This window comes from Phyllobates terribilis, unplaced genomic scaffold (genome assembly GCF_046119375.1).
Source record: "Phyllobates terribilis strain yellow unplaced genomic scaffold, ASM4611937v1 Scaffold_2__4_contigs__length_985480577, whole genome shotgun sequence".
NCBI classification, from domain to species: Eukaryota; Metazoa; Chordata; class Amphibia; order Anura; family Dendrobatidae; genus Phyllobates; species Phyllobates terribilis.
In genome coordinates this window covers 535,397,188-535,685,545 of record NW_027362762.1, presented here as the reverse complement: position 1 = coordinate 535,685,545, position 288,358 = coordinate 535,397,188, and the positions used below count along the sequence as shown (strand labels likewise).

The 288,358-nt window shown below is 47.8% G+C and overlaps 1 protein-coding gene across 1 annotated transcript; it reads right to left on the bottom strand.

The window, feature by feature from the left end:
- Window positions 1–61,717: 61,717 nt before the first annotated feature.
- CD164L2 (CD164 molecule like 2) lies at window positions 61,718–274,471 on the bottom strand. Its single transcript, XM_073670617.1, has 5 exons — window positions 274,342–274,471; window positions 238,468–238,593; window positions 230,882–230,932; window positions 136,500–136,644; window positions 61,718–64,897 (listed from the first exon to the last, which is right to left on the bottom strand). The coding sequence occupies exons 1-5, from the start codon at window positions 274,430–274,432 to the stop codon at window positions 64,879–64,881; spliced, it is 432 nt and encodes a 143-aa protein (XP_073526718.1). The 5' UTR covers window positions 274,433–274,471; the 3' UTR covers window positions 61,718–64,878.
- Window positions 274,472–288,358: the final 13,887 nt, after the last annotated feature.

Genomic DNA, 288,358 nt, shown 5'->3' with positions numbered 1-288,358 from the left:
ATGCACTGCAGCCAGCTCGCTGCCTTTTCACTGCTCTCTGAGCGTCAGCACGCTCTCTGCTCAACTCTGAGCTGTGTTCCTCTCTGTCTCAGAACACTAAACTGAAACTGAACTCTAAACAAACTGAGCTGCCTGGCTCCAGCCTCCCTTTATATATCCCTAATGGGCTCCCTCTGCTGGTCTGAGGTGGTAGGGTGGAGGTGTGTGAATGTGTGAGGGCCTCTTGTGGAGAAGTACATCCATGCACCCTTCTGGGTCCCTTGGCACCAATGCGCAGCAGGGCGCCACAACAGCAAACTGCGGTGAATTGCTTCAATGACACACTAAAAGAAATTTTTAATGGAGGCCAGAAATGGCAGTATTTTCTGACAACGTATATGTGATCCGTGTGACGGAGAAAACAGAATTTTAAATACCTGGCCTGTAGGTAAGTAGTTTGAACAGCAAACTGCGGTGAATTGCTTCAATGACACACTAAAGGAAATTTTTAATGGAGGCCAGAAATGGCAGTATTTTCTGACAACGCATATGTGATCCATTTGATGGAGAAAACAAAGTTATAAATACCTGGCCTGTAGGTAAGTAGTTTGAACAGCAAACTGCGGTGAATTGCTTCAATGACACACTAAAGGAAATTTTTAATGGAGGCCAGAAATGGCAGTATTTTCTGACAACGTATATGTGATCCGTTTGACGGAGAAAACACAGTTCTAAATAGCTGGATTTCTAGCACTGTAATAGCTGGATTTCTAGCACTGGAAAGGACCTGGCTGTATTCTGCAGTGCCAACAAGCAAATGGCACAGAAAAATGGTGTTCTCTGGATTGCTTTTTAAGCAAATAATGAGGATTAAGATCCAAAGAAAATTATTCCTGGCCCCTGAGACCTGGGCATTTGTATAGAAATAACTAACAGCAGCAGAAGGCTGAATTGGAATGGAGCCTCTTGTGCTATATGCACTGCAGTCTGCTATATACACTGCCTGCCTGATATCTCTGCAGATGTAATTAGTCCTCAGAAGGACTGTTTGTTAAGATGGATATGTGTAATGTACGGTTCTCCCTACACTACCTAATACACAATCAAATCTGTCCCTGACGCAGCAGCAGCTCTCCCTACACTGTCTGATCCGGATTGACTGTGACGAGCATGGTGGCGCCAGGTCTGATATAGACCTGATGACGCTGTGTGGCCAGCCAATCACTGTAATGCCCACAATCAACATGGCTACAGCATTACAGTGCATGGCAGGCAATCCCTGCATGTTCATTGGCTCTCTAAAGAGCGCCAAACATGCAGGGAGGGGACACGAGTTCCCGCCCGAGCAACCCGGAAATACTCGGCTAGCACCGAGCATGCTCGCTCATCACTGTTAGGGAGCTATAAGGGTTAAAAGTGAGCATGCTCGCTCATCACTGTTAGGGAGCTATAAGGGTTAAAAGTTGACCAGCAATTTCTCATTTTTACAACAAAATTTACAAAACCATTTTTTTTAGGGACCACATCACATTTGAAGTCACATTGAGGGGCCTTTATGACAGAAAATACCCAAAAGTGACACCATTCTAAAAACTGCACCCCTCAAGGTGCTCAAAACCACATTCAAGAAGTTTATTAACCCTTCACATGCTTCACATCAATTAATTGAACGTGAAAGGAAAAAATGAACATATAACTTTTTTTCACTAAAATTTTATTTTAGACCCCAATTGTTTTATTTTCACAAGGTACCAGGAGAAATTGGACCCCAAAAGTTGTTGAGCAATTTCTGCTGAGTACGCCGATACCTCATATGTGGGGGAAAGCCATTGTTTGGGCGCACGGCAGGGCTCGGAAGGGAAGGAGCGCCAATTGACGTTTTCAATGCAAAACTCGCTGATTTTGACAGCGGACACCATGCCGCGTTTGGAGAGCCCCTGATGTGCCTAAACAGTGGAAACCCCACACAAGGGACCCCATTTTGGAAACTAGACCCCTTAAGGAACTTATTTAGATGTGTGGTGAGCACTTTGAACCCCCAACTGTTTTTCAAAAGTTTATGACGTAGAGCCGTAAAAAAAAATATTTTTTTTTCCACAAAAACAATTTTTTTGCCGCAATAGTTTCGTTTTCACGAGGGTACCTGGAGAAATTGGACCCCAAAAATTGTTGTGAAATTTCTCCTCAGGATGCCAATACCTCATATGTGGGGGGAAAGCCATTGTTTTGGCGCACGGCAGGGCTCGGAAGGGAAGGAGTGCCAATTGACGTTTTCAATGCAAAACTCGCTGATATTGACAGCGGACCCCATGTCGCGTTTGGAGAGCCCCTGATATGCCTAAACAGTGAAAAAAAAACACAAGTGACCCCATTTTGAAAACTAAACCCCTTAAGGAACTTATTTAGATGTGTGGTGAACACTTTGAACCCCCAGGTGCCTCACAGAAAATTATAATGTTGACTTGTGAAAATAAAAAAAAAACATTTTTTCCACAAAAATGTTAAAAAAATATATTTTCACAAAGGTAACAGAGGAAAGTGGACCTCAAAATCTGTTGTCCAGTTTCTCCTGAGTACGCTGATACCCCATGTGTTGGAGAAAACTACTGTTTGGACGCATTTCAGGGCTCAGAAGTGAAGGAGTGATGCTTTGGAATGCAGACTTTGATGAAACGGTCTGCGGGCGTCACGTCAAGTTCTCAGAGCCCCTGATGGGCCTAAACAGTGGAAATGCCCAACAAGTGCCCCCTTTTTGGAACTGATACCTGATTTGTGAAGTTTATAATGTAGCGTCATATGTCAGTTGTGTAGGACAACCTGACGAATACTACACAACTGATGTATGACAACCTGACGAACACTACGTCAGTTGTAGTGTCCATCAGGTTGTCATACGTCAGAAATTAATTTAGTAGTGCATGGAAGTATGGTACTTTTTGAAGCATTCTTTCATGCATCGGTCAGGTTTGTCGGGGCAGGAGTCACATTGATAAGTGGTGCCCTTGCGTATTCCCCTTTTATAACACACTCGGCACCTCTTTTGTGACTTACCTTTCTTTGCGACTTGAGGGATCTCCCCTGGGAAATGCTGGCCTGGTACAATTCTCGGTCCTTCAGTTCCAGAAGTACTGGGGTCCGCTCCTTCACCGCTGCCATATATCAGGGCCTTGATAACTGTCTCCTGGAAGTGAAGGTACGACACAGAAGTCTGGCCTGCACATTGTGACAGAAGGAAAGTGTTGTGCATTGCCATCTGTACAAGGTGCACCGCCAACTTCTTATACCATACCTTGGCCTTTCTCAAAGCACTGTACGGCTGGAGGACTTGATCAGAGAGATCAACTCCCCCCATGTATTTGTTGTACCCCACTACACAGTCTGGTTTGCCGACCTGTGTAGTGGAACCTCATACAGTGCTGAGGGTCCTGCCATCACCATGTATGGTGGTCAAGAGAAGGACATCCCTCTTGTCCTTGTACTTGATCACCAGAAGGTGGTCGCTACATTGGGCTCTGCTCTCACCCCTTCTGAGCATCTGCCCAATTAGCATCTTTAGGAGGCCTCTCTAATTTTTGCGGACAGGACAGCAGGCTGTGGTACGTCGCGCAGCCTGCAATGAAAGTTATCCACGTACAGATGTTAACCGTTATCCAGCAGTGGGTGCACCAAGTCCCACACAATTTTCCCACTCACTCCCAGAACAGGGGGGCATTGAGGGGGTTCAACCCGGGAGTCCTTCCCTTTGTAACTCTAAACTTGTGAGTGTACCCTGAGGTACTCTCACAAAGTTTATACAGCTTTATTCCGTACCTGGCCCTCTTACTGGGCAGGTACTGCCGGAATCTAAGCCGCCCCTTAAAAGCAATTAAGGACTCATACACACAGATGTCCCTTTGGGGCACATACACTTCGGCAAACTTGTTGTTGAAGTGTTCAATGACCGGCCGAACTTTGAAAAGACGATCAAAGTTCGGGTCATCGCGTGCAGGACACCTTGCATTATCTTGGTAATGCAAGAACTTGTGGATGGCGTCAATACGTGTCTGGGTCATGACCATTCGGAACACTGGAGTGTTATACAAAACGTCAACACTCCAGTATTGCCGAACTTCTGGCTCCTTTAGGATCCCCATTTGAAGGACCAGGCCCCAAAACTTCATCATTTCTACTGCATCTACAGGAGACCAGTTAGAAAATGATGAAGAGGGGTTTTGTTCCAAAAACTGATGAGCGTACAAATTAGTTTGGACCACCATGAGGTTTATAAAATCCTCAGAGAAAAATACTTTGAAAAGTATATTTCTGTGAAGCCGGTGGTGTCAAACTTGATTCCTGATTCTGCCACAAAATCAGGAATCAGTGGCTAATAGTTTTCGGGGGCCGAGGTCCATATGGGGTCAGTAGTGGGGGGCTCTGGTTCGTCTTCTCTCCTGGGACGACTGCGGGGCGTTCCAGCAGCACCTGAGGAGGAAGAAGAGGAGGAAGAGGAGGGCGATGCGGAGTCGGAAAAATAAAGAAATGTGGGATTCTCACCCTCGCTGTCAGTGTCGGAGGTAAGAAGAGCGTATGCCTCCTCCTCTGAATAGCGAGTTTTCGATGAGCGGGACATTTTTTTTCGTTATGTATGTAGTGCGTGTGTGTCAGTAGTTTATTTAGAGTGTGTGTATGTCAGTACTTTATTTAGAGTGTTTATGTGTCAGAGTGCTTGGTGTGAACTTTTTTTCTGAAAAAAAGGGAAAAAGGGACTACTGTATGTGGTGCAAACAGCGAGCACGAGTGTGGATCAGTGAACTATGTCACCGATCAACGCTTGGCAGCTGCTGGATGTGGGCACGGATGTGTGGGAAGAGGGGAATTGGGGTGGATGAGGGGAGATCAGAGAGGACTTACCAAAGTCTTCTCTGTTCTTCTTTCAGCAGCAGGCTCTGGAGCAGGATCAGCAGCAGGACCGGCGCATAAGACCCAGGAGCAGGAGACCGGTCCTGGAGCAGGAGTCGGCGCCTGGAGCAGGAGACCGTGCCCAGAGCAGGAGACGGTGCCCGGAGCTGTAGACTGTGCCCGGAGCAGGAGACAGCGCCCGGAGCAGGAGTCAGCACCCGGAGCAGGAGACCATGCCTGGAGCAGGAGACGGCGCCCAGAGCAGGAGACGGTCCCCGAAGCAAGAACTGGAGCCAGGAGCAGGATCCCAGGACCGAAGCTGGAGCTGGAGACCAGAAGCAAGAGAATTAACAAAAAGAATCCTGAAAAGCAGTGAGCACGGACATTGATCAGTGACGTAGTCACTGGTCAGCACTCAGCTGCTGCAAGACGCACGAAAAAAAAAACTGGTGGGAAGGGGGGGGGGTAAAAAGAGGGGGGGAGGGGGGAAGAGAGGGGATTGGGGTGGATGAGGGGAGAACAGAGATGGACTTACCAAAGTCTTCTCTGTTCTTTTTTCAGCGGGCTCTGGAGCAGGCTCTGGGGCAGGATCTGGAGCAGGAACCGCAGCAGGTCAGGAGCAGGAGACCCAGGACGCTGAAGCAGAAGATCCAGGAGACCAGAGCAGCAGCAGCGACTCGAGCAGGTGAGAAGATGGTCTTGTAGTGTCACAGAAGATTCTGTGGCACTACAAGGCCCAGTGACAGACAGATCAGATGTGACCGCTCTGTAGAAATCCTCACCAAGTGTGAGGGTCTGCAGGGTGGTCACAAGGGGGTGATAGGGTGGTAACAGGCCACCCAGTCACCTCCCAGTCAGGTAATCTGATTGGAGCGATCGATGATGACATTGATCGCTCCAATCAGAGTACCTGAATACAGGTGACAGGGTGACCTCCCTGTGACCCCCTGTGGTGCATGCTGTGCCCCAGCCATCTGATTGGTGACATTGATTGCACCAATCAGACATGGCTGGAGCCAAGCACGCATCACAGAGGGTCACAGGGAGGTGACACCTCCCTGTGACCGCCCGGTCACCTGTATTCAGGTACTTTGATTGGAGCGATCGATGTCATCATCAATCGCTCCAATCAGAACAGTCTGGAGGCTTTCATCACATTGCATTCGGTCATGGGGCGGTGACAGGCAGGTCACAAGCCGGTCACCGCCCAAGACCGCCCTGTCACCGCTCGGTCACGCTACGATCGGTGTGATCGATGTGATCGGCGATCGCACTGATCATAGCGCTTTGAGGTCAGCGCTGGGGTCTCCTAGCAACAGACTAGGATCGGTGCTCTTAGGAGCACTGATCCTAGGCTGCACATCACTGTTTCCGGCAATCTGATTGCCGGAAACAGTGAGAATGCTGTGATTGGCTGTTCAAAATTGAACAGCCAATTACAGCGATCGTGGGTGTGGGGGGGCTGTGACACCCCCCCGGGATGCTGGCGCCATCTACCCTGAGGTAAGATGGCGCCGAAAATTTAATGCGATCATCGCGACTTTAGTAAAATTAAAGACCATTAAAGACCATGACCTAATAGTACGTCATTGGTCCAATCGGCCCAGGTCACAATGACGTACTATTAGGTCACACGTCAGAAAGGGGTTAAAGTCATAGTAATCTTAGTGTATGTAAAATTAGATAGGTAGATAAATAATAGATAAATAGATATATGGATAGATTGATAGATAAATAATATATAGATAGATAATTGATAGATAGATTTATAGATATATGGATAGATATACAGATAGTTAGATAAATAAAAAATAGACAAATGGATAGATAGATACAGTTGAAACCAGAAGTTTACATACACTATACTATATAAAAAGACACATATTAATGTTTTTCTCAATATCTGACATGAAATCCAAATAAACCTTTCCCGTTTTAGGTCAATTAGAATTATCATAATTTTTAATATTTGCCAAATGCCAGAATAAGGCATTTTTGTTACTTACTGCAAAGTCATAAGTTTACATACATTTCATTAATATTTGGTACCATTGCCCTTAAACTGAATGACTTGGGTCAAACGTTTCAGATATCCTTCCACAAGCTTCTCACAATAGTTGGTCAGAATTTGGGCCCATTCCTCCGGACAAAACTGGTGTAACTGGTCCAGGTTTGCAAGTTGCCTTGCTCGCACCTGCCTTTTCAGCTTTGCCCATAAATTTTCAATAGGATTGAGATCAGGGTTTTGTGATGGCGACTCCAAAACACTGACTTTGTTATCCTTCAGCCACTTTGTTACCATTTTGGCACCTTCAGGTGTCTTGAAATTGTACCCAAGGATGAGCCAGACTTGTGCAATTCCACAATTCTCTTCCAGATATCTTGGCTGATTTCTTTAGACTTTCCCATGACGCTACACAAATAAGCAGTGTGTTTCAGGTATGCATTAAAATACATCCACGGGTGTGTCTCTAATTAACTCAGATGTTGCCAAGAAAACTATCAGAAGCTTCAAAACACATGACATCATCATATGGGCAGTCCAGAATTGTTTAAAGGCATAGTAATCTTAGTGTATGTAAACTTTTGACTTTGCAGTAACTAATAAAAATTACTTAAAACATTCTCTCTCTCTCATTAATATGGATTTGGCTAATATTAAAAATCATTGTAATCCTAATTGACCTAAAACAGTAAAGGTTTATTTTGATTTCATTTCAGATATTGAGAAAAGCATACAGTACATATGTGTCTTTTTATATAGTGTAAGTAAACTTCTGGTTTCAACTGTATATTTACAGACTAGGTTTGTTTTACAACGTATGGATATTCGGTTCTCTTTGTCTTTTGACCAATAACTGGTTATGCTGTATCATAACTTCTGTCTCTAGGTCACGATGTTACATGACATAGTACCACGATAATGGTATACTTCCAATGATAAGCGTATACGTAACCAGGAAGTGAGACAACGTCGATTTCTTTTGTTGTCAGCGGGTTATCAGGATGTGACGTCAGTTGAGGTCCGGCATCATGACAACGGTGTCTCCATAGATAACATATATGCGATCCCATACAACTAACTCTGACGTATCCAGGAAGTGACACATTGGTCCGCATGACATTTGGTCACATAAAAGGAACTATGACAACTGCGTAATCATTCTTTAGACACCAGCAGTGTTTGTATTGGGTATTTAATTAGCAATTTGGGACACCTGTTTAACTTACAATCTTATTGGTTACTAATACTTGTAAGGTAGCTAATAGACACATAGTTGATGGGAGGTACCGTTGTGCTCAAAAGTTTACATACCCCGGCAGAATTTTTCCTTTCTTGGCCTTGTTTCAGAGAATATGAATGATGACAAAAAAAACTTTTCCTCCACTCATGGTTAATGGTTGGATAAAGCCATTTATTGTCAAACTACTGTGTTTTCTCTTTTTAAATCTTAATAACAACCAAAAACATCCAAATGACCCTGATCAAAAGTTCACATACCGCAGTTCTTAATACTGTGTATTGCCCCCTCTAACATCAATGACAGCTTGAAGTCTTTTGTGGTAGTTGTGGATGAGGTTCTTTATTTTCTCAGATGATAAAGCTTCCAATTCTTCTTGGCCAAAAAGCCCCAGTTCCTGTAAATTCCTGGGCTGTCTAGCATGAACTGCATCCTTGGAGGAGACTGAGATGGAGACTCCAGAACCTTCACATTGTTCTGCTGCAGCCAATGACAGGTCGACTTGGCCTTATGTTTTGCATCGTTGTCATGTTGGACCAAGTACGTCCCATGCGCAGCTTGCGGCCTGATGAGTGCAAATTTGCCTCCAGTATTTGCTGATAATGTGCTGCATTCATCTTTCCTTCAACTTTTACCAAGTTTCCTGCATCTTTGTAGCTCACACATCCCCAAAACATCAGCGATCCACCTTCATGCTTTACTGTAGGAATGGTGTTCCTTTCATCATAGGCCTTGTTGACCTCTCTCCAAATGTAACGTTTATGATTGTGGCCAAAAATTTAAATTTTGGTCTTATCACTCCAAATTACCTTGTTCCAGAAGTTTTGAGGCTTGTCTCTGTGCTGTTTGGCGTATTGTAGGCAAGATACTTTGTGGCATTTGCGCATTAATGGCTTTCTTCTGCCGACTCGACTATGCAGCCAATTTTTGTTCAAGTACCTCCTTATTGTGCATCTTGAAACAGCCACATCACTAGTTTTCAGAGAGTCCTGAATTTCAGCTGATGTTATTTGTGGGTTTTTCTTTGCATCCCAAACAATTTTCCTGGCAGTTGTGGCCGAAATTTTTGTTGGTCTAACTGACCGTGGTTTGGCTTTTACAGAGCCCCTGATTTTCCATTTGTTAATCAGTTTGAACGCTGCTGACTGGCATTATCAATTCCTTGGATATTTTTTTGCATCCCTTTCCTATGTTATACAGTTCAACTACCTTTTCCCGTAGATCCGTTGACAGTTCTTTTGCTTTCCCCATGACTCACAATCCAGAAACGTCAGTGGCTGGATGAAAGAGGCAAGAATCTGTCTGGATCCCAGAAACTCAGTCAGCTTTTATGCACACACACTGATTACAAGCAAACAGGTCACAGGTGAGGATGTTATCTTTAGTAGCCATTCAAACCAATTTGTATCAAATTCTGTGCATGTTATCAGGCCAAAATCACCATGGTATGTGAACTTTTGATCAGGGTCATTTGGATGTTTTTGGTTTTCATTAAGATTTAAAAACAGAAAACACAGTAGTTTGACAATAAATGACTTCACCCAACCAATAACCATGAGCGGAGAAAAAGTTTTTTTGTTATCATTCATATTCTCTGAAGCAAGGCCAAGAAAGGAAAAATTCTCCTGGAGTATTGTAAACTATTGAGCACAACTGTATGTGTCACAGAGATGGTTGTCCTCTGTGATGTAATCCGGGAATGTTGCTCTAGTGCACGTAAGCACTAAGAGGACTGTTTGGTGCATCTGGGACCGGGTTACAGGTAGTTGGAGAGATGGGCGGGTCTGGCTACCCACATACCTCATCTCTGGGTGTGGTTAACAAGTTATAATTAGAGATGAGCGTTGTTCGACTCGAACTGTTCGCCAATCTCAAATTCGAGCTGTTTTGGGCGGTGTTCGAGCCGTTCGGCGAACACGAACGATTTGAGAAAAATTCGGCTGTTCGAGGTTATGTTCGATAACTGTTCGTGCACCAAAATCATAACTGGATTTTTTCTCAGTAATGATGAAAATTAATGTTAATACTCAGTTTGAGTGTACAGCGGGGTGGGGGGAGGGGCAGGGGATGGATCTCTGCAGGAATAATGAAGATCTCCATTTTTTTTTCTCTTTCCCGCATTTACAGTGGGGAGGTGCAATCTGTCAGCCTATCAGCAGCGCACACACGGAGCGAAGTGCTTTTTTTCACACAAGCAAGGGCATGTGTCATTGGCAGTGTATGTCACATGTCCTTGCCCTATAAGACCAAGCCATTTTCCCCGTCGCCACCATTTTCTCACTGCTGCAGCTGCGTGTTAGACGGCACCGCTGTTGCTGTGTGCGCTATACCTTGTTAATTTCAAGCCAATTTTCGCACAAATCTACAGATAGCTTGGGAGTAGGGAATAGTTGTGATTGCAGTCCTTTTAAGGACTAGGTTACATCATTTCCTACGACTTTTATCAGGCAGGTCTGTGCTCTTAAATAGATAGATTGTGGGAGTAAAGACTAATTGTAATTGCAGTCCTTTTCAGGACTAGGTTACATCAGTTCCTATCAGTTTTTGCCAGGCAGGTCTGTGCCAGTGCTGTGCAAGTTTTTTTCACAGCATTTGGCTGAATCTAGCAAAGCTAATCCTTTTTGGCCTATTGCAGAGTGTGTTAGTCAGTGGAGTAGCCTATCTGTGTTGCAAGATATACCACCTGTGTATAGAATACCAATTTTTTTACTGCACCTAGTGAAGTAAAATCTTTTGGGCATAGCATCATTCTATTAGTCCATCTATACTGACCTCCATCAGGTTGCAAACTGAATATAATTTTTTTCTGCATCTAGCTCTGAAAAAATATTTGGGCTTCTAGCAGTGTGTGGGACTGGTTCTATTAGTCCATCTATACTGACCTCCATCAGGTTGCAAACTGAATATAATTTTTTTCTGCATCTAGCTCTGAAAAAATATTTGGCCTTCTAGCAGTGTGTGGGACTTGTTCTATTAGTCCATCTATACTGACCTCCATCACGCTGCAAATTCAAAATAATTTTTTGTCTGCATCTAGCTCTGAAAAAATATTTGGCCTTCTAGCAGTGTGTGGGCCTTTCTCTATTAGTCCATCTATACTGACCTCCATCAGGTTGCAAATTAAAAATAATTTTTATCTGCATCTACCTCTGAAAAAATATTTGGGCTTCTAGCTGTGTGTGGGACTTGTTCTATTAGTCCATCTATACTGACCTCCATCAGGTTGCAAACTGAATATAATTTTTTTCTGCATCTAGCTCTGAAAAAATATTTGGCCTTCTAGCAGTGTGTGGGACTTTCTCTATTAGTCCATCTATACTGACCTCCATCAGGTTGCAAATTAAAAATAATTTTTTGTCTGCATCTAGCTCTGAAAAAATATTTGGCCTTCTAGCAGTGTGTGGGACTTTCTCTATTAGTCCATCTATACTGACCTCCATCAGGTTGCAAATTCAAAATAATTTTTTGTCTGCATCTAGCTCTGAAAAAATATTTGGCCTTCTAGCTGTGTGTGGGACTTGTTCTATTAGTCCATCTATACTGACCTCCATCAGGTTGCAAATTAAAAATAATGTTTTGTCTGCATCTAGCTCTGAAAAAATATTTGGCCTTCTAGCAGTGTGTGGGACTTTCTCTATTAGTCCATCTATACTGACCTCCATCAGGTTGCAAACTGAATATATTTTTTTTCTGCATCTACCTCTGAAAAAATATTGGGCTTCTAGCTGTGTGTGGGACTTGTTCTATTAATCCATCTATACAGACCTCCATCAGGTTGCAAACTGAATATAATTTTTTTCTGCATCTACCTCTGAAAAAATATTTGGGCTTCTAGCTGTGTGTGGGACTTGTTCTATTAGTCCATCTATACTGACCTCCATCAGGTTGCAAACTGAATATAATTTTTTTCTGCATCTAGCTCTGAAAAAATATTTGGACTTCTAGCAGTGTGTGGGACTTTCTCTATTAGTCCATCTATACTGACCTCCATCAGGTTGCAAATTAAAAATAATTTATATCTGCATCTAGCTCTGAAAAAATATTTGGCCTTCTAGCAGTGTGTGGGACTTTCTCTATTAGTCCATCTATACTGACCTCCATCAGGTTGCAAATTAAAAATAATTTTTTGTCTGCATCTAGCTCTGAAAAAATATTTGGCCTTCTAGCAGTGTGTGGGACTTTCTCTATTAGTCCATCTATACTGACCTCCATCAGGTTGCAAACTGAATATATTTTTTTTCTGCATCTACCTCTGAAAAAATATTGGGCTTCTAGCTGTGTGTGTGACTTGTTCTATTAATCCATCTATACAGACCTCCATCAGGTTGCAAACTGAATATAATTTTTTTCTGCATCTACCTCTGAAAAAATATTTGGGCTTCTAGCTGTGTGTGGGACTTGTTCTATTAATCCATCTATACAGACCTCCATCAGGTTGCAAACTAAATATAATTTTTTTCTGCATCTACCTCTGAAAAAATATTTGGGCTTCTAGCTGTGTGTGGGACTTGTTCTATTAGTCCATCTATACTGACCTCCATCAGGTTGCAAACTGAATATAATTTTTTTCTGCATCTAGCTCTGAAAAAATATTTGGCCTTCTAGCAGTGTGTGGGACTTTCTCTATTAGTCCATCTATACTGACCTCCATCAGGTTGCAAATTAAAAATAATTTTTTGTCTGCATATAGCTCTGAAAAAATATTTGGCCTTCTAGCAGTGTGTGGGACTTTCTCTATTAGTCCATCTATACTGACCTCCATCAGGTTGCAAATTAAAAATAATTTTTTGTCTGCATCTAGCTCTGAAAAAATATTTGGCCTTCTAGCTGTGTGTGGGACTTGTTCTATTAGTCCATCTATACTGACCTCCATCAGGTTGCAAATTAAAAATAATGTTTTGTCTGCATCTAGCTCTGAAAAAATATTTGGCCTTCTAGCAGTGTGTGGGACTTTCTCTATTAGTCCATCTATACTGACCTCCATCAGGTTGCAAACTGAATATATTTTTTTTCTGCATCTACCTCTGAAAAAATATTGGGCTTCTAGCTGTGTGTGGGACTTGTTCTATTAATCCATCTATACAGACCTCCATCAGGTTGCAAACTTGCAAACTGAATATAATTTTTTTCTGCATCTACCTCTGAAAAATATTTGGCTTTCTAGCTGTGTGTGGGACTTGTTCTATTAGTCCATCTATACTGACCTCCATCAGGTTGCAAACTGAATATAATTTTTTTCTGCATCTAGCTCTGAAAAAATATTTGGACTTCTAGCAGTGTGTGGGACTTTCTCTATTAGTCCATCTATACTGACCTCCATCAGGTTGCAAATTAAAAATAATTTATATCTGCATCTAGCTCTGAAAAAATATTTGGCCTTCTAGCAGTGTGTGGGACTTTCTCTATTAGTCCATCTATACTGACCTCCATCAGGTTGCAAATTAAAAATAATTTTTTGTCTGCATCTAGCTCTGAAAAAATATTTGGCCTTCTAGCAGTGTGTGGGACTTTCTCTATTAGTCCATCTATACTGACCTCCAAAAGGTTGCAAACTGAATATATTTTTTTTCTGCATCTACCTCTGAAAAAATATTGGGCTTCTAGCTGTGTGTGTGACTTGTTCTATTAATCCATCTATACAGACCTCCATCAGGTTGCAAACTGAATATAATTTTTTTCTGCATCTACCTCTGAAAAAATATTTGGGCTTCTAGCTGTGTGTGGGACTTGTTCTATTAATCCATCTATACAGACCTCCATCAGGTTGCAAACTAAATATAATTTTTTTCTGCATCTACCTCTGAAAAAATATTTGGGCTTCTAGCTGTGTGTGGGACTTGTTCTATTAGTCCATCTATACTGACCTCCATCAGGTTGCAAACTGAATATAATTTTTTTCTGCATCTAGCTCTGAAAAAATATTTGGCCTTCTAGCAGTGTGTGGGACTTTCTCTATTAGTCCATCTATACTGACCTCCATCAGGTTGCAAACTGAATATATTTTTTTTCTGCATCTACCTCTGAAAAAATATTGGGCTTCTAGCTGTGTGTGGGACTTGTTCTATTAATCCATCTATACAGACCTCCATCAGGTTGCAAACTGAATATAATTTTTTTCTGCATCTACCTCTGAAAAAATATTTGGGCTTCTAGCTGTGTGTGGGACTTGTTCTATTAATCCATCTATACAGACCTCCATCAGGTTGCAAACTAAATATAATTTTTTTCTGCATCTACCTCTGAAAAAATATTTGGGCTTCTAGCTGTGTGTGGGACTTGTTCTATTAGTCCATCTATACTGACCTCCATCAGGTTGCAAACTGAATATAATTTTTTTCTGCATCTAGCTCTGAAAAAATATTTGGCCTTCTAGCAGTGTGTGGGACTTTCTCTATTAGTCCATCTATACTGACCTCCATCAGGTTGCAAATTAAAAATAATTTTTATCTGCATCTAGCTCTGAAAAAATATTTGGCCTTCTAGCAGTGTGTGGGACTTTCTCTATTAGTCTATCAATACTGACCTCCATCAGGTTGCAAATTAAAAATAATTTTTTGTCTGCATCTAGCTCTGAAAAAATATTTGGCCTTCTAGCTGTGTGTGGGACTTTCTCTATTAGTCCATCTATACTGACCTCCATCAGGCTGCAAATTAAAAATAATTTTTATCTGCATCTACCTCTGAAAAAATATTTGGCCTTCTAGCTGTGTGCGGGACTTGTTCTATTAGTCCATGTATACTGACCTCCATCAGGTTGCAAACTGAATATAATTTTTTTCTGCATCTAGCTCTGAAAAAATATTTGGCCTTCTAGCTGTGTGTGGGACTTTCTCTATTAGTCCATCTATACTGACCTCCATCAGGTTGCAAATTAAAAATAATTTATATCTGCATCTAGCTCTGAAAAAATATTTGGCCTTCTAGCAGTGTGTGGGACTTTCTCTATTAGTCCATCTATACTGACCTCCATCAGGTTGCAAATTAAAAATATTTTTTTGTCTGCATCTAGCTCTGAAAAAATATTTGGGCTTCTAGCAGTGTGTGGGACTTTCTCTATTAGTCCATCTATACTGACCTCCATCAGGTTGCAAACTGAATATATTTTTTTTCTGCATCTACCTCTGAAAAAATATTTGGGCTTCTAGCTGTGTGTAGGACTTGTTCTATTAGTCCATCTATACTGACCTCCATCAGGTTGCAAACTGAATACAATTTTTTTCTGCATCTACCTCTGAAAAAATATTTGGGCTTCTAGCTGTGTGTGGGACTTGTTCTATTAGTCCATCTATACTGACCTCCATCAGGTTGCAAATTGAATATAATTTTTTTCTGCATCTAACCCAGCCAATAGTTTTGGCCTAATACCACAGTTTGGCCACTCAGCTCTGCTCGGTTCCCATCCATTGTTTTTGTGTGCAAACAACTCCAGAGTTGTGAATTAGTTAACCACCAAAATGAGTGGAAAAAGGCCTGCTGCTGGTGGAAAGGGGAATAGGCGTGTTGGGAAGGGGAAAAAAGGTTGTGTCCGTGGGGTAGGTGTTAAAGGAACAGTAACATCTGCAGAAGAAAGACCATCTTCCAGCCAAACTAAAATGTCTACTTCTTTTAGCGGACAATGTGATAAGATCCCTTTCTTACGGCCACGCCAATCGCTACAAATTCCAGATGAGGCACAAAAACAGCAGGTGCTTCAACGGATATCAAGTGCTCCTTTAAGTGGGCTCTCCTCCACATCAACTTCAACATCACAAATACTCCAGTCGTCAAAGGTGTCACCCCAATCGCACTTGCTTCCTCACAGCTCCCAAATCTCCAGCTGCCCGTCTAAGTATGAGGTAGAACAGATGGTTGAGTCTGCAGAGCTGTTTACTCATACTATAGCCTGGGAATCAGCGGTCGACTCCAGCGCTTCTGTGAATCCAGACGAGGAAATGATCTGCACTGATGCCCAGAATCTTTATGAGTCGGATCCAGGACCAGACGCAGAAGGTTCTGACCATAATGTAGACCCTCATTCCCAAACTGTAACTCCTGTTGGTGGAGACAATGAGGAAGACGATGATGAGACTCAAATACCTGATTGGAGCGACAACTTTAGTTTTTTGTCAGGGCAGGAAGAGGTTGGCTCTGAGGACGACGGGTGTGATAACGCACAGGGTGATGATGATGAGGTTGGAGATCCCACTTACTGTCAACCCACAGTCAGCCAAGAGATGAGGTCAGCAGAGGAGGTGGAGGAAGATGCTAGTGACGACGAGGTCAGGTTGCGCCTTCCTGGACAGAGACGTAGTACTGGAAGCACGTCAACAACTGCATCCTCAAACACAACTCTGCCTCTCACCACAAGTCGTGGTGGCTCTTCAGGTCGCATCGGTGCTAAGCCTTGCATAGTCTGGGCATTTTTTCAGATCGATAAAGATGACCCAACTCGTGTTATCTGTAACATTTGTCAGCAAAAGCTAAGTAGAGGCCAAAAAATACATAGTTTGAGTACTTCATGCATGAACCGGCACATGGACATGAAGCATAAGTTGCAGTGGGAAGCTCAGTGTGCTACAATGCGGCCTAGCCGGCCGGGCCAACCACCGTCTGCCATATCTTGTGCATCCGCGGCCTCTTCATCCTCTGTGACTGGGGGGACAGCAGTCACACCTGTTTTGGGGCGCAGACCTGCCACCTCTTTACCCGCAACAGCCAGCGTGATTGGCAGGTCATCATTTTCTTTGGAGGTGGTAACACCACCTGGTGTTGAGCGCTGTCCGACATCGATAGCACCACCTTTGGATCAAGGCAACCTAACATGTCCGCCTGCATCTTCCTCACAGACCGGCAGTTTGCCGGGGACACCCTTATCAACCCCGTCTAAGCACAATAGCCAGCCCTCGGTCCCTCAGATGTGGACAAGTAAAAGACCATTTCCTCCTAGCCATGAGAAAGCTAAGAGGTTGAATTTCACCATCTGCAAGCTCTTGGCTACAGAAATGCTGCCTTTCCGCCTGGTGGACACAGAGGATTTTCGAGACCTTATGTCCGTCGCAGTGCCCCAGTACCAGATGCCCAGTCGGCACTACTTCTCAAAGGTGTGCCTGCGCTCCACCAGCATGTCGCACACAACATCACCGCTTCTTTGAGAAACTCTGTGTGTGACAGGGTGCATTTGGACGAGTAGGCATGGACAGGGGCGCTACATGTCGCTGACTGGGCACTGGGTAACTATGGTGACAGCAGGACAAGGGGCTGCTGTCCAAGTCTTGCCGTCCCCACGAGTTGTGCGTCAATCCTCTTTATGTCAAAGTTCCTCCACTGCTTCTGCCTCCTCAACCTCCTCTCGGTCTTCTGACGCGCCCCCTGGGCCTGTGTTGTGCAGGGGAACCCGGAACCGGATCGCTGAGATGCTGGGGGTTGTAGTCTCCGTGTGGCGGTGACCCGGTCCGTGCCCAGGGTGGTCAAACCAGTGGCAGTCTAAATGTTGTAATAAGTGTCCGACTACGCCACCCGTGGATTGCGGTCAGTGGGGACCGCTGCTGCGCTGCAGACCGCTGAGGCTGATGTTGTTCGCGCAGCCGAGTATGGGATGACTCCCCACGGGAGAAGTATTGCCTCAGGGCAGCTAATGTGGAAGATGATGGGAGTGATGGTGTGAGGGTCCCAGTGCTAATGGTGCTGGAGCGGCAAGAAATCACAGAGACGTGAGGTGCAGTTCAGGGTCTTTACTGATGGTACAAGGCGGACCCTCCCGGGAGTACTGGCTAGTATAAGGGGCCTGGTCAGTCTGCGAGCAAGCAGGAGTTCCCCTGGCCAGGTGGAGTTGTAGGCCTCCCCGTTAATCTGCACTCTTCCTGGCTACCTTGCTGTCAGCGGTTACAAGTAGCCCACGTCCCTGAGTATACCGTGTGGTGCTCACCCGTATGGCTGGTGACTTGGGGCCTTCTGTTAGCCTCCGCTCCTGGATGGCGGCGCTGGTCCCTTCTCTGTGACTGAGCCTCCGGGCTTCTATGGCCAGAGGACCTGGAATCCCCTGCCGGCTGGTTTCTGCTGCTGGGTGTAGATCAATCCCCACAGCCTCGGACTCCTGTGTCCGGTTTTAGTGTACTCAGCCAGGGCGAGCTATATCTCTGCTCAAAGCCCCTGGCCTTCTGCCTCTGCTCCTCCAGAGCTCCTGTTCTTGCTTTCCCTCTCCAGGCTCTGACTCACTCTAATCCCGCCCCAGACCAAGTTTAAAAGGGCAGATTCCTCCCCTCCCAGGTCTGGGCGGACCGTGTTGCATGCTTAGGGATCCTGACCAGAGAAACCTCCCACTTGCTCTCAGACATAATATCTCTATTACTGTGGCAACCAGACCCCTGGGGTGTCACACTTCCACCTGCACCCAAAGCCTGTCTGGTCATGCCACAAGCTTTCTAACTGCGCAGAAGGGATCCTGCACACCTCCTTACTATGCTGGCAGTAGGGCTCAACGTCATCAGGCGGTTTTTACTTTGAAATGTCTGGGAAATGTGAGTCACACAGCTGAGGAGTTGTGGTCAGCTCTGGAGAACCAATTTCATGAATGGTTGTCTCCACTGGACCTGAAACCAGGGAAGGCCGTGTGCGACAATGCTGCAAACCTGGGTGCGGCCCTTCGCCGGGGCAATGTCATACACGTGCCTTGTATGGCTCACGTGTTGAACCTGGTTGTCCAGCAATTTTTAGCCCACTATCCCAGACTAGATGGCCTTCTGCAGAGGGCACGGTCGCTGTGTGCTCACTTCCGCCGTTCGCATCCCGCAGCTCAGCGACTTACATCTCTACAGAAGTCGTTGGGCCTGCCACTTCACCGGCTAAAATGCGATGTGCCTACCCGGTGGAATTCAACTCTGCACATGTTGCAGTGACTGTGGCAGCACCGACAAGCCCTGGTGCAATACATTCTGACGTATAGCCTGGGCCAACGAGATCCAGAGGTGGAGCAAATCACGCTGGAGGAGTGGTCTCAGATCAGGGACCTATGCACCCTTCTGCACAGTTTTGAAATGGCGACGAAGATGTTTAGTGCTGACGATGCCATTATCAGCATGACTATTCCGGTGATTTACATGCTGGAGCACATGTTAAACAGAATTCGGAGTCAGGTGGTGGCACAAGAGGAGGTGGAGGAAGTAGAGGAGGAGGAGTTGTATGCGGAAGGGTTAACATCTGCAAGGTCCAGACGGTCGGCAGCACCAAGGCGGCAGGCATGTGAGGGTGGGGGAGATGGTTTTACCAGGGCGAATGGTAGCAGCCAAACTAGTGAGGAAGGTGCAGGAGCCCAGGAAGAAGTGGAGGACGAACTGATGGAAGACTCATCAGATGAGGGAGACCTTGATCACATTTCTGTTGTGCGAGGTTGGGGGGAGAGGACAGAGGAAGGAAGCATGATTGTTACCTCGCCACCAACACAACAGGGACTTGGTGCTCCTGGATGCGCAACACACATGAGTGCCTTCTTGCTGCACTACCTGCAACATGACCCTCGAATTGTGAGAATTAGAAATAATCCTGACTACTGGGTTGCCACACTGTTAGATCCCCGGTACAAAAGTAAATTTGCAGAAATTATTCCTGCCATAGAAAGGGATGCACGCATGCAGGAGTATCAGCAGAGACTGTTGCAGAATCTTACATGTGCTTTTCCACAAAACACCAGTGGTGCACGTAGTGAATCTCACAGTTCCAACTTGCCAACCGTGGGACCGTCAAGTGTTCAGCACTCAAACCGTAACAGAACCACAGTATCTGCTGGTAACATCAATTTTGCGGAATCATTTCACCACTTTTTTAGCCCATCCTTTGCAAGGCCACAGGAGACAAGAAGTCTGACACATAGTCAACGCCTAGAGACGATGGTACAGGAGTATCTCCAAGTAAACATTGAAGCCATGACTGTGTCACTGGACCCTTGCTCTTTTTGGGCTTCCAATCTGGATAAATGGCCGGAGCTAGCCACTTACGCCTTGGAGATCTTGTCATGCCCCGCAGCCAGCGTTCTGTCTGAACGTGTGTTCAGCGCTGCTGGTGGTGTGCTGACAGATAAGCGCACGCGGCTCTCCACTGATAATGTAGACAGACTCACGTTCATAAAGATGAACAAATCATGGATCCGAAACGACTTTTCTACCCCTGTGTCATCCTGGGGAGAGTAAAAGCTTGATGATTGGTTAAAATCACCCTACCAACCGTTTTAAGCTTTCAAATTACTAATCATGTTTATCTGTATCTTGGCTGGAAAATAATTTGGGCTTTGTAGCAGTGTGCAGCACTGATTCTATTAGGCCATCTATAATAAGCTCCACCAGATTTAAAATTACTAATCATGTTTATCTGTATCTTGACTGGAAAATAATTTGGGCTTTGTAGCAGTGTGCAGCACTGATCCTATTAGGCCATCTATACTAAGCTCCACCAGATTTAAAATGAATAATAATTTTTAGCTGCATCTAGCCCGGAAAATAATTTTGGGGCTCCGAGATGCGCAAGACACATAAGTGCCTTCTTGCTGCACTACCTGCAACATGACCCTCATATTGTCAGAATTCGAAGTAATCATGACTACTGGGTTGCCACACTCTTAGATCCCCCAAACTTTTCGATCAACCTTTTCATTTTAATAAAGACCAAAAAAATGGTCATTTTTGAAATTATAAGCATTAGCAGGTTATTAGAAACTGAAATCAAACAGTTTTCAACTCAAAACTTTATTCTAGGTGATGTTACATTTTCACATAGGACCCCTTGTTCGAAAGGAGCTTCTGAACTCTCTCGTCCATTGAATTTGTCAGGTTTTGGATGGTTTCTGCTTCAATTGTTTTGCATGAGGACAGAATACCCTCCCAGAGCTGTTGCTTAGATGTGAACTGCCTCCCGCCATCATAGACACTCCTTTTGATGATGCTCCAGAGGTTCTGAATGGGGTAGAGGTCAGGGGAGCATGGGGGTCACACCATAAGTTTGTCCCCTTTTATGCCCATATCAGCCAGAGATGCAGATGTTTTATGTGCAGCATGAGATGGTGCATTATCATGCAAAAAAATGATCTTGCTGTGAAATACACGGTTCTTCTTCTTGAACCATGGCAGGAAGTGCTGTTTGAGAAAATCCACATACATTATGGAGTTCATCTTTAGCGCCTTCAGGGATCCTAAAGGGGCCGACAATCTCTCTCCCCATGATTCCAGCCCAAAACATTACTCCACCTCCTCCTTGTTGGCGCTGTAGCCGTGTTTGCGTGGGGTGTCCATCAACCAGCCATCCTCCACTCCATCCATCTGGACCATCGAGCGCTGCACGGCACTCATCCGTGAACAAAACAGTTTTGAAATCAGTCTTCATGTAATGTTTGGCCCACTGGAGCCGTGTCTGCTTGTGTGAAGTGGATAGAGGAGGTCGACAGGATGGCGTATGCACAGCTGCAAACCTCTGCATCTTGTTGTTCGGGGGACGTTGGAGGCACCAGCAGCTTCAAAAACTTGTCTGCTACTATGACAAGGCTTTTTTGCCGCTGCTCTTTTAACCTGACGTAATTGCCTGTAGGAAAGAGTCCTCAATTTGCCTTTATCAGCACGCACACGTGTGTACTGTGAATCAGCTACATACTTCTTGATTGCCAAGACACTTCATCCTGATCATCGCACAATGTTGATTGTAGTCATGCCTTGACCTAAACACTCCACAATTTGTTGCTTCTCAGCAGCCGACACATCCTTTTTCTTTCCCATTTTGGCAGAAAATGTAGGCTGCTTAATAATGTGAGACAGCCTTCTTAAGTAGTCTTGCCTTTCATTGGACACACCTGCCAAACTAATTAGCACAGGTGTCTGCAATTGCTTACAGTGATATAAAGAGCCCTGACACACATCACCATCAATGAGTTTAACTGACAAACAAACAAATTCTTCCCTTATCACTCCTAAACACTTTTTGCATAATAATTTGGAACACAGTGTACATGTGCTTTTCCACAAAACACCAGTGGTTCACGTAGTGAATCTTACAGTTCTAACTTGCCAACCGTGGTCTGTATGGAGTTGTTCAATAAAGGGCCCAAAATTAAGATAACATAGATGGGAGAGGTCTCTATGAATAGGAATTCCTAAGTATTTGATACCCTGTGAGGGCCAGGCAAAGGGAAAGTTGGACTGGATAGAATCCTATATGGATTTGGGGAGGGAGACATCGAGGGCCTCAGACTTCGCTGCATTGATTTTAAAATTTGACCATGTAACAAAGTGACCTATTTCAGCCATAACAGCATGGATGGATATATGTGATTGAGTGATATATACTAGGACATCATCAGCAAATAGAGAGCACTTGTACTCGGTGCCTCCCACCTCAATCCACCTAATATTGGGGTTATGGCGAATTGATGAGAGCAGGTGCTCCGTCACTAGGATGTATAAGAGAGGGGACAGAGGACATCCCTGCCTTGTCCATTTGGTGATTGTGAAAGGTGATGAAAATGTTCTGATGTACCCCCTGGGCCTTGGGACACCCGGAGCCGGACCCTTTTTGGTGGATGCTGGTGGTTGTAGTCTTCGTGGCGGCGACCCGGTTCCGTGGCTCAGGGTGGTCAAACCAGTGGCGGAACTATTTATGTGGTTTTGATGTTTAAATGTCCGACTACGCCACCCGTGGATTGCGGTCAGAGTGAACCGCCGCTGCAGGGCAGACCGCTGAGGCTGGTGTTGTGGGTGCAGCAGAGCGTAGCATAACTCTCCACGGGAGGAGTATAGCCTCAGGGCAGTGTATGAGGAGGATGGGGGTGATGGTGCAGGGCAGCAGCAGTAACGACACGTAGTCAGTGATGCAGTCCAGGGCCTTTACTCACAGTTCTTATTATCCAGACCACGTCTGCAGGTAACGGCTGCCCACATCGTACTGTGCTCACCAGGTGAGGGGCTCAGACAACTCCCAGATAACTTTGGAGCGCTTCACAGGACCCCCTTTGTGTGTCCTTTGTCTGGCCTTTCTTACCAAACCTTCTGTCCGGCTGCCTCGGGCCTCCTCTTGGTAAACTTGGCGCCAGTTTCCCTGACCCTATGTGGTGCCTTCCTAGCGGGTGTAGCGAGGGGCTGCGCCACATAAAATGTCACAGCCTCCGGTTTCTAGCTGAGGGTCGTTTCCTGCCTCCACTAGTTTCGGGGACCGGTCTCCCCCTTTGGCCTGACCCCTCCACGCAGGTGGATTCGGGCGTGCGGTGGCGACTCGCCCGTCCGCACTCCTGGGATCCCTTCATTCCTCGTTCCTGGAGCCTTCTCCGCTCCTCTTCCTTCCTTCTCCCTCTTCCAGGCCTGGGCCTCTGTTACTAGGCCCGCCTCCGGAGCAGAGCTCATGCAGAGCCCCTGCTCCCTGCCACTTCTGCTCAGACTTCTCTGCACTGAACTAAGATGGTGCCCACCTTTTATACTCCCTTCTCAATGCACCCAGGAACTGCTTCCTCCCTGCTCCTGCACTACAGGGTTCCCCTTTCTCAGTGTTCCCTCCCCCCACTCCAGCCAGGGACAGGGACTGTCGTGCCCATCTCAGAGGCATATTGGTCGCCCTGCCCCACGGCAATGTGGTGTAATGCATGCAGGTGTCGGGTCCTGATCCACACTCCATCCTTACCTGAGAGTGAGATATCACACCTCTGGGTGAGGTGCAATACCTCTGTAGCAACCGAGCCCTCAGGGTGCCACAGTTCCATTTATCTTCAGCCTAGGTGACGTATTGTGATACAGGGCCGTGATTTTGGCTATAAAAGGGTCCCCTAGACCCCTACCCCAAGCTTTTTAAGAGAATCATATATGGCGTACCAGGAGACTCTATGGAATGCTTTCTCAGCATCCAACGAGAGTATCTAATTACAAATTTTTAACTGCATCTAGCCCAGGAAATACTTTGTGCCTAGTAGCAGTGTCTGCTAGTCAGCGGATTATCCCGGCTGTTAAGCAAGCTACACCACCTGTAGTTTGGACACTTAATTTTTTCAAAGGAAATGCTTCGGGACCACGGGATACTCAGTGAAGAGCATCAGGAGGCACCCCAAGGCATAGGGGCTCGGACTGGCAGTAGGATGCCTTGCGGTGGACAGCCGAGCTCGATCCTTATAAAAGCTTTTTAACTGCAGCAGCTTTAGTGGACGCTACTGGAGCTGGAATTATGCGGCTGCTGGCATGAGACTTGCCCTCCAATAGATCCTTGTAAATGGATTTAAAGTGTATTCATTCAAATTAGAGAGACAATTTAAATTAAAAAGCTTAGAGCTGCCTCCACCACAGGGGGGCTCGCTCGACCCACCAGCAGACAGGCACCAGTATTGGGAGAGGGGGGCTGGCCGTCAGGGTTCACCGCGGCTCTGGCACAAACCCGGCGACACGGAGGTGGCACGGGCAGGAGCGGACTGAACGTGTCGGCTTCTCACTTTTTGGATTTTAGAAGGGCATGACATGCCTATATCTGTGTCTCCCCCTCCTTTTACTCCTCCACCTCTTTTCTTTTCGCATGACTATATGTACTTGTCACTTTTCCATGTGTTAGTTGTGTCTTCTGAGCAGTTTGTCAGCTTTTGGACACCTTTGAAGGTGTTTTCTATGTGTTTCTATGTGTTTTTGTTTGCCTGCCATTGGTTTTAACGGTGTTCGAAGGTGTTCGACGAACAGTTCGGCGAACACACGGGTGTTCGACGAACCGAACCGAACTCGAACACTACGGGGGTGGCTCAACACTAGTTATAATGGAGGCTGTTGTTTGGCACATGGTCTGTGTTTGGAAGGAGAAGGCCTTCTGTGTGTTGTCTCCAGACTGAGCCCGTTACTGGATGCTATCGAGCCTGTGTGTTTACTTTGTTTTTGCCTGCTCTAAAGGCTGTTTGTTTTCCTTTTGCTTTTGACCGGTTTATAAAGCAATAAACCGACATGGACATTTAAGTGAAAATGCTTCCTGTTTGCCTCCTGACGCACCCAAGTGAGTAGAAACACCACAATTGGTGGAGAATGCGGGCAGCATTCTCAGCAGATACGTGTGACTGCTATAAGACGTACTGCATGTCCTGGGTGAAGTCTGCCACAAGCCAGCAAGTGACGCCAGACAAAATTGAGGACCTGCTTAAACACCTGGTTCAGTCGCAGCAGCACCAGCAGGCGACCAACAGGCTGTTGCTACAGAAAATCCAACGGCACCACCAGAAGCAGCAAGATGCAGCTCTCTGGCAACCGCCATCCAGGGCAGGACAAGCGCCCCAACCCCAAGTCCGGCTGATGACTCCCCCGTCCGGAAGGTGGTAAGACGGGCCTTGCAGAAGATGACCCCTGTTGATGATGTGGAAGCCTTTTTGACTGTGTTTGAAAGGGTTGCCGAGATGGAGAAACTTCCGCCAGAGCAGTGGGCAGAGGTGCTGGCGCCATACTTGATGGTGGATCCCCAGAAGGCTTACTCAAATGTTTGACCTTTTGCACCTGGTCCAAAAATGGCTGCAGCCAGAGTCCTCTATGCCAGCGCAGATGGTAGAGCGAGTCGTGATGGACCGGTTTTTGCATTCCCTGCCAAGGCCGATACAGACCTTTGTTGCCCAGGGTGATCCCCGGAATGCCGATTAATGGTTCGGACTGGTCGAGAGATATCAGGGGGTTGAGGGTTCCTTGGGGAGGCAGCCTACTTCATACTGGGCATACCAACAGGAGGCAGAGGCCCAAAAGGGGGTGGGGCATCCAAGGGGGCAGGGGTGGTAATGCCAAAGGTACCTACGGGTGATGTCATATGCTGGAAATGCCACATCCCAGGCCATATAGCTGCCCGTTGTCCCCTGACCCATGAGCAAATGGACTGCAGCCTGGGACACCGCTGTTCATATTATGTATATCTGGCCTGCAGTGTGAACTGTCCACTCAGCGAGGGGCCACAAGCGTGTCCCGTGAAGGTAAATGGTTGGCAGGTAACTGGACTGCTAGACTCCGGGAGTCTGGTGACCCTTGTGAGGGTCATACTTCCTCTCCAACTGATCCCAGGGAAGAAGGTTGGCATATGCTGCATTCATGGTGATGCTAAAGACTAGTCTGTGGCCAGAGTGGACATTGAAATGGCCCATGATACTGAGTCCCACAAGGTCAGCGTCGTCGAGGACTTGTTGCACCCCATTATTATAGACCAGGACTTTTGTTTGTTTTGGGATCTGTGGGGAAGGGCTCAGTGTTCGGTCGCTCAGAGATGAAACCGGTTAACCCTGAAGAGATATCACCACACCCAGAGTCGGACAGATTTCCCTTCTGTGTCCTTGTGGGTGGTATAGGGTTGACCAGCAAGAATTTTGGGACCACCCAACATAGGGACCTAACTCCGAGGGAAGCCATTAACAATGTCACAGTCATAAATGGTGTTGCACAGGAGCCGAGGGCTGACGCAAGATTTTCCTATTTTATGTTGAGTGGGGAGTTGTTGTACCGGGTTACAAAAGTGAGGGAGAAGTTTGTGGAACAGTTGTTGGTGCTGAGGCCCTATAGACAGAGGATGTTGGACTTGGCCCATTCACATGTCTTGGGTGGCCATCTGGGAGTGGAGAAAACACAGGAACAGATCGTGCAGAGGTTCTATTGGCCTGGGTGTCACCGGGAAATCTTTAAGTATTGCAGGTCCTGCCCTACGTGCCAGTTAACCGCCCCCACATCTCACTTTCGAAGTCCCCTCATGTCATTGCCCATCATTGAAGTGCCGTTTGAGAGAATTGCTATGGACTTGGTAGGTCCCTAGGTTAAATCTGCTCATGGGCATCAATGTGTATTGGTCATCTTGGACTATGCCACCCGCAATCCTGAAGCGATCCCTCTGAGAAACTCCTCCGCTAAGAGTATAGCACGCAAATTGGTCCATGATTTTTCCCGGACAGGGTTACCAAGGGAGATCCTGACCGACCAGGGAACACCCTTTATGAATAAGGTGATGAGGGAATTGTGTAAGGCCCTGCAAATCTCCCAACGGAGAACATCAGTGTACCATCCTCAGACAGATGGCCTCATGGAAAGGTTCAACAAAACTCTGAAGAGCATGCTGAGGAAGGCCATAGAAAAGGACAGTAGAGACTGGGACTGTCTCCTGCCGTATCTGTTCTCTATCCAAGAAGTTCCACATGCCTCTACTGGTTCTCGCCATTTGAACTCCTGTATGGTTGACATCCACGGGGTCTCCTAGATATAGCAAAGGAAACCTGGGAAGCCGAAGTCACACCTCACAGGAGCGTTATTGAGCATGTTACACTGATGCAGGAGAGGATTGCAAAGGTGATGCCCATCATAAAAGAACATCACCTCCAAGCACAAGAAGCTCAGTCCAGGGTCTACAATCGGTCAGCCAGAATGAGGCAATTCAATTCGGAAGACAGAGTCCTTGTGCTGATTCCTACCATGGAAAGTAAATTCTTGGTCAAGTGGCAAGGGCAGTATGAGATGGTGGAAAAGGTTGGTGAAGTAAATTATAAGATTCATCAACCAGGAAGACGTAAGCCATACCAGATCTACCACGTCAATCTGATTAAGCTGTGGCAAGACAGGGAGCCTGTTGTAGCTCCGTGCTTGCTGGTCAAACCAGAAGGCGAGGTTGGAGAAGTCGCAATAGTGGAGACGCTGACGAAGGCCCAAAAAACAGCAGTGTCGGGAAATGCTGCAGAAGAACAGGGATCTGTTCTCGGAATTGCCGGGGTGCACAAAGGTCATAGAACACAAGGTTCTGACGGAGCCACATGTGCGGGTGAACTTGAAGCCCTATGGAATTCCTGAGGCCCGACGAGAGTTGAACTCCAAATGTCACGGGTGTGTTGCCACGAAGATCGTCACGAGTACACAGCCTGACTTCTCGCAGCTGACTTGTTGGTGCTTTGTGTCTCTCGGCAGTGAGGGAGTTAATTCTCTCTCTCTCTGGGCTAGATGAGGTCCAGCCTCGCCCAGCTGCAATCAATACTGCTGTAGTGAGACTCCTTCATATACCTGCTGGTCTGTTTGGGAAAAGTGTGTGTTCGCCGTACAGGAACTCCAGTTTTTAGGCTTCCTGGTTCCTGCGTCGGATATTAACGCAGACCGATTAGTTCGGGCCTTCCACACGACTCACCCGGATAAACCTGGCCCTGAGGGTCCGGAGGCCCCTCGTAGAAGGGGGGGTACTGTCACGGGTGTGTTGCCACGAAGATCGTCACGAGTACACAGCCTGACTTCTCGCAGCTGACTTGTTGGTGCTTTGTGTCTCTCGGCAGTGAGGGAGTTAATTCTCTCTCTCTCTGGGCTAGATGAGGTCCAGCCTCGCCCAGCTGCAATCAATACTGCTGTAGTGAGACTCCTTCATATACCTGCTGGTCTGTTTGGGAAAAGTGTGTGTTCGCCGTACAGGAACTCCAGTTTTTAGGCTTCCTGGTTTCAGCGTCCGGTTTTCGTATGGACCCTGGGAAAGTGCGGGCAGTTCTTGAGTGGGATCGGCCAGAGAACCTTAAGGCACTACAACGTTTCCTGGGGTTTGCTAATTATTACCGGAAGTTCATTCGTAATTTCTCGTCCATGGTTAAGCCTCTCACAGACATGACTAAAAAGGGGACGGATTTTTCTAGGTGGTCTGACAAGGCTTGTCAAGCATTTCATTCAGACTGACAGAGCGGATCGTGGTGTTTGGAGTTGCTGAGATAAGTGTATTTGGAAGTGTTTTTCCCTTTCCTCGCTTTATCATTTATCTCCTTTCCCGTTGGTTTTCCCTCTGTTGTAGTTGAGTAGTTGTTTGTATGCAAGGTGGTTTTGGTTTGTCCCTTGTACTGTCTCGTTCGTCTAAGTATTGTGTTTGGGCATATTATGTCTTGTTCCCTTTGGTTGTGATCGGGGTCCTTCTCAGGACTAGATTACTGTGGTGCAGGGATCTTCAGGAGGTAGGGGTTACGCTGGCGGCCTGGACCTCTGTACCTTTAACAGTACCTCCAGGTTGAGGGATTAGTCAGGGCCCCAGCTTAGGGTCAGCTTAGGCCCCCTACCTCCAGTATACGGAGACAGCGTGACACCAAATAAGTGAGTCGTATGTTGAAACTCGGGGTCATTGATGAATCCAAGAGCGATTGGTCGAGCCTGATTGCCCAGGTTCCAAAGCCCGATGGCGAATGGAGATTCTGCAATGACTATCGGAAGTTGAATGAGGTTTCCAAATTCGATGCATATCCGATGCCGCGTGTCAATGAGCTGATCGAGAGGCTTTAGTCAGCAAGGTACATAACCACCTTGAATTTAACGAAGGAATATTGGCAGATCCCCATGTCACAGGAAGCCAAGGAGAAGATTGCGTTTTCTACGCCAGACGGACGCTTCCAATATGTCCGGATGCCGTTTAGACTGCCGGGGCCCCAACCATCTTACCAAGGGCTATGGACCGAATCCTTGCACCCCATAAGAAATACGTTGCAGCATACCTGGAGGATATTGTAATCTTCAGTCTAGACTGGGGAAGTCATCGGAAAAAGGTCCAGATGGTGTTTGATGCTCTAAGGAAGGTAGGTGTGATGACACAGCTTTTCTTCTTAATTATGCCAGACAAATTTAGTAAGCCAGGAGCTATATGCTTTTATCTTCATGTTGACTTTTGAATTGGTGTTCTTCTTTGGTTGATTAACACAGAATATTGTTTGAATAAACCTGAATGTTGACACTTGAGTTGAGATGTACTGTAACATTGTCTGCAAATCTTGCAAAATAGAGACATGTACCAATACTGTGATAATATGCTGATTATGTATTATACCAAACCATGCAAGTTGATTAAATGCTCAAACAATGAGTAATGAGCCACTTCCACCTTAATCCCTGACCCTTGACCTGTGAATGATGGCTAAAAGTACAACTGTGATCTATAAAAAAGGGGTCTCGGCCTCTATTCTGTGTCATTCTACAGCATGTCAGCTTAGGGGACTTCGGCCCCAGCTGGAGGAATACAGATCGGCTCCATTGACCATTGCTGAACCCTCAGAGATGTCTTGAAGAATCCAGGTTGGGACAATCAGGTCACCTGGGCACAGACTTCACTGCTTTCGGCCAGTTTCCTAAGCTTGTCATTACCTTCTCTCTTTGGGGGCCTGCCAAAAGCGGGGTGCCACTGGTGGGGGTAGTCGGCCCTGGAAACCCCAAAATCGCAGCTACTCTATTCTTGGCGGGCCAGTGGAAGGGTAAGGACTGAGTAATGTTGCAACATCTTGGGTACTTACTGGGACTGTTCTATGTGTTTATTGTCCGCTTTGTTGTTCAATAAAGTATTGCCACACTATTTTACCTGCACCCTGTTTTGTCTGAGTAGTGTTACGCCCACGGAAGACCCCGTGTCTTCACAGTAGGGTTTTCAATAAATCAAAAAAAATGTGCCATGGTGAAAGAAGAAGCCAAATACCTTGGATATGTAGTGGGTAGAGGCAAGATCAAACCCCAAATCAGTAAAGTGGAGGCCATCCAAACCTGGTCGAGACCGCTGTCGAACAAGCAAGTTAGAGCCTTTCTGGGAATTGTGGGATACTACAGGAGGTTCATCCCAAACTTTGCGAGTCCCCTGACTGACCTCCTTAAGGGGACGAAATCAGTAATGGCCAAATGGACTGCAGAGGTGGAGACGGCCTTTCAAGAAATGAAAGGAGCTCTGTGTAAGCAACCAGTCCCTGACATCAAGAAAGAATTTATATTCCAAACAGATGCCTCAGATGTCGATTTAAGAGCAGTCCTTTCCCAGGAGATACACGGGGAGGAGCACCCTGTTCTCTATTTGAGTAGGAAGCTAACCTCTTCTGAGAAAAGTTATGATGTCATAGAAAAGGAATGCTTGGCCATAAAGTGGGCACGTTATGGTACTATCTGTTAGGACGAAAGTTTAGATAGGTATCCTACCACGCCTCACTCAAATGGATTAGGGAAAAAAGGGAAAAAATGCAAGGGTCATCCCCTGGTTTTTGGCCCTACAGGATTTCAACTTCCATGAGGAACATAGAGCAGGGAAGCTACATGGTAATGCTGATGCCCTCTCGAGAATCCTGTCTGGTAGTAGAAGGTGCCAAGCCCCACGGCTTTAGGCAGAGGGATGAGGTATGTAAGATTTCTAACGGACACATAGTTGATGGGAGGTATGTATCACAGAGATGGCTTTCCTCTGTGATGTAACCTGGAGTGTTGCTCTAGTGCACGTAAGAGGACTGCTTTGTACACCTGGGACTGGGTTACTTGTAGTTTGAAAGATGGGCGGGTCTTGCTACCCACATACCTCACCACAGGGTGTGGTTACGGTATAAAATGCAGGCCGTTGTTTGGCACATGGTCTGTGTGTTTGTAGGGAAAAGGCTTCCTGTGTGTTGTTGTCTCCAGACTAAGCCAGAGTACTGGATGCTATCTAGCCTGTGTGCCCACAGGACTGGCTAACCAGAGAAGTTGCTTAAAGGACTCTTTACTTTGTTTCTGCTTGAACAAAAGGCTGTTTATTTTCTTTTTGCTTTTTTCGGGTTTATCAAGTAATAAACCGACATGGACATTTAAATGAAAATGTTTCCTGTTTGCCTCTCGATGCACCCAAGTGAGTAGAATCCCCACAGGTGTGACAGGCGAGCTCAGGCCACTCTTCAATTTTTCTAGTCCAAAATGCAAAAGGGTCCAACCCCCCCAATGGCATTGATATTGAGCTTGAGATACTCCTGCACCATCTTCTCCAGTCGTTCATTACGTGTCAGACTTGTACTCTGTTTTGCAGGTGCATAGTCCGGTCTAAAATAGGAGTGAAACAACTCCCAGAATTTTTTTTTATTAATTTTACTGATATAGTGCCATTAATTCCACAACACTTTACAGACATTTACAGACATTAGTCGCACTCTCCTCATTGGGGCTCACAATCTAAATATCCTATCCGTGTGTCTTAGGAGTTTGGGAAGAAAAATGAGTATCCGGAAGAAATCCTCACAAACACGGGGAGAACATACAAACTCCTTGCAGATGTTGTCCTTGGTGGGGTTGGAACGCAGGACGCCAGCGCTCTAGGGCCGCAAATGTTTTTGCATTGACGACTCAACGTTCCCAGGGTTGGAAGTCTATAACTGTGATGCACACTGCTGTCTTGGGGAAAACCACTCTCAAGATTGTCTTCAAGCATAATTTGATACTCCAGCTTGGGCTTGTCCCTTTCCAGGGGTCAAGCATCTGGAAAAATTTACTCTTGTACCGTGGATCTAGCAGAGTGGCAACCCTGTAGTCAGCACTATTTCTAATCCTAACAATATGGGCAACAATCATATTGCAGATAGTGCTGCAAGAAGGCGCTCATGGGTCAGTCTCCTTCATGAGGTCAAAGACCATAGTGTGTTGGTGGCGGAATAACACTCAAGCTTGCTTCCTCCATCCCCTCCTGGCAATCACGGACAACAGAGAGGGGATCATTATCCTCTTCATCTCCTAACTGTTGCATGTCCATCACCTCTTCCTCCTCGTCCTCCTCCATTTGTTCCTCAGCTCCTGCACCTTCATTACCAGTTTGCCTGGTACCATGAGTTCCCTGATCACTGTAATCCACCCTTCCATGGCAACCGCCTGTGCAACGACAGTCTGGAACTTAGAGATATTGCTTGCCCTTCTGCATCTTCCTCCTCTTCCCCTGGGACTATCACCTCCTCCCGCAGACTATTCAAAGTGTTCTACAGCATGTTGATGACCAGAATAGTGATGCTGATTATGGCATCGTCAGAGCTAACCATCTTAATAGCCATTTCAAAAATGTGCAGAAGGGTGCAGAGGTCCTTCATCTGTGTCCACTCTGCAAGTGTGATTTGCACCCGATCTCTACTGCGTTGGGCCAGGCTATGCAAAATTACATACTGTGTCAGGGCTCATCGCTGCTGCCACAGTCGCTGCAACATGTGCAGAGTTCAATTACACCATGTTGCAACATCGCATATCAACCGGTTAACCGTTAGGTCGAAAGATCTCTATAGCAATGCAAGTTGATGACCCGCGGGTTGCGAATGGCAGAAGTGAGCACACAGCAACCGTGGTTTCAGCAGCAGCGCATCCAGTCTGGGATAGTGGCAGAGAAATTGCTGTAAAACTAGGTTGAGGATGGGAGCCACGCCAGTTGCCCTGGCGTAGGGCCGCCACCAGGTTTGCACTGTTACCGCACACGGCCTTCCCTGGCTCCAGGTTTAGTGGAGACAGCCATTGCTCAAACTCAGCCTGGATAGCTGTCCAAAACTCTTGATCTGTATGACTGCGAGCTGCAAGGCATATTAATTTAAACACTGCCTGATTGCGGTGAGCCCTAGCTGTACCGTACAGAGGTGGGGGGGATCCTCTCTGCACTGTTGGAACACATGTCTCATTAAGGCAGAGGCTGAGGATGTAGGTGGAGGCCCTAGAGGAGGTGGAGGAGGCAGAAGTAGTGGAGGAAGTGTTAGATACAGAAGTTTGTTCTGCAAGGTTTGGGGACTTGGTGTCTATTGACACCGTGGTATCTAGTGGTTAAGTTCTCCAACCCCTGGTGTGTAGTGGTTTAGATCTCCAACCCTAGCTGTTTAGTAGTTTAGTTCTCCAACCTCTGTTGTCTACTAGTTTAGTTCTCCATGTTCTGGTGTGTATTTGTTTCGTTCTCCAACCATATGTGTTTAGTAGTTTAGTTCTCCAATCACTGCTGTCTAGTAGTTTAGTTCTCCATCTTCTGGTGGGTAGTGGTTTAGTTCTCCATCCCCAAGCACCGTGAAAGATTTGGGGATTTCAAGATGTCTGGAGCAGCCCATTCCCCGCCTACCCCCACATCCACCAGAGTCACTTAGTGGCCAGTCAGCGAGATGTAACGACCCTGGTCATGCTTGCTTGTCCAGGTGTCAGTGGTGAAATGCACCCTGGCAGACACTGAATTTTTCAAGGAACAGGTGATGTTGTCTGCGACATGCTGGTGAAGCACAGGTACATCTTTCTTAGAGAAGAAATGGCGACTGGGCAACTGGTACTGGGGGACTGGGCAACTGGTACTGGGGGACTGCGACGGCCATCAGCTTTCAGAAAATGTCTGTATCCAGCAGGCAGAAAGGCAGCATTTTTGTAGCCAACAGATTGGACATGGTGAAGTTCAAGCTCTTTGCTTTGGCATGTGTAGGTGGAAACAATCTTGTACGTGACAACTGTGAGACCGAGGGCTGGCTGCTGTGTTGAGAGAGGGTGCAGTAGAGTGAACACAACAAACTGCTGGACTGTGAGAGAGAGGTGCAAGCGGAGATGTTATGGTGGATTGAGAAACATGTGGTGTGCTCGGTGTCTGAGATCGATCAAAAACAGCAGGCATGTCCACTTCTGGAACAGCTGATGGTCTCTCACTCACTCCGACTGTAGCGGATAAACAATGGGAGGTTCTGAGACCTATGTGAGAACACTTGCCACGGTGACGGAGGAGAAAGAAGCAGCAGTTGCGGTTGATAGGGCAGCCGGTGGTTGAAAGCATAGGAGGATTACAATGAGGGCAATCTGGGCCACCGCCCAGCGCCCCGGGGCTCCAGGGGGCCTGGGGCTCCGGGGGGTCCATGGCCAGGTTGTCCTCATTATATTATGTGCGGCGACAGGGTACATACCGGCAGTCAGAAGCGGGGGGCCCCCGGACCGCTCCCCCAGCAGCGGCGCAGTGATGCGGCCGGGCCAGCACACAGGGAAGTTAACAGGTGCAGTGCTGGCCCGGCCGCATCACTGTTAGGAGACACGGCCCTGTGCACGGCTGTGTCTGCTAGTGTGACGTCACGCAGTGCGCGCCCGGCCTGCACTGCTGCACCGGAGAGAAGCTGGACGACTGGAGCCGAGCAGGGGGATGGTGAGTGTGTGTTTGTGAGTGAGTGTGAGAGTGTGTGTGAGTGGTTGAGTGAGTGAGTGTGTGTGTGAGTGATTGAGTGAGTGAGTGTGTGTGTGAGTGTGAGTGATTGAGTGAGTGTGTGTGCAAGCAGATATCATTGTGTGATGTCTGTTTATATGTATTTTTGTGTTTCAAATGTGTTTATGCGTGTATGTATATGTCTGTATATGTTTGTGTGTGTGTGTGCGTGAATGCATGCGGCCTCCCACTGTGTATAGATGGCGCCGTGCGGCCTCCCACTATGTATAGATGGCTACGTGCGGCCTCACGCTGTGTATAGATGGCTACGTGCGGCCTCCCGCTGTGTATAGATGGCTACGTGCGGCCTCCCGCTGTGTACAGATGGCTACGTGCGGCCTCCCGCTGTGTATAGATGGCTGCGTGCGGCCTCCCGCTGTGTATAGATAGCGCTGTGTGGCCTCCTGCTGTGTATAGATGGCTACGTGCGGCCTCCTGCTGTGTATAGATGGCTACGTGTACTCAATATTAAGCCATACAATTAATGTAAGGCTATGTGCCCACGATGCAGAAATGCTCCTGATTTTTTTGAGCGTTTCTGCTCTCCCTGTGGATTGTACATGCGTTTATCCTGCCAGGGACAAGCGGAGGTGAAGCGTTCTTCACATGCATTTCCGCATGCGGGTTGTCAAGCGCTTTCCGAGCGATTTTATCATCACTTGGAAAAGTACTTGACAACTTGGTCACACTATATAAATCCATGCAACCGGCATGGATTTATATAGTGTGACCGTAAAAGAATTGTAAAAAATAAAAAATAAATATATACTTACCTTCTGATGGCCTGCCGACGTCAGCGGTCGCGTGACCCGTCACATGACTAAGTGACGTCACCACAGGTCCTTTAGTCCACCGCAAGCTGCCGGCAAGCCAGGATGCATCGGATAAAGACACCCGGGGCCATCAGAAGGTAAGTATAATATTTATTTTATTCTTTTTTTTACAGGTTCTATGGCACCCGGGTCCGGAGGAGAGTCTCCTCTCCTCCAGACCCGGGTACCATCCGCACATTGAAACGCATGGATTCCACATGTACAGATGCAGTGATGCGGATTCCATGCGTTCCAATGCAAGTGAATGGCGGCGAAAACGCCGCGCTTCCGCAAAATAATTGGTAGTGCTGCGGATTTTTCTGCAATGATAATCCGCAGCGGAAATTACCGCAACATGTGCACAGCACATGTGGATTATCATTGGGGAGCATGCCAGACCTTCTACCAAGAGTTTTTTAAGCGTTTCTGCAGCGGAATTGCCGCTACGGAAATGCTTAAAAACGCATAGTGGGCACACAGCCTAAAAAAAATTATTATAATTAATATATTAATATTGTGGCAAATTAATTTCACGTGAAGTATCACATGATCTATCACAGGGGATCATGTGACATGTGATATATCAGGCGTGTGTAACGGGTCTGGGAGGCGGAACCTCTGAGCAACTATACAAGGGGGCGGTCCTTGAAAGGAAGCGGGTGGCTCCCAGGGAAGACGAGCAGGTAGTCACGGCAAGTGACAGGGACAGTCTCTGGGTAGAAGGGCAGGTAGTCGCGGCAAGTGACAGGGACAGTCTCTGGGTAGAAGGGCAGGTAGTCACGGCAAGTGACAGGGACAGTCTCTGGGTAGAAGGACGGGTACTCACGGCAAGTGACAGGGACAGTCTCTGGGTAGAAGGACAGCAGGCAGGTGGCTGGTGAGCGCTCCCAGGTGAGCGGGCGAGAGTCTTTGGACAGGCAGGTGGTCACGGCAAGTGACGGCAGAGCCTCCAGGTAGGCTAGCAGGCAGGTAGCAGGTGAGTGCTCCCAGGTGAGCAGGCAAGAGTCTCTGGACAGGCAGGTGGTTACGGCAAGTGACGGCGGTGCCTCCAGGTAGGCTAGCAGGCAGGTAGCAGGTGAGTTCTCCCAGGTGAGCAGGCAAGAGTCTCTGGACAGGCAGGTGGTCACGGCAAGTGACGGCGGAGCCTCCAGGTAGGCTAGCAGGCAGGTAGCAGGTGAGCGCTCCCAGGTGAGCAGGCAAGAGTCTCTGGACAGGCAGGTGGTCACGGCAAGTGACGGCGGAGCCTCCAGGTAGGCTAGCAGGCAGGTAGCAGGTGAGCACTCCCAGGTGAGCGGGCAGGCTGGTCCATAGACAGACTGACAGGTGTCGGAAGGCAGACCGTCGGACCGCAGGCTTGCAAGCAGGAAAACGGATATCAGGCAGGAATCAAGCAGGAATCTGACAGGTGACTGGCAGGTAACTGGTAACGGGACCTGAGGGCTGAAGCAGAGTGAAGGCTTTGCAACAACATTGCTCGGGCACCTCCATTTTGGAGGAGGTGCCTTATATATGGTGAAGTCCTCCGGCCATTGGCCGGGGACTCCTTAGGACGGCGCGCGCGGCCCCTTTAAGAGAGGGGGAGCGCGCGCGCGCGCCCTAAGCACCGTGGCCGGGAAGCAGCGCGCGCTGCCAGCAGAGCGGGAGGAAGACGCCGGGCTCAGAGCGGAGAGGTGAGGGGAACAGCGTCCCTGCCTAGCAGGAGGCAGGGACGCCGACGCTACAGCGTGTGGTGGGGGGGGCGCGCCTTCTAAACTGCCCGGGGCCCTTGCTACTCTTAATCCACCCCTGGTTGAGAGGCCTGCTAGTCTGCATTTTAGTGCAGTGAGATTGCCAGTCTAACGAATGTTGATTTCGCATGTGCCAGTTCATGCATGTAGTAGTTAAACTATTGCAATTTTTGCCTCTACTCAGTCGTTTTTAACAAAGTTGGCAGATAACGTGAGCTGTGTAATCCTTTGCGGTCTCCAAAAAGACACAAGTTAGGCAAACCTTGCTGCCCCTGCGAACTGCAGACCCGCGACCGCTGCTGGCCGCAGGCACATTTGTGGCTGTTGACGAAGTGCTTGTCGTGGTTGCATCACTCAGTGGCTCCGAAGCCGCAACATAACCTCCTTGTCTTCCTCCTCCACCTCCTCTGCTGAGCTACTCAGCTGCGTGCCTCTGGGTTCATGCCAAGTGGGATCTACAACCTCATTTTCATCCGATCTGTTCTCCCACTACTCGCTCTGAGAGTCTCCCTCCTCTTCTTCCTGCCCTGACAGCATAGTACAGTCCTCGTGCGCCTCAAGTATCTGAGTCTCATCAGTATCACCTCTATGCTGATGACACACAGATCTATCTCTTTGGACCTGAATCACCTCCTTACAAACCGGAATCCCACAATGTCTGTCTGCTATTTCATCTTTCTTCTCTGCTATATTTCTAAAACTTAACATGGATAAAACTGAATTCATCATCTTGCCACCATCTCATTCAACCCCCCCAAGTGACCTATCCAAGTCAATGGTTGCCCACTCTCCCCAGTCCCACAAGTTAAGACTTAGCAGTGAAGAAAATTCCATCTCAGAGTGTCCTCCTGTTACAGCAATCAGCTCATTCTCTTGTTTCTCCATTTTCTGTACCTGCTCCTCAGACAGTGAAGTGTGAACTCACTATGGTTTTAACTCAAAGAAGTGTTTTTAGTGAATTCTATTAAAATGAAATAAACAAAATGAACATGGATATAAATATTTATATTTTTATAAAACAATTAAAGCATATATAAGGAGCAACCCATTCAATAATGTGAAATTATTTTATTTATTTACAGACATAATTCTACTTACTAGGTCATTTGAACTTGTGTAAACCCACTAGCACAATTGTTAATTGCACCAAACTATAGCTCTACAGGTAGCAATCCACTCTTTGGCTCTTCTTTTTCCCTTTTTACTACCGGTTTGCATCCCAAGAAGTATGTCACGTCGATACTAACATATTTTATTTATTTAATTATTTGGGTTTTGGCAGATTTTGACATATGTTCATTTTCCCAATCTAGTAGAAAATACTTGCAATTTGCATATCTTCAGATGGTCTGTTCTAAATATGTGACCGTAATGGGCATGTGATTGCATACACCCCCTCCCTCTGTCCCTTGGTGTGTTTTTTGTTATTTCTTTTGTATTTATACCATGTATGTGTAGCACCCTGGGGGCTCGGTTGCTACAGAGGTATTGCATCTCTTCCAGATGTGCGATATCTCACTCTCAGGTAAGGATGGAGTGTGGACCAGGACCCCGACACCTGCATGCATTACACCACATTTCCGGGGGGCAGGGCGACCGATATGCTCCAAGTAGAGCACGACAGTCCCTGTTCCTGGCTGGAGTGGGGGGAGGGAACACCTTGGAAAGGGGGAACCCTGTAGTGCAGGAGCAAGGAGGAAGCAGTTCCTGGGTACACCTAGAGAGAGGTACAAAAGGTGGGCACCATCTTAGTTAAGGAGAAGTCGGTTGAGTTCAGTCAGAGAGAAGATGTGACAGAGCAGGACTCTGTGGAGCTCTGCTCCGGACGCGGGTCTAGCCTGTGAGGCCCAGTCAGCACTGAAAGGAGAGAGAGAGAGTTGGGGAAAAGGAATGAAGAAGAGTGGAGGAGGCTCCAGGAGCACAGAGGAAAGAAGGGACCCCAGGGGTGTGGACCGGCTGGTAGCCACCATATGCCCGCATCTACCTGAGTAGAGGGGTCAGGCCAAGGGGAGACCGGTCCCCGAAACTAGTGGAGGGGGGGAACTACCCTCAACTAGAAACCGGAGGCTGTGACATTTCATATGGTGCAGCCCCTCACTACACCCGCTAGGAAGGCACCACATAGGGTCAGGGAAACTGGGGCAGCCGGACAGAAGCGTGGTCACTGGTGGGGTATGACAGGCCAGAGGAAGGACACGCAAGGGGGGTCCTGCGAAGCGCTCCAAAATCATCTGAGAGTTGGCCGAGCCCCCTCACCTGGTGAACATGGTGCGACGCAGGAAGTTACAGCCGGCCAGAGTAACGTGGACTAACGAACTGTGAGTAAAGATCCTGGACTGCATTACAGAGACTCTGAGTCATTATTCCCGCGCACCATCACCCCCATCATCCACCTACACTGCCCTGGGGCTACACTTCTCCCGTGGGGAGTTACACCATTCCTGTGCTGCTCACCAACACCAGCCCCAGCGGTCTGCCCTGCAGTGGCGGTTCATCCTGACCGCAATCCACGGGTGGCGTAGTTGGACATTTGAAAATAATGAAAACCATATCAATTGACTGCCACTGGTTTGACCACCCTGAGCCACGGGACCGGGTCATCGCCACGGTGACTACAACCCCCAGCAACCCACAAAAGGCCCGGTTCTGGGTTCCTCACGCGGCCCAGGGGGCGAGTCATATGTTGATTACCTCGTTGTTATGTATGGTTGTCCAGAGGAAGTAGTTGGAGGACTCTGAAATGCGTAGACAATAAACCTACATTTTTATCCATACTAATGGTTTGTCGTGACTCCAGAGAGCGCAGAAACAACTTCCTTTTCCAGCATCTATCTCAGTCAGAGTTTGACTCTGATCATTCCTTTAATCCTGAGATCCAAGCCCTTTCCACTTCCTGCTGACTCCAACATATCTCTCAGATCTGCACATTCCTCAACCATGAATCTGCAAAAACACTAGTGCATGCCCTCATCATCTCTCGCCATGACTCCTGCAACCTCCTGCTCTGTGGCCTTTCTTCTAAAACTCTCACGCCCCTACTCACTATCCTAAACTCTGCTGGCCGACTAATTAATAATAATAATAATAATAATAATTTTTATTTATATAGCTCCAACATATTCCGCAGGACTTTACAATTAAATCACCTGTCCCCCCGCTCTTACCCAACTTCTCCCCTCTGACAATCCCTGCACTGGCTCCCCGTAGCACAGAGACACCTGTTGAAAACACTAACTTTGGCATACAAAGCCATCCAAAACCTGTCTTCTCCATACCTCTGTGACCTAGTCTCCCAGTACTTATCTCCACGCAACCTCCAACCCTCACAAGATCTCCTTCTCTACTCCCCTCTTATCTCCTTTTGCCACAATCACATGCAAGATTTGTCCCATGCATCTCCTCTACTCTGGAACTCTCTACTCCAACATATCAGACTCTAGCCTACTCTGGAAACCTTCAAAAGGAACCTGAAGACGTACCTCTTCGGACAAGCATACAACCTGCAGTAGCTTTCGATCCACCATACAGCTGCGAATACCATAACACGAGCACCATACAATACGAATAGCTCTACCCTTACCTACTGTATCCTCACACATCCCTTGTAAATTGTGAGCTCTCGCGGGCAGGGTCCTCTCTTCTCCTGCACCAGTCAGTGACTCGTTTTTGTTCAAGATTATTGTACTTGTTATTTGCTATGTATATCCCTTTTCACATGTAAAGTGTCATGGAATAAATGTCGCTATAATAATAATAATTATACTATTTGTACTCTGGGTCAATTTATGCCACTTTTCCTGGTGTCTGCCCCTAATTTGAGCTGTTTTGGCAGCTTTTGGGCCCTTTGAAGGTGTTGTCTATGTGTTTGGTTTTGCCTCCCATTGAATCCAATGGGATTGGATATGTTCGACGAACTGTTCAGCGAACATCGGGAAGTTCGCCGATATTAAACGAAGCGAACGTTGAAAGGTTCGCTCATCTCTACCCAGAATTGAACTGCATTTTCCAGATGAGGTCACATTAATGCTCTGTAGAGTTGTATTACTACAATCCTTGTCCTTCGAGTTCATGCCTCTTTTAATATCTGACAATATTCTGCTGGCTTTAGAAGCAGCTTATTGACACTGTCTACTGGTATTTATTTAGTGATCTATAAGTACACCCACATCCTTCTCTACAAATGCCTCTCCTAGTTTTTCCCCACCTGGCTCACATATTATTAGTATCTAGATGAAAACCTATTCTGTCAAGTGGATGCCTAATTATTCACTTTCACAAAGTCAGGTGGTAACATTTTCCATAGACTGCATTATACTACAGGGTTCCCCAACTCCAGTCCTCAAGGCCCACCAACAGGCCATGTTTTCAGGACTTCCTTAGTATTGCTCAGGTGGTAATTGTATCACCTGCACAGGCAATAATTCCATCACCTGTGCAATATTAAGGAAATCCTGAAAATATGACCTGTTGGTGGGCCTTGAGGACTGGAGTTGGGGAACCCTGCTGTACTACATAGCTTGGTATCAATCCATAAAAATACAAACAACACTATAAAAGCTGTCTTCTATATCATTAATAAAAATGCATGTTTTTTATAGGATCTTGAGCACTATAAGGGCCCATACATCTGACCAATGGGCAGGTGGGGGCCCAGGTCCAAATTCTGCATTGGTGCCCACTAGACTTTAGTTATGCCACTGCCAACAATAGTGGCATTTTGTCATCATGAGCTATGCCTTGGATGCAGCCCATCTGGGCCGGGGGAATTGCTTACAATGATTTTATTTAGCTTTCCCTGGACCATCGCTACAATGGGGAAAATAAGTATTTGATACACTGCCGGTTTTGCAAGTTTTCCCACTTGCAAGAATGGAGAGGTCTGTAGTTTTTATTGTTGGTACACTTCACCTGTAAGAGACAGAATCTAAAAAGAAAAACCAGAAAATCACATTGTACGATTTTTAAATAATGAAATAATTAAAATGCATTTTATTACATGAAATAAGTATTTGTTCACATTCCAACCAACAAGAATTCTGGCTCTCACAGACCTGTTAGTTTTTCTTTAAGAAGCCTTTCTACTCTGCACTCATTACCTGTATTAATTGAACCTGTTTGAACTCATTACCTGTATAAAAGACACCTGTGCCCACACACTCAATCAATCACACTCCAACATCTCCACCATGACCAAGACCAATGAGCTGTCTAACGACACCAGTTACAAAATTGTAGACCTGCACAAGTCTGGGATGGGCTATAGGACAATAGGCAAGCAGCTTGTTGAGAAGGCAACAACTGTTGGCGCAATTATTAGGAAATGGAAGAAATACAAGATGACTGTCAATCTTCCTCGGTCTGGGACCCCATGCAAGAGATCGCCTTGTGGAGTAAGGATGATTCTGAGAAAGGTCAGGAATCAGCCCAGAACTACATGGGAGGACCTAGTCAATGACATGAAGAGAGCTGGAACCACAGTCTCAAACATTATCGTTAGTTAACACCCTATGCCGTTATGGATTAAAATCCTGCAGGGCACGCAAGGTCCCCCTGCTCACGCCAGCACATGTCCAGGCCAGTTTGAAGCTCGCTATTGACCATCTGGATGATCCAGAGGAGTCGTGGGAGAAGGCCATGTGGTCAGATGAGACCAAAATAGAACTTTTTGATATCAACTCCACTCGTCATGTTCGGAGAAAGAAGAAGGATGAGTAAAACCCCATGAACATCATCCCAACCATAAAGCATGGCGGGTAAACATCATACTTTCGGACTGCTTTTCTGCAAAGGGGACAAGATGACTGCACCATATCGAAGTGAGGATAGATGGGGCATGTATCGCGAGTTGTTGGCCAACATTCTCCTGCCCTCAGTAAGAGTATTGAAGATGGGTCATGGCTGAATCTTCCAACTTGACAATGACCTGAAACACACAGCCAGGGCAATTAAGGAGTTGCTCCGTAAGAAGAATTTCAAGGTCCTGGAGTGGCCTAGCTAGTCTACAGACCTGGACCCAATAGAAAATCTTGGGAGGGAGCTGAAACTCAATGTTGCCCAGCGACATCCCCGAAACCTGAAATATCTGGAGAAGATCTATATGGAGGAGTGGGCCAAAATCCCTGCTGCAGTGTGAGCAAACTTGGTCAAGAACTACAGGAAACATCTGACCTCTGTAATTGCAAACAAAGGTTTCTGAACCAAATATTAAGTTCTGTTTTTCTATTGTATCAAATACTTATTTCATGGAATAAAATGCAAATTATGTAAAAATCATATATTGTGATTTTCTGGATTTTTTTTAGATTCTGTCTCTCACAGTTGAAGTGTACCTACAATAAAAATTACATACCTCTCCATTCTTTGCTGGTGGGAAACCTTGCAAAATTGGCAGTGTATCAATACTTACACTGTGTGCAGAATTATTAGGCAAGTTGTATTTTAGAGGATTATATTTATTATTGATCAACAACTATGTTCTCAATCAACCGAAAAGAATAATAAACATCCAAGCTTAATATTTTTGGAAGTTGGAGTGGTTTTTTTTTAGATTTTTCTATCTTAGGAGGATATCTGTTTGTGCAGGTAACTATTACTGTGCAGAATTATTAGGCAACTTAATAAAAACCAAATATAATCCCATCTCACTTGTAAACCCATATCAGTGCCCAAAATTTAGAAATAAACATTTCTGACATGCAAAAACAAAGACCAAAAAAATTAGTGATGAATATAGCCACCTTTCTTTATGATGACAACTCAGCAGCCTTCCATCCATAGATTCTGTCAGTTGCTTGATCTGTTTTCGATCAACATTGCGTGCAGCAGTCACCACAGCCTCCCAGACACTGTTCCGAGAGGTGTACTGTTTTCCCTCCCTGTAGATCTCACATTTTATGATGGACCACAGGGTCTCTATGGGGTTCAGATCAGGTGAACCAGGGGGCCATGTCATTATTTTTTCTTCTTTTAGACCTTTACTGGCCAGTCACGCTGTGGAGTAGTTGGATGCATGTGATGGAGCATTGTCCTGCATGAAAATCATGTTTTTCTTGAACGATACCGACTTCTTCCTGTACCACTGCTTGAAGAAGTTGTCTTCCAGAAACTGGCAGTAGGTCTGGGAGTTGAGCTTCACTCCATCCTCAACCCGAAAAGGTCCCACAAGTTCATCTTTGATGATACCTGTAGCGTCGGCGTCCCTGCCTCCTGCTAGGCAGGGACGCCGTTCCCCTCACCTCTCCGCTCCGTGCCCGGCGTCTTCCTCCCGCTCTGCTGGCAGCGTGCGCTGCTTCCCGGCCTCTGTGCTTAGGGCGCGCGCGCTCTCCCCCTCTCTTAAAGGGGCCGCGCGCGCCATCCTAAGGAGTCCCCGGCCAATGGCCGGAGGACCTCACCATATATAAGGCACCTCCTCCAAAATGGAGGTGCCCGAGCAATGTTGTTGCAAAGCCTTTCAACTCTGCTTCAGCCCTCAGGTCCCGTTACCAGTTACATGCCAGTCACCTGCCAGATTCCTGCTTGATACCTGCCTGATATCTGCCTGATACCTGCCTGATATCTACTTACCTGCTTGCTATCCTGTGGTCCGACAGTCTGCCTACCAGCACCTGCCAGTCTGTCTATGGATCAGTCAGCCTGCGGACCAGGAAGTACCTGCCAGATACCTGCCTGCTAGCCTACCTGGAGGCTTATCCGTCACTTGCTGTGACCACCTGCCTGTCCAGAGACTCTTACTCGCTCACCTGGGAGCGCTTACCTGCTACCTGCCTGCTAGCCTACCTGGAGGCTTAGCCGTCACTTGCTGTGACCACCTGCCTGTCCAGAGACTCTTGCCCGCTCACCTGGGAGCGCTCACCTGCTACCTGCCTGCTAGCCTACCTGGATGCTCTGCCGTCACTTGCCGTGACCACCTGCCTGTCCAGAGACTCTTGCCCGCTCACCTGGGAGCGCTCACCTGCTATCTGCCTGCTAGCCTACCTGGAGGCTCTGCCGTCACTTGCCGTGACCACCTGCCTGTCCAGAGACTCTTGCCCGCTCACCTGGGAGCGCTCACCTGCTACCTGCCTGCTAGCCTATCTAGAGACTCTTTCCCTGCTGTCACTTGCCGTGACCACCTGCCCGTCTAGAGACTCTTTTCCTGCTGTCACTTGCTGTGACCATCCACCTGTCAAGAGACTGTCCCCGTCACTTGCCGTGACTACCTGCCCGCCTTCCCTGGGAGCCACCCGCTTCCTTACAAGGACTGCCCCTTTGTATAGTTGCTCAGAGGTTCCACCTCCCAGACCCGTTACAGTTTGCTCGGGCCATGGAACCCGGTGGCACCCAAGCTCCCTCGCTCTCGGACCTATGCCATGAACTGTCCCGTCAGTGGTCCCAACAGGAGTCCATCCTGAGTCACCTGCGTAGTGTTAACTTCCGCCTGGACACACTGACTACATCTTTGGGACCGGCTTCCAGTCGCACGACTCCTACCCCAGCAGCGTCGCTGCCCATCAATTCCATGGCATCTCTTCCCGGTCCCCGCCTCACCGCCCCGCCTCGTTTTGGCGGAGATCCCGGTCAGGCACGGGGCTTCATTAACCTGTGCACTCTGCACTTCGAACTGTTGGCACATCAGTTTTCCACCGACCGAGCCAAAGTAGCCTTCATCATGTCCCATCTCACGGGGGAGGCGCTGGCTTGGCTAAATCCTCTATGGGAGAGAGGAGACCCCCTGGTGTCCAATCTGCCAGCCTTTCTCTCGGCTTTCCGGAAGGTTTTCGACGAACCAGGACGGAGGACCTCATCCGTCTCATCTCTGCTACGCCTCCGCCAAGGAGGTCTCACCGTGGGCCAATATGCCATACGGTTCCGTACCCTTGCTTCGGAGCTTGCCTGGGATAACGACGCCCTGGTGTCCGTCTTCTGGGAGGGTCTGTCCGGCCGTATTAAAGATGAACTCGCCGGTCGGGACATTCCTACCACTCTCGACGACTTAATTACACTTGCCACCCGAATTGACATCCGGTTCCAGGAGCGCACCAAAGAGGTCACCCGTGAGAGGAGGTTTCCACGCCTTGCCCCTACCTTCCAGAGACCCGTCACTTCCTCCGTTACTCCTCCGGCGCACTCACCCGAGCCTATGCAGGTCGACCAGACCAAGATGGTCAAGACCCGTCAAGAATTACGCCGTGCCGAGGGGAGCTGCTTCTACTGTGGCAGTAAACAGCACCGGATCCGTTCCTGCCCGGAGAGGTCGGGAAACGCCTGAGTCTAGGATCGCTCAGAGAGGTCACCCTAGACAGAAATAAACCCTCTCCATCTCTAATGCTGTCGGTCTCTATCATCTGCGGGGAGAACCGTTATTTTGAACTGGCTCAACTTGACTCTGGAGCTTCCGGAAATCTCATATCTCAGTCCCTGGTAGAGAAATACCGCATTCCCACCAAACCTCTGGCTGTACCCTTATCTGTCGCCGCCGTGGATGGGGGCCTCTTACCACATCCCATCCAACTCATCACCGAATCTATAACCCTGCAGGTGGGAATGCTGCACTCTGAGAGCATCTTCTTCCATGTTCTGCCTGGACTCTCTCACGCCCTCTTGCTAGGCCTACCTTGGCTCCGGAGACACGCACCCATGCTTGATTGGCAGACCGGAGAAGTTCTTCACTGTGGACAGGACTGCCATAAGACTTGTTTAGTTCCCGTTCATCCTTCCCGTCCTTCTCCTACCCCAGCCAATATACCCGGCCTACCGGTTCCCTATTGGTCTTTGGCGGACGTCTTTAAAAAAAGAGAAGCAGAGACATTACCCCCTCAAAGACCATTCGACTGCCCAATTGACCTGATGCCCGGCGCTACTCCTCCCCGTGGGCGTATTTACCCTTTGTCCGCTGCTGAGACCCGGTCCATGTCTGAATATATTGAGGAGAATCTGGCCCGGGGATTTATCCGGAAATCTACCTCCCCGGCGGGAGCAGGCTTCTTCTTCGTCAAAAAGAAGGACGGCTCACTCCGTCCCTGTATAGACTATAGAGGCCTTAACCAGATCACAGTGAAGAATAAATACCCCCTTCCGCTCATTCCTGAATTATTTGACCGTCTGAGGGGGGCTAGAATCTTCACCAAGCTGGACCTCCGTGGGGCGTATAATCTCGTCCGTATCCGTCAGGGGGATGAATGGAAGACGGCATTCAACACCCGGGACGACCACTATGAATATCTTGTAATGCCTTTCGGTCTCTGTAACGCTCCCGCCGTCTTTCAAGAGTTGGTCAATGACATCTTCCGGGACCTTCTCTACTCCTGCGTGGTGGTATATCTGGACGACATCTTGGTCTTCTCTCCGGATCTTCTCACTCACCGGAGGGACGTTCGTCAGGTCCTGCTCAGGCTCAGGCAGAACCACCTCTACGCTAAATATGAGAAGTGCCTCTTTGAGCAGACCTCGCTTCCGTTTCTGGGCTACATAATCTCTCAGACCGGCCTACAAATGGACCCTGAGAAACCATCTGCCATCCAGAAGTGGCCCCGACCAGAGGGGTTGAAGGCTATTCAGCGGTTCCTGGGCTTCGCCAACTACTACCACCTCTTCATTCCGCACTTCTCTTCCCGGACTGCCCCTATCTCGGCGCTCACCCGTAAGGGCGCTAATCCCAGAGAATGGCCACCCGAAGCAGAGGAGGCCTTCCTTTCCTTAAAACAAGCTTTTTCCTCCGCCCCTGTGCTGCATCGTCCGGACGGCAACAAACAATTCTTTCTAGAAGTCGACGCTTCCTCCTCCGGAGCCGGAGCAGTATTTACCCAAAAGTCGTCTTCTGGAAGAATGGTAACTTGCGGCTTCTTCTCCAAACTTTTCTCCTCTTCCGAGCGCAATTATTCTATAGGAGACCGATAATTGTTGGCCATTAAGCTGGCACTGGAGGAGTGGCGTTACCTGCTCGAGGGGGCTCTTCACCCGGTAATAATTTACACGGACAAGAACTTGGCTTACCTCCAGAGTGCCCAGATACTTAACCCGCGCCAAGCCCGGTGGTCCTTGTTCTTCGCCCGCTTTAATTTCATTCCTCATTTTCGCCCGGCTGACAAAAACATCAAAGCTGATGCCTTATCCCGATCCTTTTTGGTCTCTGATCTTGAGGAGGAGCCTAAACACATCATCGACCCCGCCAAAGTAATGCAGGTGGCCCCCGTGAATCTAAATCGTCTTCCACCCGGTAAGACGTTCGTAACTGTTCCTGATCGTGAGAAGGTTCTACACTGGGGACACTCGTCCAAGCTAGCCGGCCATGCTGGTCAGAAAAAGACCCTCCAGCTTATTACCCGGCATTACTGGTGGCCTACCCTGCACAAGGACGTAATAGACTTTGTTTCAGCCTGTGTGTCCTGCGCCCGCAACAAGGTTCCTAGACATCTGCCAGCCGGCCGTCTCCTTCCTCTTCCTGTACCTGCTGCCCCGTGGCAGCATATAGCTATGGACTTTATAACGGACCTCCCTGTCTCTGCCGGTTGTACGGTCATATGGGTGGTCGCTGACCGTTTTCCAAAATGGCTCACTTTATTCCCCTGCCGGGCCTCCCGTCTGCATCAGAGTTAGCTAAAGACTTTATTCATCATGTCTTCCGTCTTCATGGTCTTCCTCTCCACATCGTATCCGACCGAGGGGTTCAGTTCACCTCTCGTTTTTGGCGAGCCATGTGTAAACTGCTGGGGGTGACCTTGGACTTTTCTTCGGCTTATCACCCACCGTCCAATGGCCAAGTAGAACGGATCAACCAAATTTTAACCAGTTACCTCCGGCACTTTGTTAATGCTCACCATTCCGACTGGGTGGATCTTTTACCGTGGGCCGAATTTTCTTACAATAATCACGAGAGCGAATCTTCCTCCAAATCCCCGTTTTTTGTAGTCTTCGGTCAGCATCCTCGGATCCCGTTTCCCGTCTCCGCCTCGGTGGACAATCCGGCTGCGGAATCTCTCATTAACGAATTTTCCTCCATTTGGGAAAGTACCAGATCCACACTTCTTCAGTCATCCGAGCGGATGAAAAAACAGGCTGACAAGAGACGTCTGGATCCACCACAATTCCGTCCTGGAGATAAGGTCTGACTCTCGTCCAAATATGTCCGGCTCAAGATTCCTTCCTACAAGTTAGGGCCTCGGTTCATCGGCCCACTGGCAGTTATCAAACAAATCAACCCGGTGGCCTATAAATTGAAACTCCCGGCCAATTTGCGGATTCCTAACTCCTTCTGTAGCACCCCGAGGACTCGGCTGCTACAGGGGTATTGCACCTCGAACCAGAGGTGTGGTATTCCACTCCCGGGTAAGGATGGAGTGTGGAACAGGGCTCAGTTAGCTGCATACACTACACGCACCCCATTTCCGGGGGACAGATCAACGGTACTCCCACCAGATAGATGTGCAGGTACGACAGCGTCTGTCCCTGGCTGGAGTGGGGGGGGGGGTGACATCCCAGTGGTGTAGGAGCAGACAGGGGAGGGACTCTGGGCATAGGTAGGAGCCCATTGGTTGCTGGTCACCTGGGCTCGGGTGTCAGAAGGGAGTATATAAGGTGGGCACCATAATAGGAGGGGAGGAGAGGTGCAGAGGAGTGCAGTCTGAGAGAGTTCAGCCAGAGAGGGCTGACAGGGAGCTGTGGCTCAGTCTGGGCCCAGCTCCAGAGCCAGGCCTGTAGTGGAGGCCTGAAGCAGAGAGAGAGAGAAGGAAGAGGAAGAAGGAACCGAAACACCAGGGAAGGCCCAGAGACGCAAGAAAAGAGGGAACCCTAAGATCCCATGGAATAACGGGTGAAGGGTTGGCAAAACAGGGTACCGGATCCCAAACTGGTGGAGGCCAATTATCCTTAGCCAGGAACCGGAGGTCGTGGTCAAGTCTTGGCACGACCCCTCACCATATCCACCAGGAAGGCATACCGTATAGGGTCAGGGAAGCCGGGAAAGGTTTCGCCGCCAGAAGGCCCGAGGGAGCCGGACAAAGGTGGGTCCCTGGTGGGGACGGCCAGTAGGAAGGAAGAGAGGGGAGCTCTGGACCACGCTCTGGAATTGCCTGGGAGTTGGCCGAGTCCCGGACCAGGTGGACGCAGCATGACTCGGGCGGTCTTGACTGCGCACAAGTGACCTGATAAAGAACTGTGAGTAAAGCATTGAAAACTGCAGCTGCACGTCTCACTGAGTCCTTGTCGCACTAGCACCATCAGTACCGGGACACTCGCACCATCACTACTACCATCATCCACACTAGTTGCCCTGAGGCAATGCTCCTCCCGTGGGGAGTCATCCCATACCAAGCTGCACAAACAACATCAGCCTCAGCGGTTTGCAGTGCAGCAGCGGTCCCCACTGACCGCAATCCACGGGTGGCGTAGTCGAACAATATAAACATCTGTCACTAAAGACATCGCCACTTAGCCTGACACCCTGGGCACGGACCGGGTCACCGCCACGAGGACTACTACCCCTATCTGATCCGGCTCCGGGTATTCCCCGCGTGCGCAACGCTACACAACATGGCCCAGGGGGCGCGTCAACTTTGGTGTAGTCGGCAGGATCTCGTGCCCGCAAACACCGGGTACTGCGTGCCTGAAGAAAAGTTCATATATACCTCAAAAAGAAGTCTCCCGCCAATTCCAGAGGGTTCCCGCCATCGGACGCCATCTGGGGTCGTTTCCCGCCGTTTGCCCGCCATCTGCAGCCTTTGCCCGCCATCTTGGACAGTTTCCCGCCCTGGCAGAGCGGACGCCATTGTGGACGTGCCAGAGGGTGGCAAGGGGCGACCTCCCATCGTGGGCATGGCCCCAGAGTGGCGCCAAGGGAGGGGACCGCCCCCACCAGCCGAGACTACAATCATGGAGATGTCCATCAAAGTGGGGGGTCTGCCCCTGAAACTGACTGTCACTAAGTTGCCCCGGGACCACTCCCAATGGGGGCGGATAGGGAACAAAACGGAGAGGATGGGTGCGGCCTGGAGGAGTCTGGACAGATCGCACCCGGGAATGGAGGAAGCGTCCAGTAGTGCCAACACCATGGTCCGGAGCCTGCTGCAGGCCGCACCGCCAGCCAGCCTAGTGGAAGTCCTGGCACAGCTCCCCAGAGATCCGGAGCGTGCACGGGCTGCGCTGGAGGACTTGGACCGGAGGATGGCCCGGGCACAGGAGGATGCGCTGGCCGAGTGGAGAAGGGAGATGGCCCGGCAGGCTGGGATCCGCCAGCAGGAGGCGCCACCCGCAACGTGGAGCATGTCTGCCCCTGAGGATGGTGCAGGAGCGACGAAGGCCGGAGACGACGCCGCGGAGGGAGTCACAAGGATGGAAGCAGGTAATGGGGACGTCATTACCCCGAGCCCAGTAGCCGCAAGCCTGCCCCAGCTCCCCGTCGCAGAGCCCGAAGACCTACTCACCGCGCCCGTTGCCGCGCCGCCACTGCTCCCAACTAGGCCTCAAGCGGCAGGAGCCGCGGTCACGCCCTCTTCCGCGCCACGCCCCTTGACCCTGAGCGCGGCGAAACAGGAAGTGCCACCGGCCTGGTCGCAAGGCCTAGTGAACCCGGGCGCCGTTGCCCCTACAGCGCCCTCCTCCTCAACGGTGCCATCCCTGGACCCAGATAGGATTTCCCCGGCCTGGTCGCAGGGCCGAGTACCCCCGGGCGCCGCGGCCCTCACAGCGCCCTCTACCTCAACAGTGCCACCACTGGGCGCGGATCTCTTCGCGCAACACACCAGCCCGGACGGGCTGCCTTTCGTGTGGCCACCGGAGTACGTCAACCCCCGACTCCGGAAGGAATGGCCCCTGTGTGAGCCTCTGATCCCGGCTCCGGAGCCCGCCAAAATCGCTCCGCTCCCGCTGGAGGACACTCAATTCGCATGGGATCCCACCGGTGAGAATCTCATGGGGTTCACCCAGGAGACCCGGGCGGATGCAGCCCGGCGTGAGGAGTGCTGCCGTCAACAGCTGGAGGTCTTTGGAAGAGAACGGCGAGAGAGGCGGATCCGAGAGGAACAGCTGCAGGCCCGGAGTGCGGAGCAGAAGCGCAGGACCCGACAAGATCCCCGAGCCGCCCGCGGTCCCCGAGTCCACGGGACCGTAATAAAGTTCCAGCTGGAGCATGGCTGGGGCTTTATCCGAGACCATCAAACCCCCGGCGACGTCTTTGTCACCCGCAGGGATGTCGAGAGCCACCTGCCGGAGGGACACCGTGGACGTGATCTCTACCCGGGTGACGTGGTCACCTTCACCCGGCACAAGGGTGCCAAGGGACCGTATGCCCTCCACGTACACCGGCTAACTGAGGAGGAGCTACAGTACGGGGAAAGCCAAGAGGACCCGGACGGGTCTGAAGACTACCCGGAAGGACAAGGAGGACACCATTATTAGAGAATGGTAAAGTGGAACTGTATATAGTTACCCGTCGGGGTACTAGAACTGTTGTGAAATTCTTGATCGTGTGAACTGTTACCTGTGTGCCCCTGATCCCTAACCAGGCTGAGGACTGTGAGCAGCCATTCCCCTATTCCCACTGGCCGAGGACTGAGAGCGGCCATACCCTTGTAAATAGTTGCGCTTCTTAAAGCGCCCCCTATTGGTTTTATAAGAACTGCCTTTCTACCTTGGAAGTAGTGACTGTTGCACTTTAACTGGTCGCAAGTTGCACCGTGGCCAGAAGATTAAGAATATGTTTTGACAATGTTTGTGTGAAAATGTTTTATAATGGAAGTTTAATATGCTGCTAAAATAATAATGCCAAAAGTTTTTATATAGTGTTTTACAAAAGAGTTCCGGTGGCATTAGTAGAGTGTTTTATAAAAATGTTTTATACCAGTAACGTTAAGAAGGAAAGAGTACCTCCCATAAAGGGATGAGTGAAAGGTTGATGTCTTATATGTGAGTGCACTTTGAAAATTTGTATGTTTAAATTGTTTTATTCTTTTCCAGCCCGAGGACGTGCTGTGATTTACCAGGGGGGAATGTAGCACCCCGAGGACTCGGCTGCTACAGGGGTATTGCACCTCGAACCAGAGGTGTGGTATTCCACTCCCGGGTAAGGATGGAGTGTGGAACAGGGCTCAGTTAGCTGCATACACTACACTCACCCCATTTCCGGGGGACAGATCAACGGTACTCCCACCAGATAGATGTGCAGGTACGACAGCGTCTGTCCCTGGCTGGAGTGGGGGGGGGGGGGAGGAACATCCCAGTGGTGTAGGAGCAGACAGGGGAGGGACTCTGGGCATAGGTAGGAGCCCATTGGTTGCTGGTCACCTGGGCTCGGGTGTCAGAAGGGAGTATATAAGGTGGGCACCATAATAGGAGGGGAGGAGAGGTGCAGAGGAGTGCAGTCTGAGAGAGTTCAGCCAGAGAGGGCTGACAGGGAGCTGTGGCTCAGTCTGGGCCCAGCTCCAGAGCCAGGCCTGTAGTGGAGGCCTGAAGCAGAGAGAGAGAGAAGGAAGAGGAAGAAGAAACCGAAACACCAGGAAAGGCCCAGAGACGCAAGAAAAGAGGGAACCCTAAGATCCCACGGAATAACGGGTGAAGGGTTGGCAGAACAGGGTACCGGATCCCAAACTGGTGGAGGCCAATTATCCTTAGCCAGGAACCGGAGGTCGTGGTCAAGTCTTGGCACGACCCCTCACCATATCCACCAGGAAGGCATACCGTATAGGGTCAGGGAAGCCGGGAAAGGTTTCGCCGCCAGAAGGCCCGAGGGAGCCGGACAAAGGTGGGTCCCTGGTGGGGACGGCCAGTAGGAAGGAAGAGAGGGGAGCTCTGGACCACGCTCTGGAATTGCCTGGGAGTTGGCCGAGTCCCGGACCAGGTGGACGCAGCATGACTCGGGCGGTCTTGACTGCGCACAAGTGACCTGATAAAGAACTGTGAGTAAAGCATTGAAAACTGCAGCTGCACGTCTCACTGAGTCCTTGTCGCACTAGCACCATCAGTACCGGGACACTCGCACCATCACTACTACCATCATCCACACTAGTTGCCCTGAGGCAATGCTCCTCCCGTGGGGAGTCATCCCATACCAAGCTGCACAAACAACATCAGCCTCAGCGGTTTGCAGTGCAGCGGCGGTCCCCACTGACCGCAATCCACGGGTGGCGTAGTCGAACAATATAAACATCTGTCACTAAAGACATCGCCACTTAGCTTGACACCCTGGGCACGGACCGGGTCACCGCCACGAGGACTACTACCCCTATCTGATCCGGCTCCGGGTATTCCCCGCATGCGCAACGCTACACAACATGGCCCAGGGGGCGCGTCACTTCCATGTATCTCTACTCAAACCTGTGATACTTAACTCTTTTTCCAAGTCTACAGGTACACCTCCTGCTCCGGTTTCCGCTGAAAACGAGTTTGAGGTAGAGAACATTCTGGCCACCAAAAGGGTAAGAGGAGGGACCTTTTTTCTAGTGGATTGGAAGGGGTTTGGTCCTGAGGAGAGAACATGGGAGCCCCGGGAGAACATCCATGCCCCGCTCATCCTTGATAACTTTCTGTCTGGCCTAAAAAAGGGGGGGCCTAAAGGGGGGGGTACTGTAGCGTCGGCGTCCCTGCCTCCTGCTAGGCAGGGACGCCGTTCCCCTCACCTCTCCGCTCCATGCCCGGCGTCTTCCTCCCGCTCTGCTGGCAGCGCGCGCTGCTTCCCGGCCTCTGTGCTCAGGGTGCACGGGCGCGCGCTCCCCCTCTCTTAAAGGGGCCGCGCGCGCCGTCCTAAGGAGTCCCTGGCCAATGGCCGGAGGACCTCACCATATATAAGGCACCTCCTCCAAAATCGAGGTGCCCGAGCAATGTTGTTACAAAGCCTTTCAACTCTGCTTCAGCCCTCAGGTCCCGTTACCAGTTACCTGCCAGATTCCTGCTTGATACCTGCCTGATACCTGCCTGATATCTGCTTACCTGCTTGCTATCCTGTGGTCCGACAGTCTGCCTACCAGCACCTGCCAGTCTGTCTATGGATCAGTCCGCCTGCGGACCAGGAAGTACCTGCCAGATACCTGCCTGCTAGCCTACCTGGAGGCTTAGCCGTCACTTGCTGTGACCACCTGCCTGTCCAGAGACTCTTACTCGCTCACCTGGGAGCGCTCACCTGCTACCTGCCTGCTAGCCTACCTGGAGGCTCTGCCGTCACTTGCCGTGACCACCTGCCTGTCCAGAGACTCTTGCCCGCTCACCTGGGAGCGCTCACCTGCTACCTGCCTGCTAGCCTATCTAGAGACTCTTTCCCTGCTGTCACTTGCCGTGACCACCTGCCCGTCTAGAGACTCTTTTCCTGCTGTCACTTGCCGTGACCATCTGCCTGTCAAGAGACTGTCCCCGTCACTTGCCGTGACTTCCTGCCCTTCTACCCAGAGACTGTCCCTGTCACTTGCCGTGACTACCTGCCCGCCTTCCCTGGGAGCCACCCGCTTCCTTACAAGGACTGCCCCTTTGTATAGTTGCTCAGAGGTTCCACCTCCCAGACCCGTTACAATACCAGCCCATACCAGTACCCCACCTCCACCTTGCTGGCGTCTGAGTCAGAGTGGAGCTCTCTGCCCTTTATTGATCCAGCCTCTAGCCCATCCATCTGGTCTATGAAGAGTCACTCTCATTTCATCAGTCCATAAAACCTTTGAAAAATCAGTCTTAAGATATTTCTTGGCCCATTCTTGACGTTTTATCTTATGTTTCTTGTTCAAAGGTGGTCGTTTTTCAGCCTTCCTTACCTTGGCCATGTCGCTGAGTATCACAAACCTTGTGCTTTTTGATATTCCAGTAATGTTGCAGCTCTGAAATATGGCAAAACTGGTGGCAAATGGCATCTTGGCAGCTTCATGCTTGATTTTCCTCAATTCATGGGAAGTTATTTTGCGCCTTTTTTGGCCAACACGCTTCTTGCGACCCTGTTGGCTATTTGCCATGAAACGCTTGATTGTTCCATGATCACGCTTCAAAAGTTTGGAAATGTCAAGACTGCTGCATCCCTCTGCAAGACATCTCACAATTTTGGACTTTTCAGAGCCCGTCAAATCTCTCTTCTGACCCATTTTGCCAAAGAAAAGGAAGTTGCCTTATAATTAAGCTCGCCTTATATAGGGTGTTGATGTTATTAGTCAACACCCCTCCTCATTACAGAGATGCACATCACCAGATTTACTTAATTAGTAGTTGGCTCTCAAGCCTATGCAGCTTGGAGTAGGACAACATGTATAAAAAGTATCAAAGTGATCAAAATACGCATTTGTCTTATAATTCTGCATGCGGTGTATTTTCCCCACTGTACATTTAGCTGAGTACATTAGTTGATGTATTAAAACCACTGAGATTGACCATATTTCCTTCTTTCAATTCCTTTGTATATGCAGAGCTGAAGAAACAACCCATTTAGTAATTCGGCCTTCTTTTAACCCTCAGTGACCAACTTCTTATTAGCATTTTTTAGGAGACTCACCTGTATGGATCTGAATTTTTTGGTATTTATATATTTAAATAATTTATTGGGATTTGTTTTGCTTTCTTTGGCTATCTGCTATTCAATTTCTTTGACTGATTTCATTTCTAATTTATCTGATTTCATTACTTTTTTACAGATTCTACTCAGCTCTTTGTAGTTTTTAAATGCTATAGATTTTTCAGTTTGATTAACCTATGTAGATTTAGAGCACTTCCATTTATCATTTGTATCACCATCACTATCCTAGTCAATGTCAACTATCAGCTGCTCCTTGTCAATGTTCTGAAGTGCAGCTGTCAAACTGGGAAAATATGTCTTTTCAAAAAAGTTAAGTCTCCAGGTCATTAAGACTGGATATGTTCATGCTGGTCTTCACTTGATAGGGAGTTATGTTGGAGTCACATGCTCCCAATTCATTAAGAGCCACAAAACTCTTAATGAATCAGGAGCATCTGACAAGTGGCATGCATCTCTTTTTACCTCGCCACAAATCTTACTCTGACTGTAGTATAATTTCTGGGGTAAGGAATGCCACAGCTTGTCATAAATTAGACAAGCTGTGGCATCATTCCCCCCATTCTGCTGCAGAGGTGGGCGAGTGGCGTGGAAACAGCAAAACTCGTAAGATTGCGCATGTTGCGCAAAATGTTTGTTACTTTTCAAAGTGATTTACATCAGCATTCTGTCGTAATTGCTTTGATGAATCAGGGCCTAAGTTTTGTTACCCTCCCAGCCCAAGTATGTTTTTTATAGTTTAAGCAAAATTAAATTATATTGTGGTCACAAGTGGCCCCATGTACCTAGGTTTTCATGATCGGCAACATTTCTAACAAGCTCTGAATTGTTAGAAATGACAAGATCCAAGAGAGTACCACCTCTTCTCAGGTCTTTCATGAAGCAGCCCATAAAATGATCCTGCAACAAGCTGAATTAGCCTGCAACTGAAGCATAATCATGACCTTAGTCAATATCTAGGTAGTTAAAATCTCCCATAATCAGTACTGTACCAAACTGTGCAGTCTGTGCCATCTGATTATGCAGCCAACCTTCCAACTCGTCAGTGATCTTAGTGGGTCTATAAATTACGTCAAAAAAAGTTTAAAAATGTAACACCAGAAACATTACAAAATTGAAACAAACTCAAGAATTTTATTTGTAAAAATTTTAAAACATACAGCAGTACATAAATAAAACATGGTGAAAAAGGAGATAAAGTCAGCTCACCGAAAGGAAGTCCACATATAACAGGTGCATGGAACACTGTTCTGATTAGACGTAAGCAGCAATAAAAAAAAAGTTTTTTTTCTAGCTTTTTGTAATAAAATCCAAGATTTATGTAGTCCATATTAAAATAGAAGAGAACTCCTATGAAAAGACCACCATGAAGGAAAGAAAGGCAACACGTTTCCATCACAATTCTATGATGCTAATCTGAGCCTGAAATTCCTCAGTCCCACAATGCTTATATGACACACAGAACCAATGAAATACCCTGAAAAAAATCACATGATACATACATAAAGTCCTAAATAATCACATAGAATAAGAAATAAAATAGTACACAGAATGAGAATACATAAAGACAAAATGTGAGAATAAGAACACTAATGAATGCAAATACAGTCCTGCTCATCGTTATTTGAACCCATGATATTTAAGTACATAATGTGAAATATTTCCTGAAAAAATGAATCAAGTGATACAGTTTTTTTATATGGAGCCAGAGGTTTGTTTTTGTTTAATCTTTTTTTGTGATACTGACTAATTCTCATATTTTTATTTATGTTAGGAGCATTAAAGGGGTTGTTCAAGTTTGTGATGAGTCTGCAGTCATTCTATGTGACTGCAGACTTCTGTATTCTCACAGTGCACACTGCATGCTGTCAGGATTCTCTCGTGCCGAGGATTTGCATACATGCAGTCACGTGCCGACTAGACATGCGTGGCCTCACTCAATGAAAATGAATTGAGCAATGCTGGACACGTCTAGTCGGAGTGTGGCCAGAAGTCTACAAAATCGCATACTTGTGCAAGGGAGAATCCTAAAAGTGTGCAGTGCATGCGCTGTGAGAATTCAGAAGCCTGAAGACACATAGAGTGACTGCAGACTTTCATCTCAAACCTGGACAAGCCCTTTAATTATAAAATGAAGCCCTTTAGTCAATCCTAATATCCTCGCTGTTAGGACTCGGCTCTGCTTGCAGGTTGCACAAGTCATCACATGGTCACTTCACTCATGCGATTTTCATACTTACGGTCACCTGACAACGAGCTTCTCTTTCTGCTTCTCTCAGTTTTTCACTGAATATTGAGAGAATTAGGGAGAACAGCTCGTCAGCACGTGACTAAGTGTGCAAGTTGCATAGGTGCTGAAGGAGGGGGGCGCCAAACTGAAATCTTGCCCCGGGTGCCAGAATACATAGATACACCACTCTATGGAACACTCGTGTTAAATACAAAAGCGCAAATGATAAACACTAATTTAAAACCAAAAACAATGGGAGGGAAAAATAGAAGACCCTAAAGCTTGCTGTGACACTGGTATTGGCAAGCTTTACATTAATTTAGCATGAAAACACATTTTGACTCACCTGTGGTAAATCACAAAAGAGATTCACCTGTGATTAACTGTCAGTGCCCATGTGACATGAATTAGCCAATGAATGATGACATCAGTGTTTTAAAAAGCTATGGTGGTGAACACACAGGAGCTGTCTGAAGACATAAGAACTGCTATAATTAGCACACAAGACTTCCAAAGGGTACAAGGCCATCTCCAAAGACCTTAGTATCCCAGTTTCAACAGTGCACAATGTTACCAAGACGTTTGCCAAACAAGGAACTGTCAAGAACCACCCTGGACATGGAGAAAAGAGGAAAATTGACAAGAGATGTCTTCGAAGGTGTGTGCGAATGGTGGAGAAAACACCACGTCAAACATCCAAAGACCTGAAGGCCAACCTGGGACAGTCTGGGGTCATGGTTTCAACAAGTACCATACGCCGCTCACTAAACCAAGCAGAGCTTTATGGCTAAGGTCAAGGAAGAAACCATTGCTGAAGAAAAGACATAAAAAGAAAAGACAGATCTTTGCCAAAGAGAACCTTGACAAACCACAATCCTTCGGGAAAAATTTTCTGTGGACAGATGAAACAAAAATAGAGCCTTTTGGCAATGCAAAGAAACAGTTTGTTTACAGATGGCGCAATGAAGCTTATAAAGAAATGAACAACTTTTGTCCCCAAATTTAAAAAATATACATTACATTCATACCATGTTCTCTTAGGTTTGCTGGATATGAACATACTAGGAGAACGTACAGTACGGAAAGTATTCAGACCCCTTAAAATTTTCCACTCTTTGTTTCATTGCAGCCATTTGGTAAATTCTTAAAAGTTCATTTTTTTTTTCTTATTAAAGTACACTCTGCACCCCATCTTGACTGAAAAAAACAGAAACGTAGAAATTTTTGCAAATTTATTAAAAAAGAAAAACTGAAATATCACATTAAGGATAAAAAAAAATTAACTTTTTAGAATTTACCAAATGGCTGCAATGAAGCAAAAAGTAAAAAATTTAAGGGGGTCTGAATACTTTCCGTACCCACTGTATGTTGCCCAAAGAGGGGGCCAGTATGTTGCAACTTTATTGCAATACTGATGCCAAGGTCGGATCCTCAAAGTTTAGGTAGAAATGTATTAATAATTTGCTTGATTTTATTAAATTGAGGACTATATTGGAAGCATACAAAAGGTTTTTTTTTCTGGTGTTGATTATCATTCTGTTTGTTATGTGTAATAGATATAAGATCTTTGCGGTTCTTGCGTTAAACAATTTTAGACACTCTCAAGAATCCAGGGGTATAACCTCTCCCCTTGAGTTTGTTATAAGAATGGGGTTCAGTTTATAAATTGCTGTCTTACTGCAATTCCTCTTTATTTTTGTAAACTTCCCTACTGGAATCGATTTATGGTATGCTTTGGATGGCTGCTGGTAGCATAAAGAATATTTTTTCCGGTTCATGATTTAATGTGAGTAGCAGTAGAGATGATTTGATTATGCATACCTTCAAATTTCAGATTGAAAAAATATGCAGATTGCCTCTTCAGAGAAAAAGAGGACTTGAACTCTATAGTGTCACCTATTGGAAGCAGCAGATCGAAAAAAGAAATGTGGGAAGGGTGATATGAATGGGTAAATTTTAAGCTGTAATTGTTAGAGTTGAGAGAATTCAAGAATTTTGGAATGGCAAACACATCGACTGCACAAATGACGATGAGGTTATCAATATATCTGCCATACCAGATAATGTGGTGGGCAAAAGGATTGGTGAAAGAAAAAATGAATTGAAATTTTCAAAATTCCATAAATAGATTGGCCAATGATGGAGAATATTTAGCTCCATCGTCACTCCTGTGCGCTGAAGATAATAATGTCATAAAAAAAATGTGTAACTTGCGAAATGTATTTATACAAGAAAAGTAGTCAGCTCACCTGTTCGGGGTGTGGAGCAATCTATGCCACGCACGGATCCCACCAGAGCAACTAGGAGAGGATCCAAAACAATATCAAATGATCCAGCGAAGACGGCATGTAGATAAAAATAAAACTTAGCTTTTAATTAGCCATATAAAATATTGCTCCACACAGTGTTACAGGCAAAGTGCAGCTTTGTAAAGATCTTTGCACAGCTGCACTTTGCCTGTAACACCATGTGGAGCAATATTTTATATGGCTAATTAAAGCTAAGTTTTATTTTTATCTACATGCCATCTTCGCTGGATCATTTGATATTGTTTTGCAAAATGTATTTGTTGCAAATCCTGAGTATAATGGGTATACTTTACGAAATGCAATTTTAGTGCATCTATAGCTATCAAGTGAGGTACAGATGTATATACTGATACCACATCACAACTTAGCCAAGTGTACTCAGAAGATCATATTTTATGTGAGAAATTATGCAAAATATCCCATGAGTCTTTCTGTAACCCAGGATTCTCTGATCCAATTGTTGCAACAGCGAATCCAAACATTCACAGAGATGCTCTTGAGCAGATCCGATCCCAGAGACAAAAGGTCTTATGAGGGAATTTCTGTTGTTTGTGAATTATTGGTAATGGGATGTTTAACATTTAGAAATTCTGCTTGGTTTTTGGTGTTATGATGTTTTTAACACTGCAAACTCAAATCACAGTGTATTGTCAGCGCAAGACATTTCATCACATATCACTAACGTAGTATTGCTTCTCTTCAAGTATGTGGGATAGAACAGGTTAATAAACCTACACATGGAGGAGACATGATGAGATGCTTCCTCCCACCTGAGGCTTTCGGGATATATAATTTGGGTACTAGATTCCTGGATGGTTTGAACAGATGTAACAAAATTATGTTTCACTATTAATTTTTATGGTTTTCTTTTTTTTGGATCTCTTTTTTCTTTTATTTGCATTTATTAGTGTTCTTTTTCTCACATTTTGTTTCTATGTATTCTCATTCTGTGTACTATTTTATCTCTTATTCTATGTGATTATTTAGGACGTTATGTATGTATCATGTGATTTTTTTCAGGGTATTTCATTGGTTCTGTGTCTCATATAAGCATTGACCTGAGGAACTTTAGGCTCAGATTAAGATCATAAGAGTGTGATCGAAACGCGTCGCCTTTCTTTCCTCGATGGTGATCTATTCATAGGAGTTCTATTACTATTTTAATATGGAATAAATAAACTTTGGATTTTATTACAATAAGCTGGAACAGGCCACCTATCTTTTTCATAATTAAAACAGAATTAAAACATACTGGGTGCGATTCATCAAGACTGGAGCCAGGGGAAACTGGCGTGAAAATGTCAAAAGTCGCAAGATTTAGATACAACTCTGAGTTGTCTAAATTTTGTGACTTTTCAAAGCTTTTAGAATTCTGGCATGAAAGTTTTGATGAATCGTGCCCTCTGTTTCAGATCTATCAATACATTTAAATTGCCCCCATAAGCTTTTAGTCCTTTATACAGGCAATACAGTAGTGTATGTGATGCTAAGTACAAATGCACATATTTGTGGAATATAAACTTACATAATGCTAATGCAAGGTAACCAGGACTAGTCTGGTGATGTGTTTACTCATTAAGACTCGTCCAAGCTCAGTAGCTATAGCCATGCTCCTCTTGGTGTGATGGACAGTCCCTGTACTGCTGCATCTTTTCAGGCTACTGCAGATCCTCACTATTGGCCCAGGAAGTTCACACTATCCCTGGCATCTTGATTTCCTTGTCACAGCTCTGCTCATAGCTTCCTAATTCAAAAGCAAATGCTCTGGCAAGACCAATGAAAAGCAGAGCTGTGAGAGGGAAACAGAGATGCTGGGAGGAGCGCAAACTGCCTGGGTCACTAATGAGGATTGGAGGTGGGCAGAAAAGATGTGTAACTGCATGGCCTGTCAAACATGTCCAGATGGAGGCGTGACATCTGCTACTGACTCTGGGCTAATTTTGGTGAGTAAAAGTCTCGCCAAACAAGTTTGGGGTTATTTGAATATGGCAAGTGGCAACACCTAAATGAAATGCATTGGGGGAACTTTTAAAACATTTAACCCCTTCACGATGCGGCCAATTTCCATTTGTGCATTTTCATTTTTTCTCCCCATCTTCTCAGAGCCATAACTCTTTTTTTTCTTTCCATATAGCCTTATGGGGGCTAGTTTTTGTGGGACGAATTGTAATTTTACCATTCATTTTACCACATAATGTACTGGAAAATGGGAACAAAATTCCAAGTACATTGAAATTGTGAAAAAAAACAACACAATTCTGACATTGTTTTTGAGGAATTGTTTTTACGGCAATGGTAAAAATGACCTTGCAATATGATTCTGCTCATTAGTATGATTATGACGATACCAAACATGTTCAGTTTTATTTATTATTTTAGTGGTGAAAAAAAACAAAAGTTTGGAAAAGAAAATTTGGGGTTGTATCGCCATTTTTTGAGACCCGTAACATTTTCATCTTTCGGTCGATGGAGCTGTGTAATAGCTTATTTTGCCCGGGGTGAGACAACGTTTTTATTTATACCATATTAATAGATAATGACATTTTGATCGCTTTTTACAGCATTTTTTGTGGTGTTGCAGAGACAAAAAAACCTTAATTTTGGCGTTCTTTAATTTTTTCCATTTACCGATCGGGTTAATTATTTTTATATTTTGATATACCTGACTTTTCTGAATGCGGTTGTACCACATATATGTATTTATTTTATGCTTTTGTTAGCTTTATTTTTAATGGGGAAATAGGGTGGTGAGTTGAACTTTTATGTTTTTATTATTTTTTTAAATATTTTTTTCACTTTTCACTGCACTTGTTAGTCTATTTAGGGGATTTGAAGCTGTGATCGTCCGATCGCTTGTACTATATACAGCAATGCCACAGTATTGCTGCATATAGTAAAAATCACGGTCTCCTTTGAAGCCTGGCACAGAGGTCTTCAACAGACCCATGGATGTCATAGCAACCCATCGGCGACCCGCGATCATGTCACGGGCATGCCGATGGGCAGATGGAATAATGCACCCTTATGCCGGCACATTGTTAAAGCCGATGACAGAGTTTGACAGTTCACAGTTATATATATCATATATATACATACATGACTAGTAGTGGGATCAGGCAATGAAATTTGTTTCTTAGTGTGGAGACGGTAGATCAGAAGCAGTAGACAATCTATCTACTTAGTAGGGGGATTCGGTATTAAAACATATTTTTCACAGTTCTGTTTGATTCTAAAACTAATGTTTAACTGCAGTCACACTATAATCTACGGTTAAATACAAAGGAATCAGTTCTATGGTAAACACTTAGTAATGTTGCGTCTTCTGCAGTGCTTCATATGATCGAAAGTGACTGGATCAGATGACGAGTAAGAATGTCTTACTGAGGAGTTTCCTCCCTGTGAAAAACAAGACAACATAATGGAGATAAAACATAAGTAATAGAATGATATTATAGTAACAAAAATTACTGTAGGTTACTAATGTACTCATTCGTTAGTCTAAATAACAACTTAGATAACACTGAATTTTATACACAAAGGATTTTACTAAAGTGGTCACTTTATAACTAATATTATTATAAAGTCATGTGGACATCATAAAAGTCTTTATATTCTATGCTAGTATAGGTGTTGTCTATTTTTGTAAAACAATATGACTAATATGCACATTCACTTATGTGAAATGAACAGGCCTCATAACACTTCCACATCTCATTCAATTCATATTATTAAAACTGCATGAGCTCCAATTTTTATGATTTTTCAGTAATGACTGATTGAGTTTGCCACTCGGCCACTATATCCTAACAGCTAAATGATTAAATGGGTTGGTCACTTTTTCTTTGCTTTCTCAAATGTGCTGGTAACTAGGGATGAGTGAAGCCAAACTGAAAAGTTCAGGGTTCATACCGGACACCTAGTGTCCGGTATTGAGCTCCAAACACTGACTTTTTACCGGTAGTCCAGTTTACTGTTCGGGTTGAGTGCTGAATAAAGTTTATTGAAAGGCTGCAGTGCAGCTAATCAACAAGATTTTAGGCTGTGGGCACTTCCGAAGTCATCAAAGCCATGTCAAGTATTGGCATGGCTGTGATTGGCCGGAGCTTCATGTGACCTGGTCTGTATAAATACTGGATCACGAGTGCTGCCGCTATTCTCCTATGCTTAGCTTAGGGAGAGGATGCAGCTGAAGTGAGGGACAGTGTTAGGTTCTGTGTGTCTGCACTCTGCAAAAAAGCTTCTGTGTCTATGTACTCTGTACCTGTGTCCGTGGGAGTACTGTGCCAAAAAGCCTCTGTGTGTACTCTGCACAGGGCTGCCACCAGGAATTTCAGGGCCCCATACTGGCAAAATTTTCGGGCCCCCTGGAGACTCCACCAAGGCTCCACCCCAGCTCCACCTCCACACCTCAAAACTTCCACATTCCAACCCCTAACTCTTGGAAAAACTCCACTTCTGCTCCACGTCCTCATCAATCACACACTAACAGTTCCCATTGAACACCAGATCACATACATAGCCAGCAGCTTTTGTTTTGGCCAAAAGATTTTTTAAGCAGCAACCACGACAAGAAGACTCTTCTGGCCGGGCCTCTAACCTATTAAACATTTGTTAAAATATCCAATACTCTTTTTAGGTATATTTTTCTTTTTCTTTAAGGGAATGTGTCACGTACATTTTTTGAAATGACCAATAATATCACATACAAGAGAGAAATAAAGTCACACCATGGCTGGACCACATATTGCCACCACATAATGAAAGAATAATACCACATACAAGGAATACCGCCACACCATGAACAGAACACATATTACCATCACTAAGTGACCCAATAATACCACATGCAAGGAACAAATACCGCCACACCATGACCAGACCACATATTACCACCATATAGTAACCAAATAATACCACATACAAGGAACAAATACCACCACACAATGACTAGACCACATATTACCACCACACAGTGACTGAATAAAACCACATACAAGGGACAAATACCGCCACACCATGACCAGACCACATATTACCACCATATAGTACTCCAATAATACCACCTACAAGGGAGAAGTACTGCCACACCATGACCAGATCACATATTACCACCACATAGTAACCGAATAATACCGCATACAAGGAACAAATACCACAACAACATGACCAGATCACATATTACCACCACATAGTAACTGAATAATACCACATACAAGGAACAAATACCGACACAACATCATCAGACCACAGATTACCATCACATAGTGGCCGAATATTACAATACTGATCATTAATAAGAAAAACACAATACTAATATTACCATAAGTGTCATTATACACGGGAGCTCTGCATATAGTGTCAGTGTACAGGTAATACAGGGATCACCAGTGACATTATACACCAGAGTTCTGTATATAGTGTATACTGTACAGGTAATATAGTGAACATCAGTGATATTATACACAGGAACAGGAGCTCTGTATATAGTGTATAGTGTACAGGCAATACAGTGATCACCAGTGATATTATACACAGGAGCTATGTATATAGTGTTTAGTGTACCGGTAATACAGTGAACATCAGTGATATTATACACAGGAGCTCTGTATATAGTGTATAGTGTACAGACAATACAGTGAACACCAGTGATATTATACACAGGAGCTCTGTATATACTATATAGTGTATAGTGTCCTTGTACATGTAATACAGGAATCACCCGTGACATTATACACGAGAGCTCAATATATAGTACAAGTAACACACTGACTCACCAGTGACGTCTCTAGGAGAAGTCCTTCATCTTCGCTTTTCTTTTTCACCCAGTGCAGACTGCCATCACTTCTTCCAGCCAGGACTCGTCTCTACATAAAATAAGTTATCTAGAGCACATTCCCCACTTTTTCCCCTTCTATTCAGCTGAATACAGACGTGCATCCACCATTAATATATCATTAGTTATTATGCAATCCACCATTACAAATATAAATTATAATCCATCACTGTGCCCCCACTAACTATAAATAGCCACTTTCCCCACCTAATATATAAATTAGTTAGCACCCATACTCTTTCCGCCATTTCAATCAGTCACACTCCTGCAACCTCAACGCCCTCACTCTGTACTTCATCATTTGCAGTCCCCCCATCACTTCATCATTTGCAATACCCCCCTCACATCATCATTTTCAGTCCCCCTCGCCCTCTCACTTCATCATTAGCTGTCCCCCCTCACTCATCATTTGCAGTCCCCCTCCCCCTCTCACTTCATCATTTACAGTCCTCCTCCCCCTCACTTCATCATTTGCAGTCATCCTCACCCTCACTCCATCATTTGCAGTCCCCCTCCCCCTCTCTCCATCATTTGCAGTCCCACGTCCCCCCCCCTCACTCCATCATTTGCAGTCCCTCATTCCCCCCTCACTCCATAATTTGCAGTCCCTCGTTCCCCCCTCACTCCATCATTTTCAGCCCCCCATCATTTGCAGCTCCCCCTTCACTCCATCATTTGCAGCTCCCCCTCCCCCATAATTTGCAGCTCCCCCCTCACTCCATCATTTGCAGTCCCTCGTTCCCCCCTCGCTCCATCATTTGCAGTTTCTTGTCCGCCCTCACTCCATCAATTGCAGTCCCTCGTCCCCCCCTCACTCCATCATTTGCATCCCCCTTCCTCCATCATTTCCAGCCACACCTCGCTCCATCATTTGCAGCCCCCCCTCGCTCCATCATTTGCAGCTCCCCCTTGCTCCATCATTTGGAGTCCCTTCCACTCCATCATTTGCAGTCCCTCGTTCCCCTCTGCACAAACCATTTGCAGTCCCTTGTCCCCCCCCTCACTCAATCAATTGCAGTCCCTCGTCCCCCTCACTCCATCATTTGCATCCCCATGCCCCCATCAGTTTTTTGCCCCTCCTCGCTCCATCATTTTCAGCCCCCCCTTGGTCCATTATTTGGAGTCCCCACACTCCATCATTTGCAGTCCCTCATTCCCCCCCGCTCCACCATTTGTAGTTCCTTGTCCCCTCTTCACTCCTTCAATTGCAGTCCCTCGTCCCCCCTCACTCCATCATTTGCATCCCCCTGCCCCCATCATTTGCAGCCCCCCATTGCTCTATCATTTGCAGGCCCCCCCTCACTCCATAATTTACAGCCAACCTCACTCCATCCCTTATAGCCCTCCTCACTCCATAATTTACAGCCCCCTCACTGCATCACTTGCAGCCTCCCTCACTCCATAATTTACAGCCCCCCCTCACTCCATCACTTACAGTCCCCCCTCACTCCATCACTTACAGTCCCCCCTCACTCCATCACTTACATCCCACCCACTTCATCATACCGACCCCTTCACTCCATCACTTACTGACCCCTTCACTCCATAATTTGCAGCTCCCCCTCACTTCATTATTTGGAGTCCCCCCACTCCATCATTTGCAGTCCCTCGTTCCCCCCGGCTCCACCATTTGCAGTTCCTTGTCCCCTGTCACTCCATCAATTGAAGTCCCTCGTTCCCCCTCACTCCATAATTTGCATCCCCCTGCCCCCATCAGTTGCAGCCCCCACTCGCTCCACTATTTTCAGCCCCCTCACTCCATCACTTACTGCCCCCCTCACTCCATAATTTGCAGCCCCCTCTAACTCCATCACTTACAGCCCCCCTCACTCCATCACTTACAGCCCCCCACTCCATCACTTACAGCCCCCTCAATCCATAATTTACAGCCCCACCTCACTCCATCACTTACAGCCCCCCTCACTCCATAACTTGCAGTCCCCATCCCTCACCTATTTAATACATTTTAGAAAGAAAAAGGAAAAAAAAAAAAGTTTAATCATACTTATAATCACCTGCAGGAGTAGTTCGGCTTGTGATGCCCTGGCAATGGAGCTGTGTGCTTTCCCGGAGCTCCGCAGCCACACACTCCTGCTCCCTCATACTTCTCCTGACTTCTGGTCAGGTGATGGTGCATGTAGCGCTGGCGTCCCTGCCCTCTGCTAGGCAGGGACGCTGCTCCCCTCACCGCTCTGCTGTCAGCGCGCGCTCCGTCCCGGCGTCCTCCTCCTGCTCTGCTGTCAGCGCGCGCTCCGTCCCGGCGTCCTCCTCCTGCTCTGCTCTCAGCGCGCGCTCCTTCCCGGCCCCTGTGCTTAGGGCGCGCGCTTCCCTCCTCTTAAAGGGGCCGCGCGCGCCGCCCTAAAGAGTCCCCGGCCAATGGCCGGAGGACTTCATCATATATAAGGCACCTCCTCCAAAATGGAGGTGCCCGAGCAATGTTGTTTGCACCTGTGTCTCACCTGTGCTTCAGCCCTCAGGTCCCGTTGCCAGTTACCTGCCAGTTACCTGCCAGTTACCTGCCAGTTACCTGCCAGTTTCCTGCCAGTTTCCTGCTAGTTACCTGCCTGATTCCTGCCTGAATACTTGTTACCTGCCTGCCTGCCTGAGGTCCGACGGTCTGCCTTACAACTCCGGTCAGTCTGTCTATGGACCAGCTTGCCCGCTCACCTGGGAGCGCTTCTCCGCTACCTGCCTGCTTGCCAGCTCGGAGGCTCCGTTGTCACGTGCTGTGACCACCAGCTATCTCAGAGACTCTTGCCCGCTCACCTGGGAGCGCATCTCCGTTACCTGCCTGCTTGCCAGCCCGGAGGTCCCGTTGTCACGTGCGGTGACCACCAGCTTTTCCAGAGACTCTTGCCCGCTCACCTGGGAGCGCTTCTCCGTTACCTACCTGCCTGCCAGCCCGGAGGTTCCGCCGTCACATGCCGTGACCACCTGCTATTCCAGAGACTCTCGCTTGCTCACCTGGGAGCACACATCTACCATCTGCCTGCTAGCCTACCCGGAGGCTCTGCCATCACAGGTCGTACCTACCCCTTACCCAGAGACTGCCCTGATCACTTGCCGTAACTCCCTGTCCGTTCACCCAGAGACTGCCACCCGCTCCCTTACAAGGGCCGCCCCCTTGTATAGTAGCTCAGAGGTTCCGCCTCCCGGACCCGTTACAGTTTGCTCGGGCCATGGAACCCGGTGGCACCCAAGCTCCCTCGCTCTCGGATCTCTGTCTTGAACTGTCCCGTCAGAAGTCCCAACAGGAGGCCATCCTGGGTCATCTGCGGAATGTTAATACTCGCCTGAACACCCTGTCTGATCCTGCAACTACGGCCAGTACCATGGTATCCTTTTCCGGACCCCGGCTCTCTGCACCTCCTCGCTTCGGAGGCGACTCCGTCCTGGCTCGGGGCTTCATAAATCAGTGCACCCTGCATTTTGAACTATTGTCCCACCAGTTTAACTCCGACCGAGCCAAAATTGCATTCATCATGTCCCATCTCACCGGGGAGGCTCTGGCCTGGCTAAATCCTCTATGGGAGAGAGGAGACCCCCTGGTGTCCGACTTGCCTGCCTTTCTCACGGCTTTCCGGAAAGCCTTCGACGAACCCGGACGGAGGACCTCATCCGCATCATCTCTGCTACGCCTCCGTCAGGGAAGCCTCACCGTGGGTCAATATGCCATACGGTTCCGTACCCTTGCCTCGGAGCTGGCCTGGGATAACGAAGCTCTGGTATCCGTCTTCTGGGAGGGTCTGTCCGGCCGTATTAAAGATGAACTTGCTGGTCGGGACATTCCTACCACTCTCGATGACCTAATAACTCTTGCCACCCGGATTGACCTACGGTTCCAGGAACGTGCCAAAGAGGTCACCCGTGAAAAGGGGCTTCCACGTCTGGTTCCTACTTTTCTGAAACCCGTCACTCCTTCCGTTTCTCCCCAGGTACACTCTCCTGAGCCTATGCAGGTCGACCAGACCAAGATGGTCAAATCCCGTCAGGACTTTCGCCGTGCCGAGGGGAGCTGCTTCTACTGTGGCAGTAAGGAGCATCGGATCCGTGCCTGCCCGGAGAGGTCGGGAGAACGCCTGTGTCTAGGTTCGCTCAGAGGACTTGATCTAGACAAAAATAAATCCTCTCCATCCCTGCTGCTGTCTGTCTCAATCATCTGCGGGGAGAATCGTTATTCCGAACTAGCCCAACTTGACTCTGGAGCAGCCGGAAATCTTATTTCACTGTCCCTGGTGGAGAAATACCGCATCCCCACCAAACCTCTGGCTGTACCCTTGTCTGTTGTTGCCGTGGATGGGGGCCTCTTATCTCGCCCCATCCAATTCATCACCGAATCCATTACTCTGCAAGTGGGTATGCTGCATTCAGAGAGTATCTCCCTTCACGTTCTGCCTGGACTCTCTCACGCCCTCTTGCTAGGTCTGCCTTGGCTCCAGAGACATGCACCCGTGCTTGACTGGCAAACCGGAGAAGTCCTTCGCTGGGGACAAGACTGTCATAAAACCTGTCTGGTTCCCGTCCATTCCGTCCGTCCCTCTCCTATCCCAGCTAATCTACCTGGACTTCCGATTCCTTATTGGTCTTGTGCTGATGTCTTTGATATGGAGGAGGCAGAGACATTACCACCTCGTAGACCATGTGACTGCCCCATCGATCCCGCCAGAGTAATGCAGGTGGCCCCCGTGAGTCTAAATTGTCTCCCTCCTGGTAAGACGTTCGTATCGGTACCTGATCGGGAGAGGATCCTACACTGGGGTCATTCGTCTAAACTAGCTGGCCACGCCGGTCAGAAAAAGACCCTCCAGCTTATTACCCGGCACTACTGGTGGCCTAACCTGCACAAGGATGTTATGGACTTTGTTTCTGCCTGTGTGTCCTGCGCCCGCAACAAGGTTCCGAGACACCTGTCGGCCGGCCGCCTTCTTCCTCTGCCAGCAACTGCTGCCCCCTGGCAGCATATAGCGATGGACTTCGTAACTGATCTGCCCGTCTCTGCTGGTTGTACGGTCATTTGGGTGGTCGCTGACCGCTTTTCCAAGATGGCTCACTTCATTCCCCTGCCAGGTCTTCCGTCTGCACCCGAGCTGGCCAGAGTCTTTATCCGCCACATCTTCCGTCTTCATGGCCTGCCCCGTCACATCGTGTCGGATCGAGGAGTACAGTTCACTTCTCGTTTCTGGAGAGCCACTTGTAAATTGCTAGACGTCACTCTGGACTTCTCCTCCGCTTACCACCCACAGTCTAATGGTCAAGTGGAGCGGATCAATCAGAACCTGACCAGTTACCTCCGGCACTTCGTTAATGCTCACCATTCTGACTGGGTGGATCTCCTGCCATGGGCCGAATTCTCGTACAACAATCACAAGAGCGAGTCTTCCTCCATATGGGAGAGTACCCGGTCCGCACTCCTTCTGTCATCCGAGCGTATGAAAAGGCACGCTGACAAAGGACGTCTGGATCCTCCTCAATTCCGTCCTGGGGATAAAGTCTGGCTCTCGTCCAAATATGTCCGGCTCAAGATCCCTTCCTATAAGTTGGGGCCTCGGTTCATCGGCCCACTGGAGGTTATCAGTCAGATCAACCCGGTGGCCTATAAATTGAAACTCCCGGCCAACTTACGGATCCCTAACTCCTTCCATGTATCTCTCCTCAAACCTGTGGTACTTAACTCTTTTTCTAAGTCTACAGGTACGCCTCTTGCTCCGGTTTCTGCTGAGGACGAGTTTGAGGTAGAGAACATTCTTGCCACCAAAAGGGTAAGAGGAAAGACCTTTTTCTTGGTAGATTGGAGGGGGTTTGGTCCTGAGGAGAGAACGTGGGAGCCCCGGGAGAATATCCATGCCCCTCTCATCCTAGCTAAATTTCTGTCTGGCCTAAAAAAGGGGGGGCCTAAAGGGGGGGGTACTGTAGCGCTGGCGTCCCTGCCCTCTGCTAGGCAGGGACGCTGCTCCCCTCACCGCTCTGCTGTCAGCGCGCGCTCCGTCCCGGCGTCCTCCTCCTGCTCTGCTGTCAGCGCGCGCTCCGTCCCGGCGTCCTCCTCCTGCTCTGCTCTCAGCGCGCGCTCCTTCCCGGCCCCTGTGCTTAGGGCGCGCGCGCGCGCGCTTCCCTCCTCTTAAAGGGGCCGCGCGCGCCGCCCTAAAGAGTCCCCGGCCAATGGCCGGAGGACTTCATCATATATAAGGCACCTCCTCCAAAATGGAGGTGCCCGAGTAATGTTGTTTGCACCTGTGTCTCACCTGTGCTTCAGCCCTCAGGTCCCGTTGCCAGTTACCTGCCAGTTACCTGCCAGTTTCCTGCCAGTTTCCTGCTAGTTACCTGCCTGATTCCTGCCTGAATACTTGTTACCTGCCTGCCTGCCTGAGGTCCGACGGTCTGCCTTACAACTCCGGTCAGTCTGTCTATGGACCAGCTTGCCCGCTCACCTGGGAGCGCTTCTCCGCTACCTGCCTGCTTGCCAGCCCGGAGGCTCCGTTGTCACGTGCTGTGACCACCAGCTATCTCAGAGACTCTTGCCCGCTCACCTGGGAGCGCATCTCCGTTACCTGCCTGCTTGCCAGCCCGGAGGTCCCGTTGTCACGTGCGGTGACCACCAGCTTTTCCTGAGACTCTTGCCCGCTCACCTGGGAGCGCTTCTCCGTTACCTACCTGCCTGCCAGCCCGGAGGTTCCGCCGTCACGTGCCGTGACCACCTGCTATTCCAGAGACTCTCGCTTGCTCACCTGGGAGCACACATCTACCATCTGCCTGCTAGCCTACCCGGAGGCTCTGCCATCACAGGTCGTACCTACCCCTTACCCAGAGACTGCCCTGATCACTTGCCGTAACTCCCTGTCCGTTCACCCAGAGACTGCCACCCGCTCCCTTACAAGGGCCGCCCCCTTGTATAGTAGCTCAGAGGTTCCGCCTCCCGGACCCGTTACAGTGCATACACGCTGTCACCTGACCAGAAGTCCAGAGAAGTATGAGGGAGCTGCGCGGCTGCGGAGCTCCGGTAAGGCACTTAGCACCGAGGTGTGCGCCGCCGAAGGCAGTAATGCCCTGATGGTGGCCCTGACTCTGCACCCGTGTCTATGGTAGTTCTGTGTCTTTAAGCCTCTGCATACTCTGCGCCCGTGTTTGTGTGAGTACTGTGGAAAAAGCCTCTCTGTACTCTGCATCCTTGTTTGTGGGAGTACTGTGCCAAAAAGCCTCTGTGTTTACTCTGCACTAGTGATGATCGACGTGCTCGCCACTGCTCGGTACTCGTCCGAGCATCTCACTGCTCGAGATGCTTGGCGCTCGACGAGTATTTACAGGTTGCTCGGGCGGGAGCTCGGGTCTCCTCCCTGCATGTTTGGCGCTCTTTAGAGAGTCAATGAACATGCAGGGATTGCCTGCCACGCACTGTAATGCCGTAGCCATGTTGGTTGTGGGCATTACAGTGATTGGCTGGTCGCACAGCATCATCAGGTGTGTACAAGACTCGGTGCCGCCATGCTCGTCACAGTCTTCCTCGGAATCAGGCACAGTAGGGAAAGTTGCTGCTGCGTCAGGGACAGATTTGCTTGTTTAGAGTTAGTATAGGTATTCCACAACATATATCTATAATATCCATCTGAACTAACAGTCCTTCTGAGGACTAATCCAGCTGCATATAATCTGTACTAGGCAGGCAGGCAGTGTATGTTGCAGACTGCAGTGCATGATACAGCACAAGAGGCTCCATTAAACTTACTGTTAGTATAAGTATTCCACAACATATATCTATAATATCCATCTGAACTAACAGTCCTTCTGAGGACTAATGTGTGGCACCCCAGGGGTCTGGTTGCCACAGTAATAGAAATATTATGTCTGAGAGCAAGTGGGAGGTTTCTCTGGTCAGGAGCCCTAAGCATGCAACACGGCCCACCCAGACCTGGGAGGGGAGGAATCTGCCCTTATAAACTGGGTCTGGGGCGGGATTAGGGAGTGAAGTCCCAGACAGAGACGCAGTCTGGTCTGGAGGACAGCAGACACAGGGAAAGCAAGAACTAGGAGCTCTGTAGGAGCAGGAGCAGAAGACCAGGGGCTGGAAGCAGAGATATAGCTCACCCTGGCAGAGTAACTTAGTAACCGGACACCGGAGTCCGAGGCTGTGGGGACTGATATACACCCAGCAGCAGAAACCAGCTGGCAGGGGATTCCAGGTCCTCTGGCCATAGAAGCCTGGAGGCTCAGTCACAAAGAAGGGACCAGCGCCGCCATCCTGGAGCGGAGGCTAACAGAAGGCCCCAAGTCACCAGCCATGCGGGTGAGCACCACACGGTATACTCAGGGACGTGGGCTACTTGTAACCGCTTACAGCAAGGTAGCCAGGAAGAGTGCAGATAGACGGGGAGGCCTACAATTCCGCCTGGCCAGGGGAGATCCTGCTTGCTCACAGACTGACCAGGCCCCTTATACTAGCCAGTACTCCCGGGAGGGTCTGCCTTATAACATCAGTAAAGACCCTGAACTGCAACCACAAGTCTCTGTGTTTCATCGCCGCACCAGCACCATTAGTACTGGGACGCCCACACCATCACTACCATCATTCACTCTAGCTGCCCTGAGGCAATACATCTCCCGTGGGGAGTTATCCCATTCTTGGCTGCGCATATAACATCAGCCTCAGCGGTCTGCAGCGCAGCGGCGGTCCCCACTGACCGCAATCCACGGGTGGCGTAGTCGGACAATTACAATACCAATAGACTGCAACTGGTTTGACCACCCTGAGCCACGGACCGGGTCACCGCCACACGGAGACTACAACCCCTAGCATCCTACAACAGGCCTGGTTCCGGGTTCCCAGCACAGGCCCAGGGGGCGAGTCAACTTTCGTGCCCGCAACCACCGGGTACTGCATGCCTGAAAAAGACTTTTGTAACTTACCTGTGGCGAAGTTTCCCGCCGTCCGGAGCCGATTCCCGCCATCAGACGCCATCTTGGACAGTTTCCCGCCGTCTTCTGCCGTCTTCCCGCCATCCGCAGCTGCTTCCCGCCATCGGACGCCATCTTCAGGACGCCGAGCAGGAAGAAGAGGGGCGTGGACGCCGAAAGCGCGCGAGACCCGAAGCTCCGCCCCACGCACCGACGCTGCGCAAGGTCCTGGAAGGGAGGAAGAGCGACGCTGACGTCATTGGAGCGCGACGCCAGGTCCTCGACCCCGACGATCGACTGCGGAGCCGCGGCCTACGGAAGAAGAGCATCGCAAGGTAGGCCACGGTCCACTAGGGGGGAAGGAGGATGTCGGACACCGAGGGGAGCTCCACCGCCACACCGGCCGCCAGCGCAACCGCTGCTGCGTTCATGCCTTTCACCATGCCCTATATCCAGGGGGCAACCTGGCTACCCCAGTACTCAGGGGAGTCACATACCCTAAGTGACTTTAGGGAAAGAATGGATAGCCTCTTCCAGGTATACCCCCTCACGGAGGAGCAAAAAGTAAGCATCCTGGTGGCCCAGTTAATCGGGGCAGCCCAAAGGGAGGTAAAGTCCTGGGCACCTAGGAGGAAGAGAACTGTCAGAGAAATACTAGCCCGGCTGAAAGACACATTTGACACCCGCACCTCAGCCGAAATAAAGCTCCAATTTTACTGGTGCAAACAGCGGGCACATGAGAGTATAAGAGACTATGCTCTAAACCTACAAGAGGCCCTGAGAGCCATTAAGCAGGCAGACCCTGACAGCGTGGGAAATGAAGACAAGTTGTTGACCGAACAATTTATTGAGGGTCTACTGTGCAATGCCCACCGAACCCAGTTGCGGGCATTGGCCTTACAGGACCCTGACCTGGACTTTGCACAGTTCAAGGACAGAGCCATCCGGGTGCTACGAGAACCGGCACCAGGTGGCGCTGTGATCCACAGGCGCCCTGCTATCACTTACCACCAGGAGATGGCTCCCTTGTCTGCAGGGCCTGTGGGAGCTGATGCGCAGGCTTTAAACGGTGACCCGGCTACAGACCTGCACCATCAGGTCCAAGAGCTGACTAAGAGCGTTGCCGCGCTAACCAGAACTGTGCAGTCTTTACAGGTCTCTTCTCCAGGAAAGATCCAGCTGGCATCCGGACCGGAGGACGTCCCGTGGCGCCGACTGAGGAGGACCCCACTGGCCAGAGGAAGACCCAGCGACAGATACAACGAGGACGGACGACCCATCTGCCGCCGCTGCAATCAACCCGGACATATGGCAAGGTACTGTCATTTAAACGGGCACAACCTGGGGTAGAGGGCCAACCCCCAGGCATAAGATCATCAGGCCCATCAAACTGGCGTGATAAATACGTAGGGGGACGTCCAATCTTGCCTGTGGTACTGGATGGCATTCCTATGAGTGCCCTACTAGACACTGGGTCACAGGTGACCACCATCCCGTACGTGCTCTTTAAGCAGTACTGGAATGACTCGGACATAACCCGCTACCCAGATGATGACCTGAGTATCATCGCCAGCAATGGTCAGCCCGTGCCGCAGGTGGGATTCAAGGAGGTGACCATTAAGATCGGTAAAGTTGAACTGGCGGCACAAGGACTGATTATAGTGGACATAGACCGTCATGAGAGTCACCCTAGAATAACCTTGGGAACTAATGTGATTGAAAATTGTCTTGCAGAGGTGATTCTCATTGTACAGCAGGTTGCCAAGAACGCCAGTTCCGGCCAGCAGCGTGTGCTCCAAAAAGAGATCCGGGCACTGATGAAGCGGCAACAGGTGGAACTATCTGGTGGTGAGATAGGTAGAGTGAGAATGTGTGACCCGTTCCCTATTGCCATGCCCCCGAAAAGTGAAATGATGATTTGGTGCCGGGCAGCTATTGGTCTAAGAGGTAGACTACCAAGCAATGGTAGAACCAGTCTACTCGGACAGTAGGCCCACCATTTTGACAGCACGGGGGGTGGTCGATGTACGCCATGGGAGGGTGCCCGTCCGCATCATAAATATCGGGGAGAGAGAAGTATACCTCCCCCGGTATGCCCCGTTAGCCAAATTGTACACCATCAACCAGAACTCCGTACAGGCCGTAGAACCCTTGCCTCCATCTCAACCAGAGGAAGGTAACGGCTCTAAGAAACCAATGGAGGACTGGTGTCAGCAACTGCATTTGGGTACTGACTCCACTCCTTCACACCAAAAACAGGGAGTCTATCGGGTGGTTCAAGAGTACGAGAGAGTGTTTAGTAAACACCCGCTGGACTTCGGGCGAGTAAAGGGGGTAGAACGTCACATCCCAACGGGAGACCATCCTCCCATAAAGGGGAGATACCGACCCGTACCCCCTGCACACTATCAACACGCCAAGGAGATGCTAAAAGACATGAAGGAGGCTGGGGTAATTAGGGACAGCTGTAGCCCCTGGGCAGCTCCACTAGTCTTAGTGAAAAAGAAAGACAACACCATGAGAATGTGTGTAGACTACAGGAAGGTCAACCGTATCACACACAAAGATGCGTACCCGTTACCAAGGATAGAAGAGTCCTTAGCTGCATTAAAATCTGCTAACTTCTTCTCTACTTTGGATCTCACTAGCGGGTACTGGCAGGTTCCTGTAGCAGAGGCGGACAGGGAGAAGACCGCATTCACCACCCCGATGGGACTCAGCGAATTTAACTGTATGCCGTTCGGGCTCAGCAACGCACCAGGAACCTTCCAACAGTTGATGGAATGCTGTCTGGGACACCGGAACTTCGAGACGGTCCTGTTATACCTGGACGATGTCATCGTCTATTCCAAGACCTACGAGGACCACCTGAAACACCAGGCAGAAGTGTTTGAAGCTCTGGCAAACTACGGCTTAAAGGTGAAACCATCAAAGTGTCATCTACTGAAACCAAAGGTGCAGTATCTGGGACACGTGGTGAGTGCTGACGGAGTGGCTCCCGACCCTGATAAGATCACCGTGATTAAGGACTGGCCAAGACCCTCCAGCATAAAGGAAGTGCGGCAGTTCCTCTGGTTGGTAGGCTACTACCGAAGATTCATTCCCGGTTTCACCAAAAGGGCAGCCCCTATGCAGGACCTCCTGATAGGTCAATCTCGGAAAGCCAAAAACCAGAAGCCGCCCTTCAGGTGGGAAAGGTTAGAAGAGGAGTCCTTCTGCCAGCTGAAGATGGCCCTCACGGGGGATGAAATCCTGGCATATCCAGACTACAGCCAGCCCTTTATCCTCCACACCGACGCAAGCAACATCGGGCTAGGAGCCGTACTGTCCCAGATCCAGCAGGGGAAAGAACGGGTAATCGCTTATGCCAGCCGAAAGCTACGGCCCACGGAGAGGAACCCTGAGAATTATAGTTCATTCAATCTGGAGTTCCTGGCAGTAGTGTGGGCAGTGACCGAACGTTTCAAGCATTACCTTGCCTCCTCCAAATTCACCGTGTACACGGATAACAACCCGTTGACACACCTGGACACTGCAAGGCTCGGTGCCCTGGAACAGAGATGGATGGCCCGCCTGTCCAACTTTGAATTCACCATCAAATACCGGGCGGGACGCTCAAATGCCAACGCGGATGCCCTGTCCAGAATGCCGAACTTACCGGACGTAGGGGAAGATCCAGAAGATCTGAAAGAAGTCGAGCTCCCTGCGTTCCACCGTCATGGGATTACCCTGTATTCCCACTGTGTGAAGGACAGGCGCTCCGTGACGTTCAATCCCCAGCCCCACTACTACTGGGCGGAGACGCAAGACAGTGATCCCGCAGTCCGTTTGGTGAAGGAAATGCTGACCCAGGCCGATGCCAGTCTTGACCCAGACGCTCCGGAGGAGACCAAGCAACTGTGGAAGGAGAAAATTAAGCTGTTCCTCTACAGGGAGAAGCTGTGCCGGAGAATGGTTAACTCTCGAACACATGAGTTGACCTGGCAGGTAGTGGTCCCAAGACGAGACGCGGCTATGGTTCTGGAGGCATACCACAATGGAGCAGGACATTTTGGGTGGAAGAAGCTGGAGTTCTTGTTGCATGAACGGTTCTACTGGGTGCGCATGAGAGGAGCCATCGAGAGGTGGTGCAGAGACTGTGGCCCGTGCAACCTAAGAAGAAAGGATCGTGCCAGCCAGAAGACTCCCCTGCAGCCCATCATCACCAGACAGCCACTGGAACTGGTAGCCCTGGACCATGTGAAACTGGCTCCAAGCAGATCTGGATATGTCTACGCCCTCACAATCGTAGATCATTACTCCCGGTTCCTGGTGGTGGTCCCGGTCAAGGACTTAACGGCTCAAACAGCAGCTAGAGCCTTCCAGCAGCACTTCTGCCGTCCACACCCGGACCAAGTGTTGACAGACTAAGGACCAGCCTTCGAAGCGGAGGTCTTCCAGGAGTTCTGCAACCTGTATGGCTGCAAGAAGATAAGAACAACGCCCTATCACCCTCAAACCAATGGACTCTGCGAGAAGATGAACCAGGTGGTGATAGATCTGCTAAAAACATTGCCCCTGGAAGAACACAGTCTGTGGCCTGAGAAACTGTCCGATCTGGTGGACCTGTATAACCACATCCCTGTAGCTTCCACCAACTGTACCCCGGCTTACCTAATGAGAGCAAGACCTGGTAAGCTGCCTATTGACCCGGATATGGGAGTCCTGACACCTGAGGACACCTCGCCAGAGGCAGACTGGGATACAGAACGGCAGCAGCAGTATCGGAAAGTACAGGAGAGCGTCAAGCGAAGTCTGTCTCAAGCTAGAGAAAGGCAAGAGAAGGCTTATAACCAGTATGCTCCCGCTGTTCCCCTGGTACCTGGAGAGCAGGTCTTGAAGAGGAAGAGGTGGCTCCACAAGTTGGACGACCAGTGGGAGAAGGACCCGTACACCGTACTGCCCTCAAGCCATGAGAACCCAAAAATCTGCGTAATCAGTAAGGATGGAGGAGAAACCACAGCCATTGTCTCCAGAGACCACCTGAAGAAGTGTCCCAAGCAGCTGCAAAGCCCTGAAGAAGCCAAAAATTTGTAGTGCATGTGGAAAATATTGGCCTTCATTTAAATTTTGTTGCAGTGTGTCAGTGAAGTTATTGACACAAGGTCGCTGTGAAAAATAGTAACCTACAGGCCAGCTATTTAAAACTGTGGTTTTCCATCACACATATCACATATAACTTCGCTCCAAATTCAGCCATTTCTGGCCTCCATTTAAATTTTGTTGGAGTGTGTCAGTGAATTTATTGACACCAGGCCTCTGTAAAAAAAAAGTAACCTACAGGCCAGCTATTTAAAACTGTGGTATTCCGTCACACGCATCACATATAAGTGTGCTCCAAATTCAGCAATTTCTGGCCATTTAAATTTTGTTGCAGTGTGTCAGTGAAGTTATTGACATGAGGTCGCTGTGAAAAATAGTAATCTACAGGCAGCTATTTAAAACTGTGGTTTTCCGTCACACGTATCACATATCACTGCGGTTCAAATCCAGCCATTTGTAGTGAACGTGGAAAATATTGTCCTACATTTAAAATGGGCAAGGCGCGTGGCAAGGGACAGGGAAGTGGACATGATGGTGATGGTGCATGCAGAGGATGAGGCTGAGGCCGTGGGCGAGCTGAAATTGTGCCACAACAAACACCCACATCTTGTCGCTTGACCTTCTTGTCCCAATTAATAGGGGATTGCAGAACACCACTATTGAACACAGAGCAGTGTGAAAAGGTTATTGGTTGGATAGCAGATAATGCTTCCAGTCACTTAGCCGCCACCAACACCCCCCTGTCTTCCACACGGTCAAGTCTCAGTAGCCGTGAGTCTGGACTGCATATTTCTCACCCTGATCCTCCTTCCACGCACCATGCTGAGTGGCCTTGTCCCAGCGCCGTGTTCAGTTGTCCCTACCCCAGTCCTTGGAACGCAAGCGCAAATACGCAGCTAACGCCCCACAGGCCACATTACTAAATTCACACATTTCGCGAATGCTTGTGCTCGAAATGTTGCCTTTTAGGCTCATGGAGACGGAAGCTTTCCGCAACCTGATGGTGGCGGCCGTCCTTCTGTACTCTGTCCCCATCCGCCACTATTTCTCCCGGTCTGCCGTCCCCGCATTACACAAGCATGTGTCCCACAACATTAGCCATGCCCTCAACAATGCAGCTACTGGGAAAGTCCACCTAACCACGGACACGTGGACAAGTGCTTGTGGGCAGGGACGGTACATTTCACTGACGGCACACTGGGTTAACATAGTGGAAGCAGGGACCCAGTTAGACTTTGGGACGGAACACGTACTCCCGACGCTGAGGATTGCAGGCCCTAGGTCAATCAGAGTTGCCCCCACATTCTACAGCTCCTGCATCTCCTCCTCCTCCTCTTCAGCCTCCATCTCCGAAATGACCACATCAGTCACAAGCTGGAAGCACTGCAGCACTGCCTCAGCTAAGTGGCAACATGCTGTGCTAAAGCTAATATGCTTAGGTGACAAACTGCACAATGCTAAAGAGTTGTGGACAGCTCTGAAAGATCTGTGGCTGACACCGCTGAACCTACAGCCAGGCATGATTGTGTGTGACAATGGCCGGAACCTGATGGCGGCTCTGAGGAGAGGTGAGCTCACACAGCGTACCATGTCTGGCCCATGTGCTTAACTCTGTGGTTCAGCGGTTTCTCAAAACCTATCTGGATCTGTCGGATCTGCTTGTCAAAGTACGCCGCCTGTGTGCCCATTTTAGAAAGTTAGCTACAGCTTCCGCTGCCCTTGCCGTGCTTCAGCAGCATTTGCAGCTTCCGGCTCACCGACTGGTGTGTGAAGTCCCCACACGTTGGAACTCTACATTACAGATGTTGGGAAATATTTGTGAGCAGAAGAGGGCAGTTGTTGAGTACCAACATCAACAAGGCCATCGGTATTCAGGTCAGACTAAACACATAAGACCTCAGGAGTGGACATGGATGTCAAACATCTGTACCATCCTCCAAAACTTTGTGGACTCCACCAAGATAGTGAGCGGAGATGACGCCATAATTAGTGTCACCATCCTGCTTCTCTGTCTTCTGAAACCCTCTCTACTCACAATTAAAGAGAATGCATTGCAGGCAGAGCACGATGAGATGGAGCAAGGAACCATACAGGGTGATTACACACCGCCCAGCCTCATCTCATCCCAACATGGATTGGGTGACAATGAGGAAGAAGAGGAGGATGAGGAAGAACAGGAGCTAGTTTCCTGCGCTATAGACGGTACTACCTGCACAACTGTCATACCATCTGTTCAGCGTGGATGGCCTGAGTAGGATGAGGAGGAGAGCATGGTCAGTCACCCTCTTGGTGAGGACACGGAAGTCTTGCCTCTTTGCAGTCTGGCAAACATGGCTGAGTTTATGTTACGCTGCCTTTCCTGTGACCCTCGTGTTGTCCAAATTTTGGGTGATAGTCATTACTGGTTGGTGACGCTTCTAGACCCACACTACAGGGAGAACTTTATATCTCTTATTCCCTTGCAGGACAGGCCTAATAAAATGGTGCAGTAGGAGAAGGCCCTTGTTGCGGAATTATTAAAAAAATTCCCATCTGAAAACGCTGGCGGCAGAGTTCACAGTTCGCTGGACAACCAAGGAGTACAGACGAGAGAGCCACAAATGCAATACAGCAGTGGCAGGGGAATACTGTCAAAGTTCTGGGATAGTTTTCTCAGACCCTCCCATCGCACAGGCCCTGAGGCGCAGGGTACTCTCACAAGGAGTGCAAAGTTTCGGAAGAGGGTGAGGGAGTACCTTGCCGACTGTACCAACGTCCTCTGTGATTCCTCTGTGCCTTATAATTATTGGGTATCCAAGCTGGACACGTGGAATGAACTGGGTCTCTATTCCTTGGAGGTCCTGGCCTGCCCTGCCGCTAGAGTTTTGTCAGAGCGGGTTTTTAGTGCCGCCGGTGGAATTATAACCGATAGGTGCATCCGCCTGTCAAGTGAAAATGCTGACAGGCTGACTCTTATAAAAATGAACAAGGGCTGGATTGGGCCAGACTTCTCAACACCACCGAATGATAGCAGCGTAACATAACCTCAAATCCAGTGTCTTTTTTTGGGGAGGTCTAACTCTATTCCCATGCACACCCAGACATGGGTATACGCTTCCTGATTTTGTCTATTTGCTCTTGTCCTCCTCCTTCTCCGCACCCTCATCCTCCACCACCATATCACCACCATATGTACCATATCAACATATATACGTCTCTAGCAAGGGGCATTAGAGTTCCTCCAAATTTTTGGCAACCATTGTTTCAGTGCATAGGCAAACAGTATGGGAGACCCACTTCCTAATAATGGGAGCCTTTTTTGCAGGAGGCCCTCCAACCTCTACGTCTCTGGCAAGGGGCATTGAAGTTCCTCCAAATTTTTGGCAGCCGTTGCTTCAATGCATAGGCAAACAGAATGGGAGACCTACTTCCTAATAATGGGAACATTGTTATCAGGAGGCCCTCCGACCTCCACCTCTCTTGCAAGGGGCATTGGAGTTCCTCTAAATTTTTGGCAGCCAATGCAAACAGTATGAAACAAGAGGTGTTTATAGGGAGAGAAAATAGGAAGCGCAGGCTTCTAAGTGTAGAAGTTGGATTCCAAGGGTATATACTCAGTATAAATCCACTCAAATATTTGGTGTCTTGAGGTACTGCATGTGAATCTAATCAGTGGATTACTCCATTCCTCTTTCCATTCAGTTTGCTGCAGAAATCTGGGCACTAATGAGAGCACTGGACAGTGCTTTCATGGGCGATACTACTTTGTGAATATTTTTCCCAGCAATATGCGCTCCTGAAGAATGATGATGGAACTCAATTCGAAGATAATTTTTATTTCAAATTAAAATACAACCGGTTTCGACTTCTTTGAGCCTTCCTCAGGTATAATATTATGCATATAAACAGATCTATCTAAACACATTTTATAGCAGATATCCCTGCTTGTCATTTTGGGTGGGGACAGAAAGATCTGTTTTTCAGACACACATACTCAGATATGCAGGATTTTGCACTCTGAGGAATCTAACAAAACCTGTATATTAAATGACTTTTAGGCTGTGTGCCCACGATGCATTTTTTAAGCGTTTCCGCAGAGGCAAAAACGCTGCAGAAATGCTTAAAAAACGCATGGTAGAAGGCCTGCCATGTTCCCCAATGATAATCTGCATGTGCTGTGCATATGCTGCGGAAATTTCCGCTGCGGATTATCATTGCGGAAAAGAACGCAGCACTACCAATTATTTTGCGGAAGTGCTGTGTTTTCGCCGCCATTGCCTTGCATTAGATCGCATGGATTACGCATCACTGCATATGTAGATGCGCATTCCATGCGTTCTAATGTGCGGATGGTACCCAGGTCTAGAGAAGAGGAGACTCTCCTCCAGACCTGGGTACCATAGAAAACTGTAAAAAAAAGAATAAAATAAAAAATAAATATATGATTACCTTCTGGCGGCCTGCGGTGCACTCCTCCTTGCTTGCCGGCAGTTCGCGATGTACTGAAGGACCTGCGCTGACGACAGAGTCATGTGACGGGTCACACGACGCTGACGTCGGAAGGTCCTTCAGTCTACCGCTGCCGGCAGCTAGGACGGTGAAGCAAGACAGCGCGGGCCATCAGAGGGTAAGTATACATTTATTTTTTTATTTTTTTACATTCTCTCGGGTCACACTATATAAATCCATGCTGTTTGCATGGATTTATATAGTGTGACCAAGTTGACGAGCACTTTCCAAGTGATGCTAAAATCGCTTGGAAAGGGCTTGACAACCCGCATGCGGAAATGCACGTGAAGAACGCTTCACATCCGCATGTCCCTGGCAGGAAAACGCATGTACAATCCGCATGCGTTTTTTTCTGCCAGGGAGATGCAGAAACGCTCAGGAAAAAATCTTGAGCATTTCTGCTTCGTGGGCACATAGCCTTATGCACTGTTTTTTTTTTCTCTCAAAAATTTTTTCACACAAAATTTTTTTTACACAAAGTTTTTTTCTTTTCTAAAAACGCTATAAACATAATTATGCTAAAAGTGTGATTTCATACAAAAATATAAAATCCTACAAACATGACAAAATATCAAATAGAATTTTTCAATATTCCATTCATAGATATAAAAAAAAAAAAAAAAACATAAATAAATGTAATAAGCAATTTTATACCTGTCAATGTTTATTTTATATGTCATATGCCCTCTATAATATGAATCCATCTGGGTATAATGTACCCAGACGGAAGATCCAATATGATTCTTTCTGCTTTTATGGAGGGAGGAGAAAAATCTGAGCAGATAATTAATAAAAATAAAAACAATAAAAAAAACAAAAATAAGAATAAAAAAAGAAAAAAAAAGATGGGTGGCAGTATACTTTTATTACTGCTTTTAATCGTAGTAATACGGAGATAAGAAACATTTTAAATAAATATTGGTACTTGTTGAAAAAGGATACATTTTTGAAAAAACTTTTACCAGATAGACCCAATATTATCTTTCGTAGGGGCCAAACAGTGAAGGGTGTAATTGCCCCTAGTAATCTCAGGATGACCAAAGATGGGGAACGGGAATGTATAAAGAAAAAAGAAAAAATTAGGATAAACAAAACAGATGCTTTCAAACTGGGTAGCCATCAATGTGGTTCCCGAAAATGTTGTACCTGCTAAATCATCAATCATATGACATTACGTCGTACAGTACGGATGAAACCATAGCTATCACACAAAAATTAACGTGTAATAGTGATTTTGTGATATATGTTATCAGGGCCGGCGTCAGCACCCGGCGCACCCGGGCAAATGCCGGGGCCCTGAGCAGGCAGAGGGGCCCACTGGCGGTCGCGCACCCCGCTGGGCTATGGGCGGAGGAGAGCGGTGTCAGCGCCCGCCCTTCTCCGCCGTTTGCTCAGGGCCCCGGCAGGCGGATACTTACCTCTCCCCGTGCCTCCGCAGATCAGCTGTCTTCCTGCTCTGCGCTCCCTGTGACGTCTCAGGTCAGAGGGCGCGGTGACGTCTTTACACCGCGCCCTCCCCTGAGCCGTCACAGGGAGCGCTGAGCGGGAAGACGCCGACAACGCTGGAGTTCGGACCCGAGCAGCGGGCAGCAGGCAGCGGGCAGCGGGCAGCAGGCAGCAGGTAGCAGGTAGCAGGTGAGGAGAAAGGAGGTGAGTATTTGATTTTTTTTTTTTAATGTATGGAGGCATGGGGCAGTATAAAGAGAAGGGCGGGGGGCATCCTGCATGGGGCATTATAAAGAGAGGGGGGGACATCCTGCATGGGGCATTATAAAGAGAGGGGGGGACATCTTGCATGGGGCATTATAAAGAGGAGGGGTGACAGCCTGCATGGGGCATTATAAGGTGGGGAACAGCCTGCATGGGGCATTATAAAGAGGGGGGGGGACATCCTGCATGGGGCATTATAAAGAGGAGGGGTGACATCCTGCATGGGGCATTATAAAGAGGAGGGGTGACAGCATGCATGGGGCATTATAAGGTGGGGAACAGCCTGCATGGGGCATTATAAAGGGGGGGGGCAGCCTGTATGGGGCATTATGTGGGGGGTAACAGCCTATATGGGGCATTATGTGGGGGGTAACAGCCTGCATGGAGCATTATAAGGGGGGGACAGCCTGTATGGGGCATTATATGGGGACCGGTATCCTGTATGGAGCGTTATATGGGGGCCAGTATTCCGTATGGGGGCCAGTATTCCGTATGGAGCCTTATATGGGGGCCAGTATTCCGTATGGAGCCTTATATGGGGGCCAGTATTCCGTATGGAGCCTTATATGGGGGCCAGTATTCCGTATGGGGGCCAGTATTCCGTATGGAGCCTTATATGGGGGCCAGTATTCCGTATGGAGCCTTATATGGGGGCCAGTATTCCGCATGGAGCCTTATATGGGGGTCAGTATTCCGCATGGAACCTTATATGGGGGTCAGTATTCCGCATGGAGCCTTATATGGGGGCCAGTATTCCATATGGAGCCTTATATGGGGGCCAGTATTCCATATGGAGCCTTATATGGGGGCCAGTATTCCGTATGGAGCCTTATATGGGGGCCAGTATTCCGTATGGAGCCTTATATGGGGGCCAGTATTCCGTATGGAGCCTTATATGGGGGCCAGTATTCCGTATGGAGCCTTATATCGGGGCCAGTATTCCGCATGGAGCCTTATATGGGGGTCAGTATTCCGCATGGAACCTTATATGGGGGTCAGTATTCCGCATGGAGCCTTATATGGGGGCCAGTATTCCGTATGGGGCCTTATATGGGGGCCAGTATTCCTTATGGGGCCTTATATGGGGGCCAGTATTCCGTATGGAGCCTTATATGGGGGCCACTATCCTGTGTGGAGCGATTCACCGGTTTCTGAGCTATTGTGGAATATACAGTAGATATCACTCATGTAATGTAAGAAGTGAAATCTTTGCATTGTACTATATATATATATATTTCTCTGCGGTATCTCTGCATCATGAATCGTGGTATGTGTTAAAGGGGCCCACTGAGACTCTTTCGCCCGGGGCCCAGAAAAACCTGGAGCCGGCCCTGTATGTTATTACCTGTGCCTGTGGCCTGCAATACGTGGGTCGGACCATCCAGTCCCTACGATCCCGTATAAATGGCCACAGGCACAATACCAAAAATGTTTTTTTAAAACAGAGCTTATCCCGGCACTTATGTTTGAAGCATAATAAAACATTCAATATTTCCGTGACCCCATTGGAGCAAATACCTGAGAATTGTACTAATAGGGTACAAAAGTTAAACTGGAAAGAATCATATTGGATCTTCTGTCTGGGTACATTATACCCAGATGGATTCAATGATATTATAAAGGGTGTATGACATATAAAATGAACATTGACCGTATAAAATTGCTTATAACATTTATTTATGGTTTGTTTTTGTTTTTTTTATTCTTTTATATCTATGAATGGAATATTGAAAAATTCTATTTGGTATTTGGAAATGGCTATAATATGAAGAAAGAAAGGGTTTTAAATTTTGTCATATGTTTGTAGGATTTTATATTTTTATATGAAATCACACTTTTAGCATGTTTAATAACATTTTAAAATACATTTTATATTTAGCATAATTATGTTTATAGTGTTTTTAGAAAAGAAAAATCTTTCTGTGTGAAACAATTTATGTGCAAAAATTTTTTTGAGAGAAAAAAAAGGATAAGGGATACTGTTGAGCGAACATGCTCAACACTGCTCGGTACTCGCCCGAGCATCACGCTACTCGGGATGTTCGGCAAGCACCGAGCATTTCCGGGTTACTCAGGCGGGAGCTCGGGTCTCCGCCCTGCATGTTTGGCGCTCTTTACAGAGCCAATGAACATGCAGGGATTGCCAGCCAGTCACTGTAATGCTGCAGCCATGTTGGTTGTGGGCATTACAGTGATTGGCTGGCCGCACAGCGTCACCTCGAGTATTTAAAACGGGGCGCCGCCATCTTGGACACAGTCGCTCCGGATTAGACAGTGTAGGGACAGCGCTGCTGATTTAGGGAGAGATATAAACTGCGAAATAGTTAGTGTAGGGTCTGTAAAGGCAGCCAGATCAAACAAACAGTCCTTCTCAGGACTAATATCCATCCCAGATACCAGGCAGGCAGGCAGGCTGTATAGGAGACACAGTGGTTATACCAGCAAACGCTGCATTACAGTCCTGTGTGCTCCTGTTTCTGAAATTGCTGGACTTAGCACCAGGTGTCGGGGGCCAGGAAAAATCCTTTTTCTTTTCATCTAAATCCTCCTTTTTTTTTCCTCCTTCACACTGTACAAATACCCGTCTTATTAACCTTTTGGTGTGTCCCCCACCCAAAAAAAAAGCGTGTCTTTGATTTTTCAGACACAAATATAATTGTTGAAAATAGTCTGGTGTAGGCTAGAGAAACAGAAGTGTTGTTTTGCACTTCCACGGTTCCAACCTCTGTATTATCCATTTTGGGCCATTTGTATCTAAAAAAAAAACAGTTTGAGTGTGTCGCTCACTGTTCAGCCACAAATATCTCTATTTAAAAAAGTGTGGTATACCCCAGTAAACAATAACTGTGGTTTTGCATCCCACGGTAAAAAATCTCTATTATTCAGCTTTTGGTAGCTTTTTCCATAAAGAAAAACAATAGTGTCTCCTGACTGTTGTGACACAAAAATATATCTGTTGAAAATAGTCTTGTGTAGGCCCGACATCCCAGTGTGGTTTCGTAGTTCCACGGGTCAAATCGCTGTACTATCCAGTTTTGGGCCTTTGGTATCTAAAAAAAAAGCAGTTTGAGTGTGTCGCTCACTGTTCAGCCGCAAATATCTCTATTTAAAAAAGTGTGGTATACCCCAGTAAACAATAACTGTGGTTTTCCTCTTCCACGGTTCTAATCTACTCTTTATTACCCTTTTTCCATTGATAGTGCAAGTGTAAGCTATTTTACTTCATTTACAATGGGCAAGGCACGTGGAAAGGGACGTGGAAGTGGACGTTCTGGTGATGGTTCGTGCAGAGGACGGGGCCGTGGCCAAGGTGAAAATGTGCCACAACCAACAGCCACATCTTCTCGCTCCCACTTCTTGACCGAATTACTAGGGAAGCACAGAACAACACCAGTATTGAGAACTGATCAGTGTGAACAGGTTATTAATTGGATAGCAGATAATACTACCAGTTACCTGGGCACCACCACCTCAGGTCTGTCTTCCACACGGTCAACTCTTAGTAGCTGTGAGTCTCGACCGCATACTCCTCCTCACCCTGATGCTCCTTCCTCCCACCATGCCGAGTGTCATCAGACAGCAAGTGACCCCATACTTGGACACTCTGAAGAGCTGTTCACTGGTCCATTTCCATATTTGGGCCCCTCGCCTGATACGCTTGAAGTGGTGGAAGAGGAGATCCCATGCTGCGATGCCCAAATATTTGAACAGCCACGGCCACAGGAAGTCGACGTTGGCAATCTGTCACAAAAGGTGGACGATGACGAGACACAATTGCCAGGAAGTGAGGAGGAGGATCGTGGTGCGCAAGTGGAAGAGGAGGAGATGGTGGATGACCTAGTAACTGACCCAACGTGGAGGACATGCAGAGTGAGGCCAGCAGCACACAGGGGGAGGGAGGCAGAGTACCCCAACAGGCAGGAAGAAGCAGTGTGGTGGCCGCAGACAGAAGGCAGGCAACCGTTCCCCGTAACACCAACACAAGGGACGTTGCCAGTACAAGCGGTAGGTCTTCCAGAGTCTGGAATTTTTTTAAAGACTCTGCTGATAACCCCAAAAAGGCCATATGTTCCACCTGCCATGCCAGCATCAGCAGGGGTGACAAAACTACCAGCCTGACCACCACCAGCATGGCAGCAAAGCACCCGACTTTGTGGGGCGAAACCCAGGGTCCACGACCAGTGTCAGTGAGAGTCACCACTGCTTCTTCCACTGTTGTGCGTGCAATAGAACCCCCTGTTGTGTGTGCAAGGCAATCCCCTGTCCATACTGCATGTAAAGATGCCCCCTCCTCTCAGTCTTCACTTGTTATGGCAGTTTCTCAAGAAACAGTATCAACGTCCACGTCCACGTCCCACCGCAGCGTTCAATTGTCCATATCCCAGACCTTTGAACGAAAGCGGAAATTCGCAGCAAACGCCCCACAGGCCACAGTCTTAAATTCGCACATTTCACGACTGCTTGCATTGGAAATGCTGCCTTTTAGGCTGGTGGAGACGGAATCCTTCCGCAATCTTATGGGGGTGGCCGTCCCTCGGTACTCGGTCCCCAGCCGACACTATTTTGCCCGGTGTGCCATCCCCGCACTACACAAGCACGTGTCCCAAAGCATCTGCCGTGCCCTCAACAACACAGTTACTGGGAGAGTCCACCTGACAACGGACACGTGGACAAGTGCTTGTGGCCAGGGACGGTACATCTCTCTGACGGCACACTGGGTAAACATAGTGGAAGCCAGGACCCAGTCGGACCTTGGGACGGAACACATCCTCCCCACACCGAGGATTGCGGACCCTATGTCAGTCAGAGTTGCCCCCACAGTGTACAGCTCCTGCGCATCCTCCTCCTCCTCCTCCTCCTCATGTTCAGCCTCCATCTCAGATATCACCACATCAGTTACAAGCTGGAAGCATTGCAGTACTGCCTCCGCCAAGCGGCAACAGGCTGTGCTGAAACTCATAAGCTTAGGTGATAAACCTCACACTGCTTGTGAGTTGTGGACAGCTGTGAAAGAGCAGGCAGATCTGTGGCTGAGACCGCTGAACCTACATCCCGGCATGGTCGTGTGTGACAATGGCCGTAACCTGGTGGCGGCTCTGAGGCGAGGTAAGATCACACACGTACCATGCCTGGCTCATGTGCTTAACCTCGTGGTTCAGCGGTTTCTTAATTTGTACCCCGAGTTGCCAGATCTGCTCGTGAAAGTACGCCGCCTGTCAGCTCATTCTCGCAAGTCGGCTACAGCTTGTGTGTTGCAGCAGCGTTTGCAGCTTCCGGCACACCGACTGGTGTGTGATGTCCCCACACGTTGGAACTCTACCCTCCACGTGTTGCAAAGGATTTGTGAGCAGAAGAGAGCAGTTGTGGAGTACCAGCTGCAACAAGGCCGTTGATATTCAGGTCAGACTCCACACATAAGACCTCAGGAGTGGACCTGGATGTCTGACATATGTACCATCCTGACAAACTTTGAGGAGGCCACCAAGATGGTGAGGGCGATGACGCCATCACTAGTGTCAGCATCCCACTTGTCTGTCTTTTGCAACGCTCTCTGCAGAGAATTAAAGAGGAGGCATTGCAGCCAGAGTATGATGAGATGGATCAAGTAGCCGTAGCGGGCGATTACACACAGCCCAGCCTCATCTCATCCCAACGTGCATTGGGGGACAATGAGGGAGAGGAGGAGGAGGAGGAGGAGGAGGAAGAACAGGAGCTGCTATCATGCGTTGTAGACGGTAGTACCTGTACAAGTGTCATACCGTCGGTTCAGCGTGGGTGGCCTGAGGACAGGGGAGAGGAGGAAGAGGAGGAGGAGGAGGAGAGCATGGTCAGTCGTCATCTTGGTGAGGACACGGAAATCTTGCCCGTTACCAGTCTGGCACGCATGGCTGACTTTATGTTACGCTGCCTTAACCGTGACCCTCGCGTTGTCAAAATGTTGGGTGACAGTCATTACTGGTTGGTGACACTTGTAGACCCCCGCTACAAGGAGAACTTTCACTCTCTTATTCCTGAGGTGGAGAGGTCTACAAAAATGGGGCAGTACCAGAAGGCCCTTGCTGCAGAACTCTTAAAAAAATTCCCATCTGAACACGCTAGCGGCAGAGGTCACAGTTCGTTGCCCAACCAAGGCGTACAGGCGAGAGAGATTGTAGCGTCGGCGTCCCTGCCTCCTGCTAGGCAGGGACGCTGTTCCCCTCACCTCTCTGCTCCGTGCCCGGCGGCTTCCTCCCGCTCTGCTTGCAGCGCCCGCTCTCCCCCGGTCACTGTGCTTAGGGCGCGCGCGAGATCCCCCTCTCTTAAAGGGGCCGCGCGCATCGCCCTAAGGAGTCCCAGGCCAATGGCCGGAGGATCCCTCCATATATAAGGCACCTCCTCCAAAATGGAGGTGCCCGAGCAATGTTGTTGCACTGTTCACTACTCTGCTTCAGCCCTCAGGTCCCGTTGCCAGTTCCCTGCCAGTTACCTGCCAGTCTCCTGCCAGTTTGCTGCCTGATTCCTGCCTGTCATCCGCTTTCCTGCTTGCTAGCCTGAGGTCCGACGGTCTGCCTTCCGACACCTGTCAGTCTGTCTATGGACCAGCTTGCCCGCTCACCTGGGAGCGCTCGCCTGCTACCTGCCTGCTAGCCTACCTGGAGGCTCCGCCGTCACGTGCTGTGACCACCTGCCAGTCCAGAGACTCTTGCCCGCTCACCTGGGAGCGCTCATCTGCTACCTGCCTGTTAGCCTACCTGGAGGCTCCGCCGTCACGTGCCGTGACCACCTGCCAGTCCAGAGACTCTTACCCGCTCACCTGGGAGCGCTCATCTGCTACCTGCCTGTTAGCCTACCTGGAGGCTCTGCTGTCACATGCTGTGACCACCTGCTTATCCAGAGACTCTCGCCTGCTCACCTGGGAGCACTCATCTGCCATCTGCCTGCTAGCCTACCTGGAGGCTCAGCCGTCACAGGTCGTACCTGCCCGTTTACCCAGAGACTGTCCCGGTCACTTGCCGTGACCTCCTGCCCGTTTACCCAGAGACTGTCCCGGTCACTTGCTGTGACCTCCTGCCCGTTTACCCAGAGACTGTCCCGGTCACTTGCCGTGACCTCCTGCCCGTTTACCCAGAGACTGTCCCGGTCACTTGCCGTGACCTCCTGCCCGTTTACCCAGAGACTGTCCCGGTCACTTGCCGTGACCTCCTGCCCGTTTACCCAGAGACTGTCCCGGTCACCTGCTGTGACTGCCTGCCTGTCTTCCCTGGTCGCCACCCGCTTCCTTACAAGGACCGCCCCCTTGTATAAGTTGTTCAGAGGTTCCTCCTCCCAGACCCGTTACAGTTTGCTCGGGCCATGGAACCCGGTGGCACCCAAGCTCCCTCGCTCTCGGACCTTTGTCATGAACTGTCCCGACAGAGGTCCCAACAGGAGTCCATCCTGGGTCACCTGCGGAATGTCAATACTCGCCTGGACACTTTGACTGCCCCACCAGCAACCACCGCTAGTGTCATGACTCGCAGCCCGGTTGCTCCGCTGCCCACCAATACCATAGTATCCTGCTCTGGAATCCGGCTTTCTGCACCTCCTCGCTTCGGAGGCGACTCCGCTCAAGCTCGGGGCTTCATTAACCAGTGCACCCTGCACTTTGAACACCAGTCCCACCAGTTTAATTCCGACCGGGCCAAAGTAGCCTTCATCATGTCCCATCTCACGGGAGAGGCACTGGCTTGGCTAAATCCTCTATGGGAGAGAGGAAACCCTCTGGTGTCCAACTGCCAGCCTTTCTCACGGCTTTCCGGAAGGTCTTCGACGAACCCGGACGGAAGACCTCATCCGCCTCATCTCTGCTACGCCTCCGTCAAGGGAGTCTCACCGTGGGCCAATATGCCATACGGTTCCGTACCCTTGCTTCAGAGCTGGCCTGGGATCACGACGCCCTGGTGTCCGTCTTCTGGGAGGGTCTGTCCGGCCGTATTAAAGATGAACTCGCCAGTCGGGACATTCCTACCACTCTCGACGACTTGATTCCACTAGCCACCCGGATTGACATCCGGTTCAAGGAGCGCACTAGGGAGGTCACCCGTGAGAGGAGTATTCCACGTCTAGTCCCTACCTTCCAGAGACCCGTCACTCCCTCTGTTACTCCCCAGGCACACTCACCTGAGCCTATGCAGGTCGACCAGACCAAGATGGTCAAGACCCGTCAAGACTTACGTCGTGCCGAGGGGAGCTGTTTCTACTGTGGCAGTAAGGAGCAACGGATCCGTTCCTGCCCTGAGAGCTCGGGAAACGCCTGTGTCTAGGATCGCTCAGAGAGGTCGCCCTAGACAAAAGTAAACCCTCTCCATCCCTGATGCTGTCTGTTTCTATCTCCTGCGGAGAGAACCACTATTTTGAACTGGCTCAACTTGACTCTAGAGCTGCTGGAAATCTCATCTCTCAATCCCTGGTAGAGAAATACCACATTCCCACCAAACCTCTGGCCGTACCTTTATCTGTCGCCGCCGTGGATGGGGGTCTCTTACCACATCCCATCCAACTCATCACCGAATCTCTGACTCTACAGGTGGGAATGCTGCATTCTGAGAGCATCTCCTTTCATGTTCTGCCTGGACTCTCTCACGCCCTCTTGCTTGGCCTGCCTTGGCTCCAGAAACATGCACCCATGCTTGACTGGCAGACCGGAGAGGTCCTTCGCTGGGGACAGGACTGCCATAAGACTTGTCTAGTTCCCGTTCGTCCTGCCCGTCCTTCTCCTACCCCAGCCAATCTGCCCGGTCTTCCGGTTCCCTATTGGTCTTATGCGGATGTCTTCAATAAAAAAGAGGCAGAAACTTTACCTCCTCATAGACCATACGACTGCCCAATCGACCTGATGCCCGGCTCTACTCCTCCCCGTGGGCGAATCTACCCTTTGTCCGCTGCTGAAACCCGGTCCATGTCTGAATATATTGAGGAGAACCTGGCCCGGGGATTTATCCGGAAATCTACCTCCCCGGCGGGAGCAGGCTTCTTCTTTGTCAAAAAGAAGGACGGCTCACTCCGTCCATGTATAGACTATAGAGGCCTAAACCAGATTACTGTGAAGAATAAATACCCCCTTCCGCTTATTCCTGAATTATTTGACTGTCTGAGGGGGGCTAGAATCTTCACCAAACTGGATCTCCGTGGGGCGTATAACCTGGTCCGTATCCGTCAGGGGGATGAGTGGAAGATGGCATTCAATACCCGGGACGGCCACTATGAGTACCTTGTGATGCCCTTCGGTCTCTGTAACGCTCCCGCCGTCTTTCAAGAGTTGGTCAATGACATCTTCCGTGATCTTCTCTACTCCTGCGTGGTGGTGTACCTGGACGATATCTTGGTCTTCTCTCCGGATCTTCCTACTCACCGGAGGGACGTTCGTCAGGTCCTGCTCAGGCTCAGGCAGAATCACCTCTACGCTAAATATGAGAAGTGCATCTTTGAGCAGACCTCTCTTCCATTTCTGGGCTACATAATCTCTCAGACAGGTCTACAAATGGATCCTGAGAAACTGTCTGCCATCCAGAAGTGGCCCTGACCAGAGGGGTTGAAGGCTATTCAGCGGTTCCTGGGCTTCGCCAACTATTACCGCCTGTTCATTCCACACTTCTCTTCCCGGACCGCCCCTATCTCTGCTCTCACCCGTAAAGGTACGAACCCCAGAGAATGGCCGCCCGAAGCTGAGGAGGCATTTCTTTCCTTAAAACAGGCCTTCCTCTCCGCCTCGGTGCTGCATCGTCCGGACGGCAACAAACAATTCTTACTAGAAGTTGACGCCTCCTCCTCCGGAGCTGGGGAGGTACTTACCCAAAAATCTTCTTCCGGAAGGAAGGTAACCTGTGGCTTTTTCTCCAAACTTTTCTCCTCTTCTGAGTGCAATTATTCTATAGGAGACCGAGAATTGTTGGCCATTAAGATGGCACTGGAGGAGTGGCGTTACCTGCTCGAGGGGGCTCTCCACCCGGTAATAATTTACACTGACCACAAGAACTTGGCATATCTCCAGAGCGCCCAGAGACTTAACCCGCACCAAGCCCGGTGGTCTTTGTTTTTTGCCCGCTTTGATTTCATTCTTCATTTTTGTCCGGCTGACAAAAACATCAAAGCTGACGCCCTGTCCCGATCCTTTCTGGTGTCTGATCTTGAGGAGGAGCCTAAACACATCATCGATCCCGCCAGAGTAATGCAGGTAGCCCCCGTGGGCCTAAATCGTCTCCCTCCCGGTAAGACGTTCGTAACGGAGTCCGATCGGGAGAAGATTCTACACTGGGGTCACTCGTCTAAGCTAGCTGGGCACGCCGGTCAGAAAAAGACCCTCCAGCTTATTACCCGGCACTACTGGTGGCCTACCCTGCACAAGGATGTAATTGACTTTGTTTCTGCCTGTGTGTCCTGCGCCCGCAACAAAGTTCCGAGACACCTGCCTGCCGGCCGCCTTCTTCCTCTGCCTGTGCCTGCTGCCCCGTGGCAACATATAGCTATGGACTTCATAACAGATCTCCCCGTCTCTGCCGGTTGTACGGTCATTTGGGTGGTCGCTGACCGCTTTTCCAAAATGGCTCATTTTATTCCCCTGCCAGGCCTCCCGTCTGCTCCCGAGCTAGCTAAAGACTTTATCCCCCACATCTTCCATCTCCATGGTCTGCCTCTCCACATCGTGTCGGATCGTGGGGTTCAGTTCACCTCACGCTTCTGGAGAGCCACATGTAAACTGCTCGACGTCACCCTGGACTTCTCCTTCGCTTACCACCCACAGTCCAATGGTCAAGTGGAGCGGATCAATCAGAATTTGACCAGTTACCTCCGGCACTTCGTTAATGCCCACCATTCAGACTGGGTGGATCTCCTACCATGGGCCGAGTTCTCTTACAACAATCACGAGAGCGAATCTTCTTCTAAATCCCCGTTTTTTGTAGTCTTCGGTCAGCATCCTCGGATCCCTTTTCCTGTCTCCACCTCTGTGGACAACCCGGCCGCGGAATCTCTCGTTAGCAAATTTTCCTCCATTTGGGAGAGTACCCGATCCGCACTCCTTCAGTCGTCCGAGCGGATGAAGAGACACGCCGACAAAAAACGCCTGGATTCCCCACAATTTCGTCCCGGAGATAAAGTCTGGCTCTCATCCAAATATGTCCGGCTCAAGATTCCTTCCTATAAGTTAGGGCCTCGGTTCATCAGCCCACTGGAGGTTATCAAACAGATCAACCCGGTGGCCTATAAATTGAAACTCCCGGCCAACTTACGGATCCCTAACTCCTTCCATGTATCTCTTCTCAAACCCGTGGTACTTAACTCCTTTTCCAAGTCTACAGGTACGCCTCCTGTTCCGGTTTCTGCTGAAGACGAGTTTGAGGTAGAGAACATTCTGGCCACCAAAAGGGTAAGAGGAAAGACCTTTTTTCTAGTGGATTGGAAGGGGTTTGGTCCTGAGGAGAGAACATGGGAGCCCCGGGAGAACATCCATGCCCCTCTCATCCTTGCTAAATTTCTGTCTGGCCTAAAAAAGGGGGGGCCTAAAGGGGGGGGGTACTGTAGCGTCGGCGTCCCTGCCTCCTGCTAGGCAGGGACGCTGTTCCCCTCACCTCTCTGCTCCGTGCCCGGCGGCTTCCTCCCGCTCTGCTTGCAGCGCCCGCTCTACCCCGGTCACTGTGCTTAGGGCGCGCGCGCTCCCCCTCTCTTAAAGAGGCCGAGCGCGTCGCCCTAAGGAGTCCCCGGCCAATGGCCGGAGGATCCCTCCATATATAAGGCACCTCCTCCAAAATGGAGGTGCCCGAGCAATGTTGTTGCACTGTTCACTACTCTGCTTCAGCCCTCAGGTCCCGTTGCCAGTTCCCTGCCAGTTCCCTGCCAGTCTCCTGCCAGTTTGCTGCCTGATTCTTGCCTGTCATCCGCTTTCCTGCTTGCTAGCCTGAGGTCCGACGGTCTGCCTTCCGACACCTGTCAGTCTGTCTATGGACCAGCTTGCCCGCTCACCTGGGAGCGCCCGCCTGCTACCTGCCTGATAGCCTACCTGGAGGCTCCGCCGTCACGTGCTGTGACCACCTGCCAGTCCAGAGACTCTTGCCCGCTCACCTGGGAGCGCTCATCTGCTACCTGCCTGTTAGCCTACCTGGAGGCTCCGCCGTCACGTGCTGCGACCACCTGCCAGTCCAGAGACTCTTGCCCGCTCACCTGGCAGCGCTCATCTGCTACCTGCCTGTTAGCCTACCTGGAGGCTCCGCCGTCACGTGCCGTGACCACCTGCCAGTCCAGAGACTCTTACCCGCTCACCTGGGAGCGCTCACCTGCTACCTGCCTGTTAGCCTACCTGGAGGCTCCGCCGTCACATGCTGTGACCACCTGCTTATCCAGAGACTCTCGCCTGCTCACCTGGGAGCACTCATCTGCCATCTGCCTGCTAGCCTACCTGGAGGCTCAGCCGTCACAGGTCGTACCTGCCCGTTTACCCAGAGACTGTCCCGGTTACTTGCCGTGACCTCCTGCCCGTTTACCCAGAGACTGTCCCGGTCACTTGCTGTGACCTCCTGCCCGTTTACCCTGAGACTGTCCCGGTCACTTGCCGTGACCTCCTGCCCGTTTACCCAGAGACTGTCCCGGTCACTTGCCGTGACCTCCTGCCCGTTTACCCAGAGACTGTCCCGGTCACTTGCCGTGACCTCCTGCCCGTTTACCCAGAGACTGTCCCGGTCACTCGCCGTGACCTCCTGCCCGTTTACCCAGAGACTGTCCCGGTCACCTGCTGTGACTGCCTGCCTGTCTTCCCTGGTCGCCACCCGCTTCCTTACAAGGACCGCCCCCTTGTATAAGTTGCTCAGAGGTTCCTCCTCCCAGACCCGTTACAGAGATGCAACTCCAATCCAGCAGAGGCAGGGGAACACTGTCAACGTTCTGGGACAGTTTTCTGACACCCGCCCAGCTTACAGGCCCTGAGGCGCGGGGTACTCTCACAAGGAGTGGAAAGTTTCAAAAGATGGTGAGGGAGTACCTTGCCGATCGTACCAGCGTCCTCCGTGATTCCTCTGTGCCTTTTAATTATTGGGTATCCAAGCTGGACACTTGGAATGAACTCGCTCTGTACGCCTTGGAGGTCCTGGCCTGCCCTGCCGCTAGCGTGTTATCGGAGCGTATTTTTAGTGCCGCTGGGGGAATTATAACTGATAAGCGCACTCGCCTGTCAAATGACAATGCTGACAAGCTGACCCTTATCAATATGAACAAGGGCTGGATTGGGCCAGACTTCTCATCACCACCAAATGACAGCAGAGTAACATAAAGTCAAATCCACTGTGTTATTTCGGGAGGTGTATTCACATGCACCGCTTCACACCCACACATGGGTATACGCTTCCTTGTTTCGGCTGTTTTATCTTCTTCTCCTTATCCTCAGCCTCCACCACCACTATACCACCAGGGTGCCAGCATTGCAAGTTCCTCCGTCCTAATTTTTGGCAGCTTTTGCTTGCAAGGCATAAGCAAATACTATGGGACACCCACTCCCCAATAATGGGACTTATGTTTGTAATATGCTGTACTGCATGGCTCTTGTAAGGGGCATTGCAAGTTGCTCCGTCCTAATTTTTGGCAGCTTTTGCTGGGAAAGCATAAGCAAATACTATGGGACACTCACTCCCCAATAATGGGACTTATGTTTGTAATATGCTGTACTGCATGGCTCTTGTAAGGGGCATTGCAAGTTGCTCCGTCCTAATTTTTGGCAGCTTTTGCTTGCAAGGCATAAGCAAATACTATGGGACACCCACTCCCCAATAATGGGACTTATGTTTGTAATATGCTGTACTGCATGGCTCTTGTAAGGGGCATTGCAAGTTGCTCCGTCCTAAGTTTTGGCAGCTTTTGCTTGGAAAGCATAAGCAAATACTATGGGACACCCACTCCCCAATAATGGGACTTATGTTTGTAATATGCTGTACTGCATGGCTCTTGTAAGGGGCATTGCAAGTTGCTCCGTCCTAATTTTTGGCAGCTTTTGCTTGGAAAGCATAAGCAAATACCATGGGACACCCACTCCCCAATAATGGGACTTATGTTTGTAATATGCTGTACTGCATGGCTCTTGTAAGGGGCATTGCAAGTTACTCCGTCCTAATGTTTGGCAGCTTTTGCTTGCAAGGCATAAGCAAATACTATGGGAGACCCACTCCCCAATAATGGGACTTATGTTTGTAATATGCTGTACTGCATGTGACGCGCCCCCTGGGCCGTGTGTACACGTGTGTGGGATACCCGGTGCCGGGTCTCTGGGGTCTGTAGTCTCCATGGCGGTGACCTGGTCCCGTGGCTCAGGCTGGTCAAACCAGTGGCAGTCTTTCTTAGGTTTTGAGGTTAATTGTCCGACTGCGCCACCCGTGGATTGCGGTCAGGGAGTACCACCGCTGCGAGGCAGACCGCTGAGGCTGGTGTTGTGTGCGCAGCATAGAATGGGATAACTCCCCTTGGGAGGAGTATAGCCTCAGGGCAGTGAGTGTGGATGATGGGGGTGATGGTGCACGAGCGCAGCAGGAACGACTCAGAGTCTTTGCAGTGCAGTTCAGGGTCTTTACTGATGATTATAAGGTAAACCCTCCTGGGAGTACTGGCTAGCATAAGAGGCCTGGTCAGTCTGTGAGCAAGCAGGAGTTCCCCTGGCCAGGTGGAGTTGTAGGCCTCCCCGTCTGTCTGCACTCTTCCTGGCTACCTTGCTGTAAGCGGGTAGAAGTAGCCCACGTCCCTGAGTGTACCGTGTAGTGCTCACCTGTATGACTGGTGACTTGGGGCCTTCTGTTAGCCTCCGCTCCACGACGGCGGTGCTGGTCCCTTGCTTGTGACTGAGCCTCCGGGCTTCTATGGCCAGAGGACCTGAAATCGCCTGCCGGCTGGTTTCTGCTGCTGGATATATAAGTCCTCACAGCTTCGGACTCCTGTGTCCGGTTCCTATTGTCTTCTGCCAGGGCGAGCTCTGCTCAGCTTCCAGCCCCTGGTCTTTAGCTCCTAGCTCCTACAGAGCTCCTTGCTGTTACTTTCCCTTGCTCTCACTCTGACTCTGACTGTTCTCTGTTCTCTGACTCACTCAACCCCGCCCCAGATCCAGTTTATAAGGGCAGAATTCTCCCCTCCCAGGACTGGGGCAGGAGGATGTTGCATGTTTAAGGGATCCTCACCAGGAAACCTCCCACTTGCTCTCCGACGGACGTAATATCTCTATTACTGTGGTGACCAGACCCCTGGGGTGCCACACATGGCTCTTGTAAGGGGCATTGCAGTTCCTCATAATTTTTGGAAAGCCTTCCATTCACTGCTTAGGCCAACAGTGCACAGGAGACCCAGTTGCTATAAATGGAAAAAAAGGTTTAGTTAACGCCCTCTGACCTCCATGTCATTTCCAAGGGGCATTGGAGTGCCTCGAAATTTTTGGTAGGCATTGCACTCACTGTATGCCCTATAACTGTGTAGCCGAACCGCTCCTTTTGTTACAGAAACATATCCTACAAGACATATCTGGTTGACTGGCCTGATATTGATGTGAATGGTCCCTGTTCCTCCTGCTCTTTCTCCTTTGCCACTACCTCATCCATCATTTATCACCTGAAGGTTTGTTTTAACGGGAGTCATAGAACTTGGATAGTAGCAGGAAAACATCCAGCAATCCTCGGAGGAGGTAGGATATGCGCCAAAACGCTGACCACCTCAGGCCTAGCCACTACTACATACATGCGCTTGTATTACAACAAAACAAAGCAGATGCTAACTTCTATCATCCTCATCATGCTCCTCACCTTGGCACTCTCAACTCCCCTGATGGAGAAGCCAGGGCCCACCGGAGGAGTCTGATAGTCCGGTGGGCTCGGCCAATGCTGCCCTAAAGCAGGCCGGGCTAAGAAAAGTGTGTGGGGGGATGTTCCAAGGAGAAATAGGGGCAGCTGGGGACCGTTTATGGACCCCTGGCTGCCCCCAGGCGGCTGGGGACCGTTTATGGACACCCGGCTGCCCCCAGGGGGCTAGGGACCGTGTGTGGACACCCGGCCGCGGGGCGGCTGGGGACCGAGTATGGACACCCGGCCGCCGGGCGGCTGGGGACTGAGTATGGATTCCAGGCCGCCAACACAGCCATGACGTGGTGGCCAGATTCTGCCTCCACATGCCTAAAAGGCCCAATTTCAAGTTCAAGCAAGCAAGCAGTATGGTATTGCAGCCTGGGGGTGGGTGGGTGGCAGGCTGCATACTTGAGCTTGTATTGCAAGGAATGGGGGAGGTACAATTGAACACTGCCCTGGGACTAGAACTTGCATGGGGATAGTTGCAAGTCTGCATCTTCTGATGCGGTAAGGATCACTTATGATGGGCACACTTTTAGACAGTGACCTGAGAGTCAGAGATGCTTCCAGGAGTCTTCCCCATGCTGTTCCCTTGTCTTTTCAGCACTTTATGCATGTGTCACACAGCACATGGCCAGATAAGGTTGTAAAATGTTAAAATGACATTTCACGGTGAATGCATTTGTCATAGTTGAAAGCAATACAAAAGTGCAAAAACGCATAAAAAATGCTACTTGTGAACATAGCCGAAGGTGTGGAGGAGTATTTTTGTTTTTGGCCATTTATTTTAACTTATACACAAGTCTTTTCCCTGGAAAGGATGTTCCTTAACATGTTTCACAGGAAAAAAGTTTCACTTTCGTTTTTGAACGTTTTATTGTGAGCCCGTAAAAGTGGATTAATACCTCTGACCACGTTGTTGACAGCAGTGACCTGGGGGTCAGAAATGCTTCCTGGGGCGATCCCCATGCTGTCCCCATGTCATTTGAGCACTGTCACTATCGTTTTGGGCACTTGTTAAGCACTTGTTAGGCTTTTAAAAGACTGCCCGGGGTGCCACCGCAAAAATGCTCGAGTCTCCCATAGACTAACATTGGGCTCATTGCTCGGGTCAAGCACCCGAGTATCATGGTGAGCTCGGCCCGAGTTTCGAGCACCCGAGCATTTTAGTGCTCGCTCAACACTAATAAGGGAAGAAAAAAAAGGAAAAAAAAGAGAAAGGGGGAAAAAAACAGTGCATAAAAGTCATTTTGTATATGCGTTTTGTTAGATTCCTCAGAGTGCAAAATCCTGCATATCTGAGTATCTGGGTGTGTCTGAAAAACAGATCTTTCAATCCCCACCCAAAATGACAAACAGGGATATCTGCTGTAAAATGTGTTTAGATAGATTTTGTTTATATGCATGATCTTATACCTGAGGAAGGTTCAAAGAAGTCAAATTCAGTTGTATTTTAGTTTGAAATCCGAATATCGAGTTCCATCATCATCCTTCAGGAGCGCATATTGCTGGGAAAAATATTTACAAAGTAGGCAAACAGTATGGGAGACACACTTCCTAATAATGGGGGCATTTTTTGCAGGAGGCCCTCCGACCTCTACGTCTCTTGCAAGGGGTATTGGAGTTCCTCCAAAATTTTGGCAGTCATTGCTTCACTGCATAGGCAAACAGTATAGGAGACCCACTTCTTAATAATGGGAACATTGTTTTCAGGAGGCCCTCCGATCTCTACGTCTCTCGCAAGGGGCATTGGAGTTCCTCCAAATTTTGGCAGCCAATGTTTCACTGCATAGGCAAATAGTATGGGAGACAAACTTTCTAATAATGGGAGCATTTTTTGCAGGAGGCCCTCCGACCTCTACGTCTCTTGCAAGGGGCATTGGAGTTCCTCCAAATTTTTGGCAGCCATTGCAGTCACTGCATACGCAATAATAGTATAGGAGAACCACTTGTTAATAATGGGAACAACAAAGCATAGCCGGCTGATGGCCCTCTAACAATAGCAAGGGCCGACTGCTGGCCCTTTAAGAATAGTAAGGGCTGCCTGATGGCCCTATAAAAATAGTCACCACATGACCAGATAAGGTGGTAAAATGTTAAAATGACATTTCCTGGTGAATGCATTTGTCTTGGTTGAAAGCAATGCAAAAGTGCAAAAATGCATCAAAAACACTACGTGTGAACATAGCCCAAGGTGTGGAGGACTATTTTTGTTTTTGGTTATATATTTTGCCTTATATACAAGTCATTACCCTGGAAAGGATGTTCCTTAACATATTGCCCAGGAAAATCCATATTGATTTTGCTTTTGTATGTTTTATTGTGAGTCAGTAAAAGTGGCATAATACCTCTGACAACGTTGTTGACAGCAGTGACCTGGGAGTCAGAAATTTTTCCAGGGGTCTTCCCCATGCTGTTCCCATGTCATTTGAGCACTGTTTCCATTGATTTAGGCAATTTTTAGGCCCTCTGCAGACTGCCAGGGGGAGCCGACGGAAAAATGGTTGAATTTCCCATAGGCTTACATTGGGCTCGTTACTCAGACCGAGCACTCGAGCAATTCCAATTTGCTCGACTCAAACAACGAGTACCAGAGCATTTTAGTGCTCGCTTATCACTACTCTGCACCCGTGTGTGCGGGAGTATTGTGCGTAAAAACAAATTTTTCTACTCTTCACCCGTGTTTGTGGGAGTACTATGCCCAAAATCCACTTCAAAAAATGAGGAGAGCATCAAATAGGGGATGTGGACGTAACCGTGGTGCTACTGATAGTGGTGGTGATGTAGCTGCTGCTGGTGGCGTAGCTGCTGCAGGGAGAGGATGTGGTCATTCTGTGCCTTCAACATGCCCAAATGAAACACCTTCCTCAGGTACACGCAGGCAATAGGACGTTTTGCATCATTTTGTAGGGCCAAGTACCACTACACGAATGATGAGGCCAGAATATGTTGACGTGGTGTTAGATTGGATGGCTGAGAATGCCTCAAGTTCCTTCACATTACCTTCCATTTGGTCCCCCATACAAAGCGCAGATTTGGAACCTGAGGACCCTTGTCATCCAGCTTCCACCTCACCCCCTTGCAAATCAGTCAAGCAGTCTGAGTCCTAAGTCATGCAGCAGTCTCTTCGGCTTTTTGATGACTCCGCTGGCTGGGCTTCTATGGCCCATCCACCTGGCTTTGCGCCAGAAGTGGAAGAGACTGAGTACACTGATGCCAAATTACTTGTTATGTTGGAGGATGAGTATGCGAGAGGGCTAGTGCACATGGTCAGTGGACCAGTGTTGCACATCTCAGAGGATGACAAAACGCAGATGCCAACTGCAGCATCTTTCTGCAGAGTGCACACCGGCAAGGAGGTCAAGGGTGAGTGGGTGGAAGATGGTGTGGGGATAAGGTCTCAACCCCACATGGAGCGAAGGCCATTCTAGTGACATGAGCAATTTCGAGGAAAAGGTTGTGGTCACCGCGCAGAGGAAATGAGCAAACCAAAGGCAGCTCAAAGGAGCTCCCTGGCGTGTCATTTCTTCAGCCAATGTGCTGACAACAAGACATGGATGGTTTGCATGCTGCGCCGTCAGAGCCTGAAGCAAGGCATAAATGTTCTTAACCTGAGCACCTCCTGCATAACAAGGCATCTGAATTCCAAGCATGAGGTGCAGTGGAGTACACACCTTAAAAATGCGTGACAGATCTAAGTCTCCTCCTGTTCCCTCTTCTGCTGCAGTCTCGGCCTCTTCCTTCCGCTCATGATCAACAGGGCCACCTGCCTCCCCGCAAAGAGAAGATGTGACAGCACCACCACCACCATTGTCACCGAGCATCTCCACACCTCCCCATGGAAGTTTTCACCTCTCCATGCCCCATATTCCTGAGCGAAAGAGGAAAACCCCCTACACACACACGAGCCATGGTCCTGAATGACAGCATTTCCAAATTCCTGGCCATTGAAATGCTGTCATTTTGGTTGGTGGAGACTGACAGTTGTAAAAATGATGATATGTTGTTCCCAGCTGCCACTACTTTTCCAATCAGCCATCTCTGCCCTGCAACAGCACAACGCCATCAGTGGCAAGGTTCACATAACCACCGATACAAGGACCAGTAAGCATGGCCAAGGAAGTTACATCTCCCTATCTGCTCACTGGGTTACTGTAGTGGTGGCTGGGACAGAGGTGGAAGGCATTCTAGCCCATGTCATAACACCACCGAGGATTGATGCTGTGTCCACCTGCACATGTAGGGGGAAAAAACAGCAGGCTGTTATGAAACTCATCTGTTTGGAGGACAAATCCCACACTGCACAGGAGCTGTGGACAGGGATCAAACAGCAGACAGATGATTTTTTGTGCCGGTGAGCCTGGAATCCAACCTGGTGGTGTGCGATAATGGGCGAAATCTTGTAGCAGCTCTGGGCTTAGTCGGTTTGACGCACATCCCTTGTTTGGCACATGTGCTAAATTTGATTGTGCAGAGCTTTCTTAAAAATTAACCACATATATCTGAGCTGCTGAAAGAGCAGGCAGTGTGTACAACACGCTTTTGGCGTTCTCACACAGCTGCTGCTCACCTATCTGCGCTGCAGCGTCACTTCTGTCTTCCTGCTCACCGGGTCATATGTGACGTTCCAAAAAGGTGGAACTCCACCTTGCATATGCTGGAGAGACTGTGTGAGCAGCAGCAGGCAATAGTGAAGTTTCAGCGGCAGCACGCATGAGTGAGTCGCTCTGCGGAAAAACGCCACTTCACTAAAAATGAGTGGGCCTCCATTTGGGATGCGTGTGCCATGATCCGCTGCTTCGAATTCTCCACCAACATGGCCAGCGCTGATAAAGCCATCATGAGCGGTAATATACCAATTCTATGCCTGCTGGAAAAAAACACTGCAAATGATAATGGTTAAGGTGGTGGCACAAGCAGAAAAGAAGCAGGAGGAACAGAGACCATTCAAACCATAATCAGGTCTGTCGTCCACACATGTCTAGGAGGGTGGGTTTCTGTACCAACGGCGGCCAGGTACACAATTGTCCAGCCAGGGGACAGTTTTGGAGGATGAGGAACTGTGTTTACAGCAGGGTGGCACTCAAAGTAGTGACGCGCCCCCTGGGACATATTCCTTTTTGAGGGGAATACCCGGCACCGGATCAGATGGGGGGGGTTGTAGTCTCCGAGCGGCTGTGACCCGGTCCCGTGCCCAGGGCGTCAAGCTCAGTGTTATGTGGCAGTCCTTACTGATGTTATTAAAGTTCGTTGTGTCGACTACGCCACCCGTTGTGATGCAGTCACTGTGGCCGCCGCTGCTGCAGGGTCCGCTGAGGCTGATGGTGGGTGCGCAGCTTGGTGGGATAACCCCCAACGGGAGGGGTATAGCCTCAGAGGGGACAGGCGCAGAGGATGGGGGTTGTGGTGGTGCGGTGCAGCCGGTAATGATGACAGACTCGGGTTGTGCAGTTAAGGGTCTTTACTTACTGCAGATGTTCCTGGTCACTCTAGCTCCAAGTGACCTCCCGAGCCGTGCTGCGTCCACCAGGTCCTGGATCCAGCCAACCCCCAAACAAGTCCGGAGCGTGGCCCTGAGCTCTCCCTCTGTCCTTTCTTCAGCCGTCCCCACCAGTGATTCACCTAAATCCAGCTCCCTCGGGCCTTCTGTTGGGCAACCTTTGGCCTAAGGTTCCCTGACCCTCCATGTGGTGTGCCTTCAGGGTGAATGTAGTGGGTGACCGTGACAGACACTGCCCACGGTCTCCGGTCTCTGGCTGGGGAATGTCTTTGCCCCCACCAGCTTGGGTTCCGGTACCCTTCTGCTGACTCCTCACCCGGTGTTCTTATTTGGGTTCTTGGGTCCCTTCTTTGTCCCCCTCTGGGTCTTTCTGCACTCCACTCTCTCTCCAGGGCTGTTGTTTCTTTCTCTCTCTTGCTGCAGGCTTGTCCTCTGCATCTGACTTCCTCTCTGCGTCTGACCCTGATCTTTGATGGTGCCCACCTTATATACACCCTCTATGTGTGAGCTCAGGTGACCAGCACCCAATGAGCTCCTATCACTACCCAGACTGCTCCCCCTTTCTGCCCCTACACTACATGGGATGTTCCTCCCCCCTCCCACTCCAGCCAGGAACAGGCTCGGTCGCACCTGCACATTTCTAAGTGGGAGTGCCGTCGGCCTGCTCCTCTGGAATGGGATGTATGTAGTGCATGCAGTCTATCTGAGCTCAGTTCCACACTCCTTCCTTACCCGGGAGTGGAATATCACACCTCGGGTTGAGGTGCAATACCCCTGTAGCAGCCGAATCCTCAGGGTGCTACATTCCCCCCTGGTAAATCACAGCACGTCCTCGGGCTGCAAGACATAAAACACCAAAACATACAAATTTTTATAAACATGTAAAACACATAAAACATATATATATAAAACTTTCTCGTCGTCTTTTTCTTTCTTCCTCCTCTGGTCACCGTGCAACTCGTGACCAGGTAAAGTGCGACAGTCTTTTGAAAAACAGTTTCTCATATAAAACCGGTAGGGGGCGCTTTAGGAAGCGCAACTATGTACAGGGAAATTTTGGCCGTTCTCAGTCCCCGGCCAGGTAAAGGGAAAGGGATGGCTGCTCACAGTCCTCAGCCTGGTATGGAAGGGGTCACACAGGTAAACAGTTCACTGGTCCCAACGGGGACTAAACTTTAAAGCAGCCACGGTTACTTGGGTACCCCGACAGGTAACTATATACAGTCCTTTGTACTATTTCAGTCATAGTACCTTCTAGCCTTGAACCCGTCCGGGTCTTCTGGCTCCTCCTCCCTACACCGCAACTCCTCCTCCGTCAGGCGGTGCACGTGGAGGGCATAAGGTCCCTTGGCACACTTGTGCCGGGTGAACGTTACCTCGTCACCGACGTAGAGGTCACGGCCTTTGTGACCCTCTGGCAGGTGGGACTCGACGTCCCGTCGAGTAACGAAGACGTCACCCATGGTGTTCCGGTCCCTTATGAAGCCCCACCCATGCTGCGCATTAAACTTTATTACCGTCCCGATGGTACGGGGACGATCTGCTGCACGGGGGTTCCTTCTGGTCCGACTCTTTTGCTCCGCGCTGCGGGTCTGGGCCCATTGCTCTCTGGCCCGCCTCTCCTCCCGCTCTCTCTTGAACTCTGCCAGCTGTTGACGGCAACACTCGGTACGCTCTGCTGCAGCTGCCCGAGTCTCTCCGGTGAACCCCATCAAATCTTCTCCCGTGGGGTCCCACACGAACTGGGCTTCCTCGAGTGGAGGCGAGACCCGAGTCACGGGCTTCGGAGCCGGGATTAGGGGCTCACACAAGGGCCCCAACTTCTTTTGTCGCTCCAGTTCCAAGAATTCTTTGGGCCAGATGAAAGGCCGCCCGTCCGGCCACGTTAGCTGGCTGAAGGGGTCCTCTCCCAGATATGGCACCCTTGGTGTTGCGGGTGCGGGCGCGATGGTGGGGGCACCCAGGTTGCCCAGGCCTTGCGGCCAGGCCGGGGGCATCTGGAAGGTAAATGGAACTGTTAGGACGGCGGCGCCCTGGGCTACCTGGCCTTGCGACCAGGCCGGAGGCTCCGCGGAGGTAGATGGCTCTGCTGGGGATGCGGCGCCCGGAAACGCTAGGCCCTGCGACCAGGCCGGAGGCTCCTCCTCCTTCGCCACGCTCCGGGTCACGACGCGTGACGTCACCGGGGTCGCGACGGCGGCTTCCGGTCGGGGCCTAGTCGGTGGCGGTGTCATGGCGGTCTCGGGTACGGCCGGGGGACCTTCGGGCTCTGCGACGGGGAGCTGGGGCAGGTAAGCGGTCTTCCGGTATGGGGTATAGGCGTCCCCCTTACCTGCTGCCATGCGTCTCGCTCCCTCTTCTGCGCCGTCTCCGGCCTTGGGTCCTCCCGCGTCATCCGCAGAGGCAGTCGATGTCTTCTTCCAAGGGAGCGGGCTCCGTGGACGGGTTCCAGCTTGCTGGGCCATCTCCCGGCCCCACTCCGCCAGGATCTCCCTCTGCACTCGGGCCATCCTTCCCGCGAGGCCCTCCAGGGCACTCCGCGCGCACTCCCGGTCTCGGGGAAGCTGCGCCAGGATCTCCGCTAAGCCTAGCGGGGTTGTTGACTCCAGCAGGCTCCTGACCATCGGGTCGGTGCTGCTCTGCTCTCCTCCTTCTTCCTCCAGCAGGCTCCTGGCCAGCGGGCCGGTGCTGCTCTGCTGCCGCTCCATTCCCGGGTCTACTCTTTCTCTCCTCGACTCCGGGTACTCTCGCTCTAGACACCTTGCCTCCGGGTGCGCTCGTTCTAGACTGCTCCAAGCGACACCCATCTTTTCTCTTTTCTTTCGTCTCCTCCTACTTCGAGGGCGGTCCCGGGGCAACTCGGTGACTGTCAGCTCCAGGGGGAGTTCTTTCACGCTGACAGACACCTCCAGCATCACAGTCTCTGTTGGTGGGGGCGGTTTCCACTTTTGGCGCCATTTTCTGTCCCGGCCCACGATGGGAGGTGGCCTCTTGCTCTCCTTTGGCACGCCCATAATGGCGTCCGCTGCTCTTCCAAGGCGGGAAATCTGCGGTTTTGGCGGGAATCGCTTCCCAGTGGCGGGAAACTCTGCAGATGGCGGGAACAAGCTGGAAATGGCGGACAATCGGCGGGAAACGACTGGTGATGGAGTCCGATGGCGTGGACCCTCCGGAACCGGCAGGAGTCTTCTTTCTGAGGTAAACTTGCACTTTTCTTCAGGCACGCAGTACCCGGGTGTTGCGGGCACGTAATCCTGCCGACTACGCCAAAGTTGACGCGCCCCCTGGGACATATTCCTTTTTGAGGGGAATACCCGGCACCGGATCAGATGGGGGGGGTTGTAGTCTCCGAGCGGCTGTGACCCGGTCCCGTGCCCAGGGCGTCAAGCTCAGTGTTATGTGGCAGTCCTTACTGATGTTATTAAAGTTCGTTGTGTCGACTACGCCACCCGTTGTGATGCGGTCACTGTGGCCGCCGCTGCTGCAGGGTCCGCTGAGGCTGATGGTGGGTGCGCAGCTTGGTGGGATAACCCCCAACGGGAGGGGTATAGCCTCAGAGGGGACAGGCGCAGAGGATGGGGGTTGTGGTGGTGCGGTGCAGCCGGTAATGATGACAGACTCGGGTTGTGCAGTTAAGGGTCTTTACTTACTGCAGATGTTCCTGGTCACTCTAGCTCCAAGTGACCTCCCGAGCCGTGCTGCGTCCACCAGGTCCTGGATCCAGCCAACCCCCAAACAAGTCCGGAGCGTGGCCCTGAGCTCTCCCTCTGTCCTTTCTTCAGCCGTCCCCACCAGTGATTCACCTAAATCCAGCTCCCTCGGGCCTTCTGTTGGGCAACCTTTGGCCTAAGGTTCCCTGACCCTCCATGTGGTGTGCCTTCAGGGTGAATGTAGTGGGTGACCGTGACAGACACTGCCCACGGTCTCCGGTCTCTGGCTGGGGAATGTCTTTGCCCCCACCAGCTTGGGTTCCGGTACCCTTCTGCTGACTCCTCACCCGGTGTTCTTATTTGGGTTCTTGGGTCCCTTCTTTGTCCCCCTCTGGGTCTTTCTGCACTCCACTCTCTCTCCAGGGCTGTTGTTTCTTTCTCTCTCTTGCTGCAGGCTTGTCCTCTGCATCTGACTTCCTCTCTGCGTCTGACCCTGATCTTTGATGGTGCCCACCTTATATACACCCTCTATGTGTGAGCTCAGGTGACCAGCACCCAATGAGCTCCTATCACTACCCAGACTGCTCCCCCTTTCTGCCCCTACACTACATGGGATGTTCCTCCCCCCTCCCACTCCAGCCAGGAACAGGCTCGGTCGCACCTGCACATTTCTAAGTGGGAGTGCCGTCGGCCTGCTCCTCTGGAATGGGATGTATGTAGTGCATGCAGTCTATCTGAGCTCAGTTCCACACTCCTTCCTTACCCGGGAGTGGAATATCACACCTCGGGTTGAGGTGCAATACCCCTGTAGCAGCCGAATCCTCAGGGTGCTACAGTAGCTCATGGGCATCACTGGATCACAGCTGGGGGGATACAGAGGACCCAGACCATACGCCTTCAACCGAGGACAGCTTGTCGTTGCCTCTGGGCAGCCTGGCACACATGAGCCAATACATGCTGCTCCACGAACGTCGAGATGCCCAGATTGTTACCACTGGTGATTACTGGGTGGCCACTCTGCTGGATCCCCGCTACAAGGACGACGTACCATCATTACTATCATCGCTGGAGGGGGATTACAAAATGCGTGAATACAAGCGCACGCTGGTAGAGGCACTACTGACGGCGGTCCCACCTGACAGCGAGGGCTCAGTGGGAGAACAAGGTAGAGGAGGAAGTCGCCAACAAAGCTGGGGCACCGCCACCACCCCGGGAGGCAGGGTGAGCATGGTTGAAATGTGGCAAAGCTTTCTCAGCACGCCACAACATCCAGCACCACCATCTAATACAGTCCATATTAGCAGGAGACAGCGGTACAACAACATGGTGGAAGAGTACGTGTCTATATGTCTCCACATACTAAATGATGGGTCTGCCCCATTTAACTTCTGGGTCTCCAAATTGACCTGAGCTTGGCCTTTATGCCCTGAGGTGCTAGCCTTCCCTGTGGCAAGTGTACTGTCGGAACGTGTGTTTAGCATGGCAGGGGATGTGATCACAGACAAGCGCACAGACAGACAGGCCTGTCCACAGCCAACATGAGGAAGCTAACATTCATTGAAATGAAAAAAGTGTAGATCCCACAAGACTTGTCCATACCTTTGGCGGTCTAGGCAACTATACCAGCCTAACCCAGCCATTGTTATACTCTATTTGCCATTCATTTAATTTTGTGGCCTCCCCAAATAAAAAAAACTCAAAAAACAAAAGACAAACAAAAAACAAAACAAAAAAACCCACAAAAACATCCTCGTCCACTTACACCGGCATGTCCACCTCCTCCACTTCCTGGTTCTAGATTGTTATTTTTTATTTTATTTAATTTTATGTTCTTTTAAGTCTGTTTCCTAAGAAAAAATAAAAAAACACAGAAACAAAACACAAAAACAGTCTTGGCTACCTCCTCCCCTGCCTCTTCCACATACACCACCACGTCCACCTCCTCTACCTCCTCCTTCACAAACACTTTCACCCAAAAAAACAAAACAAACAAAAACAGTGCTGGATACCTCCTCCCCTTCCTCTTCCTCTTCCACTTGTACCTCTGCCTCCTGGTTCAAGATTATTATTATTATTTTTTTTTATTCTATGTTATTTTAAAGGGGTTGTCCCATGAACAAAGTTGATTTTAATCAATCCTTCTTGGAATAATAATAATTTCCACAATTGGATGTGTTAAAAAAATGTTCCTATACTGAGACAATGTTATAAATATGCCCCTGCTGTGTACTGTGTAATGGTTGTTTCTGGCCATGCACGGAACATGGTCTGATCATACCACATCTCCTGGGCAGGGGAGGATGCAAAAAAGTATACAGACGTTATAGCATGGGATCGCAAATATTTATTTCTTTGAGGTAAAAGATTTTTTAAAAACAGGCAGGGAAATGCTTTATCTCACAAAAATGATGATCAGACCATATCCCTGTACAGTGAGACATAGCCATTACAAAGTGCACAGCTGGGGCACATTTATAAGATTATCTCAGCACAGGAACATTTCTTTTAAACACATCCATTTGTGGAAATTATTATTATTCCAAGATGTATTGATTAAAATCAACTTTAAAATGAACTTTTTTGTGAGAAAACCCCTTTAAGTCATTTGCCTATCCACATTCTTTGCCCCCCAAATAAGTGCAGAGTATTACACGGCCTGTATACAGAGAGAGAGTGTTCAGCAGATTATTACACTGCAGAGTGCCCCCCCCAAAAGTTTTCAGAGTACCCCCCAAAAAATAAATAAAACAAAAACAGTGTTGGCTACCTCCTCTGCCTCTCTCACCTACATCGCCACATCCACCTGCTCCTCAGCCTTCTCCTCCACTTGGACCTCCGCCTCCTGATTCAAGATTATTATTTTTATTTTTTTTATTCTCTCTTATTTTAAGTAATTTCCCTACCCACATTTGTTTGCAGGGCAATTGTCCTGCTCTTACCCCCATTTTGCATCCTTTTGCAGCCCCTAGCCCTTACTATAACCACTTTACAGCCATTTTAAAGCACCGAAGCTCGGATCCCCATTGACTTCTATTGGGTTTGGAGTCAAGTTTGGGGTTAAGTTCAGATGCTCAACCGAACTTTGAACTACAGTTTGTCCGAAACCGACCATCCAGGGGTCCGCTCATCTCTACTGGTAACAACACATATTGTCACTTACTAATATAGTATTATTAGAAGATCTGCACCACTCCTAATCAGTGACTTCTATTTAATAATAATGAGCTTGGCAAGGGAAACTATTACATGCCCACTGCCAGGCATAGTGCTATTCATCAAAGACCAGTAATGGCCTGAAGCATCCGCTAGTCAGGAAGAATAGAGATGATTGCTACCTTGAAGCACTGAACTCCTTCTTCGTGCTTAAGGTAGGAAAACTATACTTGAAAGCAGAAAAACTATACTTGAAAGCAGGAGTTTAAATAGAAATCATGGGGCCCCATAGAAGAAGTTGTAATTGGGCCCTCCTCCCACCCCAAAAAAAGCTTAATATTCAGCGGGATCACAGAAGAGCATATCTCAGCACTTTGCAGCCCTTACAAAGCTAACAATTTTACTCCTATTGAAGCCTCTAGATTGCCCTTTCATTGCCCCATAAAGTATGATGCCATCAATAGTGTCCCTCTGAAATAGAGTATGATATCCCCACAGTGAATTCTTCCACAGTACCTTCCACACACACGGTATGATGACCCTACAGTACTCCCGTCCGCCTCAACACTCCCCCCGCAAAGTATGGTGACCCCAGCACAGCCCTCCATACAGTATTATGGGCCAGTGTGATGGCCCCAACACAACCATCCTCACTGTATAATGGCCCCACCCAGCCCTCCAAACAGCATACTGAGCTCTACAGAGCATGGTGGACCCCAGTGTTTGAATACACTATAATGCCCCTCACATAGCAATCCAAACAGTATAATTTATTTATTTTACTTATATAGTGCCATTAATTCCACAGCGATTCACAGACAATATTGGCACTGTCCCCATCGGGGCTTACAATCTAAATTCCCCATCAGTATGTCTTTGAAGTGTGGGAGGAAGCCGGAGAACCCAGAGGAAACCCTTGCAAACATACAAACTCCTTGCAGATTTTGTCCTGGGTGGGATTTGAACCCAGGACCCCAGAGCTGCAAGGTTGCAGTGCTAACCACTGAGCAACCGTGTTGCCCATAACGGTCCCCACATAGCGCTCCAAACAGTATAAGAGCCCCCACATAGCCCTCCATATGGTATAATGCTCCCACCTAGTCCTCCAAATAGTATATTGGACCCACATAGCCCTCCAAATAGTATAATGGCCCCCACATAGCCCTCCAAATAGTATAATGGCCCCAGCATAGCCCTTCATATAGAATAATGGGCCTCACATATTCCTCCATGCAGTATAATAGGCCCCACATAGTCCTGAATACATTATTATGGGCCCCACATAGTCCTCCATACATTATTATGGGCCCCACATAATCTTCCCAACATTATAATGAGCCCCATATACTCCTCTATACAGTATTATGGGTCATACATGGTCCTCCATATATTATTATGGGCCCTATATAGTCCTCCATACAGTATTACGGGCCCCATATAGCCCTCCATTCATTATTATGGGCCTTATATAGTCCTCCATACATTATTATGTGTCCCATATAGTCCTCCATAGAGTGTTATGGGTCCTATATAGTCCGCTATATAGTATTATGGGTCCCACATAGTCATCCATACAGTATTATGGCCCCCACATAGTCCTCCATACATTATTATAGGCCCCATATAGTCCTCAATTCATTATTCTGGGCCCTATATAGGTCTTCATACATTATTATGGGTCCTATAAAGTCCTCTATATATTATTATGGGCTCCATATATTCCTCCATACATTATTATAGGTCCCATGTTGTTCTCCATACAGTATTATGGGCCCCACATTAAAAATAAATACCTCTCCCTATTCCCTGATGCTCCGGTCTCTGCAGCACGTCTTCCTGCACTGCTCAGAGGGCGCGCTGTAGAGAGGTCATCCCTCCCTCTGCGATGAGACGTCACAGAGCTCAGATGCAGAGGGGGAATGATGGGAGAATTGTTTTCAACTGTATCGGCATCCAGGTCCAGGATGCCGATACAGTTTAAAGTACGATGCCGGGCAGGGTGGCGCGGTGCCGACTTTGGGCCCCCCTACTCATGGGCCCCATAGCGGCCGCGTGATCTGCCGCCACTGACGGTACGCTAGTGACGCGCCCCTGGGCCTGTGTCGCGCTGCGGTGCGCACGCGGGAGCTTACCCGGAGCCGGATCCGTGGAGGGTTGTAATCTCGTGGCGGTGACCCGGTCCGTGCCCAGGGAGTCAAACTAGACGGCAGTCTATTAGTAGTAAATAGTTGATGACTACGCCACCCGTTGAGTGCAGCCAGGGAGCTGCTGCTGCAGGGCAGACCGCTGAGGCCGGTGGTAGGATTGTGCAGCGTGATAGTATAACCCCCAACGGGAGGGGTATGGCCTCAGGGCAGCCGACGTGGATGATGGGGGTAGCAGGAACCACTCAGAGACGGTACGGTGTAGTTCAGGGTCTTTACTGGTAACAACGATAGACCCTCCCGGAGTACTTGCTAGCAAACGGGGCCTGGTCAGTCTTTGAGCAGATGGGATCTCCCCTGGCCAGGCGTAGTTGTAGGCCTCACAAACTGACTGTACTCTTCTGGCTACCTTGCTAGAAGCTGATGTAAGTAGCCCACGTCCCTGAGTGTACCGTGTGGTGCTCACCCGTATGGCCGGTGACTCGGGGCCTTCTAATGGCTTCCGCTCCACGATGGCGGTGCTGGTCCCACGCGTGTGACCGTGCCTTCGGGCTTCTGGGCCAGAGGACCTGAAATCCCCTGCCTGACGGATTCTGCTGCTGGGTAGAAGTTAGTCCCCACAGCCTCGGACTCCGGGTCCGGTAAAGAATCTTCTTAGTCAGGGCGAGCGCTGCAGCTGCCAGCCCCTGACTCCTTGGAACTCTCCTGTTTCCTATGCTGCTTCTTGTCTCCACTCTCCTTGTCTGACTCACCCTGCCTCAGCCCCGGGTTTATACAGGGGAAGTTCTTCCCCTCCCAAGACTGGGCAGGAGGTGTGGCATGCACAGGATCCCTGACCAAAGGACCTCCCACCTGCTCTCAGACATAACATTACATTACTGTGGAAAACCAGACCCCTGGGGTGCCACATTCCCCCCTAGTGAAATTTAGTACTCCAGGACTAAACACATTTAGAAAAACATAACAAAGTATAACAATAACAACACAATAAGAAAAACACATAAGATGGTTGCGGCGTGTCCGCAACCGGGTGCAGTCTTTGAAGAAAAGCAAAGGTGTCCATTTCACCAACACAGGGAGACGTAACCAGGTAGGGGTCTGTCCTACCCCGAGTCCTTAACAGTCTCTAGTCCATCCTGGGTTACGCTCCAACTATATACAAGGATTCCCGGTAAATCCACCAAGGTTTCCTAAAAACAACTGGAAACACAAAATTATTCACAAGCAACAATACACAGAAAAACATAAATAAAACAATTTATACACTTTAAATTCTCCAGCGTGCGGGTAACTGGCCTCTAGTGGCCCGAGTGGACCTACGGAGCTGACTGTCTGGCCCTGAACTACAGGGTGTAGGAGCTGTCAAGGGTAAATTGGGCAGCTGTCTACCGGCTCTTTGTCTCACTAGGGGTACGGCAGGCTCACTATAAGCAGAGGGTTGATTCTCCTGTTCTGCTTGTGTGGAGTCTTCTGCCTCCTGGACCGGCTGTTCTTCCAGCTCTACCCGTTGCTCCGTAGGTTCTTGGGATGATGGTTGGAGGAAGGTGAGTACGGGTACCACAACTGCACCATTGACTTGAGTCCAAGACTGAGGGAAGTCCCCGAGCACGGTACTAACCATATCTTCCCTTTCTTCCACGGGTCGATGGTCTTCTTGTTCCTCTTCAGGGTTCCTCAGTTGTTCGGGACACTTCTTCAGGTGGTCCCGGGATACAATGGCTGTGGTTTCCCCTCCGTCTTTACTGATGGTACAGACCTTCGGGTTCTCGTGGCTTGAGGGCAGTACGGTGTACGGGTCCTCCTCCCACTGGTCATCCAACTTGTGGAGCCGTCTTTTCCTCTTCAAGACCTGCTCTCCGGGTACCAGGGGAACAGCGGGAGCATACTGGTTGTAAGTCTTCTCTTGTCTTTCCCTAGCCTGACAGAGACTTCGCTCCACGCTCTCTTGTACTCTCCGGTACTGCTGCTGCCTCTCTGTGTCCCAGTCTGTTTCTGGTGAAGTGTCCTCAGGTGTCAGGACTCCCATTTCCAGGTCAACAGGTAACTTACCAGGTCTCGCCCTCATTAGGTAAGCCGGGGTACAGTTGGTGGAACCTACCGGGATGTGGTTGTATAGGTCCACCAGATCGGGCAACTTCTCAGGCCACAGACTGCGTTCTTCCAGGGGCAATGTTTTTAGCAGATCCATTACCACCTGGTTCATTTTTTCACAAAGTCCATTAGTTTGCGGATGGTAGGGTGTCGTCCTTATCTTCCGGCAGCCATACAGATTGCAGAATTCCTGGAAGACCTCCGCTTCAAAGGCAGGTCCCTGGTCCGTCAGCACTTGGTCCGGGTACCCGTGTGGACGGCAGAAGTGCTGCTGGAAGGCTCTAGCTGCTGTTTGAGCCGTTAAGTCCTTGACGGGGACGACAACCAAGAACCGGGAGTAATGATCCACGATGGTTAACGCGTAGACGTAGCCACTTCTGCTTGGGGTCAGTTTTACATGATCCAAGGCTACCAGTTCCAACGGTTGCCGGGTGACGATGGACTGCAGGGGAGTCTTCTGGCTGGCCCGGTCCTTCCTTCTCAGATTGCACAGGCCACAGTCTCTGCACCACTTCTCGATGGTTCCCCTCATGCCTACCCAGTGGAACCGCTCGCGCAGCAGGAACTCCAGCTTTTTCCACCCGAAGTGTCCAGCTCCGTCGTGGTATGCCTCCATCACCATGGCTGCGTCTCTTCGTGGCACCACTACTTGCCAGAGTAGTTCATGCGTCCGGGAGTTGACCATTCTGCGGCACAACTTCCCCTTGTAAAGGAATAGTCGACTCTTCTCCGCCCATAGTTGTTTGGCTTCCTCCGGAGCGTCTGGTTCAAGTCGAGCCTCCGGCCGAGTCAGCATCTCCTTCACCAGTCGGACGGCAGGGTCGCTGTCTTGCGTTTCCGCCCAGTTGTAGTGGGGTAAGGGGTTCAACGTAGCAGCCTGTTTACCCCTTACCCGGTGGGAATACTGGATAGTCCCATGACGGTGGAACGCAGGGAGTTCAACTTCTTCCAGTCCCTCCGGATCTTCTCCTTCGTCCGGCAGGTTGGGCATCCTGGACAGGGCATCCGCGTTAGTATTGGAGCGTCCTGCCCGGTATTTGATTGTGAACTCGTAGTTGGACAGACGGGCCATCCACCTCTGCTCCAGGGCACCGAGTCTTGCCGTGTCCAGGTGTATCAACGGGTTGTTATCCGTGTATACGGTGAACCGGGAAGAAGCGAGGTAATGCCTAAAGCGCTCGGTGACTGCCCATACCACGGCCAGGAACTCTAGCTTAAATGAGCTGTAATTCTCGGGGTTCCTTTCGGTGGGTCGCAGTTTTCGGCTGGCATAGGAGATCACTCGTTCTCTCCCCTGCTGAATCTGGGATAGTACGGCTCCTAGCCCGATGTTACTGGCGTCGGTGTAGAGGATGAAGGGCTGGCTATAGTCTGGGTACGCCAAGATTTCATCCCCCGTGAGGGCCATCTTCAGCTGGCGGAAGGACTCTTCTTCTAGCTCTTCCCATTTGAAGGGCGGCTTCTGGTTCTTGGCCTTCCGGGACTGGCCTATCAGGAGGTCCTGCATAGGCGCTGCCTTTTTGGTGAAACCGGGAATAAACCTTCGGTAGTAGCCTACCAACCCTAGGAACTGCCGCACTTCTTTTACGCTGGAGGGGCTTGGCCATCCCTTAATTGCGGTGATCTTATCGGGGTCGGGAGCCACTCCGTCAGCGCTCACCACGTGTCCCAGGTATTGCACCTTTGGTTTCAGGAGGTGACACTTGGAGGGTTTCACCTTTAGGCCGTAACTCGCCAGAGCTTCGAACACCTCCGCCAGGTGTTTCAGGTGGTCCTCATAAGTTTTGGAGTATACGATGACATCATCCAGGTACAACAGGACCGTCTCGAAGTTTCTGTGGCCCAGACAGCACTCCATTAATCGTTGGAAGGTTCCTGGGGCGTTGCAGAGTCCGAACGGCATGCAGGTGAACTCACTAAGTCCCATCGGGGTGGTGAATGCGGTCTTCTCCCGGTCCGCCTCTGCTACAGGAACCTGCCAGTACCCGCTAGTGAGATCCAAGGTAGAGAAGAAGTTAGCAGATCTTAAAGCAGCCAATGACTCCTCTATCCTTGGTAAGGGGTACGCATCCTTGTGTGTGATACGGTTGATTTTCCGGTAATCTACACACATCCTCATGGTGTTGTCTTTCTTTTTGACTAAAACTAGTGGGGCTGCCCAGGGGCTACAGCTATCCCGGATTACCCCAGCCTCCTTCATGTCTTTAAGCATCCCCTTGGCGTGTTGGTAATGTGCAGGGGGTACGGGTCGATACCTCTCTTTTATGGGAGGATGATCTCCCGTGGGGATGCGGTGTTCTACCCCCTTGACTCGCCCGAAGTCTAACGGGTGTTTACTAAACACTCTCTCATACTCTTGAACCACCCGATAGACTCCTTGTTTCTGATGTGAGGGAGTGGAATCAGTACCCAAATGTAGTTGCTGACACCAGTCCTCCATGTCTTTCTTAGAGCCGTTACCTTCCTCCGGGTGAGATGGAGGCAAGGGTTCCACAGATTGTATAGAATTTTGATTAGTGGTATATAATTTGGCTAGCGTGGCATACCGGGGCAGGTACACTTCCCTCTCCCCGATATTTATTATGCGAATGGGCACCCTCCCATGGCGTACATTGACCACCCCCCGTGCTGTCAAAATGGTGGGCCTACTGTCTGAGTAAACTGGTTCTACCATTGCCTGGTAATCTCTTCCTCTCAGACCAATAGCTGCCCGGCACCAAATCATCATTTCACTTTTTGGGGGCATGGCAATAGGAAAAGGGTCACACATTCTTACGCTACCAATCTCACCGCCGGAGAGTTCCACTTGTTGCCGTTGCATCAGTGCCCGGATCTCTTTCTGGAGCACCCGCTGCTCGCCGGAGCTGGCGTTCTTGGCAACCTGCTGTAAAAGGAAAATCACCTCTGCAAGACAATTTTCAATTACGTTAGTTCCTAGAGTTATTTTTGGGTGACTCTCATGTTTATCAATATCTACAATGATCAGTCCCTGTGCGGCCAGTTCGACTCTACCGATTTTGAGGGCCACCTCCTTAAATCCGATCTGTGGCACGGGCTGGCCATTGCTGGCGATGATACTCAAGTCGTCGTCAGGGTAGTGGGTAATATCCGAGTCATTCCAGTACTGCTTGAAGAGCACGTACGGGATGGTGGTGACCTGTGACCCGGTATCCAGTAGGGCACTCATGGGAATGCCATCCAGTACCACAGGCAAGACTGGACGTCCTCCCACATATCTGTCGCGCCAGTTCGATGGGCCTGGTGATCTTTTTCCTGGGGGTTGGCCCTCTACCCCAGGTTATGCCCGTTTAAAGAACAGTACCTTTCCATATGTCCGGGTTGATTGCAGCGGCGGCAGATGGGTCGTCCGTCCTCGCTGTATCGGTCACTGGGTCTTCCTCTGGCCGGTGGGGTCCTCCTTGGTCGACGCCACGGGATGTCCTCCGGTCCGGATGCCAGCTGGATCTTCCCTGGGGTGGAAACCTGTAAAGACTGCACAGTTCGGGTTAGCGCAGCAACGCTCTTAGCTAGCTCTTGGACCTGATGGTGTAGGTCTGGAGCCGGGTCATTGTCCAAAGCCTGCGCATCAGCTCCCACAGGCCCTGCTGACAAGGGCGCCGCCTCCTGGTAGTAAGTGGTAGTGGGGCGTCTGTGGGTCACAACGCCACCTGGTGCCGGTTCTCGGAGCACCCGGATGGCTCTGTCCTTGAACTGTGCAAAGTCCAGATGGGGATCCTGTAAGGCCATTGCCCGCAACTGGGTTCGGTGGGCATTGCAATATAAACCCTCTATAAATTGTTCAGTCAACAGCCTGTCCTCGTTTCCCACCCCATCAGGGTCGGTCTGCTTTATGGCCCTCAGGGCCTCTTGTAGGTTTAGTGCATAGTCCCTTATACTCTCATGCGCTCGCTGCTTGCACCCGTAGAATCTAAGCTTAATCTCGGCTGAGGTGCGGGTATCAAAGGTGTCCTTCAGCCGGGTTAGTATCCCTGCGACAGTCTTCCTCCCAGGTGGCCAGGATTATACTTCCCTTTTGGCTGCCCCGGTTAGTTGGGCCACCAGGATGCTCACTTTTTGCTCTTCTGTGAGGGGGTACACCTGGAAGAGGCTATCCAGCTTTTCTCTAAAGTCATGCAGGGTATGTGACTCCCCTGAATACTGGGGTAGCCAAGCTGCTCCCGGGATATAGGGCATGGTGAAGGGCATAACTGCAGCAGCGGTAGCGCTGGCGGGGGTTGGGGCAGTGAAGCTCTCCTCCGTATCCGACATCTTCCTCCCCCCTAGTGGACCGTGGCCTACCTTGCGATGATCCTCTTCCGTAGGCCGCGGCTCCGCAGTGGATCGTCAGGGTTGAGGACCTTCCGTCGCGCTCCTGTGACGTCGGCGTCTGCTGGGCTCCTTCCAGGACCTTACGCAACGTCCGGACGTGAGGCGGGGCTTCAGTTCTCGCGCGCTTTCGGAGTCCACGCCCCTCTTCTTCCCGCGCGGCGTCCCCAAGATGGCGTCCAACGGCGGGAAAACTCCACGGATGGCGGGAAGAAGGCCGAAGATGGCGCCGGATGGCGGGAAACTTCACCGATGGCGGGAAGAAGGTAGAAGATGGCGCCGGATGGCGGGAAACCTCCACGGATAGCGGGAATCTTCACCACTGGTAAGTTTGAACAGTCTTTGCTTTTCAGGCACGCAGTACCCGGTGGTTGCGGGCACGAAATCCTGCCGACTACGCCAAAGTTGACGCGCCCCTGGGCCTGTGTCGCGCTGCGGTGCGCACGCGGGAGCTTACCCGGAGCCGGATCCGTGGAGGGTTGTAATCTCGTGGCGGTGACCCGGTCCGTGCCCAGGGAGTCAAACTAGACGGCAGTCTATTAGTAGTAAATAGTTGATGACTACGCCACCCGTTGAGTGCAGCCAGGGAGCTGCTGCTGCAGGGCAGACCGCTGAGGCCGGTGGTAGGATTGTGCAGCGTGATAGTATAACCCCCAACGGGAGGGGTATGGCCTCAGGGCAGCCGACGTGGATGATGGGGGTAGCAGGAACCACTCAGAGACGGTACGGTGTAGTTCAGGGTCTTTACTGGTAACAACGATAGACCCTCCCGGAGTACTTGCTAGCAAACGGGGCCTGGTCAGTCTTTGAGCAGATGGGATCTCCCCTGGCCAGGCGTAGTTGTAGGCCTCACAAACTGACTGTACTCTTCTGGCTACCTTGCTAGAAGCTGATGTAAGTAGCCCACGTCCCTGAGTGTACCGTGTGGTGCTCACCCGTATGGCCGGTGACTCGGGGCCTTCTAATGGCTTCCGCTCCACGATGGCGGTGCTGGTCCCACGCGTGTGACCGTGCCTTCGGGCTTCTGGGCCAGAGGACCTGAAATCCCCTGCCTGACGGATTCTGCTGCTGGGTAGAAGTTAGTCCCCACAGCCTCGGACTCCGGGTCCGGTAAAGAATCTTCTTAGTCAGGGCGAGCGCTGCAGCTGCCAGCCCCTGACTCCTTGGAACTCTCCTGTTTCCTATGCTGCTTCTTGTCTCCACTCTCCTTGTCTGACTCACCCTGCCTCAGCCCCGGGTTTATACAGGGGAAGTTCTTCCCCTCCCAAGACTGGGCAGGAGGTGTGGCATGCACAGGATCCCTGACCAAAGGACCTCCCACCTGCTCTCAGACATAACATTACATTACTGTGGAAAACCAGACCCCTGGGGTGCCACACTAGTGCTTGAAAGATTGACACCTGTTCTGATGTGCGAATAAAGCCTAATAGACACAATAATTCTAGGTGGATGTTATGATATTTATGCACTCTAAATATTGATAGGTGTATACAGTGCATTTTTGAAGCTTATGTAATATACATACAGGCAGGGGTGCCATCAGGGCATTACTGCCCTTACTGTTGTATGGCGCCACCAGGTGAGCAGAAATAAAGAGGGGGGCCCGGACAAACTGCTCACCAAGCCCTAGGGTATAATAATGTAGTCTGCGCCGGCACCATTGAAGGAGAACTCACCACCTCTCATGGCAGCCTGTTCCACTCATTAATCACCCTCACTATCAAAGTGTTTTCCAATATCTAATCTGTATCTTCTCCCATTCAGTTTCATCCCATTGCTTCTAGTCTTTCATTGTGCAAATGAGAATAAAGCTGATCCTTGTGTGTCAGCCCTTGAGATATTTGTAGACAGCTATTAAGTCTCCTCTCAGTCTTCTCTTTTGCAAACGAAACATTCCCAAATCCTCTAACTGTTCCTCATAGGACATTGTTTGCAGACCGGTCACCATTCTGGTCGCTCTTCTCTGAACTTGCTCCAGTTTTTCAATGTTTTTTTTTAAATGTGGTGTCCAGAACCAAATTTTGGAGGAAAGTGTGGGGGGGTGCATCTTATAGTCTGAATGTATATATGTATATGGAGTATATATGGTGGGTGTGAGTGGTGTGGGGAGCACTGAATATTCATTTTCCTTAATAGCCTGCACACTGTACCGCAGCGTGGCTCCTGCAGCAGCCGGCGGTCAGTGTGCCCGCTATTAAAGTCCATGAATATTCTCTATAACCCACTCCCATAGGTTGTAGTGAATATTCATGAACTTTGATAGCGCACACACTGTACCGCAGCGTGGCTCCTGCAGCAGCCGGCGGTCAGTGTGCCCGCTATTAAAAGTCTATGAATCCATACATGAAGAAAGCGAGGTGGCACACCGATGTAATAAAATCTTCTTGCCTGGACATTGCCTGGACCCGTGGAAGCGTGATAGACACCTGAAACGGCCGTCGTCCGCAAAAGGTGCCGCTTCCCTGCATTTTTAATGGAAATGGAATAAAAGAAGATTTTATTACATCGGTGTGCCACCTCGCTTTCTTCATGTATGAATTGTGACTTACTTTGTTTCTGGAGGGAGTTGCACCCGATGGTAAGATTGATTGCTCCAGCTGATGAGGTCGAGCTTCTGGAGTCTCTGCACAAGGACTGAGTCGCTGCAGTGCTGGTTGCCTGTGCATTTGTAAAAGTCTATGAATATTCACTACAACCCATGGGAGTGGGTTGTAGAGAATATTCATGGACTTTAATAGCGGTCACACAGACCGCAGAGCTGCAGCAAGAGCCGCACTGCGGTACAGTATACGCGCTATTAGAGAATCAATGGTCACGGCTCCCCACGCACACAGTCTGGGTGTGGGGAGCAGTGACTCTGCCGGGACAGCATCTCACAGTGTGAGGGCCCATGGCGTCATCGCCATGCGCGGCTCACACTGAGTTCAGTGCTGGCTGCAGAGGAGGACATAGCGCTGGAACACAGTGAAGAAAGGTGAGGAAAACTAGTGTTTATTTTTTGTGTGCAGCATGGGATGGGGGGTGCCAAGCATACCAGGAAGAAGGATGAGGGGGACCATACATACTAGGAAGAAGGATCAGGGGGATCATACATACCAGGAACAAGGATGCGGGGGACCATACATACCAGGAACAAGGATGCGGGGGGCCATACATACCAGGAAGAAGGATAAGAAGAACCATACATACCAGGAAGAAGGATGAGGGGGATCATAAATACCAGGAAGAAGGATGCGGGGGACCATACATATCAGTAAGAGGGATGAGGCGGACCATACATAACAGAAAGAGGGATGGGGGGGACCATACATACCAGGAAGAGGGATGAGGGGGACCATACCTACCAGGAAGAGGGATGAGGGTGGCCATGCAACCAGGATGAGGGGTGTCATGCATACCAGAATGAGGGGTGCCATGCATACCAGGAAGAGGGATGAGGGGTGTCATGCATACCAGGAAGAGGGATAAGGGGTGCCATGCATACCAGGATGAAGGGTGCCATGCAACAAGGATGAGGGGTGCCATTCATACCAGGAAGAGGGACAAGGGGTGCCATGCATACCAGGAAGAGGGACGAGGGGTGCCATGTATACCAGGATGAGGGGTGTCATGCAACCAGGATGAGGGGGGCCATGCATACCAGGATGAGGTGTGCCATGCATACCAGGAGGAGAGACGAGGGGTACCATGAATGCCAGGATGAGGGGTGCATGTGTGGCGCCCCTGAGGGTTCGACCGCCACAGGGATGCTGCACTTCTGTAATGGAGTGTAGTGTTCCTCCTCTGAGGTAAGACCAGTGTGATAGTCGTGACCCAACCTTTGCATCCAACACCACACTTCTCCACCAGAGGGGGCTAATATGCACTAGGTGCTGCTCCCCTGGTTACAGGGAGACTGGGGAACCAAAAGTTAGGGGAACCAGTTAGTGGGTGAGGGTGGAGGACTTACACGTTAGTTACACTTTAAATTTCATATTTAATAGAAAGCCATCTTTGGTCTTGGTCTTTAGTCTGTCAAGTGGTCTTTGTACTGTTAAATACTGTGTGTTACTGTGACCTCCCTCCCGGAGCGCAGATCCTGTGTGGGCCTGCAGGGTAGGGAGACACAGCCCTCGTACCCCGGCCTTGGGACGAGAGGAAGGTTGCAGACGGGGAATGTCTCAACCCGACCAATGACCAGGACCAAGAAGGCCCGGAGTATAAGAGTGTGGCTCCACAGCAAATGAATCCCAGGCAGGATGCAGACGGAGCGGAGTACGCCACCTGTCCTCGCCATGCTGATATATTCAGAGGGACTCCGGCTGCAAGAGGGGTAACAGCCCCCCACCGGGTATCGGACGGAGGGGAGCTGCCACCCGTGCCCTTGTTCTGAGTGAAGTTCAGAGGGAGACCCGGCCTATCTACACACACACAGGCAGGAAAGGACCCGGTCTGAAGTCTAGGAACACTCTGTTGCAGGGTCCTGATTTAACACTGGACTTACTTGGAGGTTGTCGGACCCCCCGTCTTTGGTGACCGCAGAACTCCGCGAGGAGCAGGGAGACGCCTTCCTTTGCCAGCTATGTGAGTAAAGTCTTGGAAGTTCACCCCTATGGCCTCCGGACTGTTTATTCTGCGCCACACCGCGAGACGCGGAACCCGCACTCCTCTACTACTACCCCCTCCATCCTGTCCCTCTGCCCTGAGGCCACGCTCCGCCTGTGGGGAGTAGTAATAACTTTGGCCGCCATAACATCATGCCTCAGCGGACTGCGGAGGCGCTAGTGGCCCTTCACCAGGCACCACAGGTGGCGTAGTCGTTAACCAGCCTCTCAACCCGGATAAGCCCACACCATCTCTTTTAACTGTGACGGCCCTGAGCACGGGTTGGGTCCGGGCCACGGCTGCACCCCATCTCTCCATCATAGGACCCGAAACAGAGTCCCCCATCACCCAGGGTAAACACGGGCTTTACGAGTGAGAGGCGTCACACATGCAACCAGGATTAGGGGGGCCATGCATATTGGATGAGGGGTGCCATGCATACCAGGATGAGGGGTGCCATGCATACCAAGAGGAGGGGTGCCATGCATAAAAGGATGAGTGGTGCCATGAATACCAGGATGGGGATCAGGGGGTGCCATGCATACCAGGAAGGGGATAAGGGGTGCCATGAATACCAGGACGGGGATGATGGGTGCCATGCATACCAGGATGGTGGATTGGGGTGCCATGCATACCAAGAAGGTGGACTGGGGTGTCATGCATATCAGGATGGGGATGAGGGGTGCAATGCATACCAGGAAGGAAGGGCCATATATACTAGGATGGAGGATATTAACAGAATTGGGGGACATTACCCCTATACCAGTGTCAGAGCATACCCCCTCCCCCATAACAGTTTCTATTTTCCTCCTCTAAAACCTAGGTGCTTCTTATGGTCCGGTGCATATTATAGTCCGAAAAATACGGTATTAATTAGGGGTGGCTTTATTGCTTCACATGCTGTTTATTCTGTTTCTTCTTTGAAATTGCAACATGTAAGTTGAAAAACAATGTTTTATTGTTTTATTACTTTGGACCACTAATTAAAAAATACTGAGGATATAACTTTGGTACATTTCCATTTATTTCTGAATATATTGTACAGTCTACGGAAGAATGAAGGGGTGCCAAAAATGATGAGCAGGACTGTATATATTTATTGGGTGGGGAAAGTGGCTATTTATAATTAGTGGGGGCACAGTGGTGGATTAGAATTTATATTTGTAAAGAGATAATAAGGGCAATAGGGTCTCATCTGGGTATTAAGGTTGGAGATTTAGTTGAAACCTGCTTATCTGTAGTGGTTGTGTGTGACACAACAACTATCATAGCCTAGTTGTCAGTCGCTGCAACGTCCACAGGTTTGTATATAATAGAAAGCCAGAGTGGGTGGACTTCAAGTGCGCTGCTGATTCAGGAACGAATCATAGAACAAATTAATTAAAGATGGTTTATTTGTCAACGTGTTTCAGTGTCAAATCTGTCTCCTTTTTCAGGACAACCACATGTGAAAATCTTTAGCCAGTACTGTATATTTTGCGATTCCTTTGGAAAAGGGATTAAACGATACATGAGAGCGTTATCAAAAGTATAGGACAGTCAGGTCTGACCAGGTCTTTACCTTGAAGAAGGTACTCAAGACTAGAGATGAGAGAACCTTTTGATGTTGGGGTTTGTTAACTTTACCTGAACATCAAAAAAAGGTTCGTGTTCGGGCACCCGATCCTGAACACGAACCCGAATAAACGTGGTTTCCCGCGCTGTCATCTGCTTGACAGCTGCGGGCTGATATTAATAGCCTAGGAAGGGGCCATTGATATTGACCCCCTTCGAGGCGCTCAGCCGCCCCAGAAATGGAGCATCCATAAGATGCGCCAATTCTGGTGCTTAGCCTCCACTCTTCCCACTTATCCTGGTGCGGTGGCAAGTGGGGTAATAGGGTTGAGGTTCATGTCAGCCTTGTTTCGCCGGCTGCCGAATAGAGCAGTCACATCTGAATATTTATTTATTAATTTGAACTTTTTTTTATTTGGAGCACAGGCACCAGCAGATGAGAGACTACTCCTCCCATCAGTGGCGCCTGCACTCGCTGTTTACAGTGACAGCAGGCGCCGGCTAATGGGGGTAGTAATCTCATCAGCTTGTGACCTGCGGTAAGAAGCTTCACAGTCACAGCTGGGGATCATGATGACATCTGACAGCGTGATCGCGCAGTGCTCTGACCGCAGTAAAGATGTTATCGCAGGAAACCACTGATGTTCGAGTTTGTGCTCGGCCGACGTTTACAGATTGTGAGTAAAAATGCTTGGGAATCCTAACACGAATCCGAATGTGCAATGGTCATGCCCAATTTCAGAATGGCGAACATTTTCTGAACATGTTCGCTCATCTCTACTGAAGACCATATTGACAATATATCAGAGAAACATTCTGCTCAGGACTAGCTATATGGCTGAATGTGTAAATCGAGTGATGTGTCCGATCACAAAATAAGCCATGCAGCAGTTAAATGATAGCCGCATAGATCAGTATAATGCAGGCAAATATTGTTAATACAAGAAGTGAAAATGAGTTAGCTTAATGTAATCAATCTAAGGATACGTGCACATGATGTCTTTTAGACGCCAGTGCACATGCTGAGTTTTTCAAGCAGAAGATGCTTCAGGAAAATGCTGGCAGTTGCGGCATCTTTGCCACTGGTGTTTTTCTTTACATTATGTATGCAATAGTGAGGTGCTTGAAAACTGGTCAGATTACTTCTTTTAACCGATTTGCAGCTTTCAAAGCTTGAAATGGTTAGAAGAAGGTAAAAATGACTGAAGATTTGTACAGCAAGTTGTTTTGGCATTGCAGTGCATGTGTTCATTCCTTTGATCATTTCTTTAGTGCTTTTTAAAGTGGAGAAGAAGGCTGAATGGCCATCCTCCCAGTAGGTATTCCTCTTGACCCTCACAGCTTGTGTTTTCCATAAGAAGAGAAGAGTAAGGCTGTGTGCCCACGATGCGTTTTTTAAGTGTTTCCGCAGCGGCAAAAACGCTGCAGAAACGCTTAAAAAACGCATGGTAGAAGGCCTGCCATGTTCCCCAATGATAATCCGCATGTGCTGTGCCCATGCTGCAGAAATTTCCACTGTGGATTATCATTGCGGAAAAAACGCAGCACTACCAATTATTTTGCGGAAGCGCTGTGTTTTCGCCGCCATTGACTTGCATTGAAATGCATGGATTACGCATCACTGTATATGGAGATGCGCATTCCATGCGTTTCAATGTGCGGATGGTACCCGGGTCTAGAGGACAGGAGACTCTCCTCCGGACCCGGGTACCATAGAACCTGTGAAAAAAAGAATAAAATAAAAAATAAATATTATATTTAACTTCTGATGGCCTCCGCTGCGCTCGTCCTCCCTTGCCGGCAGCTCGCGATACAGTGCAGTGTACCGCGAGCTGCCGGCAAGGGACGACGGAGCGAAGCAAGATTGCGGGGGCCATCAGAAGGTAAGTATAGATTAATTTTTAACCATTCTTTGGGGTCACACTATATAAATCCATGCAAACGACAAGGATTTATATAGTGTAACCAAGTTGACAAGCACTTTCCAAGTGATGCTAAAATCGCTTGGAAAGCGCTTGACAACCCGCATGCGGAAATGCATGTGAAGAACGCTTCACTTCCGCATGTCCCTGGCAGGAAAACTGCATGTACAATCCGCATGTACAATCCGCATGCGTTTTTTCTGCCAGGGAGATGCTGAAGCGATCAGGAAAAAATCCTTAGCATTTTTGCATCGTGGGCACATAGCCTAAGACTACATTCATTGCATATTTTGACAGCTCTTTAGGGGCTTCCGTCAGAATCACTGAAAAATTGCCCCAACAGGCTATTGACTTATATGAGCCATTTTGCGCTCCGTATGGCCTCCATTTCAGCATTATCTGCTTTCTTGAGGTGGACACAAAAGCACAGTTAAATACTGTTTTTTAGTAATGGTGGAAGCACAATTAGACGTTTTCTTTCACATAGGTTAATGGAGCAGCTTTAATGAGCACTAAAAAATTAGAACTTGGGGAGGGTTTTTTAATGATTGCAACAACTTTATGGGCGATGAAACATATCTACAATTTCTTTCCATATTATTGGATATAATTTTAAGGCACTAAAACAGCGAAAAATACAGCAATCAATAATTACAGTCTGGGTATATGTGTATTATTTAATCTGTATGTACATTTGTACACCCCGAAAACCTGGAATATAATTGCTAAGCATGTTCTAATTATATACGCCAAGAAAACTGAACTCATAAAAAGAAATTATCGATAATTACCGTACAAAACGTAAAGCCAAAATATATTTCCATATTGTGAAAACTAACCCAGCAAATTTAAAAAGGTTGGCAACTATTAAAATTTTTTAAAAAATGGCACTAATAAGTTAGTGATATTTTAAAATACGCCATATGTGTACAGCCCAGATAAAAAATAATAGTGATAGCATGGGAATAGAAACTGTGTCTGCACTATTATCTACAACAAGTATTGCCTTTGACTGACAGCTTTTATACCACAGAAGCTTTTGGAATAGATGCCTACTTTTAAGAATAACCTCAACAAAGATTTCGGGTGTAATTCCCTCAGTAACAGTGCCTCAAATTTTCAGTACCTACAGATTGTCCCCCATACATCCTACCAAAATATCTTCTTCCTTGTTTCAGAGTCTCAACAAAAAGTGAAGTTGAACAGTTGATAAGAATACACTGAGAGGCAATTTCTCGGATCAAGAGAAATTTGATAGACTGCAAATTCGCGAATCGTGACAGTGAGTAATGTACATACAATCAGGATTGCCCTCTACTTCCATCAAGAGGAGTCAGTTAGATGACCTCAAGTATGCGATTTACATTCTTGCAATAAAGTACCTCTCTCCATAGAACAATGAGATAGGTGGATCAGAATTTAGTCGGTAAATAGCATGCTTGCAGTCCACTCATACTGAAAATAAACATAAACCATAACAGTGTCACGATTTGGCAAACTATAGGCAAATACAATGACCGCAGAAATTTCACTTGGGCCTGGAGAACCCCTTTAAGGCTCCCACACACATAATTTGGTCAACAGTTGAACCACTGACACCCCCATGCACAGGAATGTTTATCTCGTGGAGAATAAAAGGATCAGCATTGGAAGTCAAACAGGCTGGATCCTTCTCTCCCTCAACATCATCTGTCAAAGGAGAGTCAAGAGGTCCCAATACACCTTAGACTTTTGGCTGATCCTGCTGATATCGGCAGGTTCTGCCAACTTTAGTCTAATATTCATTAGGGTCTCTAGGTATGAGTTAAATTATATGTTATTCTGTAATGTCTCATTTTGTTTGTACATGTCCCCTCTGATTTGTAAAGTGCTGTGGAATATATTGGCGCTATTGAAATAAAATTATTATTATGTTAATATGGGAAAGAACTGCAAAGGAGAAAACTATGTGTATCAAATCATAATAAGATTAAGGCTCTTTGTACCTATTCCGTGCAGCCATTTTTGGCGGCAGGCGGACTGTAACGTTGCACTCTAGGTTGTGCACATCTGTCACCAGGACAGAGTGTCTATAATGGCAATTATGTTTATTTTACGTAGAGACACATGTGGCGCCCAGGGGATGGGGACTACTCGGCGCCCGGGCCTTAATGCCTGGTCTTGGAGGGGATGTCGCGGTGGTCGGCTCCCGGGCCCATACCCTGGGGTCTCTCTTAAAAAAGGGGAAATTGAAATGTCAAAGTTCGTGACGCCACCTGTGGTGTCTGGTGAGGATCACCAGCGCTACGGCAGTCCACTGAGGCCGGTGTTAGGGCAGCTTTGATGGTGTAGCTCCCCACAGGTGGAGCTAGGCCTCAGGGCAGCGATGTTTGACGAGGTGCACGATATGGCGGTGACCCAGCCGGGTCACAGGAAGAACATTGGACACACACACACGGTTTGCTTCTGTACCTTTTACTGGTGGAAATGCAGGTACCATCCGGAGCACTGTAGGGTGAAGGGTGCACTGCAGGACTCTCCCCAGTGAGCAGGTATAGGGCCTCCTGTTTCTTCGCCGCTTAGTGTTAGTCTCTGGCCTGCCTGGAGCTAGGCCTAACTTAGTCTCTGTTCTGCACCGGCTGATCCTGTGGTAGGGCCTTCTGTTGGAGTACACACTCCCTGGTATATGGGGGCTCGGTAACTCCTGACCCTGGTATAACAGTCAGCGTTTGGTATTCCTGGGACATGTAGTTCGCCAGGGGTTCTGGTTGTCTTCTGCTGGGTGTAAAGAATCCCTGCAGACTCGGACACAGTGTCCGGTATATGGTTTCTGGGGTGAGCTGGTAAGGCTCCTCTGCCCCCAATGCTACTCACTCCTCTAGCCTTCGGCCTACTAGGGCCCTCACACTGGCAGTTAGGTGGCTGCCTCTTCTGCTGTTCTCTGAGCGTCAGCAACGCTTCTAGCTCACTTAACTCGAGCTGCTTGAGTCTGACTGAGCTCCACTGCAGACTGACCTGTTTCTCTGTGTCTCACTCTGCAGGAACTGGCTGTGGACTGCAGACTTTTCTGTCTCCACTATCTTCCTGAGGAGAACTCACTCACAGACTCTCTCCTTCTGTGTCTGAGCAGAAAACTGCTGAATCACTCCACCTTCCCTATTTATATCCCTATCCAGGCTCCCTCTGGTGGTCTGAGGTGGAAGGTGGAGGTGTGTGTATGCTGTGAGGACCTCTTGTGGAGAAAACCTGAAATGCACCCCTCCAGGATCTGTGGCTCCATGCACAGCAGGGCGTCACACACATTTTATTAATCAATTACAGTAGTCATTTTCACACATGTGGCATAAGGAAGTGCAGTCAATTTTCATAGTCACTTTTGAATTAACTCAGTAAATATGGTAAAAATGTCCCTTTGGTATTGGTAGAATATGCTGACATAATAAAAATTAGTCATCCAATTAGTAATCTAGATAATGAAAGCTGAAACAGTTGTATTTCACGATGTCACAATGGCCACCATGACTGAAAAAAAATGACAATATATCAGTAATTAAAATATAAAAATTAAAAAAACACTGTCTGCACTAACATCTAATTCACTAATGTGTACCCATTTTTAAGTTCTGGTACAAATTTGTGTTTAAAGCATGTTTCCACTACTATGATATTGATGACCTATTAGATCAGCTATTAGCTCTGGCGGTGGCCATATGTAAATGATGTACAGTCACAATATTTAGTAGCCTCTCCTGGGTACTGCAGATCATTTCTGAACTTGACGACTTATGTTAAGGATAGATTATCAATATCATAGTAGAGGAAAAACTTTTTAAATTCCAAACCCAAATCTGTTTTCAATCTAGAGGGTCCAGCTGCTAATTCAAGAAAAACATATAACGTCAATAATTCAGTGCTGTGTTTGGCACTTTGGCGCTGTTCCTTGCCTGCAACCACTCTAACAGCCAAGCAGAACGACTGACTCAATTAAAGTTATCAATGAGGTAATAGTAATTTACAAACATTTGAGATGTTGGAGTTGGAAGTTGAGTTGCGTTGGCCTAAATCTGTTGACAATAAGATGACAATATGAACGGGGCTTTGTATGGATTTGGTTCATAAAACAGTAACAACAATTTGAGAGAGGCACAGAAAAAAAAAGAAAACCTGTTCCAGAATCAGTAGAGCAGCACCAATTGGATGAGGTGCTCAGATTAAATTAAAAAATCCAGTGAAAGGTCCTCTTTAAATATTGTTTTGCAAAAGAGAAACAAATAAATTACTCACATGGTCTGGTAGTCTCTGTCAGGTCCACGTAAGTGTTTCAGAACTACATATCCAACAGTCTCTAAAAGTATTACCAAGACCCCTCCTCCAATGAAACTGCCAGTGTGGAAAACTGGGGGGGACTTTGCGTTAGACTCAGGGGAACCTGAGAAATAGAAATATTATTTATTATCACAAGTACTATTTCTAATAAACATTTAGTTATTCAGACATTCAAATTTGCAATGGCTTCCAGTCCACAGACACAGTTAATATTTATGGCGTAAATATATATGTTAACTACAACAGTACAACTTGGGAGAGCATGTCCTTTCACTTTTCAGAGGCGCTTTTGAAAAAGAAAGCCGCAAGTTGCTATCTGTATGACATATGATAAAACTCCACCAATATGTTCACAAATGCTAGTAATCCATCAGCTTTATTGCAAGTCACAAACAGATCACTTTACTGTGTGGCCACAACAAAGTGATGGGGCATGTTTACATGATTTTTTCTTCTCTTAAAAGTTGTGTAATGTTTTAAAACCCAGACACATTTTGTGAATGAGATTTTTATAGACCTGTTCATTATGATTTAACATTTAACCATTGTGGTAAAATCTGATGTTGGAAACCACCCCACAAATGATAGCCATTAAAGAATTAATCCTAGCTCAGTTTTTCACGGCTGAGACAGGAATAACAGTGTCAAAGTAGGGGCGGGTTGGGCCTTCCGGATTTAAGGTTACATTATCTGTCTACTCATATGTCAAGACTATTAGATTGGTGTATATTTGCCTTTCTGAAGCTGTGGGTGCCAATATAGCAAAGTTTTTTAGTGATCGCTTTATAGGCCTTATTCTGGTTTTTCAACATTAACTCTCCCACATTGAGATCTTATCCTACTATTAGTACCACGTTTCATTGCTGCTCCAATTTAGAGATGCGTAAATTACTCCTACCCATCCCATCATCTCTTTCTCCTATTATTCGTTCTCCCGAGTTTCCTCCAAGTTTAACAAGATCCAGTGTTTCAACTCTGGATTTTTAGGGGGAAGTTTAAAGCTAATCAGATTGGTGTGGACCTGCATTGGCCTTCCATAGAGGCATTACAAGGAATAGTGGAACCTGCCTCTTTACAAACCTAGCACTCACTCAAACTTAGCCATTTTCTTTACTCCCTTTCAAATTATGCTCATTATGTACATAAACCTACTGAATTTGAGACCCTTTGTGTCAGTGAAGGTATAATCCACCATACATTATCTATCATCTATTCGTTTCTTGTTAATCCAAAAGATCAGCCACCTCCTGGATTATTGACCAAGTGGGAGGATGATTTGGGCATTTCTCTTTCACCCGATCAAAGGGTTAAGGTACTCTGTCCTTGGCTCATAAATCATCAATAATCTCACGTTTGTAAGAATAAAATTATTAATTCTTGTCCAGATGGTATAGGGTTCCAACTAAATAAAATGTTCCCCTCCAATGATACTATGTGTTGGAGATGTAGATGTCATGAGGGCAATTTTTTCCATATCTTTTGGTCCTGCCCGGTAAAGTGAAAAGAATAATCAAGCTAGTCACTGGTCAAGCAGCAGAAATGGGCACTGAACGGTTTCTCCTTCAGCTTTGTGAAATTTCTGCATCCTCCTACAAATGCTCACTTTTAAGATTCTTGGTGATGGCGGCCAGAGCCTGCATTCCTCAACTTTGGAAGATGACAAATAGTTTGTCTCTGAGTTTCCAAGGTCAATGATTTAATGTATACAGAGAACCTGATGGCTTTTCTTTACAACAGTTATGATGCCTTCTACAAAACATGGTTCTACTGGATGGAGTTTCAACGCTCCAGAGAAAATGGAAATTTACTTGTCCCAGAATCTTCTCCTTGACTGCGTTTCTTGATTGTGGTTGGGTGGTTCCGTAGTACAGTCCCCTTACCAACCCTTCTCCCCCCCTTCAGTTTTTTTTCCTCCATCTTTCTTTCTTCTAATTTGTTTTACCTTGCTCTTATAAAGTGAAAACTTGAGAGAATAATTATACTGTTGAATAAACACACTTACCATACTACAGATGCCTTCTAAAATGTTGAGGGACAAGTTTATTACCCTTTAATTGATGTCATATGATAATATGATACACCAACAAGTTATCCTCATTATATATATATATATATATATATATATATATATATATATATCGGGCCATAAAGCAAAGATTTCTAAGCATCACCAAGAGAGAAAACTTTACACAAGGGCCAAGTGTTGTTAAAATATCCAATTTTTATTAATGAATATATAAAAACAATAAGAAGAAATATATAAAAAATGTCTTAAAAAGTGAGACACACTACTAATAAGGCACTAGGTGGGTATAACCGGGTATAGTGCAAAATGGGTATGTACTTAATAGCCAACTGGCACTGTATTAATTTATCTTTTTTTGTGTCTATCATTCAAGGATAAGGACATATATTAATAAGTGCATAACAGTTTATATCTAAACATCATGTGAATGCTCGTAAGCCTATGATGAGCAATATTGCATAAGGGACCATCATCTGGATTATACAGTTATTGCATTAAATTTTGTATATATATCAATCAAGTAACAATAAATGAAACATAATTTTACATATTGGCTTTCAACAGGATATAGGCACATAGCCACATATACAGTACAGACCAAAAGTTTGGACACACCTTCTCATTTAAAGATTTTTCTGTATTTTCATGACTTTGAAAATTGTACATTCACATTGAAGGCATCAAAACTATGAATTAACACATGTGGAATTATATAGTTAACAAAAAAAGTGTGAAACAACTGAAAATATGTCTTATATTCTAGGTTCTTCAAAGTAGCCACCTTTTGCTTTGATGACTGCTTTGCACACTCTTGGCATTCTCTTGATGAGCTTCAAGAGGTAGTCACCGGAAATGGTTTTCACTTCACAGGTGTGCCCTGTCAGATTTAATAAGTGGGATTTCGTGCCTTATAAATGGGGTTGGGACCATCAGTTGTGTTATACAGAAGTCAGGTAGATACACAGCTGATAGTCCTACTGAATAGACTGTTAGAATTTGTATTATGGCAAGAAAAAAGCAGCTAAGTAAAGAAAAACGAGTGGCCATCATTACTTTAAGAAATGAAGGTCAGTCAGTCTGAAAAATTGGGAAAACTTTGAGAGTGTCCCCAAGTGCAGTTGCAAAAACCATCAAGCGCTACAAAGAAACTGGCTCACATGAGGACAGCCCCAGGAAAGGAAGACCAAGAGTCACCTCTGCTTCTGAGGATAAGTTTATCCACGTCACCAGCCTCAGAAATCGCAGGTTAACAGCAGCTCAGATTAGAGACCAGGTCAATGCCACACAGAGTTCTAGCAGCAGACACATCTCTACAACAACTGTTAAGAGAAGACTTCGTGCAGCAGGCCTTCATGGTAAAATAGCTGCTAGGAAACCACTGCTAAGGACAGGCAAAAAGCAGAAGAGACTTGTTTGGGCTAAAGAACACAAGGAATGGACATTAGACCAGTGGAAATCTGTGCTTTGGTCTGATGAGTCCAAATTTGGGATCTTTGGTTCCAACCACCGTGTCTTTGTGCAACGCACAAAAGGTGAACGGATGGACTCTACATGCCTGGTTCCCACCGTGAAGCATGGAGGAGGAGGTGTGATGGTGTGGGGGTGCTTTGCTGGTGACACTGTTGGGCATTTATTCAAAATTGAAGGCATACTGAACCAGCATGGCTACCACAGCATCTTGCAGCGGCATGCTATTCCATCTCGTTTGCGTTTAGTTGGACCATCATTTATTTTTCAACAGGACAATGACCTCAAACACACCTCCAGGCTGTGTAAGGGCTATTTGACCAAGAAGGAGAGTGATGGGGTGCTACGCCAGATGACCTGGCCTCCACAGTCACCAGACCTAAACCCAATCGAGATGGTTTGGGGTGGGCTGGACTGCAGAGTGAAGGCAAAAGGGCCAACAAGTGCTAAGCATCTCTGGGAACTCCTTCAAGATTGTCGGAAGACCATTTTCGGTGACTACCTCTTGAAGCTCATCAGAATGTCAAGAGTGTGCAAAGCAGTCATCAAAGCAAAAGGTGGCTACTTTGAAGAACCTAGACTATAAGACATATTTTCAGTTGTTTCACACTTTTTTGTTAAGTATATAATTCCACATATGTTAATTCATAGTTTTGATGCCTTCAGCGTGAATGTATAATTTTCATAGTCATGAAAATACAGAAAAATCTTTAAATGAGAAGGTGTGTCCAAACTTTTGGTGTGTACTGTATATTGGGGGGCTGTTGTGGATATACTGAATAGACAGCTGTGGTGACCATCATACCGTGTAGGGGAGGAGGGGGGGTACAGTTTGGAGAGGACAACATGGTGGGCAGTATGAGGGCATAGTGTGAAGAGGGGGCACAGAATGGATTTGGAGTGGGGGCAGCATGAAATGTGGGCACAGTATGGAGAGTGGTTAGCCTGGCAGGGGACAGTGTGAAGTTATAGAGCGTGTAAGGGAAAACAATGGAGAGGGCACAGCCAAGGTATAGAACGTGTTTCATAAGGGCAGATGGTGTGGCAGTTATAGCTAATAATGTCTGACAGTGTGGTGATTATAGCTCATAAGGGCATACAGTGTGGAGGTCTTATACCGTAGGAGGCTTATTTAGGGCATAATATGGACAGATATATTTATGAAGAAGGCATTTTAATAACACTTTTATCCTTCAGGTCACGGTGTTTGGATTTGCTGCAGACGAGCGGAGAACAGGGAATTCTGCAGAGAAGAGCTGTGGATGTGAAAAGTCATCATGGCATCTGGATAAGATGGAGACGAAAACAAAGAAATGACACAGAGAAGATGTCACCTATAAGGTACCTGGATGTAAATGTTTACTTGTTGATACTGATTACATCTGACCAGTACTGTGGTTCATGTCTGGTCCACAGTCTGATAATGACTGATAACAAAAACTCCCAGCATCTCCTTACCATTGTTAACCCCTTTCCGACCATGTCAGTAATAGTAAGTAGCTGTGCCATGGGACTTATGGACCAGCTATGTACTATTACACATAATGCGATCGTGCCTGTACACAAGCGGTGCGGGGCGATCGCCGCCGGGTGTCAGCTGATTGTCACAGCTGACACCCAGTGCTATGTGCAGGGAGCGGACCCGCACAGCTCCCTGCATATTAACCCCCGCAATGCTGCAATCGAAGTCGATCGCAGCATTGCGGGGACAAGGGGGGAGGTAAGCGCCGGTACTCACCTCCTTTCCGGCCTCCAGCGATGTCTGCGGCGGCTCCCAGATGTTGTCATGATGACCCGATGTCATCATGACAACATCCGGGTCACCAGGAGGCAGGACGTTACTTTGGTCATGGGCAGTGCATGACCAAAGTAATGTCTCCCTGTGTGCAGCGCTGACAAGCTGCATGGCATAGGGAGCTGCTGCTCTCTATGCTATACAACCGATCAGGCTGCAAAAGGTGAAAGTCCCATAGTGGGACAATGTGTAAAAGTAAAAAAAAGGGTAGGAAAGTGAAGAAAAAAAAAAATTGTTAAAAATATTAAAAAAAAATGAAAAAAATAATCCCCAAAAAATAAAAGTATATTGTACCCATATTTATTTATTCTTAAAAAAAAAAAAAAAAAACTAATAAAAGTACACATATTTGGTATCGCCGCATCTGGAACGACCTAACTTATAAAACTGTCCCACTAGTTAACCCCTTTAGTGAACAAGGTAAAAAAAAAAAAAAAAACAAAGCAAAAAACAAATGCTTTATCATCATACCACCAAACAAAAAATGGAATAACACGCGATCAAAAAGACGAATGTAAATAAAAATGGTACCGCTGAAAACATCATCTTGTCCCGCAAAAAACAAGCCGCCATACAGCTCCATCACCCGAAAAATAAAAAACTTATAGCTCTCAGAATGAAGCGATACAAAAAAAATCTTTTTTCTAGAAAATAGTTTTTATTGTGTAAAAGCGCCAAAACGTAAAAAAATTATATAAATGTGGTACCGCTGTAAACGTACTGTCTAGAAGAATAAAGATGCCTTATCAATTTTACCACACGCAGAGCGGCATAAAAAAATCCCCCCCAAAAAATTCCGGAACTGCTGTTTTTTATTTATTTTGCCTCCCATAAATTGGAATAGAAAGCGATCAAAAAAATGTCACGTGCCCGAATATGGTATCAATAAAAACGTCAACTTGTCCTGCAAAAAACAAGCCATCACATGACTCTGTGGGCCAAAATATGGAAAAATTATAGCTCTCAAAATATGGCGATACAAAAACTAGTGTTTGCAAAAAAAAGCGTCTTTTAGTGTGTGACAGCTGTCAATCATAAAAACCTGATATGAATCTGGTATCGCTGTAATCTCACCGATTCGAAGAATAAAATCGTCGAATCACTTATACCACACGAGGAACGGTATAAAAAAATAAACTTTAGCGTTAGGGTTGTGCTAGGGTTAGGGTTGTATTAGGGTTGGGGTTATGGTTGGGCTAGGGTTGGGGTTAGGGTTGTGCTAGGGTTATGGTTGGGCTAGGGTTAGGGTTGAGCTAGGGTTAGGGTTGGGCTAGGGTTGTATTAGGGTTGGGGTTAGGGTTGGGCTAGGGTTGGGATTAGGGTTGTGCTAGGGTTATGGTTGGGCTAGGGTTAGGGTTGAGCTAGGGTTAAGGTTGAGCTAGGGTTAGGGTCTGGCTAGGGTTGGGGTGAGGGTTGGGATTTTCTCAAAAGTAAAGAAAAAAATATGATGACGATATAGCGACCAGTGTTGAGCACAAGTGCTCGCTACTTGAGTTTGCATCTGGTGCTCGGGTATGCACTGAGTATCGCGGGTGTTCGAGTGACATGCTCGAGTCTCTGCCCCATATGAAATTTACTGAACAGAAAAAACATTTCTCTAATTTAGCAAACAAGGCGTTCTCCCTTAATCTTTGTAACACAACCCGGACATGTTCCTGGTGAGAACCCAAATCTGGAGAATAAATTAGAATATCATCCAGGTAAATCACAACATATCTTCCAATGCAATCAGAGAAAATATCATTCATAAAATTTTGAAACACAGCCGGTGGATTGGACAACCCGAGTCGCATGATAAAGTTTTCAAACAGACCCTCGGACGTTAAAAACGCCATTTTCCACTCATCGCCCTCCCGGATGCGTATCAAATTGTAAACACCTCTAAGATCAAGCTTAAAGAACACCCTGGCCCCAAGAAGCTGATTATATAGGTTGGGGATGAGTGGAAGTGGGTAAGTATTTTTAATTGTGATTTTGTTTAGTTCCCGGAAATCAAGGCAAGGATGGAGACACCCCTATCTTTCTTTTTTACGAAGAAAAATCCGGCAGCTACCAGAGAGGAAGTAGGACGGATATGACCCCTTTGTTATGCACACGCCCGGGCTAAGCGGCGTGTGCGTGTGATTGGTAGTGATTCCACTGGACCGTGCCGGAGAGTGAATGCCTGGAGGGGCGTGACTAAGTATTCACCCGATCCGACCAGGGTCGCACGACGGCATACGACGCCAGTGCACCAAGGAGGAACCGAGCAGAGGGACCAGGTGCTACTCCAGGACAGACCCCGGACACGGCTGTTGACCCACACAGGGGAATACAGGAACAGGCTGGTAGGCTGGCACACAGACTGGAGGGTATAGGCAGGCACGACTGGTATGCAGGCAGGCGGGTATGCAGGCAGGGGGGTAAAGGCAAGCACAGCTAGAGTGCAGACAGGGAGGCACTAGCAGGTAGGAACACAGGCGGGATAGGACCCAGTACACACCGGGACTCAGGAACAATACAGGCAGAGGGTTACAGGCAAGCACAGCTAGAGTGCAGACAAGGCTGAGCAGGGAGGACAGGGCTCTGTTCACACGGAACAGACAGGAAGGGAAAGACAGAGCCAGATACTCACACAGTACTTGCACAGACAACAAGCAGGAGTTAGGTACGAGTTCAGACTCTGCAGAAAAAGGAAGGGAACGGACATAGAGGCAAAACAGGTAAAGGACAGGAGAGAGTTCAGACTGGAACTGAGTGTACGGAGGAGACCGACACTGCAGAGGGATACAGGAGCGGGTCTGGGAATACGGCCCCCAGAGAGGCAGAACGAACAGGCAAGGAGCGTGTTCAGACAGGTCAGACAAGATACAGGAACAGGTCTAGGTAATCGGCCCCTAGAAGGCAGGAGGAACAGGCTAGGAGCGTGTTCAGACAGGACAGACAAGAGAACACAGAAAGGACTCAGTTCAGACACGGGAACTAATACCGAAAAGCAGGAGACATACAGGACTCAGTTCAGACACGGGAGCTGATACCGCAAAGCAGGAGACATACAGGACTCAGTTCAGACACGGGAGCTGATACCGCAAAGCAGGAGACATACAGGACACAGTTCAGACACGGGAACTGATACAAAAAGCAGGAGACAAGAGACGGGACCTGGCACCTTCAGAGTGCAAGCACACACTGAAGGAAACACTATGCTCAGGCAGGGATAGAAGGGAGCTGCTGAGCTATATACCAAGTGACAGACAGCAATAGGCTGAGGACGCACAAGGGGTGTGACCCACAGCAGGTACAAAAGGCAGGAAGTGATCGGGCGCCGCCCTTAAGCAGCAGAAACAGACACAAACAGACAGCATGGAGGGAAGCCAGAGAGACATTCTGGACAGGAGATCAAGTGCGCCCTCTTGCACAGTGGGAGATGGACCACCATGCAAGGACGCCGCCAGGTATGTTACACCCTTCGTCAGCTTTTGTTAACATATTCCTTCATGGTGGCCCGTTCCAGCCCAGACGAATTGTAAAGGCGCGCCTTAGGCAATTTGCCACTAGACATAAGATCAATAGCACAATCATAAGGATGATGGGGAGGTAGTATCTCCGCCTGTTTTTCCGAGAACACATCTCCGAAGTCCTTCAGGTACCCCGGCAGACCCTTCAGACTAGCGGAGCATATTTGTACAGTCTTTAAACATTTCTTGCAACAATTGGAGCTCCATTTAACAATCTCCCACTGACACCAATCAATAACATAATTGTGACTCTGCAGTCATGGAAGCCCCAATATCAACCCAGCAGGCAAATTATACAACACAAAACATGAGATGGATTCAGAGTGGAGAGCTCCTACTTGAAGCGCGAAATCCACCGTTACCTTCTTGACCAACTTCCGGGATAATGGTGTCTTGCCAAGGGAAAAGATTTTAATTGGTCTTTTTAAATTAACTGTCCCTAACCCTAACTTCAGAACCAGTCCCGAATCGATAAAATTAATGGCAGACCCACAGTCAATGAACGCCAATGTTGATAACACCTGTTTCTCGAAAGATAACACTGTATTTATCAGTACTTTAGTAGAGGAAGAAAAAGGTACCTGGGAGTCTGGGTGACCTCCTTGGCCGTCACCCAGACTCAGACGTTCTCCTGACAGTTTGCTAGTCTGAGAGCGAGCGGGGCAGTTCTTGAGAGTGTCCAGAGAGACCACAGTACAGACAGAGTCCGAGATCTTGTCTATGTCTTTTCTCCACAACACGAAGACTTGGAACTCTAATCCCCAATGGCTCCACCTCCGTTAAATGGACCTGCTCAAGGGAAATATAACGGGCAGCCTGCTGTTCATCACGTCTCACAGATTCTACGGTCCATTCGTATGGCCTAGATCATGGCCTCCACCAGAGAACAAAGGGCGTCATGAAGGACCAGGGCATCCTTAAGGGTTTCGGAAAGGCCTTTGTGGAAGAGCTGCATCGTTCCACAGAACTGCAGTGGACCACTGCCAGAACTCAGTACAGTAGTCCTCTGCTGTGTGACCCCCTTGTGCCAGGTTCATGGTCTTAGCCTCAGCGACCTGGATCCTGTTAGGTTCGTCATATATCAGTCCTAAGCTGTCAAAGGAGGCGTCAGCAGAAAAACGTTCTGGGGCTTGTGGGAACAAGGAAAATGCCCAGGTCTGAGGGCCCCCTCACAGTAGGGACATGATTATTCCCATGGAACTCCTACCTTGACGATTGGGGGCGCAGGGCAAAAAATAAGCTACAGCTCTCCCTGAAGACCCTAAACTGGTCTTTCTCTCTTGAAAATTTATCAGGGAGGGCTATTACATGTTTGGGAGAGACCAACTGTACATCAGAGGGTACTGACGTCACAGCCACTGCCGGCAGTGAAGGGCTATAGGAGGTCTTCATTAAATTAGCTATCTGACCCTGCAACTGACATTGTGATGACTCCAGACTCTGGCATTCCTTAGCCAGATCCTGAGTCATCAGCTTCAGATTCACCATCTGGTCACAGATCATGTGAACAATCTCCATACAGGCGAAAAAGAAAAAAGTATGGGTCAGACGTAATTTGGCGCTGAGCCACTATTCACGGCCGGGCCGTGAGACGGGATAGTCAAGGAGTCTGAAGTCAAAAGCTAGGAGGGTACGACATAACAGGGGAAGAGACAAAGGCATAGTCAGATAACGTTCCATAAGTCAGAATACCAGGAGGATAGAGAATCAGAGCAGAAGGGGTTAAACAGACGCGTGGTCAGAACAAGGTCTAGGGTCAGGCAACAGAAGATCAATACACAGAACACTAGGCACACAGAAACAAACCTCACACAAGCTGAATGTACATCTGGCAGAGGTCTTGAAGAGAAAGCCCTGTTAAGTAGCCTGCCAGTGATCTGGAACAATGAACACCTGGAGGTAGCCAGTGCCTCCTAATCCCAGATTGGACAGCCAAGCTGTCACTAAACACACTGAAAGCTTCAGCACGCCCCTGTACTAGATTGGATGGCCAAGCTGTCAATCAACGTACTGACAGCTTCAGCACGCCCCTGTAACAGACTGGATGGATGAGCTATCAGTAACTGCATCCCTGACACACTGAGGGGTGTGACCGTGACAGCAGCTACTTAGAAAAACCCATGGTTGCTGTTTTTTGGCATAAGTTTAGAGGAAGCTGGGTTCTTATAAAGCTGGGAAATTTGCATCAATTGGCCTTTCCTAACAATGATAGTGAACAAGCCATAACCCTAACAGGCTAATTAAGTCTGAAACCTTGGTCAAAGTTATCTAAGCACACAAATCTGATGTAACCACATGATCTTTATGGGGTTGCCTTTCCTTTCTCCTTACTTGTTCGTTCTCTATCTCCACTGTTTCATTTTCCTTCACGACAACCCAGCTCAGTACTACAGTCCAGTTAACAATAGTCCTATTCTCAACCCGCTTTCCCCTGAAGGGAACTATGTTGCCAGTATAGCCGGTAATTAACTTTTCTGTCACTGATGCTCTGGAACTCCCACCCGGGGCACTCTCTCTCTTCAAAACAACATATTACCCAGAGGGTAAATAGACTCAATATAAGGGATGTATTAAAAACTAACCTTTATTAATTTCATTTAAAAGTTGTCTGTATTTAAAACTACTGAAGTGGACCTGTCTTTTATCCTTATATCCTTGCTAAAAAACACTCAAATATAACTCCCCTGACCAGTTTCGCCTCAACAGGCTATGCAGGGGGCCAGAGCTATGAAGCCTGCATAGGCGAAACTGGTCAGGGGAGCTATATTTTAGTGCTTTAGTTTCTGAAGTGTCACCTGTCAGGATGGAAATGAAATAGATATATCTATAATAAGTTACTTAGATGCTTGGACTGCAGCCATGATTGAATTAAGGAAATAATCCCATATAAAGAGATGTTGATTATCTGTAACTGATTATAGAGATGTACCAATGCTGTGAAACCCTCCTACATAAGAATAAGACAGGTCCACTTCAATAGTTTTAAATACAGACCACTTTTAAATGAAATTAATAAATGTTAGTTTTAAATACATCCTTTACATTGGGTCTATTTACCCTCTGAGTAATATGTTGTTTTGAATTTTTCATACCTGAAGGGTAGTTCACACTTTGGATTTTTACTCTCTCTCTTCCTTCTCACTTTCTCTGTCCTGTATTGGCCCATTACCTCTCTGAGTTGTAAACTCAGAGTGGTACTACTAAGCGTTCTCTCCTGGGACCTGTCTCCAATTAAACACTCTGCCATTCCATCGGTTCTTCTTTCCTCTTTGCTTCATTTCATGCTAACCACCTTGTTGGTCTCTCTTCACTTCAGGACACCCACGTCATGCGGCACTAATACTGTCAAGACCTTGGGCTTGGGTCTACTTCAGACGCACACTGGGCCCTAACTAACATTGTGACAGGAAACTGACTCTGTCCATTCGCATTAGGTCCTCTCACTTTGGGCTAGTCCCAATCATTAAATCAAGCTCTCCCTACTGTTAAGCAGAACACAATAGCGATATTCATCCCTGAAGTCTTATATTTTAAATGTCAGACCCAAGGATGGTCATGGAAGCTAATATAACTTAACTATAATGTGGGCCATTTGGTTTCAATTAAGGTGTCCAGTATTTGGTGGATATACAAATGGAAACTAAACAGACCCAATTATATATAAAGGGATATGTCTGATGGTTTTTACATCTGTCATGTAACAAAGACAGTTTGCAACAAAACTGATGGTGGTTCTGGTCCCATATTCCTTTACGGATAGTGGTTCTGGTGATATATTCATGTATGAATGGTGATTATTTTGATGTACTCATGTAGTGATGGATGTTCTGGTGATGTATTCATCACCAGAATTATCATCCATACATGAATGCGAAACATAAATCCTCATCAGTACATAAATGGAACACCAAAGCCATCAATAGTACATAAATATGGCATCACAACTTCATCAATAAATAGGTCACTAGAACCACCATCAGTACATGAAAACGGCACCATAACCACTATCAGTACATGAATGCATCACTAGAACCACTATCAGTACATGAATGCATCACCAGAACCATAATCAGTACATGAATACATTACAATAACCACTATCAGTACATGAATACATCACCAGAACCACCATAAGTACATGATTACTTCACCAAGCTAAGTACAGCAATCAGTTGTAATTAGAGATGAGCGTTGTTCTACTCGAACTGTTCGCCAATCTCAAATTCGAGCTGTTTTGGGCGGTGTTCGAGCCGGTCGGCGAACACGAACAATTTGAGAAAAATTCGGCTGTTCGAGGTTATGTTCGATAACTGTTCGTGCACCAAAATCATAACTGGATTTTTTCTCAGTAATGATGAAAATTAATGTTAATACGCAGTTTGAGTGTACAGCGGGGCGGGGGGAGGGGCAGGGGATGGATCTCTGCAGGAACAATGAAGATCTCCATTTTTTTTTCTCTTTCCCGCATTTGCAGTGGGGAGGTGCAATCTGTCAGCCTATCAGCAGCGCACACACGGAGCGAAGTGCTTTTTTTCACACAAGCAAGGGCATGTGTGATTGGCAGTGTATGTCACATGTCCTTGCCCTATAAGACCAAGCCATTTTCCCCGTCGCCACCATTTTCTCACAGCTGCAGCTGCGTGTTAGACGGCACCGCTGTTGCTGTGTGCGCTATACCTTGTTAATTTCAAGCCAATTTTCGCACAAATATACAGATAGCTTGGGAGTAGGGAATAGTTGTGATTGCAGTCCTTTTAAGGACTAGGTTACAGCATTTCCTACGACTTTTATCAGGCAGGTCTGTGCTCTTAAATAGATAGATTGTGGGAGTAAAGACTAATTGTAATTGGAGTCCTTTTCAGGACTAGGTTACATCAGTTCCTATCAGTTTTTGCCAGGCAGGTCTGTGCCAGTGCTGTGCAAGTTTTTTTCACAGCATTTGGCTGAATCTAGCAAAGCTAATCCTTTTTGGCCTATTGCAGAGTGTGTTAGTCAGTGGAGTAGCCTATCTGTGTTGCAAGATATACCACCTGTGTATAGAATACCAATTTTTTTACTGCACCTAGTGAAGTAAAATCTTTTGGGCATAGCATCATTCTATTAGTCCATCTATACTGACCTCCATCAGGTTGCAAACTGAATATAATTTTTTTCTGCATCTAGCTCTGAAAAAATATTTGGGCTTCTAGCGGTGTGTGGGACTTGGTCTATTAGTCCATCTATACTGACCTCCATCAGGTTGCAAATTAAAAATATTTTTTTTCTGCATCTAGCTCTGAAAAAATATTTGGGCTTCTAGCAGTGTGTGGGACTTGGTCTATTAGTCCATCTATACTGACCTCCATCAGGTTGCAAATTAAAAATAATTTTTTTCTTCATTTATCTCTGAAAAAATATTTGGGCTTCTAGCAGCGTGTGGGACTTGTTCTATTAGTCCATCTATACTGACCTCCATCAGGTTGCAAATTAAAAATAATTTTTTTCTGCATCTAGCTCTGAAAAAATATTTGGGCTTCTAGCAGTGTGTGGGACTTGGTCTATTAGTCCATCTATACTGACCTCCATCAGGTTGCAAATTAAAAATAATTTTTTTCTTCATTTAGCTCTGAAAAAATATTTGGGCTTCTAGCAGTGTGTGGGACTTGTTCTATTAGTCCTTCTATACTGACGTCCAGCAGGTTGCAAATTGAATATAATTTTTTTCTGCATCTAGCTCTGAAAAAATATTTGGGCTTCTAGCGGTGTGTGGGACTTGGTCTATTAGTCCATCTATACTGACCTCCATCAGGTTGCAAATTAAAAATAATTTTTTTCTGCATCTAGCTCTGAAAAAATATTTGGGCTTCTAGCAGTGTGTGGGACTTGGTCTATTAGTCCATCTATACTGACCTCCATCAGGTTGCAAATTAAAAATAATTTTTTTCTGCATCTAGCTCTGAAAAAATATTTGGGCTTCTAGCAGTGTGTGGGACTTGGTCTATTAGTCCATCTATACTGACCTCCATCAGGTTGCAAATTAAAAATAATTTTTTTCTGCATCTAGCTCTGAAAAAATATTTGGGCTTCTAGCAGTGTGTGGGACTTGTTCTATTAGTCCTTCTATACTGACCTCCATCAGGTTGCAAATTAAAAATAATTTTTTTCTGCATCTAGCTCTGAAAAAATATTTGGGCTTCTAGCAGTGTGTGGGACTTGGTCTATTAGTCCATCTATACTGACCTCCATCAGGTTGCAAATTGAATAAAAAAATTTTCTGCATCTAGCTCTGAAAAAATATTTGGGCTTCTAGCGGTGTGTGGGACTTGGTCTATTAGTCCATCTATACTGACCTCCATCAGGTTGCAAATTAAAAATAATTTTTTTCTGCATCTAACCCAGCCAATAGTTTTGGCCTAATACCACAGTTTGGCCACTCAGCTCTGCTCGGTTACCATCCATTGTTTTTTTGTGCAAACAACTCCAGAGTTGTGAATTAGTTAACCACCAAAATGAGTGGAAAAAGGCCTGCTGCTGGTGGAAAGGGGAATAGGCGTGTTGGGAAGGGGAAAAAAGGTTGTGTCCGTGGGGTAGGTGCAGAAGAAAGACCATCTTCCAGCCAAACTAAAATGTCTACTTCTTTTAGCGGACAATGTGATAAGATCCCTTTTTCTTACTGTCAACCCACAGTCAGCCAAGAGATGAGGTCAGCAGAGGAGGTGGAGGAAGATGCTAGTGACGACGAGGTCAGGTTGCGCCTTCCTGGACAGAGACGTAGTACTGGAAGCACGTCAACAACTGCATCCTCAAACACAACTCTGCCTCTCACCACAAGTCGTGGTGGCTCTTCAGGTCGCATGGGTGCTAAGCCTTGCATAGCCTGGGCATTTTTTCAGATCGATAAAGATGACCCAACTCGTGTTATCTGTAACATTTGTCAGCAAAAGCTAAGTAGAGGCCAAAAAATACATAGTTTGAGTACTTCATGCATGAACCGGCACATGGACATGAAGCATAAGTTGCAGTGGGAAGCTCAGTGTGCTACAATGCGGTCTAGCCGGCCGGGCCAACCACCGTCTGCCATATCTTGTGCATCCGCGGCCTCTTCATCCTCTGTGACTGGGGGGACAGCAGTCACACCTGTTTTGGGGCGCAGACCTGCCACCTCTTTACCCGCAACAGCCAGCGTGATTGGCAGGTCATCATTTTCTTTGGAGGTGGTAACACCAGCTGGTCTTGAGCGCTGTCCGACATCGATAGCACCACCTTTGGATCAAGGCAACCTAACATGTCCGCCTGCATCTTCCTCACAGACCGGCAGTTTGCCGGGGACACCCTTATCAACCCCGTCTAAGCACAATAGCCAGCCCTCGGTCCCTCAGATGTGGACAAGTAAAAGACCATTTCCTCCTAGCCATGAGAAAGCTAAGAGGTTGAATTTCACCATCTGCAAGCTCTTGGCTACAGAAATGCTGCCTTTCCGCCTGGTGGACACAGAGGATTTTCGAGACCTTATGTCCGTCGCAGTGCCCCAGTACCAGATGCCCAGTCGGCACTACTTCTCAAAGAAAGGTGTGCCTGCGCTCCACCAGCATGTCGCACACAACATCACCGCTTCTTTGAGAAACTCTGTGTGTGACAGGGTGCATTTCACCACAGACACTTGGACGAGTAGGCATGGACAGGGGCGTTACATGTCGCTGACTGGGCACTGGGTAACTATGGTGACAGCAGGACAAGGGGCTGCTGTCCAAGTCTTGCCGTCCCCACGAGTTGTGCGTCAATCCTCTTTATGTCATTTTTCCTCCACTGCTTCTGCCTCCTCAACCTCCTCTCGGTCTTCCACCTGCACCCAAAGCCTGTCTGGTCATGCCACAAGCTTTCTAACTGCGCAGAAGGGATCCTGCACACCTCCTTACTATGCTGGCAGTAGGGCACAACGTCATCAGGCGGTTTTTACATTGAAATGTCTGGGAAATGTGAGTCACACAGCTGAGGAGTTGTGGTCAGCTCTGGAGAACCAATTTCATGAATGGTTGTCTCCACTGGACCTGAAACCAGGGAAGGCCGTGTGCGACAATGCTGCAAACCTGGGTGCGGCCCTTCGCCGGGGCAATGTCACACACGTGCCTTGTATGGCTCACGTGTTGAACCTGGTTGTCCAGCAATTTTTAGCCCACTATCCCAGACTAGATGGCCTTCTGCAGAGGGCACGGTCGCTGTGTGCTCACTTCCGCCGTTCGCATCCCGCAGCTCAGCGACTTACATCTCTACAGAAGTCGTTGGGCCTGCCACTTCACCGGCTAAAATGCGATGTGCCTACCCGGTGGAATTCAACTCTGCACATGTTGCAGCGACTGTGGCAGCACCGACAAGCCCTGGTGCAATACGTTCTGACGTATAGCCTGGGCCAACGAGATTCAGAGGTGGGGCAAATCACGCTGGAGGAGTGGTCTCAGATCAGGGACCTATGCACCCTTCTGCACAGTTTTGAAATGGCGACGAAGATGTTTAGTGCTGACGATGCCATTATCAGCATGACTATTCCGGTGATTTACATGCTGGAGCACATGTTAAACAGAATTCGGAGTCAGGTGGTGGCACAAGAGGAGGTGGAGGAAGTAGAGGAGGAGGAGTTGTATGCGGAAGGGCTAACATCTGCAAGGTCCAGACGGTCGGCAGCACCAAGGCGGCAGGCATGTGAGGGTGGGGAAGATGGTTTAACCAGGGCGCATGGTAGCAGCCAAACTAGTGAGGAAGGTGCAGGAGCCCAGGAAGAAGTGGAGGACGAACTGATGGAAGACTCATCAGATGAGGGAGACCTTGATCACATTTCTGTTGTGCGAGGTTGGGGGGAGAGGACAGAGGAAGGAAGCATGATTGTTACCTCGCCACCAACACAACAGGGACTTGGTGCTCCTGGATGCGCAACACACATGAGTGCCTTCTTGCTGCACTACCTGCAACATGACCCTCGAATTGTGAGAATTAGAAATAATCCTGACTACTGGGTTGCCACACTGTTAGATCCCCGGTACAAAAGTAAATTTGCAGAAATTATTCCTGCCATAGAAAGGGATGCACGCATGCAGGTGTATCAGCAGAGACTGTTGCAGAATCTTACATGTGCTTTTCCACAAAATACCAGTGGTGCACGTAGTGAATCTCACAGTTCCAACTTGCCAACCGTGGGACCGTCAAGTGTTCAGCACTCAAACCGTAACAGAACCACAGTATCTGCTGGTAACATCAATTTTGCGGAATCATATCACCACTTTTTTAGCCCATCCTTTGCAAGGCCACAGGAGACAAGAAGTCTGACACATAGTCAACGCCTAGAGACGATGGTACAGGAGTATCTCCAAGTAAACATTGAAGCCACGACTGTGTCACTGGACCCTTGCTCTTTTTGGGCTTCCAATCTGGATAAATGGCCGGAGCTAGCCACTTACGCCTTGGAGATCTTGTCATGCCCCGCAGCCAGCGTTCTGTCTGAACGTGTGTTCAGCGCTGCTGGTGGTGTGCTGACAGATAAGCGCACGCGGCTCTCCACTGATAATGTAGACAGACTCACGTTCATAAAGATGAACAAATCATGGATCCGAAACGACTTTTCTACCCCTGTGTCATCCTGGGGAGAGTAAAAGCTTGATGATTGGTTAAAATCACCCTACCAACCGTTTTAAGCTTTCAAATTACTAATCATGTTTATCTGTATCTTGACTGGAAAATAATTTGGGCTTTGTAGCAGTGTGCAGCACTGATCCTATTAGGCCATCTATAATAAGCTTCACCAGATTTAAAATTAAAAATAATTTTTAGCTGCATCTAGCCCGGAAAATAATTTTGGGGTTCCGAGATGCGCAAGACACATAAGTGCCTTCTTGCTGCACTACCTGCAGCATGACCCTCATATTGTCAGAATTCGAAGTAATCATGACTACTGGGTTGCCACACTCTTAGATCCCCCAAACTTTTCGATCAACCTTTTCATTTTAATAAAGACCAAAAAAATGGTCATTTTTGAAATTATAAGCATTAGCAGGTTGTTAGAAACTGAAATCAAACAGTTTTCAACTCAAAACTTTATTCTAGGTGATGTTACATTTTCACATAGGACCCCTTGTTCGAAAGGAGCTTCTGAACTCTCTCGTCCATTGAATTTGTCAGGTTTTGGATGGTTTCTGCTTCAATTGTTTTGCATGAGGACAGAATACCCTCCCAGAGCTGTTGCTTAGATGTGAACTGCCTCCCGCCATCATAGACACTCCTTTTAATGATGCTCCAAAGGTTCTGAATGGGGTAGAGGTCAGGGGAGCATGGGGGTCACACCATAAGTTTGTCCCCTTTTATGCCCATATCAGCCAGAGATGCAGATGTTTTATGTGCAGCATGAGATGGTGCATTATCATGCAGAAAAATGATCTTGCTGTGAAATACACGGTTCTTCTTCTTGAACCATGGCAGGAAGTGCTGTTTGAGAAAATCCACATACATTATGGAGTTCATCTTTAGCGCCTTCAGGGATCCTAAAGGGGCCGACAATCTCTCTCCCCATGATTCCAGCCCAAAACATTGCTCCACCTCCTCCTTGTTGGCGCTGTAGCCGTGTTTGCGTGGGGTGTCCATCAACCAGCCATCCTCCACTCCATTCATCTGGACCATCGAGCGCTGCACGGCACTCATCCGTGAACAAAACAGTTTTGAAATCAGTCTTCATGTAATGTTTGGCCCACTGGAGCCGTTTCTGCTTGTGTGAAGTGGATAGAGGAGGTCGACAGGATGGCGTATGCACAGCTGCAAACCTCTGAAGGACCCTGCATCTTGTTGTTCGGGGGACGTTGGAGGCACAAGCAGCTTCAAAAACTTGTCTGCTGCTATGACAAGGCTTTTTTGCCGCTGCTCTTTCAACCTGACGTAATTGCCTGTAGGAAAGAGTCCTCAATTTGCCCTTATCAGCACGCACACGTGTGTACTGTGAATCAGCTACATACTTCTTGATTGCCAAGACACTTCATCCTGATCATCGCACAATGTTGATTGTAGTCATGCCTTGACCTAAACACTCCACAATTTGTTGCTTCTCAGCAGCCGACACATCCTTTTTCTTTCCCATTTTGGCAGAAAATGTAGGCTGCTTAATAATGTGAGAGAGCCTTCTTAAGTAGTCTTGCCTTTCATTGGACACACCTGCCAAACTAATTAGCACAGGTGTCTGCAATTGCTTACAGTGATATAAAGAGCCCTGACACACATCACCATCAATGAGTTTAACTGACAAACAAACAAATTCTTCCCTTATTACTCCTAAACACTTTTTGCATAATAATTTGGAACGCGGTGTACATGTGCTTTTCCACAAAACACCAGTGGTTCACGTAGTGAATCTTACAGTTCTAACTTGCCAACCGTGGTCTGTATGGAATTGTTCAATAAAGGGCCCAAAATTAAGATAACATAGATGGGAGAGGTCTCTATGAATAGGAATTCCTAAGTATTTGATACCCTGTGAGGGCCAGGCAAAGGGAAAGTTGGACTGGATGGAATCCTATATGGATTTAGGGAGGGAGACATCGAGGGCCTCAGACTTCGCTGCATTGATTTTAAAATTTTACCATGTAACAAAGTGATCTATTTCAGCCATAACAGCAGGGATGGATATATGTGATTGAGTGATATATACTAGGACATCATCAGCAAATAGAGAGCACTTGTACTCGGTGCCTCCCACCTCAATCCACCTAATATTGGGGTTATGGCGAATTGATGAGAGCAGGTGCTCCGTCACTAGGATGTATAAGAGAGGGGACAGAGGACATCCCTGCCTTGTCCCATTGGTGATTGTGAAAGGTGATGAAAATGTTCTGACGCACCCCCTGGGCCTTGGGACACCCGGAGCCGGACCCTTTTTGGTGGATGCTGGTGGTTGTAGTCTTCGTGGCGGCGATCCGGTTCCGTGGCTCAGGGCGGTCAAACCAGTGGCGGAACTATTTATGTGGTTTTGATGTTTAAATGTCCGACTACGCCACCCGTGGATTGCGGTCAGAGTGAACCGCCGCTACAGGGCAGACCGCTAAGGCTGGTGTTGTGGGTGCAGCAGAGCGTAGCATAACTCCCCACGGGAGGAGTATAGCCTCAGGGCAGTGTATGCGGAGGATGGGGGTGATGGTGCAGGGCAGCAGCAGTAACGACACGGAGTCAGTGATGCAGTTCAGGGCCTTTACTCACAGTTCTTATTATCCAGACCACGTCTGCAGGTAACGGCTGCCCACGTCGTACTGTGCTCACCAGGTGAGGGGCTCAGACAACTCCCAGATAACTTTGGAGCGCTTCACAGGACCCCCTTTGTGTGTCCTTTGTCTGGCCTTTCTTACCAACACTTCTGTCCGGCTGCCTCGGGCCTCCTCTTGGTAAACTTGGCGCCAGTTTCCCTGACCCTATGTGGTGCCTTCCTAGCGGGTGGAGCAAGGGGCTGCGCCACATAAAATGTCAGAGCCTCCGGTTTCTAGCTGAGGGTCGTTTCCTGCCTCCACTAGTTCGGGGACCGGTCTCCCCCTTTGGCCTGACCCCTCCACGCAGGTGGATTCGGGCGTGCGGTGGCGACTCGCCCGTCCGCACCCCTGGGATCCCTTCATTCCTCGTTCCTGGAGCCTTCTCCGCTCCTCTTCCTTCCTTCTCCCTCTTGCAGGCCTGGGCCTCTGTTACTAGGCCCGCCTCCGGAGCAGAGCTCATGCAGAGCCCCTGCTCCCTGCCACTTCTGCTCAGACTTCTCTGCACTGAACTAAGATGGTGCCCACCTTTTATACTCCCTTCTCAATGCACCCAGGAACTGCTTCCTCCCTGCTCCTGCACTGCAGGGTTCCCCTTCCTCAGTGTTCCCTCCCCCCACTCCAGCCAGGGACAGGGACTGTCGTGCCCATCTCAGGGGCATATTGGTCGCCCTGCCCCACGGCAATGTGGTGTAATGCATGCAGGTGTGGGGTCCTGATCCACACTCCATCCTTATCTGAGAGTGAGATATCACACCTCTGGGTGAGGTGCAATACGTCTGTAGCAACCGAGCCCTCGGTGCTACAGTTCCATTTATCTTCAGCCTAGGTGACGTATTGTGATACAGGGCCGTGATTTTGGCTATAAAAGGGTCCCCTAGACCCCTACCCCAAGCTTTTTAAGAGAATCATATGTGGCGTGCCAGGAGACTCTATGGAATGCTTTCTCAGCATCCAACGAGAGTATCTACTTACAAATTTTTAACTGCATCTAGCCCAGGAAATACTTTGTGCCTAGTAGCAGTGTCTGCTAGTCAGCGGATTATCCCGGCTGTTAAGCAAGCTACACCACCTGTAGTTTGGACACTTAATTTTTTCAAAGGAAATGCTTCGGGACCACGGGATACTTAGTGAAGAGCATCAGGAGGCACCCCAAGGCATAGGGGCTGGGACTGGCACTAGGATGCCTTGCGGTGGACAGCCGAGCTCGATCCTTATAAAAGCTTTTTAACTGCAGCAGCTTTAGTGGACGCTACTGGAGCTGGAATTACGCGGCTGCTGGCATGAGACTTGCCCTCCAATAGATCCTTGTAAATGGATTTAAAGTGTATTCATTCAAATTAGAGGGACAATTTAAATTAAAAAGCTTAGAGCTGCCTCCACCACAGGGGGGCTCTCTCGACCCACCAGCGGACAGGCACCAGTATTGGGAGAGGGGGGCTGGCCGTCAGGGTTCACCGCGGCTCTGGCACAAACCCGGCGACACGGAGGTGGCACGGGCAGGAGCGGACTGGCCGTCTCGGCTTCTCACTTTTTGGATTTTAGAAGGGCATGACATGCCTATATCTGTGTCTCCCCCTCCTTTTACTCCTCCACCTCTTTTCTTTTCGCATGACTATATGTACTTGTCACTTTTCCATGTGTTAGTTGTGTCTTCTGAGCAGTTTGTCAGCTTTTGGACACCTTTGAAGGTGTTTTCTATGTGTTTCTATGTGTTTTTGTTTGCCTGCCATTGGTTTTAACGGTGTTCGAAGGTGTTCGACGAACAGTTCGACGAACAGTTCGGCGAACACACGGGTGTTCGACGAACCGAACCGAACTCGAACACTACGGGGGTGGCTCAACACTAGTTGTAATGTCGTCAGGCCTTTATACAGTACATTTGTATCTCATGAACCTATAACTCCCAATATGTATTTAACACCTTTACCCCCGAGGATTAATGACCAGGCCAATTTTTACAAATCTGACCACTGTCACTTTATGAGGTAATATCTCTTGAAAGCTTCAATGGATCCTGCTGATTCTGAGACTGTTTTTTCCTGACATATTGTACTTCATGATAGTGGTAAAATTTCTTAGATATCATTTGCGTTTATTTGTGAAAAAAATGGAAATTTGGCAAAAATTTTGAAAATTTCACAATTTTCTAAATTTGAATTTTTATGCCTTTAAATCAAAGAGCTATATCTCACAAAATAGTTAATAAACAACATTTCCCACGTGTCCTCTTTACATCAGCACAATTTTGGAACCAAAATAGTTTTTTATTAAGGAGCTATAAGGGTTAAAATTGACCAGCGATTTCTCATTTTTACAACAAAATTTACAAAACCATTTTTTTACCACATTACATTTGACTTTTTGAATGTAAAATTTGCTTGAATAATTAGCGGATGCCATGTTGCATTTGTAGAGCCCCTGATGTGCCTAAACAGTGGAAACCCCCATAAGTGATACCATTTTGGAAACTAGACCCCTCAGGGAACTTATCCAGATGTGTGGTGAGCACCCTTAACCCCACAGAAGTTTATAACATGGAGCCGTGAAAATAAAAAGATCAAACTTTTTCCACAAAAATTATCTTTTAGCCCCAATTTTTTTATTTTCACAAGGGTAAAAGGTGAAAATGGGACCTAAAAACTTTTTGAGCGCAGCATAAACGCTGCGGAAAAATACGCAGCATGGGCATTGAAAGTACGGAATTGCATTGGAGACCATGGGAGAAGGTTTACCAAGCGTTTCCCAAGCGTTTACGCTGCGGAAATTCCGCAGCGTAAACGCTTGAAAAACGCAGCGTGGGCACACAGCCTTATAGGAAATTTATCAAGGGTTTTTCGCAGATTGCTAAATCTCTTACTGACCTTACACGTAAGGGGGCAAATCTCAAGGTGTGGTCGGCAAATGCTATCAGGGCTTTTGATGAGTTAAGAGTGTTTTATGTATGCTCCCATTCCGATCTAACCTGATCTCCAAGAACCATTCATTGTAGAGGTGGATGCTTCGGAGATCGGAGGAGGGGCGGTTTTGTCGCCGGGGCCCAGAACTCTGACTAACTTGTGTCCATATGCTTTTTTGTCTGAAAACTTTTTCGCCGGCAGAAGAAATTATGATGTTGGGAATTGTGAATTACTTGATGTAAAATTAGCCTTTGAGAAATGGAAGGATTTTTTGGAGGGGGTGGTTCATCCAGTTACTGTGGTCACTGATCACAAGAATCTAGTTTACATTGAATGAGCTAAAAGGTTAACTCCTAGACAGGCCAGATGGTCCTTGAGTTTCTCAAGGTTTAATTTTTCTATTACATTTAGGCTGAGGTCTAAGAATGTAAAAGCTGACGCTTTGTCTCATAGTCTTAATTCAGTTTCTCCTCCAGAATCTTCATCCTCCATTATTCCTCACGGTATTGTGGTTTCTATGGTAACCTCAGAATTGAAGGAGCTCCTTAAAACCCAGTCGTGGCTCCTCCTGCTACTCCAGGATCTAAATTAGTTGTGCCTGTGTACCTAAGATTGCGTGTGTTAGGCTATGTGCCCACGATGCAGAAATGCTCAGGATTTTTTCCTGAGCGTTTCTGCATCTCCCTGGCAGAAAAAAACGCATGCGAATTGTACATGCATTTTCCTGCCAGGGACATGCGGAAATGGAGCGTTATCACTGACATTTCCGCATGCGGATTGACAAGCGCTTTCCAAGCGATTAGCATCACTTGGAAAGTGCTTGTGACAACTAGGTCACACTATATAAATCCATGCAAATGGCATGGATTTATATAGTGTGACCCGAGAGAGTGGTAAAAATAAAAAAATAAATGTATAGTTACCTTCCGATGGCCCCCGGTGTCCTGCTTTACACTCCGTTCTCCCTTGCCAACAGCGGTGGATTGAAAGACCAGCCGACGTCAGCGTCGCGTGACTCGTCACATGACTCTGATGTCAGCGCGGGTCCTTCAATACACTGCAAAGTGCCGGGAAGCAAGTAGGAGCGCAGCGCGGGCCGCCAGAAGGTAAATATACATTTATTTTTTATTTTATTCTTTTTTTTACAGATTTTTTAATGGTACCTGGGTGTGGATGAGACTCTCCTCTCCTCTACACCCGGGTACCATCTGTACATTAGAACGCTTGGATTACGCATCTACATATACAGTGATGCATAATCCATGCGGCCTAATGCAAGTCAATGGCGCCGAAGACGCAGCACATCCGCAAAATAATTGGTAGTGCTGCGTTTTTTTCCGCACAGCACATGCGGATTATCATTGGGGAACATTGCTGCCCTTCTACAATGCATTTTTAATGCGTTTCCGCAGCTGCAAAAAGCTACAGAAACGCATTAAAAACGCATCGTGGGCACACAGCCTTACAGGAATTTCATAATTCCGTCTTCAGTGGTCATCCTGGGGTTACTGCTACATGGAAAGCCATTGCTAGACTGTTTTGGTGGCCGTCCATGCATAATATCAAAGATTTTGTATCTGTTTGTAAAGTCTGCGAACGCGCTAAAGTCAGTCATAGCTGGCCGGCCGGGGAATTGGCTCCTTTGCCAATTCTAGAAAGACCATGGATTCATTTGTCCATGGATTTCATCACGGATTTGCCTGTGTCTGGTGGGAAAACTGTTATCTGGGTGGTAGTTGACCGATTCAGCAAACAAGCTCATTTTGTTCCTTTGTCGGGACTACCTAATGCAGAAACCCTCTCCATGTTTATTTCTCATATTGTAAGGTTACATGGAATCCCTCTTAACATTATATCGGATAGGGGAGTACAATTTGTCTCTAAATTCTGGAGAGCTTTTTGTAGTAAACTCGGGATTGACTTGCCATTTTCATCTGCTTATCACCCGGAGACCACCGGTCAGACTGAGGACAAATCAGCTGTGTATCCACCTGACTTCTGCACAACACAACTGATGGTCCCAACCTCATTTATAAGGCAAGAAATCCCACTTATTAAACCTGACAGGGCACACCTGTGAAGTGAAAACCATTTCCGGTGACTACCTCTTGAAGCTCATCAAGAGAATGCCAAGAGTGTGTAAAGCAGTCATCAAAGCAAAAGGTGGCTACTTTGAAGAACCTAGAATATAAGACATATTTTCTGTTGTTTCACACTTTTTTGTTAAGTATATAATTCCACATGTGTTAATTCATAGTTTTGATGCCTTCAGTGTGAATGTACAATTTTCATAGTCATGAAAATACAGAAAAATCTTTAAATGAGAAGGTGTGTCCAAACTTTTGGTGTGTACTGTATATATTGTTAGTTCTTCTTTTTCCCGGTATGAAAACTGACTGGTCAGGGTGCACTATATTATAGATGACCATATTGAGGCAATTTGCAAGAATCTTTAACTTCTATGTTTATTAATGAAATAAGTTTATATGACTCAAAATGTAGGGGATTTTTATTTGCTTTCAGTACTTCAATAGTGACATCGTACAGTGAGTTTGGCAGGGAGTTATGTTCAAAGACATCTGTAAACATTTACAGTAGATGGGGACCAAGATGCTTGCTACGTATATCTGGAATAGACTTCCAGTGGAAGCCCATTTGGCCTGGGTGGTTTGCCTCTAGCTTGGTTCGCAAAAGCTTTCTGCATATCTAAAAGCGTGATGTCGCCAAAAGCCTATTTTCTGTTGATAATTGAGGGAGCTTGATTTTTTTTTTTTTTTTGAAAGACTGAAATTCTCTGTGCTCTGAAACTAACTTCAAGCTATACAGTTGCTGCTAGAAACTTCTAAATTTATGTAAGATCTGATCATAAATAATCTAATAAAGTATCCCCTTTTTCCAAGTTAATTTTGAGTATAGCGAAAGGGGCATTATAAGAGTTTACCAGTCTGGTTACATAATTAAATTTGTTATAGCTTAGTAAAAAACATTTTCCTTTGGGATTTCTCTTGTAGATGGTTAAGGTATGTTCTCCCAGCTTGCAGTCAAGCATGTTTATTCTCGTCTGTGGTGTCTGCAATATAAACCTCTTGTTTGGAAGCACAATCCTTTGCAAGGGAATCCTCAAGTTTGGTAGATTCTTTTTTAATATGTGAAATGGTAGATGCAAGTCATCTGCGCAGGTACGCCTTTAGGCTATGTTCACACGTTCAGGATTTGATTGCAGAAATTTCTGCATTTCTTGGCAGGAAACGCTGCAGAAAAAACGAGCGTTTTGCCTTGATTTTGACGCGTTTTTTATTCGTTTTCTGATGTGTTTTTTAATGCGTTTTTGTACAATGAATGCTTTTTGGAGCTAAATAAATATATGTGAAAAAAGCAATGTGGGACATCGCTTTAACACTTGGATTACCGTCAGACCTGGGGTGAGTATATTGGTTAATTTAAATGATTAAAGAATGTGTCTGTTGTATTTCAAATAAAGTGTTTTACTCTGTGTATGTGTGTTTATTTAACTCTTTACTTTAATTAGGTTTGGTAATGAAAGACACCTTGTCATCACTAAACAAAAGGGCTGGGTGTCAGCTAAACCAGTCTCATTAGCATTCCCATTCATGTAATTCCTGGGACATTGGAAAGCAGCTATTTTTAGCCTAGGAAGGTGCCATTTGGCAAAAATGTTCCCTGGCTATTAATAACAGCTCACAGCTGTTTTGTTAGCCACTACATCCCCCTGATCAGCAACCAGCAGTGCTTTGAACGCAGCGTATTTTCGCTGCGTCCAAAATGCTGTGTTTTAATGCCACACTTTTGTTGTCAATACATACAGATCCACCGCATGTAATGACACTTCAATCGTTAAAAATCTGCAGCGGAGGCTGGCGTCTCCACTACAGAAATTGACATGCTGCGGGTGAGTTTGGGTACGTGCCCACGATCAGGAGCCGCTGTAGGTTTAAAGCTGCGTGTTATACAGTGTTGAACCTGCAGCATCCAGATGTTAAAGCACAGTGGATGGGATTTCTAGAAATCCCATGTCTACTATGCGTGTATCTGAGGCTGCGGATCACCTGCGGACACTTGCATGCGGTGCGTCTTTCATGACCGCAGCATGTCAATTTCTCTTGCAGAGTCGCTAGTCTCCGCAACAGAAATTTGACCACTAGAATGTATTGAATGCGGTAAATCCACATAGTTCAGTGAACACATGCGGATTTACCTGCGTTCAATAGAACGCAGTGTTTTGGATGCAGCAAAAATATGCTGCGTCCAAAGTGCTGCTACGTCCAGCTCATGGGCACCTAACCTAAAAATTAAAAAAAAATAGTGTGGGCTCCCGCATCATTTTCATAACCAAAAAACGGAAAAGTGGAGTTCATATTAGTAGCCGGGGAAGGGGCCATTAGACAAAAATGTTTCCTGGTTATTAATAACAACCCACAGCTGTATGCTTAGCCTTTACTGGCTAGATTACAGGAGGACCCCAGGAAAAAAAAATTGACGAAGGGTCCTCCTATCAAATCTAACTAGAAAAAGCTAAACAGACAGCTGCAGGCTGACATTAATAGCCAGGGAAGGGGCCATGGATCCTGGCCTCCTCCGCGGCTAATAATATCAGCTCTCAGCAGTCCCAGAAATGGCGCATCCATAAGATGTGCCAAATCTGGCACTTTGCTTCGCTCTTTCAACTGCTGTGAGCGGTGGCGAGTGGGGTAGTAGGGTTGGGGTTCATGTTAGCCTTGTATTGGCGGCTGACATGAAGCCCAGGTTAGTAATGGAAAAAAATCTATTAGACGCCCCCATTACTAATCCCATAGTAAAGGTTTACGATGGTTTTTCAATAAAGACACGGACAGAATAAAGTATTTTACTGAAATAAAATTACACACGGTTTTAATAATTTAATTATTGTTCTCCTAATCCCCGAATCCCTAGTCTCCTGTAAAAAAAAAATAAAACAAACAACCATATCCCTCACCTGTCCGCTGTCATAACGTAATCAGAGTGTCCCACGGCGATTCGGGTCACCTCTACAGCAGCCTCATCAATCACTGATGTGACTGCTGTAGAAGACAGCACTATACACTGCCAGGAGTGTAATCACTCCTGTGAGTGTACATTGCTATGCTGCAGGCTGAGGTCACCAGAGTTCATCAGCTGAAGATCAGCTGGTAAGCTCCGGTGCCCTCATATACTGCATCAGTGCTGGTGGGAAAATTTGTGAGAATATTCCCATGCAGCACCGGTGCCATAAAGTGAGGTCCCGGAGATCTCAGTTGATCTTCAGCTGATGAACTCACATGGCCTCATCCAGCAGCACAGCGATATACACTGTCGGGAGCGACTATGCTCCCTTCAGTGTACCACCGGGTGATTGGGTCGCCAGGGGACATCGTAAGGACGCCGGACATGTGAGAAATGTTTGTTATTTTAATAGAGATTTTTACTTTTTTTTTTACACCACGCACACAGATGCCAGCTGAGGAGACTACTTCACCCCTCAGCCGCGCTGCTCTCGCTGTTATCAGCAGGAGCGGCTGTCAGATTATGGGAGAAGTAGTCTTCTTCCCCTGCCTGGGTACCATTCTTTGTGCGTTTATGCACTGCAGAAAAGCTACAAAGTATGGACATGCTGCGGATTTTAACGCAATGACAATCCTGAACGGAAAATTTTGGATCATGTGCACAGCACATCAGGATTGTCATTGCGTTAGCTGGCAGACTGATTATCTAGCGGTTTTGGTGCATTTCAGCACGTGAAAAACGTTGTGAAAACGCATAAACGCAGTGTGCAAATAGCCTTAGTATCACATAGCATGCAAGGATTGATTATTCCTGCATTCCTGGTTGTTTCTGCATTGATTCAGAATACAAACAATTGATCTATGTGTGACAAGTAGAGATGAGTGAATTGTTTCGTGGAGGAAAAAAAAAATGCCCTGTGTCATTTCACAAACTGCTCCTGTGTTATCTCAGACGTGGGCTTCAACTTAAAGGGGTTTTACCCCGAACCGAAGTTCATTTTAATCAGTATATCTTGGAATAATAATAAGTTCCACAATTGGATGTGTTTAAATAAAATGTTCCTGTGCTGAGATAATCTTATATATATGCCCCTGCTATATACTGTGTAATGGCTGTGTCTGACCATACAGGAACATGATCTAATCATACGACATCTCCTGGCCAGGGAAGGAAGCAAAAGAGAATACAGACAGGACAGCAAAGGATCACAGCTGATTCTTTCTTTGAAATAAAACATTCTTTAAAAACAGGCCGGGAAATGTTTTACCTCAAAGAATGAATCAGCTGTGATCCCATGCTGTCCTGTCTGCATACTCTCTTTTGCTTCATCACCTGCCCAGAAGATGTGATATGATCAGATCATGTTCCTGCACGGTCAGACACAGCCATTGCACACTACATAGCAGGGGCTCAATTATAAGATTGTCAGCACAGGAATATTTTATTTAAACAAATCCAGTTGTGGAACTTATTTTTATTCCAAGATCTAGTGATTAAAATTAACTTTTGTTCGTGGGAAAACCCCTTTAATGTCTTGCATCAATCACAGCATATGCTCTAGCACAACCAATCAGGGGGGCTTTCACAAGGAGTATAAAAGATGAGGGCCGGGCAAGCAACACTATTTTAGGTCTTTACATAGTAGGGATAGGAGGTCAGAGCAGACCTTTAAAGTGGGCCCAATTTGATTGCTGTGTACTGATGAACTACATTGAAAATGGGAGTGTTATTCTCTGTTTGTGAATAATATCCAAAGATTTAAGTGAGGTAGGGAGGTGCTGGACTACAGTCAGTGTGACTGTGAATTGATTGATCTGTGACGTAACAGAACCTTAGTAACAGCCTTTTGTTTTTATATTTGTGGCACCCCAGGGGTCTGGTTACCACAGTAATAGAAATATTACGTCTGAGAGCAAGTGGGAGGTTTCCTGGTCAGGAGCCCTTAAGCATGCAACACCTCCTGCCCAGTCCTGGGAGGGGAGGAATCTGCCCTTATAAACTGGGTCTGGGGCGGGATTAGTCAGACAGAGCCTGGAGTGAAGTTCCAGACACAGGGCGAGAAACAGCTAGGACCTCTGTAGGAGCAGGAGCTGAGTGCCAGGGACTGGAAGCAGATATATTGCTCGTCCAGGCTGAAGAGACTACTACCGGACAACGGAGTCCGAGGCTGTGGGAACCTCTAAGTCCAGCAGCAGAACCCAGCCGACAGGGGATTCCAGGTCCTCTGGCCATAGGAGCCCGGAGGCTCAGTCACAAGGAAGGGACCAGCACCGCCATCGAGGAGCGGAGGCTATCAGAAGGCCCCAAGTCACCAGCCATACGGGTGAGCACCACACGGTATACTCAGACACGTGGGCTACTTCCACTCGCTTACAGCAAGGTAGCCAGGAAGAGTGTAGATAGACGGGGAGGCCTACAACTCCACCTGGCCAGGGGAACTCCTGCTTGCTCACAGACTGACCAGGCCCCTTATGCTAGCCAGTACTCCCGGGAGGGTCTGCCTTAATATCATCAGTAGAGACCCTGAACTGCACTGCAAAGACTCTGAGTCGTTCCTGCTTTCTCACCGCATACAGCACTACTAGTACTGGGACGCCCGCGCACCATCACTCCCATCATCCACATTCCCTGCCCTGAGGCCATACTCTTCCCGTGGGGAGTTATCCCATCTTTAGCTGCGCACACCACACCAGCCTCAGCAGACTGCCTCGCAGCGGTGGAACACCCTGACCGCAATCCACGGGTGGCGTAGTCGGACATTAAACCACAAAAACCCAATAAAGACTGCCACTGGTTTGACCACCCTGAGCCACGGGACCGGGTCGCCGCCATGGAGACTACAACCCCCAGAGACCCGGCTCCGGGTATCCCACGCACGTGCACACACGGCCCAGGGGGTGCGTCAACTTTGGCGTAGACGGCAGGATTTCGCGCCCGCAACCACCGGGTACTGCGTGCCTTCAAAAGACTGTTATACCTGCCGTGGTGAAGGTTCCCGCCATCCAGAGCCGTTTCCCGCCATCGTCAGAAGTTTCCCGCCATCCGCAGCTGTTTTCCCGCCATCCGCAGTCGTTTTCCCGCCATCGGACGCCATCTTCGGGACGCCGCGCGGGAAGAAGAGGGGCATGGACGCCGAAAGCACGCGAGACCTGAAGCTCCGCCCCACGCACCGACGCTGCGCAAGGTCTTGGAAGGGAGAGAGAGCGACGCTGACGTCATCAGGACGCGACGCAAGGTCCTCGTCCGGAGCAGCACCAGCGGAGCCGCGGCCTACAGAAGAGGATCGTCGGAAGGTAGGCCACACTTAACTAGGGGGGAGGAAGATGACGGACACGGAGGGACCCTCTACCACCAGCGCGGCCACTGCCGCAGTAATGCCATTTACAATGCCTTACATCCCCGGAGCGGCCTGACTGCCCCAATACTCAGGGGAGTCGCATACCCTAAGCGACTTTAAAGAGAGACTGTACAGCCTATTTAAAGTATACCCCCTGACGGAGGGCCATATTGATAGGCCAGCTAACCGGCGCAGCCCAGCGTGAAGTAAAGTCCTGGTCAGTCCGGGACAAGGAGACCGTAAAGGAGATCTTAGCCCTGCTGAAGGACACTTTTGATACCCGCACCTCAGCCGAGATCAAAATGAGATTTTATGGGTGCAAGCAGCGGGCCCAAGACAGTATAAGAGACTATGCTTTGAGTTTGCAAGAGGCCCTGGGAGCCATTAAACAGGCAGACCCTGACAGTGTGCGGAATGCAGATGAACTGTTAACTGAGCAATTCATTGAGGGTCTGCTGTCCAATGCCCACCGAACCCAGTTACGTGCAATGGCCTTGCAGAACCCTGGTTTAGACTTTGCAAAGTTCAAAAACAGGGCCATCCGGGTGCTCAGAGAACCGGCACCGGGTAGCGCTGTAACCCACCGGCGCCCTGCTATTACCTATCACCAGGAGGCGGCGCCCTTGTCTGCAGAGCCTATAGGAGCTGGTGCGCAGGCTTTGGACAACAACCCAGCTACAGACCTGCACCATCAGGTCCAAGAGCTAACTAAAAGTGTAGCCGCACTAACCAGAACTGTGCAGTCTTTACAGGTCTCTCCTTCAGGAAAGATCCAGCTGGCATCCAGACCGGAGGACATCCCATGGCACCGACAGAGGAGTATCCCATCGTCCAGAGGAAGACCCAGCGACAGATACAACGAGGACGGACAACCCATCTGCCGCCGCTGCAATCAACCCGGACATATGGCAAGGTACTGTCATTTAAACGGGCACAACCTGGGACAGAGGGCCAACCCCCAGGCATAAGATCATCAGGCCCATCGAACTGGCGTGATAAATACGTAGGGGGACGTCCGGTCTTGCCTGTGGTACTGAATGGCATTCCTATGAGTGCCCTACTAGACACTGGGTCACAGGTGACTACCATCCCGTACGTGCTCTTTAAGCAGTACTGGAATGACTCGGACATAACCCGCTACCCAGATGACGACCTGAGTATCATCGCCAGCAATGGTCAGCCCATGCCGCAGGTGGGATTCAAAGAGGTGACCATTAAGATCAGTAAAGTCGAACTGGCGGCACATGGACTGATTATTGTGGACATTGACCGTCATGAGAGTCACCCTAGAATAACCTTGGGAACTAACGTGATTGAAAATTGTCTTGCAGAGGTGATCTCATTTTACAGCAGGTTGCCAAGAACGCCAGTTCCAGCCAGCAGCGTGTCCTCCAAAAAGAGATCCGGGCACTGATGAAACGGCAACAGGTGGAATTATCTGGTGGTGAGATTGGTAGCATGAGAATCTGTGACCCGTTCCCTATTGCCATGCCCCCGAAAAGTGAGATGATGATATGGGGCCGGGCAGCTATTGGTCTAAGAGGTAGAGACTACCAAGCAATAGTAGAGCCCGTCTACTCAGACAGTAGGCCCACCATTTTGACAGTACGGGGAGTGGTCGATGTACGCCATGGGAGGGTACCTGTCCACATCGTAAATATCGGGGAGAGAGAAGTACACCTGCCCCGGTATGCCACGCTAGCCAAATTGTTCACCATAAACCAAAATTCTGTAAAGGCCGTAGAACCCTTGCCTCCATCTCAACCAGAGGAAGGTAACAGCTCTAAGAAAAAATGGAGGACTGGTGTCAGCAACTGCATTTGGGTACTGACTCCACTCCCTCACACCAAAAACAGGGAGTCTACCGGGTGGTTCAGGAGTAGGAAAGAGTCTTTAGTAAACACCCGCTAGACTTCGGTCGAGTAAAGGGGGTAGAACATCACATCCCCACAGGAGACCATCCATCCATAAAGGAAAGATACCGACCTGTACCCCCTGCACACAATCAGCATGCAAAGGGGATGTTGCGGGACATGAAGGAGGCTGGGGTAATCAGGGACAGCTGTAGCCCTGGGCAGCTCCACTATTTCTAGTGAAAAAGAAGGACAACACAATGAGAATGTGTGTAGACTACAGAAAGGTCAACCGTATCACACACAAAGATGCGTACCCGTTACCTAGAATAGAAGAATCTTTAGCTGCATTAAAATCTGCTAACTTCTTCTCCACTTTGGATCTTACTAGCGGGTACTGGCAGGTTCCTGTAGCAGAGGCAGACAAGGAGAAGACCGCATTCACCACCCCGATGGGTCTCAGCGAATTCAACTGTATGCCGTTCGGGCTCTGCAACGCACCAGGAACCTTCCAGCGGTTGATGGAATGCTGTCTGGGACACCGGAATTTCGAGACGGTCCTGTTATACCTGGACGATTTCATCGTTTATTCCAAAACCTACGAGGACCATCTGAAACACCTGGCAGAAGTGTTTGACGCCCTGGCAAGCTACGGCCTAATGGTGAAACCCTCCAAGTGTCACCTGCTGAAACCAAAGGTACAGTACCTGGGACACGTGGTGAGTGCTGACGGAGTGGCTCCCGACCCCGATAAGATCACCGTGATTAAAGACTGGCTAAGACCCTCCAGCATCAAGGAAGTGCGGCAGTTCCTCGGGTTGGTAGGCTACTACAGAAGATTCATTCCCGGTTTCACCAAAATGGCAGCTCCTATGCAGGACCTCCTGAGAGGTCAATCCAGGAAGGCCAAAAACCAGAAGCCGCCCTTCAGGTGGGAAAAGCTGGAAGAGGAGTCCTTCCGCCAGCTGAAGATGGCCCTCACGGGGGATGAAATCCTGGCGTACCCTGACTACAGCCAGCCCTTTATCCTCCACACGGACGCGAGCAACATCGGGCTAGGAGCCGTACTGTCCCAGATCCAGCAGGGGAAAGAACGGGTAATCGCTTACGCCAGCTGAAAACTACGGCCCACGGAGAGAAACCCTGAGAATTATAGCTCATTCAAGCTAGAGTTCCTGGCAGTGGTGTGGGCTGTGACCGAACGTTTCAAGCATTACCTTGCCTCTTCCAAGTTCACCGTGTACACGGATAACAACCCGTTGACACACCTGGACACTGCAAGACTTGGTGCCCTGGAGCAGAGATGGATGGCCCGCCTGTCCAACTATGAATTCACCATCAAATACCGGGCGGGACACTCAAATGCCAACGCGGATGCCCTGTCCAGAATGCCAAACTTACCGGACGTAGGGGAAGATCCAGAAGAACTGGAAGAAGTCGAACTCCCTGCGTTCCACCGTCATGGGATTACCCTGTATTCCCACCGTGTAAGGGACAGACGCTCTGCCACGTTCAATCCCTTACCCCACTACAGCTGGGCGGAGACACAAGACAGTGATCCCGCAGACCGTCTGGTGAAGGAAATGCTGACACAGGCTGATGCCCGTCTTGACCCAGACGCTCCGGAGGAGACCAAGCAACTGTGGAAGGAGAAAAGTAAACTGTTTCTTTACAAGGAGAAGCTGTGCCGGAGAATGGTCAACTCTAGAACACATGAGCTGACCTGGCAGGTAGTGGTCCCAAGACGAGATGCGGCTATGGTTCTGGAGGCATACCACGACGGAGCAGGACACTTCGGATGGGAGAAGCTGGAGTTCCTGTTGCGTGGACGATTCTACTGGGTAGGCATGAGAGGAGCCATCGAGAGGTGGTGCAGAGACTGTGGCCCATGCAACCTAAGAAGGAAGGACCGTGCCAGCCAGAAGACTCCTCTACAGCCCATCATCACCAGGCAGCCACTGGAGCTGGTAGCACTGGACCATGTGAAACTGGCTCCAAGCAAATCTGGGTACGTCTACGCCCTCACCATCGTAGATCACTACTCCCGGTTCCTGGTGGTGGTCCCTGTCAAGGACTTAACAGCTCAAACAGCAGCTAGAGCCTTCCAGCAGCACTTCTGCAGTCCACACGGGTATCCGGAGCAAGTGCTGACGGACCAAGGACCAGCCTTCGAAGCGGAGGTCTTCCAAGAGTTCTGCAATCTGTATGGCTGCAGGAAGATAAGAACAACGCCCTATCACCCTCAGACCAATGGACTATGTGAGAAAATGAACCAGGTGGTGATAGACTTGATAAAAACGTTGCCCCTGGAAGAACGCAGTCTCTGGCCTGAAAAACTGCCTGATCTGGTGGACTTATATAATCACATCCCCGTAGGTTCCACCAACTGTACCCCGGCTTACTTAATGAGAGCAAGACCTGGTAAGCTGCCTATTGACCTGGATATGGGAGTCCTGACACCTGAGGACACCTCGCCAGAGGCAGACTGGGATACAGAACGGCAGCAGCAGTATCAGAAAGTACAGGAGAGGGTCGAGCGAAGTCTGTCTCAAGCAAGAGAAAGGCAAGAGAAGGCTTTTAACCAGCATGCTCCCGCTGTTCCCCTGGTACCTGGAGAGCAGGTCTTGAAGAGAAAGAGGCGGCTCCACAAGTTGGACGACCAGTGGGAGAAGGACCCATACACAGTACTACCTTCAAGTCATGATAACCCAAAAGTCTGTGTAATCAGTAAGGATGGAGGAGAGACCACAGCCATTGTTTCCAGAGACCACCTGAAAAAGTGTCCCGAGCAGCTGCAAAGCCCTGACGAAGAACAAGAGAACCCTCAACCCGCAGAGGAAAGGGAAGAAATGATCAGTACCGTACTCGGAGACTTTCCCCGGTCCTGGACTCAAATCAACAACGAAGTCGTGGTACCCGTCCTCACCTTTCTCCAGCCAGCCCCTCTAGGGCCTACAGAAGAACAGGTAGTGTCAGAAGAGCAGCCGCCCCAGGAGGCAGAAGAATCCATACCAGCAGCCCAGGAGAATCAACCCTCTGCTAGTAGTGAGCCTGCCGTGCCCCTAGTGAGCCAAAGAGTACGCAGAAAGCTGCCAGGCCTACCCGCAACACCTTCTACACCCTGTAGTGCAGAACCAGATAGTGGGTTACGTAGGTTCACCAGGAGCACTAGAGGACAAATGCCCGCTCGCTGTAGAATCTAAAATATAATGTGAATTTGCTTGTAAATTGCCAATGTTGAAAAAGGTTTATGTTTTTGTTACCTGGTTACTAATTATGTCTCTCTAGTTGCCCTTCAGGTTTATTTTGACTGACAGGTTATGGACGCTGAGTAACCGGAACTACAGCGTAGATAGTTGCACCTTGGTGCCTCTTGTGAAGATGGCCGCGGAAGAGAAAAAACCTGTCTGGCGTGGCCTCCTTGTGGCCCAAAGTAGCTAGCCTCAGCCTTGCAGCCACGCCCACGGCCAACATTTGGGGTTTGCTTTGGACAGGTCCCCTACTCTGTTCCAAGACTTCACCTTGTTGGGTGACATGGACACCCGGTTGCGGACACGCCGTGACCTCTAAAGACTAAAGCTTCTTGTACATATGTTGTTGTATTATTGTTATACCCTGTACTTGTGTTTTCTTAAAAATGTGTTTAGTCCCGGAGTACTAAAATTTACTAGGGGAGAATGTGGCACCCCAGGGGTCTGGTTACCACAGTAATAGAAATATTAAGTCTGAGAGCAAGTGGGAGGTTTCCTGGTCAGGAGCCCTTAAGCATGCAACACCTACTGCCCAGTCCTGGGAGGGGAGGAATCTGCCCTTATAAACTGAGTCTGGGGCGGGATTAGTCAGTCAGAGCCTGGAGTGAAGTTCCAGACACAGGGTGAGAAACAGCTAGGAGCTCTGCAGGAGCAGGAGCTGAGTGCCAGGGACTGGAAGCAGATATATTGCTCGTCCTGGCTGAAGAGACTACTACCGGACAACGGAGTCCGAGGCTGTGGGAACCTCTAAGTCCAGCAGCAGAACCCATCCGGCAGGGGATTCCAGGTCCTCTGGCCATAGAAGCCCGGAGGCTCAGTCACAAGGAAGGGACCAGCACCGCCATCGAGGAGCGGAGGCTATCAGAAGGCCCCAAGTCACCAGCCATACGGGTGAGCACCACACGGTATACTCAGGGACGTGGACTACTTCCACTCGCTTACAGCAAGGTAGCCAGGAAGAGTGCAGATAGGCCTACAACTCCACCTGGCCAGGGGAACTCCTGCTTGCTCGCAGACTGACCAGGCCCCTTATGCTAGCCAGTACTCCCGGGAGGGTCTGCCTTAATATAATCAGTAAAGACCCTGAACTGCACTGCAAAGACTCTGAGTCGTTCCTACTTTCTCACCGCATACAGCACTACTAGTCCGCCCGCGCACCATCACTCCCATCATCCACATTCCCTGCCCTGAGGCCATACTCTTCCCGTGGGGAGTTATCCCATCTTTAGCTGCGCACACCACACCAGCCTCAGCGGACTGCCTTGCAGCGGCGGTACACCCTGACCGCAATCCACGAGTGGCGTAGTCGGACATAAAACCATAAAAACCCCTATGAAAGACTGCCATTGGTTTGACCACCCTGAGCCATGGGACCGGGTCACCGCCACGGAGACTACAACCCCCAGAGACCCGGCTCCAGGTAACCCCACACACGTGCGCACACGGCCCAGGGGGCGCGTCATATCCACCAGACTTCTGCACAACACAACTGATGGTCCCAACCCCATTTATAAGGCAAGAAATCCCACTTATTAAACCTGACAGGGCACACCTGTGAAGTGAAAACCATTTCCGGTGACTACCTCTTGAAGCTCATCAAGAGAATGCCAAGAGTGTGTAAAGCAGTCATCAAAGCAAAAGGTGGCTACTTTGAAGAACCTAGAATATAAGACATATTTTCAGTTGTTTCACACTTTTTTGTTAAGTATATAATTCCACATGTGTTAATTCATAGTTTTGATGCCTTCAGTGTGAATGTACAATTTTCATAGTCATGAAAATACAGAAAAGTCTTTAAATGAGAAGGTATGTCCAAACTTTTGGTCTGTACTGTATATATATATATATATATATATATATATATATATATATATATATAGTACAGTGCTGAAGATTTCACTTCTTACATTACATAAGCGTTATCTATTGTAAATTCTACAAAAGCTCAGAAACCGGCGAATCTTTACAGCGCACAGTGCAGACCGGTCAGTATAGTCCTCCATACAGTATTATGGGCACCACATAGTTATCCATACAGTATTATGGGCCCCATATATTACTCCATACAGAATAATGACCCCACATAGTCCTCTGTACAGTGTAATGGGCACTACATAGTCCTCCATACATTATTATGGGCCCCATATATTGCTCCATACAGAATACTGGACCCCATATAACGCTCCATGCAGAATACTGTCCCCATATAACGCTCCATACAGAATACTGGTCACCTTATAACACTCCATACAGGATACTGGCCCCCATATAATGCCCCATGCAGGATGTCACCTCTCCTCCCCCCCATATAATGCCCCATGCAGGATGTCACCCCCTCATATAATGTCAGGATGTCACCTCCCCTATATAATGCCCCATGCAGGATGTCACTCCCCCCCATATAATGCCCCATGCAGAATGTCACCCCCCCTATATAATGCCACATGCAGGATGTCACCCCCCCCATATAATGCCCCATGCAGGATGTCACCTCTCCCTCCCCCCCATATAATGCCCCATGTAGGATGTCACCTCTCCCCCTCATATAATGCCCCATGCAGGATGTCACCTCTCCCCCCATATAATGCCCTATGCAAGATGTCACCCCCCCATATAATGCCCTATGCATGATGTCACCTCCCCCCCATATAATGCCCCAAGCAGGATGTTATCTCTCCCCCCATATAATGCCCTATGCAGGATGTCACCCCCCCATATAATGCCCTATGCATGATGTCACCTCTCCCCCCTCATTATAATGCCCCATGCAGAATGTCACTTGTTTCCCCCCAAATATAATGCCCCCATGCCTCCATACGTATATAAAAAAAATAAAATTAAATACTCACCTCACTTCTCCTCAACTGCTGCCGCTGCTCAGCTCTGGGCTCCTCAGTATCGCCGGCGTCTTCCCGCTCTGCGCTTTGACGGCTCAGGAGAGAGCGCGATGAACTGAGGCGTCACAGTGCAGCAGCCACGGAAGAGACCGGAGCTGCTGCGGAGGAACGGAGAGGTAAGTATTGTGTCGTGGCCCTGAGCAAGCGGAGGGGGGGGTGCTGGCACCGGCACCGCACTGCACCGCTCACGGGTCCCATAGCGCACCGGGGTGCCAGACAGTGAGTGGGCCCACCCCCCCGCTGCTCAGGGCCCCGGCACTTGCCCGGATGCTGATGCAGGGCCTGAACAGCAGCATCAGCATCAACAGCAGCAGCAGTAGCAACAGCAGATGCAGCAGCAGCACAAGCAGCAGATGGAACTACTAGCCGAGGTGATTCGAGTCAGGGCAACCGCCCCACCCCCAAGTCCAGGTAATGACTCACACGTGAAGAAGACGGTAAGAGAGCCTTACAAAAGATTACTCCGGGTGATGACGTTGAGGTGTTCCTGACATTTTTTTGAGGGTGGCGGAGCAGGAGAAATTGCCTCTGGAGGGCGGAGGTTCTGGCACCATATTTAACAGGGTAGAAGGCCTATTATTACTTGGACACAAAGGAGTACTCCAAATTGAAAACTGAAATCTTGGCATGCTTGGGAGTGACTCTGACTGTTAGGGCGCAACGGGTGCACCACTGGGTCTATTGCAGTGACAAACCTCCCCGGTCCCAAATGTTTGACCTCCTACACCTGGTCCAAAAGTAGTTGCAACCTGAATCTTCCTCCCCAGCACAGATGGTGAAGAAAGTTGTCATAGAGGTGCAATCCTGGGTTGCCCAGGGAGATCCCCATAATGCTGATGACCTGGTGGGGTTGGTGGAAAGGCACCAGGTGGTAGAGAGTTTCTTGGGGAAGCAAGGGGTCGTAGCATCTCCATACTAGGGTTCCCAAAGAGGGGCAGACACCCAAAAGAGGGGAACTAGAGCCACATCTGGGGGGCATCCTAGAGCCCAAGAGGGGTCTGAGTTGCTGCCAAAGGCCCCGCCCAATAACATAATATGTTGGAGATGTTACACTCCAGGTTACATAGCTGCCCATTGCCCCATGACCAATGAGCCAATGGACTGCAGCATAGGACGGCGCTGCTCGTATTTTGCACATCCTGCCTGCAGTGCTGTCCCTCAACCAGGCGAGGGACTGCAGGCATGCCCTGTGTCAGTGAATGGAGTGCAAATGACTGGTTTGTTGGACTCAGGGAGTTTGGTAACCCTAGTAGTGCCACAATTCCTCATCGGCTGATTCCGGGGAAAAAGGTGGGCATCCACTGTAACCAAGGGGACGCTAAGGGCTACCTCGCGGCCCGAGTGGTCATAGACACAAACAGTGGCATCGAGTCCCATGAGGTGGGCGTAGTCAAGGACCTGTTGCACCCTGTTATAACAGGGCGGGACTTTGCCTTGGTTTGGGACTTGTGGGAGAAAAGAAGGAAGCCAGGTTGTCCGGACAACAACCAGGTCGCTCCTAAAGAAACCTCATCACAGGCCGCAGCCGACAGGTTTCCCTTTGTGTGCTTGATGGAGATGAGAATGAGGCAGCATTCCTGGAGGCCAACATCCCTGAGCTGGCGGTGTCCAGGGGAAACTTTGGAACCGCCCAGCTCAGGGACTTAATACTAAATGGGGCGTTTGATGTCACTGTTCTGAATGGTGTTGCTCAAGAACTGGGAGCTGACACCCAATATCCGTACTTTGCCGTAAATGGGGTGTTACTATATCGGGTCAACAAGCTCAGAGGAGAGGTAATCGAGCAGTTACTAGTGCCATGGCCGTACAGACTCAGGGTGTTAGATATGGCCCATGCACATGTCTTAGGTGGTCATCTGGGGGTAGAAAAACACAGGAAAGGATCCTCCAGAGGTCCTACTGGTCTGGTTGTCACTGAAAGCTCAGTCGTGAATTACTGTAGGTCCTCGCTGTCATGGGTGTTTCAGGTGTAATAGACAGTCATTCTGGATCTGGCTGTAGAAGATCGCTGCGCTTGGTATTACAGATGCCTTCTTAATCCTTCTTCCTTTAGGACTCAGTGACGACCTCCCTCCTGCTGCTGATTGACACACCTTTGCCTGGGAGTTAAAATCACTCAGTTTGCTCCAGGGAATCGCCGGTGATACTTCTATGTACCTTTGTGCTGGCTTGTTGCACTAACAGTCAGCTAGCTTCTTCTCTGGAGCCCTTGGTGGTCAGTTGGCGTTACTCCTCTGGTGTCTGCTGAAGCTAAGTTTATCCCCATTGTTTGTCTACCTTGTTGGCTTTAGTTTGTACTGGGGCCTGACCAGTGCTCACCCCTCCCCCTTCCTATCTAGGGCCAAGCTCTAGGGACATCCATGGCTTAGGGTCCTGCTCGGCGATAGGTGTGGAACCTATATAGGGACGATAGAGTAGGCATGGTGATATTAGATCTGCCTAGGGGTCTCCACTTCCCCTTTCCCTAGTGTTTGGGCTTCCTCCCCCCCTTTCCTTCATATTGCACTTAGTCTTTCCAACACCGTGCGTGACATTATCATCGGCCGTGCATAAATAGAAAAAAACAAAAAACTGACACGTGGTTTTATTTGTGTATGTGCTTTTTTTTTATTCTTTCTCCCTTGGTTCATGGATCCCATTGCAGAGTTGGCAGAGCAGCTGCATAGGCTGTCTCTGGAGGTGACTGACCTATACCTATGAGGTTCAGCAACAGCGGCTCCAGGTCCCTAATGTTGGGGTCTCTGCGGGTAGGCCGGACCAGCTTGAAACCAAGGTTGCACTCCTGGATGTAACAGAATGAGAAGTCCTAATATTCTGAACAGCCATGTTAAACCTAGCAGCCATTTTTTGCAAAGTTTGAGTCAACTAAGTTTTGCAGCTAATGAGATGCCGGTTTTGTAGTTCTCCCACAATGGAGACACGAAATGACATCAGAGCCATTAGCAGGTATTGTTGGAATACACAAAGGTTAATTGGAGCAGCTGCAGGTCATTGTGAAAGTAAATAAGTGGTGTTATATGGTAGTAAATAGTGTCCTTGTAATTATGGTATGGAAATTAGGACAGTTGTCAATATGTGAGGAATTATGAGGAAACTGTCATTACTTAAGAGGGACATGGGGATTTATGGATTGCAATGGAGGTTGGTAAAAATACTCAAATATTGTCATGTTGCATTATCACTTTGTTGTTCTAAAATGCATGTCTTCCCTGCAGTATGAGGTTATGATGTATACGCCTTTTACCGCAATATGTAGTTCCTTTGTTTAAGCCATGTATAAAAAGGCTCTGATACTGTTGTTTGGGGCCAGTCCATCACCACAACACCACCACACCATCGCTAGACTAAAGCCAGACCATCGCCAGATATCCTAATGTTGTGTTGCTGATCTGGTCACCTGCGAGTGCCAGTGTATTTTCTCTGCCTGCATTCTGAACTGTTCAGCCGCATATCTCTGAATAAACTTCATTCTCTGCTTTACAGAAGAAATCGTTCACACTGTTTTCCCGACTCTTCCAGCTCCAGCTCTCAGTAAGGACTTTCTTACACTGGACAGGTTTTCAGGAGGTAGGGACAATTTTTTTTTTTGTATTCGGAAGCTTGCAAACTGTATTTTAAACTTCATCCTTACTCCTCTGGAGATGAGAAACAGCGAGTGGGGATTGTGATCTCACTGCTGCTAGGAGATCCTCAAACCTGGGCTCTCTCTTTGCCTCAGGGTTTGTCTCCAGTCTGGAGGTATATTTGGGGCTCTAGCCCTCATCTATAATGACCCTGACCGAATCTCCTTGGTCCAGGCTGCGTTGCCTTCAGCAGAGGAATCAGTCAGTAGAGACGTATAGCTCCAAATTTTGCAGATGGGCAACTGATACAAAATGGAATGATCTGGCTCTTAGAAGGCAATTTTGTCAGGGCCTTACTGAAAGGTTGAAAGATGCTTTGGCAGTGTATGAAACCCCAGAGTCCTTGGAGGTTGCCATGTCTTTAGCTATACGTGTTGATAGACGCCTTCGGGATAAGTGGGTGGGACCACCCTCTCTGGAGCCCTCTTTTCGGGGTAAAGCCCCTTTGCCAGGGGAGTGGTCTGGGAGTGAACCAGTACTGGGGAGGTGGAAGAACCCATGCAGTTAGGGAGTGCATCGTACGTTTCCCCTGAGATCCGCAAAAAAAAAGGGTGTATGTTTTTTTTGTGGAAAAAAGGAACATTTTATTGGGGCCTGTCCCTTGATTCCTAAGCAATAGGAAACTCTATTAACCTTTGGTAGTCTGGAGTTAGGTAAGCAAGGGGTGCGCTTATCGTTAACCTGCAGTTATTGGTTTGTCCTGATAGCAGAGGTGGTGCTAGAGAGCAAGACTGAGAAAATGTCTGTGTTTGACAGTGGAGCTGAAGTCAGCATGGTTCTCATCCCTGGACTTGCTACCAAGGATTTCCGTGCACCAGTGGACCCTTATGGCATATGCAGTGTAGGCTGAAATTTCCCTTTTTTTCCTTATATACCAGCATGGTTGATGCTGAATTTGCGAGAACTCATGGTCTTGCTTGCTGTATTTTAGCTAAGACTATTCCCATATTCGCCATCGACTCAGCGCCACTTGCACAGAAAGCTCTGACTCAGATTGTACATAATGTAAGACTGAGGGTGGGGTCGGTTCATTGTGAGATAATTCCTTGCAATGTCCTGGATGGTCTTCCCACTCCAATTGTACTGGGTCTACCCTGGTTGGTGAAACATAATCCGTTGGTGGATTGGCAATCCAGAGAGATCATTATGTGGGGAGATTACTGCCATGAGTACTGTTTAAACATTTCCCTTTCTACTGTCTCTACAGAGACTTTACCTGCATTTTTGTCTGGTTTTGAGGACATTTTTTCTGAGAGGGGGTGTCAGGATTTACCTCCTCATCATGCATATGACTGTCCTATTAACCTGACCCCTGTAGCTAAACTACCAAAGTCCAGACTGTATAAACTTTCGTGCTCTGAGAGACAAGCCATGAAGGATTTCATTGCAGAAAGTCTGAAGAAGGGACATATCAGACCCTCATCTTTGCCCGTGGCGACAGGGTTCTCCTTCATGAAGAAAAAAGATGGCGGTCTACGTCCCTGTTTAGATTTCCGGGAATTAAATCAAATTATCCACAGAGATTCATACCCTCTTCCTCTGTTTCTGAATTTGTTCAGCCAAGTTGTGGAAGCTAAGGTGTTTTCCAAGCTGGATTTAAGCGGAGCCTACAATCTGGTTAAAATCAGAGAGGGGGATGAATGGAAAACAGCATTCAATACCCCTGAAAGGCATTTCAAGAGCCTGGTTATGCCTTTTGGTCTGACCAATGCACCTGCGGTCTTCCAGCATTTCATTAATGATATTTTCCATCGTTTGGTGGGCAGGTTTGTGGTGGTCTATCTGGATGATATTTTGGTTTACTCACCTGATTTTGAGACACATCGGGGGCATGTTAAAAAGGTGCTTCATATATTAAGGGATAACAAACTATATGCCAAACTAGAAAAGTGTGTTTTCACCATCCAGGAGGTGCAGTTTTTGGGGTACCTGTTGTCATCTTCGGGTTTTCGGATGAATCCGGAGAAGACCCGAGCTGTACTTGAATGGGACCGTCCCAAGAACTTGAAGGCTCTACAGCATTTTCTGGGCTTTACTAATTTGTACCGGAAATTCATCCAAAATTATTTGGTAATTGTGAAACCCCTCACTGACATGACAAGGAAGGGGTCTGATTTTTCTAAATGGTCAGATGCCGCCCTGCAGGCTTTTTCCCTCCCTAAAGAGCTGTTTTGCCACTGCACTTATACTCAGTCAACTCGATGTTTCCTAATCCTTTATTGTGGAAGTTGATGCGTCAGAGGTGGGTGTTGGGGCTGTGTTGTCTCAGGGTCCGTCTCCTGGTAAATGGAGTCCATGCGCTTTCTTTTCTAAGAAATTGTCTTCGGCTGAAAGAAATTATGACGTGGGTAATAGGGAGCTTTTGGCGATTAAATTGGTGTTTGAAGAATGGCAACATTGGTTGGAGGGGGTTGTCCATCCTATTACGGTTATCATTGACCATAAGAACCTGTCATATCTTCGATTGGCTAAACGTCTTAACCCTAGGCAAGCTAGATGGTCCCTGTTTTTTACAAGGTTCAATTTTTTTGTCACTTTGCATCCAGGGGTCAAAAACGTCAAGCTGATGCTTTGTCCCGGAGTTTCTCTGGTGGTGGTGACCATGAGAACCCTGCCCCGATTTTGCAGAAGGGGATAGTCATTTCGGCATTGTACCCTGAACTGGAGGGTGAGGTGTTGGAGGCTCAGTGGGATGCTCCTGCCTCCTGTTCTTCAGGAAGGTTATTTGTACCATCTAATCTGTGCCGCAAAGTAATTAAGGAACATCACAACTCTGTACTTGCTGGGCCTCCTTTCTCGTCATTTTTGGTGGTCAGGGTTGCATCAGGATGTGATTGAACACGTGCCTGTTTGTAGCATTTGCGCGCAAATACTAAAGTGTCGCATACCAGTCTGTCTGATACTCTTCTACCGCTACCTATTCCTAGCAGGCCATGGACACACTTGTCCATGGATGTTATTACTGACCTACCGGTATCTGCAGTAAAATTACTGGCACTTCTGAATGCCAAGCCTCTTGCTCAGGTGTTTATAAATGAGATTGTTAAGCTTCACGGGGTTACTTCCAATGTGGTGTCAAATCGGAGGACCCAGTTTGTTTCCAAGTTCTGGAAAGCATTCTGTTCTCGACTGGGGGTGCCACTGTCCTTTCCTTCTGCCTTCCATTCTCAGTCGAATGGGCAGACCGAGCGCATTAACCAGAATTTGGAATCTTACCTCAGGTGTTTTGTCTCTGAAAACCAGGAGGATTGGGCATCTTACTTATCACTGGCAGAATTTACTATTAATAATCATCGGCAAGAATCTACCGGCAGGTCCCCGTTCTTTGGTGCATACGGTTTCCATACACAGTTTGGTACTTTTAGTGGGGGAGGGGCTTCGGGCGTTACTGAAGAGGAATGTTTCAGCATCAGAGGTGAATGCCCCTAGGTTGGTTCGTACATTTCACACCTCTTATCCTGAGAAACCTAGTCCTGAGTGTCCGGAGGCCACTCGTAAAAGGGGGGGTACTGTCAGGGGTGTGTCAGGTGTAATAGACAGTCATTCTGGATCTGGCTGTAGATAGTCGCTGCGCTTGGCATTATAGACGCCTTAATCTTTCTTCCTTTTGGACCCAGCGGTGACCACCCTACTGCTGTTGATTGACACACCCTTTCCTGGGAGTTAATAACACTCAGTTTGCTCCAGGGAATTGTCGGTGATACTTCTATGTACCTTTGTGCAGGCTTGGAGCACTAGCAGTCGGCTAGCTTCTTCTTTGGTGCCCTTGGAGGACAGTTGGCGTTACTCCTCTGGTATTTGCTCAAGCTAAGTTTATCCCCCTTGTTTGTCTACCTTGTTGGCTTTAGTTTGTAGTGCTCACCCCTCCCCCTCCCTATCTAGGGCCAAGCTCTAGGGACATCCAGAGCTTAGGGTCCTGCTCAGCGATAGGTGTGGAACCTATATAGGGTCGGTAGGGTAGGCAGGGAGATATTAGATCTGCCTAGGGGTCTCCTTTTCTCCTTTAGCTAGTGTTTGGGTTTCCTCCCCCTCTTCCCTTCATGGTGCACTTAGTCTTTCCCACATCGTGCGTGACACTGTCCCACCTGTCAACTGACCTCCCCTGTGGCTCACTTCCATAGCCCCTTAGTGCCACTACCTATCATTGAGGTCCCATTCGATCGCATCGCCATGGATCTAGTGGGACCTCTGGTCAAGTCCGCCAGAGGACATCAGTATATCCTGGTGGTACTGGACTACGTTACACAGTACCCGGAGCTGGTACCACTATGAAACTTCTCTGCCAAGTGCATAGAAGGGAGCTGGTCCACATCTTTTCTAGAACGGGGTTGCCTAAGGAGATCCTAATGGACCAAGGGACCCCATTTTTTTCAAGGGTGATGAGGGAGTTGTGTAAAATCCTGCAAATCACACAACTCAGGACCTCAGTCAACCATCCCCCAGACAGACGGCTTAGTGGAGAGGTTTAATAAAACCTTGAAGAAGTTCGTAGAGAATGACGGCCAGGACTGGGACTACTGCCGTACCTTCTGTTCTCTATCAGAGAAGTCCCACAGGCCTCTACTGGATTCTCCCCATTTGAGCTATTATATGGCCGACACCCACGCGGACTCCTGGATATAGCAAAGGAGACCTGGGAGGTGGAGTTACAGAAGTGTAATTGAACATATGGCCCAGATGCAAGAGAGGATTGCTGAGGTGATGCCCATTGTGAAAGAACACCTCCTCAAAGTACAAGAGGCACAGTCAAGGGTGTACAATAGATCGGTGAGGGTGAGACACTTCAACCCTCGGGATCGGGTACTAGTGCTGGTACCTATGGTGAAGAGAAAATTCCTGGCCAAGTGGCAGGGCCCCTATGAAGTAGTTGAAAAGGTTGGCAACGTCAACTATAGAGTCCAACAACAAGGGAGAAGGAAGCCCTACCAGGTGAACCATGTCAACGTGGTTAAGCCATGGCGAGATAAGGAGCCTGTGGAAGCTCCGTGTTTGGTGGCAAAGACTGAAGAGGACATGGAGGAGGTCAAGGTGGCAGAGTTGCTGTTACATGCCCAAAAGCAACAGTGCCAAGAGTTGCTACATCGGAACAGACACCTGTTCTCAGAACTACCGAGATGTACTCGGATTATAGAGCATGAGGTTCTTAAGGAGCCCCATGTCGGAGCAAACATGAAGACGTATCGGATTTCTGAAGCCCGCAGAGAGGTTATCTCGAAAAGCGGATGCTGAGGCTGAGCGTCATTGAGGAGTGCAAGAGTAGCTAGTCCAGTCTCATAGTCTTAGTGCCAAAACCAGATGGAGAATGGCTGTTTTGCAAAGACTATAGGAAGCTCAAAGAGGTCTCGAAGTTAAAAACCTACCCAATGCCCAGGGTAGACGAACTGACTGAAAGGTTGGGGTTGGCCAGGTACATTACCACACTTGACCTCACGAAAAGATATTGGCAAATACCCATTCCCAAGATGCCAATGAGAAGACGGGCTTCTCAACGTCAGACAGTTGTTTTCAGTACACAAGGATGCTGTTTGGGTTGCAAGGAGTCCCAGCTACTTTTTAGAAAGCCATGGACCAGAAGGGCAGAGCAGGATTAAATAGGCAAAAAGGTCATGTGACCAGCAAAATAGAAAAAACATAACAGGAGAGTTCTAACAGTACCCCCTCTTCTAAGAGGATCCTCCGGATCCCCTAGGACCAGGCTTATCAGGAAACCTCTTGTGAAACGCTCTGACAAGTCTGGAAGCAGAAACATCATCCGCCCTCACCCATGAGTTATCCTCGGGACCGAAACCCTTCCAAGCGACGAGATACTGCAAACTCCCCCTATACCGTCTAGAATTAAGGATGCGGGAAATTTCATATTCCCCGTCCTCCACCACCGGAGGAACAGTGGGAGTGGCGTCTCTATCTGATACATCAGCTTTTTTCAATAGAGAAACATGAAACACCGGATTAATCTTCCAGGAGGTAGGAACCTCCAACCTAACAGCAGATTGGTTAACTACCTGAAGCACCTTAAAGGGCCCTACAAACTTGCGACCCAATTTTTTAGATGGAATCCTCCACCGCAGATTCTTAGAGGACAACCAAACCATGTCACCAACCGTAAACAAAACCTCTTGACGTTTCCTGTCAAAGTACCTCTTAGATTTTTTGTTAGCCTCCTGAAGATTACCACACACATCCGTCCAAACTTTCTCCAAATCACCAGAAAAACTCTCCTCCTCAGGCACAGCCGATACCAATTTGGAGAATGACCCAAAAGACGGATGTCTCCCAGAACAACAAAAAAAAGGCGAACACCCAGCAGAAGAGGATGTATGGTTGTTAAGAGCAAATTCAGCAAGCGGCAGAAACTCAGACCACCCCTCTTGATTGTCTGCCAAAAAACAACGCAAGAACTGCTCAACATCCTGATTCTTCCTTTCTGTCTGGCCATTAGACTCAGGATGATATCCAGATGAAAACGACAAATGAACTCCCAACCTGTCACAAAAGGCACGCCAAAAACGAGCCACAAACTGAGGTCCCCTATCAGAAACAATGTCAGTAGGAACACCATGGAGTCTGACAATTTCCTTGACAAAGGCCTTAGCGAGTGTCTTAGCGCAGGGCAGTTTGATGAAGGGAACCAAGTGACACATCTTGCTAAAATGGTCCACGACCACCCAGATGACCGTGAAACCCTCAGAGGAGGGAAAGTCAGTAATAAAGTCCATAGTCAGATGTGTCCAAGGTGAACTAGGAACCTCCAGAGGGCAAAGCAACCCCGCAGCAGGAGTATGAGAAGACTTAGATATAGCACACACAGTACATTGACGCACCCACTTAATGACTTCCTTCTGCCATCCAGGCCACCAAAAACTGCGACCCACAAGTCTCTCAGAAATTCCTGGATGACCTGCCAACCGAGACTCATGACACTCAACAAACAAATCTCTCCTAAAGGTGCTAGGCACAAACAACCTCCCATGGGGAGTGTTAGATGGGGCATTCTCCTGTGCTTTAAGAATCTCATCTTCCAAAACGGAGTCCAATGCAGCAATCACAACACCTTCTTGTAAAATGCTCTCCTCCTCCTCAGCACCGACCATGGGAGAAAAGCTGCGAGACAACGCATCAGCTTTAACATTCTTGGTACCAGGGATGTAAGTAACGGAAAAATTAAACCGCGAAAAAAAAAAAGTGCCCACCTAGCCTGACGGGCATTCAAGCGCTTGGCAGCATCAAGATAGATCAGATTTTTATGATCAGTGAAAACCTGAATGGGAAATTCAGCACCTTCCAAGAGATGACGCCAGTGTTCAAATGCGAGTTTAATAGCCAGCAATTCCCAATTACCAATATCGTAATTAAGTTCAGTCTCAGAAAAAATTTTTGAAAAAAAGGCACAGGGATGTACTCCATCCTTGTTTTCCTGAGACAACACCGCACCGACCCCCACAGAAGAAGCATCAACCTCAACCAAAAACGGCTTAGTCACATCAGGCTGCATAAGGATGGGGGCAGAGCTGAACCTCTCCTTTAGAAACACAAACGCTTCAATGGCCTCAGTAGTCCACTGAACCGTATTAGCACCTTTCCTGGTGAGATCGGTCAGTGGTTTAACAATAATAGGAAAATTTTTAATGAATTTTCTGTAATAATTGGCGAAACCCAAAAACCTCTGTATCGATTTCAAACCAATAGGCCTAGGCCATTCCTGCATTCCTGCATCAACCTCAACCAAAAACGGCTTAGTCACATCAGGCTGCATAAGGATGGGGGCAGAGCTGAACCTCTCCTTTAGAAACACAAACGCTTCAATGGCCTCAGTAGTCCACTGAACCGTATTAGCACCTTTCCTGGTGAGATCGGTCAGTGGTTTAACAATAATAGGAAAATTTTTAATGAATTTTCTGTAATAATTGGCGAAACCCAAAAACCTCTGTATCGATTTCAAACCAATAGGCCTAGGCCATTTCTGCACAGCTTGAACTTTCACCGGGTCCATCTCAAAGCCCTTGCTGGAGATAATGTAGCCCAAAAAACTAATTCTCTGTACAGCGAACTCACATTTCTCTAGCATAGCAAAAAGCGAATTGTCAATTAATAACTGTAATACCTCACGTACGCTCCGCGAATGAGACTCCAGATCAGGCGAATAAATCAAAATGTCATCCAAATACACAACCACATTTTTGCCAATCAAAGGTCTAAGGATGTCATTAATAAGATTCTGAAAAAATTCTGGTGCATTGGTAAGACCAAAAGGCATAACCAGATTCTCAAAATGACCCACAGGAGTGTTAAAAGCAGTCTTCCATTCATCACCCTCCTTCACGCGCAACAAATTGTATGCCCCCCGGAGATCAATTTTAGAGAACCACTTGGCCCCTACTAACTGGTTAAACAAATCAGGAATCAATGGCAGTGGGTGGATTACGTACAGTAATTTTATTAATCTCGCGAAAGTCCAAACAAGGACGTAAGCCGCCGTCCTTTTTTTTAACAAAAAAAATCCAACAGCCACAGGTGACTTAGAGGGTCTGATATGACCGGCGGCCAAGCTCGTCTGTATGTATTCCTCCAAAGCCTTTCTCTCAGGAATAGTAAGATTAAATAAACGACTTTTAGGAAGAGTCGCTCCAGGGAAAAATTCAATGGTACAATCATAGTCTCTATGGGGAGGCAAAATTTGCGACTCCTCCTCAGAAAAAACTTTCCAAAAATCCTGAATAGGTACAGGTAATTCCCCTTTATCCACAGCAGCAATGCGCCCGTTACAACACTTGTCATAACACTTAGGGCTCCAGGACTTCATTTCATTAGTAGACCAATCCAGTACAGGATTGTGCAATTTTAACCAGGGTAACCCCAAAATTACTGGAGAAGGCAAATTATTTAATACTACCAAATCCAAATTTTCTTGGTGAATACCATTAATAGTGAGGGGAAATTCATAAACCTTGTGAGTAACACATTTCAAGGGGGAGCCATCGACAGAAACCACGGCAATAGGGGATGACAAAGGTTTGGGTTTTAATTTAAGTTTTTCCAAGAATCCCCCATCAACCACATTCAGAGTAGAACCACAATCCACAAATATCCGAAATTCAATTAATTCTTCCTGAGCTGCAGTAGTAGCAGAAAGAAATACCCCCTTAGTGCTTAAACAGGCTATACGGGCGTAATTGACCTTTTTTTTTTTTTTCTTTGTTCATACGAAGCACACAGTTCTTAATGAAATGGTCAGATTTTCCGCAATAAAAGCACAAACCTTCAGAAAATCTGCGGTCTTTTTCTTGAGAGCGGGGTGACATCGCCCCAATCTCCATCGGCTCTCCAATGTCAGTACAGACCCTCTCAAGACTAGGAGCTGACATGGCAAAGGATTTACTCTCATTAACCCTTGCACGCAGTCTCCTGTCCACCTGTATAGCTAATTGCATTGCCTCCTGCAAGTTTCCAGGTGTAGGATAAGCAATAAGCAGATCCTTAACCCTTTCACCTAGCCCAGCAAGAAACAAACTTTTCAGAGCTGAATCATTCCACCCCACCTGAGCAGACCACCGACGGAAGTGAGTACAATAATTTTCCACATTACCTGATCCCTGTCTCAAAATTCTCAATTCCGTCTCAGCTGATGAGACACGATCAGGATCATCATACAACAACCCCAAAGCAGAAAAAAAACTATCCACTGATCTAAAGCACGGATCACTAGGTTGGAGAGAAAAGGCCCATCCCTGATGTTCTTTGCGCAAAAGTGACATTATGAACCCTATGCGCTGTGATTCATCACCAGAGGATCTCGGTCTCAAACGAAAATACAATAAACAAGCATTTTTAAAGGAAAAAAAATCTTGTTGTTCACCAAAAAATAAATCAGGCAATCGTACCTTTGGCTGCACAAAATGCGCTCCAGAACAGCTACTCACGTGTTGTTGGAGCTCGGCCACCTCCAGAAAGAGTCCCTGCAGGCGCTGAGCCAAATCCTGAACCGACACCATGATGGAAACTGGAGGTCTTTCCTTAGAGATATTTTTGGGCTGGACTTACTGTTATGATAGGCTACAAGTACTAAGGAAAGACAGGAGATCTGTCCCTACAATAGAACTAAGCTAGATCCCTACGATGTAACGGGGAACCTGATCCTGCGATCAGACCCGCTAAAGTCCTCAGCTAGTCTGAACGAAGACCTATAGATGTGAGTGAGGGATCCCTACAAGAACTATGGACTGGGAGAAAGATGGACACCTCCTAGCAGAAATTGTAGCAGTAAAAAGACAAACACACAACATAGAACATAAAGGTCAAAAGACCTAGCTAAACTGACTGAGAAAGGTTACAAAGCACCTGGCTAGCTTAAGAGTAGAAATTACAATGAAGTCCAGCATGGCCAGAAGGGCGGAGCAGGATTAAATAAGCAAAAAGGTCATGTGACCAGCAAAATAGAAAAAACCTAACAGGAGAGTTCTAACAACAGCCAGGATTGGGGAAGCCATCTGAGCAAAGTCCAGGTGATATTCGATGCTCTACGAAAGGTGGTGTTTTCCATAAACCTGAAGAAATGTGCCATAAACATGGAGGAAGTCAAATACTTGGGCTATGTCATAGGCAGAGGAGAAATAAAGCCCCCCAATTAATAAAGTCAATGCAATCCAGAGTTGGCCACAACCCCTCTCAAAGAAACAGGTCAGAGCGTTCTTGGGCATCATGGACTATTACCGCCAGTTTATCCCTAATTTTGCCATGATAGCTGCCCCTTTAACAGACCTCCTTAAAGGGACAAAGTCTGCTATGGCTAAGTGGTCTCCAGAGGCTGAGACAGCTTTCCAAGAACTGAAGCTAGCTCTGTGTAAACAGCCAGTGCTGGTGGCACCGGATTTCTCAAAACGAGTTTGTGGTCCAGACGGACGCGTCAGATGTTGGGCTAGGTGCTGTCCTATCACATGAGGTGATCAGGGAAGAGCACCCCATAATGTATTTAAGTCAGAAGCTGACATCCTGTGAGAAGAATTACTCCATAGTGGAGAAGGAATGTTTGCCCATCAAGTGGGCGTTGGACACTGTAAGATACTACCTCTTAGGCAGGAAGTTCAGGCTGGTGTCAGACCATGCCCCACTAAGGTGGATGAGGGAGAAGAAGGGTAACAATGCACGAGTGACCAGGTGGTTCTTAGCCCTTCAGGATTTTAGCTGCTATGTTGGGGGGAGTATGTAAGATGGCCACCGGACAGGCCCTTGAGGAGAGATATGTATCATCGAGCTTGGTAGCTTCGGTGATGTAAACCTGGGAAAGCATGCTCCAGCACGCGTAGTGCTGAGAGGGTTAACAGGGCGTACCAGGGCCGGGTTTTATGAGCAGCCATAAGAGATGGGAGGGAATGGCTGCTCACATATCCCCACCCTAGGGCGTGGTTTTGTAAATAAAATGGAGACCAAGTGTCTCATTCAGTGGCTGTGGCTGGAAGTGTGGTGACCTCCAGGGCATTTTTGGCAAAGGACACTGACCATGAGCGGGAGAACCCACACTACTGAATCGACTGTTTATTTTCTGTTTTGTCATTCTGTGCCGGACAAGGATGTGTTTTGTTTACTTCTAAAGTGTGGTTTATGCAGTTATAATAAACCTGCCTTGGACATTTTAAAAAAAGCACTTCCTGTGCCTACCTCAAACGTAGCTGAGTGAGTAAAACCCTACAGGTGATAATGATAGTGAAAATAATATAAAAATTCACATCGCAAAAAAGGCCATCAATAGTATGGTTTAAGCATCTGTTAGAATGCATTTGGTCACTGTTACACAGTCAAAGCAGGTCAGCTCAAATAGCTGTAAACATAACTCTCAAGGGGTAATATTCCATAAATAGTATTGCTGGAATACTTGTCAGTCAGTTGGACATAATTTATATAAACTAATTTAATTTTATAAGATGGTGGAAAAATATACCACATTAGATAACCAAGGACTTGACAGTGACCAAAGAAAAATCCTGGGAATTCATTAATAGACGAGCATCAAGATGTAATCAACCATACAGATATTATTCACATAGACAAAGCACCATCATTTAGGATATTCTTATGAATGGAAATCCTCAAATAGGGTATATACAGTTAGGTCCATATATATTTGGACAAAGACAACATTTTTCTAATTTTGGTTCTAGACATTGTCATAATGAATTTTAAGCAAAACAATTCAGATGCAGTTGAAGTTCAGACTTTCAGCTTTCATTTGAGGGTATCCACATTAAAATTGGATGAAGGGTTTAGGAGTTTCAGCTCCTTAACATGTGCCACCCTGTTTTTAAAGGGACCAAAAGTAATTGGACAGATTAAACTATTGTAAATAAAATGTTAATTTCTAGTACTCGGTTGAAAACCCTTTGTTGGCAATGACTGCCTGAAGTCTTGAACTCATGGACATCACCAGACGCTGTGTTTCCTCCTTTTTGATGCTCTGCCAGGCCTTCACTGCAGTGGTTTTCAGTTGCTGTTTGTTTGTGGGCCTTTCTGTCTGAAGTTTAGTCTTTAACAAGTGAAATGCATGCTCAATTGGGTTGAGATCAGGTGACCGACTTGGCCATTCAAGAATATTCCACTTCTTTGCTTTAATAAACTCCTGGGTTGCTTTGGCTTTATGTTTTGGGTCACTGTCCATCTGTAGTATGAAACGACGACCAATCAGTTTGGCTGCATTTGGCTGGATCTGAGCACACAGTATGGCTCTGAATAAATCAGAATTCATTCGGCTGCTTCTGTCCTGTGTCACATCATCAATAAACACTAGTGACCCAGTGCCACTGGCAGCCATGCATGCCCAAGCCATCACACTGCCTCTGCCGTGTTTTACAGATGATGTGGTATGCTTTGGATCATGAGCTGTACCACGCCTTCGCCATACTTTTCTCTTTCCATCATTCTGGTAGAGGTTGATCTTGGTTTCATCTGCCAAAAAATGTTCTTCCAGAACTGTGCTGACTTTTTTAGATGTTTTTTAGCAAAGTCCAGTCTAGCCTTTTTATTCTTGATGCTTAGGAGTGGCTTGCACCGTGCAGTGAACCCTCTGTATTTACTTTCATGCAGTCTTCTCTTTATGGTAGATTTGGATATTGATACGCCTACCTCCTGGAGAGTGTTGTTCACTTGGTTGGCTGTTGTGAAGGGGTTTCTCTTCACCATGGAGATTATTCTGCGATCATCCACCACTGTTGTCTTCCGTGGGCGCCCATGTCTTTTTGCATTGATGAGTTCACCAGTGCTTTCTTTCTTTCTCAGGATGTACCAAACTGTAGATTTTGCCACTCCTAATATTGTAGCAATTTCTCGGATGGGTTTTTTCTGTTTTTGCAGCTTAAGGATGGCTTGTTTCACTTGCATGGAGAGCTCCTTTGACCGCATGTTTACTTCACAGCAAAACCTTCCAAATGCAAGCACCACACCTCAAATCAACTCCAGGCCTTTTATCTGCTTAATTGAGAATGACATAACGAGGGGATTTCCCACACCTGTCCATGAAATAGCCTTGGAGTCAATTGTCCAATTACTTTTGGTCCCTTTAAAAACAGGGTGGCACATGTTAAGGAGCTGAAACTCCTAAACCCTTCATCCAATTTTAATGTGGATACCCTCAAATGAAAGCTGAAAGTCTGAACTTCAACTGCATCTGAATTGTTTTGTTTAAAATTCATTGTGGTAATGTCTAGAACCAAAATTAGAAAAATGTTGTCTCTGTCCAAATATATATGGACCTAACTGTATATCTCCATAGAAGTGCCCAAATATGGGAAAAATCTTTAAGTCATGGGGATAATGTCCCAAAAATCAAGTAATAGCTGTATATACACCACAATAACGCTCAAAGGTGCATATATAACATCAAGATATCAGTTGTCTATGCATTAGCATTATTCTTATTGCTTTTTCCACATGTGATATGTAAACCACTGTTTCCATCTGATATGTAAACCACAGCTTTGAATGCGCTTCCTCCCTCTATTTAAAGGGGTTCATCAGGGGAAGGTTTCACATTGATAGATCAATCTTACTCAGGTCCCACTGGATAGTTGATGTTTAAGTGTAACCTATTTACAGAACACCAGAGGTAAGTCTGAAGCCAACCCTAAATGAAAACTCATGTTACTAAACTTAACACACACATGACCAGAAATAGCCAATTACATGTCAGAAATGCCCTATGTTTTGTGCAGTATAGGAAGGTCCTTTTGAAACGCACATGCGTTTCAAAATGCCGAAAATGCAGCTGATAATTAGGTATCAATGCACACTGAAATGCAAAATGCAATATAAATGCAGGAATCACCAATCAGATAATGGCAATACCAGTGTAGAGGGGGTTACCAAAGAAAATGCGGCCTTCAATGCCTTATTAAATCAGAGATAGAAATGCCCCGGTAATAGTAACAAATAAAAGATAGATTCCAATATATCTCAAATGCTGTTCATAAAAAGATGGCATGGTTAAGAAAACTATACACCAAGGCTATGGCTAACGTTAAAGACCAAAATTAATAGACACAGATGGAGGTTCTAGAAAACTGACGAAACTCAGCTGTTCACTAATCCCCTTGGGGGCCATGTATTCTAGCCAAAACTTCAACCTTGCCTCACGCTGTAGGATCTTTCTATCCCAATTTCCAAGTCTAGCAGAGGGGAGGATGACCTCTATGAACTTAAAAGATACCTCCTTCTCATCACCACCATGTACCTGGGTAATGTGCCTAGCAAGGGGGATTTCCCTACCATTGTGAACATCCCCCAAATTCTCACTAATACGTACTCAAAGTTGCCTTTTGGTCTTGCCCACATAGTCCATGGGGCAAGAACAAGTGCAAACATATACCATGTCTGCTGTTCTACAGTTAGCAAAGTCTCTCATATTATAGGTTCTCCCAGTTGTTGAGCTTTTAAACGTTTTGCCAATATTGGCAAAAACTATAAGAACCGCATCTGAACATACCCAGTTCTCTACGGCTAAGCCAAGTACCAGCCTGTCTTGGAGGTGTGTAGGGACTATGCACCAGTTGATCTTTTAAGGACCTGCCCCTCCTGAAAGTCACAGATGGTTGAGGTGTGATACACTGTCCAATATCAGGGTAAGACATCAACACACCCCAAAATCTCCTTAGAATACCCATGATCTTATCTGTCTGATTATTGAATGTTCAAATCAGTCGTGTAACATGGTCATCCTTTTATTTAGGTCAAGGTGTGAGCAGGGTTTTCTTGTAGGCTGCCAATGCATGATGGAAAGCCACATTGAACACATCGACTGGATAACCCCTTCTTTTAAATCTCTTTTTAAGTCATCCCCTTACTTTCAGAAATCTGCAAAGCTCCAACAGTTTCGTCTGAGTCTCAAGAAATGACACTTGGGTATCACTCGCTTTAGACTTTTGGGGTGATAACTTTCCCATGTGAGTAAATTATTAGTAGATGTCTTATTTCTAAAGATGGAAGTACCCAAAGAGCCATCCCTTTCCTTAGATATCATAAGGTCCAAAAAGGCAATTCTATCACCCCCTATTTCACAGGTAAATGTCAGGCAAAGATCGTTTGTATTTAGGCACTTGACAAAAGGCTTCAAAAGATGCCCCATCTCCTGACCATGCTACAAAGATGTCTTCTATATAGCTGCCTCAATAGATGATCTGGGTGCCCCACATAACGTCCTCTTCACAAAACACGACCGTATCCTCCCACCAACCCAGGAGCAAGTTTGCGTAGGTGGAAGCACAGGGGCTCCTCATCGCAGTGCACCTGAGTTGGTGGTAATATTTTCCACCAAACAGGAAGAAATTGTGACATAAAGTCAAGTAGACCCAAAACAAAGGAATTGTGCGGTCTCATATGAACATCCTTGGTACTAAGATAGTATTTAGGATAAACCAGCTTTGTGAGGGATGCTACTATATAATTCAACATCAATTGATTCCAGAATCATATCCTCATCCAAAATCATACCCTCAAGTTTGGTCAGCAGATCTGTCTTGTCTTGTAGATAGGACAGCAAAGCAGTCACAAAAGGGCATAAAATTTGGTCTAGATATATACTCACGTTTTAACATAAGGCATCGATGCCTGATATTATAGGGCTTCACTTCTGGGGGTGAAGCCCTTTATGGATCTTGGGTAAGGCATAGAAAGTGGCAATTGTTAGATTTTTTTGGAGTAGAAAGTCAAGCTCACCCTTAGAGATAAGATTCATCTCACGGGCTTTACTTAATAGTTCTTCCATTTGCACAGACTGTGTATACACGCCAGCAAGGCAAGTGTCATACCAGGGCAGAGAGTGAGAGATGGGGAAATAGGAAAAGGGGAGCCCTGATGATAGGGAGAGGGAGAAGATGTTGACCCCTAAAATGCTCACCTAATGCTGAACTTTGCACTCTCTATCGCCCTAGACAGTCCCCCCGCTGTGCGCTGTCATATGCCTAAGCCCTGGCTGAACGTGAGCCTCACCCTTGATAGTGTGAAGGACAGCAAGACACTAATCTTACTACTATGATAAGACAACTCAGGGAAAGAGATATACAGGGGAAAAACACACTAACAAATTGAACTCCACAGGTATCAAAAGGAACACAACAGCTTCTCCAGGAACACCTTCTCCAGAAAAGTTGAGACACAGGATAGAAACTCTATAGCTGGCATGGGAGGGAACTAGGAGAGAGTTTAAATAATGAAAGGGGAGTAGTCCCAATAAGCCAGAGCTCACACAGGAGCCAAAGGAAAACTTAGCAGAGTTTAAACAAGGAATTCTTAACCCCTTCCATACCACAAGAAATCATTAACCTGTTTAACTCATGAATGGCGGTACAGATACCAAAGAGGACCTGTGATCAGCTGTAGTGTCGGCGTCTCCTGTCTGGCAGAGACGCCGATCGCCTTACCGCCGCGGCCCCTGGCCGGTGTCTCCTGCGCCGCCGGCTGCCTCTCACGCTGGCTCTGCCCGGGGTGCGTGCACCGCGCGCAGACCACTGGGCACTGTGCTTAGGGCACGCCCGCGCTCCCTGTCTCTTAAAGGGGCCATGCGCGCCGTCCTAAGATGTCCCCGGCCAATGGCCAGTGGACAGGTTCTATTTAAGGCACCTCCCCCAACATGGAGGTGCCTGTGCAACGTGTTAGCTTGGTTCCTAACCTTCCTTTAAAAACAGCACCATGGAGAGAGGGGATCCGCCCTTTAAGGACAGGAAACCTATAGATAAAAAAGGGCGGCACCTCTCTCCCACATCAGTTGTTTACAGAGCACAGAGAGGACCCCCAGGTTAGTAACACAAAATTTAAAATTTTTAAGGAGTTTACCAGACACACCTCGTGACTACATATAAGTAACAAATAAGTGTGTACACCCATGCGTGAAGGGAGGGAATGTACGGGTGCCATCATGGGCTCTGAGAAATTCTGTTACTGGTAAGTAACTACGTCTTTCTCCTTTCCCCATGATGGCACCACGGAGAGAATTGCAGAGAAGTGTCGTTTAGGGATGGACCACCGCTTCCAGAGCCCTTCTACCAAAAGTAAGGTCTGAAGAAGAGGTCAGATCCAGCTGGTAGTGTTTAAAGAATGTAGAGGGGGAAGACCAGGTTGCTGTACTACATATCTGTTCTATTGAAGCACCGGCTTTCTCCGCCCAGGGGGCTGCTACTGCCCTAGTCGAGTGAGCCTTTAGATTCTCCGGGGCAGTTTCCCCACTTGACGAGTATGCCAGGGAGATGACTTCTCTTATCCATCTTGCCAGTGTGCCCTTGGAAGCTTTTTGTCCCTTCCGAGGTCCCTGGAAGCACATAAAGAGAGACCTATCCTTCCTATACTCCAGTGTGACCTCTAAGTATTGGATAATGCATCTTCTGATGTCTAAGGTGAGTAGGTCTTTTTCCCCTGTTTTTAGGATTTGGGCAAAAGGAAGAGAGGGTGACATCCTGCGATCTATGGAAGTGGGATCCCACCTTAGGAAGGTATGCTGGGTCAGTCCTAAGTGTCACCCTGTCCTCTAGGATTTGCGTGAAGGGGGGCCCGGCTGATAGGGCTTGTATGTTGCTAACTCTTTGTGCCGATGTGAGAGCTACTAAGAGTGACGTCTTAAGAGATAGGGCTTTTGGAGATGCATCCACTAAAGGTTCAAAGGGATGTTTGGTAAGGACTGAAAGACTAAGTTTAAGTCCCAAAGAGGAGTATTCCGGGAGGGGATGGGCCTAGACCTGTATGATGCCTTGATGAATCTAGAAATCCACCTATTTCTGGCCAGGTCACAGTTGTATAGGGCTCCTAATGCTGCAACTTGAACCTTTAGTGTACTTGTGGCCAGAACCCGCTCTAACCCCTTTTGTAGGAACTCTAAGATGGAAGTAATGGGGACCTCCCCTTGTACTTTTGAACCTGAATATGAGAGGAATTTTTTCCAGGTTTTACCGTAAAGTCTGGTGGTTACGGGTTTCCTACTCTGTAGCAGAGTGGAGATCAAATTAGGGGAAAAACCTCTATCCCTTAAGAGCGCCCTCTCAAAATCCAGGCTGTCAAGTGTAGATTTGCTACCTGAGGATGGAGGACTGGCCCCTGGAAAAGGAGATCCGGAATTTCCGGAAGAATCCAGGGGTCTGAGGTGGACATTATCCTCAGCCAGGAAAACCAGGGCCTCTTTGGCCAGAAGGGGACTATCAAAATTATGTTTGCCTTGTCTTCCCTGACTTTCCTCAGAACAGCCGGAATCAGAGCGATCGGAGGAAAGGCATAGGCTAGCTGGTGGGTCCATGGGATTAGAAAAGCATCTAATGCTGCTGGGTTCCCCTTGGGGTTTATTGAGCAAAATATGTCCACATTTTTGTTCTGCCAGTTGGCGAATAGGTCTATGGAAGGGTATCCCCACATTTCCGTGAGTTGGTTGAACACTAACTCATTCAGCTCCCATTTGCCCTGTCTCAGTTGGGTTCACCTCAGGAAGTCTGCTGTGAGATTTTCTGTTCCTTTTATGTGGAGTGCAGACAGAGACTAGAGATGAGCGGTGTTCGACTAGAACTGTTCGCCAATCTCAAATTCGAGCTGTTTTGGGCGGTGTTCGAGTTGTTCGACGAACCCGAACGATTTGCAAAAAATTCGGCTGTTCGAGGTTATGTTCGATAACTGTTCGTGCACCAAAAGCGTGTCCTGCATGTCTGGCGCTATTTAGAGCACCAATCATGCAGGGATTGTCTGCCACTCACTGTAATGCCACAGCCATGGTGGTTGTGGCATTACAGTGATTGCCCAAATCGATGGGAACAGTGCCAACAGTGAAACATGAAAAGCCGGCAATTCAGCAGCGGCATACACCTGTACCCGACAATTTAGAACCGAAAGAATAGAGCTTCACACATAGATTAGATAGATATAAACATGTCAGCCACATATATACGAAGTACAGTGAAAGTGCTGCTTACTGTACTTGTCATTTAGCGTAAAGGATTTATCAAAAAAAATAATAGTGTTTTCATGCACCGTCTCTTTAAAAAAGCCGGCCGGCAATTCAGCAGCGGTACCCGACAATTTATAACAGACAGAATAGAGCTTCACATATAGATTAGATAGATAGAAACATGTCAGCCACATATATACGAAGTACAGTGACAGTGTTGCTTACTGTACTTGTCATTTAGCGTAAAGGATTTATCAAAAAAAATAATAGTGTTTTCATGCACCGTCTCTTTAAAAAAGCCGGCCGGCAATTCAGCAGCGGTACCCGACAATTTATAACAGACAGAATAGAGCTTCACACATAGATTAGATAGATAGAAACATGTCAGTCACATATATATGAAGTACAGTGATAGTGTTGGTTACTGTACTTGTCATTTAGTATTAAAATAAAGGATTTATTATTAAAAAAATTGGCGTGGGGTTCCCCTTAATTTTAGGCTCTAGCGGAGGTTAAGCAGACGGCTGGGGCAGATGTTTGAAGCCTGGGAAGGGGGTAATACCCACGGAGCTTCCCAGGCTACTAATATCAGCCCCCAGCTGAATACATAGCCTTTACTAGCTATTAAAATGGGGGACCCCCAAAAAAAAATGACGTGGGGTCCCCCCTAATTTAATAGCTAGCAAAGGCTAGGCAGACAGCTGTGGGCTGATATTAATAGCCCAGGAAGGGAGCCATGAATATTGGCCCCCTCCCAGGCTAGAAACACCAGCCGTCAGCCGCCCCAGAAATGGCGCATTCATAGGATGCGCCAATTCTGGCACTTAGCCTCGCTCTTCCACGCTGCCCTGGTGCGGTGGCAGGGGGTAATAGGGTTGGGGTTGATGTCAGCTTATAATGCCAGCTGACATCAAGCCCAGGTTAGTAATGGAGAGGCGTCTATAAGACACCCCCATTACTAACCCCATAGTCAAAGTTAAAAAAAACACAAACACCCAGAATAAAGTCCTTTAATTGAAATAAAGACACAATCCTTTATTGTTCTAAATTAAACCATACTTACCGTCACGCCCATTCCAGCTGAAGCCAACGATCTCCTGCAATAAAAGAAAAATAATAAAGCAACCTCATCCTTACCTTTCCATGGTTCCCACGACAGCTTCAGCTCTGCTACATCGAGATGACAGGCTGGACCGCAGCAGAACGCTGCCATCCAGCCTCTCATCCCGCAGACACTGAGAAGCGCAGGCTTGCTTGCGCTGCTCAGCGTCTCTCTGTGACGACATCCAGATGAGCCGAGTTCATGTCCAATGAACTCGGCTCACCTCATGCACGTCACTGACAGCGTGGGAAAATTCTCACGCTGAAGCGGTGAGTGCAGGAGAATTCTCCCACGCTGTCAGTGACGTGCATAAGGTGAGCTCATGTCCAATGAACTCAGCTCACCTCCTGCACGTCACTGACAGCGTGGGAGAATTCTCCTGCACTCAGCGCTTCAGCGTGAGAATTCTCCCACGCTGAACCGCTGAGTGCAGGAGAATTTTCCCACGCTGTCAGTGACGTGCATAAGGTGAGCTCATGTCCAATGAACTCAGCTCACCTCCTGCACGTCACTGACAGCGTGGGAGAATTCTCCTGCACTCAGCGCTTCAGTGTGAGAATTCTCCCACGCTGAAGCGCTGAGTGCAGGAGAATTTTCCCACGCTGTCAGTGACGTGCATGAGGTGAGCCGAGTTCATTGGACATTAACTCGGCTCATCTGGATGCCCTCACAGAGAGACACTGTGGAGCGCAAGCAAGCCTGCGCTTCTCAGTGTCTGCGGGATGACAGGCTGGATGGCAGCGTTCTGCTGCGGTCCAGCCTGTCATCTCGATGTAGCAGAGCTGAAGCTGTCATGGGAACCATGGAAAGGTAAGGATGATGTTGCTTTATTTTTTTTCTTTTATTTCAGGAGATCGTTGGCTTCAGCTGGAATGGGCGTGATGGTAAGTATGGTTTAATTTAGAACAATAAAGAATTGTGTGTTTATTTCAATTAAAGGACTTTTTTCTGGGTGTTGTGTTTTTTTTAAATACTTTACTAGAAATTCATGGTGGTCATGTCTAATATTGGCGTGACCCCATGAATTTCGGGCTTAGGGCCAGCTGATAATGCCAAGCTGGCCCTAACCCCTTTATTACCCAGTGAGCCACCGCATCAGGGCCCTGGATGAGTTGGGTACAGCGCCAGAAGATGGCGCTTCTATGAACGCGCCATTTTCCGGGGTGGCTGCGGACTGCAATTTGCAGCGGGGGTGGCCCAGAAAGCTTGGGCCTCCCTGCGCTGCGGATTCCAGCCCCCAGCTGCCTAGTTGTACCTGGCTGGACACAAAAACAGGGCGAAGCCCCACGTCAATTTTCTTTAAATTATTTCATGAAATAATTAAGAAAAAAAGGGCTTCCCTATATTGTTGTGTCCGGCCAGGTACAAATAGGCAGCTGGTGGTTGGGGGCAGCCCGTTCCTGCCTGCTGTACCTGGCTGGACACAAATATAGTGCGAAGCCCCACGTCAATTTTTTTTAAATTATTTCATGAATTTCCTGAAATAATTAAAAAAAATTGAAGTGGGGCTTCGCACTATATTTGTGTCCAGCCAGGTACAGCAGGCAGGAACGGGCTGCCCCCAACCACCAGCTGCCTATTTGTACCTGGCCGGACACAACAATATAGGGAAGCCCTTTTTTTCTTAATTATTTCATGAATTTCATGAAATAATTAAAAAAAATTGAAGTGGGGCTTCGCACTATATTTGTGTCCAGCCAGGTACAGCAGGCAGGAACGGGCTGCCCCCAACCACCAGCTGCCTATTTGTACCTGGCCGGACACAACAATATAGGGAAGCCCTTTTTTTCTTAATTATTTCATGAATTTCATGAAATAATTAAAAAAAATTGAAGTGGGGCTTCGCACTATATTTGTGTCCAGCCAGGTACAGCAGGCAGGAACGGGCTGCCCCCAACCACCAGCTGCCTATTTGTACCTGGCCGGACACAACAATATAGGGAAGCCCTTTTTTTCTTAATTATTTCATGAATTTCATGAAATAATTAAAAAAAAAGTACGTGGGGCTTCGCCCTATTTTTGTGTCCAGCCAGGTACAACTAGGCAGCTGGGGGCTGGAATCTGCAGCGCAGGAAGGCCCAAGCTTTCTGGGCCCCCCCCCGCTACAAATTGCAGTCCGCAGCCACCCCGGAAAATGGCGCGTTCATAGAAGCGCCATCTTCTGGCGCTGTACCAACTCATCCAGGGCCCTGGTGCGGTGGCTCACTGGGTAATAAAGGGGTTAGGGCCAGCTTGGTATTATCAGCTGGCCCCAAGCCCAAAATTCATGGGGTCACGCCAGTATTAGACATGACCGCCATGAATTTCTAGTAAAGTATTTAAAAAAAACACAACACCCAGAATAAAGTCCTTTAATTGAAATAAAGACACAATTCTTTATTGTTCTAAATTAAACCATACTTACCATCACACCCATTCCAGCTGAAGCCAACGATCTCCTGCAATAAAAGAAAAATAATAAACCAACCTCATCCTTACCTTTCTATGGTTCCCACGACAGCTTCAGCTCTGCTACATCGAGATGACTGGCTGGACCGCAGCAGAACGCTGCCATCCAGTCTGTCATCCCGCAGACACTGAGAAGCGCAGGCATGCTTGCGCTCCTCACTGTCTCGCTGTGACGGCATCCAGATGAGCCGAGGTCATGTCCAATGAACTCGGCTCACCTCATGCACGTCACTGACAGCGTGGGAAAATTCTCACGCTGAAGTGCTGAGTGCAGGAGAATTCTCCCACGCTGTCAGTGATGTGCATGAGGTGAGCTCATGTCCAATGAACTCAGCTCACCTCCTGCACGTCACTGACAGCGTGGGAAAATTCTCCTGCAATCAGCGCTTCAGCGTGAGAATTTTCCCACGCTGTCAGTGACGTGCATGAGGTGAGCCGAGTTCATTGGACATGAACTCGGCTCATCTGGATGTCGTCACAGAGAGACGCTGAGCAGCGCAAGCAAGCCTGCGCTTCTCAGTGTCTGCGGGATGACAGGCTGGATGGCAGCGTTCTGCTGCGGTCCAGCCTGTCATCTCGATGTAGCAGAGCTGAAGCTGTCGTCGGAACCATGGAAAGGTAAGGATGAGGTTGCTTTATTATTTTTCTTTTATTGCAGGAGATCGTTGGCTTCAGCTGGAATGGGCATGATGGTAAGTATGGTTTAATTTAGAACAATAAAGGATTGTGTCTTTATTTCAATTAAAGGACTTTATTCTGGGTGTTTGTGTTTTTTTTAACTTTGAGTATGGGGTTAGTAATGGGGGTGTCTTATAGACGCCTCTCCATTACTAACCTGGGCTTGATGTCAGCTGGCATTATAAGCTGACATCAACCCCAACCCTATTACCCCCTGCCACCGCACCAGGGCAGCGTGGAAGAGCGAGGCTAAGTGCCAGAATTGGCGCATCCTATGAATGCGCCATTTCTGGGGCGGCTGACGGCTGGTGCTTCTAGCCTGGGAGGGGGCCAATATTCATGGCTCCCTTCCTGGGCTATTAATATCAGCCCCCAGCTGTCTGCCTAGCCTTTGCTAGCTATTAAATTAGGGGGGACCCCACGTCATTTTTTTTGGGGGGTCCCCCATTTTAATAGCTAGTAAAGGCTATGTATTCAGCTGGGGGCTGATATTAGTAGCCTGGGAAGCTCCGTGGGTATTACCCCCTTCCCAGGCTTCAAACATCTGCCCCAGCCGTCTGCTTAACCTCTGCTAGAGCCTAAAATTAAGGGGAACCCCACGCCAATTTTTTTAATAATAAATCCTTTATTTTAATACTAAATGACAAGTACAGTAACCAACACTATCACTGTACTTCATATATATGTGACTGACATGTTTCTATCTATCTAATCTATGTGTGATGCTCTATCTTTCTGTTCTAAATTGTCGGGTACCGCTGCTGAATTGCCGGCCGGCTTTTTTAAAGAGACAGTGCATGAAAACACTATTATTTTTTTAAATAAATCCTTTACACTAAATGACAAGTACAGTAAGCAACACTATCACTGTACTTATTATATATGTGACTGACATGTTTCTATCTATCTAATCTATGTGTGAAGCTCTATTCTTTCTGTTCTAAATTGTCGGGTACAGATGCTGAATTGCCGGCCGGCTTTTTTAAAGAGACGGTGCATGAAAACACTAATATTTTTTTTAATAAATCCTTTACACTAAATGACAAGTGCAGTAACCAACACTGTCACTGTGCTTCTTATATGTGTGACTGACATGTTTCTATCTATCTAATCTATGTGTGATGCTCTATTCCTTCTTGTCTAAATTGTCGGGTACCGGTGTATGCCGCTGCTGAATTTGCCGGCCGGCTTTTTTAAAGAGAGTGTCTTCTGAGCAGTTTGTCAGCTTTTGGACACCTTTGCAGGTGTTTTCTATGTGTTTCTATGTGTTTTTGTTTGCCTGCCATTGGTTTTAACGGTGTTCGACGGTGTTCTAAGGTGTTCGACGAACAGTTCGACGAACAGTTCCTCGAACATCCCGGTGTTCGACGAACCGAACCGAACCCGAACACTACGGGGGTGGCTCAACACTAACAGAGACACCAAATTGTTCTCGGCTAACTGGAGGATGGATTTTGATACTTGTAGTGGAGAATGGGACCGGGTCCCCCCCTGGTGATTTAAGTAGGCCACTACTACCCTGTTGTCCGAGAACACTCTTACAACTTATATCCTGATACAGGGGATGGGTTCCTGGTTTTCCCCCGTTTCTTCCCCCCTTCTGCAGGGACTTGAAGGTATCCTCAACCTGGGATTTAATCAGGGATCTGAGCTCTGAGGCGAACTTAGGGGTCTCCTCGCAGATTGCTTGTTCAATACACGAGCTGCATAGTCTTTTCTCCCATGTGGTGGGCAGATTCTCTGCGCAAAGCGTGCAGGTCCTGTGTTTGGACTTGCCCGTACTCTTCCTTCCCTGATGAGAGAAGAAAAAGAGGGGGGGGTCCAAGTTACAAGTGAGCTTTTGCGAAGATCACTTACCATCCTGCTGTAAGAGGGAATGCTGGATTTGGAGAGGAACCCGTTCCTTTAGATGGGTTTTTCCTCGAGGTTGACGCCACGCTGGAGTCTCTTGCCGCGTTGCAAAGACCTGCCAGACCGCCCACTTCCACCGTCACCTTGGCCGTGCTGGCGTGAAGGGTCACTGGGGGGTCCTTTCGCACGCTTGCCATGTTGCGGTGGTGGTGGTGAGTGGGGGTGCAGGGACTGCACCTCCTGTAGCTCCTGCTCACTCATAGCCGGTGTCAGAGTGTGCTAGGAAGCACTTCCCTGGTGCATAACCCGTCATTTAACCCCTATAGGCCTCCGCCCCCTTCACCTGGCTTGCGTTTCACATCCAATGGGCCCTTTGTGTGCTACACCCTCCCCTTGGGGAATATGGGTGTGCACCTCTCCAGCATGGGGATGTGTAGCACCCTGAGGATTCGGCTGCTACAGGGGTATTGCACCTCAACCCAGAGGTGTGATATTCCACTCCCGGGTAAGGAAGGAGTGTGGAACTGAGCTCAGATAGACTGCATGCACTACATACATCCCATTCCAGAGGAGCAGGCCGACGGTACTCCCACTTAGAAATGTGCAGGTACAACCGAGCCTGTTCCTGGCTGGAGTGGGAGGGGGGTGGTACATCCCATGTAGTGTAGGGGCAGATAGGGGGAGCAGTCTGGGTAGTGATAGGAGCTCATTGGGTGCTGGTCACCTGAGCTCACACATAGAGGGATATATAAGGAGGGCACCAACTAAGATCAGGGTCAGACGCTGAGAACAAGTCAGTTGGAGAGGAGAGAGAAGGAAACAGCAGCCCTGGAGAGAGAGAGAGTGGAGCAGAGAAAGACCCAGAGGGGGAAGACTGAAGGGACCCAAGAACCCAAATTAGAGCACCGGGTGAGGAGTCAGCAAGAGGGTACCGGAACCCAAGCTGGTGGGGGCAAAAACAATCCCCAGCCAGAGACCGGAGACCGTGGGCAGTGTCTGTCACGGTCACCCACTACATTCACCCTGAAGGCAAACCACATGAAGGGTCAGGGAACCCAGGGCCAAGGGTGTCCCAAAAGAAGGCCCGAGGGAGCTGGACCTAGGTGAATCACTGGTGGGGACGGCTGAAGAAAGGACAGAGGGAGAGCTCAGGGCCACGCTCCGGACTTGTTTGGGGGTTGGCCGGATCCAGGACCTGGTGGACGCAGCACGACTCGGGTGGTCACTAACAGCTGGAGTGACCGAAACATCAGCAGTAAGTAAACTCCCTTAACTGCACAACCCGAGTCTGTCTTCATTGCCGGCTGCACCGCACCACCACAACCCCCATCCTCTGCGCCTGTCCCCTCTGAGGCTATACCCCTCCCGTTGGGGGTTATCCCACCAAGCTGCACATCCACCATCAGCCTCAGCGGACCCTGCTGCAGCGGCGGCCACAGTGACCGCATCACAACGGGTGGCGTAGTCGACATAAAAGAACTTTAATAACATCTGTAGGACTGCCACATAACACTTAGCTTGACGCCCTGGGCACGGGACCGGGTCACAGCCGCTCGGAGACTACAACCCCCCCCATCTGATCCGGTGCCGGGTATTCCCCTCAAAAAGGAATATGTCCCAGGGGGCGCGTCAACTTTGGCGTAGTCGGCAGGATTACGTGCCCGCAACACCCGGGTACTGCGTGCCTGAAGAAAAGTGCAAGTTTACCTCAGAAAGAAGTCTCCCGCCGGTTCCGGAGGGTCCACGCTATCGGACTCCATCACCAGTCGTTTCCCGCCGATTGTCCGCCATTTCCAGCTTGTTCCCGCCATCTGCAGAGTTTCCCGCCACTGGGAAGCGATTCCCGCCAAAACCGCAGATTTCCCGCCTTGGAAGAGCAGCGGACGCCATTATGGGCGTGCCAAAGGAGGGCAAGAGGCCACCTCCCATCGTGGGCCAGGACAGAAAATGGCGCCAAAAGTGGAAACCGCCCCCACCAACAGAGACTGTGATGCTGGAGGTGTCTGTCAGCGTGAAAGAACTACCCCTGGAGCTGACAGTCACCGAGTTGCCCCGGGACCGCCCTCGAAGTGGGAGGAGACGAAAGAAAAGAGAAAAGATGGGTGTCGCTTGGAGCAGTCTAGAACGAGCGCACCCGGAGGCAAGGTGTCCAGAACGAGAGCACCCGGAGTCGAGGAGAGGAAGAATAGACCCGGGAATGGAGCGGCAGCAGCGCAGCACCGGCCCGCTGGCCAGGAGCCTGCAAAAAGAAGAAAGAGGAGAGCAGAGCAGCACCGACCCGATGGTCAGGAGCCTGCTGGAGTCAACAACCCCGCTAGGCTTAGCGGAGATCCTGGCGCAGCTTCCCCGAGATCGGGAGTGCGCGCGGAGTGCCCTGGAGGGCCTCGCGGGAAGGATGGCCCGAGTGCAGAGGGAGATCCTGGCGGAGTGGGGTCGGGAGATGGCCCAGCAAGCTGGAGCCCGTCCACGGAACCCGCTCCCTTGGAAGAAGACACCGACTGCCTCTGCGGATGACGCGGGAGGACCCAAGGCCGGAGACGGCGCAGAAGAGGGAGCGAGACGCATGGCAGCAGGTAAGGGGGACGCCTATACCCCATACCGGAAGACCGCTTATCTGCCCCAGCTCCCCGTCGCAGAGCCCGAAGGTCCCCCGGCCGTACCCGAGACCGCCATGACACCGCCACCGACTAGGCCCCGACCGGAAGCCGCCGTCGCGACCCCGGTGACGTCACGCGTCGTGACCCGGAGCGTGGCGAAGGAAGAGGAGCCTCCGGCCTGGTCGCAGGGCCTAGCGTTTCCGGGCGCCGCATCCCCAGCAGAGCCATCTACCTCCGCGGAGCCTCCGGCCTGGTCGCAAGGCCAGGTAGCCCAGGGCGCCGCCGTGTTAACAGTTCCATTTACCTTCCAGATGCCCCCGGCCTGGCCGCAAGGCCTGGGTAACCTGGGCGTCCCCACCATCGCGCCCGCACCCGAAACACCAAGGGTGCCATATCTGGGAGAGGACCCCTTTAGCCAGCTAGCGTGGCCGGACGGGCGGCCTTTCATCTGGCCCGAAGAATTCTTGGAACTGGAGCGACAAAAGAAGTTAGGTCCCCTGTGTGAGCCCCTGATTCCGGCTCCAAAGCCCGTGACTCGGGTCTCGCCTCCACTAGAAGAAGCCCAATTCGTGTGGGACCCCACGGGAGAAGATTTGATGGGGTTCACCGGAGAGACTCGGGCAGCTGCAGCTGAACGCACAGAGTGTTGCCGTCAACAGCTGGCAGAGTTTAAGAGAGAACGGGAGGAGAGGCGGGTCAGAGAGCAATGGGCCCAGACCCGCAGCGCGGAGCAAAAGAGTCGGACCAGAAGGGACCCCTGTGCAGCAAATCGTCCCCGTACCATCGGGACGGTAATAAAGTTTAATGCGCAGCATGGGTGGGGCTTCATAAAGGACCGGAACACCATGGGTGACGTCTTCGTTACCCGACGGGACGTCGAGTCCCACCTGCCAGAGGGTTACAAAGGCCGTGACCTCTACGTCGGTGACGAGGTAACGTTCACCCGGCACAAGTGTGCCAAGGGACCTTACGCCCTCCACGTGCATCGCCTGACAGAGGAGGAGTTGCGGTGTAGGGAGGAGGAGCCAGAAGACCCGGACGGGTTCAAGGCTAGAAGGTACTATGACTGAGATAGTACAAAGGACTGTATATAGTTACCTGTCGGGGTACCCAAGTAACCGTGGCTGCTTTAAAGTTTAGTCCCCGTTGGGACCAGTGAACAGTTTAACCCGTGTGTCCCCTACCCAAACCAGGCTGAGGACTGTGAGCAGCCATCCCTTTCCCTTTACCTGGCCGAGGACTGAGAGCGGCCAACTTTCAACTTCCCCTGTATATAGTTGCACTTCCTAAAGCGCCCCCTACCGGTTTTATAGGAGAAACCATTTTTCTAGAAAGACTGTCGCACTTTTCCCGGACACACGTTGCACAGTGTCCGGAGGAGGAACCTGAAACCAGAGACGACGAGAATGTTTATATGAAAAAGTTTTATATATATATAATGTTTTACATGTTTTATATGTTGATATAAAAATTTTGTATGTTTTGGTGTTTTGTCTTACAGCCCGAGGACGTGCTGTGATTTACCAGGGGGGAATGTAGCACCCTGAGGATTCGGCTGCTACAGGGGTATTGCACCTCAACCCAGAGGTGTGATATTCCACTCCCGGGTAAGGAAGGAGTGTGGAACTGAGCTCAGATAGACTGCATGCACTACATACATCCCATTCCAGAGGAGCAGGCCGACGGTACTCCCACTTAGAAATGTGCAGGTACAACCGAGCCTGTTCCTGGCTGGAGTGGGAGGGGGGTGGTACATCCCATGTAGTGTAGGGGCAGATAGGGGGAGCAGTCTGGGTAGTGATAGGAGCTCATTGGGTGCTGGTCACCTGAGCTCACACATAGAGGGATATATAAGGAGGGCACCAACTAAGATCAGGGTCAGACGCTGAGAACAAGTCAGTTGGAGAGGAGAGAGAAGGAAACAGCAGCCCTGGAGAGAGAGAGAGTGGAGCAGAGAAAGACCCAGAGGGGGAAGACTGAAGGGACCCAAGAACCCAAATTAGAGCACCGGGTGAGGAGTCAGCAAGAGGGTACCGGAACCCAAGCTGGTGGGGGCAAAAACAATCCCCAGCCAGAGACCGGAGACCGTGGGCAGTGTCTGTCACGGTCACCCACTACATTCACCCTGAAGGCAAACCACATGAAGGGTCAGGGAACCCAGGGCCAAGGGTGTCCCAAAAGAAGGCCCGAGGGAGCTGGACCTAGGTGAATCACTGGTGGGGACGGCTGAAGAAAGGACAGAGGGAGAGCTCAGGGCCACGCTCCGGACTTGTTTGGGGGTTGGCCGGATCCAGGACCTGGTGGACGCAGCACGACTCGGGTGGTCACTAACAGCTGGAGTGACCGAAACATCAGCAGTAAGTAAACTCCCTTAACTGCACAACCCGAGTCTGTCTTCATTGCCGGCTGCACCGCACCACCACAACCCCCATCCTCTGCGCCTGTCCCCTCTGAGGCTATACCCCTCCCGTTGGGGGTTATCCCACCAAGCTGCACATCCACCATCAGCCTCAGCGGACCCTGCTGCAGCGGCGGCCACAGTGACCGCATCACAACGGGTGGCGTAGTCGACATAAAAGAACTTTAATAACATCTGTAGGACTGCCACATAACACTTAGCTTGACGCCCTGGGCACGGGACCGGGTCACAGCCGCTCGGAGACTACAACCCCCCCCATCTGATCCGGTGCCGGGTATTCCCCTCAAAAAGGAATATGTCCCAGGGGGCGCGTCAGATGCCCCCCCCCCGCTGGGGAGTCCCCGCCCCCCCAACTCTTTCCTCTTTGGCAGTGCGGTGGGCATAATGTGCTCTGGGCTCCCGTGCGAACGTTCAAACGCGCTGCTCCCAGAGAGGCACCGCAGCACGCGTCACTTCCGGTGCACGCGCCCAGACCACCGACACCCCAGTGGTGCACTGCGGCTTGCGTCAGGGGAAGGCCCCCAGCGTCCGCACGTGCAATGGGCCCCGGAATCCAAGGCCTACTCACCACCCTGGGCCCCGACACCATCGGAGAACGCAGCGGCTCCGGTCTTCTCCTGCGCCACGTCTCCCTGCCACCCTGGAGGCCCACTGACCTCAGCGGTGGCACTTCAGGACACCGCACCAGCAGAGGCAGGGAATCCCCGCTGCCTGAACCGGTCTGGCCGGGCCTGGTATGTCGTCCATGTTCTTCTTTTTAAGATTCTTTCTTTATTTTTCTTTCTTCCTTTCTTTCTTTGCTGTAGGTCCCCGTCAAGGACAGGAAACCAACTGATGCAGGAGAAAGGTGCCGCCCTTTTTATTTGTAGGTTTCCTCTCCTTGAAGGTCGGATCCCATCTCTCAGTGGTGCCGTCATGGGGGAAGGAGAAAACTGCCTTACGAACACCAGGTCAGATTACCAAAGCACAAGCAGGACGTGGCAGGCCCCCATGATAAAGGCGGGGACGACACAGGTGCTTAATACTGATGCGACAGCCACCCCCCTCCCCATGAATTGGCAGATATGTGATTGGCTGTGTAGTATTAACAATGCACACAAATGCAGCTTATATAGGATGCCAGTCACACAGATAGGTGTGGAGCACTGTGTCAGACTATTAATGATGTCCATAATTTTAAATCGAGCGGGCTGCCCAGCACTATATACGTGCATCACACAGGACCGATGCCCCAATTCACCCATTCAACAAGAAAGGGCCTGGCCGCATCCTGCAAAAAATAGAAAATGTGCAAAAAGATGAAAAATAATGTATAAGATAAATACAGTACATGAGGTATTGGTCGATATTTTGGCCAAAATACACAGGCTCACAACCCACATCACGGGTCCCATTCTTGCGAGTCCCTATGCTAAAATTAAAAACACCTCACAGAAAAGGACAAAAATTCAAAAAACCATCAGAGAAAAAAACAGCCTTACCAACACCAGGTCAGATTACCAAAGCACAAGCAGGGTGCGGCAGGCCCACCATGATAAAGGCAGGGGCCGCAGAGGTGCGAAATACTGATGCGACAGCCACCCCCTCCATGAATTGGCAGATATGTGAGTGTCACACAGATAGGTGTGGTGCACTGTGTCTGGCTTACAGCCTATTAATGACGCCCGTAATTTTAAATCGAGCCAGCTACCCAGCACACCTATCTGTGTGACTGGCATCCTATATAAGCTGCATTTGTGTGCATTGTTAATACTACACAGCCACTCACATATCTGCCAATTCATGGAGGGGGTGGATGTCGCATCAGTATTTCGCACCTGTGCGGTACCCACCTTTATCATGGGGGCCTTCCTCGTCCTGCTTGTGCTTTCCTAACCTTCCTATCAGTTCTCAGGTTCTCAGTGCCGCCCACCGACCTGTTTTTCAGCTGAGCCAGCCTGCCTGTTGAAGAGCCGAGCCAGCCTGCCTGTCTACCAGCCGAGCCAGCCTGCCTGTCTACCAGCTGTGCTCCTCTGCTCTCCTATCTGTCGTGCCAGTCAGCGCCTGTCATCAGTCCCGTGGGAGTCGCCTGCTCTCACACGAGGTCGGTCCTGGAGTAGCACCTGGTCCATCTTCCCAGTCCTTCCTTGGTTCTCGGAGTCGACTAAACCACCGTAGAGCCATGGTCAGTCCGGGTGAGGCCCTAGTTATGCCCCTCGGGTCTCTCCTTGTACCACGGCTCAGTGGTTCCACCACCCAGCTTCGTAACAGTTTGCACAGGCCATGGAATCCAGTGGCTCCCAGGCTCCCTCGGTCTCAGACCTGTACCAACAGGACTCCTGTCACAGATCTCAACAGGATACAATCCTGTCCTTCTGCGAACTGTGAACTCCCGCCTGGATGGACTGTCCACCCCGGCTGTGTCCGCCTCTAACCAAGCGGTGTCCGCTCTGGCAGCATCTCAACCCAGTGAGGGTTTTGCACCCAGCTTTGGACCCCGACTGTTTGGTCTTCCACCCTTTGGCGGTGATCCTGCTCTGTCGGGGCTTCATCAATCAGTGCACGCTGCACTTCGAGCTCCTGGCTCATCAGTTCGCTTCTGACCAGGTCATCTCAGAGTTGTTTGATCGCCTGAAAGGCGCAAAAATCTTTACTAAGCTCGATCTCTGTGGTGCATGCAATCTCATCTGTATTCGCCAGGGTGATGAGTTGAATACGGCATTCAACACTCGGGATGGCCACTACGAGTACCGTGTGATGCCTTTCGGACTCTGCAATGCACCAGCAATCTTTCAGGAGCTGGTGAATGACATCTTCCGGGATCTTCTATACACATGCATGGTGGTGTACCTGGACGATATCCTGGTGTTCTCTCCAGATCTGCCCCCACATCGGAGAGATGTTCGACGGGTATTACAGAGGCTCAGGAAGAACCGTCTATATGCCAAATTCGAGATATGCGTTTTTAGAGCAGACTTCTCTTCCATTTCTAGGATACATAATCTCGGAGACCGGCCTACAGATGGATCCCGAAAAGGTGTCTGCCATTCTAAATTGGCCCCGACCTGAGGGGCTGAAGACTATTCAGCGGTTTCTAGGATTTACGAACTATTACCGCCTGTTCATTCCTCATTTCTCTTCCCGGACTGCTCCCATCTCTGCCCTGACCTGCAAAGGGGTCAATTCCAAGGAATGGACCCCCAAGGCGGAAAATGCCTTCGTGTCCTTGAAACAAGCCTTCTCTTTGGCTCCGGTGCTGCATCGTCCTGATTGTAACAAGCAGTTCTTCCTGGAGGTAGATGCCTCTTCCTCAGGGGCTGGAGCGGTCCTCACCCAGAAATCCTCATCCGGGCGAATGGTGACCTGTGGCTTCTTTTCCAAGCTCTTCTCGCCCTCGGAGTGCAATTATTCCATTGGTGATCTGGAACTGCTTGCCATCAAACTGGCGCTGGAAGAATGGCGATTGTTATTAGAGGGGGCTCTACATCCGGTGGTCATCTACACGGACCATAAGAATCTCGCCTATTTGCTATCTGCTCAACGACTCAATGCTCGTCAGGCCAGATGCTTCCTGTTCTTTGCCCGCTTCAATTTCTCTCTCCACTTCCGGCCGGCGGATAAAAATATCATGGCAGACGCGCTCTCCAGATCATTTCTGTCAACTGATTAAGAGGAGGAGCCTCTACACATCATTGAGCCCTCCAGAATAATTTCTGTTGTCCCGTTTGACCTGTCCCATCTTCCTCCTGTTAAGACCTTTGTGGCGGCTCCGGATAGGAAGAGGGTCCTACTCTGGGGTCATTCGTCTAAACTGGCAAGCCATGCTGGACAGAAGAAGACAGCTCTGCTCATTTCCCGACATTATTGGTGGCTGACCCTGCGAAAGGACGTTGCAGATTTTGTCTCTGCCTGCTCTTTCTGTGCCCCAAACAATACTCCTAGGCAACGTCCGACTTCCTCTATATGTGCCATCAACTTCATGGCAACGCATTGCGATGGATTTCATCACAGATCTTCCGATATCGGCCAGTTGTACTGTCATTTGGGTGGTCGCGGACCGCTTCTCCAAGATGGCTCACTTCAATCCCTTGCCGCGTCTTTCCTAAGCTCCAGTGCTGGCTAAAGAGTTCATTCTTCACATCTTCCGTCTCAACGGCCTACCTTTTCATATAATCTCGGATAGAGGGGTCCAGTTTACTTCATGCTTCTGGAGAGCCACTTGCAAACTTCTGGATTCTTCACCAGCTTATCATCTACAGTCTAATGGCCAGGTTGAGAGTATCAATCAGATCCTTACTAGCTTCCTCCGGCACTTCGTCGACGCCCACCATAGCAACTGGGTGGAACTCATGCCTTGGGCCGAATTTTCCTACAACAATCATGTGAGTGAATCCTCAGCTAAATTTCCGTTTTTTGTGGTGTACGGTCAGCATCCCAATATTTCGTTTCTTGTTTCTACTTCTGTTGACAATCTTGTTGCGGAGTCTCTCATTAAAACCTTTTCTGAGATCTGGGAGGACACAAAGTCTGCGTTGCTGCAATGCTCTGAGCGGAAGAAGAGACATGCAGACAAGAGACATCTGGATCCGTCTCTATTCCGTCCGGGGGACAAGGTCTGGTTATCATCCAAGTATGTTCGTCTCAAGATACCTTCATACAAGTTGGGTCCGCGGTTCATCAGCCCTTTTGAGATTTTGAGACAAATCAATTCAGTGGCATACAAGCTCAAACTCCCTGCCTCATTACGGATCCCCAATTCCTTTCATGTGTCTCTCCTCAAGCCTGTCGTCCTCAATCCTTTCTGTCGTCCTCAATCCAGGTACCACTCCATTCTGTGCTGAAGCCGTTTTTGAGGTAGAGACCATTCTGGCTACCAAGAGGGTAAGAGGAAAGACCTTTATACTTGTGGATTGGAAAGGGTTTGGTCCCGAGGAGAGGATATGGGAGCCCAGGGAGAACATTCATGCTCCCCTTTTTCTGGAAAATTTCTGGCGGGCTTGAAGAAGAGGGGGCGTAAAGGGAGGGGTACTGTAGCGTCAGCGTTTCTGCCTACTGACGCCAATCCCCTTACCACCACAGCCCTCAGCTGGTGTCTCCCGCGCCACTGGCTGCCTCTCACGCTGGCTCTGCCTGGGGTGTGCGCACTGTGCGCAAACCCCTGAGCACTGTGCTTAGGGTCCACGCGCGCATTCTCCCTGTTTCCTAAAGGGGCCGCATGCGCCGTCCTAAGATGTACCCAGCCAATGGCCGGTGGACAGGTATTATTTAAGGCACCTCCTCCAACATGGAGGTACCTGTGCAACGAGTTTATTTGGTTCCTTACCTTCTGGTCAGTTCTCAACTCTCAGTGCTGCCCGCCAGCCTGTCTATCAGCCTTGCCCGCCTGCCTATCAGCCGTGCCCGCCAGCCTGTCTAACAGATGTACTCGCCTGCCTGCCTACCAGCCGAGCCCACCTGCCTGCCTACCAGCCATGCTCCTCTGCTCACCTATCTGCCGTGCCAGTTGGCGCCTGTCGCCAGACCCGTGGGAGTCGCCTGCTCTCACACAAGGTTAGTCCCGTATTAGCATCTGGTTCACCTTCCCGGTCCTTCCTTAGTTCTCATAGTCGACTAAGACGCTGTAGAGCCAGGGCTGGTCTGGGTGAGGCCCTAGTTACGTCCCTCCGGTCCCTCCATGTAACACGGCTCAGTGGTTCCACCACCCAGCTTCGCAAAATCAACTAACTGCTGTGATCTTCTAATCCCAGACACAACACACAGGTCCCAGCAGGGTGCGGCACATACATTACAGCAGCCATTTGATTGTTGAAAAGGAACATTTTGGCCTGTTTTTACAATTTAATTAGGCACAAATAGTCTGCTACTGCATTATATTGTTAAATAGCCAATTGGCTACCACAGGTTACCATCTGTTTTTTCTCTAGCTAAATAGTTTGAGGTAAATTAGACATTAATAAGGCTCTGTTTGCATTATAGTAGTTGACCACTTTATCTTTAACAGATGTGTTGCAGACATGATTTTGTGACACTTACTATTATATAAGTACTAGCTATTGAACCCGTTCTACGCCCAGGTGGCAAGCATTTTTAATTGGAATATGCTCCGCCATCCTCGTCCATGCTCCCCCATCCTGTTATGTGCAGCCCCCATCCTGTTATGTGCAGCCCCCATCCTGATCCCCATACTCTTTTGTACTGCCCCCATCCTGCTCCCCCATCCGGAGGCCAGGGGAGGAGTCTGGCGCCAGAGTATGCGCGTGCCCATAAAGCGCTGTCCGACGCTATTTTGTTGAAGACACACTGCAAACATGTATTCACTAAAATGGCGCTGGATAGCGCGCTATGCGCATGCGTCGATTCAGACGCCGCTAGTGTTGAGCATTCCGATACTGAAATATCGGGTATCGGCCGATATTCGCGGTATCGGAATTCCGATACTTAATTCCGATACTTTTGCAATATCGTATACCGGAATCGGAAGTTCCCATAATGCAATGAGCCATTTTCATTTTATTCAGCCAATGAGGATCCTAAGAAGTGTGGGCACATCCTGTTAGGCATGTAGGCATCTTAACTAATGGCATGGCTGTGATTGGCTGCTGAAATGATGTCATGATGCACTATAAAAGCCGCCGCCGCCATTTTGAGCTCACTCTGCTGTGAATTCAGTTAGGGATAGGATGCTGTTGTTCTGAGGGACAGTTTTAGCTACCTATTTGGTCTATTCTGCTTTACCCAAGCTACTTTATAAATCGCTGTGCCTTGCAGCGCTAGTGCACAGTTCTCTGTGCTGTTCACCGCTTTCTGCAAGGTCTGTGTGTGTGAGTGCAGCTCACCCTGTAGTGTGTGCTTCAACCACGTCTGGTTGTAGTGCACTCAGTGTATGTCACTGCCTCATACATTGTCCTTTTTTGCCAATTCATAATTTTTCCTGATATCTCCTATTAGTGTGGTGGTTCCATCCGTATTCAGCTAAATTGGTTCCAAACACACTATATAGGAGTAGATAGAGAAATTTTTTTGGTCTTGCAGCGCTAGTGCACAGTGCTCTGCATCTGTGCTGTTCATCGATGTCTGCAAGGTCTGTGTGTGTGAGTGCTGCTCACCCTGTAGTGTGTACTTCAGCCACGTCTTGTTGTAGTGCACTCAGTGTGTGTCACTGCCTCATACATTGTCCTTTTTTGCCAATTCATAATTTTTCCTGATATCTCCTATTAGTGTGGTGGTTCCATCCGTATTCAGCTAAATTGGTTCCAAACACACTATATAGGAGTAGATAGAGAAATTTTTTTGGTCTTGCAGCGTTAGTGCACAGTGCTCTGCATCTGTACTGTTCACCGCTGTCTGCAAGGTCTGTGTGTGCGAGTGCAGCTCACCCTGTAGTGTGTGCTTCAGCCACGTCTGGTTGTAGTGCACTCAGTGTGTGTCACTGCCTCATACATTGTCCTTTTTTGCCAATTCATAATTTTTCCTGATTTCTCCTATTAGTGTGGTGGTTCCATCCGTATTCAGCTAAATTGGTTCCAAACACACTATATAGGAGTAGTTAGAGGAGTCTTTCTGCAGCATTGAGCCCTGCAGCCCCAGCCAGATTAGTATTAGCCTATTTTTTGTAGCCTCATCTATTGCATTGTAGGTTACCTTCCTACATTGTAATAGCTACAAAAAGTTTGTGATACTATCAGTATTACATCTTTAGGCACATCCAGTGCCTTTTTGTGACAAAAAAAACCTAAATAAAGTTCACCAAACACTCCACTTTACAGTTGTGTAGGCCACATTAGCTCATATTAAAGTCTAGTCCACACTTTATAAAATTAGTGTTTCTTATACCTGTTAGCAGCTGTTCAGGAATAAGCACACTAAGCCCTTAGTACTTTTCTGCCTATCTTTATCAGTCCACCAAGATGAAGAAGGCAGGGAGTAAGGCATGTGGTCGTGGGCGTGGGCGTGGGCATGGAGTTTCTGCAGGGAGAGGACGTGAGGATTCTGTGCCTGCAGGGAGAGGACGTGGGGATTCTGTGCCTGCTGCGGGCACCAGTGACTCAGCATCCCCCAGTTTTACCAGGGAACAGTCCTTTATGCGCAGCTTTGTAGGAGCTAGCCGTACCCCACTGCTGCGGGAGGACCAAATTGAAGCCGTTGTCTGATGGATGGCAGCTAACGCATCGACTTAAATTAGTTCCAGATCCTCTCAGGTCCTGAGCACTGAAGAGCACCCATCTGTCTCTTCACCACCTGCCAAATTGCCCAGGCAGTCAGAGAGCCCTGGACAGGAGCCATCTCTACTTCTGTTCTCTGAATCTCTTGGCTTGGAAAGAGGGGGCCAGCCAAGCAGAATTCGAGAATTTGAAGAAGAGGTAGTATGCAGTGATGCGCAACCGTTTTGTCTCTCTGAATCTGAAGAGGCGGGTGGGCCAGTGCCTATGGTCAGCAGCACACCTCAGTACGCATCTGATGATGAGACTCAGGTGCCACTTTCTGGTGCGTACTGTGCTGTCGAGACTACCCAGGAGAAGCAGTTGTTTGAAGAGGGTGGTGTAGATGATGAGGTCCTTGACCCATCATGGCGTGAGGGACAAGAAGGTGGTGGGAGCAGCTCTGAGGAAGAGATTCCCCGAACAGCCCAAAAAGGTGGGAGAGGGAGGGGGCAGACTTGGTTGCCTGTAGCCTCCACTTCGGCACCCATTAGGAGCATGGTTCTTCCAAAATCCAAATTGGGCGCTCCCAAGACTTGCAGTGCCTGGTCCTTTTTTGACACAGTTGCAGATGACATTTGCTTTGTCAAATGCAAGCTGTGTAATCAGAAGGTGAAAAGAGGGAAAAGTGTCAGCAACCTCAATACCACAAATATGTGGAAACATGTGCGGACCAAGCACGTGGTGGAGTTACAAAAACACACTGAAGACCTAGGCCAACCTACAGCGCCACCTACCACCTCTTCAGCTCGTGTTGTAGCCTCTTCCTCCAGCTCACACACAGCTGGTTTGGCTTCCTCACAAGATCGCCATGGAAGAATCTCTGGCACTGTTGTACAGAGACACAGTGTAATTCCACCCACAGCACCACTTTCCCAGTCATCCTCACACTCCCAGGCCAGTCTACAGCCATCGTTAGCACAGGCATGGGAGAAAAGGCACCCATACTCGGCAAACCACCCCCGAGCACAGGCTCTGAATGCTGGCATTGCTAAACTACTGGCCCTTGAAATGCTATCATTCAGGCTGGTGGAGACTGACACATTCCGTAACTTTATGGCATTGGCAGTCCCACAATACAACGTGCCCAGCTGCTTTTATTTCAGCAGGCAAGCCGTCCCTGCCCTGCAACATCATGTGGAGGGAAAAATTAAACATGCGTTACAAAACGCCGTCAGTAGCAAGGTCCACTTGACCACCGATGCGTGGACCAGTAAGCATGGACAGGGACGATACCTTTCCCTCACTGCCCATTGGGTAAATGTTGTGGAGCCGGGTACAGATCTTGAGAGTGGCGCTGTACGTGTTCTGCCAACTCCAAGGATTGCAGGAATCCAGTCTGTACACATTGACTCCTCCTCATACTCCAGTTCCTCTGAATCAGCGCTGCAGGAGCCGTCACGGTCTACCTCCACATCGACCCGTGAACGGTTACCTGTTATGATGACCGATATGAGCACAGCCGTGGCCAAACGTCAACAGGCCGTATTAAAATTAATTTCTTTGGGGAATCGAAGCCACACAGCGCTGGAGCTCTGGAATGGCATCAAGCAGCAGAGCGACGTGTGGTTTGTGCCAGCGAATCTCCAGCCAGGCATGGTAGTGTGTGACAATGGCCAAAATCTGGTGGCAGCTCTGGGCCTAGGCAACCTCACTCACATCCCATGTCTGGCACATGTGCTCAACTTGGTCGTGCAGAGTTTTTTTGAGGGACTATCCGGATCTTGATGCACTGCTTCACAAGGTCCGCATAGAGTGTGCTCACTTGCGGCGTTCCAGCAATGCAAGATCACGCATTGCAGCTCTGCAGCGCCGATTACGTCTTCCGGAACATCGCATCATATGTGACCTACCCACCAGGTGGAATTCAACGTTACATATGTTGGAGAGGTTGTGTGAGCAGCAGGCAGCAGTAATGGAGTACCAGCTGCAGCAGGCGCAAACAAGTCGCAGTGCGCGCCGTTCACACTTCACCACCACTGAGTGGGCCTCTATGAAGGACATTTGCCACGTTTTGCGTGCCTTCAATTATTCCACGCGGATGGCAAGTGCAGATGATGCACTAGTCAGCATGACTATCCCCCTTATCTACCTGCTTGAAAAAACACTGCAAGCACTAAGGGACGAGGTTTTGGAAGAGGTGGAGGATGAGGAGTCACAAATGCCATCTGCTTCTCTACAGTCTGCGCAACGTGGTTCCTCACAAAGGCCTAGGCGGGGGACACTTTGTGAGGAGGATGAGGAGGAGTCAATGGATGAGGAAGACATCTGTCCAGAGGAGGGAGGTACACAATGCTCTAGTAGTCAGTATCTAGAGCGAGGGTGGGGTGATACAGAGCAGGCAGAGATCAAGCCTCAAGCAGGGGACAGCGTTTCTTGGCCAGTTGGCAGTCTGCAGCACATGGTTGATTTCATGCTGCAGTGCCTGAGAAACGACCGCCGCATCGCCCACATTCTCAACACGGCTGATTATTGGGTGTCCACCCTCCTAGATCCTCGCTATCGGGACAACTTACAAAGCCTCATAACACCGTTGAACCGGGAGCGTAAAATGCGGGAGTACCAAGACGCACTGGTGCATTCCATCATGTTCTCCATTCCAACCGAGAACAGTGCTACTAGTGCTTTACAAAGCAGCTCAGTGCGTTGAGGCAGTGAAGGAAGCTCTGCACAAAGAGGGAGCAGAAGCGGCGCCTCAGCACAAGGCAAGACCAGTATGGCCGAAATGTGGCAAAGTTTTGTGTCCCCGCCGCCACAAATGTCTACACCATCACAGACGGCTCCAGTCAGCAGGAGGCAACGTTTCCGTCAGATGGTGACAGACTACATGTCTTGCCCTCTTAGTGTACTCCCAGACGGCTCTTCTCCCTTCAAGTTTTGGGTCTGTAAGCTGGATACATGGCCAGAGCTTAGTCAGTATGCATTGGAGGTGCTAGCTTGCCCTGCTGCTAGTGTATTATCGGAACGCGTCTTTAGTGCCGCAGGTGGTGTACTAACAGACCGTCGCATGCGACTATCCTCCGATAACGTTAACTGGCTTACTTTTCTCAAAATGAACAAGGCCTGGATCTCTCATGAATTTGCCAGTCCTCTTCCAGAATAAATAATTGGTTGGCAACAGTATCCAGGTCTCCTGTTGTGTTCATGTTTCTACCACCTGAACTGTAATCCCTGAGCTCCAACACCGCCAGTTGGCGCTCGGAAGTACCGTCTGCACAGTCAACACTTGCTGCCATGTTATTAGGGTTCAGTAACGTCAGCTGTTCCCCTGCTGTGCGGACGGCAAGTTCTCCTGCTCTGTCCACATTCTCACTACTACAGATTTTAAAGTTGCTCCAATTACACCTCTGGCTCCTCTGTTTTCAGTATTATCCCTGAGCTCCAACACCGCCAGTTGGCGCTCGGAAGTACCGTCTGCACAGTCAACACTTGATGCCGTGTTATTGGGGTTCAGTAACGTCAGCTGTTCCCCAGCTGTGTGTCCGGCAAATTCTCCTGCTTTGTCCACATCCACTGTACTACTGATTTAAAACTTGCTCCAATTACACCTCTGGTTCCTCTGTTTTTAGTATTTACCCTGGGCTCCAATACCGCTAGTTGCTGCTCAGAAGTGCCGTCCGCACAGTCAATGCTTGCTCCAGTGTTATTGGGGTTCAGTAACGTCAGCTTTTCCCGAGCTGTGTGTCCGGCAAATTCTCCTGCTTTGTCCACATCCACTGTACTACTGATTTAAAACTTGCTCCAATTACACCTCTGGTTCCTCTGTTTTTAGTATTTACCCTGGGCTCCAATACCGCTAGTTGCTGCTCAGGAGTGCCGTCTGCACAGTCAACGCTTGTTCCAGTGTTATTGGGGTTCAGTAACGTCAGCTGTTCCCCAGCTGTGTGTTCGGCAAATTCTCCTGCTCTGTCCACATTCACACTACTAAAGATTTTAAAGTTGCTCCAATTACGCCTCTGGCTCCACTCTGTTTTTAGTATTCACCCTGGGTTCCAGTACCGTCAGCTGGTTCTCGGCAGTGTCTTTGGCACGGGTACTCCCTCCTGCCCAGCCTGGTTCCAGCACGCCAGCTGTTTCCGGGTAGTGTCAACATCACTTTGCCTCCAATGCGTTGTCCTGTCGTGTTGCGGTCAGGTTAGCCGACTTTATGGTGCCTACAGTTTAGGTGACTCCTATGTGGGCTGCGGGATCTGGCAATGAAGGCTGGTTCCATAGTGCCAATAGGACAAGCACCCCCTGTAGGACTGTGGGTTTTGGTAACTGCGGCCGGCTCGCGGCCTTGAAACTTTTTTTTACATGGGTACCTTCTGCTACCCATCCGGGTTCCAGTACCGTCAGCTGGTTCTCGGCAGTGCCTTTGGATTAGGTGCCTCCTTCTCGGTATCCAAGTTCCACCAACGTCTGCTGGTCCTTGGTAGTGCTTTCTGGCACAGGTACCTCCTGCTTAGTAACCGAGTTCCAGTACCGTCAGCTGGTCTTCGGCAGTTCCATTGGCTCTTGTACCTTCTGCTACCCATCCGGGTTCCAGTACCGACAGCTGGTCCTCGGTAGTTCCATTTGCTCTTGTACCTTCTACTACCCATCCGGGTTCCAGTACCGTCAGCTGGTTCTCGGCAGTGTCTTTAGCACGGGTACTCCCTCCTGCCCAGCCTGGTTCCAGCACGCCAGCTGTTTCCGGGTAGTGTCAACGTCACTTTGCCTCCAATGCGTTGTCCTGTCGTGTTGCGGTCGGGTTAGCCGACTCTATGGTGCCTACAGTTTAGGTGACTCCTATGTGGGCTGCGGGATCTGGCAATGAAGGCTGGTTCCATAGTGCCAATAGGACAAGCACCCCCTGTAGGACTGTGGGTTTTGGTAACTGCGGCCGGCTCGCAGCCTTGAAACTTTTTTTTACATGGGTACCTTCTGCTACCCATCCGGGTTCCAGTACCGTCAGCTGGTTCTCGGCAGTGCCTTTGGATTAGGTGCCTCCTTCTCGGTATCCAAGTTCCACCAACGTCTGCTGGTCCTTGGTAGTGCTTTCTGGCACAGGTACCTCCTGCTTAGTAACCGAGTTCCAGTACCGTCAGCTGGTCTTCGGCAGTTCCATTGGCTCTTGTACCTTCTGCTACTCATCCGGGTTCCAGTACCGACAGCTGGTCCTCGGTAGTTCCATTTGCTCTTGTACCTTCTACTACCCATCCGGGTTCCAGTACCGTCAGCTGGTTCTCGGCAGTGTCTTTGGCACGGGTACTCCCTCCTGCCCAGCCTGGTTCCAGCACGCCAGCTATTTCCGGGTAGTGTCAACGTCACTTTGCCTCCAATGCGTTGTCCTGTCGTGTTGCGGTCGGGTTAGCCGACTCTATGGTGCCTACAGTTTAGGTGACTCCTATGTGGGCTGCGGGATCTGGCAATGAAGGCTGGTTCCATAGTGCCAATAGGACAAGCACCCCCTGTAGGACTGTGGGTTTTGGTAACTGCGGCCGGCTCGCAGCCTTGAAACTTTTTTTTACATGGGTACCTTCTGCTACCCATCCGGGTTCCAGTACCGTCAGCTGGTTCTCGGCAGTGCCTTTGGATTAGGTGCCTCCTTCTCGGTATCCAAGTTCCACCAACGTCTGCTGGTCCTTGGTAGTGCTTTCTGGCACAGGTACCTCCTGCTTAGTAACCGAGTTCCAGTACCGTCAGCTGGTCTTCGGCAGTTCCATTGGCTCTTGTACCTTCTGCTACTCATCCGGGTTCCAGTACCGACAGCTGGTCCTCGGTAGTTCCATTTGCTCTTGTACCTTCTACTACCCATCCGGGTTCCAGTACCGTCAGCTGGTTCTCGGCAGTGTCTTTGGCACGGGTACTCCCTCCTGCCCAGCCTGGTTCCAGCACGCCAGCTGTTTCCGGGTAGTGTGAACGTCACTTTGCCTCCAATGCGTTGTCCTGTCGTGTTGCGGTCGGGTTAGCCGACTCTATGGTGCCTGCAGTTTAGGTGACTCCTATGTGGGCTGCGGGATCTGGCAATGAAGGCTGGTTCCATAGTGCCAATAGGACAAGCACCCCCTGTAGGACTGTGGGTTTTGGTAACTGCGGCCGGCTCGCGACCTTGAAACTTTTTTTTACATGGGTACCTTCTGCTACCCATCCGGGTTCCAGTACCGTCAGCTGGTTCTCGGCAGTGCCTTTGGATTAGGTGCCTCCTTCTCGGTATACAAGTTCCACCAATGACTGCTGGTCCTTGGTAGTGCTTTCTGGCACAGGTACCTCCTGCTTAGTAACCGAGTTCCAGTACCATTAGCTGGTCCTCGGTAGTTCCATTGGCTCTTGTACCTTCTGCTACCCATCCGGGTTCCAGTACCGTCAGCTGGTCCTCGGTAGTTCCTCAGCCTTCTTGTACCTTCTGCTACATTTCCAAGTTCAAGCTTTTTGAAATGGTTCTTGGTAATCACTCTGGATCTCCCTGACGAGGACCCTGAAGACAAGGACCCTGAAGACCAACCCGAAGAAGACGAGGACCCCGAAGACGACGACCCTGAAGACGAGGACCCTGAAGACCACCCCGAAGAAGACGAGGACCCTGAAGACCACCCCGAAGAAGACGAGGACCCTGAAGACCACCCTGAAGAAGATGAGGACCCCGAAGACGAGGACCCAGAAGACCAACCCGAAGAAGACGAGGACCCCGAAGACGAGGACCCCCGAAGACGACAACCCTGAAGACCACCCCGAAGAAGACCAAGAGGATGACCCTGAAGAAGTTGACCAAGAGGACAAAGAAGAGAAGACAAGCACCAAGAGACAGAAAACCAAGAAGCAGAAATACAAGAAGCTGCAGAACAAAAAGCGGAAGAACATTAAGCATAAGACTAAAAATCAGAGCAAAAGATAATATCTAAATTATAAGCAGAAGATGACTAAGCAGTGTATTAGGGTGAGTCCGTTCCTTCTCGTGGTGCCCCTGGAAAAGACCTGCTGCTGCAGGCCAAACTGAACGCGGACAAATCCTGTTGTAAATCTTTTGTGACGGGCAGAACGAACGGTGTAATGTCCAACCTTTTATAGATAACAACTACAGGAATGCCTGTCACAAATAAGAATATAATGAAGAAGAAGAATATGAAGAAGATGAAGAAGTAGAATATGAAGAATGTAAAAAAAAAGAATAATACGAAGAAGGTGAAGAAGAAGAAGATGAAGAAGGTGAAGAAGAAGTGGATGAAAAAGATGCTGAGGATGATGAAGGAGAAAGTGTGGGAGAAGTAAAAAAGAAGGTGAAGCGCATGGAAGTAGTGAAACATAAATATCTGACAAAATATAAAAATACTTAACATAGTCAATATTTCCGTAACTCAGAACGTCTTAAAAAAAATATTAATTCCTGCTATTCCATTTGATTGGGCTAAACCTCTATGCCTTTATTGTCTCCCCCACCTTCATGTAGAATTAACCTACAAGGAAAGAAAGGGTTTATTTTCATTCCGATATTTCTGTCCCATTGACTTGCATTGGTTTCCGGTATCGGAATCGGCGATATCCGATACTTTTTCGGTATCGGTCCGATTCAATCCGATCCGATATTTCCCGATATCGGAAGGTATCACTCAACACTAGACGCCACACCTCTGACCTGAACAGAGGCACCGCGGCAACACTCCTCCCGGTCAGGTATGTACTTATGCCATCGGAGATCGCGGTATGTGTACAGTGCATATGCATACCACGATCTCCGGCGCCATATACTCCGCTTACCTGTAACGGCAGGATGCGTTCTTCTGTCTGGAGCCAGACTGCGCAGGCGCAACACGCTTGCGCAGTTTATAGAGGCTTCGGACAGACGGATGCATCTGACGCACCCCTGGGCCTTCGTCGCGCGGCATCGCGCGCACAGGAGCTTACCCGGAGCCGGATCTGTTGAGGGTTGTAGTCTCGTGGCGGTGACCCGGTCCGTGCCCAGGGAGTCAAACTGAGCGGCGATGTATTAGCGGTAGATGTTGGACGACTACGCCACCCGTTGAATGCAGCGAAGGAGCTGCCGCTGCAGGGCAGACCGCTGAGGCCGGTGGTAGGATTGTGCAGCGTGATAGTTTCACCCCCAACGGGAGGGGTATGGCCTCAGGGCAGCCGACGTGGATGATGGGGGTAGCAGGAATCACTCAGAGACGATGCGGTGTAATTCAGGGTCTTTACTGGTGATAAAGATAGACCCTCCCGGAGTACTGGCTAGCGATCGGGGCCTGGTCAGTCCTTGAGCAGATGGGATCTCCCCTGGCCAGGCGGAGTTGTAGGCCTCCCAAACTGACTGTACTCTTCTGGCTACTTTGCTAGAGGCGGGTATAAGTAGCCCACGTCCCTGAGTGTACCGTGTGGTGCTCACCCGTATGGCCGGTGACTCGGGGCCTTCTAGTGGCGTCCGCTCCACGACGGCGGTGCTGGTCCCACGCGTGTGACCGTGCCTTCGGGTTTCTTGGCCAGAGGACCTGAAATCCCCTGCCGGGCGGTTTCTGCTGCTGGGTAAAGATTAGTCCCCACAGCCTCGGACTCCGGGTCCGGTGATAGCTTCTCAGTCAGGGCGAGCTCTGCAGCTGCCAGCCCCTGACTCCTTATAGCACTGCTCCCACAGAGCTCCTGATGTTCTTTTCCTAGATCTGCTTCTCTTCTCTGTCTCTACTTCTTCTCTACTCTCTAACCCTGCCTCAGCCCTAGGTTTATATAGGGGAAGTTCTTCCCCTCCCAGGACTGGGCAGGAGGTGTGGCATGCACAGGATCCCTGACCAAGAGACCTCCCACCTGCTCTCAGACATAACATTGCTGTTACTGTGGAAACCAGACCCCTGGGGTGCCACACATCCCTGATTATATTATAGATGTCCCCAATTCTGTTAATATCCCCCATCCTGGTATGCGTGGCCCCTCTCATACCCATTGTGGTATGCATGGCACCCCTCATCCCTATTCCTTGCATGCATGGCCCCCCTCATCCCCATCCTAGTATGCATGGCACCCCTCATTCCTATCCTGGTATGCATGCCCCCCCCCATCTTGATATGTATGGCACCCCTCATCCCCATCAGGCTGCACACAAAAAAAAATAAACACTTCTACTCACCTTTCTTCCCTCTGCTCCAGCGCTGCGTCTCGTTCGGAAGACAGTACTGATCTCAAAGTGTGAGCCGCGCATGACGTCACTGCCAAGCGCCCTCACAAGGTAAGATGAGCTGCCGGAATAGTCCTCCTCCGGAGGAGTGTGGCGCCGGAGTATGAGCGCGCCCATACCACGCTGTCTGGCACCATTTTGTTGAAGACACACTGCAAATGTGTTTTCACTAAAATGGCGCCGGATAGTGTGCTAAAGCATACGCATACCGCGATCTCCAGTGCCATATACTCCTCTTACCTGTAATGGCTGGATGCGTTCTGTCTGGAGCCAGACTGCGCAGGCGTGTTGCACATGCGCATTCTATAGAGGCTTCGGACTGAAGGACACATCCCTGATTATATAGATTACCTATTCTTCTCTGAACTTGTTAGTGCAACTTTCCTTACAGACTTCAAATCTATCCTGTCCATAAAATGGCTGCTGATGGAGAAGTATGTGACCAGACCTATCCTACAGTCTTCTCCAATAGAAAAGAAGCTTTCCCATGTGAGGTGTTCTTTAATACTACTAGATTAAGGGACTGATCTGATAAACTGCTCCTCCAATAGCAGACATTTTATGAACTGGATAGCTGTGATGTCTGTAAGAAAGCTGCACTAACAAGTACAGAAGAAGTATATAAGGAAAATAGTAAATGTGCACAAAATGATGTGTTACACCCACCGGTGGCGCATGTGGATTAGTGGACCCACTGTGCCACAGGGCCGGGTCTGCCTAGGTAGGGGCGTAGCTAAGCGGCTACCTGGTGTTCACTGCAGCTCCAGATGGTGGAGACAGGTTGGGCTGCAGTTAGCCGCAAGGTACCACACCTACGCAGATGCCAGTACTGTAGCAGCTGACCCCATGGGTCAAGTTAGCTGACACAGACTAAGGCTCCGTTCAGACTAATAGGTTCAGTTCAGGATCACTTCAGAACGGTTACTGACAAGGAGATTAAGACAAGGAAACATTCAGATACTGGCTGCACCGGGACCAGGGGACTTCGGGAACAGGACTGGCTGTACCAGGACCATGAAACAATGTTCAGGCACTGGCTGCGCCAGGACAAGGGGACTTCAGGGACAGGACTGGCCACACCAGGACCAGGGGACAATGTTCAGGCACTGGCTGCACCAGGATCAGGGGACAGAACTGGCTGCATCATGACCAGGGGACAATGTTCATGCACTGGTTGTTCTGTGACCAGGGGACTTCGAGGACAGGATTGGCCGCACACAGGACCAGGGGACAATGTTCATGCACTGTCCGCACAAGGACCAGGGATTCAGGTTCAGGACCTGGCCACACCGGGACCAGAAATTTGGGTTCAGGACACTGGCCACACCGGAACCAGGGGTTTCGCGTTCAGGACACTGGTCACGCCAGGAACAGAGGACCTAACAACTCACTAGTAGGGAAGACTACATACTAATGAAAGCTGTTGGTTTGGTGACTCCTTAGAGAAGGGGGAGTCTTTTATGCAGGATGACTCCCAGAAATAGGCTGAGAGCCATCCAGCAAGTGAACACATTATGCTAAATGCAACAATCAGCAACAATCTAAGGGCATTTCCCTATATGGGCGCGCTAGCCCTTTTAAGAGTGCGTGCACGCCCTAGACACGCCACCGAGACTCTGAACAGATCAGGAAGCAGGGAATGCGCAAGGGACCACGCCAAGGGGCCGGGGCGGTGAGTAACCTGGTGTTCCTGCATGGAGGGAGAAGGGGACACCATGCAGGGGCACTGGCCACAGCACTACAAGATGTGAACACATCTTTTAAAATAAACCTAAACTCCATTAATTGATTTTTTTAACCAGCAATAGATAGTGCAACACAGAAGTTATAGATAGGAAATGGTGAAACATTTTTAATGAAACCCAAGTGCAAAATAATTTTTTAGCCCCAATTGCTTTTGCATATTTAGTGCAAAAACTGCTGCCTCATATAAAACATCAAGGCTGGCTGAGGGTATGTTAATACTCTTTCTTATTAACTCCTTTATGACCAAAGACGGACATAGCACGTCATGAGTGGGGTCAGTTCCCGCACCATGAAGTGCTATGTCCGTCATGGGTTCAAACTGTCATTGCGTGTAAACATACAGTGACAGTTCCGTGCCGACAGCTGTCACTGACAGCTGAGCGGCACGGGAAGAGGTGTGGGGACCCATGTCAGCAGTCCCTGCACTCAGAGTGCTGTGATCCGTCATTCAATCTGACTGACCAATCACAGCATGATCGTGCAGGAGGTGATGAAATATCAGCACCTCCCGCACGATCAGCGCAGGAGCTCCTCACAGCTAACAGTCAAGCTCCTGCAGTAACAGCCAGGAATTTCACATTTTTTGGTAAAATTTTCAATATTTTCATAAATAAATGAAATTCATATGAACCAAAATGTACCACTAACATGAAATACAACATGTCATAAAAAACAGTCTCAGAATCACTGGGATATGTTAAATCATTCCAGAGTTATTACCACATAAAGTGACATGGGTCAGATTTGGAAAATGAGGCTCGATCATTAACGTAAAAAGTGGCTCAGTCCTTAAGGGGTAACAAGAGCACAGAGTTTCAGGAAAGAGCAGCTCTCTCAATGAAAGACTTATTATTATTAGAGAAACATTTTCAGAAATACTGTAGAAAGTCACCTTCTGGGGATAATTCCTCTGGCTCTGCTGACCTGTTTTCAGGAACTGACACTGAAAAAGCACAAGAAAAACAATTTAACACCATTGATTTTATATTACAAGATCAGATGCAGATATGTGTTTATAGAATTAGCCTGAAGATATTATATTTTGTTAGGCGCTTTTGAAGATTAAGTGAACTCTATATGCTTTCTATGACCATGTATAAATCCAGAATATCAAAGAGAATGAACAGCACTTCAGACTTTATGATTCTAATTTAAAACAGATAGATAAACACTAGGGTTGAGCAGACCTGTGGAAGTTCGAGTTCAACCATTCAGTTTGGGTACCAGAACTGTACCAAAACCCCATAGAAATCAATGTGGACCTGACCTTTGGAGCTGGAAAATAGATATCTCTCTCGTCCATATCTGGTATGAACACCGAACTTTACAGTTTGAATTCGCTCATCTCTAATAACCACTGTAGGAAAACAGAGCGCACCAGACCATAGGGTGATCCCTTTATAAAAAGATATATTAGATCCAGGTGATCTGATCACCTGAGCAAGTTGCGTAGGCACAACTCCTGTGAAAGCTCAATAACTGTTGCTGCCCCGTGGCTGGGGGATGAACTCCACCAGGATGATTTAAGAAAGACAATTTACAGTTTGGGCTGTGCTAACCAAAATGAAGATCCTTGATCCAATAGAAGTGTTTTTTATTCCACAATGCATTTCCACATTAGACTGGTGTTTTTCTCAAGTGTAAAAAAAACCAATGCTACTGAATTGTCTTTACCTTCAATTTAAATAGATACTTATGGCGTCATCAAGGTTTGTGAGACCCTGATGACAAAATAATTACGAAATGTGTACACTCCTCAAAAATGAAGTTGCAACATCAAGAAGGAAAAGGAGTGGAAATTCGAAACATCTCGATTTATTCAGTATCAAAGTATAAGTGGAACACACAGAAATCCATGCACTTACACGCCTTGGCAGGATATTAATGAGGCTATCAATGGTTGTTTGAGGAATGCTTTGCCACACTAAGGCTGTGTGCCCACGATGCGTTTTTTAAGCGTTTCCGCAGCGGCAAAAACGCTGCAGAAACGCTTAAAAACCGCATGGTAGAAGGACTGCCATGTTCCCCAATGATAATCCGCATGTGCTGTGCACATGCTGGGGAAATTTCCGCTGCGGATTATCATTGCGGAAAAAAACGCAGCACTACCAATTATTTTGCGGAAGTGCTGCGTTTTCGCCGCCATTGACTTGCATTAGAACACCCCAATTCCGCAAGGCTGCATCTGTACTTGCGTAATTGGCGCGTTCTAATGTGTGGATGGTACACGGGTGTGGAGGAGAGGAGAGTCTCATCCACACCCAGGTACCATTAAAAAAGCTGTAAAAAAGAATAAAATAAAAAATAAATATATACTTACCTTCTGGCGGCCCCCGGTACGCTCCTCCTTGCTTCCTGGCACTTCGCGATGGAATGAAGGACCTGCGCTGACGTCAGAGTCATGTGACGGGTCACACGACGCTGACGTCGGCAGGTCCTTCAGTCTACCGAGGCCGGCAGCCGGGACCGAGCGAAGCAAGACAGCGCGGGCCATCGGAGGGTAAGTATATTTTTATTTTTTTATTTTTTGACATTCTCTCGGGTCACACTATTTAAATCCATGTTGTTTGCATGGATTTATATAGTGTGGCCAAGTTGTCAAGCACTTTCCAAGTGATGCTAAAATCGCTTGGAAAGCGCTTGTCAACCCGCATGCGAAAATGCATGTGAAGAACACTTCACTTCCGCATGTCCCTGGCAGGAAAACGCATGTACAATCCGCATGCTCTTTTTTCTGCCAGGGAGATGCAGAAACGCTCAGGAAAAAATCCTGAGCATTTCTGCATCGTGGGCACATAGCCTTAAAAGGGTATGCTTATCTCTAAGATCCTACCCAAATACAATGGGGAAAATAAGTATTTGATACACTGTCAATTTTGCAAGTTTTCCCACCTACAAAGAATGGAGAGGTCTGTAATTTTTATAGTAGGTACACTTCAACTATGAGAGACAGAATCTAAAAAAAAAATTCAGAAAATCACATTGAATTATTTTTCCATAATTAATTTGAATTTTATTGCATGAAATAAGTATTTGATACAATAGGAAAAAAAATAATATTTGGTACAGAAACCTTTGTTTGCAATTATAGAGGTCAGACATTTCCTACAGTTCTTGACCAAGTTTGCACACGCTGCAGCAGGGATTTTGGCCCACTTCTCCATTCAGATCTAATCCAGGTCTTTCAGATTTCAGGGCTGTTGCTGGGCAACATTGAGTTTCAGCTCTCTCTAAAGATTTTCTATTGGGTTCAGGTCAGGAGACTGGCTAGGCCACTCCAGAACCTTGAAATGCTTATTTCGAAGCCACTCCTTAGTTCCTTGGTTGCCCTGGTTGTGTGTTTTGGGTCATTGTCAAGCAGGAAGATCCAGTCATGACCCATCTCCAATTCTCTTACTTGAGGGAAAGAGGTTGTTGGCCAAAATGTCTCAATACAGTGAAGTAGTCCTGTCCCCTTTGAAGAAAAGCACCCCCAAAGTATGAGGTTTCCTCCACCATGCTTCACGGTTGGGATGGTGTTCTTGGGGCTGTACTCATCCTCCTTCTTCCTCCAAAAATGGCGAGTGGAGTTGATACCAAAAAGTTCTATTTTGGCCTAAAATGACCACATGGCCTTCTCCAATGCATCCTCTGGATCATCCAGATTGTCACTGGCGAACTTCAAACGGGCCTGGACGTGTGCTGGCACGAGCAGGCGGACCTTGCGTGCCCTGCAGGATTTTAATCCATGACAGCGTAGTGTGTTACTAATGGTAATGTTTGAGACTGTGGTCCCAGCTCTCTTCAGGTCATTGACAAGGATCTCCCATGTAATTCTGGGCTGATTCCTGACCCTTCTCAGAATCCTTACCTCACAAGATGAGATCTTTCATGGAGCCCCAGACTGAGGAAGATTGACAGTCATCTTGTATTTCTTCCATTTTCTAATAATTTTGCCAACAGTTGTTGCCTTCTCAACAAGCTGCTTTCCTATTGTACTGTAGCCCATCCCAGCCTTGTGCAGGTCTACTATAATTTTGTCCTTGGTGTCCTTAGAGAGCGCTTTGGTCTTGACCATGGTGGAGAGGTTGGCATGTGATTGATTGAGTGGACAGGTGTCTTTTATACCGGTAACGAGTTCAAACAGGTGCAATTAATACAGGTAATGAGTGCAGATTAGAAGGACTTCTTAAAGAAAAACTAACAGGTTTGTGAGAGCCAGAATTTTTGCTGATTGGTAGGTGATCAAATACTTATTTCATGCAATAAATGCAATTTAATTATTTAAAAATCATACAATGTGATTTTCTGGCTTATATTTTTAGATTCTGTCCCCTCACAGTTGAAGTGTACCTATGATAAAAATTACAGACCTCTCCATTCTTTGTAGGTGGGAAACTTGAAAAATCGTCAGTGTATCAAATACTTATTTTCCCCACTGTATGTAGTAAGTATAATAATATTATTATTATTATTAATAAAAAAACACCTCCAATTATAAATGTAGTGTAGTTCTTCTGATTTGCTATGACACTTACTCCATGTTCAGGGCATTGAAGTAGCTTAGGTATCCATATTGCATATTTGGATAGGATCTTGGAGATGGGAATACTCCTTTAATGTACTTGGCACGTAAATCATCAAGATCCGTTACTGGCAGCTTTCTTTGCAATTGCAGACCAATGACATACATGATATTCTCTATGGGAGATAAGTCCATAGACGCTGCAGGTCATGGTAGCACATTTAGGCCATATAGGCTTCTCACTGAAGCAATAAAAGGCCTTGTGTTGTGTTGTCTTGAAAAACAATTTCTAGGACACTTTGGAGAAATGGCTTTACCCCTAGTTCCAGAGCGAAGTCAATTTAATGCCAAGTTCTTAGCATACCTGGAATGAAGATTAGAGAGGTCCGGCTACCATGCATCATGCCACTCCACACCATAATCTCACCTCTTCACGGCATTGCCAATCTCCCGTTATCATTGCGTATAAGAGAATAGCAGTACTCATCGCTAAACGATGCTGTTGTCATTTTACTCTTTACAATGTTAGCCTTTGAGAGCTGTGGCATCAGGATAATGGACTGTAACATGGTGCAGGGCAGCAGCCGTGACCGAGGTACTCTTATTTCATGCCCCAGCACGCTACATGAAAATGGGAGGTCCAGGCTTGGTGTGTGGGCTATGCTTATGGGGTGCTGCGGCCTTGCAGGTGGCATGGAGCTGGTGACTTCGATTGGTCAGGACAAGTTGTTGAAAGGTTCAATGAAGGAGACCACCAATGGAACGTAAACAGTCTTTTACTAAACAACAACTTGGTGGGGATTATGTACAATAAATAGTGGGTGTATAACTTCACGAACGTTTCCTTTAGAACATGGAGCGACTTCACACACATTCTCACTTTACTTCTCTAGGCTCGCTGGTTTTTGCCTCAGCTAGTTACTGTACTTTCACTGCAACACAGCACAGTACTTCAGAAGCTTCCCTAGCCCCCAATAACGACACTACAGTCCAGTAAGTAAGAGTCCTGTACTTGAACCCGAAGTTCAGTGTCCTTTTCCCCTTAGGGGAGCTACTTTTGCCACTATTACTCACTAAGCTTTTCTGCTTGCTGGTGCATTGGAACTACTGCCCAGGGCACTCTAAGTCTCACGTTCCCTATTCCGTCCTGGCCCATTACCTCTCTATCTATGCAAACTCGGGTCTGTACTGCCAGGCATCCCATCCCAGGACCAGTCTCCATTGAATGACTCTGTCCTTCTTTCGCTTTTTCCTTTCTTTGCCCAGGATCACGCTATCCACTGCCTCGGTCTCCTCTTACGTCAGGGACACCCACATGCTACTTTGCTCGCTGATCAGACCATAGGTCTGCTTCTACTATAGGCTGAGCCCTATCTGACTTCTCGATAGGAAATTGTCTGTCCCTTCACTTTAGCACCTACCTGTCTGGTTTAGTCCCAATCATTAACCCTAACTCTCCCTACTGTCGGTTAAACTACAACACCATCACTAATAATGCATGTCACAAAACACATTACAACAATATGCCTGTCTTCAAGGAGGAATATGAGCAGTATGTCCATCTCTTTAAAGGGCCACCTGTAGCTAGGGATCTGGCTCGTAGCACAGTGCATACAAACACCATCTGATGGTATGTGTAAACACAGTTGGACACCATAGGATTGGTATGTGACGTCCAGTTTCACTTGCAGCACAGGATGGATCACTATACACAATTTTTCTAATCTGATGATCTGTCTGTGCAGAGGGTCACCTCTGTGCACCTGTTGCTGTCATTCCAGTTTGTGGTTATTCTCCCAAACACTGGGACATGGAACACTACACAGTGCTGACATTTTGGCCTAAATGTGTAGTAATGTGTTGGAGTGACAAAGCAAGATCTCTCTTAGTTTTTGACAAGAAGCAATAACTGACATGTTGACAAACAGGATTCGCACAACTCGTACAATCATTCCACGAGACTTGATGCAATTTTTGAGGTTTAATGTGGCAAAAAAAATTTGCTTCCAGTCTGGTTTTTATATCCCTACCACATTCCACAGATTGGAGCTAGGTCCTTGAAAATTTGATAATTTTCAAGTCTTAGCAACACCTGGTACTTCCTCAATTTGCAGAATGTTATGGCTTTACCTTCTTGGTGTTGCAATTTCAATATTGAGGAGTGTATTTGTATCATAAAGTTTGAATTGCAGTTTGTTATACCATGATAGGATCCTTGGGCATTAGGGATCAGAATCTGCCCACAGCAACTACCTTCTTCACCCCTGAGGATGAGTGTATTCACAGATGTCTGTAATCCAAAGTATTCAATAATCCAGCATGACATAATGCTGGACTTAAAATATGTTCAATATTCATGAGATTTGAGCGTGCAAATGTGGGAGTGGTGAAGATTGTGTTCCACTCTCTGACACCCCAAATGTGGTTAAATGTATTTTATAGTAATGTGTGTTATCTGAAAGCAAATCTCTTCTGGCTGCAGTATTGCCTAGATAGGGTTAACTGTAACAATCCACCCAGATTGAGGAGGGAAAATGATAGTGTCAAGAACAGGAAGTTCATGTTCAGTTGGAGAAAGTGTGGTGAAGATTGCAGAGGTCAAATCCAGTGGGCTGCCAGGGCCAACATGAGCCGGTTACTCGGGGCAGTGGATTGCCATATAACCATTCCATGTGAATCCGTTTGGGACCTTGAGATTGATTTCAGGGCCTTTGGGCATGCTAAGCCTGCGATGCTGCAGGGAAAGATGGACTCAGACTCTCAGAGGCGGGAGGTAATGGAATCCGGGTGTACTGCTTTTGGTGGAAAAGAATTCCTAGTGCTAGAGGAGTTAGCAAGAGGGATGCTTTACCCAGACCGAGCACTAGGGTTGAAGTTATGTCCGGTACCTGTGGAAAAGCCTGTAAACTGTTGTGTCCTATCCCACATGCTTTATTGTAATGACCGCAATCTGCTCAACAAACCTTTGACTGTTATAAAGTATTTGGTGTCCCCTGGATTGTGTGCTGTGGTTCTGGAAGATGGAAGCCTGGAGCAAGTGGAGGCCTATAGCCCACAAGTAAATGTGATGCACCCCACACATAGCAGCACACCGGGACTGATACACAATTTTTCTGTAAAGTGCCGGAGCGTGCAGAAGCAGCAGCTCGTCCACAACTACCTCACTCAGGCACCTTACACAAAAACAGCTATAGCTGGTCTTTGCTTCATCAGGGGCAAAAGTCCAGTTCCCTGACCTAGCCCTGGATCTAAAAACTTGGCAATGGCAAAGTGGATTGTTGAAGGTGTTGGACTAGGATGCTAAGGGCCCACTTTTCATCTACGTGCAAATATTACATTACCTCATTCACAAAGTTACCTATGGTTCTATATAATAATAAACTGGGGAGTTTGTTAATTGAATGAGGAGATTCTGCCAAGTGAATCAAGTGAATTGTGTATGCTACTGTTCATATAGGTGGAGCGGGGGTCCCACTGTGAGATTCACCTGTTCCCTTGTGGGCCAGTCCGAGCCTGATTGTTGGTGAACATACCCAGTGCATATGTCTGAGTTATCCACCTAGCTAAACCAAGAACATAAATTATAATGTTTACACTTGGATATAGTGCTTCTAAAATATATATTTATCAGTTATAGGGAGTCTGTATGCATCTTTGTCTGATTCTGTACCGGAAAAACAAGTCTACGTCTGCTTTGAGCAGAAGCACATTGTGCTAAAAATTATGTAAGGTCTTGGCGTAAATTATATTAAATCTGTCAAGTAGCAGAAAAGTGGCAGAAGTAGTGTAAAAATTTCTTAAGTCACAATTTTCTTTTTCAAAAAACAGATGCCAGAATTGACTCAAGATTTCTGGCATATATTGCCTAAAATCTCCACCTGTGACTCTTGCATTTCACAGTTTTACAAACATAGATATGAAATACAAATGATTTTACTAAGAATAGTTCAATGCAAATGATTTATACTATATACCTGAGCTGTTTTTCTCGTCATTGCTACCTGCTCCATCAAGTTGTTTAGAAGTACACATGCGGCTCATATTTGATACTGTACAGGATTCAAGTAAATATTCTTTTTTGGTGACACAGCTGCTGTTTTCTATAAAGAAATAAAAAAAACAAAGAAAATAATAATCTTAAAAAGCATATACTAACATTTTTGTTTTGTTTGTCCAGATTCACACATCCATGTTTTGTGGTTGAAATATGGGTCACAATGCACACTTGTAGATTTCCTGATCCGAACTTGACAGCCTCATAGACAGGCTGAGTTCAGGTTAGGAGACCAGTGTCATTACTCTAAACCAGACCTGGGCAATGTGCAGGTAGAGACAGCTGAAGTGCTGAAAACAGTAGCACCATGCGGCTGCTCTTCCTCGCCTAGCATCCCGATGTCACCGCTATCTGCATCATCAGGATGTAGATAGCAGTGAATTTAATGGTGGAGGAAAGGGTCGCCGTGCTCTGTCTTCTACCATTCCTCGTGTGCTACAGCAGACACGATGACTTCACTATATCGTGTCTGCTGTGCGGAGCGTCAGACCGGAGGACAGTGCAGAGGACATGGGAGAAAGGCGAGTATGTGGTTTTGCCTTTTTTTTCTATGTGTGTAGGATGTGTGTCTGTATAGAGGGAGGCTAAGAGGGGGCTCACATTGGATATAGGGAGAAAGGTAGACACGGCACTTTCGGTAGGTTGGTGCACAAGTAGGGTCCTATCCCGTCAGATAATATATTGAAACTTGGCACTCAAATATGATAAATAAAAATACAATTTTATTTGTGATATCCAGACAAAAAAAACAAAAAACGTTTCGGTCTACAACTCTACCTTTATCAGTCTGATGGAAAAGGTATATATAAACCATATAAATTAATACTTAGGGGTTATAAGATGGCCGCCAGACAGGTCCTTGAGGGGAGATATGTATCATCATTGGTTAGTTTCTTTGGTGATGTAAACAGGGGAAAGCATGCTCCAGCACGCGTAGTGTGAGATGGTTAATAGGGCGTACCAGGGCCGGGTTTTATGAGCAGTCATGAGAGATGGAGATCGAGTGTCTCATTCAGTGGCTGTGGCTGGAGGTGTGGAGACCTCCAGGGTGTTTTTGCTAAAGGACACTGACCATGAGCGGGCGAGCCCGCACTACTGAATGGACTGTTTATTTTTATTTTTGTCATTCTGTGTCGGACAAGGCTGTGTTTTGCTGACTTATAAAGTGCGGTTTATGCAGTTATAATAAACCTGCCTTGGACATTTTAAAGAAACCGCTTCCTGTGCCCACCTAAAATGCAGTTGAGTGAGTAAAACCCTACAGGGTGTATCGCCATACGAAACATGTCAAAAACATATATACATAAAAAAACAAAAACATGAAAATTATTGATATAAATCTATCAGTGTCATAGAAAACTTTAAAATCCATAAAGTCTCTCCAGGGAGGGGTGAATGCCCCCATCCCTCGCTCACACAGAATCTCCAGTAGGAGAAAGAACTTGTAATCTAAACCTCTTTTGGCCACTTGTTTAACATATGGGAAGAGAGTAAATTACATATAGCTAAGAAGTGGAAAAACGAATTAAAACTCTTTTTGAGGCGGAGAATGCCTGGGGTGACCAAATAATTAAAACAGGATATTTATTGTGGGAAGAAGTGAGAAAGACCTACAGAGGAAACTGGACATCTGTAACACCTAGGCACTGATGGGAAGTTATGAATATTGAGGTTTGCATAGATCCGATATTGATGGGACATACATTTTCAACTTCAGGACTAATAAGGGAAGAATATGCATATTTTTGTACAGATGTGAGAAATGCCAATCAGCCCCAAATTAATAGTGGCCAGATAGCTGACAACAGCCATGCCATGTTTCCTATCTATGAAAAAGTAAAATCACGATAAAAAAAAAAAGACGCTGATATCTAGCTCCTGTGATCTTCAGGAGTGAAGATATTGTGAAAGTTGGAAATCTCATAATTTTCTGAAACTGAAGCCAAATTCCAAGACCAGACCAGTTATGAGTCAACAATGGGAGGTGTGTGGGAGTAACTGTCATGCAAGGTGTGAGATAGACTTAGTGCAACACAAAGGGAAGAGGGAAAGTGAACCCAGACTCTAGGGAAAGGGGGGAGTGGAGACCTCCTAGGCTGATCTAATATCATCTTGTCTCCACCAACGTCCCTGTACTGGCTCTTTACCAATCGCCGCATGCGAATCTCACCCTGTCTTTCCCTGGCGTTGGGCCCTGGCTAGGGAAGGGAGGGGGATGAGCACTAGTTGATCCCACTGACAACTAAAGACAACAAGGGAGAACAAACAAGGGAAGATAGCTTAGCTTTTAGTCGACTTCAGAGAGATGAACACTCATCCTCATAGCTTCAGAGAGGATGAAGTAATGCACTTGCTCCGAGCCTTCACAAAGGTGAAGGAGTATCGCCGGCACCTCCCTCTGGCAGACAGCAAGTACTTATACACACAGGCCAGGGTGTTAATTAGCCAGAGGAAGGTAGCTGTTGGGTCCTAAAGAGACAGCCTCAAAGAAGGTGTCTGCAATGCCAAACATAGAGATCTCCTGCAAACCAACTGCAGGGTGACTGTATGTCACTTCTGACACACCGCGACAGTAACTTAGGTGCTGATAAAAAGACAAGGCAAATTATAATCTGTCTTCAATGTCGGAAGACACATCGCCGAGTAGGCTTGATCCATGTTTTCGGATGTTTTCATTAGGAGCGCTTCCCTCCATAAATCTGAAGCCATTGCAGTGACGTCAGGTTTAGTTAATTTTTCTTTTGCTTATCCTTTTATTTTACGTAATTGTATATGCTGTATTGTTTCGTCCCCTTTCTAAAATATTTTGTATATATTTTTTTTATTTTTATAAACACTGCCTATCTTTCTGGATTAAATAGAAATTTTAACAGTACTGTTCTTTTTGCTCTATAAACCGCACCCCTGAAAGCCATATGCTACCTATATGGTGTCCAATCAGCCTATAAACGATTGGTGGTGGCAGCGAGTAGTTAATTTTGTTATTGCAGAGCTAGTCTTGACCGTACCGGGGGTATATACATAAAATCCATGTGTTGAAATTGGAGGTGTATATATACCATACTCTCACTGTTAGTTCTCCAATAACTGGCCTATTAGTGGAAACAGCCTGCGGTCTCCTACATTAATCCTCTGTCAATTGCGTAATTGTCCAGACGAAGGGGACCACAGAGGGCTGTTCGTGACAAAAAGGTAACAGCATGGTGGGTTCAGCGCGCCCCCCCGGCTGTGATCTTTGACAATTGATGGCAGAGGTTGGATATTACAGAACATCAGTGGCTGGATTGAGCAATCATTCCTGTCACTGAAAACTTGCACGGTTCTTGTGAGAATTTTGTGCAGAGTTTTGAGGAATATTTAATTTATTTTTTTTTATCTGCGACAATACTGTACTTGTAGCAGTTACACCCCTCCCCCTATCTTGTTTTTCTGTCCTATCTTTTGTTTGGCAATTATGGTTGCAATTGGAGAGCCATGGTACAAACAGCAGACCGAGGAGGTTCTTACTGCCCTGTGTATGATGAAAAAGATTGACTCCACTGGCAAAACCAGGAAGCAAATTATTATGGATCTGCTGCAAATTGACACAGAGCAAGTCTGTCACGCAAGCCCTGATGGAGGTGAGGCCAGTCAAGGTGTAGATGACGCTGCTGCAGAGGTCCCACCTTTGGATGCAAGCCACATCTGCAACCAGGGTAGCATTGACCCCCACCTGCAGATGGCCTTACAGCAATTTGTCATAGACGATCGTGAGGGACGACTGCAGAGGATTCTGCATTTCCAAAAACGAGCTGAGCAACAGGCCCAGACAGAGAGAAGAGTGACAAACCGAGCGTCAGTACCAGTTGGAGTTTGCCTGAATCCAGAAGGAGCCATCCACCCCATCGAGCAGTGAGTCCAGCAATACCAACAGCTTTAAACCCTGTCCTGAGCATTTTCCTGTGATGGAAAGGGACGGGGACTTTGACATATTTCAGTGGGAGTTTGAAAAGGCCTGCAGACAGTACCAGCCACCTGAGGTACAGTGGGCCTGATATTTAACCCCAGGGCTCTGAGGCAAAGCTCTGGATGTGTTCGCATCTCTCTCCTTCGAGACCAAGACAGAGACTATGGGGCCAAACAGGCCCTAATAAAAAAAGTACCAGCTGACTACTGAGGTGTACCGCAAAAAGTTCCGGGCCATCCAAAGTGGACTTCATGACCGCTATAGTGATGTGGTGGACGAGCTCAGAACCAACTTTGAGCAGTGGGTCCAAGGACTATCAGTAACCACCTTCAACAACTTGGAGGACCTGATGGTGAAGGACCAAGTTCTTCATTTTTGCCCTATGGAGGTGCGACAGTTCGTGTTGGACCCAAAGGAGGCTGCTAAAGCAGCACAGATTGCAGACACCTACGGTGTGGAAGTCAGCCATTGCCAGCTGGAAAGGGGGTAAATCAACAATCACCACCAATGCCCCTGCCAGCCAATCTTCAGGAGGTCATGTCCCATCTTCCAGCACCCATCCTGCATCTGACTCACACCAGTGCTATACCTGCAATTGAACTGGTCACATCAGCCTCATCTGCCCGGAGAAGCAGAAGATGAACCCCACACCTCAAGCCTAGGGACCTACTGCAGCTATTCTTTTTGTGGGTGTGGCGGTTCAGAGGGCCCATGAAAATTTGCAACCAGTTACCTGTATTAGTTTTGTTATTGAAAAGCTGGCAGTGACCGTACCGGAGGTATATACATATATTCCATGTGTTGGAATCGGAAGTGTGTATACCATATGCTCACTGTTAGTTCTCCAATAACCGACCTAGTAGTGGTAACAGTCTGCGGCCTCCTCCGTTAATTGTCGGTCAATTACGTAACTATCCAGACGATAGGGGGCAGCAGAGGGCTGTTTGTGACTAAAAGGTAACAGCGTGGTGAGTTTAGCATGACCCTCCTGGCTGTGATCATCAGTAATAAATTAATAAATGTACCGAGGAATACACTTATCTGTGGCAATATTTCACACAGTTCAGTAACATCATAGATGTAAATCATGAAAAGAAAAGAAAAAAGGGAGAGAGAAAGGACACAAAGAACAATTCGATACAACCTGTGCCTAAGTGACCTACTGTAAATTCATCATGCAAAAGGATACATGCAGAAGGGGAAAGTCAGAAAAATCCAAGGGTTGCATGTATAGTCCAAAAGATGCTGAATATTTGGGGAAATAGAGAAAAAGATAAACTAAACAATAACATAAACTTCTATGGGTTTGTTCTTTCCGTGTTCTTTCACTTTCTTTTCCTCCCTTTTTTTCTTATTTCATGATTTATATTCATGATCTTACTGAAAGATTTGAAATATTGCCACAACCCACAAATAAGTGATGTATGCCTCGATACATTTATTGCTGATAGAGTTAAAGCAATAATTCTCATGTCTTACATTTGTTTTTCATGTACAGGTTATATCAGTTGTTTTTTTCTTTTGGACATGTTTTGTATGCTGATACACCCCTATTTATTTATTTATATGTGTTGTATATACCTTTTCCATGAGACTGATGAAGGTCGAGTTGTATACCGAAACGTCTCTTTTTTTTGTCTGGATATGATCACAAATAAACTTAAATCCTTAGTGATGGGCAAGCTAGCTCAGCACTACTCGAGGCTCGATCCAGAATGGGGCTGCTCGAGATACTCGGCACTCGATCGAGTATCCGTGTACTCACTCGCCATGCTCCATTCCCCGCCCACATATTTGGTGCCTGATTTTTATTTTGAGGCACTAAACATGCGGGGATTGCCAGCCAATCACAGTAATGATGTAGCCATCATGGCTACTGCCATTACTGTGATTTGCCGGTTGCATTGCATCATCGGGTTTATATAAGGCGCAGTGCCGAGATATTTCTCGCATTGTATGTGGAAATAGCTTAGGGAGAGCTGTAGGAGAATCTTAAACCAACAGCCCTTTTAGGGCTAATGAAAATAGATTCTATTCTATAATACTACAGTTAGCTGCATTTTACGGAGGATTAGCTGTTGTAGTAGGAAGAATGTATTAGGGGCACTTAGAGCAGGCTTGATTGCATAACAGTCCTTGGTGTTGCCAAGTTAAACTAAGGCTATGTTCACACGTTGCGTTTTTGCTGCGTTTTTTTTATGCAAATGAATATCTGTTTTTACAGTAGCGACAAAGCTATGAGATTTCAGAAATCTCATGCACATTTTTTTTTCCTGGCTGATTTGGAAAACTACTGCGTTTTTGCAAACTGCAGCACATCACTTTTTTCAGCATTTATTCAGCATTTTTTCACCCATAGAAACCAATGAATAAGTGAAAAGGCGTAGCAAAAAACTTAGGTATCAGGTTTTGATGTGTTTTTAGTGAGAAAAACAGGCACAGCAGTATGTGAAACTCATCTATTTTTGTGATTTTCCCAAGTTTAAACCATAATATCTTGGTGTAGTCAACTGAGATGACAGTTAAGATTAGTACAGTTTAATTAAATTAGTGATGTGTGCAAAGTAAACTTTGGCCTACCAAGGTGAGATTGAACAATACCTGTGGCTGACCAAGGTGTGAAATTGGACAATGCCTGAGCAACTCAATGGCTGACCAAAGTGTGAAGTAAACAGTGTCCTACAAACTCAATGCTCTGCCAATGTCTTAGGTAAACTATTCCTGACCAATTCTCCTCCCCCCTGTTACAATTCTAATGTGTATTTTTTTCATGAAGCAAGGCTAAACTTTGGCATCCTGAAAAACGCAACAAAAAAAACACAGCAACACCTGCTTTTTGCAAGCAGTTTCTTTACTGCCAAGAGACCAGGTTTTGCCTGCAGAAAAAAATGCAGCAAAAACTCAATGTGTGAACATAGCCTAACAGCACTTTTCAGGGCTAATTCAAATAGATTCTAATACTACCGCTCATATGTGAAAAAACTGAGAGTCTGGTGGCATAGTAGAGATTATTAGAGACGTATTAGGGACATTTCGGCAGGTTTGATTGCATTCTAGAGTTTGTTGCTGCCACGTATAAGAAATAATCCTTTCAGTGAAAATTAAAATAGATTCTATTCTCTCCTAATACTCCTCATATCTGAAAATAATTTTGGGTTCAGTGGTGGAGAAGGGATTATCGTATTACACACATTTTTTCATGTTTGATTGTGTTACAGACTTTGTTGCTGCCACACCCAATAAAAAAATCCTTTCAGGGACAATTCAAATAGACTGTATTCTGTAATAATGCCACTCTTAGCTGTATAGATAATTTAAAATGCGCAAGACATGCGGTAAGGGGCGGGGAAGTGGACTTGCTGCTGATGGTGCACACAGATGCCATGTCTGTGGTCGAGTTGAAAATGGATCTGCTGTGGGAGCACAACACACACACTCATCCATGAGACCTAGCTTCGAGTCCCGCTTTTCAGGGGGGGCGCGGGCCACTGCTCTTGAAGCCAGAACAGTGCGAGCAGGTTGTGGGTTGGATGCCAGTCTGTTTCCCAGCACCACCCTGTCTAACACAAGGTCCAGTCTTGCTAGGCAAGAGTCTGGACCACATAATCCTTACCCTAAGGCCATGGCCCAACTATCAGTATTTGGTCAGTATTTTCTCTCAGGAGTGGGAGCCAAAACCAGATGAGGTAAAATAAGAGAAAAGGTGCACCAATTCTGCATTTATCACCCACTCCTGGTTTTGGCTACTGACCGAATACTGACCAAATACTGATAGTGGGGCCGTGGCCTAATCCTCCTTTTTTCCACCATGCCGAGTCCCAGAAGACAAGTAACCCCATACTTGGACACTCCGAGGAGCTCTTTACCTTTCCATTTATGGCTTCTTCTGGCCTTTCAACATGCAAGTTTCAAGAGTGACATGAGGAGATTGTGTGCGCTGATGCCCAAATATTTGAGCAGCCATAGTCAGAAGAGGTTAACGGTGGTGAATGGCAATTAGTTTCAAGAGGTGGAGGATGATGAAACACATTTGCCAACAAGTCATGTTAAAGGAACAAGTCAGGAGGAGGACCAGAGTGAGGAAGTGGAAGAAGAGGTGGTGGATGATGTAGTCACTGATCCAACCTGGCAAGGTGGCATGCAGAGCGAGCACAGCATTGCAGAAGGGGAGGGATCTGCCATGTCACAACAGGCAGGAAGAGGCAGTAGGGCTGACAGAGGGAGAAGGCGGTCAACTGTTCCCCAGAGCATCCCCACGCAGCTAGATCCTAGGCCAAGAGACAGGTGTTCCCTAGTCTGGCACTTTTTTACTCCTCCACCAGTTCCAGCACCCCCTCCTCCTTCATCTCAGAATTATCATCCATATCAGTCGCAAGTTGGAAGCACTGCAGCACTGCCTCGGCGAAGCGGCAACAGGCTCTGCTTAAACTCATATGTTTAGATGACAAACAGCACACTGCATCAGAGCTATAAAAGGTATATCAGACCAGAAAGGTCTGTGGCTCTCGCAGGCATGGTTGTGTACGATAATGGCTGTAACCTGGTGGCGGCTCTGAATCTTGGCAACCTTGCACACATACCATGCCTGGACCACATGTTCAACTTAGTGGTTCAGCGCTTTCTAAAAACCTTATCCGATTTGTTGGAGCTACTTGTCAAGGCACGCTGCATGTACGCCCATTTCCGCAAGCCAGCAACAGCTGCTTCCAGTCTAGAAGTGCTACAGCAGCTCTTGCAACTGTCAGCACACTGACTGGTTTGCGACCTGCCCATGTGCTGGAACTCAACATTGGATATGTCAGCAAGGCTTTGTGAGAAGCAGAGGGCAGTAGTTGAATACTAGCTCCAACATGCCTGTCGGTATTCCGCTCAGCCTCTGCACATAACAACTGATGAGTGACCAAGGATGTCTGACATCTGTGCGGTACTCCAAAATTTTGATGAATCAACCAAGACGATGAGCGGCGATGATGACATAATTAGCGTGACTATCCCGCTTCTACTCAAACACTCGCTACTCTCAATAAATGATGAAGCTTTGCATGCAGACCAGGTGGAGATGGAGGAAGAAAGTAGACAGGGTGATACTATCCAGCCCTGCCTCATCTCATCTTTTCAGTGCGGATTGGGTGATAACGAGGAGGAGGAGCAGGAGATGGTTACTTGCACTTCAGAGGATACTACCAACACCAACTTTTCATCTGTTCAGTGGGGATGGCCTGAAGAGGAGGAGAGGGAGGAGAAGGAGAGTTGTCCTCCTGGTGGGGACAGTGAACTCTTGACTGTTGGGAGTATGGCACACATGGTAGATTTTATGTCCTGCTGCTTTTCACGTGACCCTCGCGTTATACGCATTTTGGGCACCACCTTTTACTGTTTTTTTTACTCTTCTCCACCCCAGCTACAAAGAACTTTCCATCTCTCCTTCCAGCAGTGGAGAGGGCTAATAAAATGGTGCAATACTAGAAGGCCTTAGTAGAAGAATTGGTCAAAAAATTTCCATCTGACAACTCTGGCGGAAGAGGTCAGTGTTCTTTAGACAACCAAGGAGTACAGAGGAGGGAGACACACAACAGGTCCAACAGAGGCAGGGGAAAACTATCAAAGGTCTTGAATAGTGTTGAACTACTCAGGATGTTCGGCGTGCACCAAGAATTTCCGGGTTACTCGGGCGGGAGCTCGGGTCTCCGCCCTGCACGTTTGGCGCTCTTACAGAGCCAATGAACATGCAGGGATTGCCAGCCAGTCACTGGAATGCCACAGCCATGTTGTTTGTGGGCATTACAGTGATTGGCTGGCCGCACAGTGTCACCTCGAGTATTTAAAACCGCCATCTTGGACACAGTCGCTCCGGATCAGACAGTGTAGGGAGAGTGCTGCTGAGTTAGGGAGAGATATATAGTGCGAAATAGGTAGTGTAGGGTCTCTAAAGCCTGCCAAATCAAACAAACAGTCCTACTCAAGACTAATATCCATCCCAGATATCAGGAAGGCAGGCAGGCTGTATAGGAGATGCAGTGGTTATACCAGCAAACGCTGCATTACAGTCCTGTGTGCTCCTGTTGGTCAAATTGCTAGACTTATCCCCCGGTCTCAGGGGCCAGAAAAATCCTTTTTTTTTCATCTAAATCCTGTTTTGCTTTTTTCCTCAGTCAGACTGTACAAATACACGTCTTATTAACCTTTGGGTATTCCCCCCCCCCAAAAAAAAAAATTGAGTGCGTCTGTGACTGTTCAGACACCAATGTATCTGTTTAAAAGAGTCTGGTGTAGGCCAGAGAAATAGAACTGTGGCTTTGCAGTTCCACGGGTCAAATCTCTGTATTTATCATGCTTTTGGCATTTTTTGCCGTAAAAAAAACCTGTAATAGTGTCTCCCTGACTGTTCAGACACCAATATATCTGTTTAAAAGAGTCTGGTCTAGGCCAGAGAAAAAGAACTGTGGTTTTGCAGTTCCATGGGTCAAATCTCTGTATTATCCTGCTTTTGGCATTTTTTCCGTAAAAAAAAATTGTAATAGTGTCGCCCTGACTGTTCAGACACAAATATATCTGTTTAAAAGAGTCTGGTGTAGGCCAGAGAAAAAGAACTGTGGTTTTGCAGTTCCATCGGTCAAATCTCTGTATTATCCTGCTTTTGGCATTTTTTCCGTAAAAAAAAACTGTAATAGTGTCTCCGACTGTTCAGACACAAATATATCTGTTTAAAAGAGTCTGGTGTAGGCCAGTGAAATAGAACTGTGGTTTTGCAGTTCCACGGGTCAAATCTCTGTATTATCCTGCTTTTGTCATTTCCATATTTGTGCCCCTCGCCTGCTCCGCTTGAAGTAGTGGAAGAGGAGATCCCATGTAGCGATGCCCAAATATTTGAACAGCCACGGCCACAGGAAGTCGACGCTGGCAAATTGTCACAAGATGTGGACGATGACGAGACACAATTGCCACGAAGTGAGGAGGAGGATCGTGGTGCATAAGTGGAAGAGGAGTAGGTGGTGGATGATCTAGTAACTGACCCAATGTGGCAGGAGGACACGCAGAGCGAGGCCAGCAGCACACAGGGGGATTGAGACAGAGTACCCCAACAGGCAGGAAGAAGCAGTGTGGTGGCCGCACACAGAAGGCGGGCAACAGTTCCCCGTAACACCAACACGAGGGATGTTGCCAGTACAACCGGTAGGTCTTCCAGAGTCTGGAATTTTTTTAGAATCTGCTGATAACCCCAACAAGGCCATTTGTACCACCTGCCATGCCAGCATCAGCAGGGTTGACAAAACTACCAGCCTGACCACCACCAGCAAGATCAGGCACATGTCAGCAAAGCACCCGACTTTGTGGGGCGAACTCCAGGGTCCACGACCAGTGTCAGCGGGTGTCACCACTGCTTCTTCCGCTGTTGTGCGTGTAATAGAACCCCATGTTGTGCGTGCAAGGCAATCCCCTGTCCATACTGCATGCAAAGATGCCCCCTCCTCTCAGTCTTCACTTGTTATGGCAGTTTCTCAAGAAACAGCATCAAAATCCACGTCCATGTCCCACCGCAGCGTTCAATTGTCCATATCCCAGAGCTTTGAACGAAAGCGCAAATTCGCAGCCAACGCCCCACAGGCCACAGTCCTAAATTCGCACATTTCATGACTGCTTGCGTTGGAAATGCTGCCTTTAGGCTGGTGGAGACGGAATCCTTCCGCAACCTTATGGCGGTGGCCGTCCCTCGGTACTCGGTCCCCAGCCGACACTATTTTGCCTGGTGTGCCATCCCTGCACTAAACAAGCACGTGTCCCAAAACATCTGCCGTGCCCTCAACAACGCAGTTACTGGGAAAGTCCACCTGACAATGGACAAGTGGACAAGTGCTTGTGGCCAGGGACGGTACATCTCCCTGACGGCACTCTGGGTAAATATAGTGGAAGTCGGGACCCAGTCGGACCTTGGGACGGAACACATCCTCCCCACACTGAGGATTGCGGGCCCTATGTCAGTCAGAGTTGCCCCAACAGTGTACAGCTCCTGCGTATCATCATCCTCCTCCTCCTCCTCATGTAAAGCCTCCATCTCAGATATCACCACATCAGTTACAAGCAGGAAGCACTGCAGTACTGCCTCAGCCAAGTGGCAACAGGCTGTGCTGAAACTCATAAGCTTAGGTGATAAACCTCACACTGCTTGTGAGTTGTGGACAGCTGTGAAAGAGCAGGCAGATCTGTGGTGGAGACCGCTGAACCTACATCCAGGAATGGTCGTGTGTGACAATGGCCGTAACCTGGTGGCGGCTCTGAGGCGAGGCGAGATCGCACACGTACAATGCCTGGCTCATGTGCTTAACCTCGTGGTTCAGTGGTTTCTCAAATCATACCCCGAGTTGCCATATCTGCTCGTCAATGTACGCCGCCTGTCAGCTCATTTTCGGAAGTCGGCTACAGCTTCCACCGCCCTTGCTGTGTTGCATCAGCGTTTGCAGCTTCCGACACACCGACTGGTGTGTGATGTCCCCACACTCTACCCTCCACATGTTGCAAAGGATTTGTGAGCAGAAGAGAGCAGTTGTGGAGTACCAGCTGCAACAAGGCGGTCGATATTCAGGTCAGACTCCACACATAAGACCTCAGGAGTGGACCTGGATGTCTGACATATGTACCATCCTGACAAACTTTGAGGAGTCCACCAAGATGGTGAGTGGCGATGACGCTCTCTGCAGAGAATTAAAGAGGAGGCATTGCAGCCAGAGTATGATGAGATGGGTCAAGAAGCCGTAATGGGCGATTACATACAGACCAGCCTCATCTCATCCCAACGTGTATTGGGGAACTATGAGGGAGAGGAGGAGAAGGAGGAAGAACAGGACCTGGTATCATGCGCTGTAGACGGTAGTACCTGTACAACTGTCATACAGTCGGTTCAGCGTGGGTGGCCTGAGGACAGGGGGGAGGAGGAGGAGGAGAAGAGCATGGTCAGTCATCATCTTGGCGAGGACACGGAAGTCTTGCCTGTTACCAGTCTGGCACGCATGGCTGACTTTATGTTACGCTGCCTTAACCGTGACCCTCGCGTTGTCAAAATGTTGAGTGACAGTCATTACTGGTTGGTGACACCTTTAGACCCCCGCTACAAGGAGAACTTTCACTCTCTTATTCCTGAGGTGGAGAGGTCTACAAAAATGGGGCAGTACCAGAAGGCCCTTGCTGCAGAACTGTTAAAAAAATTCCCATCTGAACACCCTAGCGGCAGAGGTCACAGTTCGTTGACCAACCAAGGTGTACAGGCAAGAGAGATGCAACTCCAATTCAGCAGAGGCAGGGGAACACTGTCAACATTCTGGGACAGTTTTCTGAGACCCGCCCAGCTTACAGGCCCTGAGGTGCGGGGTACTCTCACAAGGAGTGGAACGTTTCAAAAGATGGTGAGGGAGTACCTTGTCGACCGTACCAGCGTCCTCCGTGATTCCTCTGTGCCTTTTAATTATTGGGTATCCAAGCTGGACACTTGGAATGAATTTGCTCTTTACACCTTGGAGGTGCTGGCCTGCCCTGCCGCTAGCGTGTTATCGGAGCGTGTTTTTAGTGCCGCTGGGGGAATTATAACTGATAAGCGCACTCGCCTGTCCACTGACAATGCTGACAAGCTGACCCTTATCAAAATGAACAAGGGCTGGATTGAGCCAGACTTCTCATCACCACCAAATGACAGCAGAGTAACATAAAGTCAAATCCACTGTGTTATTTCTGCAGATGTATTCCCATGCACCACTTCACACCCACACATAGGTATACGCTTCCTCATTTCGGCTGTATTTTTCTCTTCTCCTTATCCTCAGCCTCCACCACCACTATACCACCAGGTTGACCGTGGTCCGTGTTGCCAGCATTGCAAGTTGCTCCATCCTAATTTTTGGCAGCTTTTGCTTGGAAGGCATAGGCAAAGACTATGGGAGACCCCCTCCCCAATAATGGGAATAATGTTTTTAGTATGCTATACTGCATGGCTCTTGTTTGCCAGCATTGCAAGCTCCTCCGTACTAATTTTTGACAGCTTTTGCTAGGAAGGCACAGGCAAAGACTATGGGAGACCCACTCCCCAATAATAGGAATAATGTTTTTAATATGCTGTACTGCATGGCTCTTGTAAAGGGCATGAAAACCGTCTTGATAAGCTACTCTGAACTCCACGTCTCTTCAAGGGGCATTAAAACCGTCTTGTTAAGCTACTGCGACCTCCACCACTTTTCCAAGGGGCATTGATATTGTCTTTTTATTCCACTGCGACCTCCACCATTCTTCCAAGGGGCATTAAAACCGTCTTGTTAAGCTACTGCGACCTCCACGTCTTTTTCAAGGGGCATTAAAACCGTCTTGTTAAGCTACTGCGACCTCCACCACTTTCCCAAGGGGCATTAAAAACATCTTGTTAAGCTACTGCGACCTCCACCACTTTTCCAAGGGGCATTAAAACCATCTTGTTAAGTTACTGCGACCTCCACGTATCTTCCAAGGGGCATTAAAACCGTCTTGTTAAGCTACTGCGACCTCCACGTCTCTTCCAGGGGGCATTAAAACCGTCTTGTTAAGCTACTGCGACCTCCGCCACTTTTCCAAGGGGCATAAAAACAGTCTTGTTAAGCTACTGCAACCTCCACCACTTTTCCAAGGGGCATTAAAACCGTCTTGTTAAGCTACTGTGACCTCCACCACTTTTCCAAGGGGCATTGATATTGTCTTTTTATTCCACTGCGACCCCCTCCATTATTCCAGGGGGCATTAAAACAGTCTTGTTAAGCTACTGCAACCTCCACCACTTTTCCAAGGGGCATTAAAACCATCTTGTTAAGCTTCTGCGACCTCCACCACTTTTCCAAGGGGCATTAAAAGCATCTTGTTAAGCTACGGCGACCTCCACCACTTTTCCAAGGGGCATTAAAACCGTCTTGTTAAGCTACTGAGACCTCCACGTCTCTTCCAAGGGGTATTAAAACCGTCTTGTTAAGCTACTGCGACCTCCACGTCTTTTCCAAGGGGCATTAAAGCCGTCTTGTTAAGCTACTGCGACCTCCACGTCTCTTCCAAGGGGCATTAAAACCGTCTTGTTAAGCTACTGCGACCTCCACGTCTCTTCCAAGGGGCATTAAAACCATCTTGTTAGGCTACTGCGACCTCCACCACTGTTCCAAGGGGTATTAAAACCGTCTTTTTATTCCACTGCAACCTCCACCATTCTTTCAAGGGGCATTAAAAAAGTCTTATTAAGCTACTGCGTCCTCCACGTCTCTTCCAAGGGGCATTAAAACCATCTTGTTAAGCTTCTGCGACCTCCACCACTTTTCCAAGGGGCATTAAAACCATCTTGTTAAGCTACTGCGACCTCCACCATTTTTCCAAGGGGCATTGATATTGTCTTTTTATTCCACTGCGACCTCCACCATTCTTCCAAGGGGCATTAAAACCGTCTTGTTAAGCTACTGCGACCTCCACCACTTTTCCAAGGGGCATTAAAACCGTCTTGTTAAGCTACTGCGACCTCCACGTCTCTTCCAAGGGGCATTAAAACCGTCTTTTTAAGCTACTGCGACCTCCACGACTTTTCCAAGGGGCATTAAAACCGTCTTGTTAAGCTACTGCGACCTCCACCACTTTTCCAAGGGGCATTAAATCCGTTTTGTTAAGCTACTGCGACCTCCACCACTTTTCCAAGGGGCATTGATATTGTCTTTTTATTCCACTGTGACCTCCACCATTCTTCCAAGGGGCATTAAAACCGTCTTGTGAAGCTACTGCGACCTCCACATCTCTTCCAAGGGGCATTGAAACCGTTTTGTTAAGCTACTGCGACCTCCACCACTTTTTCAAGTGGCATTAACACCGTCTTGTTAAGCTACTGCGACCTCCACCACTTTTCCAAAGGGCATTAAAACTGTTTTGTTAGCTACTGCGACCTCCACGTCTCTTCCAAGGGGCATTAAAACCGTCTTGTTAAGCTACTGTGACCTCCACGTCTCTTCCAAGGGGCATTAAAATCGTCTTGTTAAGCTACTGCGACCTCCACCACTTTTCCAAGGGGCATTAAAACCGTCTTGTTAAGCTACTGTGACCTCCACCACTTTTCCAAGGGGCATTAAAACCGTTTTGTTAAGCTACTGCGACCTCCACCACTTTTTCAAGGGGCATTGATATTGTCTTTTTATTCCACTGTGACCTCCACCATTCTTCCAAGGGGCATTAAAACCATCTTGTTAAGCTACTGCGACCTCCACATCTCTTCCAAGGGGCATTGAAACCGTTTTGTTAAGCTTCTGCGACCTCCACCACTTTTCCAAGTGGCATTAACACCGTCTTGTTAAGCTACTGCGACCTCCACCACTTTTCCAAGGGGCATTAAAACCGTCTTGTTAAGCTACTGCAACCTCCCACTTTTCAAAGGGGCATTGATATTGTCTTTTTTTTCCACTGCGACCTCCACCATTCTTCCAAGGGGCATTAAAACCGTCTTGTTAAGCTACTGCGACCTCCACGTCTCTTCCAAGGGGCATTAAAACCGTCTTGTTATGCTACTGCGACCTCCACGTCTCTTCCAAGGGGCATTAAAACCGTCTTGTTAAGCTACTGCGACCTCCACCACTTTTCCAAGGGGCATTAAAACTGTCTTGTTAAGCTATTGCGACCTCCACGTCTCTTCCAAGGGGCATTAAAACTGTCTTTTTATGCTACTGTGACCTCCACCACTCTTCCAAGGGACATTAAAACAGTCTTGTTATGCTACTGTGACCTCCTCCACTCTTCCAAGGGGCATGAAAACCGTCTTGTTAAGCTACTACGACCTCCACCACTTTTCCAAGGGGCATTGATATTGTCTTTTTATTCCACTGCGACCTCCACCATTCTTCCAAGGGGCATTAAAACCGTCTTGTTAAGCTACTGCGACCTCCACCACTTTTCCAAGGGGCATTAAAACTGTCTTGTTAAGCTATTGCGACCTCCACGTCTCTTCCAAGGGGCATTAAAACTGTCTTTTTATGCTACTGTGACCTCCACCACTCTTCCAAGGGACATTAAAACAGTCTTGTTATGCTACTGTGACCTCCTCCACTCTTCCAAGGGGCATTAAAACCGTCTTGTTAGGCTACTGCTACCTCCACCACTGTTCCAAGGGGTGTTAAAACCGTCTTGTTAAGCTACTGCGACCTCCACCACTTTTCCAAGGGGCATTGATATCATCTTTTTATTCCACTGCGACCTCCACTATTCTTCCAAGGGGCATTAAAAAAGTCTTATTAAGCTACTGCGTCCTCCACGTCTCTTCCAAGAGGCATTTAAACCATATTGTTAAGCTACTGCGACCTCCACCATTTTTCCAAGGAGCATTGATATTGTCTTTTTATTCCACTGCGACCTCCACCATTCTTCCAAGGGGCATTAAAACAGTCTTGTTAAGCTACTGCGACCTCCACCACTTTTCCAAGGGGCAATAAAACCATCTTATTAAGCTACTGCGTCCTCCACGTCTCTTCCAAGAGGCATTAAAACCATCTTGTTAAGCTACTGCGACCTCCACCATTTTTCCAAGGAGCATTGATATTGTCTTTTTATTCCACTGCGACCTCCACCACTTTTCCAAGGGGCATTAAAACCGTCTTGTTAAGCTACTGCGACCTCCACCACTTTTCCAAGGGGCAATAAAACCATCTTGTTAAGCTACTGCGACCTCCATGTCTCTTCCAAGGGGCATTAAAACCGTCTTGTTAAGCTACTGCGACCTCCACCACTTTTCCAAGGGACATTAGAACCGTCTTGTTAAGCTACTGCGAGCTCCACGTCTCTTCCAAGGGGCATTAAAACCGTTTTATTAAGCTACTTCGACCTCCACGTCTCTTCCAAGGGGGATTAAAACCGTCTTGTTAAGCTACTGCGACCTCCACGACTTTTCCAAGGGGCATTAAAACCATCTTGTTAAGCTACTGCAACCTCCCACTTTTCAAAGGGGCATTGATATTGTCTTTTTATTCCACTGCGACCTCCACCATTCTTCCAAGGGGCATTAAAACCGTCTTGTTAAGCTACTGCGACCTCCATGTCTCTTCCAAGGGGCATTAAAACCGTCTTGTTAAGCTACTGCGACCTCCACGTCTCTTCCAAGGGGCATTAAAACCGTCTTGTTAAGCTACTGCGACCTCCACGTCTCTTCCAAGGGGCATTAAAACATCTTGTTAGGCTACTGCGATCTCCACCACTGTTCCAAGGGGCATTAAAACCGTCTTGTTAAGCTACTGCGATCTCCACCACTTTTCCAAGGGGCATTGATATTGTCTTTTTATTCCACTGCGACCTCCACCATTCTTCCAAGGGGCATTAAAGCAGTCTTGTTAAGCTACTGCGACCTCCACCACTTTTCCAAGGTGCATTAAAACCATCTTGTTAAGCTACTGCGACCTCCACCACTTTTCCAAGGGGCAATAAAACCATCTTGTTAAGCTACTGCGACCTCCACGTCTCTTCCAAGGGGCATTAAAATCGTCTTGTTAAGCTACTGGGACCTCCACCACTTTTCCAAGGGGCATTAAAACCATCTTGTTAAGCTCCTGCGAGCTCCACGTCTCTTCCAAGGGGCATTAAAACCATTTTGTTAAGCTACTGCGACCTCCATGTCTCTTCCAAGGGGGATTAAAACCGTCTTGTTAAGCTACTGCGACCTCCACCACTTTTCCAAGGGACATTAAAATCGTCTTGTTAAGCTACTGCGACCTCCACCACTTTTCCAAGGGGCATTAAAACCGTTTTGTTAAGCTACTGCGACCTCCACCACTTTTCCAAGGGGCATTAAAACTGTTTTGTTAAGCTACTGCGACCTCCACGTCTCTTCCAAGGGGCATTAAAACAGTCTTGTTAAGCTACTGCGACCTCCACGTCTCTTCCAAGGGGCATTAAAACAGTCTTGTTATGCTACTGTGACCTCCACCACTCTTCCAGGGGGCATTAAAACAGTCTTGTTATGCTACTGTGACCTCCTCCACTCTTCCAAGGGGCATTACAACCGTCTTGTTAAGCTACTGCGACCTCCACCACTTTTCCAAGGGGCATTGATATTGTCTTTTTATTCCACTGCGACCGCCACCATTCTTCCAAGGGGCATTAAAACCGTATTGTTAAGCTACTGCGACCTCCACGTCTCTTCCAAGGGGCATTAAAACAGTCTTGTTAAACCACTCTGAACTCCACAGCTCTTCCAAGGGGCATTGAAATGTTGTTTTTAATTTACTCTAACCTCCACGACTCTTCCAACGGGCATTGCATTTCCTCCTAATTTTAGTCAGCTTTTGCTTTTCAATGCATAGGCGAACACTAAGGGAGACTCACTCCCCAATAATGGGTAGAAGGTTTTTAGTTTGCTGTAATCCACGTCTATTTTCAAGGGGCATTGCTGTTCCTCATAATTTTTGGAAAGCCTTCCATTCACTGCTTAGGCCAACAGTGTACAGGAGACCCCGTTGCTATAAATGGAAAAAACGGTTTAGTTAAGGCCCTCTGACCTCCATGTCACTTCCAAGGGGCATTGGAGTGCCTCGAAATGTTTGGTAGGCATTGCACTCACTGTATGCCCTATAACTGTGTAGCCGAACCGCTCCTTTTGGTACAGAAACATATCCTACTAGACATGTGTGGTTGACTGGCCTGATATTGATGTGAATGCTCCCTGTTCCTCCTGCTCTTTCTTCTTTGCCACCACCTCATCCATCATTCATCACCTGAAGCTTTGTTTTAACGGGAGTCATAGAACTGGGATAGTAGCAGGGAAACATCCAGCAATCCTCGGAGGAGGTAGGGTATGTGCCAAAAGGCTGACCACCTCAGGCCTAGCCGCTACTACATACATGCGCTTGCATTCCAAGAAAACAAAGCAGATGCTAACTTCTATCATCATCATCATGCTCCTCACCTTGGCACTCTCAACTCCCCTGATGGAGAAGCCACGGCCCACCGGAGGAGTCTGGTTCTCTGGTGGGCTCATCCAATGCTGCCCTAAAGCAGGCCAGGCTAAGAAAAGTGTGCGGGAAGTTCACAGGAGAAATAGGGGCGGCTGGGGACCGTTTATGGACACCCGGCCGCCCCCAGTCGGCTGGGGACCGTGTGTGGACACCCGGCCGCGGGGCAGCTGGGGACCGAGTATGGACACCCGGCCGCCCCCTGGCGTCTGGGGACCGAGCGTGGACACACGGCCGCTGGGCAGCTGGGGACTGAATATGGATACGTCGCTGCCGAATCAGCCATGAGGTAGTGGCCAGCTTCGGCCTCCTCCAAACTAAAAGGCCCAATTTCAAGTGCAAGCTAGCAGTATGGTATTGCAGCCTGGGGGTGGGTGGGTGGCAGGCTGCATACTTGCGCTTGCATTGTAAGGAATGGGGGAGGTACAATTGAACACTGCCCTGGGACAAGGACTTGCACGGGGATAGTTGCAAGTCTGCATCTTCTGATGCGGCAAGGATCACTTCTGATGGGCACACTTTTAGGCAGTGACCTGGGTGTCAGAGATGCTTCCAGGGGTCTTCCCATGCTGTTCTCATGTCTTTTCAGCACTGTATGCATGTGTCACACAGCACATGGCCAAATAAGATTGTAAAATGTTAAAATGACATTTCCCGGTGAATGCATTTGTCACGGTTGAAAGCAATACAAAAGTGCAAAAACGCATAAAAAATGCTACTTGTGAACATAGCCCAAGGTGTGGAGGAGTATTTTTGTTTTTGGTTATTTATTTTACCTTATACACAAGTATTTACCGTGGAAAGGAAGTTCCTTAACATATTTCACAGGAAAACCGTTTCAGTTTTGTTTTTGAACATTTTATTGTGAGCCCGTAAAAGTAGTTTAATACCTCTGACCACGTTGTTGATAGCAGTGACCTGGGGGTCAGAAATGCTTCCTGGGGCGATCCCCATGCTGTCCCCATGTCATTTGAACACTGTCACTATCGCTTTGGGCACTTTTAAGGCTTTCTGCAGACTGCCGGGGGTGCCGCCGCAAAAATGCTCGGGTCTCCCATAGACTAACATTGGGCTCGTTGCTCGGGTCAAGCACGCGAGTATCACGGTGAGCTCGGCCCGAGCTTCAAGCACCCCAGCATTGTAGTGCTCATTCAACACTAGTCTTGAAAAGTTTCATTAGACCCGCACAGCGCCCAAGCCATGATTTGCAGGGTACTATGACAAAAAGGGAAAAGTTAATGAAGATGGTGAAGGAATACCTAGCCAACTGTACCAGCGCCCTCCGTGATTCCCCTTTGCTGTCCAACTATTGTCCAAGCTGGACACGTTGCATTAACGATCCTTCATCGACTTGGAGTTGCTTGCCTGCCCTAGCGTTTTGTTAGTGAGGGTTTTTAGGGCATAATAACTGATAGGCGCATGCATCTGTAAACTGAAAATGCTGACAGGCTGACTTTTATTAAAATGAACAAGGCCTTGCAAGCCCACAGAATGAGAGTAGCGGATCATAAAGTCAAATAATATGTTTCTTTTTTTAAGGGTGTATTCCCATGCACCCCTTCCCACCCAAACAAGGATATATATTTCTTGTTTTTTCATTGTTAGTGTCCTCCTTCTCCACCATATCTACAAGGTCATGATCTAACTCTTGCTCCTAATTTTTCAAGAGTGTGTCCGCCCTACTATATCATTTTTATATACCTATAAAATCATCTTACATATATATGTATAGCCCCCAGGGGTAAATATTTTTCAGCCTTTGCACATGGTGCATTGGCTTTACCAGTGTAGGAGTCCAACTCCTTCCAAATGGTAAAAATAATTTAGGGGGTTAAATTGCAGTGAATTGCTATCATGTCAGCTGAAAACCCGGCGGCGATCGTGCACGGCTTCTGTGCACGCTGTGGTAAAGCTTGTCTGGATGCGGAGGTAGACAAGTAACACTGTCTCTTTAAACTTCAGGTTAGTTAATTAAACTTTATAAACTAACCTGCAATCCATAAAGAAAAACACAGCCCATTCGGCATGAAGGCAAAACAACATACCAAAGTTGCAATGCAACTTTCAGCCAGCGTCCAGCCACTCAGGGTTAGTCGCTCACGGTTCAGTCCAATGCATGCAAGCTCCTTCCTGGAGCCTATTTTTTCAGACTCTGAACACCTCCAGAGTCAAAAGGCTGGCTATTTAATTAGCCCTAAAACACGCCCTGGAGTGGAGATAGGGTGGATAGCTTCCCTCCCAGCACTTAGCTATCCACCTGTAAAGCATTCCCTTTTAAACCTGGCTATTAAACCTCTCTGCACCTAATGTGCAGGAGAAACTTCCATGTTTTACATCACTGAAGCCAATAGTCTCAGTGACATATATCTCCCCTCCAGTATTCTGCCAGTGACTTTGTCATATACCCCCCCTCTGCCCAAAGCCGGAGGTTTTGGCACCTTCACTTACTAAACATGGAAGTCTGGACAGGGCATCAGCGTCCCCATGTAGCTTCCCGGGCCTATGCTCCTTCGAGAAACTAAAGTCCTGGAGTGCTAAAAACCACCTAGTCACCCAGGCATTCTTCCCCATCCTTTCCCTCATCCATCTCAGGGGTGCATGATCTGACACTAACCTGAACTTCCGACCTAACAGGTTGTACCTCAGAGTGTCAACTGCCCACTTATTGCCCAAACACTCTTTTTCCACAACAGCGTAGTTTTTTTCACAAGTCGAAAGTTTTCTACTGAGATATAATACGGGATGTTCCTCCCCATTTATTTCTTGGGACAACACTGCTCCTATCCTGACTTCTGAGGCATCCGTCTGGACTATGAACTCCTTATTGAAGTCAGGGGCAATCAAAACCGGCTGCTTATACAGAGCGAGCTTCAATTCCTGGAACGCCATCTCTGCCTCAGAAGACCAATTGGCCATTGCCATCTTTGTACCTTTCAGTAGGTCGGACAGTGGTGTGGCTATGATGGAGAAATTTGGGATAAACCACAGATAGTACCCTACCAGTCCTATAAATGCTCGTACCTGTTTTTTGGAGGATGGTTGTGGGCAATTCTGGATTGCTTCCACCTTCTTTACTTGCAGCTTTATTTTTCCCCTTCCGACAATATAGCCCACATACTTCGCCTCTTCCTTCCCCATAGCGCACTTTTTCAGGTTAATGGTAAAGCCGGCCTTCCTCAGCGCATCCAGAACTGCCTGGACCTTCTGCAGGTGACTCTTTCAATCTGGACTGAAGATCACAATGTTGTCTAGATAAGAGGCGGTGTACTTCCTGTGCGAGGCTAGGATCTGGTCCATAGCCCTCTGGAAGGTAGCTGGGGCTCCCTGCAAACCGAACGGCATCAGGGTGTACTGAAAACACCCGTCGGGTGTACTGTAGGCAGTTTTCTCCTTGTCACTTGGAGACAAGAGAATTCGCTAGTACCCTTTTGTTAAGTCCAGGGTGGTGATGTACCTGACTGGTCCTAACCTTTTAATAAGTTCGTCTACCCGGGGCATCAGGTACGTGTCGAATTCAGACACTTTGTTTACCCTTCTGTAATCGTTACAGAACCGCCACTCTCCGTCCGGCTCTGGAACCAGCACAATGGGGCTGGACCAGCAGCTCTTTGACTTTTCGACAACGCCCAGGTTCAACATTCTCTGCACCTCCTTGGAGATTACCGCGCGGTGGGCCTCGGGGATTCGGCCTGTGTCACCCGTACATGCGGTTCTGTCTGGATTTCATGTTCCACAACCTGCGTGCAGCCTGTCAACTCTGAAAACAAGTCTCGGTTTCGCTGAATCAACTCTTGTCACTGTTGCTTCTGGGCCGGTGACAGGGTCTCTGCTATTGCGACATCCTAGGCCTTGGCTTCAAGATGGGCCTCCAGGCACATAGGTTCCACCGGTTCCCTGTCTCACCATGGTTTGAGCAGGTTAATGTGGTATACCGGGTATGGCTTTCTTCTTCCTGGTTGGTGTACCTCGCAGTTGACGTCACTCAACTTTTTGACCACCTTGTATGGCCCTTGTCACTTGGCCAGGAATTTACTTTCCACCATGAGGATTAACACCAACACCCGGTCTCCCAGGCTAAACTGTCTCAGCCTCATCGCCCAGTTGTAGACCTGGGCTTGGGCCTCTAGGGATTTAATGAGGCTATCCCTCACAATTGGCATCACCTTCTCTATCCGGTCCTGCATTTGGGCCACATGATCGATGACGCTCCTGCTTCCCACATTTCCTTTGCAATATCCAGCAGTCTGCGAGGATGCCGGCCATATAGCAGCTCGAAGGAGGAGAATCCGGCAGAGGCCTGGGGAACTTTTCTAATTGAGAACAGGAGGTAGGGGAGTAGACAATCCCAGTCTCAGCCATCCTTTTCCACCACCTTCTTCTACATTGACTTCAAGGTCTTGTTAAATTTCTCTGAGTCTGTCAGTCTGCGGATGGTATACCGACGTCCGGAGTTGTGTAATTTAGAGAGCCTTACACAACTCCCTCATCACCTTCGACATGAAAGGAGTTTCCTGGTCCATCAGGATCTCCTTTGGCAGACCCGTCCAGGAGAAAATATGCACCAGCTCCCTGGCGATACTTCTGGCGGAGGAATTTCTCAATGGTACCGCTTACGGATACCGAGTGGCGTAGTCCAATACTACGAGGATGTATTGGTGCCCCCGGGCAGACTTCACCAGGGGCCTGACAAGGTCCATGGCAACCCGATAAAATGGGACCTCTATGATAGGTAGCGGTACTAGGGGACTGCAGAAATGGGACACGGGAGCAGTTAGCTGACAAGTGGGACAGGAGCGGCAGTAATTCACAATTTCACGGTGACATCCAGGCCAGTAGAACCTCTGCAGTACCCGCTCCTGAGTTGCATCTACTCCTAGATGCCCACCCAAGATTTGAGAATGGGCCAGATCTAATACCCTATGCTTATAGGGTCCCGGTATCACCAACTGCTCTATCACCTCCCCTTTTGGCTTAGTGACCCAATAAAGAAGGTCCCCATTGAATGTAAAATAAGGGTACCTGGTATCAGGCCCCGGCTCTTGAGCAACCTCATTGATTACAGACAAATTATCAATAGCATACTTCAATGTCAGATCCTGCATTTGCACGATACCAAAGTTTCCCCCAGACACCCCCAAATCCGGAATCTCGGTCTCTGGGGTCACCGTCTCGTCCTTGTCAGCCGCAAGGACACACAGGGGAAACTCATATGTCTGAGTGTGACGGCGATGTTTCATGGTGTAACCGGCTCCTGTTGGAGACACCTGGTACCCCCGCTTTCTGCCACAAGTCCCAGAACAGGCTGAAGTCCCACCCTATTATTATTGGGTGGAACAGATCCTTCACCACTCCTACTTCATGAGACTCAACCCCACGGTTAGTTTGTATAGTTACTCTGGCCACCGGGTAATCCTTGGCATCCCATGAATGCATCAGACACCCACGTTTTTCCTGGGGATCAACTGATAAGGGAGTGTGGCCCTTATCAGAGTCACCAACTCCCTGAGTCAAGGAGTCCTGCCACTAGTTCCCCATTAACGGTCAAGGGACATGATTGCGGCCCCTCACCGGGCTGACAGTCCACACTGCAGACGGGGTACGCATAATAGGAACAGCAATGTCCCAGGCTACAGTCCATTTGTTCAGAGGGCAGCGGGAAGCTATATGGCCGGGGCCATTACACCTCCAAATAATCTCTCCCGCAAGGACCTTAGGCACCACCTCCCCCTCCCCTTTGGACCTTGGACGCCCTTTGGGCCTCCACCCCCTGGTGAGTTCCCCAGTAAGGAGTGGGCTGCCTCCCCATGGAACCCTCGGCCCCCTGGTACCTCTCAACCAGACCAGTTCATCAGCGTCCGGGGATCACCCTGGGAAACCCAAGCCTGTATTGGCTTTGGCAGGGAATGTACTAAACCGATCCATAACCACTCGCTCTACCATCTGCGCAGGTGTAGAGGACTCAGGCTGCAACCATTTTTGGACCAGGTGCATTAAATCAAACATTTGGGAGTGATGGGGTTTTTCGCGGTGACATGCCAAACGGTGGACGCGCTGTGCTCTGTCATTGTTGCCCCAAGCATGCCAAAATTTCAGTTTTTAACTTTGCATACTCTTTTGCATCTTGCAACGCCAGGTCATAATAGGCCTTCTGCTCCGCCACCCTTTCAAAGAGTCAGGAACGCCTCAATGTCACCCCCAGGGTCATCTTTTGTAATGCTCTTCTTACCGTCTTCCTGACGTGCGAGTCATCACCTGGACCACCCCATCTTGGGGAGGAGTGGTTGTCCTACCACGGATCTGCTCTGCTAGGAGTTCCATCTGTCTTTGCTGCTGTTGGATTTGCTGCATCAGAAGTTTATTTGTCCCCTGCTGCTGCTCCCGTTTCTGCTGCTGTATGTTCTGCTGGCTTTGCAGCTGCACCTGATGCTGCTGCTGCATGTTCTGCTGGCTTTGCAGGTACTGCTGCTGCATGTTCTGCTGGCTCTGCAGGTGCTGCTGTGTTTGCTGTGCCTGCAACAAATGCTTAAGCAGGTCCTCCATTTTGTCCGGCGTCACTTGCTGGCTTCTGGCTGCCTTCACCCAGGACATGCAGCACCTCTTGTAACAGTCACACGTGTTCGCTGGGAGTTCTGCCGACACTTCTAACCACCACCTATGGTAAAGCGACTTGCTTGGCTGGATGTGGAGGTAGACAAGTAACACTGTCTCTTTAAATTTTGGGTTAGTTTATTAAACTTTATAAACTAACCCGCAGTCCATAAAGAAAAACACAGCTTATTCGGCATAAAGGCAAAACAGGATACCAAAAGTTACAACACAATCCGTATATCGGCCGGCGTCCAGCCACTCAGGGTTAGTTGCTCACAGTTCAATCCAACACATGTGAGCTCCTTCCTGGAGCCTGTTTTTCCAGACTCTGAATAACTCCGGAGTCAAAAGGCTGGCTATTTAATTAGCCCTAAAACACGCCCTGGAGTGGAGATAGGGTGGACAGCTTCCCTCCCAGCACTTAGCTATCCACCTGTAAAGCATGCCCTTGTAAACCGGGCTATTAACCATCTCTGCACCTAATGTGCAGGAGAAACTTCCATGTTTTACATCACTGAAGACAATAATCTCAGTGACAGATATCTCCCCTCCAGTATTTTGCCAGTGACTATGTCACAATGCAAAATCACCACGACATATCCATACTTCCAAGGTCGAGAAGTACTTCCCAACCTGGACATATAGATACATCTATGGTCATGAAGGGATCAAAAAAAGGCCTTACAAAATAGAATGAGGGCCCTCCCAAATTAATGGTAGAGGGTCGCCTGAGGGCCCTCCCAAAGTAATGGTAGAGGGCCACTTGAGAGTCCTCCCAAATTTATGGGCCAGCTGACGTTCAGTATGGGCACCATTGCGTAATTTTAGGGTGCCAAGCTATGCGGTCAGAGACAAATCGAGGTCAGGTTTAGGTTACTCTTAGCCTGTTTAGGGTCATTTGGTTATATCTCCCCTGCTTTGTCCATTCTTGTGTGTGTAACGATGCAGTTGTAAAATAAACATAGCGTTCCTGTCCATAAGCACTTATCCACATCGATAGGACAAGTGTTGTTGGACATTCACAGTAACTGCATTGGTCAGGGCACGTGTGCTGTAATGAGACATATGTAATGCGAGGACAGAACACTAAAAGAATTGTGTCAGATTGTGTTGGGACAGAGTGCCGATGGACATACGCCGCCATGAGGTTGCTGAAACCCGGAGTGTCCACAAGCCTAAACGGCAAGATTTCCATTCCAAACGGTCTGTAAATGTGCCCGTTTAGCATTTGGGACTGTGGCTGGCTTGTATTCTCTGTGTTTCAAGGCCTAGGGTAGGGACAGCTGAATGCTGTCCTGGGACAAAAAAAGTGGACATAGTTGCTGATGGTGCTTGTGAATGTGCAACAACAGCTGCAGGGCAGCCCACGTGCTGGAACTCAACATTACATATGTACTTGGCAAGGCTTTGTGAACAGCAGTGAGCAATAGTTGAATAGCAGCTCTAACATGCCGGTCGATATTCCATTTAACCTCCACACATAACAAGTGATGAGTGGCCATGGATGTATAACATCTGTGAGGAATCAACCAAGATGGTGATGGCAATTTCAGCATAATCAGAGTAAACATCCCTCTTCTGTGTCTACTCAAACTCTCCCTGCTCAAAATTAAAGAGGATGGTTTGCATGTGGACCAGGCGGAGATGGAGGAAGAAAGTACACAGAGTCCTACATGCTTGCCAATCCCCTTTTTCAGGATGCAGGTGCGGATGTGTGCAGGTCGCAAACCAGTCGGTGAGCTGGCACTTGCAAGTGGCAACTGTAGCTGACTTGTGGAAATGGGCGCAACAATTGGTCACTTTCTCCCTCTGGACACCCCACTGCCTCTAATGGCGCTCTAAAAATTGAGTGAGGGTCGCATGATGATTATGTGGATTTGGTGGAGGAGGAGGACAAAAAATAATAAAAAACATGAACTATAAACTATTTATTTTAGTTTTTAGGAATACCCCATCAAACAAAGGAACACTTAAACCTTGACAAGGGTAATTGCCGCATGTGGTTGCTCTGGGGAACAATTGTCAGCCTTCTCCCTTTAGCCACCCCACTGCCTCTGATGGCCCTCTAAAAATTATTAACCATAGGAAGGATGACACCACAGCTATAGAGGCGACCATCTGATAGCCCAGCTCGGCTACCCACCTTCACTAAAGACCCTTTCAGCTTTTTGAGAGTTGGGTGGAAGACATCATCTCTGAAAATAGGGTCCCACAGCTGCAACCCAACAGTTTGAGCAGCACTCTTTGAAGAGTTAATACCCTGAGACCACAGGGGGCACGTAGCCCCTCACTTTGTCACTGAGAATGATTTAATTCTCCAGGGATTACTCTGGAGCGGTTCTTGTGGTCGGATGCAGGTCTGGACAGCTGTCGTCATCCTATTGGATAGGTATATTCTTATGTGTGTGTATGCTTTATTAAAGATGGTGCTATGCACACAAATTAATCTACTCGGTAGCGACTTGCAGCGGACCAGCAAATGCGCAGTCACAGACGTACTTAGCGCAAGCCACCACTACTAGGCAAGTTAAAGGGCCGGGATATTCTTCACCAACTCCCAATAAGGAGGGTGGCTTTACAAAGCCTTTACCAGAGTGATGTCACAGGGTAGCTGGCAACTGGTGCCGCGGACGATGTTGGAGTCAGGATACCAGAGTAAGACCTAAGCTACTAACATTAAACCAAAATAAAAAGCAAAATGGAACCCCCCATAAAAAAAGAACCAGAAAAGACGGTAAGCATGTGCTGAGAAGCAATCTAAACTTCACCAGGAAGAACTCACCCCACCACTTTGCAAGTGAAAATAACAAACAGCACTGGCCTGGAAAATAGCGAGCCCTCTATTAAAAATAAATATCAGGTGATGCATTCCTCCCATTCATGTCCAGGGAGCCACTCCCTGCTCACATGAACAGCAAAATGCACACATTCCCACAATCGGCTTACACCAGACAAGGCAGCGTCTAGGAGTGCCTGGAAACCGGGAGACACAGCGTCCCATGTCTTCTGGGTAGCGAAACAAGCGGGAAGCGCGGCATCTCGCGTTCCCACTTCATTCACCACATACACACACGAGAAACCACTATGTGTAGTCACACCGTCCAAGTGCGCGATAACTCCAACCCCAGCATAGACAGACCGGCAGGGATGTCAAGAAAACGGAGGAGGACGAAGGCGTCCATGGCAGATATTCCTGATAGACGGAGTGAAGGCACAGTCTAAGGGGTGGTGGAGGTTTTTTTTTCCGCTCTTTTTTATTTTGCCTTATATTCAATTTATTATACAGGAAACAATGTTTCCTAAAATCCATTTTATCTTCGGTTTTGCATGTTTCAGTGTCAGTTCGTAAAAGTGGCGGAATAATCTGACAACATTGTTCCCAGAAGTGACCTGGGAGTCAGATGTGTACAGACATCTTCCCCATGCTGTTCCCATTCCATTTGAGCACTTTTTCCATCCATTTCAGCAGTTTTAATGCCCCCCAGACCTCCTGGGAAGGTCCTCAGGAAAAATGCTCGAGTTTTCCATTGACTTCCATTATATTCGTTACGCAAGACGAGCATTAAGGAAAGCTTGTTACAAGTAATGAACACCCGAGCATTTTAGTGCTCGCTTATCACTAATTCTTATTTATTTATCACATGAGTTCCAAGTTACTGTACATAAAGAGACTGTGTTCACACTATATAGGGAGACTGTGGGGGCTCACTCTACATATAGGGGCTGTGTGGAATAACACTGTAAATAGGGGGCTGTGTGGGCTTTCATACTGTATATAAGTAGGCTACGTGTGGGCTCATATGGTTTATAGGGGGATGTCATCATGCTTAATTCTGCTATTAAGTGATACAATTAATATTAATATAAAATAATTATTATGTTAATATTAATATTGAGCAGAATTATTTTAGGTTTTGGTTCGTCCCACCACAACAGTCACGGTCTCTCTTGTGGCCTTACAGGAAGATTAATTGCCCACCCCTGGTCTAAAGGGTTCCTTAGGAAAGTGCAGACATTGACTGTAAGGCTATGTTTACACTATGCGTTGTTTTAGCTTTTTCTGCAGCAAAACCTGATCTCTTGGCAGAAAAGAAGCTGCATCAAAAATGGAGGTTTTGGTGCATTTTTAGTGCATTCTTCAGGATCCCAAAGTTCAGCTTTGCTTACACCACAGAAGCATGAACACAGGTCAGCAATGCAAGACATTTGTGAAATCATATTAACCAGAATTACAAATGTAACAGTGGGGGTGGGAGGTAAATTGTTCAGGAATAGTTTTTCTAAGACATTGGCAGGGCATTGAGTTTGTAGGACACTATTTATTTTCACACTATGGTCTACCATTAAGTTGCTCAGAGATTGTTCAATTTCACACCTCCATGGGCTACAGATATTGTTCAATCTCACACCTAGGTCAGTCAATTTTTAAATTTTACAAATCACTAATTTAATTAAACTGTCCTAATCCAAACTGCTATCTCAGGTGAAAAAGACAAGTTGGTAAAATTGCCTTGTTCTGCTAGTTCCGCAATTACAGGCAGTTCCACATATGCTACTTGTAAAAATAGTTTGTTGAAAAACTATGACATCAGAGTCATCACTCTCAAGGGTTGTTCACAGCCTTAGTAAAGTGCAAGGATTGACTGTAAATCTCCAAAAATGCTGTCCCTTGTAGTACTCACATTACGTCAGATATGGTGGCCTCCTTCTACATTATTACTGAAGCATAGTGGAGCATTTTCCTGATGTAACGAGGCCTTGGCTCCTTATTATAGGACTTATTTAGCATTCCGAAGTTTGTTTTTTCCAGGTAATAAAAAAAAGAAAGTTACACATAGATGTATGTAGTTGTTAGTCAAAAGATTCCCTGTATATAATGTACGTTGGTTCTACATTTCTTTTTAGATGCCCACTATTATTTTATGCTTTCGGAAACTTTATTAATAAATCATCTAATAAAACTAGCTCCACCTTACAGTCAAACAAGTTTGTGTTACAAGCAGCTAAGCAAACAAAATGCTCAACAAGTAATGATTAAGCATGAGATAATGAATTCTACAAAGCATGCAAGATTAACTAGTGTTTGACTGCAGCTGTCACACGTCTGTGTAGGGTCGCTATTACTGCAGCGGGAGATACAGAGGCAGGCAATGGACGGGGAGGCATTAAAGGGGTTGTCTGGTCAGGAGTATGCTGCATAACCCATATATCACTGCTGTTACCAGCCCAGAAACTGGAGAATCCTTGCAGCCGCATCGGGGCCCAGAGGTGAAGGGGGACCCACTGCTACCAGCACTATTTCAGACGAGGACACATATTCAACTGAAAGGTATTGCGGCGCAGGGAACCCGCCGGTTCCTTGTGATGCATTGCACGCTGCCGGCCAGAGGCTGGCAGCTAACATCAGCATGCCCGTGACTGGGAGCACATGGCAATGACGTCATGCACCATGACGGGCAGGGCCGATGTCAGCACCCGGAGAACTTGGGCAAGTGCTGGGGCCCTGAACAAACAGGGGGGCCCACTCGCCGTCATGGGGTGGGAGGAAGCAGTGCACATTCTGCGGTCATTCATTTGTATTTGCATTTTTACAGTCATGAATGCAAATGAAGATGCAAGAGGCGACACTTCTGGGATCTTCTCCCTACCTGACGTGCTGCGTGATGTGGTCATCTCATCACGCTGCAGACATCACGAAAGCGCCACAGAGGACCAGACAGCATGGGTGCAGCAGCTGTGAGACTGTTAGCACTCGTAGAGCTGAAGACATGGGCATAGACACACAGGGGATTAATATGGAAAGGGGCCCGGGCCCGTATGGGTATGCGGTAGTACAGTTGGGTCTCTATGGAGATGCTGAAGTATAAAAGGGCTCAATATGGAAGTATAGGGCAGTTTAATATGAAGATGGGACAGTATAGGTGTATTTTATATGGAGATGGGGCAGTATATGGGGATTCTGTATGGAAATGAAACAGAATATGGGGTTCTGTATAGAGATGGGGCAGTATAGGGGGATTATTGTATGGAAATGGGCACAATAGGGGTTTGTGTATGGAGATGGAGAAGTGTGGGGGGGGGATTCTGTATGAAAATGGGGCGGTACAGGGGGTTCTTTATTGAGATGGGCAATATTGGGGGGATTCTATATGGCAATGGGGCACTCTATGGGGTTCTATATGCAGATGGGGCAGTATAGGAGGGATTCTATATGAAATGGGGCACTATAGGGGGTTCTGTATGAGATGGGGCAGTATAGGAGGGGTCTGTATGGAGATGGGGTAGCATAGGGGAGATGCTGTATGGAAAATGGGGCAGTACCGGGTGCTCTGTATCAAGATGGGGCAGGATATGGCGCTCTATATGGAGATGGGGAATCTACGGGGACTCTTTTTAGAGATGGGGCAGTATAAGGGGCTTAGCATGGCAATTGGTAGCATAGGGACGCTCTTTATAAAGAGGGGTCTTTAATGGGGTCTGTGTTGAGATGGGGCAGTGTAGGGGGACTCTGTATGATGGCAGCATAGGGGCTCAATATGAAGATGGTGCAGTGTTGGGGGTCATTGTGTGGAAATAAAAGTATGGGGGACTCAATATGGAGATCAAGCTGAAAGAGGGGCGGCTCTGTATGGAGTTGGGGTAATATGTGAGGATTCGGTGTGGAGATTGGGAAGTATAGGGGGGACTCATTGTGCAGATGGATCAATATAGGGAGTCTGTGACTGGAGATTGGGCAGTATGGAGGGCTGTCTCTGAAGGAGAGGCAGTATGGGGATCAGAATGGAGATGGGGCAGCATTGGAAGGACAGTGTAAAGAACAGACTCAGTAATGAGTGGGGGAACAGTGTGAAGAGGGGGCTCAATATGGAGTGGAAGCATAGTGGGGGGGGTCAGCATTAGGGGGAAACAATGTGGAGGTCATAGTCCATAAATAAGGAAAGTGTTTTGCGTATATCTCATAATGGAGGAAAATGTGGCAGTTGTAGTTCACCAGGGCATACAGCATGGTGGTAGTCATAGTAAAAGAAAAAGTGAAACAGTACGATGGGAATATTTTGTAAGAGGGGATAATGTGGACACTATGTAACATAAGAGAGACAATGTGGGGTAATTTTTGTGAAAAGAGCACAGTGAGGGGCAATTATTTACTCCGGGGCACAGTGTAGGGCCTATTTAGGGCATAGCAAGGGAGGTCATATTTATTCTATACTGTACTATAGCTATATCTCTCTGCCATATCTGTGCATCATGAATTGTGGCATGTGTTAAAGGGGCCCACTGAGACTCTTTCACCTGGGGCCCATGAAAACCTGGAGCCGGCCCTGATGACGGGTGCGCCAAATTCAGCTGCCGGCTACCGTGCAGGCTGTAGAAAAGGATCCCACATGGCGTGGGAACAAGGGAGAATGTGAGTAATATTGATTGTTTTTAGTGATGAGTGAGCATGCTCGCTACTGCTCTGTGCTCGCCCGAGCATCTCCCTGCTCGAGTATTTCCGGGGTTGCTCAGCGGGAGCTCGGGTCCCCTCCCTGCATGTTTGGCGCTCTTTACAGAGCCAATGAACATGCAGGGATTGTCTGTCACTCACTGTAATGCCGTAGCCATGTTTTTTGTGGCATTACAGTGATTGGCTGGCCGCACAGCGTCATCAGGTCTATATCAGACCTAGCGCCTCCGTGCTCGTCACAGTCCCTCCGAAATCAGACAGTGTAGGGAGAGGTGCTGCTGAGCTAGAGAGAGATTTGCTTGTTTTTAGTTAGTGTAAGTTTACCAAACTACACTGCTCAAAAAAATAAAGGGAACACTCAAATAACACATCCTAGATCTCAATCAATGAAATATTCTCATTGAATACTTTGTTCTGTACAAAGTTGAATGTGCTGACAACAAAATCACACAAAAATCATCAATGGAAATCAAATTTATTAACCAATGGAGGCCTGGATTTGGAGTCACCCCCAAAATTAATGTGGAAAAACACACTACAGGCTGATCCAACTTTGATGTAATGCCCTTAAAACAAGTCAAAATGACGCTCAGTATTGTGTATGGCCTCCACGTGCCTGTATGACCTCCCTACAACACTTGGACATGCTCCTCATGAGGTTGCGGATGGTCTCCTGTGGTATCTCCTCCCAGACCTGGACTAAAGCATCCGCTAACTCCTGGACAGTATGTGGTGCAACATGACGTTGGTGGATGGAGCGAGACATGATGTCCCAGATGTGCTCAATCGGATTCAAGTCTGGGGAACGGGGAATGCCTTCATCTTGCAGGAACTGCTGACACACTCCAGCCACATGAGATCTGGCATTGTCCTGCATTAGGAGGAACCCAGGGCCAACCGCACCAGCATATGGTCTCACAAGGGGTCTGAGGATCTCATCTCTGTACCTAATGGCAGTCAGGCTACCTCTGGCGAGTTGGTAGAGGGGAAATAAAACCACAATTAAATAAGGTCGAGGCGATCTTGAATTGGCCACAGCCCCACTCAAAGAAGCAGGTCAGGGCATTTCTAGGTATTGTGGGCTACTATCGAAGATTTGTTAACTTTGCCCTGATAGCTGCCCCACTGACGGATCTTCTGAAGGGACGAAGTCGGCTATGGCCAAGTGGTCCCCGGAAGCAGAAGCGGCCTTCCAAGAATTGAAACTGGTCCTCTGTAAACAACCAGTCTTGGTGGCGCCCAACTTCTCCAAGGAGTTTGTGGTCCAGACGGATGCATCGGATGTCGGGCTGTGAGCAGTCTTGTCCCAGGAGATTAACGGAGAAGAACATCCTGTAATATACCTCAGTCGGAAGCTCTCCACTTGTGAGAAGAACTACTCCATTGTAGAAAAAGAATGTTTGGCCATTAAGTGGGCATTAGACACTCTGAGGTATTACCTCTTAGGTAGAAGGTTCAGACCATGCCCCACTGAGGTGGATGCAAGAAAAGAAGGGGAACAATGCCAGAGTGACTAGGTGGTTCCTGGATCTACAAGATTTTAGTTTCCGGGTAGAGCATAGGCCTGGGAAATAACATGGGAATGCTGATGCCTTGTCATGGGTTTATTGTATGGTGACAGAAGGTGCAAAGCCCCCCGGCTTTGGGCAGGGGGGGTATGTAAGGTGGCTGCCGGGAAGGTCGTGGACGGGAGGTATGTGTCCCCGAAGTGCCAAGCTTCGGTGATGTAGGACCCGAAGAAGCAGGCTCCAGCACACATAGGGCTGAGAGGAATTTAATGGGCCCGGATTACAAAGCCGGGTTTTACGAGCAGTTGAAAGAGCTGGGGGGGAACAGCTGCTCACTTACCTCTAGTCCAGATCTTGGAAGGCTGATTTAAGACAGCTGCGCCTGTCTCTGGCTGTCTGTGTTTGTTGGGCAAGGTGAGCAGACCTTGCATGTGCTTCTCAGAGTCTGCTGGAAGCAGAGAAAAAGCACTTTGTTTAAACGGCTGAGGCCGTACTGCATGGACTTGTTATTTTGAGCTTTGTTCTGTTATTCCTTTTTGTGCCAGGAAAAGGTTGTTACTTTTGTTTCTTCACTGGTGTATGGACACTAAATAAACCACCAGTTTGTTTGAACCCGCGGACTGCATCACCGTGTGAACCTGTGCCTACCACCAACGCGGCTCAGTGAGTACAAATCCCTACAGTATATATTATATATATATATATGACTGCAATTAGGTACCGAGATGAGATTCTCAGACCCCTTGTGAGACCATATGCTGGTGCGGTTGGCCCTGGGTTCCTCCTAATGCAGGACAATGCCAGACCTCATATTGCTGGAGTGTGTCAGCAGTTTCTGCAAGATGACGGCATTGAAGCTATGGACTGGCCCGCCCGTTCCCCAGACCTGAATCCGATTGAGCACATCTGGGACATCATGTCTCGCTCCATCCACCGTCACGTTACACCACAGACTGTCCAGGAGTTGGCGGATGCTTTAGTCCAGATCTGGGAGGAGATCCCACAGGAGACCATCCGCAACCTCATGAGGAGCATGCCCAGGTGTTGTAGGGAGGTCATACAGGCACGTGGAGGCCACACACAATACTGAGCCTCATTTTGACTTGTTTTAAGGACATTACATCAAAGTTGGATCAGCCTGTAGTGTGTTTTTCCACTTTAATTTTGGGGATGACTCCAAATCCAGACCTCCATTGGTTAATAAATTTGATTTCCATTGATTATTTTTGTGTGATTTTGTTGTCAGCACATTCAACTTTGTGCAGAACAAAGTATTCAATGAGAATATTTCATTCATTCAGATCTAGGATATGTTATTTGAGTGTTCCCTTTATTTTTTAGAACAGTGTATATATATCTATATATATACAACCCCTGGCAAAAATTATGGAATCACCGGGCTCGGAGGATGTTCATTCAGTTGTTTAATGTTGCTGAAAAAAAGCAGATCACAGACATGGCAAAAAAATAAAGTCATTTCAAATGGCAACTTTATGGCTTTAAGAAACACTAAAAGAAATCAAGAAAAAAAATGTGGTACTCAGTAAGGGTATTTTTTTTCACACCAAGCAGAGGGAAAAAATTATGGAATCACTCAATTCTGAGGAAAAAATTATGGAATTACCCTGTAAATTTTAATTTCCAAAACTAACACCTGTATCAAGTTAGATCTGCTCGTTAGTCTGCATCTAAAAAGGAGTGGAGAGCTGTTGCACCAAGTGGACTGACATGAATCATGGCTCCAACAAGAGAGATGTCAATTGAAACAAAGAAGAGGATCATCAAACTCTTAAAAGAAGGTAAATCATCACGCCATGTTGCAAAAGATGTTGGTTGTTCACAGTCAACAGGAAATGCACAACAAAACAAATGAGGAACGAATGGGAGGAAACTGGAGTCAATGTCTGTGACCGAACTGTAAGAAACCGCCTAAAAGGAAATGGGATTTACATACAGAAAAGCTAAACAAAAGCCATCATTAACACCTAAACAGAAAAAAACAAGGTTACAATGGGCTAAGGAAAAGCAATCGTGGACTGTGGATGACTGGATGAAAGTCATATTCAGTGATGAATCGCGAATCTGCATTGGGCAAGGTGATGATGCTGGAACTTTTGTTTGGTGTCATTCCAATGAGATTTATAAAGATGACTGCATGAAGAGAACATGCAAATTTCCACAGTCATGGGGCTGCATGCCAGGTAAAGGCACTGGGGAGATGGCTGTCATTACATCTTCAATAAAGAAGTTTACATTGATATTTTGGACAGTTTTCTTATCCCATCAATTGAAAGGATGTTTGGGGATGATGATATCATTTTTCAAGATGATAATGCATCCTGCCATAGAGCAAAATTTGTGAAAAGATTCCTTGAAAGAAGACACGTAAGGTCAATGTAATGGCCTGCAAATAGTCCGGATCTCAATCCAATTGAAAATCTTTGGTGGAAGTTGAAGAAAATGGTCCATGACAAGGCTCCAACCTGCAAAGCTGATCTGGCAACAGCAATCAGAGAAAGTTGGAGCCAGATTGATGAAGAGTACTGTTTGTCACTCATTAAGTCCATGCCTCAGAGACTGCAAGCTGTTGTTAAAGCCAGAGGTTGTGCAACAAAATACTAGTGATGTATTGGAGTGTTCTTTTGTGTGTTTGTTTTACATGATTCCATAATTTTTTCCTCAGAATTGAGTGATTCCATAATTTTTTCCCTCTGCTTGGTCTGAAAAAAATTACCCTTACCGAGTACCACATTTTTTTTTCTTGATTTCTTTTAGTGGTTCTTAAAGCCATAAAGTTGCCATTTGAAATTACTTTAGTTTTGTGCCATGTCTGTGATCTGCTTTTTTTTAACAAAATTAAACAACTGAATGAACATCCTCCGAGCCCAGTGATTCCATAATTTTTGCCAGGGGTTGTATGTGTGTATATATAATCTCTTGGTTGCCATAAAAGGAAGGGGGCCCAAACATCATTTCTTCCACAAGGGCCCCAAGCTGTCAGTGTCTGCACCTGCAGCGCACAATGCCTGTGCTGGCGGGATTCGAATGTCTGCAGACACACCACAGAGTGACTGCAGACTTTTTATTTTAGACGTGTGAGAGTGTGAAATGTGATAATAGCAGGAGAGCACTAGGACCCTGTGACTTTTGCCTGGCTGGGCTCAGAGGAGGGGCTGTGCTAGAAACTGTGTGTATTCTAAGAGCGTCTGATGTGTGAGTCTAGACAGGAAGTCTGTGAAAAGGAGCTGCAATAAGACGCTGTCTTTACACTCTTCCGTGTGGAGTTTGTTTACCCCTTTCTCTGTTTAAGGACAAGTGCTGAGCTGGGGAAGCTGTGTGGCTCTGTGGAGTTTTGTGGAGGTCCATGCTGAGTGGATTATAGACTTTGTGCTGAAGGAGTGAAGGGACTGAGTAATCCATTTCTGTGACTGAGCACGCGGTTGGTGTACTGGATAACAGTGAGAGACTTCGGGAGGAAAGAAGGTTTCTGGTGCCATTTCCACTGAGAGGATATTGACAAGCCTTTGTGAAGAGATCTTCCCAGACCTTAATCTGAGGCTACAGGACTAAAGTCCCCGGCGTGTGGGCTCGGCATCGGCCGACAAGACAAGGAATGTTTGCTGTTTTGTGAACTTTGTTTTTGTTTTGGCGCCAAAGTTTTCCGGGACTAGCTGCAGCCACCGTGATTCACAGGCCTGTGATAGACTGCATCTGAGGTTAACGGTACCATAACTTTAAGATATCCGGATATCCTGATAATAAGGGTATAAGAGCAATTGATATAGTTTCATGCATTATTATTGTTCATAGTGGTAGGATTGTATGCAGTGTGCCATCTCAGGGTGTCACCATAGACCGCCCTCACTAGACTGACACAGTGTTTAGGTAAAATTGTTCCAGATCTCTAGAATAATTCACACAAGCTGGAAACCTTGAGATTGGCACATTGATTTCAGCTTTTGCTGATTGTGTGTATTTAGTAGAGACAGTGTCCCAGGCAGAACCTGAGACTGATTCATTCAATACTGAATTTTAGTCTAATCCCTGTTTTAGTAAAGAAAGTGTTGTTTATTTCTGTCTCTGTCTCAGTTTGTGACTCAGTGGATCTCTCTCGGACCTCCGGTCATTAACCCCTTAAGCCCCGCGGGTGGTTTCCACATTAATGACCGGGCCAATTTTTACAATTCTGACCACTGTCACTTTATGAGGTAATTACTCTGGAACGCTTCAACGGATCCCCCTGATTCTGAGATTGTTTTTTCGTGACATATTGTACTTCATGATTGTGGAAAAATTTCTTCGATATCACTTGCGTTTATTTGTGAAAAAAACGAAAATTTGGCGAAAATTTTGAAAATTTTGCAATTTTCAAAATTTGAATTTTTAAGCCCTGAAATCAGAGCGATATGTCACACAAAAGAGTTAATAAATAACATTTCCCACATGTCTACTTTACATCAGCACAATTTTGGAACCAAAATTTTTTTTTGTTAGGGAGCTATAAGGGTTAAAAGTCGACCAGCGATTTCTCATTTTTCCAACAAAATTTACAAAACCATTTTTTTAGGGACCACATCACATTTGAAGTCACTTTGAGAGGTCTTTGTGACAGAAAATACCCAAAAGTGACACCATTCTAAAAACTGCACCCCTCAAGGTGCTCAAAACCACATTCAAGAACTTTATTAACCCTTCAGGTGCTTCATAGGAATTTTTTGAATGTGGAAGAAAAAAATGAACATTTAACTTTTTTCACAAAAATGTTACTTTAGACCCAATTTTTTTTATTTTCACAGGGGTAACAAGAAAAAATGGACCGCAAAATTTGTTGTGCAATTTCCCCTGGGCACGCAGATACCCAATATTTGGGGAAAAAACACTGTTTGGGCGCACTGTAGGGCTCGGAAGGGAAGGAGCGCCATTTGACTTTTTGATTGTAAAATTTGCTTGAATAATTAGCGGACACCATGTTGCGTTTAGAGAGCCCCTGTGTGCCCAAACATTGGAGCTCCCCCCACAAGTGACCCCATTTTGGAAACTAGACCCCCCAAGACACCTTTCTAGATGCATAGTGAGCACTTGGAACCCCCAGGTGCTTCACAAATTGATTCGTAATAATGAAAAAGTGAAAAAAAAACACTTTTTCATTTTTACGAATCAATTTGTGAAGCACCTAGGGGTTCCAAGTGCTCACTATGAATCTAGATAGGTGCCTTGGGGGGTCTAGTTTCCAAAATAGGGTCACTTGTGGGGGAGCTCCAATGTTTGGGCACACAGGGACTCTCTAAATGCAACATGGTATCCGCTAACAAATTGAATGGAAAATCGGCTCAAATTGTTAGCGGACACCACATTGAGTTTGGAGAGCCCCTCTGTGCCCAAACTTTGGAGCTCCCCCACAAGTGACCCCATTTTGGAAACTAGACCCCCCAAGGCACCTTTATAGATGCATAATGAGCACTTGGAACCCCCAGGTGCTTCACAAATTGATTCGTAATAATGAAAAAGTGAAAAAAAAAACACTTTTTCATTTTTACGAATCAATTTGTGAAGCACCTAGGGGTTCCAAGTGCTCACTATGAATCTAGATAGGTGCCTTGGGGGGTCTAGTTTCCAAAATAGGGTCACTTGTGGGGGAGCTCCAATGTTTGGGCACACAGGGACTCTCTAAATGCAACATGGTATCCGCTAACAAATTGAATGGAAAATCGGCTCAAATTGTTAGCGGACACCACATTGAGTTTGGAGAGCCCCTCTGTGCCCAAACTTTGGAGCTCCCCCACAAGTGACCCCATTTTGGAAACTAGACCCCCGAAGGCACCTTTATAGATGCATAGTGAGCACTTGGAACCCCCAGGTGCTTCACAAATTGATTCGTAATAATGAAAAAGTGAAAAAAAAAACACTTTTTCATTTTTACGAATCAATTTGTGAAGCACCTAGGGGATCCAAGTGCTCACTATGCATCTAGATAGGTGCCTTGGGGGGTCTAGTTTCCAAAATGGGGTCACTTGTGGGGGAGCTCCAATGTTTGGGCACACAGGGACTCTCTAAATGCAACATGGTATCCGCTAACAAATTGAATGGAAAATTGGCTCAAATTGTTAGCGGACACCACATTGCGTTTGGAAAGCCCCTCTGTGCCCAAACTTTGGAACTCCCCCACAAGTGACCCAATTTTGGAAACTAGACCCCCCAAGGCACCTTTCTAGATGCATAGTGAGCACTTGGAACCCCCAGGTGCTTCACAAATTGATTCGTAATAATGAAAAAGTGAAAAAAAAAACACTTTTTCATTTTTACGAATCAATTTGTGAAGCACCTAGGGGTTCCAAGTGCTCACTATGAATCTAGATAGGTGCCTTGGGGGGTCTAGTTTCCAAAATGGGGTCACTTGTGGGGGAGCTCCAATGTTTGGGCACACAGGGACTCTCTAAATGCAACATGGTATCCGCTAACAAATTGAATGGAAAATCGGCTCAAATTGTTAGCGGACACCACATTGCGTTTGGAGAGCCCCTCTGTGCCCAAACTTTGGAGCTCCCCCACAAGTGACCCCATTTTGGAAACTAGACCCCCCAAGGCACCTTTCTAGATGCATAGTGAGCACTTGGAACCCCCAGGTGCTTCACAAACTGTTTCGTAATAATGAAAAAGTGAAAAAAAAAAACACTTTTTCATTTTTATGAATCAATTTGTGAAGCACCTGGGGATCCAAGTGCTCACTATTCATCTAGATAGGTGCCTTGGGGGGTCTAGTTTCCAAAATGGGTTTACTTGTGGGGGAGCTCCAATGTTTGGGCACACAGGGACTCTCCAAATGCAACATGATATCCGCTAACAATTTGAGCCGACAATTTGTTAGCGGATATCATGTTGCATTTGGAGAGTCCCTGTGTGCCCAAACATTGGAGCTCCCCCACAAGTGACCCCATTTTGGAAACTAGACCCCCCAAGGCACCTATCTAGATTCATAGTGAGCACTTGGAACCCCAGGTGCTTCACAAATTGATTCATAAAAATGAAAAAGTGTTTTTTTTTTCACTTTTTCATTATTACGAATCAATTTGTGAAGCACCTGGGGGTTCCAAGTGCTCACTATGCATCTAGATAGGTGCCTTGGGGGGTCTAGTTTCCAAAATGGGGTCACTTGTGGGGGAGCTCCAAAGTTTGGGCACAGAGGGGCTCTCCAAACGCAATGTGGTGTCCGCTAACAATTTGAGCCGATTTTCCATTCAATTTGTTAGCGGATACCATGTTGCATTTAGAGAGTCCCTGCGTGCCCAAACATTGGAGCTCCCCCACAAGTGACCCCATTTTGGAAACTAGACCCCCCCAAGGCACCTATCTAGATTCATAGTGAGCACTTGGAACCCCAGGTGCTTCACAAATTGATTCATAAAAATGAAAAAGTGTTTTTTTTTTCACTTTTTCATTATTACGAATCAATTTGTGAAGCACCTGGGGGTTCCAAGTGCTCACTATGCATCTAGAAAGGTGCCTTGGGGGGTCTAGTTTCCAAAATGGGGTCACTTGTGGGGGAGCTCCAAAGTTTGGGCACAGAGGGGCTTTCCAAACGCAAATGTGGTGTCCGCTAACAATTTGAGCCGATTTTCCATTCAATTTGTTAGCGGACACCATGTCGCGTTTGGAGAGCCCGTGATGTGCCTAAACAGTGGAGCTCCCCCACAAGTGTCCAAACTATACCCCTCAAGGATTTTATTAAGGTGTATAGTGAACATTTTGAACCCAGAGGTACGGCACAGAATTTGTTTACATTAGGTCATCATATTGAATAAGTTGTCATTATTCTTGAGCGCAAGTGTTCGCTACTTGAGTTTGCATCGGGTACTCAGGTATGCACCATGTACAGCGTGTGCTCGAGTGACATGCTCGAGTCCCTGCTCCGCATGTTTCACGGTTATTAGACACCCAAAAAAAAACATGCGGGGATCGCTCGTGCATGGCAGGCAATCCCCGTAAAGTTTTTTGGCCGCGAAGCCTATGGGGCAGAGACTCGAGCATGTCACTCAAATACCCACGATACCCAATGCATACCAGAGCACCCGATGCAAACTCAAGTAGCGAGCACTTGCTCTCAACACTAGTCGCCATATCGTCATCTTTTTTTCTTACTTTTGAAAAAAATCCCAACCCCAGCCGTAGCCCTAGCACAACCCTAGCCCCAGCACAACCCTAGCCCCAAACCCAGCCCTAACCCTAGCCCAATCCTAACCCAAGAGTTTATTTTTGACGCCGTTCCTTGTGCGGTATAAGTGATTAGACGACTTTATTCTTCGGGTTGATGTGATTACAGCAATGCCAGAATCATATGGGGTTTTTATGACTGACAGCTGTCACACACTAAAAGATGCATTTTTTGTAAAATCTAGTTTTTGCATCGCCATATTTTGAGAGCTATAATTTTTCCAGATTTTGGCAGACAGTCATGTGACGGCTCGTTTTTTGTGGGATGAGTTGACGTTGTTATTGGTGCCATTTTCAGGCACGTGACATTTTTTGATCGCTTTCTATTCCGATTTTTGGGAGGCAGAATAAACAAAAACCAACAATTCAGGAATTGTTTTTTTTGTTTTTTTTTTATTCTGTTCCGCGTGTGGTAAAATTGATGAGGTAGCTTTATTCTTCGGATCAGTACGTTTACAGCGGTACCACATTTGTATCATTTTTCTATGTTTTGGCGCTTATACACAATAAAAGCTATTTTATAGAAAAAAATATTTTTTAGTATCGCTTTATTCTGAGAGCTATAACTTTTTTATTTTTCGGCTGATGGAGCTGTATGGCAGCTTGTTTTTTGAGGGACGAGATGACGTTTTCAGCGGTATCATTTTTATTTATATGTGTCTTTTTGATCGCGTGTTATTCCACTTTTTGTTTGGCGGTATGGTGATAAAGCATTGTTTTTTGCTTCGTTTTTTTTTTTTTTTTTTTTTTAACCGTGTTCACTGAAGGGGTTAACTAGTGAGACAGTTTTATAGGTCAGGTTGTTCCGGACGCGGCGATACCAAATATGTGTACTTTTATTGTTTTTTTTTTATTTTTTTTATAATAATATTTATTGATGGGTACATTATATTTTTATTTTTGGTGTATTATTTTTTTTATTTTTTTATAATATTTTTGCACTTTTTTTTTTTTTTCCATTTTCACACAGTTTATACACTTTATTACTTTGTCCCACTCTGGGACTTTCACTTTTTTTTTTCTGATCGCCTGCATGGCACAGGAATGGAGCACCATCCCTATGCCATGAAGGCTGTCAGAAGTGCACAGTGTGAAGATTGCTTGGAGATGCACTGCGCATGTCCAAGCAATCTTCCTGCTCTCTGGTGACCCGGATGTTGTCATGACGACATCGGGTCGTCATGGCAACACCCGGGAAGCCTTTTCAGACTGCGCTGGAAGCCGGAAGAGGAGGTGATAATCGCCGATCACCTCCCCTTGCCCCCGCAATGCCGCGATCGACTTCGATCGCAGCATCGCGGGGGTTAATGTGCTGGGAGCGGTGCAGGACCGCTCCCTGCACATAGTACCGGGTGTCAGCTGTGACAATCAGCTGAAACCCGGCGGCGATCGCGCCCGCACAGCCTGTGTGCGCGCGCGATCGCGATGACGTACTAATATGGGTCTGGCTCTTAAGTCCCAGGGCACAGACGCATATTAGTACGTCAGATGTTATTAAGGGGTTAAAGACGTACAGCCCCTTTAAAATAGGACCTACATAGGATTAGTAAAGAAAGTATGACCTCTTATTATTTTAACCTACTGTTATCTATTTTCAAAACAAATTTTCGAAGCTGGTCTGTAATGCTGGGTGATGGTGAAAGGACTCACTGATAGCCAACCAGAGCAGTGTGTCGGTCACGCTTGGAGCTACCCGTCGTACTGCCACACACCCTTGAGGGCCGGACATACTGCTCATCCGCCTCCTGCTCCTGGCAAGGGGGAACTTTAGCAGAGTCCTTCTCAGGTGGAGAGCAGAATGGTGGCTGGTGACTGGCCACACAAACAGCAGACAGGGCAACCACACTAGGACCAAAAAACCAGCAGTGCAACTGCATTACCTGAGGTGAACAATAATAAACCAAGCACAGGCACCAAAGCATGAACCGCCTCAGAAGCACAAACTCTGACCTTAACCACCCACCAGAACTGAAATAATCAGCAACAAAAAGGAGGAAATGACAGGTTTAAACCTGCCTCCCACCAATCACCTGACCATGCTGGGACAACGCCCAATCTCCACCCCCAGACAACAGGCACTGGAGGATGGGAGAGAAGACTGGAGGGAACCTTCCACCATCTGACTGTCCCAGCAGGTACGGCGTCCTGCACCCGCAGGCAGCAGTTCAAACCAGGGGACCGAGCGTCCCGGGGGCATCTCCTAGAATGCGATATCTGGACTGAGCAGGCACCTACGCAAGCTCCTCCCTCAAAACATGATACCCCCCCCATGGCCAGTGAAGGGTGACGGGTGACCTGCCAGAGAGCCGGAGCCCGCCTATAAGCGCGAGGGGCCCGCTCAGGTACGGAGCGACCATTCCTGACATAGTCAACCCCTTTAAAGGGTTATTACCATATTTTAAACCTATCACCTATCAAAAGTATAAGTGATAATATACAGATTGATGACCCCTGGGACTCTCATTGATGCTGATAATGTAACTCTAAAATGTCCCATACTCTAAGGGACTGCTGGAGATTGCTGAGTACAGCGTTCATCTATTTGTTTGTAATTTGGGGAAACCAGATTGCAGCCCTTTTAGATTTTGAATGAAAATATATTCATAAGTCTGGAAAAAAAAAAAACATATAACATACAGTGGCATGTAAAAGTTTGGGTACCCCTGGTCAAGATTACTGTTATTGTGAACAGTTATGCAAGTTGAAGATGATCTCTAAAAGGCCTAAAGTTAAAGATGACATATTTCCTTTGTATTTTAGGCAAAAAAAATATATATATACAGTACAGACCAAAAGTTTGGACACACCTTCTCATTTAAAGATTTTTCTGTATTTTCATGACTATGAAAATTGTACATTCACACTGAAGGCATCAAAACTATGAATTAACACATATGGAATTATATACTTAACAAAAAAGTGTGAAACAATTGAAAATATGTCTTATATTCTAGGTTCTTCAAAGTAGCCACCTTTTGCTTTGATGACTGCTTTGCACACTCTTGGCATTCTCTTGATGAGCTTAAAGAGGTAGTCACCGGAAATGGTTTTCACTTCACAGGTGTGCCCTGTAAGGTTTAATAAGTGGAATTTCTTGCCTTATAAATGGGGTTGGGACCATCAGTTGTGTGGTGCAGAAGTCAGCTGATAGTCCTATTGAATAGACTGTTAGAATTTGTATTATGGCAAGAAAAAAGCAGCAAAAGAAACTGGCTCACATGAGGACCGCCCCAGGAAAGGAAGACCAAGAGTCACCTCTGCTTCTGAGGATAAGTTTATCCGAGTCACCAGCCTCAGAAATCGCAGGTTATCAGCAGCTCAGATTAGAGACCAGGTCAATGCCACACAGAGTTCTAGCAGCAGACACATCTCTACAACAACTGTTAAGAGGAGACTTTGTGCAGCAGGCCTTCATGGTAAAATAGCTGCTAGGAAACCACTGCTAAGGACAGGCAACAAGCAGAAGAGACTTGTTTGGGCTAAAGAACACAAGCAATGGACATTAGACCAGTGGAAATCTGTGCTTTGGTCTGATGAGTCCAAATTTGAGATCTTTGGTTCCAACCACTGTGTCTTTGTGCGACGCAGAAAAGGTGAACGGATAGACTCTACATGCCTGGTTCCGTGACGCATGGAGGAGGAGGTGTGATGGTGCTTTGCTGGTGACACTGTTAGGGATTTATTCAAAATTGAAGGCATACTGAACCAGCATGGCTACCACAGCATCTTGCAGCGGCATGCTATTCCATCCGGTTTGCGTTTAGTTGGACCATCATTTATTTTTCAACAGGACAATGACCCCAAACACACCTCCAGGCTGTGTAAGGGCTATTTGACCAAGAGGGAGAGTGATGGGGCGCTACGCCAGATGACCTGGCCTCCACAGTCACCAGACCTGAACCCAATCGAGATGGTTTGGGGTGAGCTTGACTGCAGAGTGAAGGCAAAAGGGCCAACAAGTGCTAAGCATCTCTGGCAACTTCTTCAAGATTGTTGGAAGACCATTTCCGGTGACTACCTCTTGAAGCTCATCAAGAGAATGCCAAGAGTGTGCAAAGCAGTCATCAAAGCAAAAGGTGGCTACTTTGAAGAACCTAGAATATAAGACATATTTTCAGTTGTTTCACACTTTTTTGTTAAGTATATAATTCCACATGTGTTAATTCATAGTTTTGATGCCTTCAGTGTGAATGTACAATTTTCATAGTCATGAAAATACCGAAAAATTTTTAAATGAGAAGGTGTGTCCAAACTTTTGGTCTGTACTGTATATTTTTGTCCAAAATGCAAAGGAAATGTGTCATCTTTAACTTTAGCCCTTTTAGAGATCATTTTATCTTCAACTTGCTTAACTGTTCACAATAACTTAATTTTGGCAGGGGTGCCCAAACTTTTACATGCCACTGTATATTACCTATGTGAATTCTGGAACAATTTTTTTTAATTTTTATCCAGAGAGTTTAATGTGAAAAAAAACCTATTCTAGCACGCAAAATGGACTTGTGGAAAAATAATGCACCATGCTCTGTTTAAGAAAATAGCGCATGGTGCATTATTATAAGTCCATCTTTATATTACCAGAAGAGAATAATATGTATGGATAATAAGGTTTATAATGTTATACGCTTTGCATATATAAAAAACAATCCTTTAAAAAGTATTTTTATTCTTTGTTACCTGAAGCTCTACATGTCACCCACACACAGGAGATGTTCAGACTTGGATAACCTTCAATACAAGTCTCACAAGAGTTCAACCAACTACAGCCTCCTGTGAAATACAAACAAAGTGAGTGTTTATCTTCAGTGCCAATGTAACTACAGGGTGAGTCACTCGCTACTTTACCCAGAAAAATTGCTGTAACTTCTAAGACTATGTTCACATGTCCAGTAAGAACGGATCCAGCAGCAATTTGTTGGTAAAAAAGGTGGAGACAAATTTTAGTCCATGTTTAAAAAACTGATCTCTGCTGGATTTGTTTCTTATTAATATTGAAGTCTATGGAAAACAGATCCATTAATTAGCCATCTGTAATGGATCCAGTAAGCAAAAAACTGATCCGTTACAAATGAAAGCAAAACGGATGGCTAATAATGGATCCATTTTCCAGAGGCTTCAATGTTAAAAAAAACGGATCCAGCAGAGATTAGTTTTTTAAAAACGGACTAAAACTTTGTGTCTGCACTTTTTAGCCAATGGATTGCTGCAGGATCTGTGCTAACGGATCATTACTGGACACGTGAACATAACCTAAAAGACGATCTATCGTAGTGAAATTTGAACTATACATGCCTTGTTTCATGAGAAACTGATGTATTAAAGCTGGTGTTGAAATTGCTCATCGTTCGCATCCAAGCACACGCTATTCCATATTGTTGAATGTATTCTGCAGGATGTCTGGGGTCATAGCCTGAATTTCTCGCAGTATGTTCTCTCGTAGTGTCTGTAATGTTTGCGGCTCGTTACTGTATGCCCAAACCTTCAAATGGCCCCATAGAAAAAAATCCATGAATAACAAATTCTTTTCTCTTAATTAGGTACTTTCAATTCCTCAACGACAGTGACACTGTATGGGTGAACACAACCTTCCTTGGCCGTTCGTTGACATATGGAATACGACATGTCTGTCTCCTGGGAAGGCCTGTGCAATGATTTATGTGGAGATATCAGAATTTGCTGTTTCACATTTTGAATTGTTTCCTCAGACTTTTTCGGATGCCCTCCATCATTCCTATCCAGTAACATTCCTGCATATTCCAGTTTATTCATCAATGACAGAATACACGGTTTGGATGGCGGATTTCGATCTCCAAACTTCTTTAGAAACTCACTTTGGCACCTCTCTAAGGACTCCGTTTTCCAATAAGTTTTCACAATGAAAACATGCTCTTCCAAACAGTATCTGTTCATTGCTAACAAACGAAGAAGTAATTTGGCAGGAGTGAAATGCTAGTACTACATAAACTAATGACATGCAGAAAGGTGAGCAGCAAGTCTCTCTTACTGGAGAAGACCCGCAGGGCGACAAGTCGGCGACAAAACTCAGCACGAGGATGTTTCTCGTCACTGAGGTTCATTGCACGCTGACTTCTCATGAAACAAACTATGTACAGGCCAAATTTCAGTACGGTCGACCGTCTCTTTTAGAA

What these genes read in the sequence shown, in the direction of transcription:
- CD164L2 (XM_073670617.1), bottom strand. Translation starts at nt 274,432, where the DNA reads ATGCAAGGTCTGCTCACCTTGCCCAACAAACACAGACAGCCAGAGACA. An exon ending in TTCCAAGATCTGGACTAGAG is followed by an intron (nt 238,594 to 274,341) that starts GTAAGTGAGCAG and finishes ATTTCTTTATAG; the next exon opens with AAAACAGCAGCTGTGTCACC. An exon ending in TGACGAGAAAAACAGCTCAG is followed by an intron (nt 230,933 to 238,467) that starts GTATATAGTATA and finishes GTGCTTTTTCAG; the next exon opens with TGTCAGTTCCTGAAAACAGG.